The following is a 273,477-nucleotide window of genomic DNA, read 5'->3' as shown; positions in this document are numbered from 1 at the left end:
ATATATATATATATATATATATATATATATATATATATCTCGTTACACCATAAAAGACTTTATAAAAACTCTCTATTAGATAATACTAACATAATATATATTTAATTTAAGATTGAAAGTTAAATAAAACCATAAGTTATAAAGATAAAAAATATGTGACTTAAAATCAACTCTTTTTCCAATTTTTTTAAAGACAGATTATTACTAAATCAAAGACCTTTAAAACATTTTATATTGAAACAAAAAATTGCAATCAAGTTTTAAAAATACAAAAAAAAAAATTAAGTCTTTCTATCACCATTTTTCAATGAACATGACCTTAATTACTTGTTCAAAAATATACTTTAATGTTCTCAGAAAAATATTTAATTAATTCATTATTGATTAAAACTACTGTTAACTTCTAAATTAACTTTATATCTTAACTTTTGCCAAGCTAATACGGTTATAATAATAATATTAATTATTATTGAATAACATATTAACAGTGAATGGTTATATTTACGATTATACATGTTTAAAAATTACATCTCATAACACCTTCTTATTAAAAATGATATAAAATTTAAATCTTATTAAATGAAACTCTTAGACATAATGTTTTTCTATTTTCAAAAAAAACTATATTAATAAATAATAAAAAATATTGAAGTATTTACGTTAAAATAAAAATTATAGATATATCTTTAAAAAGATGTAATAGTGTAGGTCCACAAGAAAAAAACAAATTAATTTGTAGTGAATAAAAATATTATTTTAATGTAAATCGCATAGATATAAATTTCTTATTATTAAAAATGTTATATATATATATATATATATATATATATATATATATATATATATATGATTTTAATGGAATCATGTTAAAATAAATAATATTTTAATAACTTAATTAAATTTTAAGTCTCTTACAAATTTAAATATATCTAATTAATTTTCTATATCTATTAAATATTTAAAATTTCTATACTTTCGACCGAGTTATTAGCATTTAATTTTTTTTATTATTGAATGATGTGAATTTCATTTTGCATTGTCATCAGATTTTTTATCTTTAACTTTTCGACAAGTTAAAAATAATACACATATAACCTAGTTAATAAAAAATTAAAAATTAATAAGACCTAATTATAATTTTTTTATTTGTGTGTCTTATCATATGAGCTGCACAGCCTCATGTTTTTAATACAAAAGTATACCGTTTCAAAAATGTATATAATTTTACAAAAATAATTAAAAATTAAGAAACGTGTGTTAGTTATTTTAAGAAAGAAAGTTAGGTAGTTACATTTGAGTTGAAAATATTAAAATTATCTCTTCTATTAAATAAATAATATTTTTAATCATTACAAATAAAATTGGCTAATTAAAAATTAGAGTAAAGGGAGTTAAAAAAATATATATATTATTACAAAAAACTACCAATTTTTATTATAATTTACTAGTAAAAACATATGATTTTTCAATTTATTTAATGTAGTTTTAAAAAAATATACATCCTTTGCCTATAAATTGTGGGTGAAATTGGAGTTGCCTCCACAAACAAGCAAGAGCAATCGTTTGCCAATTAAACCTAAGAGAAGATGGGTTCAACCAGTATTGCATTTCTCCTTTCTCTCAACCTCCTTTTCTTTTCCATGGTCAACTGCAACACCCTAACCGCTGCAACTCCAACACTAGCTAAGTGCCCGGAATTGCATCTTTGCGCCAATGTTTTGGTTCCTCCTTATAAACCTGACCCCAATTGCTGCCCCCTCCTCGCTGGTCTTATTGACCTTGAGGCCGTCGTGTGTCTCTGTGCTACTCTCAAGCTCGACCTCGGAATTATCAAAGTTAATCTAGACATTCTCCTCAACCTTCTATTAAACACCTGTGGTCGGAAAGCCACCACCTACACTTGCCCACCATAACAACACAATATGCCTCACATCTTCTCTTATTTCCTAAGATTTTCCTTCTTTTAAGTTTTAAGTTAAGGATCATGTCTGCTACATGTATATGTCTGTGGGCATTATAATATTATTATCAATAAATTAACGTTTGTTACCTTATGCTCTTCTTGTTCATCGTCTCACTGTTCAAGGTCTGACAGTTCTTTCTTCATTATATCATGTGTTTGCTACTTGTTATTACAAAAAGGAAAAACTTCTTTTAACAACACTTTTTTAACAACTTTTTGACAACGCATACGTGACAGCTTGTGATTGGTCCGTTTTAAATATTTTTTACATAAATTTAAATAGACCAATAAAATGATGACACGTGTCCCGTTGTAATAAAAGTTGTCAAAAAGTGTTGTCAAAATATCATTGTTCTATTATATATACATAGGTGGATGACAATTTTTGTATTAATGCCACTTGTTATTATATAATGTGTTTGCTAATCGCCATCCATAAACTTCACCTTATTTCAAACTATATAGGTTATAACACAAACACACATTGCATACATGTTTATGCTCTAAATCAATCAGTTTTTTCTATTTGATAATTTGTAATACAACCATTATCATATTCATAACAACTTGAAAAAATACACAATATTTTGAATTAGTTTAATTTTAAATGAATAGTGAAAAAAAGGTGTAAAAAAAAGTTTGATGCGAGGAAATAAAATTGATTTAAAGGAGTAACAACATACAAAAATAATTTTAATTAAAAAGGTTGACTTAAAAAAATAAAAATGTGTTTTAGTTAGATTTCCCTACTTTTTACCACTAATACTATCCAATAGACTCTCTTAATAAATATTGATTGGGACTCTTTTCAACCTATTTTCAAGTATCTTTGATATGATCTGATCTTGTAGACAACTCATTTAAATATACAATTAGATTTAACTTCATTTAATTTATCAATCATACATTTTTATATATATATATATATATATATATATATATATATATATATATATATATATATATATATATATATATATATATATATATATATATATATATATATATATATATATATATATAAATATAGTTGTTAAAGAGTGGTTTTAGCCGTTAAATTTTAACTTATAGAACGTTCACAAAGTTTACAATACTTTTATTTTTGCCTAACATAACTGAAAGTTATAAACTATAGAAGTCGTTACAGTATATTTAACTTTTCCTATATACATTACTAAAATATTGACTCTCTTTCATTTCATCTTCACAAAACTTTTGTTTTATCACTAATCTTATTAAATAGTTGAATAGTTAAAGTTAATGACATTTTAAATATAATTATTCTTTCATTGATGTTTTTTAAAAATAAAATTATGATCAATCATTTAGTTTTAAAATAAATAATATTTTGAATGTAATGATTAACTCTAACTATCTTATCTCAACTAATTTTAATTCGAAAAATTAATTCCATATATGAAAAAGAAAATGAGATTAATAACACAAATCCTCATTTTCTTAAACTTCAACTATTGATAAAGAAAATGAAAAAACTAATTCTAAAGATGAACCTTTATCCATCTTAGACTAGAGTTTCTCATGGTCTGAGGATTGGTTCCCCAAATTTTTTTAATATATATAAATTAACATTTTGAAAACAACATTTTATTTTAATTTTATTATATTTTGTACATGATATATAAAAAATTTTGTATACTTATTTTCTCACTCACAAAATATTTACTAACTATTCACCACTATATTATATTTATCTCTTCACAGTACAAACTTAAGGATTAAAAAAACGTTTATAGCTTAAAAAAACGTTGATGCATTGGAAAGCTAAAAGAAGTTTTTTTATTATTCTAAGCTCACAATTCTTTTAAAATATTGCGTTCTTTAATCTTAGGGCTGTAACCTCATATCTCATTTTCTTTTTCTAGGTGTTAAAACTGTAGGATCAATATATCTTAAATAAGAGAAAGTGAATTAGTTTTAAGTTAATTTAAATTTTTTTTAAAAACTTGGTGTATAAAATCTGTTTAAGATAAATTTCTAATTTTTAAAGATTTAACCGATAATAAAATAAAGAAGATAAGTAAATTACATAAGATTTTATATTAATTTAACCTTTAAAGAATTTGTGTCTAATTTTCTTTCGACAACTTGAGTCCCAAAAAATCTAACTATATAAGAATGTTAAAATTATAAATTTATAAGATATTATATGGAATCTAAATCTTTAATCAAACCAGAATTAATTGTTAAAGGTGAGGTTACACGTATTCACACTAGGAACTTTTTCTATACAACAAACGACACTAATTCTCATGAGTTTAAAAAAAATAATAATAAAAACTGATACACCTTTAATACTAAAACCAAATGTAACCTGATTTTCATCCATTGATGATTGACTTTTCAATATTTTTGTTTAACAAATGAATGCTCTTATAATATTTTCTCATTCTAGAAAAGGAACCAAACACACACGTGTTTATATATATATATATATATATATATATATATATATATAAACAATACTATTAGTTTTAATCCATTATAGATAAATATGCATATAAACTTAATAGCACATTTGTAAATATGCATAAACTTAATAATACATTTCATGCATCTCAAATATTAAATAAAAAAAAGAAAAAGCAACCCATGCGTAGGTAGGATGGAAAAAACTTTACATCCTTTGCCTTTTGGACAATGATATTTTGTCAACTCTTTTTTAATAACTTTTTTGATAATAGAATACGTGTTATTATTTTATTGATCCGTTTGAATTTATATTGAAAAGAATATTTGAAACAGACCAATCATAAACTGTCATACCTACATTCTCAAAAAGTTGTAAAAAAGAAGTTATTAAAGAGACTTTTTCCTTTGCCTATAAAGTGTGTTTGAAATTTGAGCTACTTGCAGAAACAAACAATAGCCCTTGTTCACCAATTAAACCTAAGAGAAGATGGGTTCAAAGAGTGTTGTCTTTCTTCTCTCCCTCAACCTCCTTCTCTTTTCAGCGCTTAGCTGCAACACCCCTAAGTGTCCCTCACCACCACCACCAGCTAAGTGTCCGGAATTGCATCTTTGCGCCAGCGTTTTGGTTCCTCCTTATAAACCTGACCCCAATTGCTGCCCCCTCCTCGGTGGTCTTATTGACCTCGAGGCCGTCGTGTGCCTCTGTGCCGTTCTCAAGCTCGATCTCGGAATTATCAAGGTTAACCTAGACATTCTCGTCAACCTCCTATTAAACACCTGTGGACACCAAGCCACCACCTACACTTGCCCACCATAACGACACAATATGCCTCACATCTTCTCTTATTTCCTAACATTTTCCTTCTTTTAACTTTTAAGTTAAGGATCATGTCTGCTACATGTATATGCCTGTGGGCACTATAATATTATTACCAATAAATTAACCTTTATTACATTGTGCTCTTCTTGTTCTTCTGGATGAACTTGTTCAAGCTTATCTTAAATTGTTTGTCTGTCTTTCTTTTCGTTTTGTATTTTCATTTTCTTAAATTGCTTATTAATTTATTTAGTAATGACAAATTAAAATCAGTTTAGATTATCTTCCGTTGAATGAAAAAGAAAAAATCAGTTTGGATCTTTTGGCATTAAACAAAAGTTGTTCTTTCAATTTGATTTTCGGCTTAATCGTGTAGCTAGAGGCAATCGGAGCATGGAAGTATATAGGTGATGAGAAGAAGGAACAAATTTGCTTATGTTTTGAGTGGGTCTATTTAGAAACATAATATAATATTACGTTAGAAAAAATATTATTTATAAAGAGATAAGAAGTTGTATTATTAATATAATTGTTTAGAATAAATATAACATTGAATCAAATCTGAAGAATGCAAAGGATATATGGTTGGAGTTCCACAACTTTTTTCAAAAGAAAATTTACAAGTTATTATTAGTATTATTAACATTTATTTTATATAAAAAAATAAATCAATATTCTTAACTTGTCTTCCTTAATTATTATTGATTGAGCATAAACTAATTTCTTACATGGTAGTTATTTTACTTTATTTTATTTCTCTTACAAAAATAATTATTTTATTTTAGAACAATAATATTTAGACAACTCATTTAAATATATAATTAGATTTAACTTCATTTAATTTATCAATCATACATTTATATTATTATATTATAGTTGTTAATGGTTTTAGCCGTTAAAATTTTAACTTATAGAAGTTCACAAAGTTTACAATATTTTTATTTTTTTCCCTAACATAACTGAAAGTTATAAACTATAGAAGTCGTTACAGTATATTTAACTTTTCCTATATACATTACTAAAATATTGACTCTCTTTCATTTCATCTTCATAAAAATTTTGTTTTAGTATACCACTAATCTTAAATAGTTGAATAGTTAAGGTTAATGACATTTTAAATATAATTATTCTTTCAACTGATGTTTTTTAAAAATAAAATCATGATCAATCTTCTAGTTTTAAAATAATTAATATTATGTAATGATTAACTCTAATTATGTTATCTCAACTAATTTTAATTTGAAAAATTAATTCCATTTATAAAAACAAAAATGAGATTAAAAACACACGTCCTCGTTTTCTTAACCTTCAACTAATTATAAAGAAAATGGAAAAATTAATTCTAAAGATGAACTTTTATCCATCTTAGACTAGAGTTTCTCATGGTATGAGGATTTGTTCCCCAAATTTTTTATAATATATATAAATTAATATTTAAAAAAAACAATTTATTTTAGTTTAAGTATATTTTGTATATGTTATATAAAAAAATTGTATAGTTATTTTTTTACTCACAAAATATTTACAAACTATTCACTATATTATATTTATCTCTTCACAGTACAAACTTAAGGATTAAAAAAACGTTGATAGATTACAAAACGTTGAGACATTGGAAAGCTAAATTAAGTTTTTTTATTATTCCAAGCTCACAATTCTTTTAAAACATGGCGTTCTTTATGTTAGGGCTGATAACTCGTATCTTATTCCATTTTCTTTGTTTAGGTGTTAGAATTGTATGATTAATATATCTTAATTAAGAGAAGCTAAATTAGTTTAAAACTAGTTTTAAACTTCTTGAAAAATTTTGGTGTATAAAATTTGTTTAAGATAAACTTCTAATCTTTTAAAAATTTAACAAATAATAAAGTAAATTTGATGAAATAAACTATATAGGATTTTATACTAATTCAATTTTTAAAGAATTTACGTTTAATTTTCTTCTAACATCCTGTGTTGAAAGAAAACTTATAGAATGTCAAAATTATATACTTACAAGATTTTTTTATATAATCTAAATCTTTAACTAAACAAAGATTAATTCCTAAAGGTAAGATTACACATATTTACGCTAAAAACTTGTTTATATATCAAATGATACTAATTCTAAGAGTTTGCAGAAAGATAAAAGAATTGATACATGAAACCAAATGCTCATTAACTCTTTGTTCTAATTCTTGCAAGATTGCAATCTTGTTTTTTTCAATTGATGTTTTGCTCTTCAAAAATGTTCAAAGGATATTTTTGTTCAACAAATGAATGTTTTTGTAATGTTATTAAATCAGAAAGCAATCTTATTTTTAACACTTTCAGTAATCAATTAACAACCTCATGCATTCAATAAAAATTTTAAGAACACGTTTATTTTAACAGAGTTTATCAATTTGTTAATCATAACAACAACATTAAATCATCATTTAAACATCATTAAAAACAAATTAACTAGATTTAAATTACTCCTTTATCAACACGGGGAATAAATGCAAAAGTAGATTAGGGTTGATATATAAGAGATGAAATTGTAGTCTTGATAAAGTCGGGTGTAATTTGTATTATGTTACGAATCTCTAATAATGTGATAATGTTTTGTAATTTATTTTTATTATATTTTTTCATCCTTATCTTTATTGTAATTTTGTTTTTATTGAGATCGTTATGTTACATAACTAATAAATGATTTTGTCAATAAAGACAACAATACCAAGCACAGTTAGGAGTTATTTTTTTTAGTTGTATAAATGTTGAAAAAACATATTTCATGGTAATGTTATGCATATATAAATGTATTGGAAAAATAATATCTGAGAGATATCTTTGTCAAATACATTTTTGAAATCACATTGGTTATAATATTCTATCATATCTAATATAGTTGTATAATTAGTTGCATATTAAGGCATATTTGTGGGCAGTTATATTCAGAAGGCTTACAAAGATAATTGCTCTTTGTATACTATGTATTATATTATTCTTTTTAATGAAGGTATATTGAGATCATATATTTTTTTATTATCATATTTTCTGTGGCACTCTTATGTCAATGGTATTATTTGTTATTAGATCATTTCTAAATATCTAGTTTTACGTACGAAATATTTATGTTTCAATGTTAGGGATGACAATGGAAGAAGTACATGTTTCATTATCACATCCTCTTAATAAAATAAAATTTTATTCTTATTTTTATACTTAAAATATTTGTCTCATCTCTATTTTTACTGTGTAACTAGTATTCTTGTATTCATTTTCTATGTAAATTAGAATAGGTAACACATAAGAAAAAAAATAAATGAAATAAATTAATAACGTTAAATTATTTTTTAAAAATTAAAAAAAACAAATAATAAAGTTTAAAATGTATTTTTCCTTTCTTTAACTAAATTATAAAGAGATCTCTTCTTTTAAAGAAATAATGATAATATTTTATTTATACTTATACTTGTACCTTGATCAATACAAAGATTTTTTTATCAAAGTGAGAAGGAATTTATTTTTCATTTCTATTTGGCATAAAAAAAATTGTGTTGAACATCTAATATCGACGAAAAATAAAATAAGTTTATAATATATAAATAAAGATAATTATAATATTATGATCGGTATAACTTTTATATATATATATATATATATATATATATATATATATATATATATATACTAAAAAAATTTAGTCTCAATTTTTTTTATTTTTATTCAATTTAGTATTTTTTTTAAATTAAGTTCTATTTTGTATTAAATAGATTCAATAATTTAGTCAATTTTAAATACATAACATTTATATTGCTTTTACACATGTATTTTTGCAAAAATTTTGTACACATTGACATGTGACATGTACAAATACAACATCAATGCCATCTACACAAAATTAATATAAATGATTAGATAGAATCTATTTAACATGTGTGACTCTATTTAATGAGTTACCCGAAGCAAGAAAGACTCTAACCATATATTCAAATTTTGGGAATTGATAAATGAGTAAGAAATAAAAGTAAAGTGATTTTTTCAATAACATGAAATTAAGTTGACTAATTTTACTCTAGCTAAACAAACAATGTATCTAAATTTTAAATTTAAAAATTAGTATAAATATATTTAGTTTTAAAAGTTATGAGTTGATTAGTATGGGTCATGACAACTCTAATTGTAAAATGAATTTAGTTTTTAAAATTTATGAAATAGTAAGACCACTTAACTATATTATATTTAATTTTTTACTTTTAAATTTTTGATAAGGATTTAGTAGTAATGTATTGTCGAAAAAATTATAACCTGTTCCGACCCATATCATGAGTTAGTGGGTTAAACGGGTTCATTCACTAATTCATTTAATTATAAGTTTTTTTAAAATAAAAAAATTATAATTTTTTTAATTCAAATATAGATAAATTTTACATTAAAATAATGATAAATTCCAAAGAGAATTCAAAATAAATAAAAAAAAGTATCATATAATCCAAACGTAATCCAAAAATATGTAGAAAAAACAAACAATTAAGTTTTTAATATTGATAATTTTTTATATCATTTATTTATAACATTAGAGTCTTGAATAGATAAATCTATAATATTTTTATCTGTTCAAACATTTTATTTATCACCATTTATAATATAACAAAAAAAATACTAACTAATAATATTGAAATATAAAATAATAAATAATTAAATTAAATTAAGTGAATTAGTGACTCAATCTAATCCACTGTAAATTCAATCTGATGAACCAAATTTTAAGTGGATCAAGTTAAAATCTAACCTGTATATAAAAGTTATATTTGATTCAAAGACAATTCTATTCAAACCCATAATAGACTTATATGTTAGAACACATTTGGACATATATAATACAATTGTGGAGTGACAGTGATAGGTTAATTTTTTAAAATATATTTTTAAACATTACAATCAGCTCTCATCAATATATTTCATTGCAGCTGCATATGACAATGGGGAGATTTTCTCTTATTTTCTTTTAATATATTTATTTCTCTCAGAATTGAGGCTTGATTCTTTTTATTGTTTCAAAGTTGTCACTTTCATCACTCCTTCAGCCTATGTTTGGTAAAATGTGCTACCTTGATACAAGTCCTCTGTTTTTTCTTCTTCTTTTATTTACACACTTATTATTGGACCTAAACATCCTTTAAATTTCTTCTGCAATAAAATACCTATAGATCCTAGTCCTGCTTATTAGTATTTAAGACTCGGAACCCAAAATTGTCATATTACTAAGACTTCTCATTAGGTAAATAAAATAACAATTTTAAATCATTTTTTCATCTATATTAATAAATTGCATCATCTATTTATATAATTTGTTTAATTATTATAATTTTATTATAAAAAGCAGTGAGTTATCTTCATGTAGAAGCAAAATAACTTTCATTCTCTACCATTCTTACTCTCTCCCTCACATCCCAACCATCCCATACTTTCTTTCTTAGATTCTCCACCTTACAAAACTCACCAAACAAAATTTCATACACTGCTTACACTATGAAACTAAAATATCCTTTAATTTAATACATAATTTCATATATATTTTAAATGAAGATAAATATACATTAAGATTAAAGCACGTTATTAAAATATTAATTTGATGTTTGAAAAAAGCACCCAACCTTAAGAACATAACAATTAAACCAAAATGGCTACAGTATACATAGCTTAACAATATAGGACGAAAGGGAGAGAAGAGAAGAATGGAATGATTTGTTGCAATAAAGGAAAAGTCTGTAATTGTATTTAAGAAAAGAGGAAAAACAAAGATGCATGGAGGAAGGTAAGAGTCTCCACTCCCATAACAATAACAATAACAACAGCACAAGCATATGTGTGCTGGTGTGAAGCTTTATTGAATATATAGTATTATAGTATAATTGATAATGATTATGCAATAACTTTGATGAAGCAGCCTCCAACGGAATGAGTTCTTAATTGCAAATGATGGTCTGGTTCTGTTGATCACATAAGTTTAATAGTAGCTGCACCTTAAGGTTAATACCAATGTCTATTCCTAAGAGTTGGGTGTCGGCTATGTCGCAAACGCACAGAGTGGCATTAGCCTGCACAAGATTACCAAGGAGGGTGCAGCACCCGTTTTCTGGGCGGACACTCTGACCCAAACGTAAAACGTCAGCGCACAAACCCAGCTCTGGACATTCTCGTGGTGGTGATGGTGACGGTGGTGTCTGTGGTGCAACCATGGAAAACAGAAAAAGGTTGAGGCTGAGGATAAAGGTAAAGGATGCAATACTCTTGGAACCCATTTTTCAAATACTTTCTCTCTTCCAAATTAATCTTTAATCTCAATAACTTCTTTTGCTTGTGTTAGAAATCTCAACTTTGCAAACCATTTATAGGCCAAGGATCTCAAATTAAATTAATTGAGTTCAGACATAAGTACCTCTAAATATTCTACTTTTTACCACCAAATTATGAAACAAGACAATGTAATTTCTTTACTTTAATGAGACCATGGACCATTCATTAATTAATTCTCTGAAAATATTGCTTACCCACCACTATTTTCCTGCTTCATTTTTTTATTAAATTTATTACATTAATTTTATAAAATATTGTTATAAACAGTATCAAAGAATTAACAATACCCAATACACTCTCTTTTTTATATGAAAATATGTTTAATCCTCATATAATATAGTCTTTTTCTTTATAATTATACTTTTATTTAAAAAATTCAAACATACACTTCAAATATCTAATCTAATCGTAATCCACTCTAGACAAATAATATATTATTATTATTATTTTTAAAGTTTGAATTGATAACTAATTTTACGTTTATATGTCGAACCATGATGATGATCCGTTAATTTAATAAATTTTGCTAGTAAAGTACTAATTCAAAGTTTCATTAATTTAGGCCAGTTTGGGAAAAAGAACAATGAAAGTTATTCCAAGATACAACTGTATTTTGACAAAAATAATTTAGTCAAATTTAAATAATCAATACTATAAATGAATTTTATCAAATTAAAATTACATTTTTATCCTTAAATTCAAATTAAGTTTTATTTTTTTGTCTTTTTCCCTCTTTATGTATCTATGCAACAACATTTTACTTGCTTATGGACTTTATTTGGATATATATTTTAAATATTATTTGTATTTCTTTTGCAATTTAATTTGGATTTTATTTAAAAATTTATAAAATATTTTTTTAAAATATTCAAAGGTTGAAAACGGATATCCAATGGATATCCACGGATTATGCAGATATCTAGCAGATAACATATGTGGTAACTGATACAATATTTTATCCAATAAATCAAGTCACGGATAGATATTATCCTTCCTTCCAACCTAACCTGTTGTCATTCCTAACTAACATGTTGTCATGTGTAATAAAAAAAATCCTACCATTAAATATTTAATTTTTCATCAATGTTAACTATATCGAAAGATATATATTTATAAGAATCGAACTCATCTTATTATTATATTAATATTACTTTTTACAAATTATTTTTTAATTAATTTTTTATATGATTACTCTTTTATAAAATTATAATTTTTTATTTACTTTTTGAAAAAACTTCTTCCGTTTGTTATGTTGAGTGGATTGTGAATAGGATTTTTTATGGAAATTCCTGATCAAAGTGTAGTAGAAGAAAATATATATGAAGGGTTTTAATTTTATATTTTAATATTGATACAGTTTTTAAGGTTGAGATTCTTGATGCTATGTTTCTTATTAAGGTGAGTGTAGTCACATATTAAAACTTTTTATTGTTGGAAATAGATTTTATAGTGAATTTTCTTTTAAAAATTCTACTAGTGTTATAATAATAGATGGAATTGCTGCCTTAACATAAATAAATGTTTTAATTTTAACCTTTTCCATATTTTTATAAAAGAAGATAAATGTGCAGATAATTTAGCCAATTTAGAACCAATATAAAGCAAGATTCTCATTAATTTATAATTTTCCTTCTTTATTACACATGAATGTTCTTAAGAATAAGTATGTGGGTTAAGTGATTATTTAATAGATATCTCCATGAAGCATTTGATATTTGAGATATTATGAGTCAATTTGATCGGAATATCATATTAATGATGTTATTTGGAATTATTTTTTTTCCTAACACAAACTAACACTTTTAATTATAAAAAGTATTTTTGTATACATATCTCTTAATATTTTATATTAAATATAGCTAATATTTTCATTAATTACTTATTAAATTAAATATTATTTTTATTTCTTTAATTTTTCGTTAATATTTACAAATTTCAATAAAAATAAGAGACATGTATGTATTTTCTTACAATAACAAAGTATTGACCGGTAAGAAATGCATAAAATTAAGATATAATATAAAGATTTGTCCACAAAAATAAGATAAATATAGACATTCTTTTTTTATAAATAACAAGTATCGTCGAATTAAAAATGTATAAGTTTTTTTTTTTAAAATTGTTTACTTAAGAGTAATTACATTGATATCTCCTTGATATTACGCTTAAGTTTTGTTAATCTAAAAGAGCAGTTCGTTACTAAAACTTTACGTACCTTTCTTGGATTTTATTTTTAAGAATATTATTTATATGATTATCCCATAAAAATAAAATGAAATATATGCATTTATATAGACCTTTATTTTTCCAACAAAATTCATGTATAATAAATGTTAACTAACTTAAAGAAAGTTAATATAAAATAAAATTCAATTAATATTTATTTTTTATATTTACTGTATAAAATACTATATAGTTTTGAAATATTAAAAGAATTAAAATACTTGCTATAGGCTAATTATATTTATATTGCATTTCTTAAAATAATTTTATTGAAATGCATAAAAACTTTGTGATAACGACTGCTAAACTCATTTAAATTATGTTGCCTTCATCTTTTATGAAATCATGCCGAACCCTATTAGGCACAAGCATTTACCTAATGGTGCTTGACTAATTGTTTCAATTAAGTGTCCATTAATGTAATTTTGTTAGCATAGAGAATATAACATTCAATACAATTAATATATTTCTAGTGTAATTTTTTAAAAATGAGAATTACTTGTTGTTCTTTAATTACTACTTTCTAAACTAAACTTATTATATAATTATTTTATATTGAGAAAAAAAATCATTTCATTTAATTTATCTATTTAGAGCTTCAGGCTATTATAGATTTTATAATTTAAAATATATTTTTATTTGATAAATATAATTGTAAACAAGAGATATAAATCATTATATATATGTCATATTAGAAATTAGGAAATATTTTGTAATGCAACAATATTTATATATTATATTATATAAAGAAGATTTTTTTTGTATACACTTTTTTCAATTTTATCTTTTAAATGACTTTTTATGGTATGAAATAAGTCTTTTCTGTTTGGTATCAAAACTTTTTTGACTATATTTCTATTAATGGGTTCCAGTATTTCAGATCATTCTCCACATGTATCGACATGGTTTTGATATAACATCATTCTCATCACCTTATTCCATGACCATCACAAATATATCATGACACTTCTTGTCTGTGAATTTTCGATGAAAAATCTCGATCCTTTGAGTTAATTTCTTTGGATTGTTGTGACAAGACATGTGGGTAACTTGTTCCTCAATCAGAACACCTATGATAGTGACATCATTGCATACCCATGACCTTTTGCAATCCTTTTGCTACTCTGATTGGTACTAAACAAGAGCTTAGTATATCCTCCAACACACCTTATAAGAATCTCACTCTGTATTAGAGTCTTGTCAGTGCCTAAAGTATCTCACCTTCACTTGCCTTAACATTTCATATTTTAATAGGTCTCTTTTCACATGCATGCCCATTACACTGAGCACATGCTAGCATTTAAACATATTTTGCGGGACATTCAGGGTATCTTACAATATGGATTACACCTCAATTCGACCTCTATTAAGAAACTTATTTCTTAAATTGATGTTGATTGCGATGATGCTCCATATCTAGTTAGTGAGTGTTTCTTGGTGATAATCTTATTTCATTATCTTCAAAGTTCTAGCATATTATCTTTTGTTTTAGTGTAGAGGCTCAATATCGATGTGTTGCAAATGTTGTTCTTGTTGACTTGTAATCTCTTACTAAAGCTTTATTTTCCTCTCTCAAGTTACTTTAGTATCCTGTGATAATGTTAGTGTCATTTATCTATATAGTAATCCTCTACATCATCAATACAAAAAACATATTGAGTTGGATATTCACTTTGTTTGAGAAAAGGCAGGACGTGATTAGACACGTGTTCTTCGTCTCCTTTCCTACAACTAGATAGTTGACATCTTCATCAAAGACTTATCCTAAGTTCATTTTTATGAATCTCCCGCTTAGAATGTGGAAGTGTGATAAAATTCAAATCTTTTTAAAATTATGTTAATTAATAATAATCTCTTGTAATTAAAATAATCAAAATTAAAAAATATGTATACTAACATGTTGTATGTTGTTAGGAATTTTATTTTTTGAAAAAAACTTCATTGAAACACTTTTTCAAAATATAAATGCAATTAAAATTTTTTCAAAAGTGAAAACCAACTTTGAAATTTTCTCACATATCAAACAAATAATTAAGTTTATTATTAAAAAAACTAAGATCTATTGTAAAATATGTAGAGAAAATATATCAAATGTTTATTTGGACAAACTTTAAAAAAAAAAGTTTTAGGTGAGAAAAATAAATGAGATTTTTATAAGTTTCAAATAAATTATGTTTATAAAAGCTCTTATATGTTTCAATGTCTTTATTTTTTTTAATTTGCTAATAAATTAATTTTAATTTATTGAGAAGTTTAATTTTTTAAAAGTTTTCATAAAGAACTTTATCTAAATATATATCATAAAATAGTAAATTCATTAATTAAATAATTTTGACTTGTTTAAAAACTTAAAAGTTCAAGTGGAATCTAATACTTGTTTAGGCTCAACGGATCAATTAAAAATCAAACTTAGCTCATTAGCCCACCCAAAAACCTAAAAAGTAGAAATATACCAAACCATTTTGTTAGATTTTTCAAACCTTTAAGTAGGTTAGCATATTCTTATTATATATCAATTATATTTTAATTTTATGTAGAAATTATGATAAAAAGAAGTTATTCGACGCACACTATTGTTATTTCTTATTATATATCTATTGTATTTTAATTTTATGTTAGTATACATATAATTTAGTATTTATACACATATAAGTTTATGAATATTAATATGTGTTCTCTATTGTACTTTTAAGAATAGGTACTAAGAATATTTTAAATATATTTTTATTTTTCAAACTTTTAAAACATCTTTAAAGAAAAAAGTTGTGAAAGAAGATTTAATTTTCAAAATAAACTCTGATGTTATCTTAATAGACTTACAAATACCTATTATTATTGATTATTTTCATTTAAATAATTTTTTAAAAATAAAAATATAAAATTATGGATAAAGTAAACTTTAATAATTATAAAATTGTTTAAAATTTAAATTTATAAATTTATTTTTTATTTAAATTTATGAAATTAAAGTTACTTTAGATATATTGATTTTATTTAAATATATATTTTACGATACCACTTATTTGGATTTAATTTTTGAGTAAACTTAATTTTATTTATTTATGTTGCAAATAATAATGGTTATAACTTAAATAAAAAATAGAATAAAAAATATCAATATGATATACATACACACACATATATATATATATATATATATATATATATATATATATATATATATATATATTCAACTAAATAAAGTCTATCACTCATAAAAATGTTCATAAAATAATGTCATACGTTCATATAAAAAAGCTAATATCATATCTTCTAATTAATAATAAAATAAACAACTATAATAATAATATCTTGATGTATCTTAACATCTCTCAAGTGGGAGCAAGAAGATTTTGAATACCTAACTTGAATTAAAAATACTCAAATTGTGATTTTGACAAGATCTTTATAAAAATGTCTATTATTTATACCTCGGTAAAAACATGAGGGACAAATGGTACCAAAAGGTTACTTCATTACGTGAAATATGATAATTAACTTCAATATGCTATTCTTTGATAAAAAAAAAAAAAAAAACTTAATTATGACATATATAATGATTTATATCTCTTGTTTACAATTATATTTATCAAATAAAAATATATTTTAAATTATAAAATCTATAATAGCCTGAAGCTCTAAATAGATAAATTAAATGAAATGATTTTTTTTCTCAATATAAAATAATTATATAATAAGTTTAGTTTAGAAAGTAGTAATTAAAGAACAACAAGTAATTCTCATTTTTAAAAAATTACACTAGAAATATATTAATTGTATTGAATGTTATATTCTCTATGCTAACAAAATTACATTAATGGACACTTAATTGAAACAATTAGTCAAGCACCATTAGGTAAATGCTTGTGCCTAATAGGGTTCGGCATGATTTCATAAAAGATGAAGGCAACATAATTTAAATGAGTTTAGCAGTCGTTATCACAAAGTTTTTATGCATTTCAATAAAATTATTTTAAGAAATGCAATATAAATATAATTAGCCTATAGCAAGTATTTTAATTCTTTTAATATTTCAAAACTATATAGTATTTTATACAGTAAATATAAAAAATAAATATTAATTGAATTTTATTTTATATTAACTTTCTTTAAGTTAGTTAACATTTATTATACATGAATTTTGTTGGAAAAATAAAGGTCTATATAAATGCATATATTTCATTTTATTTTTATGGGATAATCATATAAATAATATTCTTAAAAATAAAATCCAAGAAAGGTACGTAAAGTTTTAGTAACGAACTGCTCTTTTAGATTAACAAAACTTAAGCGTAATATCAAGGAGATATCAATGTAATTACTCTTAAGTAAACAATTTTAAAAAAAAAAAACTTATACATTTTTAATTCGACGATACTTGTTATTTATAAAAAAAGAATGTCTATATTTATCTTATTTTTGTGGACAAATCTTTATATTATATCTTAATTTTATGCATTTCTTACCGGTCAATACTTTGTTATTGTAAGAAAATACATACATGTCTCTTATTTTTATTGAAATTTGTAAATATTAACGAAAAATTAAAGAAATAAAAATAATATTTAATTTAATAAGTAATTAATGAAAATATTAGCTATATTTAATATAAAATATTAAGAGATATGTATACAAAAATACTTTTTATAATTAAAAGTGTTAGTTTGTGTTAGGAAAAAAAATAATTCCAAATAACATCATTAATATGATATTCCGATCAAATTGACTCATAATATCTCAAATATCAAATGCTTCATGGAGATATCTATTAAATAATCACTTAACCCACATACTTATTCTTAAGAACATTCATGTGTAATAAAGAAGGAAAATTATAAATTAATGAGAATCTTGCTTTATATTGGTTCTAAATTGGCTAAATTATCTGCACATTTATCTTCTTTTATAAAAATATGGAAAAGGTTAAAATTAAAACATTTATTTATGTTAAGGCAGCAATTCCATCTATTATTATAACACTAGTAGAATTTTTAAAAGAAAATTCACTATAAAATCTATTTCCAACAATAAAAAGTTTTAATATGTGACTACACTCACCTTAATAAGAAACATAGCATCAAGAATCTCAACCTTAAAAACTGTATCAATATTAAAATATAAAATTAAAACCCTTCATATATATTTTCTTCTACTACACTTTGATCAGGAATTTCCATAAAAAATCCTATTCACAATCCACTCAACATAACAAACGGAAGAAGTTTTTTCAAAAAGTAAATAAAAAATTATAATTTTATAAAAGAGTAATCATATAAAAAATTAATTAAAAAATAATTTGTAAAAAGTAATATTAATATAATAATAAGATGAGTTCGATTCTTATAAATATATATCTTTCGATATAGTTAACATTGATGAAAAATTAAATATTTAATGGTAGGATTTTTTTTATTACACATGACAACATGTTAGTTAGGAATGACAACAGGTTAGGTTGGAAGGAAGGATAATATCTATCCGTGACTTGATTTATTGGATAAAATATTGTATCAGTTACCACATATGTTATCTGCTAGATATCTGCATAATCCGTGGATATCCATTGGATATCCGTTTTCAACCTTTGAATATTTTAAAAAAATATTTTATAAATTTTTAAATAAAATCCAAATTAAATTGCAAAAGAAATACAAATAATATTTAAAATATATATCCAAATAAAGTCCATAAGCAAGTAAAATGTTGTTGCATAGATACATAAAGAGGGAAAAAGACAAAAAAATAAAACTTAATTTGAATTTAAGGATAAAAATGTAATTTTAATTTGATAAAATTCATTTATAGTATTGATTATTTAAATTTGACTAAATTATTTTTGTCAAAATACAGTTGTATCTTGGAATAACTTTCATTGTTCTTTTTCCCAAACTGGCCTAAATTAATGAAACTTTGAATTAGTACTTTACTAGCAAAATTTATTAAATTAACGGATCATCATCATGGTTCGACATATAAACGTAAAATTAGTTATCAATTCAAACTTTAAAAATAATAATAATAATATATTATTTGTCTAGAGTGGATTACGATTAGATTAGATATTTGAAGTGTATGTTTGAATTTTTTAAATAAAAGTATAATTATAAAGAAAAAGACTATATTATATGAGGATTAAACATATTTTCATATAAAAAAGAGAGTGTATTGGGTATTGTTAATTCTTTGATACTGTTTATAACAATATTTTATAAAATTAATGTAATAAATTTAATAAAAAAATGAAGCAGGAAAATAGTGGTGGGTAAGCAATATTTTCAGAGAATTAATTAATGAATGGTCCATGGTCTCATTAAAGTAAAGAAATTACATTGTCTTGTTTCATAATTTGGTGGTAAAAAGTAGAATATTTAGAGGTACTTATGTCTGAACTCAATTAATTTAATTTGAGATCCTTGGCCTATAAATGGTTTGCAAAGTTGAGATTTCTAACACAAGCAAAAGAAGTTATTGAGATTAAAGATTAATTTGGAAGAGAGAAAGTATTTGAAAAATGGGTTCCAAGAGTATTGCATCCTTTACCTTTATCCTCAGCCTCAACCTTTTTCTGTTTTCCATGGTTGCACCACAGACACCACCGTCACCATCACCACCACGAGAATGTCCAGAGCTGGGTTTGTGCGCTGACGTTTTACGTTTGGGTCAGAGTGTCCGCCCAGAAAACGGGTGCTGCACCCTCCTTGGTAATCTTGTGCAGGCTAATGCCACTCTGTGCGTTTGCGACATAGCCGACACCCAACTCTTAGGAATAGACATTGGTATTAACCTTAAGGTGCAGCTACTATTAAACTTATGTGATCAACAGAACCAGACCATCATTTGCAATTAAGAACTCATTCCGTTGGAGGCTGCTTCATCAAAGTTATTGCATAATCATTATCAATTATACTATAATACTATATATTCAATAAAGCTTCACACCAGCACACATATGCTTGTGCTGTTGTTATTGTTATTGTTATGGGAGTGGAGACTCTTACCTTCCTCCATGCATCTTTGTTTTTCCTCTTTTCTTAAATACAATTACAGACTTTTCCTTTATTGCAACAAATCATTCCATTCTTCTCTTCTCTCCCTTTCGTCCTATATTGTTAAGCTATGTTTGGCGTAACCATTTCGGCAACACAAAAGAAAAGGAACATTTTTCATACATAACGTCTTTCGTTTCACTCTTATGTTCTTAAGCCTGCACCGCTATTTTCTATGCATATCGCATTATTATTAAGGGTTAAATATGTTTTTAGTTCTTAAATTATTAAGTATTTTTGAATTTAGTTTCTCTTTCAAAGTTTGTTTCATTTTCATTCTTCTCTTTAATAAGATTATAATTTTTAGTTTTCCATGACTAACGACATTAATTTTTTTCTCACGTGTATGTGTAAGTAAGGCTATTCTAATTTTGTTTCTAGCTATAACTAAAAGAAAAAACATTAAATTGTAGGGTCAAAACTGATCTCTTTTCTTCTTCATTCATGGGTTCATCTTCTCGAGACACTTTTTTCTTCTCCATCTTCAACTAGCCATGACTAACACTATGTAATACTCTTTCCCTCTCCTTCCAAGTTTATACAAGAATCCTCTCATAGTCATTTTCTTCTTCATCTTCAATGATTGCTTCTTTATTACACCATCGCTTCCACCATCACCGTCGTTGTTACTCAAATCCTAACCCTCCTCACCCTCAGCCTCCCTTGCTAGTCTTCTCTAGAGGCACCGCCTTCAACAGCGTCGTCGAAGAGCTCAAGAATTTCACTAACGGTGTTTCTCACAATTTTCCTGTTTCCGACGATGGTGGAAATACTGTAGAGATTGTTCGTGTTCTCAGTACGATGTTTTGTTAATTAATGATTATAGCTGGAGAAGGGGGGAAGAAATGTGGAATGCCCTCCACTCCAATTTTTGGGGGAGGGGGGAAGGAAAGAAAAAGTGAGAGACAGTGTAAACTATATGATAAATGTTGCTATTTGAGTTGAAGATAGACGAAAGGAAAAATGAGGACAAAAGGAGATGGAATCATGGCCAGAAGAAAGTGAGTGTAGTAGTTGGAGATGAACCTGGTGTTGGTCATGGCTGGTTGAAGATGGAGAAGAAAAGAGTATCCACAGAAGATGAACCCTTGAGCGAAGAAAAAATGGGATTCTAGTTTTGATCCAATAATTTAATGGTTTTCTTTTAATTTTAATTACAGTTAAAAACAAAATTAGAATTGGTCTTATGTGTGACCATTGTTAGTCACGTCATACAAAAATTAATGTCATTTCTAATATTTATTAATGAGTTTTTATATTTTATCAACGAATGTGGTTCATTATTACATATTTTTTAAATAATTTTATTATATTGAAAATTTCACATTAATTAAATATAAAACAAATTTATATATAATATATAAGTAGATATCAAATTTATGTTACAAATTGATTTTATGATATTGAATTTGATTTAAAATTTAAATGATGATCATATGTCTTTTCAATCTATAACACATAATTATGTATTAAATCAAACGATATTTTAGTTTCGTAGGATAAGTAGTATATGAAACTTTTGTTTGGTGAGTTTTGTGAAACAGGGAACGGAACCACAAAAACTTGTTAACTCTTTGTTTGTCTAATAATTTTTATTTATCAATTCCAACTTGGATAAACACGATGATTAAATTAATAAACAAGGAAAGAGATTGTAATAAAAAGAATCTAGAGATTGTGATAGAAATTAAGATAAAATTTCATTGAAAATTGGAATTCATGAATCACGTAATAATATAATATATATACAATTTATCAATTTATCACTGTTTCATTCAAATATTTACATTAAGATAAGATATACTAGTCTTAATTTGTTAAGAACTAGTTCTAAACTAATATCTTAAATTATTAATTCCTTGGTTCATTTAATATATAATTTGTATTAAATTCATGATCAAGAGATTCAAACTATTCTTAGAACAAATTCTCTTGATTGTTTTATCTGTATTTATGTTTTAATTCACTTTTCAATTATTAGATACATACAAATTATGACATTCATGGTACAAGTGAAATTAAAATAAAACATATGAATGAACAAAAACTTTATTACACAAGAAAAATTACATCATGGAATTTACTATATCTAATTCTAATAAAAAAGAAAATTAACTACTCTTAATCATTTAGAACATTCAAATGTGAGGAAATTAATAAAAATCGTCATCTTGATTCTTTTGAAGTAATTTTTAACCAATTTCTTAAGTTTCTTCGTGAAACACTAAAAGAGAATGCAAAAAAATTTAGTTATCTTCGAAAAATCTTTAATGTATCATCAATAAAACCCATCATGATCAATAAAGTTTCTAATCCCTTTACACATAAGTAGGAGGTGACAATTTCTCTGTTCAGATGTGAAGGAAATAGTAAGAGTGACAGAGAATGAAAGGTTTTTAAATAGCTTTTCTAGGTGAATGTTTAGTGAAGGTAACTCACTATTTTTATAATAAAATTAAAATAATTAAACAAATTATATAATAGATAATGCAATTTATTAATATAGATAAAAAAATGATTTAAAATGTTATTTTATTTACTTAAGGAGGAGCCCTAGTAATATAACAATTTTGGATTCCGAGTCCTAAATACTAATAAGCAGGGCTAGCATCTATCTATCTGTAATTTATTTTATACTTTTATATTCTTGTAGCGTCTTCTTTTATTCAGGGATATTTTGAAATGAGATCGATTACATTTGGAAATAATCATTACAGAGGAACGTGGGGTGGCATAAGAAATTTAAAAGATATTTAGGCCCAATAATAAAGTGTGTAAATAAAAGAAGAAAAAACAGAGGACTTGCATTTTCAATGAGAAAAATCTTTTAAATTTTTTACATTATGCTATTAAAATTAGCATAGAAAAATAAGGGGGAAATCCTGTCATTTTGTTTTAAATAATCAAAATAACTGATATCAGACAATTGGTCAAATCCTATAAACAAATTCAGCACATTTTGTTATTATACTTCATTCAGTAACCTTATAAGTGCATTATTATTCTCAAACCCCTCATCAACTCAATTATAGAAAATAGAATTGAAAACATAAATTTTTCATTTTGTTAGATCATTATTAGATCTAACTAAGTAAAATAAAATGAAACAAAACTTATTGTAAACAAAAATCGGGAAATCAAAATTAACATTGTTAAATGTTCTTGTGCTGGTTTTTTCCTAACCAGCGTCATGTTCGAAATGTGAGAGTGTCTATCATCAAATGCAGAAGACTAACTATAAAGCTTTTGTTCTTGTTTTTTCCTACTCATAATGAAATGAAAACATACATGAGGAAATAACTGTTTTTTCCTACTCAACAAATATTTTCCTTTTCCTACTAATAATTTTCTTAATTTCATGTTTTGTTTTCCGTGGGAACATTCTCATTCCATTCTGTCTTACATTTGTATGTAATTAGACTGATAAAACTAATGATGAATAAAAAATATCAAATTCAAAACGAGGAATAAAAATCTTTCTAGGGCTTGGTTCCTCTCATAGCACTGTACATAGAATGGTTTCCACCATATAGTAAAACTAACGAAACGCAAATGTATTAATTGAAAATCTATTAGAATTTAGATAAACGGTTTACATAGTTCTACACTAAACAAAATATGAAAAATGATACGAAGAACACAAATTAACAAAGGAAAGCAATAGTAGACCAAATAAATCGACAGAAAAGGGATTACATATATTATGCACTGAGTGCTATAGAACAAATGCCTTAATATCTCAAGGTACACAAAACATTACACAGTTGAAGGCAGCATCATGTTGTAGTACTCAGTTAGAGGTTACCACGAGAAATATCAAAACGGCTGCAATAACGACCGGAAACACCATAAGCAAAGGAATTCCTGGTGGTGTAGAAGTACCCATCAGAAGTGGGCCAACCAGAAGAATGGCTACAATGATAAAAAATATCACAACTGAACCATGACCCCATACTTCAGGTTGCCTCATTTTTTCTTAGAAAAATAAGAGAAAATCTGCAGACTATGTTCTCAAAAATGTTGGTGAAATGGAAAGAAATAACTTAACGTTGTATGCAATGTTTGTGTGTTGAGGCCTATATATAGGGTTTGAGAGGTGAAGTTTATTGGTGGCGGTTGGCGAAAAGATGAGCGGATAAAAGCGGTTGGCTATGAAAGGATACGACTGCAACAGTCTCAATTCTCCATACTAATTCCATATCTAACTCTTAAATAAAATGGAAACAATTTAGGGCTTCCAAAATAAATTAACTACTTCTTTTAAATTTTAATTATGATATACTTTATATTAAAATAATATGTTTTTACTTTAAATTTTAGTTGCATAAGATGAATATTTAGTATTTGCATGGTTCATGGAAAAATGGGGTCAATTTAGTTACTTTTTTAAAAAAAAAATAATTTTTTTAATGTATTTTATATATTTATAAATAAATTAAAAAATATTAATTGTATAAATATTTTCTAAGTTTTTAATTAATTTATTAATAGTTTTAATTAAATGAATTAAAATAATTATCACATTTACTGTTAAATTATCTATTATAACTAAATTCTACCACGATGCCATGTATAGATTCGACCTTTTTGGTGTTGGTGGAAGTATAAGTTGATCAAAAGGATTCGACGAAGCTGAACATTCAAGTGGATGCACTTGGTTTGCTGGTTCAAAATGTTTGAGCCCCATTATATATATAATTAAATATTATTATCTCCTTTGTATGAAAACCACCTTGATAGAGTAGAAAAGCAACCATTGCAGGAGTAAGTTGGGTTACCTCAGCTGCACCATAACCGAACTCATGCATGGCGGTGTTTTACTCGACAAAATGTACGCCACCATTAACAATCACCTCAAGCACGATATACATGGCTATGTAGCCTTCTTTGATTGGACTAACAAATCCATTTTTATCTGCCTTACTAGCCTCTGTTAACTAATTCTTACAGCATGCAATCACTTATATAACCCTGACCCTATCTCAACCTGACTCGAGAAGAATATCGGAGGAAATTAGAAATTCCTTTGTCCATTGGAATTGATGTCAATACTATATTGAAATAATTTTCAGCTGTTGGTATGGAGAAGATCGGCCTCGTTGGCTTGGTCCTATATATATCATATCTTACTGGGACTTGCCTGGGGATTATGGCTTTGACATTGCGGGGATAGACAAGGATCCTGTGGCGCTGCACAAATACTTCAAGTATGTTATAATTAATATTTTAATGGAAGCCATCATGCATGTGTTGCTGCTACGTACTTGTCATGTATGGTAATTTTTCATATGATAAAAAGTTTGAATTTTTTATTTACTTATATAGAAAATAAAAAATATTAATTAATTATGGTATTCTTTGGACAATAATTTCTTGTTTCTTTTAAATAGTTTATCAATAATATGAAGTGCCTGTTTACAAAGTTAACAGAAAAACATTATATAAAACATAATTGTTTATTAATGATGTTATATTGTGTGAAGCTCTATATATGATCCTTTTTCCTCTTTTATCAATAAGTTTTGAGATATTGCATGCACGGTGATTCCAGAAATGTTAGACCTATTGGGAGCCTTTCACTTTGTGGAACCTGTGGCGTGTTGTTTATTCAAAGCTCAAGGTTAGATGTCCTGTATTATTTGAGAACAAACTAGAAAATAGCTACGAATTTAGTACAAGTCAAAAAAATAAATAAAATAATAACTAAAAATTTCTACAAAAGTTTTAATTAAAATAAACATAAGTATCACTTCAACCCCGTTTTATATATATATATATATATATATTCATATATATTCATATTTTTCCTTGACCAACAGGTGCTAACAACTTTTTCATATTAAGAATTAAATTTTAAATTTAATTAAACTATTAATAAGATTTGCATCTATTTTAAATTAATTTTATCTTTAACCCATTTATGCTTATGATACTTATAATACTGAATGTAATTTCTTTTGTTGAAGTCTTAAATATATCGATTTATATCTATTTTTGAAATAATTTGGAAGATATACTATAGAAGAAAGTCTTTTTTTTTTTCTTCTAAGAATCATGTTATAATTTTTGTTAGTGTTCTTTCTAACTTTTTCGTAGTCTACGAAATTTCGACAACTTTTTCTTTTAGATGTTTTAAATTGAGTTTAAATTTTATCCACTTTAATTGTAAAAGTGGCAGAGTTTATTACTTAAATTTTTTTTTAATAAGATTATTAGTATTTAACTCTATAAATTTAAAATATACGTGATTGTATTGTAAATCCAAAGTTTATAATAAATAAATAAATAATTTTAAAATTGAATTATATTATTATCAAAATTTATAAAAAAAAAAATTCAGCAGATTTAAGTTATTACAAAATTATTTCATGATCCTATAAATTTTACTAAAAAAATCTAGTGAAAAATGTTTCGTGAAAACTATGATAATAATTGACATTTGAAAAGATAAAGAGATAAAAGTTAGTATCACACATAGTGTGTCATAAAAAAAAGATAAATATCAATAAAATATTTATTATAATCAGTGGGAATTCTTATTAGTCATCTCAAAGTTCAAAGTTAAATTAAAATCAATTCACATATTTCAAACGATAAAAGTTATCATTGGCGTCGTGAATTAATTAGCATAAAAATAATTGTATTTTTTTGGAAACAATTTATTTGGTATAAGAATTGTTAACATGAAGTTATATTATTTTCAGTAATATTTGTTTGAATAAAATGAATTTATGTGTAAAATTGCGTGTAAAAAAATGATGGATTATAAATATCTACATTGTTGAGATGAAATTGAATAGGAGCAACAATACTACAAGAAATATTATCTCATTATCTTATGAACAAAACTCATATATATATATATATATATATATATATATATATATATATATATATATATATATATATATATATATATATATATATATAATATGATATGATATGATATGATATAATTAAATTAATTAATGATAACAATAATAATCATATTTAACTTTTCACTTCTCACACATCTTCATCCTCTTCCTAGTCAACCTTTCTTCTTTCTAACTAACTCATTCTCTAATTAACTTCTTATTATTTAACTAGTTAATATAATTTAGAATAATTAACTGCGTTTAACTATGGATAACTAACCATAGTTAACTAATCGAGTTAACTAACTATAGTTAACAAATCATAGTTAACTAACTATAGTTAACTAATCGCGGTTAACTAACTATAATTAACAAATCGCAGTTAATTAACTACCGTTAACTAACTGCGGCTAACTAATTACAGTTTATTAACCGCGGTTAACTACTAATAAAAAAAGATGATTTAAACTCGTGCAATATGCTTTAGTTTAGGCGCAACCGAAGCCTATCAGGACGTAGTGACATTTTTGTAGTTTAGTCCAACTTTTCTATCTCGGTTCAAAGGGAACCGTGGCATATACACCATATGACCTCGGTTAAAATTCCAACCGATGCCTAAAACCCTGAAAAGTTTTTGCAAATTTGACTTTTGGCATGATAGCCTAATCTACTACCTCGGTTAAAATTCTAACTGATGCCTAAGACTCTAAAAAATTGTTTTTTCAATCCTCACCTTCTGCCTCCTAAGGACCCGAAGCATGTTGGAAGCATTGAGGGAGATGGGTGTGGGTGGAACTGTAGAGCTTAGGACTCTTCCTTGCAGATTGATTTATTTAAGTAAAAGTTTCCAACTTTAGCAGTTGCGTCATGAAGGTAGTGCTTGGGGTTTTAGTGTTTTCGATGATGGCGCTCCTACTGACCCCAACGGTGGCCATGGACATCTCGCCCACCCACCATTCGTCATTGTCAAAGATGTCTACTTACTGGCAGGGCGTGAAGGAGGAAGCGGCAATGAAATGCAGTGCAACGGCTTCAAGTAAAAGAGATCGATGAGTTGTGATTCTCTCCGGCAAAATTGGGCGACGAGTTTCCTACTACCATAACACCCTCTCTAAGGTCGCCAGCAAGGGATTCTCAACGCCCTTACAGGTGAGAAGCTTCATTGATGCGACCACCTTCAGCAACATCCTTCGCGGCAATTTCAATCAGGAGCTGTGACGTTGATGGCAATACTCGTCGACGACGTAGGTAAGGTAGTAGGTTTAGGGACTTTTTGGGTTTCTCTGTTCTACAAGTATCAATTCACGCTCAATCCTCCTCTTCATCCTCTTCTTCTTCTGGAATATCAATTTAGGGTTTCCTGAATTTGGGGGTCTCTCTTTGCCCATGAGAACATCCTTCATGAATATGAAATATGCCATGTATGGCTTGGCGGCATCACCGACGGAGAGAACGACGTCGGCAGCAAGATACACGAGAAACGTGGAGTATTGGCTCACAACCTTATTGTTGAGAGGGGTGCTAGCGGTGGCATCAACGACTGCCATGGTTGTGCGAGATTGACGATGGAGGTTAGGTTTCCTAACCACGTCGCCACAACTACCGCTATGATCATTAGAAAGCAAAAAAAAAAAACACACAAACATTATACTACCTCTGTTCAGAAGGAACCGAGGTGAAAACCAACCCCTTTTTGCCTCTTTAGTATATGCCTCAGCTTAGGAACCACTGCCTTTGGGCGAAAATAACTGTTGTCGTTTCGCTTGACAACACTAATGAATTAATTATAGTTAACTAACTACGGTTAACTAAGTTAACTAACTGCAGTTAACTACCTATAGTTAACTAACCGCGGTTAACTAACCATAGTTAACTAACCGCGGTTAACCAACCATAGTTAACTAACCGCGGTTAACTAACCATAGTTAACTAAACGCGATTAACTAACTATAGTTAACTAACCGCAGTTAACTAACTATAGTTAACTAACCCCGGTTAACTAACTATAGTTAACTAACCACGATTCACTAAATGCGGTTAACTAACTGAGGTTAACTAACCGCGGTTAACTAATCGCGGTTAACTAACTATAGTTACCTAACCCTAACCCTAACCCTAAACTCTAAACCCTAAACCCTAAACTATAAACCCTAAACCATAAACCATAAACCCTAAACCCTTAACTCTAAACCCTAAACCTAATCCCGAATCCCTAACCCTATCCCTGACCCAACCCCTAAACCCTAAACCCTAACCCTAAACCTTAAACCCTAAACCTTAAACCCTAAACCCTAACCCTAAACCATAAACCCTAAACCCTAACCCTAAACCCTAACCTTATCCCTAACTCAACCCCTAAACCCTAAACCCTAACCCTAACCCTAAACCCTAACCCTAACCCTAACCCTAATCCCTAAACCCTAACCTTATCCCTAACCCAACCCCTAAACCCTAACCCTAAAACCTAAACCCTAATCCCTAAACCCTAACCCTATCCCTCCCTATCCCTAACCCAACCCCTAAACCTTAAACCCTAAACCCTAAACCTAACCCAACCCTACCCCACCCTAACCATACCCCTAACCCTACCCCTAAACCCTAAACCATAAACATTAAACCCTAACCCTACCCATAAACCCTAACCCTATCCCTAACCCAACCCCTACCCTTACCTCTAACCCTACCCCTACCTTATCCCTACCCCTACCCCTAACCCTATCCCTAACCCTAACCCTAACCCTAACCCTAACCCTTAACCCTAACCTTACCCCTAACCCTACCTCTAACCCTACCCCTACCCCTACCCCTAACCCTAACCCTAACCCAACCCTAACCCTAACCTTACCTTAACCCTACCCCAAACCCTAAACCTACCCCTAACCCTAACCCTAACCCTACCCCTAACCCTAACCGTAACAGCAACCGTAACCGTTACCCTAACCCTAACCCTACACCTACCCCTACCCCTAACCCTAACCCTAACCATAACCATAACCATAACCCTAAACCCTAACCTTAACCCTAATCCTAATCCATATCCTTAACTTTAAACCTTAATCCTTAAACCCTAACCCTAAACCATATCCCTAACTATAAACCTTAATCCTTAAACCCTAACCCTAAGCATAAACCTTAACTTCAATCCTAAACTTAAACCCTAACCATAAACCATAAGCCTAAACCCTAAACCCTAAATTTTAACCCTAACCCTAACAACCCCAACCATAACCCTAACAACCCTAACCCTAACCCTAAACCCTAACATCCCTAAACCCTTAATCCTAAACTATAATCTTTCTACCCCTAATCCTAAACCTAACCTCAACCTAAACCTAATCTCAATCCTAAACTTTCTTATTCTTACATATATACATACACATATGCACATACATATATACATACATATACATATATAAATACGTACATATACGTATATATATTATATTTGTATTTATATAATCCTGGTAGAAATATAAAAATATCTATAATACAGAAAAAACGTTATGCAAAACTAGAAAACCTAACTTTCTAAGAATCGGTATGAATTGAAAACATGAAACTAAAGACAAATTTGAGCGTTCAAACCTAATTTTAATATGAAAACGATATCGAAACACAATTAAAACAAAGATTAAAATGAAGAATTTAAAAATCAACATTGAAAACCACGAACANTGGCGAGAAAAGTAGTAGATTTACTTAACTTTCTAATTTTGAACAATTCTGAATCGAAACTTGTATCAAATGATTAGAACAGGTTTACCAACATGAAAACAAATTAAGGAAAAAATTTGCAATGAAAAACAAATTATAAAATTGGAAATCGAAAAATGGGTTGATAGAATTAAATAAATGAAAATGGGTTTTCTAAAACTAAAACCAAAATTGAGTTATGATCATTCAATCTTCAATATTGACTGTCAGTTATTCTTTTCTGAACTATTGGAATATAGTGATCATTTCAGATTCCGAAAAACCCTATTCTTGGTCAAAAAACGGAGTCTAACAAAGTACATAGATGAAAATCAAGTGATCATTTTTCAAGATTTTGATTCTAATTCAGAACTAGAAAAATGGGTTTGATTCATTATGTGTAAAATGTAAATTGGCGTAAACTGTAATTTGAAATAGTAAATGAATAAAAGTAAACAGAACAACAAAGCAATGCAAGAAAATCAGAAATTGAATTGGATAAAGAACTGAGTATAGAACCTGGTTTAGAAGTACAAAATACAATGACGTTCTTGATTGCTTTGCTAACTTTGTTGTCTAAGATATATAGCCAAGAGACCCCAGGGAAAATGCTCTCCCGAAACCTAGAAAAAGAAAACTAAAAACTAAAGAAGTGTTTGATGTTTATTTTAATGTTGTGATGGTGTGGTGTTTGGTGATCAAGGCCTTATATAGGCANAAACAAAGAACTACAACTAAGAAACTCTAATAGACAAATCCTGTTTTTCAAGATTTATTCAACTAATATAAACTAACTCAGCTTTGTAAGTAAGTCAAGTCTTCGACTTCCTTAAATTCAGGTTGTTACAAGTCACTTTCATGCAGTTTTAATTTATTACACATACATGTATAAACATGAATAATTAGTTTTAATGAATTTTTTTAAAATTTCATATCTTTTATCTTCTTTTATATATATATATATATATATATATATATATATATATATATATATATCAATTAATAGACAAATTTGGAATTTTTATTTAACTTCTTGTCTTGAAATTGAGGATACGAAATTGAGAATATGTTGTAAACTTTGTGAAAAAGTATTCTCAAACTACAGACAAATTTCTTGCTGAGACAATGAGACAATAATGAGTACTTTAACTCTCGTGACATTTGATGGTTTTCGTATTATGTAGGAACATGTGATAGAGATAACAAACATAGCAACAAAACTCAAGTTTCTTAAAATGGAAGTGGATAAAAGTTTTCTTAATACAATGTTTGTCTCAGATAAATTATAACACAATGAAAGATGTCTGTAATATTCTCCCACAAATCTACTTATTATTTTTCTTTTTCTTCTTTTGGATTTTCTACCCTTCTTCACTATTTATTTATATCTCCTTTCTCGATTTTTTTATTGACTTCAAGTTAATTTGGGTGTCAAATTTTGGAATCTCCCTCAGTGTTGTTTTTAAAATTTTCATCATAAGAGCAAACCAACGAATTCTAAAGATAAAGTTCGGAATTTGGAATTTATTGAATATGAAAATTATTTCAACTTTCACAACTTCACCGATTTTCTCTCTTTCTCTATTTACCTTACATTGGACATTAAAAAGAATGAATAGGGTAAAAATTTTCCAACATCATTTGCTAGTTATGGAAAATGCTAGTTCTTCCATCAATGGAAGTTTCACCAAACGAAGATTGCAAGAAAAATGGAATAGAAAAGAACGAAGATGGGAATAAAAATTATGCATAGAAGCAAGAAAAGTGGAGGTTCTGGAGCCATCAAGTTAGGGAACATCAATACTGAGAATACTAACAGAGACAACATCAGCAACATTGCTAAAGCTCTGTTGTCTCCACATCTGTCGTGATGCATCTCCTTCAAAGTTCGTTGCTATACTTTTCTTTTCTACAGGAGACAGTGCACTTGCATAGTAAATATGATTTTGTTATATACTTATATGTGTCTGAGGTAACGCCAAAAAAAATTCTATTAAAGGAAACAATTGAAAAAGGTGAAAACATTGTTTTATGTTCATCAATTCTAATTAAAATTTATTGATTTGGACTGAATACATGTGATTATATGGATGTGAAACCATTAACTTAAATTGGTTACATTTATTATACATACCTTTTTCTACTCATATATATAGTTACTGTACTATTTTCTACCGTTTTAGCAAAAAATATTATTTTAAAACAAGATTCTTCTCCCCTACATAAATTTTAATTAATAGATGAATTGAGAGATGCATGTATCTTATCATGAAGAAAAAAGAAAGTTATTCGGATGCTAGAGTAATTTATGGCACTTTTAGAACCACCGTGACTCAATCTTAAATTTTAATTTTCAATGTTTATGCAATTTTTCTTTTCTTTGTCACTCATCTTTTTCATTTAAACGTTCAACTTATTTAGATTTACAGGAGACTTCCTTTCAAATGAGTTGAGTTTTGAAACCGTTTTATCACAACAAATAATTGTTTTTGAATATAAAAACTATTTTAAGTCATGAGACAATTTGGAAATTTTTGTTTAAGTTCTTATCTTGTATCTTTATGTATTATATTTTATGGCCATTTTGAAATTGAATTTCAATAATACGTATTTAAAGGAAATTATTAATAGTTATAAATTTAAAGATTGTGATTGGTATATATTATGACGAGTCTATATTTTTTTTAATTAATCCATAAAAAATGTATGAATATTGATATTTACAAAAACTAAGAAATTTATCATAATAATATTTTATTATTAGATGTGTTGTAAAATATTATAATCAAACTCATTAAATTACCTAGACACAACAATGTGATTGATTGATAATTGTATGAAAATATATACTTAGTACAATTGAATTAAATGCAAAATAAATTAAGGAGAGTGCAGCATAAATTATAAAATTATAATTCATTGGCAATTGATAAATTCAAAAATTGTTTTCTTTTGAAATGGTATTTTTTATGAATGTGGTTGATTGCTGTAAAATGTTTATAAATGGTTAACTTATCATGGATTTATTGTATTGTTTTGTAAATTTGGTGATTGTATTTAACATAAGATAAGATGTAGGTGAAAAAGATATATAGCCTTAGCATAAAGGTACCAAGAATTATCGAAGTTATATTATATGTTGTTAGATTTGAATATATATTTATCTTCTTTTAAATATAATATGAAATAATTAAATTGGCTCTCGAACATATTATTCTTCAAATAGAATCAAACGTCTTCTTATAACAGATATAATTGTGTATTAAACTCAACATATTTTTGTTTTATAGTGTGAGTTGTATATGAAATTTATGTTAGGCGAAACCTAAGAAGAAAAAATGGAATTGATAGGACGTGGGGAAGAGATATTTCGCAAACGAACATAGCATAAGAGTTGTTGGAAGTCTCACATTAAATAGAGATAAGGCTAATTTATAATATATAAGTGAGATGCAAACCTCACCTTACAAGCTGGTTTTGTGGGGTGAGTTAAGCTTAAAACCCACCTTCTAATATGGTATCAGAGTCATGGTTAAAGTCTATCCTAACGAGTTTTAAGTGGGCATTTCTATTTCCTTCCGTTGTCGGGCAGCTATTAGACCACCCAATTTTTACTATCATGCACGAGATGTCTATACTTTGGCCTGAAGGGAGGTAATTATTTCATACATAAATAATAAAATTTCTAAAAAAAATAAATTGGAATTTTATTGTCACTCAAATTTAAGTGATAGTTTTAGTAGAATGATTTGATTTTGACAAAGACCATAATCGGAGTGATAAACTTAAAAAAAAAAAAAAAAACCTAGAAAAAAAAAATCAAGTTAATTAAAAGAAAACAGAAAAAAAAGGAAGGACCAACAAGTCTCACCGATGATCTTACATCAATTATGAAAATAAATATTTTAATTTCTGTCTTTCAACGAATACGTTGAATGTTCTGATGCCATTTTTTTACACAAATAAATAAATATTTTTTAAACTTTCAATTATATGTAAATTTAATCTTTATTTTATAAGTCTTTTAATATTATATATATATATATATATATATATATATATATTAATAAATTAGAGAATAAATGTCAATATTTAAAAACAAACTAAAGATAAATTTATTGATATAAGAAAATAGACTTTATCCACATCAAATAAAAAAAGTTAAATTAATTTTTTTTAATTATTATATATCGCATTGAATGAAATCCAACATACATACAATACAACATTAAAGATTTGAGAGTCCAGCTTCCTCACCGAACAGATACTTCGGTATTAGGATTGCCAAGAGGTTGTTCATTGTCAACGCACACACGCTCAAAAAAATTTACACATCTTTTACCGAAAATAAGGTTCCACATACAATCACATTCGAACCTCAAATCGCCATATGTCAAAAATAAAACATTACTCAGCCGTCGTGTGTTGAATGTGTTTCCAAAAGTTAAAACGAAAGACTGTAAAGATAACCGAGATATGAAAGGAGAAAAGGAGAGAACAAGTGAGGTGATAAAAAAACAGCAACAAAAATAATTTTAAAAAAAAAAAGGAAGAGGAATGTAAATATAATTGTGAATGAATCCAACACCCTAGGAGCAACATTCAAAAAGAATCATTCCATTTTAACATCATCTGGGGATACTTGTTACAGATTGTTACAAGGCGTATAAAAATTATGCCAAATCCTTGTCAGTATTAAGATTGCATGTGAAGCTCTTATTTGAAGTTTCTGTTTTTGATGTTGGCTTTTCAGAAGAAGATCAACAGGTTTGTAAGGATACTTTGAGCCAGAGACAATTCTAACTGTTTGAAGGGACCTCCTCAACACATTTTTTTTTACTTGCCATTAGACCATCGTTTTGTTCGTCTTCTTCCTCTAGCGTATTTTCTGCATTTCCTTCTGAATCGGATTGACATCTTTTCCGTTGAGGGATAACGGCAAAAAAAGATGTTTTCCAGTCCCTCGTCTCCAAGAACTTGAGTAATATTTCTACCACTTGATTCACAGTAAGAACCTGAAGGCTCGTCCGAGAAAAAAGATGAATTGTCATACAAAAGGAAATTTGCATATTCTAAGTAGAAGACTACAGTGTTGTCACTTGTCTGATATTATAAGACTATGCCGAGTAAAAAGATCCCACCCAAACATCTGGATCAACTCAACAGAAGGAAAGTAAAGAAAAACAGAGTGCAATGCCATAAGATGTCTATTGATTCTAATCATAGAAATTCCCCTTCTATGCTATATATAATGCCTCAAATTACTACACAAAACCTCAACCTATTAACAAATGTACTCCACCCTGTTAAATGACTTGGATATTAATCTCATCCCCAAAGACTAATTTGTAGAGATTTACAGAACAAAGCTTTCAGGAACTAAAGCAACAGAAGTTATCATTATCAGAACGAAATGGTATAGTATTTACTATTGACCATGAGAGAAATAATACCTGAGAGCTAGACATCTTCATGAAATTTCCTATGGGGAGTTTAGCCGTTTGGATCCCTTGCTCTTGTGCTTTCTTCAACGTTATGCCCTTCCACCGGTTCCTATCCACCAACCCGCCAATAATATAAAACTTCTTCAAATCAAGTTCTTCAAGAACAATCTCTGAATCCGCAGTGAGATAAACCAAATCCTCCTTTCGATCACACAAGGCTTCAATGTAAGACCTATTCTCCTTCTCAATTATCCATTTATCAAACCCCGGAATCCGCTTCAATGCACTATCCATTTCCCCGTCGCAGCCAGTGAGCCAAAGATGCGCAGGAGAAGCGCACCTTCCATTCACAGCATAACAATACATAACCTGCCAATTCAATAACAGCACCATTAACAGATCCATTATTCGTTAAGAATCATAAGGACTTCTAAGAGAAAAAATTTTCAATAAAAATTAAATTAACTTCTTCACAAATTAAAATTAGTTTACGCAAAAGTTTAAAAAAAAAAATTGAAGATATATGAGAGAGTTTATCCAAATTAATACCATGTCTACAAACTAATTTTAATTTGAGGATGCCAATTTCATTTTATTCATCTTATTTTGTTTTCTCCTAGTTCTTTTGAAAAAACCCATCCAAAGACGCCTTAGTCAAAACTACAAAGTTCAACTTGAGATTCTGTTTACGCAAAACTCTCCGAAGGAAAACTTGCCTAAACTATTCAGTAGAAGCTCTATTTTGTTAGCTTATTATGGATTTATGCAAACCTTATTTTCAATTTCTTCCTGTTACAGAGAAGCTTATTCAAACAGTATCTAGATTGCAGTTGCGACTACCTATCATTGTTATTGCGAGAAATGACGAATAAATGCACCCCTATTGCAGCCGCAGAGAGTCTAAAAACCTTCACAATGTGATTGCAAATTGTTTATTCAAACCTTCTCAAGGTGAAATCCAGTATTTTGAGTTGAGAAACGAACCTGCTGAACGAGGCTGTGGATTTCGTTAGGGTTCATGAGGTGAGAAAACTGGAGATCGACGATGACGTTTTGACCTTGTTCTCTCGCTACAGTTAGTCTCTCTCTCTTGTTCTCTTTCTCCAGTGACCTCTTCTCCATTCTCTCCTTGCGGAGGGTTCTTCGAGACTCCAATAGCTTCGCTCTCTCCTCTTGAGAGACGCCGGCGAGGCTGTCTTCCCACTCCTTGCGCTTTCTCTCTACATCTCTTCGCTTCTGCTCCTTCGCCGCGGCTTTCTTCTCCGCCTTTTTCGCCTCGAACCTTTGCTGCTTTGCCAGCTTCTTCTGTGCGTTCTTCGAGAGCACCGGAGGATCCGCGTCGGTTTTTTCGGCGGCGTTTTGGTCAGTGTGGGGCCTTTCCAACTCGGTTGTCTGCGGTGGAGCGCCGGCGTCTCCGCCGCCGGGTGATTCCGGCATTGTTTGGATTAGGGATTTGTTGGAGACGCTCTCCGCGGAACTGCTTCCTTTAATTTGGTCAGTTTTATTTGCTCGTAGTTTTACTTCTTTCGAAAATAATTAACTGTCTTTGAGTTAATACACATACACTTGCTTTGTAAAGGATGAGTTGAAAGTTTTAATTTATTTACCAATTTATAAATATAGTTAAATAATTAATATCTTTAATTAAAATATTATTTTATATATTAAATTACTTTATTATACTTAATTTTAAAACTTTGATTTTTAGGTATTAATGTTTAAATTATAATATATATTTGTATAAAATAACAAAATATAAAAAACTAACATTGTAAATTATTTTTATTTAAAATTTAAAAGGATCGACATATTAAACTTGATTTGGCAAAGCAAGCTCATGAGTGGAAAATAATTGATCTATTGTATTATCTACCAAACAAAGTTTCGTTTGTCACTCCTAATATATTTAAAAGAGGTAATATTTTTTTAACATTTAATTAAATAATAAATTGCTATTTTTTATTTTAACATTTATTAAGTTTATTAAAAGTGACTTTATATTATCTTTCTATCATAAATGTTGTAAAATCCCAATTTAGTAAATTTACACTACAAATTTAAACATTACATTGTATCCTCCATAAAATAAAAACAAAACTTATTTTTAAATTTAAAATATAATTATAATTAGTGTTATATCTGTCTGTTCACTCTAAATGATCCAATCCGACTTACTTTTTAGTGAGTAAAAAAATTTGAATTTGATATAGCTCGCTATGAGTTGGTGAATTAAACGAGTTGACCTCACTTAATTATTAGTTTTTTTTATTTCAAAAAAGAATAACAATATTTTTAATTCAAATTTAAATAAATTTCAGAGTAAAATGATATGTTAGACTCCAGAAACAATTCATAATGAAAAAAAATTCAATACAATCAAAAATCAATTTAAACTCCGAATACAATCTAAAAGCAAAATAAATAAGTATCTAACGTTGATCCTTCTATGTCACTTATTCATCTATAATATTAGACTATGGATAAATCTATAATATTTTGCATTCTTGAAGTATTTTCTTCTTTGTTTATGTCTACAATACAGTAAAAAAATGTTAACTAATAATATTGAAACATAAAGTAATAAATAATTAAATTAATTTCATAATACTTGAAACAATGTTACTTGTTAGTTCAAAACCATGTAACCAATTTTGAGTTAAAATGATTACCTTGACATTCTTTCGAAGAATGGAGGAATGATATTTGGTTAGCACACGAAAACCAAAACTAAAGACAGACTCACTAGCAATTGTAGTGATTGGAATGCTAAGAACGTCATAAGTCATTTTATACAAGTTTAAATAATGATCTGGATGATCTCTCCAATAACTCAATACATGCAACTTATAAAAAAACTTTGGACAAAGATTTCCTTCATCTAAATAAAGATCCAATTCAGACATTCTATTGTTATCAACATGTTGACTCAAATAATCAACATATTTCTAAGACATCATGAAACAAATTTAATGTGTCATTCATCATAAGTAATAAATAAAATATACTTAATAAAATAAAGTAAATCGAGAATTAAAAACTTACATCAAATGCATTCACCGTTGGTTCACCATTAGTAAAAAAAGGTTGTTGTGTTGTAGAGAAAACTTGAGAACTTAAAATATTTTACTCATTTGAATGCAATTTGACATATTTTTAAAACAACTTATACATTTTATCATTTAAAAGCATTAATCTTATTTTCACAGGTAAAAGGATTAATTTTTCTATATCAAAATCAAATTGTTTCAAACTTCATTTGTGGATCAAAAATAGTCCTAATAGCAAGAATGTCATAATATTGATCCCAATATTTATTAAACTTGCTCATCATACTCAACTACATACCTTTAATCGTTAAATCGTCACTTTTTACATTTTCTTACCACAAACATTTAATTTTCTAAACTTGCATGAAGTCACGATAAGAAGGTGGATAAGAAGAACCTGAAATAAGATTAATCATTACATAAAATGATTTTAAGAACTCATATTTTTTCCAGCCTTTCTACTCATCATTTGATGGACAATGGACATAATTTTTATCATGGATAGTCAAACTTTCAAAGGCACGTTAATTATCTAATTGAACTCTCAAACATAAAATAGATAAAATTCCATTTAGTAGGAACATTCATTTTCAAACCTACTTTGGTATCGATACCCTCACTTGTATTAAGGTTATTAAAACCCCACACTTTGATATTTTACATACTGAGAGAGAAAATTACAAAACAAACCCTATAAACCCATACTAAATGTTATATAGGATAGGCCAAAGAAATTAGTCTGCATCCTTGTGCTTAAAAGGTGAATAGGTGACCATTTCTAGTTTTGTTTTTTTCTTCTCCATCTTTTTCCTTTCTTCCTCTCTTATCCACCATTTTCCTTTTCTCATTCTCTTCTCCACCATCCTTCCACTACCATTTTCTCCTTTCTCATCTTTCTCCATTTCTTAAGGTTTATTCTAACCTTTTTTATATATTTTCAATAACAAATTACTTGACTCGAATGAGTGTTAGGACTTTCTCCTATGGGTGACTATTGACCATCGCTCGAAGGAACTAGTACTTCAGACTAGACTAAGAATCACTTAAAACCCTCACCACTCTTATTCATTTTATCAAGCCTAGCCTCAGAATCATTACATTTTTGTTCATGTGTGTGTTTGTGAGTTTAGGAGTTTCCATTTTGTGATTTTTTAATGTTAGATGGTAATCTTAATTGCATTTTTAAAGTTAGATTAATACTAATAATAAGTCAATAGCTAAGAATAAAAAAATGGATAGAATAAAAAAAATGATAAAATTAAACAGAAAAATGGACAGTAAATATAGTGTGCGGTAGAGAAGAGACGTGGTGGTGAAAGGTGGAGTAAAAAGAAAAGAAAAAACTAAAAAAAGTCAAGATAGTGATCAACTTTCAAATGGTGTTAACGCATTTTCTAAGAAAAAGAATCACATTGAATTTTTTTAAATAAAATAAAACTAAATGGAGGAAAAAAAATAGATATCACATTAAATATTAAGTTTCTACAAATAAAAACGACAATTGTCTAAAAATAGTTACAAAATAAAAAATAATGGTAATACTACTAATAGTTACTATTATAATATAGTAATATCAATAGTAATAATAATAATATACTATTTTATAGATTTATCTCTTTATAATTTTTTTAATAAATCAAATCAATACTTGTAAATTATTTGCATCTTGTTTCTAATTTAATTCAAATAAATATAGTTTTCAATTCTCTTTTCTTTTATGTTTTTTTCAAATCTCATCCCAATTCAGATACAAGCTTACCGATAACTTAATTCATTAAACAAAAAGTTTTATTATGAAGTTTGTATTAATAATATTGCATTAGTCCGCACCATAATATACTAAATCAGTTTATTTAAATCATTTACTCCAAATAATTTATTAAAAGAAGTTGTTTTTAACCTATCATTGACTTTTACTTTTTAAAAAACTTTAAATAAACATCTAAAAAGTGCAGTGTTTTTTTTGTTAAAGAAATTAAATGTTTTTTTAGGAAAACTCAAATAACCTCTTTAAATATTATAAATCAGTACATATGAGAGAAATTGGAGGAGATTTAGACATTAACATATTAAGAGAGTTATAAATTTGAAAAGTGGAATTCATAAATCAGAATTTTGTATAATTTATTTGTCAACATTTTTTCGTGTCATAAATAAAGTGGGAAGAAACTTACTTTTTGCTAAAAAATGTGTTTTTTCAGAAAAAAATTAAACACAATCCTAAGCCTAGATTTTACATATATAATCATTTAACAAAAATGCAATTTCTTAAAAAGATAACATGCTAAATTTTTACAGCACATGAAATGTTTAGTTTTAAAAAAAAATTCAAAATTTAAAAGAAGATTCGTGGCATTTGGACAGCAATCAATATGGTTGAGATTTTTAAAAAGGTTTTAGCAGTAATTAAGATTGTCTGATAAATGCATGTTCCAAAAACTGAGTACAGTAGGCGAGTGACGGCAACTAAAAACTCAACTTCTCAATCACACTTCTATTTCGGAAAAAAAAGGTTAACTTCATTAAAATTGTCTCTTGTGTTATTTACGTACTTTCTCAAACAAGACCAATTATGAGAGGGGCGCAATTGCAAGACGCGCGGGGCAGAAACGGGAGGATTCGGAAATACGAGTAAAATCAGAGGTCACAGCTGCAAAACAAAAAGGTAAAAAGTCAGCGCGTGAAGTTTGGCTTAGATTTGGATTTGGCTTCGCTGTTCGAAAATCGAACTTCACAACGCAACACAAAAACAAGATAGAGAGAGAGAAGGCAAACCCTCTTTTTCTTATTTTCACACTGCTTCACTTTCTTCTTCTTCCCTTAGCTCTTAGCCTAGTCGAAACTCTATGAAACTGCACGCTCGTCGCTGAAACGACGCCGTTTTGCGCAACATGGCTCAGAAGCCTCACCTTCTGCTCGAGGAGCTGGGATCCAAGCTCGAATCTCTTCCCTCCTCCCACGACGCTCTCATCGAGCTCTTGCAGGTGTGTGTCTCCGAGTTTCTCGTTGCTTCGTTTCGTAATTGTTTTAGACCCGCTTCGAGAATTTCGTGTTTTTTTACGGAAATTTCGAACTCTTTTCTGTTTTTTGTGGTTAGTTATGTTCGTTATATTCTGTTTGGGGAGTTCAGGTCAGGAAAACTGTGACTCTTATTCTCGGTTAAGTTGATTTCTCTGTTGGAATGAGTGAATTGAGTTCAAATGCGTGTATAGGGTCTCCGTTTTTGTGGTTCTTCGTGTAGGTAGTTTGTAATTAGCTGAGGATTTGGGTTTTGGTAGTTGGTCTTTTGAAATTGAGAGGAACAATTAGGAGATTGAGTGTATTTCATGTGATACTTTGGTTATTTGAAGCGTGTTTCTAGAATGGCTTTTGAGTCCGGTTAGTTTGTGAATGGTTCTTGAAGGGGTTCTAGGTCTATTTTCTGTGTTTGCTAAGTTGGTTTTGTCTTGTGCTCTAGTTAAGTTTAATAAATCTGTGGATATTTTGGTTGGATTAGTGGAAAAAGATGAAGCTACTGAATATTCAAAATTTCACAAAGATGGTGGGATTAGAAGTGAAAACGAAGATACTTATTCAAATTGCTGCTTACTTTACTGAGGCCAGGTTTATTCTAATTAGCGTGATAGAATTTTTTGGCATGTATGAATGAATTATGGTTCAATTTCCATTTTCAAGTGTATTTAAGGTTGAAAGTGTTGTTTATTAGAGTTGGACTGTGAGATGAATTAAGAAGGATACCCTCCTCCCCCACCAAAAGCATTGAATTAGGAAGATGTAGCATCACACTTGCTGAATGATTATCAATCTTAAAATCTAACTAGTTTACATATACTGTATCAAACAAATTGACTGGTTCCCAACACAACATGATACATATATGGTAGTAAATTCGGGGTTTTGCTTAGGAAGGCTATTAGAGCTGTAGTTCCCTTAGATGTTATCTTCTTGGAAAAACCTGAGGATCCTTTTAAGGCAGTATATGGATAAGGCTTGATGTGGTTCAATGTGTGTGCTGTTCCTGTAAGTTGGTAACCATATGGTTAGTGACTAGTAATAGTAGTTTAGTCTCAAATTCCTAGATCCTTGTTGATAAAGCAATCACAACGTGAAGAGAGAAAGTTAACAAACGTATTAAGGCTTCACTTTAGGTAGGTCTTATGGACATATGATGACACAGTCTCAATACAGTTCTTTGTTACCAAGCTACTCTTTTAATTCTGGATCTACGCTCTAATCATAACAAATAATACGTTTCTTTAAGTTTTTGTAGAAATTTCTTTCTTTCTGCTCAACATTACTGTAAGGTGTTGAAAAGTATGGACTTCTCAGTGGTTCGTAGCATCTCTATGTTATGGATTCTCTATTTTCCTACGGCATAATGAATGTGTGGTATCACCAAAAAACAGAAAATCTAGTTTGCACTTGACGATTATAACTAGTTCACAGGCATATAATGCAGGCCAAACTAATCAAATGTGTGCTGTAAATTCCATTATTTTTTACTTATGTTACTGTTGTGCTGCATTAAAATTTGCTTTTCCAAAAGCAAATTTTTTTTATTGGCAACTACTAACCTCCCTCAACAAAATGTTGTTCTATCTACAGCAAGCTGCATCATGCCTTACTGACTTGGATCAATCACCATCAGCTTCAGCATTGGAGTCAATGAAGCCCTTTTTTAATGCAATTGTTAAGCCAGAACTGCTAAAGCACGAGGATAGTGACGTCAAGCTTCTAGTTGCAATATGTGTTTGTGAGATTACTCGAATCACCGCGCCTGAAGCTCCTTACAGTGATGATGTTCTAAAGGTATCTTTCATTTATTCTATTTATCTGAAAAAATAATTTGAAGTACCCCTTTACTTTTAGTCAAACAAGAAGACAAATATAGTCGGGAACATAGTCTTCTTCATCCTAATCATTATTATATCACTTTGCAGGACATATTTCAGTTGATTGTGGGCACTTTTAGTGGTCTGAGTGATACAAGTGGCCCATCCTTTGATCGGAGAGTTGCTATACTGGAGACGCTTGCAAAATATAGATCCTGTGTTGTAATGCTGGATCTTGAATGTGATGATCTGGTGAATGAAATGTTCAGTACTTTCTTTGCAGTTGCCAGGTTAGTTTATCACAAAGTCTTTTACTAAGTTGAAGGTGTGAGTTCATTATAGCGTTATATTTCCCTGAAAGGTTCTGTTCTATTTCTGATAAAAGAAAAGAGAATATGAATTTAAGATAATTAGATATGCAGAAACTGAAATATTTGTATACTTTGAATGTGATGTTTTGGAATGGAGAAGCAAATATTGTAATTCTGAAGTAGTGAAACTAATATCTCTCATTCTATTGCTTACTGTCCTACATTACATTGGGATATTTTAGTGTGATGATTGACATATTTCTTTACCTACAATTTTGCTGTGTATAACACTAGTATTTGTGTACTTAGATTGATTGTTTCTTTATTTGATGATGACTGTTTTTTATCTATTACTAATTATTCTACCAGTTTTTTGTATTGTCCAATTTTGGTTTATCAATCATATATATTGAGTATTACTTCTGTGTGTTGTGTGATGTTAACTTTGAAGTGTTAATCTTAAGTAGTACTTTTCAAATGTCACATTTCTATAGTACTTTTCTTGATTAAAAATCCTATTTAGATCAATCAGTGATACCTGTGTACTTTATTTCATGCACAGAGATGATCATCCAGAGAGTGTTCTGTCATCCATGCAAACGATAATGGCTGTTCTTTTAGAAGAAAGTGAGGATGTACATCCGGATCTTTTGTCTATTCTACTGTCTTCACTAGGCCGTGACAGAAGAGTGAGTACTTTTTCTTATATAATTTCTTTTCCTGTTATAGGCAGTAGCTGATGCACTTGGAGAATGAATGTTGTCTTATGTATCATCTTTAATATTATATAATAAACACGATTGTCTAAATTTTGTTTATTGCAGGATGTTTCTGGGGCTGCAAGGAAGCTTTCCTTGAGTATTGTACAACAATGCATGGAGAAACTTGAACCGAGTATCAAACAATTTTTACTATCATTAATATTAGGAGACAGCGAGGAAATGAACAGTCAAGTTCAATACGATGAAGTTATCTATGATCTCTATTGCTGTGCTCCTCAGATCCTATATGAAGTTTTTCCTTATGTTACAAGAGAGCTAATGGTGAATACTGATTTATTGATTTTTGTTATGCTCTATGTGGTTTCTAAATTATTTCCATTTAAACGACCTTGATGCTATTGTAAAGGAGTTTCATTATTTAAATTTAATGATATCTTGTTATGCTTTGTAAATAGCTGTGCTTTAGAATTTGTGTTTCTGACAAGAACCCAAGACCGAAAACAGAGAATGGAAAGGAGTGTTTTTATTGTTTGAATGAAAACGAACAGGACTAGGAAAAAGATCTCACCATTGCTAAGAGTCACTTTTACATCTTTTTATTCCCTATTAAATTTAGTTTGTCATAGATTGTTATACTTTTGACTGATATTCACATTTGATGCCTGATTCTCATTTGTAATTGAACATTTGCAGACTGACAAGCTGGAAACTCGTTTGAAAGCAGTGAACTTGGTTGGGGATATAATTTCTCTTCCTGGATCCACCATTTCTGAAGCACTTCAGACAACATTTTCAGAGTTTTTAAAGAGATTGACTGATAGAGATTTTGGGGTTCGCATGTCTGTACTTGAGCATGCAAAGAGTTGTCTGCTGTCAAATCCTTTGAGGCCTGAAGCTCCTCAAATTATCTGTGAGTCCCTTGGATGCATGTACAAGATATTCAGTCCTAGCTTTTTATATATTTTTTTCTATATCTTCTAAATTCATTGGGTACACCTTTTTAGCTTCCGTTTCTGATGGACTGCTGGATTCTGATGAGAAATTTCGAAAGCAAGTTGTGGATGTTATCTGTGATGTAGCATGCCATACCCTAAATGCAGTCTCTCATGAAACTGTGAAACTTGTCGCTGAGCGGCTTTGTGATAAATCTGTATGTATACCTCTATAATCTAAATTACCCATTGCCTAACATTCTCTCTAAACTTTGATTATTTTAACTTACCACAGCTAAATCCTTGTCTGGCTTTACATTTCCAGCTACTTGTTAAAAAGTATACTATGGGGAGATTGGCTGAGATATATAGAGTTTTTTGTGAGAATAGTTCCAACACAGTTAATCCCAGTGAATATGACTGGATTCCAGGGAAGATCATTAGATGTTTCTATGACAAAGATTTCAGGTGAAACACTGATGCTGCATAAGATATTTGGTTATGTTATATCTCTGTCATTATTTGCTCTGTGGTAATTTATTTTTTATGGTATGAAGGTTTTTTTTTTTTTCATTTCCATACGATGTTAATGGGAGCATAATCCACTACTGTTATGTGAGAATAGAATAAGGACAGACCAATCATTTTCTTAAAATTAATTTTTAGTTGTAAGTTTGAATACAATCTTCATCTGAAGCTACATAATCTTTAGCTAACGCCTCAGATTATTGAGAAAGTAGAAGTCTTTTAAAACTTGTTGTAACACCACTAATTACAGCTTCTTGTCTTACATGTTGAAGATCACTTTTAGATGCAAGTATCTTGGAGTAAATACCTAAATATTATACCATGTGCATAGTTTCATGTTAATATATGTTTTTGTTAGTATTAGCATGCTAAGTTTTTCGTTATGAATAGATTTTTTAATTTAATTTTGATTCACTACCAATATAACAAATTTTTGTAAGTTTGCTTATAAAAGAAAAACAAATTTTGTAAGTCATTATTGATTTTGACTTCTCTAGCAATTCTTAACATAGTCAAACTCATTAAACAAGCTACTGATACAAGATTGGTTTATGGTGCAAAATATTGTACAATGACTGCAAATTTAAAGTCTCAATTTTTATTTAGAGAATATCAAGATTGAAATAGCTGTAAAATTTCAAATGCCCCCTCCTTATAGATAACCTGTCATTCAGAAAGGCCATTGGTGTACTAGATCAATGACTTTCAAGTTGTTCATTGCTTTGATTTATGTATTTTTGTGCTTCTGATATTTTTTCTTCCAGTATCAACATACTTATACAAACTAGAAAGTGGTGGTTATCTAAACTATTGTAGCCTCTAAGCTTGTTTCTTTCTTTTCCATATGCTTTAATTTTCTTGTTATTTTTTTTCCTCAGGAATAAAATGTTTTATTGATATTTCTTTTGTTCACGTTTCATTCTGCAGATCGGATATAATTGAATCAATTCTTTGTGAATCCTTGTTTCCATCAGATTTTTCAATCAATGATATAGTTAAACATTGGGTTGGGATTTTCTCTAGATTTGATAAAGTGGAGGCCAAGGCTCTTGAAAAGATACTTGAACAAAAACAAAGGTACATTTTTTTACTACTGAATGGCTTATATTCCTCCTGGTGTCTCAATTTTTTACTTTTCATGGTGCAACTTGGTACCAGATTACAGGAAGAAATGCGAAAATATTTAGCTCTGAGGCAGACTAATCAGGTATGTTACTGTGAATGTTGGAAATGTGAACTTTCAGAGGATATTTGATGTGAAAATGGGCTTGATCTCATTTAAATTGCAGGGGAAAGACATTCCTGAGGTCCAGAAAAAGATTTTGTTCTGTTTCCGTGTAATGTCTCGTTCATTTGCTGACCCAACAAAGGCAGAAGAGAGTTTTCAGATTCTTGATCAATTACAAGATCCTAATCTCTGGAAAATTTTGACAGATCTTATTGATCCAAATACCAGCTTCCATCAAACTCGTGAATACAGGGTAATATAATCTAAAACTTGTAGATTTGGTTTAGACATACCCATTGGGGTAGTTATAGCTGCAACTGATAGGAATTGGTCTTTGACGCAAATCCTGTGGGATAGATTTATAAGCTTCAGAACTTGTTGCCAATACATTTCACCGTGTGTCTATTACCGTGTTTCTGTTACTTGTATGAACTTTTTTAAGGTGCCAATTAGATGAATTACATAGATTTTAATTTCAACGAGCTCTTAACTTTGGGAGTCTATTAGGACTTAGGAGAGTGGTATTTGAACATCGAAATGGTAATATCTCATTATGGTTTGGACTAACTGCTCTTAACTTTTATTTATTTATTTTTTTATATTATAGAAAGAAAGGAACTGTAATTTGTAGTTTGTTATTTACTGATGTTACCTATTTATTTGCTTTTTATCTCCAGGATGAATTCCTTAAAATACTCGGTGAAAATCATCAGCTCTATGAATTTCTGAATACTCTTTATATAAAGTGTTCCTATTTACTTTTCAACAAGGAGCATGTGAAAGCTGTTCTTTCAGAAATCATCACAAATAAATCCTCAGAGAATGATCATCATATACAATATTGTATGAACATATTAGTGGTAAGAATATTTCCTTTCTAGGTTTATTGACTTTTTTTGTTTTTTCAATATTTGTACTGTGTATTGGATATACTAAACAATTTTCACTTTAGTTCATTGCAGAAGGGAGGGTGGGGGTGGCAAAGATATAATTCCTAAACTTTTTATAGCTTTTTCAGATTAGTGGATGATTACTTCAGCCCAGAAACTTAAGTTTCTTGATATTTCTAACACAGTTTCACTTATAGAATCCCTTTAGGCTCAAACTTTTGAAGAAACGCATACTTTATGGTTAGAATTTAGTATGTGGAAATGGTGTGGCAAGGTTTGTGCGTGTTTTAAAGAGGCCTAAGAAGCATATTCATCTCTTACATATAAGTTGTTAGAAGTCCCAATTATGGTTTATCAATATTTTAAAACAGCATTATGAGTTTGGATGCTTTTGTTTTTGCTGTGCCCCTTTCTATTATTTCTTATGCTTGCATGATTTTGTCATCAAGCAATATCATGTTTTCAGTCATTTTGGACAAGAAAATTAAAATACTGGAATCTCGTTTTCTAATCAAATCATATCTCTAACACTAACTTTTTGGTTGACTTATGATGAGATGCAGATAATTGCTCGATTCTGTCCATATCTTTTTAGTGGCACTGAGGTGGAGCTGGTGAATTTACTTAAGGATAATAGTGATATGATTAAAGAGGGTGTTCTGAATGTTTTGGCAAAGGCTGGTGGTACTATTCGTGAACAGCTCGCAGTTACATCAAGGTGTCACTTTTAATTTGATAACTCTTAGATCGACTTTCTTTTATAATATTCTTATAATTCCTTGTACCATGCAATTTTGTAGACCTTATTGGGAGACTATACGGTTAAATTTGATGACTCTTGTATCCATTTCCATTTATAACATTCCTATTGCTCCTTGTTTCAAGCAGTTCTGTAGACCTTATGTTGGAGAGATTATGTTTAGAAGGAAGTCAAATACAAGCCAAGTATGCTGTTCATGCTCTGGCTGCAATTACAAAGGACGATGGCCTCAAGTCTCTTTCTGTTCTGTACAAGGTTTAATATATTTAAATTATTTGTTACAGGATAATTATGCTGACCTCCAATTAGTGCTAGTTACATGTAAACCCTTGTTTGAAAAATTACACCTACCTCCTGGGCTTTGTCATTTTTAAGGGGGTCTATATGGTCTGTAACAAAAGGGTGTGTATTTCTTAGAAAGTGAAGGTGTCAAAGTTCAAGAGCAATATTTAAAGTATAGGAGTTAGAGATAGTTTTCCAACTAAGAAGGTGTAAGTGTAATTTGGGCGTCAAAGGAAGTAGGTCATTTTCCCTGTATTTGTGATTTTTTATATATTTTGATTGTTCTCACCTTATATGCAGAGACTTGTAGATATGCTGGAAGAGAAAACACATCTACCTGCAGTATTACAGTCTCTGGGGTGTATAGCACAGACTGCAATGCCTGTATTTGAAACTAGAGAAAGTGAAATTGAAGCATTTATAATCAACAAGATTCTGAAAAGTGATAGTGTAAGCCTTTCAAATTCCATTCCACGGTGTGCTCCTTTAAAATATAATTATGGAAGTAATTAGTTCCTATTTAAATGCTTTTATCATGGTTTCAGAAAGAAGATCACTCAAGAATATCTTGGGATGATAGGAGCGATCTTTGTGTTTTGAAGGTAGTATGATATTCTATTCTGATTTTTTAGATAATCTGGACGGTATCTGTATTCTATGATTTGATTCATTGGATAGTTCTAGTAGGTTTTCCATATTGAGCTTTTTTTCTTCTTTCTTTACTGCAGATATATGGCATCAAAACCCTAGTGAAAAGCTACTTGCCAGCCAAAGATGCTCATGTTCGTCCTGGTATAGATGGTCTTCTGGGTATCCTGAGAAACATACTGTCTTATGGTGAAATATCAAAGGAACTACAGTCAAGGTATATCAGCTTGACAGAGCTAAATGTTTCGTTGATTTATCTGACAATTATCAGTTTTTCTCTTTTTCATTTCAAATGGTTCTGTGGTTTAGATGCCACTTCTTACTCATTTATGACCTCTTGCAGCTCAGTTGATAAGGCCCATTTGCGACTTGCTTCTGCAAAGGCAGTTCTTCGTTTATCAAGGCTCTGGGATCACAAGATACCTGTTGATATTTTCCACTTAACTCTAAGAGTAACAGAGGTACGTTCCTCCTTCTGTATACTTAATTTCTTATGTAGCATTTATGATTTGTTCACCACATTATTGCCAAGACAAAATTAAATGTAGGCTGAAATTGGTTTGTTGAAAATTTGATTTCAATGTATAAATAACTGCTTCTCTGTCTTCTTTCCGGTCTGATAGATTGGTTTCCCTCAAGCTAAGAAGGTTTTCTTAAGCAAAGTTCATCAATATATAAAGGACAACCTTTTAGATACCAAATATGCATGTGCCTTTATATTCAACATATTTGGATTCAAGGATTCCAAGCCAGAGGAGTTTGCAGAGGTAATATTTTGTTTGACTCATTCCTTTTTGCAATTGCAAAATTACTTGCTTTGATGTCAATTTTGTCTTAATGATGATATGTTTTTGTTAATGCAGGACAAGCAGAACCTGAATGACATTATTCACATGCATCACCAAACCAGGGCTTGGCAGCTTTCTGGACAATCGGATGCAAATTCCTTGACCGCTTACCCTGAATACATCCTTACATACCTAGTTCATGCCCTTGCTAACATATCCTGCCCCAATATTGATGACTGTAAGACTGTTGAAGCATACGATAATCTATACAGGTACTATTTCATCCATATAGGATATCTCTGAACTGGATACGTATTTATTGGAAAAGACCTAAGCCTTACATAAACTAGAAATAGTGTCAAAATGCACTATATAAGTGAGGACAATTCTGACACCCTAAGACATCTTGAACATGGTATGCTAAATATTTGTGGGTGATAGACTCTACAAACGTTGTTAGAATAAACTTTGATACATCTTACAAAATGGATTTTAAGTCCAATTCAACTTCATAAAACAAGTTTGTAAGATAAGGTTTGCACTCAATTATGTATTACTATTTGCTTATATGGCCAGTCAATATGAGATCTCCAACATTATCCATGTACCAAGCCCAATAATGCTGTATGTGAGAGGTTGTATAGGGAAAAACTCAAGTCCCATATTAACTAGAGATATGTCAAAATACAGTATATAAATGAGGGTAGTCCCTGTCTTACAAGCCAATTTTATTTTGTTAAATTAAACCTAAACCATTTTGTAAAAATATTTAGCCTATGTTTTGGGACTACTTAATTTTGAGAAATTATTTGTTTCTTCACCTCTGCTGTGGGGGTGGGGAGGGTAGGTTGACTTTGCTTTGATATTTCAGCTGTATGTTAATAGCTTAAATTTGTAGTTTTAGTTTTCTTTCCAAAAAATAAGATGATTTTATGATTTTGAAAATTTGTAGGATATTTATTATTTTCCAGAAATTATTTTTCTCTTTAAATTTCATTCATGCTTTTTTTTTTCTTCATTTGAATAGCTGATTTTTTTTTTGTTGCATCCAAGCAAGATGAATTATCTTAAAAATGAACTTTTAAGCAAACTTGTCCAAAGAAAAACTTGTTTATACCAATAATCGATTATACTTATTATCAATTGTTGAAATTTTTTGTGGCTATCCCAAATGCATCCTTAGTGTGCTGTATACTGATGTTATGATTTGTATTACTAATAATGCTTATTGGAATTGTATGCAGATTAAAATAATATAACTTGCTTTCCTTGAAAATTTGTTTTTGTTGCAGTTTATGGAAAAACTCAGATAAATCTTTAGTTTGTAATAATTTTAAATCTCACTTTTGTGCGTGCAGTAATTTTTTTTTTGTTTCATGAGTTCCCTGTGTTATTTTATAAAATATTTGCCCAGTTTGAACGTCCTCAACATGTTCGGTCTGTATGAATAGCTTTTTTTGTTTGGCTGTAACACTTCAATTTATCTACATACTAATTTGGTTTATACAATATCAAAATATGGGACATGTGGAGAACTCTCATTCTTACAGATTTTCATTCTGTCCTGAATTTTCAGGCAGCTACACTTGATACTATCAATGCTAGTGCAAAGAGATGATGACGTCAAGTCAGAAGTAGCTATTAACAATGAGAAGGAAATTATATCTACCATTACTTCTATCTTTTGGAGTATTAAGCAATCCGAAGATGTGGTTGATGCATCAAAATCAAAGGTTGAGGCTAAATTACCTTCTTTTACAATATAGATAAAAATTGCTAATGTCAAAGTAATGAGACTGTAATCTTACATGTGTGATCAATGAATGGCCAGAATTCGCATGCCATATGTGACCTTGGGTTAGCAATTACTAATCGTCTAGTAGGGAAGGATGTTGATTTACAAGCGTTGTCTAATTCAGTTTCTCTACCTCCAATGCTATACAAAGCATGTGAGAAGGAAAGTGGCCCCATGGTATTCTTCTTTCTTGTCAAATTTTACAGTTTCCTTCTGGTATGCTAAATTGGCAAGTGTTACAAAATGCATCCCAAATAGTTGATAATTCTAGAAGATACTTTTATTAAATGAGATTGATTTGTAACATTGCTATGCCAATAGCTTGCATCCTATTACCTCATTAGCTTTTAATCTTTGTAAAGCATTTTGAATGTCTGTGTTTTAAGTTGTATATTTTGTTGTTATTTGGTCCTAGCACCAGGTACTTGATCTTTTTATTTAATTAAACTTTTGTCTTTTGTGATGCTAGAGTTTTGACGTATACATTTGCTCCATCTAGAAGGCACTTCCCTGTGATTACATAGTTGATAAGATCTTGTTGTTTGATGGAACGTAAATGTAGTTATATTAGAGATCTCATATTGACTAAAAATGTGATCAAATTATATTAGATATATAGATACAAACCTTATCTTATAAGTTAATTTTTGTGAGGTTGAGTTAGATTTAAATTTTGTTGTGAAGAGATTTTTATTAGCTTTATGTTGTATGTCGGGATAAGAGAAACCAAATAAAGACATGGTTAATTATGTGTGTCTACACCACAACAGACCTATTCAATTTATACCAGAGTGAACATAATTACACAATATTTAATTACCTTATTTTAGGCTAATAGCATAAATATAGAATCAATCTTTTTGATCCTAATCTCATAAATTATTATGTTCTACAGGATTCTAACATATTTATAAGATTCTAACATTGTACATGGAACTCGAATTTGTATTTCATTGACCGATTTGAACATATATCTAAGATCTTGGTTTATTTCTATTAATTAAAAAGAAATGGTTATTAGTGTAATTTCATTTGGCAGGTGAGCAAAGAGAAATCCTGGTTGGCTGATGAAAGTGTCTTGGCTCACTTTGAATCACTTGAATTAGAAATGGTATGTTTGGCGCAAATGGTAATGTTAAAAAGCAACTTTTAGTGCTTCTGAAGTCTTATTAAGTGACAGTGTTTCTTCCATATGTCAGGTTTCATCTCAATTAGCTAAGGATGACACTTCAAAGGACGGTGAAAAAGATAGAAAAGAAATGTCCCTTGGAAAAATAATAAAGGACATAAAATCTCAGGGAACCAAGGGCAAAAGAGTTAAAAAGAAAAAGGCTGTGCTAGCTGAAAAGAAAAAGGCTGTGCCAGCTGAAAAGAAAAAGGCTGTGCCAGCTGAAACAAAAAAGGCTGAAAACGATATCGATATCCTAAATGTGGTCAGACAAATTAACATAGATAACTTGGGATTATCCACTAATTTTGAATCTAGTAATGGTCATGAAAATTCATTGAGTAAGAAGTTGCAGAAGGATCCAGAACGGGCAACAATTAAAAAGCGAAAAGGAGAAGACTTAACCCTGGTTCCAGTGCCTAAACGTAAACGGTCTTCCTTTGGCCATGGAAAATCAAGGTCGAGTAGTACCCCATCAAAGGCTCCTCCGAGAGGTTCAGGGGAAGACTCTTCTAGAGTGAAGTTGCTATCGGGTGCAGAATTTACCCCCGATACAGATAGCAAAACAATTCAGAGAAAAAAGGTTAAAGGCAATGAGCCCTCAGTACAAGCAAAAGCCAAGGTTTCCAAGAGCTATCATGATGACAAATCTAAAGAGCATGACATGAAGGTGAAATCTTACTGTCAGGCAGATTTATACCACTATAGGATCTTAAAGTTGAATTGATCACGTTGTAGACTTTTGCTTATTTGCTTCCTCTTGCAGAGTCCTGATAATACAAAGCCAACTGACAAGTCTAAAGGTGACAAATTCAAGTCATCCACAGGATCTGCTAAAAAACTGAAAAGAAAAAGTATTGGAGGATTGGCTAAGGTAAATTTCTCCATCTCTATTGCTGTCAATGTTGTAGTTCTTTTCAAGTAGGGTGTCTATGCCATGCTATAATGTGTGTTCCCGTGAGTCTCTTAGATATTAGTTTAATTTGATTTTGATTTTTTTCCTATAGTGTATAACAAAGGAAGGTGAAAGTGATGCTGAAGATCTAATTGGCTGCAGAATTAAAGTTTGGTGGCCTTTAGATAAGAAGTAAGTTCTTCTATTAAATCTTGAGAGATCAGTCGAAGTAGCAAAATGGTATATTGATGCCACTGTTTTTATTAATCTAAGACATGTGAAAAAAATTGTATATACATTTTTAGTTATGTCTAAAGCTTTTTGACCACATCTTCCAGAGATGACTCACGGATTTAGCTTCTTTTTTTTACTGCACTTTTATTAGTTTGCCTAGTTATCAAGTTTTTCATATTGCTTCTGTACAGATTAATTGCTTTAAATATTTCTGACTGGCTCTCGATTAATTATCCGTGTACTGCTTTATAACATCTAATGTGTTTTTTGTATGTTTTCTTTAGTTTGATCCTAGAAACAATTTTTTTAAATTCCCATTGCCCTATCGTCTTCCTAGGATTTCTAATTAAAGTTCCATGTTGATGTATTGATATACTGCAGATTTTATGAAGGCAATGTTAAGTCATACGATTCTTCAAAGAGGAAACATGTGGTAAGCTTACATTCTGAATTGGTGCAAATATTCTGCCTCTAACTCACAATTCTGACATTCTTGTGCTGTGGCATGTCATGTGGAAGATATTATATGATGATGGGGATGTAGAAGTGCTCTGTTTGGAAAAGGAGCGATGGGAGCTTGTTGACAAGGGTGGCAAATCTAATAAGGTCTCCATTTTTCCATTTGCCTTCATTTTTTCTGACACATTTTTGCTGTTCTTCTGTTTCCCCAAAGATATCAAATATCTTTGAAGTTTGATACAATTTTACATTGTTTTTTCCAGAAGCTAAAACTCTCAAAAACTGTGTCTTCCCGTGAAGTGTAAGTATCCCTTTTTCAAATTAGTTTTAGTTTACTTTTAATTGGAGTCATGTGTTTCACGTAAATCTCAATATAAAAATTTTCACTATTTTGGAAAATTTGAATTGAAGTATGTCGTGTTTTATTTCTTCTAGCTTCATTGGATGCCTTGTACCCCATTCTGAATGTGCTGCCATCTTTTGTGGGTTATTTTTCTCAATTATTTTATAGGTCTACTGGGAAGAAGCAGAGAAGTTATAGTACTTCAGAAAGTAAAAAGACAAAACAAATGTTAGTGAAAAAATAAGATTATATTGCACATTTATGATTTTATTAAATGTTCTATCATTATAACTTGTATCCTATGCTGTTTAGAGTTAATGGTAAATCTCCTAGCAAGCAAGTAAAACATGGACAAAAAGGTGCCTCAAAAATCGATTTCCATCGTGAGGATGCCAAAGAGGGTTCTGACTTAACAAACCCTGAAGATACTGTTATATCTAAAGCTGAGATTAACTCAGGTAATGCAATGTAGAAGATTTGGTGCACATATTTTTTTCATTTACATCACCTGATTGATTAGATGTCATATTTATGTAATGGATCTGGATTTAACGCTTCAGGACCTGCTGAAACCCGGTAGTTCTGTTTCAATGCAACTTTGTGAAATTAAAAAAAGAAAATATTTGTACAATATAAAACTTAACTATTACTCTCTCATCCCCTAGCAGGTTATATATCTTCATGCTTGCTCTAAATCATCTGTTTTCTATAGAATAGGTGATTGGTATGTTAAACTTGTTTACATGTCTTACCTAGGAGGATGGCTTGCTGTTGGGCAATGGCTGTATAATAATTTCATAATTTCCTATTAAAAAATACGGGTCAACTGTCCAGGTTTAGATGTACTATTCATTCAGATAAATAGACAGTCTTGATCTCAAAGGGAAATGTGTTCTACCAAATTCCGAACAAATGATACAGCAATCTTTGTCGGTTAGGAAAATAGTTGTGTTGTGAATGCAGTGGAGTTTGTGAAAACTCATTATCTTTTATCCGCCATATCCAGAAAGGGAAGCATAGTACACGATGCTCCCAACATTTTGGAAGTCAGGATAGGCCCAAAATGAAAACATCCTTACCCTTGTAAGAGTCTATTCCTCCGACTAGAACCTGTTCCCACCAAATCAAAGACAGTAATTTAATGACTGGCCAGGGATTCTCCCTCTTTTCTGTCGTACGTACCCATGAAAATAAATTCGTAAAATAATGTTTTTTGACTTGAAGTAGCTAGTCTTTGACTAGGCACTTTGATGATTAAGAGGAACAAAGCTCGGAAGATGTTAGTAACCAAATTCATCTAGTAATAGATTTTGTTAAAATCAACCATATGAACCGGTGGGAAGAATTCAAGATGGAAAATTTGTATTAAGGAAGTGAAAAAATGACTTTCATATTTCCTATGTAATAAGCTTGTTCTTTTCCTAATAAAAGCTTTCCCTTTTATATTCTTAACGTAGTATTAAGTTGCATACATTTTTTGCTTTGGGATATTGAATCTAAAATAGATTTTAGCTTAAATATTCTTAACCTATGTATCATGTGATATGATCTGTGAGTATTCTTGTTTTTGTGAAATGTTTAATTCTTAATTTTCCAATTACCTCGGGAAATGGCTATTATGCTTGGAGTTTCAAACCATAAATATAATTAATTGCCTGCTCTCTATAAATTTTGTTTGATTTTCTGTTCTAGGTGGTTCTGAAGCGGAACAGGTCGAAGGATCTGGCGTAATAATAACTAAAAGGAAGAAAATTAGCAAGAAACCAAAATCAGTTTTACGTGGAAAGAAACCCAAGAAAGAGAAGAGCTCAAGTTATAAGAAAGAATCAGATCAAGAGAAGCAGGAATATGTTGGGAGGCTTTCTAAAGAGGGTGTCCCACAAGGAGATCAAAATAATGGTGCAGAAAGTAGTTTGAAAGAGATAGATGTCAATGAGTCAAGAGGAGCTTTGAGAGAAAATGATATTGGAGAAGAATCCGGTTCTGAAGGGAACCAAAATGACAGCAATGGGGAAAGTAGTCCCAGAGAAGTGAAAAAATCACCTATAGAGTCAGCGAGTCCTGATAGTGCCAAAATTGCTGAAATTTCTGATGACGAGCCGCTGGTAAATTACTCATCCTTTGTAGAATCGCCGCGCCTGCTTTTATTTACCTGATAAAAATCTTGCACATTTTATTTTTAAGCTAATCACTAAGAATGGCTTATGCAGTGCAAATGGAGGCGTCCTTCGGGAAAGAAAATCTCAGGGCAAAAACGGTGAGCAGTTTGTCAGTTGTAGCATAAATCTCTGAACATTTCAGTGGCAGTAGTGCTGTGGCAGCATTTAGAGTGTTTCAGTGCAAGTATAGGTATCAGTGTGGATGATGACTGCCATTTTATTGACACACTAATAGATATTCTATGCGTTTCTTGCATCCACCTGTAGATGTACTATAACAGTTGTCATCCCCACGTTTAGAAAAAAGAAAAAAAAAAGAAGTGGTGTTTTAGGGTTTGTTAGGGTTATGTTATGCTAAATGACCTTTTATTATTAGTGTAGGTGATAGGTTTAGCATATGATTCATGAGGATGTTTCCATCCCTCCAACACAATTGATTTTTCATTGAGTGGGCCAACATGTACAGCTATACGTGGGGATAATTGTATTTGTAACTCTAGTTTCTTCATACTTATGTAGTCTTAGCATCCGTCACAGAGATTATCTAACCTTGCGCTCCTTGTAGTTTTTGTTGCACATGGTTTATGAACCTGCGGTTTTTTATTTTGTGAACTGAAACCAGTTTCACACCCTCCCCGACTTAACTTGGTATTTTGGCTTATGATGCAATGTATGTGTCTGTTTTGTTTGTCAATTTTCCTTTAATCATATATTTTCAATCAACACTTGCAAGAAAGGAAAGTAAAAATGTATATCTGAAAATAAGATAATTACCATTGGAATAACATTTCGTGAAAATTATATTTGCGCACGTTTTCTTGGAAGGGCATGGATTTTTTTTTTCCTATACATGTTTATTCCTCACTATTTATTAAATCTAGGTACCGTTTTACGTAAGTAAATTATCTCGTGGCTATGAATAATTTATGTTATTTACATCTTTGGCATGATAATATTTCGAATGAGAAGTGTGATTTTACTTGTACATAAAAACTAATCACTTTTTGAAAAAAAAAAAAGTTTTGGACTGGTTTCAACTAACTTTTAAGCAATATATTTTAATTCATTATTTAAAAATAGTAATAATACTTATTATAGAAATGTCGAATTACTTAATAATAATGCTCACTTTTAAATTCTTTCATAGATTAGATTATTATATAATTTAACTTAGAACCCACTATGATTAAGAAAAAATACTCAGAAGAACCCTCTAACTATCGCATCCCTTCTACTCATGTTATTAAAAAAACTACTTGGTTAAGGTTACATGGTAAACACCAACTGAAATTCTCACAGAAGAATACAGCGTGGTGGTATGCGTAATAAGTTGTTTAATTTATAATTTGATTTGTTTAATGGTGACGGTGGCAAAGGGCGAGAAGAGTATGAAAGAACTGTGGGAAAAGCAAGCTTTGTGGCGCACGCGGCTGAGAGTGTCCGAGTGAGTAACGTAAAGAAAGAAAATAAGAGAGCGTGGTCAGAGTCACAAACGCGCACGCACTTCTACACTACACTTTTATGATAATAAATAAAACTAAAATATGAGAAACTGTGTTGTATTGTATTATTACATCACTCTTTAAATTTAAAAAATTTAAGATTTGTAGGTTTAATTCAAATTTTAAAATAATTTTTGTACTTTTGTCTCCAAAGATATGTCAGGAGAAAACATAAAAGCTAAAAGAATTCTTAAATCTACTAAAGTTTCAACGTGGGAGATATTAGAAGAAGACCAGGCCTGGTCAATCCTGCGGCCAACACAGTGGATCTTTTAATAATGCATAATCATATCCTTTGACCGACAGGTGTGATTCTCACATTTTCCTGTCTTCAGATAGCACTCTCATTAACCCACCTGTAGCTACCGGTGAAGAGGTTGTTCTACTGTCTTTAAGTCTCATCGTCTTCTCCTTTTTGCTCATTCACAAATCACAGCGACACAACACACAAATAATATATTAACACACTTCCCAAACCACCTCACGCACACACATACTCACGCACTTATCCACTGGTAAGTTCCAACATCCTTCATGTCTTTCTTTCTTTTGTTTTCTGCCTATTGACTTCCCAAAGGGATACATCCTTTTCCTTTTTCTTTTTTTCTTTAGTGTAAGTTGGATCAGTGACCCAAATGCCAAACACACTTCACTTGGCTTTGGGATCGGGATCCTTCTCCTATGATTCTTTCTTTTGTTTAATGAGGATTTACTGAGGAATTCATCCTTCATTCCTCGCTTGCCTTTTCTCATTCGGTTCAATGATCTGTTGCTTTTTGTTGTCGGTACTTCCCCTTCTCTGCTTTCAAAATGCTTTTGTTAATATCTCAGCAATTTTTCAATATTTAGTTTCTTGAAAAAGCTCGACTTTTGATACGGGTAGGTAAGAAAAAGTAACTATTTTTCTATCCACAAAGCTCCCTTCTTCAACTTTGTTTATTCTATTTTTTCTGTTGGGTTCATTTCTCATTATGCTTACGTTGGATTTCTTGTACTGGTAATTTTTCTGCAAAAAACTTACTAACAGAAAGGAAATAGAAAAATCACACTTCCATTTTTTCAACTTTTCCTTCTATATTTTTCCTTTTTGCTATTTGGGTCAAAAGAAAAATGAGACTAACATGTTTTTCATGTTTGCCTTGGGGTTGATTAGTTGCAATTCTTTGTAAAGTATTTTCCACCATTTTCTTGTTTTTGTGTCTTAAATGAATGGTGAGTGTTGCAAATTCAGACTTTGTACTTTGGTTTGGACCTTGTTTGATTACTGTTTTAACTTGTTTGCAGGAGTATAAATGATGAGTGAACAATTGGGGCTGCTAAAAGTCATTGTTGTGCAAGGGAAAAGGTTGGTGATCCGGGATTTCAAGACCAGTGATCCTTATGTTGTCCTGAAACTAGGGAACCAGGTAAATAGGATTGATATGTCACATTTTAGCTTGTTTCTGTTAACATTAAATTATGCAGCATATTTAACCCCAAAATGTTACCACACTATACCAGACTGCAAAGACCAAGGTAATTAACAGCTGCTTGAATCCTGTTTGGAATGAAGAGCTTAATTTCACTCTTACAGAACCCTTGGGAGTTCTGAATTTGGTAAGTTCCATAATATTTGATTCATTCTTCTTTTCTTCAATCTTTGGTTTGTAGTCTATTTTGCAAGGAAGATATTCTCCCTACTCAGTGTTTGTGAAATAGATTGGTGATTTGTTCTGGTAATTTTAAAAAGTAAATTTTGTTTTAGGTCCTTCAGATTTTGGCTAAATATAGCTTTAGTTCGATACTTTATAAAAAACGATTTTGGTTATGTTATTCTATTGGCAAATTTTGTTCCTTGTTCTGCTATAATGTTACATATTAAGGATTAAGGGTTGACATCATGAGAACCAAGACATATTTTATCATATTTGAATGCAGGGCACACTGTTTATTAGCTTTTGTAGTTGTCCAACTGATTTGCTTTTTCCTTATTTTTTTATAGGAAGTGTTTGATAAAGATCTGTTGAAGGCTGATGACAAGATGGGAAATGCTTTCCTCAACCTTCAACCATTAGTGTCTGCAGCGAGATTAAGAGATATCTTAAGAGTGTCCTCTGGTGAGACAACCTTAAGGAAGGTCATACCTGATACTGAAAACTGTCTTGTCCGTGAAAGCAGTATCAATTGTGTTAATGGTGAGGTGGTGCAGAATGTTTGGTTAAGGCTTCGTGGAGTAGAGTCTGGGGAACTAGAGTTGATCATCAAACTGGCCACTCCTATTACTCCTAAAACAGAGTGCAGAATTTGCAATTGTCCCAAGTGAAAATCTCTAACCAGATCAAAATTGTAACATTTTATGTGTAGTTGAGTCATGCTTTTGATTAACTTCTGCATAGATGAATTTCTACCCAAAAAATGAAAAAAAAAAAAATGTCATTGATAGATAAAAGCCTCTAGAAGCTGCATTTTCAAATAAACTTGTGATTTATCGCTTCTGCTTTATGGTGTGCTAAGTTTGTTACCATGTATTACATACCCTCCCCAAATAGTAGAAACTAGCCCTTATTTTAGCAATGATCATTCATTTGGTATTCCGTAAGTTTTGATGGTATTGTATTGTTTATCAGTTAAGAAAAGAGAAGTTGTTCTGCTTACTAGTTTCTATATCCACTTTATACATGTCATAATAAACTATTCAATAATCAACGGAATTGCTCTACTTTAACAATGTAACACCACTGTCAAACTATAATTACTCGACCATAATTTAGCCGTGAATCCCACTAGCAGTAACACTACAGACAGTGATGGAGTTTTCTGGGTCAGATTTCATTTTTTCAATCCATAAAATACTCAGATGACTGTGAAGGACAGTTTCAAGAATAAAGAATCATCATGGAGACTTGCTGAGACAAACCAAAAAGGTTTCGCTAACAAGACATAATATTATCAATCTGTATTTTTTAATTGCATAACAATAATTGTGATTTTTCTTTTTTTGCTTTTATTTCAACTAGTTTTTGTTTTAAAAATAGGATTCATAACAAAATATTGCATGCTGTTGTCACTTCATATCCAAAACTACCTATATAAACTAGTGTCTGATTTACTATATCTTTAAAAGGATTTTTTTTTTATTTAAAAAAAATACATATATACAGAAAAAAACTTAATACATTTTTAGACTAATGTTTGTAAATTGTGAAAATATAGATTAATAATGAAAAGGTATTACTTCATAACTATTATTTGAGTACTATACTTAGGATGATTTTTAAAATTAATTTAAAAAGAATAAATAAAAACGTGTTTAAAATTACGTTTAAATAATAAGAAGAGAAGAGAAGAGCCCGTAACTATCTCATCCTATAACAGTATAAATACGCAATTTAGTATCACAGTTTGCATTTCTATTCTATCAATTAGAATGTGAAGAGGCTATGAACATTTATCCATCATCGATGAATGTGTTGAAGCTGAAGGCGGTGCCGAATGAGAACCGTAAAGAGAATGTGAAAAGGGAAACGGTGGATCTCGGAAATGGAAGCGACGTCGTATACATTCAGAGGTTAATACCCTCCGATCAGTCATGGAAATGGTTCCAGTATCTCGACGAACACATTCCATGGACCAAACCCACCATTCGCGTCTTCGGAAAATCCTTCCTTCAGGTTCATATCATTTCCCCATTTCTTTCAAATTCTACCCATCCTGGAACGTCTGATTCCACAAAAATATCATCTTTTGGTGTTTACCCTTTAGAATGAAAAATGAAGCTATTAACTATCTTCCTAGTTTGGAAATATGCCCCTGTTCTTAGGCAGTTAGTGTGACAAATTTTCATTTAGATAGGTTTGATTTTCTGATTTCGTATTATAGTTTCAAAATCTTTTCGTTTTAAACCCTGTTGATGACAACATCACATCCCCTTTAATTTCTACTCGTATCATTTTAATCCCTTTTAGTGACACCGTCGAGATTAAAAGAAATCAAGTGTCTAAAGGTCTAAAATAGAAAAATTTTCAAATCCATTAACTAAAATGGGAAGTTTTTGTGACTATAAGATCGCATGGGTAACTAAACCTTGAATATAAGTAGAACGTATGATTTCTAGGTGGAAAGCATAAAATCATTTTTGCTTCTTACCAGAGACGATCTTAGTAAAAAGTGTCTTATTGTTTCGGGTAAAAATTGTTTCTGTCTTCAAATGTCGGGTTCGTTAGAAGTGATAACAAGCACTTATTGCATTGAACTGAAGAATTTTACACTAAGTTTACTGCTTTCAAAGTATAATCATCAAAATGAATCACTTTACTCCAAAATGAATCACTTACTCAAAGTACAAACATCCATCCAAACACACTCAATCTTGTTAGCCTAACCGTTTTACAATACAAATATTTCTCCAAAAGAAGTGTTACCAACTGCAATTTCAAGTTCCCTAATCATGTACTTAGTATTTGGCTTCAATCTCAATGTTAATGTGGAAATAAAAATTATTTCAACCAATTCCTCATACATATCCTTGTAACCGAAGAGTGAAGAGAATAATAACCACAATTTTGACAAAAGATGTTAGGAGTCTCGTATTGAGTAGGATGAACTATTTGATGTGGTACAAACCTTGACATAAGATGTTAGGATGAACTAGTTTTTTGTGTTGGGTTCTCACTTGTGCTTGAGTCCTGACAAAAAACCAATTATAAATTAGAGATTACTCTCTTGTGTATGGACAGGATAGTTAGATTAACCACAATATCCTAATGCCATGTAATTCTCTACAGCCTCGAGAGACATGTTATGTTGCAACTCCAGGTTTGACTGAGCTGACTTACAGCGGGTATCAGCCGCAAACATATTCCTGGGATGATTATCCACCACTTAAAGACATGTTGGAGGCTGTAAGAATGTTTCTCAATCAACATTGTTCCTTTTCTATTCTGCTATTAATGACAATATATTTGACTTATGTCTTTCTTGCCCCGTGTTTGTTGTGTTACTTAATATTTCTTTCTACTTGCTTCTGAAGGTCCATAACGCTCTTCCTGGGAGTAGTTTTAATAGCTTACTCTTAAATAGGTACAATGGTGGTAATGACTATGTTGGTTGGCATTCTGATGATGAGAAGCTTTATGGACCAACACCTGAAATTGCGTCTCTAACTTTTGGATGTGAACGTGACTTTGTTCTGAAGAAGAAGCCATGTAAAAAATCTTGTGGTATGATTCTTTTGTTGTTAGAGTTATACTACGCTTGCAGCATCTGTGCTTTTTCCCTGTGCATGTTACTACACTAGTAGTGGACCCTTATGTGAGTGTGCATGAACTTGTTATCATTTGTTTTGGATCTTCAGATGGAAGTGATGAACCTGCCAGCAAGAGATTAAAGAAGGGTAGCCATGACGTTGATCAGCATAAGTTTAGACTTAAGCATGGTTCACTTTTGGTGATGAGAGGCTATACCCAAAGAGATTGGATTCACTCTGTGCCCAAACGTGCAAAAGCTGAAGGCAAGCGCATTAACCTTACCTTTAGGCGGGTTTTTTGATTGGCTTGTGGCTCGAGCAGGTTTCGGTTAATACGCTATGTTCTTGTGACATGGTGATACATTTGTAAAGTTGTCCGGAGTAATATGAATATGAGTTTGTCCTATTTACTATTTCAAGCTTTATGTTCATGTTACTACCTTTGTCTTTTTTATCATGGAATTACACTACTATGACTGAATTCTTTTCTTAATTTCTCCAATAGCATGGAAAAACTTTGCTAGCTTTGCCGAAACATTCAGACTTGATAATAATCAAGATGAATCCATAATCATTTTCATCAATACAACTCAGAACAACTATCCCACAATTACTTTCTTTGGCTACAACTTGTTTCGTCACGAGCTACTATAAGACATATAAATAGTTTTAAAAATATTCAATAAAAATATTAATTTTAATAAAAATAACATAATAAGATTTATATAAAAAGTAAATCTCATTCTAATTTGGAAAAAAATAACACTATTATATATCTTACAAAAATAAGATTAAATTGAATAAAAATAAATAAATATAAGAATTAAATTGATATTTTGTCACGGTCACATAACAACATTTGTACAAATACAAATACTAACGAAATGATCTAATTGCATAATTTTTAAAAATTCAAGGTCAAATTGAAACTAAAATCAATTGGAATACAAATTTAATATTTTGGACCAAAACAGGAACCAAATAACTAACTAAACCTATAAATAACAATTTCTGACAAATTCATAAATTATTAAATATGATAATAAAGAGCATGTTAAATTTTTCACAAATAGATATTTATAAAAGATAACAAGTTATCTATATAATAATTTTACATTAAAAAAATATATAACAAAAGAAAACTAAAATATCTTATGCAGACTATTTGTAACACCCCATTTAATATCCCTCTTTAGTGGGATACACTTGTCATGCCTTCCACTTTTCCCTTATAAGTGGGAGACCAGCTTCTGCCAGCATTTAATTCCTCTTTCTTCGTGATCCGTGTGGCAGCAGAGAGAGTGTGAACTTCCAGAAGTGGAAGCCAAGTGGCGAGCAGAGAGTGAGCCGATCGTTTTTGGTGGAGGCGGTATTTAAGGTGAGTTTTGAAATCTAACGCCATTTCCTCATGCAACCTTTCTTTTTCCTCAAACTCCAACTTTCAGAAAGCTCAATTCTCCTATCTCTCTCTAAACTCTCCAATTCTTCTCTCTAGAGTTCTAACCACCCTCCCTTCTCCGATCACCTACTTCCTTTCAGATTAATCGTTCCCGGTGTCAAGACCTTCAACTTGCACCGATCAAAACCTCATTCTGAACCGGTAAGTATTCATGATCCTTGAAGTTCCTTTGGCCTCTTGCATGCACGCACATTTTTAGCTTGCATGTGTTAATCAAACCATTTTCTAAAAATCTATTATCTTGTAATTTGACTCTAGACCTTGGAAATTTTAAGAAGTAGTTGCTGCCAAAGAACCGTAGAAGTACTAGCTGGAATTAGAGGTAAGGGAAGCTTATAAAATTTAATTATAATTTCTTTGTATGGTTGTATGCATGATTTAATATTTAATGTATGTGGATTGATTTAATTGGTATGTTGAAATATTGTATGATGTTGTATGAATTGCTTGATATTGGTTAGGAACTTAGAAAATGTATGAAACTTAGAGAAAATCTGAATTTGTGATCGAAGGTCATTAGGACCATTCGGTCCTCCCCTTTTAACCGTCTGGTCAATTAAGGAATGTTCGGTCTAGTGAGTTTTATTAAATTCTGTTCGGTTTCACTTAGTATTATTATTATTATTCACTTAAGAACGTCGGTCATAAACCAAGCGTTCGGTCTTACAAGTGTTCGGCCTTAAACTAACACTTAATTTATGAGGCATTCAGTTTCATATTATTATTCACCTAAAGAACGTTCGGTCATATATCAAGCGTTCGGTCTTACAAGTGTTCGGCCTTAGACTGACACTTAATTTATGAAGCATTCAGTTTCATATTATAATTCACCTAAAGAATGTTCGGTCATAAACCAAGCGTTCGGTCCTCCCCTTTTAATGATTGTTCGGTCTAGTGAGTCTTATTAAATTTCGTCCGGTTTCATTAGTTAAAGTCATGAAGTTTACAATTGGTGAGTTTCTTATTGATTTTCCGTCCGGGCTCAATGATTAAAGTTCCTTGATTTCCTTGAAGAGTCTCTTATTGGATTTTCCGTCCAGTTTCATTGGTTAGTCTATTCGGTTTTACTGTGAGTTCATTATTGTTGAGTCCGTTCGGTTTGAGAAGTGCCCAGTCACAGACTAGTCTTCGATTATGTAGTGCTCGATCTTATACCGGTACTTAAATTCTTAAAACGTCCGGTTTATATAGTTCATTCTTTGGCGTCCGGTCTTATTCCCTGCCGAATCGTCCGGTCAACAATTAGACCTTCTTGTTTTATTCGGTCTCTTATTCTGTCCTTGACCGTCCGGTCATTTTCTTAACATCCTTCTATTGTGAACGTGATAATGTGTATTGGTTGAATTTGGTTAAGTAAGGGAATTTCAATGGAGGAATGTCTCATGATTTGGTGATGGTTGGTAAAGTATGAACATGGTCAGACTTTGCTGTCGTCCTGATCCTGATATTCTGTGATGACGCTTTCTCATGTAGAGGAAGGTTACTCATGTGTGGGAATGGCAGGAGGTCCGCGGTCATAAGACCAGATGATCGTTGAAGGACTAACCTCGGGTGGCAGCTAATAGTTCAGGCAACTACTACACCACACCGGGTGCTAGGGACGTCAAGCTACGTGGTTCATACAGTTCAGACAGGGTCTAAGTGGTCGGTCATGTTAAATGAACGTAGTATGCATGTATAGTAATTGTATGTATGAAATGTTGTTATGTTGTTTCGGTTTGCATGTTTACATGTATGTTGGAGATGATTAATCAAATTTACATAAGCTTACCCTTATCTGTTTTGTTTTTACTTATGTTGTCGTTCGGTATTTGGCTGTTCGGTTATTCTCTTCACTGCAATGATCATCCTTTTGGGTGTGAGCAGAGGGCACTTTGGAGGATACCTTAGAGGATATCTTGGAGGATGTCGTGCACGCCGAGCAACCTGTGGAAGCCGTGCCTGAGAGCTGCGCAGGACCGTCGGGTCCTTAGATTAGATTTTACTTCTCATTTAGCATAGATAACCGTCCGGTTGATATTTTGTAAAACCGTTCGGTCTAGCTAATCCTTTTGTGTTAACCGTTCGGTCAATGAACTGTACCCAAACCATTCGGTCTAGTTTCTGTAAATTGTATCCAACCTTTAACTGTTGTTCAGTTTTTAAATTTTAAGTATTATTTCTATTTTTCTCATCCATCTATGTGCGTATTCACCACTGTTCTCCTTTATTATTTATGTTAACTCCTAGAATGAATTATAGCTTCTATTATATATTTATTGGGATGTTACACTATTAAACAAGGAAGGAAATGTCTTCCTTACACCTAGAAAGACAAATAAGTAAGCCTATCAGAAGTTGTTGACACAATTTTTCATAGGAATGTTCGTTGCCACAAGTTGTTGATGGCACACACATGTTCTAAAGGATACCTCCTTTTTACCATAAGAGCAAGCAACATTATCTATACTGTAAAAGAACATTGGGCCATAAATATTTTATATATGGTAGTCTTCATAATAAAAAGGCTTAAATGTCTTCAATTTATCTATGGATTTTCATGAACTCAATGGTCTCACCATCCGACTAGTGAATAGAACAACCACAAACAAACATAAGTGCATGTATGCAGTCATAATATACATTATATACAATCTAATATAACATGAACACTTCTCAATAATCATATTTAACAACATATCATTACAATGTTAAAGTATAATCTTCAAAATTTTAATGGTTAAAATTTTTGGAAGATTTATACTTTTTATTTATCCAAAATTACTTAACACAAAAATAAGAATACTTACCCATCACATGGTAACAATATGAACATCTTTCAAGATTGTTGTTCTGCTACTTAAATCAAAAGTTGACATTATTTCTGAGATAATAGATTGATCATCCAAAGATTGATAGTCTTCACTTCTAACAAAATCATCATGTCCTTCTTGTGCATTAGACTCTTTTTTCAACTTTCGAATACCTTCTAATTCTAACGTGATTTCCCTCATAGTTGGTCTCCTCTTTCCGTTCAACTCTAAACATTGACTTGCAAGATTGACAACTTTCATGATATGACATTTCTCCCCTTCCTTCATCACTCTTTCATCAATAATATCAAACACACAATTTTCCTCCACACACATGATGAAATACGAAGCTAAACTTTTGGCTTCCTCTTGACTTAGAAGGGTTATTGGCTTTTGTCCTGTTAAAAGTTCAACAAGAACTACTCCAAAACTGTAGACATCACTTTTTTCTGTGAATTGACTAGTTTGAAAAAATTCAGGGTCCAAGTATCCAAATGTTCCTTGAACTACTGTAGTAAGGTGAGTAACATCAATGGAAATCATTCTTGATGTACCAAAGTCTGCAACCTTTGCCCTATACTTTTCATCCAACAATATATTTGTTGACTTGATGTCTTTATGATAAATAGGTTGAGAAGCAGCAGAGTGCAAGTAAAATAAAGCTCCTGCAACTTCAATGGCAATTCTCAAACGCATGTCCCAAGTCAATGGCATATCCTCATTTTGTTGATGCAAGTACTCAAAAAGATTACCATTAGGTATGAATTCATAGACAAGCAAAGGAATTTTAGTCTCCAAACAACTTCCTAANAACTTAACCACGTTCCTATGGTTAATTTGTGAAAGAATGACAAATTCATTGATAAATTCTTCAATCTTTCCTTGGACCTTAAATTTTTTCACTGCAATNATTGTTCCATCTATCAACATGCCTTTGTAAACAGTAGCTTGACCTCCTTTTCCAAGTACTCTATTTGTATTAAAGTTATCAGTGGCCTTCTCCAATTCTTTTAAACTGAAGAGTTTAACTTTATCCACATTAACTTCACCAGAAGACAATTTTTGTTGTAACAATAACCCTCCATTTCTTTTGAACAATTTTTCTCTGTATTTCTTCACTATAGTTTTTTTTGTAACCTTGAACACCCGCCATAAAATAAGAAGTAAAATAATAGATCCAAAACTTGTAGAAACTCCTACATATTTTACCACATCAAAACTTTAAAATAAGTCTTTAATCATTAATTAGAAAGCATAACAATTATGATTAAACCAACATATGTAAAAACCTAATATTCTTCATTCATTTGTGTATATATATAATGAAATTATACAACTCAAACTATTTTGTTAACATTTAAAAATAATAAATGGAATGTATGATATGCAAATGTCTTAGTAATTTTTATGTGTATTATTTGTTTGAAACCTTGATTTTGTATTGCTGTGGATGTTTAAGTCATTGTTTAATTGTTTGTTGATAATACATGACGAAGTAGAGAACTTCTTTGTTTGGGAAAAAATGGATTTTTCCTCTCTTGAGAGGAGAGGTGTTTCTCGGGCTTATTTTTGTTTAAGTAAATCCTTCTTGCTTAGGCAAAAAAAATTCAAATGCGAAATGTTTCAAAATGGTGAATTTTTGTTCAAGTGATGTTTTTTGGCTTAAGTAAAAGTGTGATGGTGCTGATGTGTAATCTAAGATGACAAATTTTTCACTCAAGCGAGAGTGTTAGTAATACAATTTTCACTCAAACAAAATCAAAGAGACAAATTTTATTGTAGCCAAAACAAAGTAGATAAGCAAGCTTATTCTTATTTCCACTCAGGTGCAAATTTCTTGCTCAAATGAAAGTCAATCCGTTTTTATTGAATGTTTTTATCAAAGAGAAATTAAAATATTATTATGTAATTATGTACTTCAGGTAAGCTATGCGAAGTAAAATAGAATTTGAAATTAATGACCATAATTTATTGCTTGTGTTTGAGTAGAATAAGGGATTAATGCATGTAATCTATTATGAATTATTAATGAGATATGAAAAATTTCTTGTATTTGATACAATATATATATATATATATATATATATATATATATATATATATATATATATATATATATTATATGAGTTCTTTCTTTAAAATTTAAAAATTAATTTAATTATGCATTTTGATAAATGACAACATATTAACACAGCATCAATAAAGGCAAAGATGAAGAGTAAATATTGCAAATAGAAGAAGAATAACTATACAACAAAGGCAACAAGAACTATTTACAGTAAATAAAAAGTGATAGACAAAAAACAATTAACATTTCTAAAATAGGAAATATTGTTCTAACACTGACATTTATTGAACAATTGTCACTTAAGCAAACATTAATTTTTTCATTATCAAAAGTAATTATTTGTAAACGTTGCAGCAGAGTTCAAGTTCATTTTAAATATATGTATACCAATAAATATTATAGTTTGTTCATAATAAAATATAAATTTATTTCATATATTAATTTACTCAAATTAAAATATTATTATCTACCAATATAATATTATATGCATTTAAAATATACACACACACATTCATGACCGTGCCTACATATTATGTGTTTACACTAGTTAATATAATTATTCCTAATCATATAAATTATTAACAACTTCATATTCATACTTCATACATACCTTTTATGATAGATATTGTCACGTGACTCAGCGAATTCCGGTTGAATTGATAATAATCTGAAATGTGATAAATATAGTTTAAAATATTTATATATGATTTTATTGAAGAAAAATATAAGAAATAGGACACAATTGAGAAAATAAAAGAGTTGTAATTTTTTTAATTAACTACAATATGATTATATAGTGTAAATGGCTTGTTGGTTGTTTTATAATTTTAATAAAAAATATATGGATATTCTCAGATATTTCAACTATGATATACACAATTTTAAATAAATGTTATTATTTTCTCCAAACGTCTTTAAATCAAATAAGATATATAGTAAGATTTATATAAATGAGACTATTCTGTATCTCGAACCAGGAAATATAGTTAAAGAAAATAATATTATTTAGTAATATTATTTGATATATATAGGTTTTTTAATTTACATAAATGTTTTTAGTTGATATATTTTAGCAAAATATATCAAATTTTAGGTTAAAAAAAGTCTTTACTAAAATAAAAACTAACTTTAAATCACAGAATATTTTAACAATTTTAAAATTTAATTTAAAATAAAAAAGTAAAAGGTAATTATTTATCATGGTGAATTTATTATTTTTTATTATATATTTTTTAAAATTAGTTGTTTTTTAAAATAAAAAATAAAATAAAATATAGTTATTTTTTAAAATAAAAAAAACTAAAAGAAAATAACTATGTGGACCAAAATAATAAATAACTATTTTTTTTTATTTTAAATTAAATTTCAAAATTATTAAAATACTTTTGGATTTAAAGTTGATTTTTATTTTAATAGAAACTTTTTTTAACCTAAAACTTGATACACTATCAACTAAAAAAACCACACACATACACACACATATATATATATATATATATATATATATATATATATTTATAATATTAATTTTTCTTTTTTATTTTCTTACAATTTGACTTTTATCGGCAATATTTTGATGATTGTATTTTTTTAATGAAGTCTGCTATTGTTTTTATTTTGATAAGTGGCTTTTAAGCATGTAAAAAAGAAAAATTAGAGGCCTGGAGGTTTATCATACAAAAAGAAACCTTTTTAACTACAGTAAGTAATAAGTATAATAATAATTAGGTAGAGTTGAAATTATATATTTACCTGAACAACCTCCTTCAACATAGGGATTGGTAGGGTAACGGTAACCGTATATGCAGGAACATCTCTTACCGGAACGACGTGAAGAAGTAATATTAGTGTCAAAACAGTGGGAGAGATCATCCAGAGGAAGTTTAAGGTTTAAGTTGTTGAGAATCTCCCATTCAAGCACCACAGGTACCACATCCAAATCCTTCATCTCACCATTCACAGGAAAGTAGTAGCCTCCTTTTTTGCGAGTATAATAGGCCCGTGAAAATGGGCTCACTTCTTCTTCCTGTACAACCATGGCATAACTACACTCACTATCCGTTTCATTCTCCTTGAAACCTTTTACTTCAGTGTTGTATTCCTTAAGATACGGTGGCAGGGAATTCTGACAGCAGGACTTCCCATACAATCACTGTTTTTAAGCTTCATTTTCCCGATATCATCCACCTTGATGCCCTCGTCGCAGATGGACACACAACCACTACCTTCTGACCCATTCACCTGCAAAAAGGTAATTATATCGCAACCTGCGGCCACAAATTTGTTGTGTTCCTGCGAATACACGAAAGGGCTTCCTTCCAGCGACCGGTTCACCGGCGTAGGATCTTTGGTTCCGCAGTTGTTACGGTAAATGGGATTGTTGATAGTAACCGTGCCTTCTTCGACATAAATGGATGTGACTTGCAGTCCTATTGACTTGAGGTAAGGTGTTTGATATGTGGAAGTGTTTCTGCATTCTATTTCAAACCATTTCCCTGCGTAGCATTCTGAAGCATTCATTCCAAACGGAAAGGGAATTTGAATATCTCCACACTGCGAATCACAGCCAGGCTTTGCTACAGGTGCATGTGGGTAATCTTGTGCAGATACCTGTACATGTATAAACCATATTACCAAAATGATGAAATGGCTTACCAATTTCAGAATCATTGTGGTTTGCTGGGCTTCAAGATTCAAGAGGTGTGTGTGCAGGCTTCCAACTTCTACCAAGATGTGTATTTATATTATTGCTATGATTTTCACATCATTGCCTAATTATTAACCAATAATTTCGTGGTTTCTTCTTAATGACTCACTGCTGAGCGTTGCTAGTTAGTCTTACTCATCTGAATTCTTGTGCGACTTTTCCACGCGTTTGTATAAGAGTTCTAACCATGAGGAAAGCTATTTTGACAATCCAAATTAATAAGATAGAAACATACACTGCGCCCGAGGTTGACAGAAACCAAAATTAGAAAGATAGCCAGGATAAATGTCATTGTACAAACCCAATCCATTATATGTTATTATTTTAAATAAAAAAACCATTCTTTATTTAATTTTTCGATTAAACTTTTTATTTTATGAGGTTCTTGTTAAAATCAAAATATTTTTTTTATGATAGAATTTATTAATTATATTAATTGAAAATTAACTTTTCATTTATTAATATATGTTTATAAATGATGCACGTGGTATAATCGATTACCTGACTTAATTTGAGAATTTGTAATAGGTAATATTAGATTGTGAATGTTGTTCCATATATAAGAACAAAATAATGTATTGATTGTGAATTTGCATTCTAGTGTATTTGAAGTCGTCTTGGAAAATAATCATACAGGTTGGTTTAGTCCAAAATCTACATTGAATTCTATATTTAAAGCGAAAATGACACTCCTTACTTTTGCTTTGATTGAGTGGATGACCTCTGAAACAGTCAAAAGTGTCACTTCATATCCCAGCTTCCCGGAAAAGGTCTTCAGAGCATCTTATTTGGCTTTTCAAAAGCTGAGTAAATACAAAGATATTGAATTATGTCACTTCATAAATGAAATACGTTTTTACCGTGATATATATATATATATATATATATATATATATATATATATATATTTGAGATATTATATTGTCAAAATCAATTGATAAAGTATGAAATGATTCATTTATATAATATAAATAAATGTTATTTTTAATCGATATATATCTCCATACATCTTTGTATATATATAAATAAATTTATTTTTATTTGAAGTGAATTTCCCATGAGTATTTGATTATATTCTAACTTTACTCATTTTTTTTTAATTTTTCTAAGAAATTATAATTTGACATTAAAAAATCACTTTAATAATCTTATTTTTATTATATACATATATTCATACTTTAAATTAAATAATAATAAAAAATATTGATATAATTAGTTGTTTCGTAATTAATTTTACAAAATATTAAAGTCTCTTTGTTTAACTTAGAATAGACAAATGTTTGATGATGGGAAAGTTCTTTAATTTTCAAAAGTTAATCGTATTCTTTGTTATAAGCTTTTCCTAAATTATTGCGAGAAGTTAACAAGTTTGGCCTCATAACCAGTTTGATAACTTGAATTATTGATTTAAATTGAAAAATATTTAAAATTTATTAAACACATGTCTGAGAATATTTTCTTATTTATATAAAAAATGTCCCTAAAAATCAATTTCGTGTGGATAAAATATATTTCATCTTAAAAGTTTGTGAGGTAAAAGATAATTATGAATTATGTAACTAAACGGATGAATTCAAGAAATTTTGGTGGCATGAAAAATAACATAAATTAATAAAATTAATAGATTTTTTTTATATAAATTGATTAAGTTAATTATAAATCAAACTTATTTGAGATCCCTTACCAACACCAAAATTCAAAACAAAGAAGTAAGGCAACCAATGTATACTATAATTAGTAATTACTTTTAGTCTCACTTTTTTATTCCATTAATAACTCGAATTAATTATGATTAATTAGGTATTTGTTTTCTTTCATGGAAGAAATAATATTTTTGTGCAAAAGTGTATCCATCAAATATATATGTTATCAATTTCTCTCTTTCCTTGTCTATGTAAAAGTTTGTTAAAAGTTAGAGATGGAATAGATAACAAAACATAAAAGATTTTAGGAAGAAAAAACATATTTTACATTTTACACTCTATCTCACTAATGTCTACAAAATAAAAAATTCATAGTATTTACAAACATTTATTATAATTTTCCTTCTCCATAATCCTTGCAATATTTTTGAAGTTGTCTCCAATTTTGTATTGTACTCCTATTTCTTTAGGTCTAGAAGTTATGATAAGATCAAAGCTTCATTCGAAGAGATGATGTCAACAAATAAAACAACTTAAAGGAGAAAAAAAATACTTCTTTCATCAACTAAACTAAATTAGTGGCAAAAAAATTAAATATTTAAGTTTAATACTTACATATTTTTGGTATAAAATTATTTATACGGTTACAATAGGTATTTTTATATAACCTTTGAAGTAATTATTTATAAAAACGTCGTCAAATTTATCATGCATATTGATTTGTAATTGAATTATGTTTGCTACAGATCTTCCTGAAAAGAAAAAAGTGATAAAACTTTCACTCTTGAAAAGAATAAAACCAGACATGTTCTTAGTTAAAAAAATGTGTCTTATTGTTTAGGGTAATTGATTTATGTTTAAGAGTTTTTTTAGTAAAGAAAATCTTAAGAGATTTGAAGTCTTTCTTGCAGAACATATAAAAGTATGCACGAGAGAAATCAAACAAAGTTTTAAAACATGGAAATCTAGTTCCAATTTTCTTCATCTATTATGTTTTTTTAAGTATTTGTTTTCTAAATGCTACGAATTAGTTGAGTTGTTTGGTTTAATAGTTTTTTATTGTCTATTATTTTCTTTGATCTTCTTAACTGACAACCAAAAACACTTATAAATAACCAAAAATAATTGAAAATTGGACAAAAATCAATGCAGTGCACAGTTAAAATATTCGATGATATATTAATTAATCATTGTAAAAAAAATTGCTATACCTTTTTTCTCCCATTTTATTGAAATTGTGAGGATAAAGGTGGACGTACAAACCCAATCTGTATGCTATTAATTTTAAATATAGTTGATTGATTAAATTTTTAATTTGATGAGGTTGTTTATTATAATTAAACTTTTTTATTAGGATAGCAATTTTTATATTGAAAAATAGCTCTTTTATGATTTCAATTTAAATTTTTCCTAATTATATAATTATTGCAAGACATCAACAATTTATCAAATAAATCTAATAGGCTTCGTTTATTAATATATTTATCAATTGAAGAGAGTATTGTTCTATTTTAAAATAATCTCATATAACATCATATCATTACAATGTCAAAGTATAATCTTCAAAATTTTAATGGTTGAAATTTTTGGAAGGTTGTATACTTCTTATTTCCTCAAAATTATTTAACACAAAAATAAGAATATTTATCCATCACATGGTAACAGTATGAACATCTTTCAAGATTGTCATTCTGCTACTTAGATCAAAAGTTGACATTATTTCTGAGATAATAGAATTATCATCCCAAGATTGATAGTCTTTACTTCTAAAAAATTCATCATGCCCTTCTCGTGCATTAGACTCATTTTCCAATTTTCGAATAGCTTCTAATTCCAACGTGATTTCCCTCATAGTTGGTCGTCTCTTTCCATTCAACTCTAAACATCGACTTGCAAGATTGACAACTTTCATTATATGATTATTCTCCCCTTCCTTCATCACTCTTTCATCAATAATATCAAACACACAATTTTTCTCCACACACATGATGAAGTATGAAGCTAAACTTTTGGCTTCCTCTTGACTTAGGAGGGTTACTGGCTTTTGTCCTGTTAAAAGTTCAACAAGAACTACTCCAAAACTGTAGACATCACTTTTTTCTGTAAATTGACTAGTTTGAAAAAATTCAGGGTCCAAGTATCCAAATGTTCCTTGAACTACTGTAGTAAGGTGAGTAACATCAATGGAAATCATTCTTGATGTACCAAAGTCTGCTACTTTCGCCCTATACTTTTCATCCAATAGTATATTTGTTGACTTGATGTCTTTATGATAAATAGGTTGAGAAGCAGCAGAGTGCAAGTAAAATAAAGCTCCTGCAACTTCAATGGCAATTCTCAAACGCATCTCCCATGTTAATGGCATATCCTTATTTTGTTGATGCAAGTAGTCGAAAAGATTACCATTAGGAATAAATTCATAGACAAGCAAAGGAATTTTAGTCTCTAAACAACTTCCTAATAACTTAACCACGTTCCTATGGTTAATTTGTGAAAGAATGACAAATTCATTGATAAATTCTTCAATCTTTCCTTGGACCTTAAATTTTTTCACTGCAATGATTGTTCCATCTATCAACATGCCTTTGTAAACTGTAGCTTGACCTCCTTTTCCAAGTACTCTGTTTGAATTAAAGTTATCAGTGGCCTTCTCCAATTCTTTTAAGCTGAAGATTTTAACTTTATCCACATTAGCTTCACCAGAAGACAATTTTTGTTGTAACAATAATCCTCCATTTCTTTTGAAGAATTTTTCTCTGAATTTCTTCACTATGATTTTTTTTGTAACCTTGAACACCCGCCATAAAATAAGAAGTAAAATAATAGATCCAAAGCTTGTAGAAACTCCTACATATTTTACCATATCAATACTTTAAAATAAGTCTTTAATCATTTAGAAAGGCTAACAATTATGATTAATCTAAGACATTGTAAAAACCTTATACTATTTCATTTATATATATATACATAGAAATTAATCTATATAACTCAAACTATCTTGTTAACATTTGAAAAGAATAATTAGAATGTATGATATGTAATTGTCGTAGTAATTATTACATGTGTATTCTTTGCTTAAAACCTTGATTTTCTACTGATTTTTATGTTTAAGTCATCTTTTAATTGTTTGTTGATAACACAAGGAGTTGAGAACTTCTTTGTTTGGGTAAAAAAGAATGTTTCTTCCCTTGAGAGGGGAGAAAAGGTGTTTTTCAAGCTTATTTTTATTCAAAGCCTTTTTTCTTTCATTCAAGCAAAAATATTTCAATGCAAACCATCTCAAAGTAGTGAAATTTTTGCAAAAACAAAAATATTTTTTGCTCAAATGAAAGTGTGATAGTGTTGATGTAACCTAAGTCGATGAGTTTTTCACTCAAACGAGAGTGTTAGCAATACAACTTTCACTCAAACAAAATCAAGCAACAAATTTTATTGTAACCCAAAGTAAAGTTGAAAAATAAGAATCTTTTGCTCAAATGAAAGTCAATCCATTATTGATTTTTTTTTTAACTTCTATCAAAGAAAAATTGAAATGTTATTATGTAATTATATACTTATACTTTAAGATAAGCTATGTGAGATAGAATAAAATCTGAAATTAATGACCATAGTCTGTTGTTTTGTGTTTGAGGTTGAATGTAATCTATTATAATTTATTGATGAGATATATAATACTCAAGAAGAAAAAAATTCCCTTATTTCCTTTGTATTTATATATTTGATATAAATTGTAAATATATTTGATGTAAATTGAAGTAGTTTTTGGTTCTTATAATTTTTTACAAAACTGCAATTAAATTCAGTAAGTAGGAATGCACTAAAAGAAAATTTCCATCAGCATATATTTACATTTTTGAAATATTTTCCTAAGTTTATCAAATTTACAAAATTGAAGTATATTTTTAAATATTATATTTTTTTCTTCTGTTTATTTTTTAATTTTTAATGTTTGGCATTTTTTAGGAAACTAAATTTGTCCTTAACGTTATCATTTTACATCTCCATAATAATTAAGTGCCATTATTATTTTTTTATCCACTTCATTAATGATATTTTTTACCCATATATCATATATCCATAAATTTCTATGTCTATCATAATTTTCTACCTCCAGAAATTTGTGTAATTTTTTGTTAATAAGTTTAATATTTTATAGAGTTTGCTAACTTGCGTACGGTTATTTTTCAGTTGGTACATTTTAGCAATGTGTATCAGGTTTCAGTAGATAAAAATACATTTATATCATGAATTTTATGTTTTAAGGTTAAGGGTATTTTAATAATTTTCATTTTCAAAATTAAAAAAATAAAAAAGAAACTCCCAAATCCTTATGCACCTCTCTCATCCCTCTCAACCCTCCCTCTTTCATCTCTTTCACTCCAACCTTTTCTTTGACATCTCTACTTTAGCCCGAATTGAGAAAAATCAGAAACATTTGTCTTATTTTAATAATTTTCATTCTTAAAATTAAAAAAAGAAATTTCAAACTCTTATTCACCTCCTTCATTCCTCTCAACCCTTTCTCCTTCATCTCTCTCACTCATACATTTTCTCTGTCATCTTTGCACTAGCCCCAACTAAAAAAACACTCGTTATTAAACGATTTACTTTTGTAAAGAGTTGAGTCATTGACATATTCACCTTCCGAAAAAAGTTCATACAAAATCTCTTTAATTTCATTATCTTCACTATATATATTACAGCCGACGGGCACAACTTGCACCAAGACTTATGAGCATCCTTCCTTTACATTCTAAGACTACTACGTAACATTGCTCCGTGGCCATTTAATTTTTTTGGTAGAAATTCATTAACTTGCTTTCCTTTACTAAAGAAAAAACAAATTAAAATTCAATAAAATTCTCAACGATAAAATCAAACAATAAAAATTTTAAATCTTGAAATTTTATTCAAAATTATATAAAGAAAAAATTAGGTGCTTTAATTTTTTTATTTATGTAAGTATTTTTTTTCTCTAACCATTTTATTTAATAATGAGTGTTTTTTTAGTTAGGGCTAGTGCAGAGATGACAGAGAAAATGTTTGAGTGAGAGAGATGAAGGAGAAATGGTTGAGAGGAATAAAAGAGGTGAATAAGGGTTTGAGATTTCTTTTTTTAATTTTAGGAATGAAAATTATTAAAATAAGACAAATGTTTCTGATTTTTTTCAATTCGGGCTAGAGTAGAGATGTCATAGAAAAGGTTGGAATGAAAGAGATGAAAGAGGAAGTGTTGAGAGGAATGAGAGAGTTGCGTAAGGATTTGGGAGTTTCTTTTTTATTTTTTTAATTTTGAAAATGAAAATTATTAAAATACCCTTAACCTTAAAACATAGAATTCATAATATAAGGGTATTTTTGTCTACTGAAACATGGTACAGATTGCTAAAATATATCAATTGAAAAACAGGCGTACGTAATTTAACAAACCTCTTTATATAATTATACGTGTCCACTTTTCTTCATGTCTTTTTTATCATTTAGGTACGAAGTTAATTGATTTGAGAAGTGACAATAACAACAAAGCATGTTTAATATACATATCTTTTCCAATTCATATGACATATCTCATTATTTAATAAAATATAATTTACGTGTCACAATTATTATTGATTATTTTCGGTGCATTTAATATATTTTATATTCATAGAGGGAACCTAGGGGTGTGTCTTTGAAATTTAATTACTAAAAATTATACACACAAGTATATTAAATAATATGAGTTATTTCTTTAAAATTTAATGTAGTTCTGTATTTTCACATAAATGATAACATATCAACACAACACCGATAAAAACAAAGATGAAGAGTAAATACTGAAAATAGAAGAAGAATGATTATATAACAAAGAGAACAATAACTATTTAAATATATAAAACTTATAAGCAAAGAATAATCAACATTATTCAAATGGAAAATATTCTTCTAATCATGAAATTGATATTTATTGAACAATTGTCATTTAAACAAACATTAATTTCTTCATTATCAAAAATAATTATTTGTAAACATTGCAACAAAGCTCAAATTCTTAAATATATGTATACCAATAAATATTATTCTGTACTCATTATAAATATAAATTTAATTTATATATTAATTTATTCAAATTACAATATCATTATCTATTAATCTAATATTATAGATATTTAAAAATACACACAAATATTCGTGACAATACACGTGTATCGTATATGTGTTTACGGCTAATTAATATAAATATAAAAATCATTACTATTCCAAATTAGGGAATCATATAAATTATTAAACACTTCAAACTTCGTACATACCTTTTATGACAGATTTTGATACGTAACTGGGCGAAGTCGGGACGAAATGATACTCTGAAATGTGATAAATAAAGTTTAAAATATTTATATAATGTTATTCAGTAAAAATATAAGAAATACGATAAAAATGAGAAAAAAACAAGCTGTAAATTTTTTAATTAATTACAGCATGATTGTATAATGTAAATGGCTTGTCGGTTGTTTTATAATTTTTAAAAAATATATAGATATTCTCATATATTTTATATATGAATAATAATATTCTAATAATTTTTTTTTAATAATTTTTTTATAATAGAATACGTGTCATGATTTGTTTAAATTTATATTTAAAAAAGTATTAATATATTACCACGTATCCATAGTCAAACAGTCGAAAAAGTTGTTAAAGACAACTTTTCCTTTTTATATTTACCTAAACAACCTCCGTCAACGTAGGGATTACCGGAACCGTCTGGGCAGGAACATCTCTGACCTGAACGTTTATGGAGTGAAGAAGTAATATTAGTGTCAAAACAGTGGGAAAGATCATCTGGAGGAAGTTTAAGGTTTAAGCTGTTGAGAATCTCCCATTCAAGCACCACAGGGACCACATCCAAATCCTTCATCTCACCATTCACAGGAAAGTAGTAGCCTTTCGGAGTATAAGAAGAATACTGTGGAACGTAGTCCCATTCGTATGGGTTCAGTTCTTCTTCCTGTACAACCATGGCGTAACTACACTCACCATCCCTTTCATTCTCCTTCAAACCTTTTACTTCAGTGCTGTATTCCTTAAGATACGCTGGCAGGGAATTCTGACAGCAGGACTTCCCATTACAATTACTGTTTTTAAGCTCCATTTTCCCAATATCATCCACCTTCAAGTCCTCGTCGCAGATGGACACACAACCGCTACCTTCTGACCCATTTATCTGCAACAATGCAATGATATCGCAACCTGCGGCCACAAATTTGTTGTGTTCCTGCGAATACACGAAAGGGCTTCCTTCCAGCGACCGGTTCACCGGCGTAGGGTCTTTGGTTCCGCAGTTGTTACGGTAAATGGGATTGTTGATAGTAACCGTGCCTTCTTGGACATCAATGGATACGACTTGCAGTTCTATTGACTTGAGGTAAGGTGTTTGATATGTGGAAGTGTTTCTGCATTCTATTTCAAACCATTTCCCTAAGTAGCATTCTGAAGCATTCATTCCAAACGGAAAAGGAATTTGAAGATCTCCACACTGCGAATCACAGCCAGGCTTTGCTACAGGTGCATGTGGGTAATCTTGTGCAGATACCTGTACATGTATAAACCATATTACCAAAATGATGAAATGGCTTACCAATTTCAGAATCATCATGGTTTGTTGGCTGCTTCAAGATTCAAGAGGTGTGTGTGCAGGCTTCTAACTTCTACCAAGATGTGTATTTATATTACTATGATTTTCACGTCATTGCCTAATTTTTAACCAATAATTTCTTGTTTCTTCTTAATGACCCACTGCTCCATGGAGTGTTGCTAATATGATAGAAACATAGCGCTGTGAGATGGAGAAAAACCAAAATAAGATTCTGAGGACAAAGGTGAGACGTACAAACCCAATTTCTATGTTATTAATCTTAAATAAATAAAAAAAAAATAGTTGTTTGATTCAGTTTTTAATTTGATAAGGTTCTTTAATTATTATAGCTAAACTTTTTTTTATTAGGATAGCAATTTTTACTTTGAAATATAAGTCTTTTATAATTTTAATTTAAATTATTCTTAATTATATTATTGCAAGACAACAACAAATTTACAGACAAAACTAATAGGTTTTATTTATTAATATATTTTTATAAATGATGCACATGTGGTATCATCGATAACCAGACTTAATTTGAGAATTTGTACTAGGTAATTTGTGAATGTTCTTCCATCTAACAACAAAATATAAACAAAATAATCTATAAATTGTCAATTTGCATTCTTGTGTCTTTGAAGTCGTGCTTGGAAAATAATCATACACGTTGGTTTAGTCCAAAATTTATGTTGAATTCTATATTTAAAGCAATGACACTTTTGAGTAAATACAAAAATATTGAATTATCTGAAAATAATACAAATAAAAGTGAAAGTAAATGAAAGGTTAGAGGTTTTGTAGGCACTCTGACACACGTAAATATTTTATATTCATTTAATACTATCATTTCTTATTTTTTACTTTTTTTTTTCTTTTTTAAAAAAATACAAAAACTTACTCTTTTATTAGTATTTTACTGATGTATTATGTATTAGATGAATATAAAAATATGTCATTCTATCGTTACTCTGAAACAGGCATTTGGTGACTTGTTTACCTATCATTCGTCTTAAGATTAGGTAAGATTGGTCTTCAAATAGAAACATGTCAATAGATATGATTGATATCTCATAAAAATATGTCAATAATGATAACTCCTTTAGCATAAAGAAAGTTAATAGATTAAGCGGTTTGATTCGTTATTATTTTTTGTTTTTCATTTTCAATCTTTTAATTTGTTTTAAAATAACTAGAGATTATAGTACTTTTTGTTGGTTTAGAGTTTGTTTATAAGAAATTATGTTTAAACTATATTGTGTAGATTGTTGCATTGGATTTAGTCTATAAAATTTAATCCTAAATATATTCTTATCTTATAGTTTAATATAATTTTTTATTTAGTAGATTTATATAATTTTAATCTAATTTTATCTTTTGAAAATTTTAAATCAATTAATATTTTTATATTCATTGAACCAGTAAATAAATATAATTAGGCAAATAAATAATTTTTTTTTTTGAAAAAACAGTACTTAAACTTACCAATTACTATTTGTATAACTTGCTATACTTAATATATTCATTATCAAAAATAACTATATATTCATTATCAAAAATATATTTATCAATCCAAGACGTTTATTTATTTACAAAGTTTATAGTTTTTGAGATTCATAATTTTCGGGTATAAAAAAAATCCAAACAGCTAATGGTTCTTTAAAATATTACTATGATTTTCATCATTGCCTAATTTTTAACAAATAATTTGTCGGTTTCGTCTTAATGTTTGACAACTAAACTATTCATAACAGATTGTAATGTTGTTCCAAGTGCTAACGAACAAAGAAAAAAATAGAAACAAAAAAATAATCTATCAATAACGTTGTTCAAAGAGTAAAATTAAAAAACAAAATAATCTTTCTGTAGTAGGATCTTATCGTTAATGATTCAAAGTAAATACAAAAATATTGAATTATGTTAAAAACTATGTAAGAGAAATAACTGGAACAGAGTAATAGTTTAGAGTTTTTTTAGTTGATTATATCGACATAATTTTTTGAGGTTTACAAGAAGAGAAATTTGACTAATAAAACAGACAACCTTTATGTTTTTGGGATTTCTTTAATTTTGTATTGAAATCAAAATAAAATCACTTGTTTGTTTTACTCCTTATATAAATATTTATGTGATATATATGTTATTATATAACTTTACTCATTTTTTTTTCTAATTTTCTTTTAAGAATATTGACGTCCTAGAAAAATCACTTTGATAACCAAAAGAACAGGAACATCATCTATATTATAAAAGAATATTGGTAAATTATAACTACCAAGAATATATTTCATGTGATAGTTGTCATAATCAAAGAGTGAAGTATCCTATGTATATATCTACAAACTTCCATAAGCTTAATAGTTTCACCATCAAACAATGCAACAACACAAACTAATATAAGTATTTATGCAATTATATATCTTAAAAAAGTGTAATATTCACATGAAGATTATAATCTATTCATCCATATAGTGATAATAGAATTATAAATATAATGAGACTTTTTATATCATTTATCATTAAAATTAACATGAAAAATAAAGTGATCTTTTCATGTCGATTAAATCTAGAAGCGATTTTGAAAGTGAAACTAGTAACATTTTTTATGTTGACTATATCTAGAATTAACATAAAAAAATTGAAGTGGTGACATTTTATAATAAAGTACAGCACTTGATATATGTTCGGGATGATGATATTTTACAATACTTTTTCACAAATTTTTTTATAATGAGACACGTGTCATAATTTTATTGGTCTATTTGAATTTATGTTTAAAAAAATATGTAAAATAGACCTACATTGTCAAAAAAATTGTTAAAAAAGTGTTGTTAAAATGATTTTTTCCATATGTTAGTTATCACAAGTACTTTTATAATATTTTTAATTTCCATCTTCCCTTTCCACCTTCTTGTAGTACACTTCGAATGTTCTTCCTCCTGTTTGTCTCTCTGTCTCCTCTCGCTACATTACACTCTCTTATTCTCGTTCTGCTGAATCATTTTCACTCTTGCAACTCTCTCGTTTTGTAAGTGGGTGATTTTTTCTCATTTGATAAGTGGGTGATATATGTTAGAAAAAGAATATGGTATGTCTGATTAATGTTCTATAATTTCTTTCATTATGGACGGAAATCAAAATCAAAGTATTCTTGTTTATGTTTTATTTTTTATTTAACCATTTTATATTTATTCTATTATAACATATATAGATACTTGTTATGTTATCTAACTTCACTCACTTTTTTCTATTTTATTTCCTTAAGGAAATGTTTGACAAAAATCTCTTCAACCCTTTGTGGTTACAAGCTTGCAGCAACAAATGGGTAGTTATCACAATCAAATGACTAAATCCGTATTACTATAGTTGTATATAATGGATCCAGATCAGCAAGGTATACGCAAATTTCTGCCATATCCTACCTTTAGAACCCTAAAAGAAGGAATTGCCAACCTCTAAACATGGTAAACTGAGTTGAAAAAGGTTGACCCTTTGGTAAATTTTCCGACTCATATTTACTGTGGAATGTTATATTCATCATGGCTTGTTTAAATGTTCCTCATTTTCCGCAAATACAGAAAGGAAAAGGGTCATTTTTTGTATTGGATAACCCTTTTGCGGGGTTGGCATTTTCTGTCAGCACCACCACAAACCCCTCTTCCCATTGAACTAAAATATAAGTTATATATAGCCAATTCTACTCCAAGCAAATTTAACCAGCCATATTTTAGGGCGTTCCTTCTTTCAACGGTCTCATCAGGAAGGTAAATAAAAGTTGGACTTAAAAGGAACCAACGTTTTCATTCTTTGAATTTCAACACCTTCACTTTTCAAACTCATTATCTGGGTCCTACCTGATCAACTGCAAGGAGAACTCTCTGCCTCCATATTTGTTTCATTATATCCTTTGTTGTAACATCAGACATTAAGGTAAGCATTGCATAACTTTGCATGTAATGGTATGATACATCAAGGTTGGTGAAGTTTGAAAGCATATAAATACGTTGTTATTACAAAGTTTCGTGTAATAAGATTTATCTGTACATTGCTCCTTATTACGTATCATCTGCTGCATGCATGCAGATACCTTTTTCAAGCGTATAATGAGTTTCAGAGTTAGAGATCAAGAAAAGGAATCCGATTCTCCAAGAGAGGTTGGAGAGATTGACACAAGGGCTCCATTTCAATCTGTTAGAGCAGCAGTTAGTTTATTTGGTGAAGTAGCCGTGTCAAAGGACAAACGTTCTTTCAAGAGAAGATCGTCAGAGGTAAACATCAAACATAATTTTTCCTTAAAAACAATTTAGGACAAGGACATGTGCTATTTGGAGATGGATAGTTTATCTTTTAAGAAATCTTTAAGCTTCAAGTGTTTAAACTCTTATTTAGATAGAAAAAAATATATATATCTTTTTAAACTTAAGGATGTTAGTTAACAGTTTGATTTTAAGATTAGAATGTCGTTAATATTTCTTTTTTTTTTTTATTTTTAGCTCTATAAACAAAACTAGAGGTAAAAGTTTAGTAATCAATTGTGTGACTTGCAGAATGTGCTGGAAAAGGAGACTCAGCTTCTCTTGGCCCAGAGAGAATTAACCACAATAAAGAAAAAGCTGGATAGTTCTGAGATCACAAAAGGAAAAGCACTTTCCGAACTTGATAAGGCCAATTTAACACTTCAGGAATTGTCAAAGAAGCTCAACAGTGTCAGACAATCAAAGCAATCAGCCATAGAGGCTGCTGAAGCTGTGAAGAATCAAGCCAAAGAACTTGAACAGGCATTATCTCAAAAAGCTATAGGATATGAGGCATGGAAACAAGAACTGGAGCATGCAAGAAAAGAGTACACAACAACAGTAAAGGAACTAGATGCTTCCAAGCAAGAACTCAATAAAATCAGGCAGGATTTTGACACAGCTTTGGAGGCAAAACTGGCTGCATTCCAAACAGCGGGAGAGGCTCAGCGTTCTGCAAAATTGAACTCAGAAAAGCTCCAAGAACTCTCAAACCAAATTGCAACCATGAAAGAACAAATTCAACATTTGAAGGTTGCCTCATCACAAGCCCTAGATGGTCAGGTAAAGGCCGCGGAAGAAAGAGAAGCACAAGTAAGTTTCTACAAAAATGCCAAGGAAGAAGCAGAGAATAAATTGATGGCTTTGAAGAAGGAGTGTGACGAGGAACTAACACAGGGTCTAGAGGCCAAACTTCATGAAACAAGTAAAGAGATTCAGGTTCTCCAAGAGCAGGTGAAACAGGCACATGCTTCAGAGATGGATACAGTGAGAGTTATAACTTTGGAGATCGAAGAAGCCAAAAAAACACTTCAGGAAGTTGTGGAAGAGGAAACCTCCTTGAGAAACCTAGTGGATCTACTTAGGACAGAGTTAGAGCAAGTCAAGAAAGAGCAAGAGGATCTCAAGGAGAAGCAAAAGGCAGCAGAAGCCCATGCTTGTACCATAACTGATGAACTACGGAAAGGATCAGAAGAGACAAGTTCTGGGGCGGACAAAGAATCTGAAAACTGTGCTCAAGTAGAATTGAGGATCAAACAGCTTTCATTTGAGACAGAAGTTGCAAGAAAGGAAGAAGAAGAAATAAGAAGCAAAACTCAAGAGCTGAAGCATGAGGCTGAAAAATCCAAAGCTGTGGCAGAAGAATTGGAGAAGAAACTGGAGCTTTATATGAAACAGGCTGAGGAAGCCAGAGAAGCAGAACGAAAAGCCATTGTGGCGATGAAGATGATGTCTGAAAGTGTGGACAGTCAAGACACGTCCTCAGTTTTAGATGCTAATGGAAAGATTGTGTTGACAGTTGATGAGTTTGCAGCATTGAGTGGGAAAATCAAGGAGTCTGAAGACTTGATTGACAGAACAGAAACAGCATCAATGGCTCAGGTGGAAGCAATCAACTTAAGAAAGAATGAAGTGAACAAAAAGGTGGAGGCAAACCTGAAAGCAATTGAGGAAATAAAGGCTGCAACAGACATGGCTCTGAAGAATGCAGAGATGGCAGATTCTGCAAAGGTTGTAGTTGAGAACGAACTAAAGAAGTGGCGTCTAGAAGAACAAGGCTTGGAAGGCACAGAAAATTCTCCAAGATCAATCTCTCTGCGTATTTAAAAGTGAAAATCTCAGTCTCGGTTATCAGTATTCAATAGCATTCACTGCCTTTGTGCCTTAATTTCTCTTGGGAGTTGAAAGGCTCCTTGCACCACATGATCAATCATTTAGCTTTCAAACCCATATCACTGTTTCCAACTTCCATGCAAATGTGAAGAAGCTTCAGATGTGAAGAAGCCATATCACTGTTGAAAACCTTCAGATGTAGCTGCTCTTTCATACAAACGTGGCAATTGATGTGAAGAAGCTTTAAACCAGTACAATCTTAAATCATCTTCTCCTAATAAGTATTTTTAAGAGAAAACAATTTAAAAAGTAAAATAAAATGGACTTTTGTCTGATATAACTAATATACAAATTAAAAACAACAAGTTAAAAAAAGTATGCACAACTTTAATTTACGACATCAACTTCGTGTTCTATTTCAATTTTTTAAACCATTCAAAGTGTCTGCTGAGGCTAGCTTCTGCTTATTCTTAGGAGAATTTTCTTAAAAATGGTAAAATAAAAGAGATTTGTAATGAAAAAAATCATAATCACTTTTATAAGGTAAAAATAAACGATTCTCTATATTAATTTATAGAAATGATTTTATATTAGTTTTCATATAAAATTTGTTTCAATTTATGTATAAGTTAATCCAACTTATGATGGAAAATGTTTATTTTTTATTTCTTCTATTTTTTAAGAAGTGTTTACTTTTAAGTTTCTCTTAACTTATTTACAGAAAATTATCACATAAGAATAGTATGTGACTGACAATAAATCAAATGAACAATTAAGAAAAAAAAAACTATTTTCAATGCAGTGATTAATTATATATAGATAATATAATTCACATCCCAAAAAAAATATAAGAAAGCATCTCAACATAACACCGTAATAATTGATTATTCTTACTTGATAAAAAAAATATAGTTTAAGATAGATACTACTTATTGCATTAGATATTGTTGGAAGAATTTTCTGTTCTCCATATAGGTACAAATTGAATGTCTTTTCATTATAATATTTTATGTAAAAAAAATGGAAATGAATAGGTTCTTTTTCTCCAAGTTCAGTATTTCAAACACAAACTTCTATATAAACTTAAACTTTTATGTATTTGAATTGAGAAGGGAATTTGAAGATTAAAAATGCAAATATCTAGCTTTAGAAGAAACAGAATGGGAAAGATCACATTTAATAACATTTCTTACTTGCCTTATGGCATAATGCAAATCTAGGATCCGTTTTATTATTACTACTACTCCCTAAATTTCTCAAGCTAACATAAACAAGGCTAACTTGTACTGCGGAATCCTGATGGTAGTGAAGAGGAAGAACCCTTGTACTATATTAATTTAGTTCAAATGGTTAGTAGGACTGTAAAAAGACCACATGGCCAACATTGACAACAGTATCCATCAATCTTCAATCACAATTTCCATTGCTGATCTTAAACTTGTGTAGCTCAGACTCTAAAGTCTTGACAATCTCAGCTTTCTCAGCAGGAGGTTCAGGAAAATCTACATGGAATGATCCCTGCTTGATTGGTTCAACAGCTTCATGGATTCTGGATTGCTCCTTTATGTGATTGTAGAGCTTCTGATGGAAAGGATGATCCAAGGAATAGCAATTTTCATTTCCACTTCCATTATCTGAATGTTTTGATGATCCAGAGCCTTCTCTTTTACAGAAATGTGGCAGTGATGCAAAATCCATGATCTAGATGCAAATTTTATTTGTTAATTTCCACTCAAGGATATAAAAGCAGACAACAGGTTATCAAGCATTTATTTATGACAAAAAATAGAACTACTCCACAAGCTTATTAATAAGGACTGAATAGAAAAGTAAAGAAATTTTCAGGATAAGATTGTACACACTTCCACAGGAATGAACTGTTCCGATCTGGCTACTGTTACCTTTTATGGAAAAACAGTGCAGAGATGCATATATGCCATAGAATCATTAATTTCTATGCTTGTAGATTTAAGACATGATGAACATGCATGCGGTTGAAAGAAATACAGCAAAGATTCTCTTATTCATAGGCATGTGCTACTGTCTCTTATCTGGGGATAAAATTTCCATTTTAGCATCTCTACAAAAATAAAAACAAACACTTTACCTTCAACAGTTCATCTCGCCCACAACCTGGTAAGACTTGCACTTTTCTTCTTGTTCTCTCTTGCAGGAGTGGCTTCACAACCTGCCAATGCAAAGTGCTAAGCATTATCTCTAAGTGCACAACTTAAACCAATATAATGAACAAAAATATCATACAGAAAACAAAGTCGCAAGGAATACCAATACCTTCCAACAGGCCGAAAATATGTATGGGGCATTTACAATATAATAAGTATTTGTTTTCTCAGGGTAGTTCAGATCATCAATGGATGATATTATTGTTAACAACTGCATTAGCATGAAAGAAAACTCAGTGATATAGGAAAATGTTTAAAAGCAAAGGCAATAGGCTGAACAAGTCTTCTGCTTTGTGCATTTCTGCACAAAGTAATAACAATAATAGTTTAATATAAACTCAATCTTGGAGTGCAACTTTGAGTGAGTCCATTACTTCCATATATGCTCTAGTTTACTGAACATGATACTTAAATAGTAATCTACAGACACAAATCTCTTCACAATGGCTGCATTAGCATTTACACAATAACCTGCATGATTATTTTCCTAACATAAAAACACATTATGAATAAATTCAATTCCCAATTGTACTGACCCCGCTGGACAGTAGCTGTATGAATTAGAAAGTACCTTGATCTGATTCAGGGCTGACAACTTCAGACCAGTCATATCCAAAACTTTTATGCATGTGGTAATAGGCTGCCCATGCTTCTTTGATGCAGAAGGCTACAAGCATATACGGGTCAAAACAAATAAAAGGGCAGAAGCTAAATTAGCAGGTTAATAAAAAAATCAAGAATCTGAGGACTTCAAAGTGAAATGCCCACCAATATTACGCGATCACGATATTCGTTAATCTGAATATGAGACTGCACATAATAATGGACCTGAAATCATACAAGCACGAAAAATAGTGCTAGAAAAGATAAGAACACAAGGCCTTTAAGAGGAAGAAATAGATAGTGCCCCAATGTCCAAACGTAGCCATTAAAAATGCTTACAGATGCTTTGTCAAATGTGCTAAGCCCTACACCAATTGCAAAGACAGGAAGACCCTGGAAAGTATGGAAGGCAGGACAAGCATTAAAATTGGGAACATGTGATAGAACAAGCAAGTTAGGTAATCTTGATTAAAGGCATTAAAAATGTAATAAAAAACAACTAAGATGATAGATACTGAGATAAGATTGTGTTTGAAGAGCACCTCTCTCGAGTAACCTGACAAACCTATAAGTTGTGAATCACGAATGCCTCGGTATAAATCAGTAGGAATTATGGGCTTCTGGAAAAATGAAAAAGCATCCAGGCTTAGCATGCAGGAACTCATAGTCTTGTGCAATAAGTATACATTTTAATAAGATTTTGACAATAAATACATAAAGGGCCTCAATGAGAACATCTCTCAATTACAGACAAAACTCCAAACTAAAAAATATGAACTGCCAAAAAAAATGTCTAAACAATAAACTAGACTTACCGATAATATGTTGTCAATTTCATTTTGCACTCTCCAATTTAAACAATCGATTATCTGAAAAATAATACAGGCATTTAAAACTAAGTTAAATGGATAACATAGTCAATTTCCAACAATAAACTAATATTGCCAAATATCCATTACGGCACCGTCACAACACTATAACATGGCTTTTCTGACCCCTCCACCATAGGAAATTTGTGAAGGGAGACCCACTTAGGTGGAGCCATATGCCACAACAGCATGTGTATACAGCAGAATTTGGGCCTTCTGACAGCCGTGTTTATCTTTGCATTGAACACATTTGCAAATCATTCAATAAATCCACACTTCCTCTGCACATGTCTTACCATTTTATGTGCCTTGGCAACGTTCCACTCCCTTGCCTTTAGAAATCGAATTAAGGTTTCCGTAACACATCCTTGATGAACATTCTGCAAAAAACAACAATTAAATTCCAAAAGGGAGATAGAGTGCTTTTCTAGTGGAAAACACTTGTCCTTAAGCAGGTGCATAAGTTGCCAAGAGATAACCGGATTTCACCAAACTCAAACTAGAATAGCCAGATAATTGCACGCAATTGATTGAATTAGCAGCCATCCAGAAATAGAAAGATCTTATTACCAATTACATATTTTGTCAGCACACTTAAACAATAAGAGGTGTGGAACATAAGAAATGATTGTCCCCTTCAACCATGTTAACATTGAGTTTTGAAGAGAAACACAGAAGTACAACATTGATTGACCTACACACTTGAAATCAGATCTCATCCCCCTCCCCGTTTATTTGGCTAAATCATCCGAGAGAAGTCTTAAACAGAAGAGGAGGAGGAATGTAGAAGAGCCAATTAGTCATATGCATCCATGAAACACACAGACAATCACCGGAATTTCAGGGTTCCAAAGACCACAGTAAACAAAATCCATTGAACCACCACATGCAATTTACACGGGTCAGATACAAAAAGAGAGAGGAAGATCAGGGTCAGCTCGCAGATGTTGAACAAACAGACATCCAAGAAATAAAAACACAAGAAAAAAAAAATTAGAATGTTCAAAACATATGGGAATGAGTAACCAAAATGGTTACCTGAAAAGTTCTCAGCAGTGGCTCCTCCTCAACTAGAAAGAAACAATTCAACAAAAGGAAGAAAGAAAAGATAAAGGGGTGAGAGAGAAAAAAAAATTAGAGAAAGATGAAAAAGAAAGAGAAGATGTGATAAAGGTAAGACCTTGATCCATGAGAGCTTGGAGCTTCTTGAGGGCATCCTCAGAAACAACAAGACCCATTTTGTTTTTGTTGGTGAGAGAATGAAAAAAAAAAAAAAAAAACTAAAACTCCAGAAGAGGAGAGAAGAGAAGAAAAAAGAGTATTTTTTGTTTGGTAGTTTTTGTAGCTTTAGCTTCACTCACTCACTATCTAGAGTGTTTGCATTGCTTGACTGTTACAGATACAGTACTGCACACCAAAGTTTGATGTTATATGCAGTCATTCCACTTAATGTTCAGTAAGTGACTCAGAGTAGATAGTTACACAGATAGATATACCCAAGATTCAATCCACCATGCCATCCACTTCTCTCTCTCTCTCTCTCTCTCTCTCTCTTTCTCACTGTTTATATTAGTTTTAACCATTGGCTTTGCTTTTGTAATTATTTGGTTGGATGTCTTTTTCAAGATTACAATATTTTTTATAAAATTTGTCATAATTGTTCTTCATCCTCAGTTATTAAAAATATAAACTAACTTTCTGTTATGGTCTCTATTTTTTTCTTAATTTAAATTATATTTATTAATTGTAAATGTAAGAATATAACTAGTAATGCATGATTATGATTGTTTTAAAATTTGAAATATAATAAAGAAGAAAAAATTGGAGGAATATCTCTCTAACTTTATCAGAACTACTTCTTCATAAATTAAATTAAATTGTTACAAACCATCAAATTTTTCTTTTTAATATTTAAATTAAAACAATTCAATACTTTTAGCTTACTAGAGTTAATTTTATAGAGAAACTTTGTATTAAGAAAAATATAAATAATTTAAAATAAAAATGTATAATTAATTTTACTACAATTTCAGAAAAACTGGAATGTGTTGTTCTTTTAAAAGAAAATATATTAAAATAGTAATTACTTCATAAAAACTTATTTTAGTTTTACTGTCAAAAAATTTAATTAACTAATTAAGCTGTAAAAAAATAAATATAAAAATATAAAATTATAATTATTTTAAAATAATTTTTAAAACATAATGACTTTTATATTTTATAAATTAATGATCTCGTGGTGTTCATTTATAAGAGTGGGATGCTGATATAGGCATGACGATATCTGAGCCTTCACTGCTCTGGTCCCGGTCTGCTCGATCTATATATTTTCCACCGACTGATCTAAATTTGACTTTTGCAAAAAGGTGACAATAATAGATAATTAAAAATCTAACTATTTAAAGTTTTAATAGGTTGTTTTCTTACTTATTTTGTCATGCACTTTATGAGAAAAATCTAACCTATTCTCATATATTTATTCTTTATGAAATAGAAAAAAGAAAAAAAAAAGAATATACTTGCAGCATCATGATCCAGATCCCCAAGTCATGAAGTTCCTATAATAGGTTAAATAAATGCTCCATCGGGGAACCTTAAATTTTATGATTTTTCTTTTATTTTTTTAATTCAAAGTTAATGTTCTTGGTTTCTTATTTAAGAGTCTCATTATGAATTTTACCAGAGTTATATAAGATAGTTTGTGTTTTATAAAACAGACCAATATTATGATTATTGGAAGATAATTAAACTTATTAACATTGTAATTGATTGGAAAAAGATAATCTAGGTAACATGATAATATACAAGGTTAATTAATCAAGATTAATAAATAATGTGATTATCTTTTTATTATTTTTTCTTTCCTTTGGCCACCAAACATAGCATTTAGTAAATAGGTGGTAGAATGGTGAAAAATAGATAATAAAGTAAAGAAAAGAAGATGATAAGATTGAAGAAATTACCATGTGCTAGAAATGGCACAACAGTTGAATGTTTGATCAATTGAAGGAGCATGGTAAAAACATGCAACATGTTCTTCAAAACTTAAACATGGTTTTAACATATTCCATTGTGTTTGCCTCTGTGGTCAACTTACACATTTTCAGACTTTAATTCTGATTATACAGAAATGGTAAAAATACTATTTTTTTTTTTCAAAGGCAAAAGAGAGGGATGGGTGGTTAAACTCGTGAGTATTGGAAAATCATGGGTGGCATCAAATGGTTTCAAAATGTGGAAGATTTGTCGGAAAAGCAAGGACTCCAATTGTGGATGTCACATTCAAATGAATATATAAGATTCTAAAGTGACATTAAAATTAATATAAATGATAAGTTTTTATAACATCAAAACAAATAAGTCAAATTAAAGGAAGGATATGAAACTATGTTTTAAAAAAGATTATCAATTATTTTAAATCAAATTTATTTTCTATTAAATAATTCTATTTTTTTAAACGTGAAATATTCTCTCTTTTATATAAGTTTTCAATCTAAAGGCTTTTTTCTTCTCTCCATGACAAGTTATATCTAATAAAGAGTGATAAGGAATATACTAAAATAGACGAAATTTTAAATAAATAAGTTTTCTTTTTTTTTTTTCTGCTTTTAACGGCTGAATTTCTCTCTTGTTTTATTTTCTTTCATGTGCCCTGTAGAGTAAATTATTCTATTTTGCATTTGTGAAATTTTTTTAGTTTTTCTTTTCTTTTTAATGTGTTCAAAAGACTTTATAAATACTTTCGTGTCTTAACTAATTATCTTGAGATAAGAAAAAATAAATTATGCCAATGATTTTTAAAAAGTTGTAGTCATAAAATTTATATGATTGTTTAAATGTATTTGAAAATGTTGATTTATCAAAGTTATTAAGTTAAACTCTTTTAGTCTTTTGTTTGGACTCGTTTCTTTTTTTATAGTCATAATTTGTATAAATGATATAATACATTTTTCCAGTACTTTTTTCTATAGATATAACTAATCTATCACTGGTTCAATTTAAATAAATTCTTAGTAAGATCAATATTATTATAAAATGTAATTGTTTTAATTTAACTCGACTTAAAATTACTTTTAAGAATTTTGGCACTATAAGAATTATATAGTTTTTATCAAGTGATTAAGTGATGATGTTCTACTTATTAATTATTATAAAAAAGATAATGATATTTTGACAACAATTTTTTTATAACATTTTAACATCGTATTATATTATTTTATAATTAGTTCAAAATTATTTCACAATTAATAATAATGATCATAAACACCAACATTGACTAATCACATTATGACACGTAAATAATGTTAAAATATTATAAAAAAAATGTTATCAAAATATTATTATCAATTATATAAATTATGAATGTAAATACACGTGCAAGGTTGCATTTCTTATCTAAAGAGAAAGTTGCATGAGAAGGAGCACATCTCACATAAATACAAAGCACCACCTATATCATGATAACTCTACGTAATGCAGCTTTTACTTTTCACAAAGGATATTACTAAAAGCAATTCATATTTCTTTTTATTAAGATCGCATTTGAAGTTCAAGAAAAAGCATATTAAAAAATGTTTTAATGAAAAAAAAAATGTCCCTTAAATAAAAAGAAAAAGCATAATATGAAACTTTACCTTTGAAAGCGTCATCCTTCCACCTTGCTATCATGAACGGATTGATTGGTTTTGATGTTGAAGGTTAAAATTAGTTTTGTTTAGATTCAACATGAAAATAAAAAAATGGTTTTAAAATTTTTATTCAACTCAACCTAAGTTAAAATATATTAGTTGATTTTGGTTATTAGGTTTAAGTGAAAACAAATTTTTATATTTAGAAAAATATATAATTGTTCATATTTACCACTGTATTGTATTCGCCATTAATAATATCAAATATTTTTGTAGACTATTATAACATTCATTTATTCTTGTTAAATTATATTTTATTTCTCTTTAAGTAAAACATGAAACTTACTATGATCTATTTAATATAATAATAAATACACAGATTATTTAATTCATATGTTATATAAAAATCAAACGGTTGTTTAGATAGGAAAAAAAATAGGTTGGATGGAACAAGATTTTTCATAAATTAATAGGTTTAAGTAGGATAATCATAGGAAGGTTGCGAGTTTATAGCATTTCATTTCAATCTCTATATCCATATTTAATGCTTATAAAATTTATATTTCATCCTTTTTCGATAAAATATATCCATATTCATGATTTTAACGATGTATTTATTGTTTCAGATATTAATTAAACAATCATTTTATAAAAAAATTAAAAATATTGTGATATAATGTCAAAAAGACATAAAAATTTTCACAATTACATATTTGAAATTGAGATATATTTTTAACAAAACATAAACAATAAATAATAAATAAAAATATTTAAAAGGTGAAAACATTTAAATGTGTGTGTAAAATTTATTTAACTTAAATACATTAATTAAGTGAAAATGCATAAAAAAATTGTGTAATCAAAGTTGTAGTAAGAGAAAAAAATATTTTAGTAATATGAAATGAATTTTGCAGATATTAAATAATGAATTAAGATAAATAATGAAAAAGTATTCGATAAAAAAAAGAATTTTTCAAATGAAATTAAATTAAGAATAAGAGACCTCGGTAAAAATAAGTTTGTTAGATTATTTATTTCATTATGAGTGTTTTAATAATTAAAGACGAGAATATAAACAACGAAAGTAATTATAAATACGAAAATGAAACAATTGTATATATACTCATATGATTCCTGTACTCAATTTAAATACTTAAAATTTATTTATTCATATATTCTATACTTAATCGAAGCAATTTTTTCTTATCAAAATCGAGACAAATTTAACACTATTTTAGAGAACATCGGTGTTATAACGAATTCAACAGAATATCAAAAAAAAAAAATTATTTTCCATCTTTAGATTTAAGAGTCAAACATGTGTAATGCGTTACAGACATTTTTATTTGCTTGATATGTGTTCGTTTGAAAAGATTAAGGAAAATATATGAACGGTCATCTAAAAATTTGTTTACATATATTAAAAGTTTAGATAGGTTTAAATTGAGTTTATAAGGTTCGGAGGTCCTTATATGTGGAGGTTTGTTTTTGGTTCCTTCAATTTTTGATGTGATCAATTATTTCATCTTTTTATAATCTATCTATGTACTTGAAACGATGTCATCTGGAAGCCTCAGCGTGTCACATGTTCAAAAACTTTACGGCATTAACTGCATTTAACGGAAAGACTTTTATTGATTCAAATTGACAAAATTAGGGACTTAATTGATCACTTCAAACATTGGAAGACCCAATTGAAACAAACCTCCAAATATAGGAACCTCTGAACCTATTAAACCTTTAAATTATCTAATCAAGCTAATCATTTAATAGTCAATGAGAAAAATATTTATGTAAAACAAATTATAAATCATCATGGTTGAAATAATTTCAATGAAAGTTAATAGGTTTGACTTTATAAGAATCTTCCAACAGCTAATAAAATATAAATTTGTTTTTAAGATCCCATCTTAATTTCATTCATAACAACTCATTTAAATATACATTTTACAATCAAACCAATAAACACTCTTTTCTTTTTAAGTTTAAAGAATCTTTTATGACAGAAACATTTCAACACTAAAAATAATAAATAAATATTTGGGTTTAATATATATAATTAAAATAACATATTAACAGAAAAATATTATTTATGTTTACTTAAATAATTTAAACATTTTAGAATTAAAGACGTTTTGAATAATTTCAAACTTAATATATGCCATTCGAAATTTTATTCAACTTGGGTGTATCCCTAGCCTAGACGCATAGATGGTTTGTCAAGCCTATGCTAATATTTTGACTAAGTTTAATTAGTCAAACGTCATTATTTGACAACTAAATTATTTAATGTGTCATCTTTTGCAAAATGACATAAACTAATTAATATTTCTTAAAAACATACAATTTGACATATATAAATATTGAGAATATAAAATTATACTAATATTATATATAAATATCAATATTAATACTATTTAAATAAATTTAACATTTATACACATACATAGTAAGACATGTTCCTATAAGATTTTTAAAAGATTGAAAATATACAAAAAAAAAAATCATAATAATAAAAACTATGAATAACTCCTGACACTGCCTAGTTTGTTGGTATAATGAGGTTAGTTAGTTACTTAGAAGTTTGGCAGTTGGGTTAATTTAATATAAACAAGAAATTATGCTAATATGTTTTAAGATTTGTTCCAATTATATTGAAAATTTTATTTTATTTTAATTTTGTACAAATCTCTATTTTATTTTGAGTAACTATGTTGTCATTTCTCTTTATATTACGTATATATTTTCAATACAAAAACTCATTATAATAATAAAAAAATAGAGGTGCAAGAGTATTTAAAACAATCTCAGAAATATCTTACTTTTTTTAAATAAAATTATATTAATTCTCTATGAGATTTTTGTCAAATTTCTCACACTTTCCTCTTTATACTACTACTTGATTTTTTATAAACATTTGCACGATATTTTTGTATCATGGACACTCTATAGTTTAAAAGCAAACAATCCTGATATTGTGCTCCTTTAGAAAGTTACTATTAAGGTAAATAATCTAATCTCAAAAAATCGGAGAAAAATTAGTGTATTCTATTATATATTTGTCACACACACATATAGAGATGTATGATGATATTTAGACAATGTTTGAATATCATTTACGTGTCATCATGTGATTGGTGTAAAATTACTCCACAATCAATAATAATAATAATAATAATTATAAACACACATATTAAAATGTTGTCAAAAAAATGTTGTCTAAGTATCATTATTCTATAAAGAGATACACACGTGTCATATATCCATGTCATTAGGTATGAGAACTAGTTATTTTAAATATAATTTTTTTTAATCAAACGGAAGTAAAATATCATATTGTAATATGTTTCGAGTTTTTTTTTCATACAAAATCATAGCGAACAATGTGGAACCGTTGAACCTGGGTTTTAAAAAAGTAGAATAATCTTTCATTTTATAAAGTTGAAAATATAAACTAATTTGGTCATATTTTCAGAATTAAACTAATTAGTAGCTTTCTTCATTTTTAAAGAGAAACACAATAGTTCAATTTTTTTTTTAAAATTCAGTCATGGAAGACAAAAGTAGTGTTTTAAACTCTAAGTAGTTGGGAATGATATCTCTTATTTAGGCTTAGATATAATGCTATTTCTTAATGAGACTTAGTCACCCTAAATATAATGTTATTTAGCAACTAGACCTAGTCACCCTAAATATAAGCCACGAAAAATTTCTTTGTTTGTTTATATAAAATACTGATTGTTTGATATAAATTATTCTTTTACCAAATGTCTTTAAGTATTTTCTCTATTATAAATATTAGAGAATTAAAGAGACTAATTTCAATAATTAAAACTCACCAATTTTATGTTAATAAATGAATGACTTGAAAACTAAATAAGAAGATTGAATTGTTAGACAAATTCCCTATTCTGTTAAAATTTCACTTCAATTTAAAAAACTTAAACTTTAAAAGAAGTTATTCAACATGTATCATTTAAAAAGTAAATTAAATACAACTTAAAAAATCTATGGATTTTACACAAACATCAATAACATCGGAGTCCAACTATATAAAGAATTGACATCACTCTCTATTCAAAACCTTAAGATAATGAGTTTATGAGTTTTTCATCTTTATATATTGTTCTACTTTCTTATTTCTATCCAATGTGAGACTTTGACTCACTTGAATTTCCAACAAAAACATATTGTATTTTGTAAAAAACGGTTCAAGTTGGTCTGTTTTACTTATCTTATGATTGAGTGACCTGTACAGTTTTACAATAAGTGGAAACAATCTGTCTAATTGACATGATAAAGTTAAAAGTTAAAGTTAAATTTAAGTGGATGAAGGTTAAGTTTTTGAGTTTCCTATGCTTCTCAAGATGAAGAACCAAACTATCTCGAGGTGTAGAAGACGAACATGGTGGAGTGGTGGTGCGATTTGGGATTTTGCATATTAGGGGTTTTCTAATTTAGGATTTTAGGGTGGCACTGTTATGGCTCGGTTGTTGTTCGCGAGAAGAGGATGATCGGGATTAGATTTCGCGTTCTTAATTTAGAGTTTTGTGGTGGTTTCTTGCATGTTGAATCATGACCATGGAGGTTTAAGCAAATCCTAAGGAGAAGGGAATTCATGATTGTGGTTCTGGAACAAGGTTACTGGTAATTGTTATTTAGGTATGTTTTATTGTTTCAAATTTGTGGTTGCACGAGAAAGAGGAACGAGGAAAATTTCATAGTGATCAACGTAGTGGTGGTCCAACGGAGATGGTGGTTGTTGCATTGGTGGTGATGATCCGAACAAAGAAGAAGATAAGAATCTATAAAAAATAAAATAAAAAGAAAAATATAAATGGTGAAATAAAAACTTTTAACCTGAATATCTAAAAAAAAATAGAACAAATAAATACCTAAATATTTTTTAAATATAAAAATAACAGTGCTATATTTTAAAAATTAAATAGTAAAGTTTTAGTTAAAAACCTTAATAAGTTTAGTTTTAAGTATATAAATAATTTTAAAAAAGAAACAAATAGTAACTTTAAAGGAGATTCTTAAGTGAGAACTTTAATGTAAAAAGAATTAAGACCACTTAAGTAACAACTTTAAAAAAATAAAAATAAAGTTATGAATCGAGTGTCAATTCTTGATAACTTGTAAATATTTTAAGAAAAATACATAAATTCATAAATTTGAAAAACAAAAAAGAGTGGCAAAATATCTCATACAAGAGATTTGGGTTGGTATAGAGAAAAATAAAAGTCAAAGTTGATATTCAAACTCTAAATTTGCTAGTCTAGGAATCACATGGCTTTTCACACCATCAAATTTGTCTCTGAGGCCGCTGCTACTATTAATTCAACTCTCTTCTAAACACCCTTTCACCCAAACCAACAACACACAACAACAACAACTCTTTAGTCATATAAATGTCTCAAACCTTAACTCAGACCATGCACCCCGTCACTGAGATAGAAGAAGATAACTCCTCAGACTTTACCTTCAACAATCATCAACAAGAGAACAAGGAGGAGGAAGACACCGTCTATGTAGCCGTCGGAAAGAGCCCCAGTAGCATCCAAGCCTTGTCATGGACCCTCACCAACTTCACCACTCCATCTACCATTCTCTATCTCATACACGTTTTCCCAGAGATCAACCTCCTTCCAAATCCATGTAACTTTTCTTTCTATCTTTCTTTCTTTTCTTGTTTTCTTTTTGGATTATTATACTTTTTCAATCATTCTTTCTTTCCTACCTCTACGCTGTGAGGTTGAGGTCTTAACCACCATGCTGTTTTCAAGACCAAACAAAAATTATTAATCGCTTCTCAGATATGTATATGACGGTTTACAGTTTCAAAGGGCAACATGGTTTCTTAAATTTTTTATTTTTTTTATTCGGTTTTCTTCAGTATAACCGGGAATCAATTTTGAGGGCTTATGATAATCCAAGAATGAAAAAATGTCTGCTAAAGTTAAACTTCTAATGTCCTAACTCGTACATGATTGAAATAAAGGAATGAGAATTTCAAAGACAAAAGGTCATACAGAAGAAAAATAAGACTTTTCTTGTGAAGTTGAAGATTCCAACTAAGCAATAATCCAAGCATATTTGTGAGTTTGTGAATGTGTTTGTGTTATGACAGTGGGAGTTGGAGTGATTCCGAAGGAGCAAGTGAGTCCTGAGCATGTAGAGAGCTACATGGCACAAGAAAGAGGGAAGAGAAGAGAGCTGCTTAACAAATTCCTCCAATTATGTTCTGCTTCCAAGGTACTCTCATTCTACAACTAAAATGGAAACTACTTTCCAATTTCAGGCTAAATCAAGAGTTGAAGTAAGAAAAATATCAAACAGGTTAAGGTCGAAACAATCTTGATTGAGAGTGACTTGATTGCAAAGGCTATCATCGACCTCATTCCCATTCTTCAAATAAGAAAACTAGTGATTGGAGCAAGCAAATCTCAAATACGGTAGAATATTTTTGAAACAGTTAAGGATGTTATAATTTATGAGAAAAGAATCGATAATTTAGTCTTGTAACATTTTGGTTGGACAGAAAATTGAGATCAAAGAAAGGGAGTGGCATAGCTGATCAGATACTTCAGAATGCTCCAGAAAGTTGCAATGTGAGTATTGTATGTGAAGGAAAGGAAGTAAATGAACAGATAGCCGCTGCCATTGCCACTGATACTTCCATGTCCCAGAAAAACAAGCATCATCAAAATGCTTCGGTTTCCTGTGTTTGTTTCAACTTTTAAGACCAAAGCTTTTCATAAGTACTGTGTGTCAGTCACTCAATTTCAGCATTGGGAATAGTTCCCTAAGTCAATGTTGGTTTTAGATTTTACCCTTTGAAAAACCAACAATCTTCATGAATCTACCATTGTTTATATAGAGATGTGGATTGGGTTTAAGAATCTACCATATATTTACAATTTTTTGTTTATTCTGTTGCAGGGAGAAGAGTAGATAAAATACGAGAATTTATCTTCAAAATGAAAAGGAATATATATATCTATCATTCATTTTAAAGTACATATTCATCATCTGAATTTATTAAAATTAATAGTCCGTAAGAATTTTCGGAAAAAAAAAATATTAATATTAAAAGATATGTTAAATTTTTTTTTGTTGAAATGTAGTTAAATTGTCAATTCAACTCTTTTGAAAAAAAAAATTGATGTGTTTAACCATTTATTACATTCAGAGTGGTTTATCCAGCAATTTGTGGGCTGGTCTTAATCCACACAGTTTATGTAAATTTTTTCTTATGTCGATTTTTTTGGTTTTGTAGACTTTATTTTTATTATTTAAATATGTTATTAATTCATGTAAAATAATTTATTTTTGGTTCGCTCTAAAATAATTTAATTCCAATTACCACACATATTCAATCACAAGTGAAGTTGTACAGTGAGGTTTTTCTATGCTACAATTACATAAGATGGAACTTATTGTGTGATATGACTTATATTCATCTTAATGTACTGCATGCTTGATTAAAAAATTTCTCATTATAACTTAAAAAAAAGATATCTAACTCATAATATCGAAGTTTATATTACTATTATTTCTCTGTCATATTATAATAAGCATTATAATTGGCTTATTAGTATAAATGTTAATTAATTAACACAAGTGTCCAATGTATATAGTCATTATCTAATCTTCCATTTGAAAGAGATGAGATAATCATATTTTATATATTAACATGTTCCAATGATTTGACTTTAAACTCAGCTACTTCTCTAACTTTTCCTCATCACAACTCCATTAATTTCTATTTTTAATCTTTTTAAAGAATATTTCTATTCATCTTCGTATCACTTTCTTACTAATTAAAAATCCTCCTCTTCCCACTTTCTTTATTGTTACAAAACAAAATGTATAAAACTTTCCTTCATAATAATTTTGTCGAGTTTGAACAACATCAACTTCAAAAACAAAATACATATTGTGTACGTAAAAGACAAAAAATTGTTCATAAACTCATTGAAGTTTCGTTTTAGCTATGCTAAACACAGTGAAACTCTAATCCAGTTTCCAGTTTTTTCTTAAATTTTTAATCAGAAAAGTCTACAAAACTCATCTCGTAAGACAAACCAAGCTGATGTAAAGTTGTCACAGCTGCTACCAATGATGTCAGGGAAAAAAAGACATGATTGTTTGCACCACGAATCCGATGAAGAAGGCTGTTGCGGTTTCATTCAGGTGTATGACTGCAGCGTCAATGAAGTAAACAATAAAGATTCAGAGGAGCTATTTGAGATCAATCTGAAGGAATCATTGGAGACAATATCAGAAGACTCTGAGAGTAGCGTGTTCTCTTTTGACATTCACAACAACAACGACACAGATGTTGTTCATGTGGCAGTAGACCACGTTGGAGAATCAAGCATGGAAGCCCTTTTATGGACTTTGAACCATGCTGTCAGACCCTCTACCACTGTCTATCTCAGACACGTTTTTCCTGAAATCAGGCTCATCCCAAGTCCATGTGAGTCATCATCTTCTTGAAGATAAATTGTTGCATAGTTCTTCATTATCACATGGTCCAGACTAATTTATAAGTTGAAATTTTTTTGGTTGGAAGTATAAACATATAGTGGTTTTAGACCATGTAATAGTTTTGCTGGTATAAGACTTCACAAGGTTATTTTTTATTAATCAAAATGCTGAAGTCAACGAATGAATGAAGTGGTTGTTTCCATTGATTAATGTTGCTTTTGATGTTTGATGGCAGTTGGAAAATTTCCAAGGAATCGTGTAAATGCAGAGTATGTTAACTTTCACTTGACTCAACAGAAAGGCAAGAAAAAATTGCTCCTTCAAGAGTTCATTGACTTGTGCCTTGATTCAAAGGTAATGAAATCTCTTTCACACAAAAACAATACACAGTTTGATCGTTGAAAAATATCACTTTCGTGGAATTTAATATGTAAAGAAAAAGTACAGGTTAAGGTGGAAGTGATGGTTGTAGAGGGTGACAACGTTGCCAAAGCAATAACAGAGCAAGTTAGAGATCATGATATAAGAAAATTAGTGATTGGAATCACCAAATCTAATTTAAGGTACCATTCTTTGCAGTAATCTAAAATTAAATTAATAGCAATAATTGTTTCTACTAGTCTGTCACTATTTTTTTACTGTGATGAGTAGCAAATCCATGTCCAGAAGAAGAAATGGCATAGCAGATAAGGTCCTCAGAAATGCACCAGAAATCTGTGATGTTAAAATAATATGCGATGGAAATGAAGTAACAGATCAAATGATTACAAGTTCCAGAGTTGCACATGAAGAGAATGAATCATGTGGTTTTGTTCCTCTTATGCGTTTTGTGTCCAATCCCATATGGCTATTTAGACCCAGATTTTGATCATAAAAATGTGATTAATTAGTGAATAATTGATGTTTAAAGAGATAATTATCATTATGCAGATGTATATATCAGAGTTTTGTAATTACTGAAAGTGGCAATTGTCTATTCCAAGAAATTAGTGGTGAGCTTCTGATGCATGATGATATGGTGAGTTAGGCTGAAAGTATTATATGGTAATATTGCTGTTAACATGTGGTGGTTGCTATGATGCTTTACAAACCATATGCATCACTAGCCTGAGATGAGATAATATTTATATCAAATTGACCAAGTCCTACTTCAAATTATCTACTATATCTTAAAAATGGTTTTAATTTTAAATTGCTCTCTCTTTTCAAACAACTCAATTATTCAATTACCTATTTGCATAATTATTTGGGATTAATTTTTTAAATAAAGTTACATTTTTTTTATTTTCTAAAATTTTTCTTTTTTTGACTTTTGATCTATTTTAGCTCTAGTCCTTGTTAGTTTATTTTAGTACCTTTAAAGTTTTTCTTTATTTTGTGCTTTACTGAATACTTTTTCAGGGATTAATTTAAAATAAAAAATATTATAAAGAAAAACAATATTTTATGGAACCAAAATCAAGATAATAAATTTCATATAATTCAAGTGTTTTTCTTAAAAAAAACATAGCAAATAAAAAAAATCAATTATATTTCAAGTACTGGTGAAATCTATACGCATAAATGATACTCCTATCAGTTGCGTGTAATTTGACTAATTCATATTTTAGTTTCACTAATGTCAGCATGAAGAGATTAAAACATTCTTTATTAATTAGTATTGTACAGTTAACATAATTAATGAATAAACTTAATAAATATTCATTATTGGGCCTAGAAAAGATGCTGAGGAATGATAGTATAAGCTGAATATTTAGACGAGTAAATACAAAATATTATTAATAAAGTATTTGTTGAAATGTACTAAGAATTTGTGTTTTTTTGTTTTATATTTGTACTCCTCACTTAAAACAAGCACGAACAAAAGTGTAATTGATTTGTAATCTTTTCCTCTCTTTTAAAAAGTAAATTGATAGATAGAACTTCTTTTTAAAAAGTAGAAGCCGCATTCTCTATAGTAGTCAATGCAGCAATTTTTAAGAAAAGGTTCTTTAAGTTAAAATTTTAATCATCTATACCGAAATAAAATGAAATTAGCATTATATTTAAACTGTAGCACAGTCTAATCTATATTCATACAAGTTAAGAATCAGAATTTTATTTATTTTAAAAAATGTTTTAACGTTATTTTTTTTATCATCACTCTTTAATTTTTTATATATACAAAAATAATTATAAATTAAATAAAGTGATGTATAAAGTTGAAATAGAACCTTGAAATTGCGTTAGATAAAAGAAAAACATTTAGTTGCATTTGATGGATTTAAGATATTAGATCCAAGGACGTGATGTTGAAAGAAAAGGTGTGGAAGTTGGATGATGCAGATGTGCTCCAGTATCCAAAATTGCATAGTTACCAATTGGGGAGCTTAGATCATCAGCAGCAGCAGCAGCATTGGCTGGTAGTGAATAAATGTTGTTTTTATGAGTTTGTTTTTGAGATGACAGAGAAGCCATGCATTAATTGTGCCATACAAATTTGAAACTGGAAATAGCCAACAAAAAACAAACATACAATTCCTCATGGTCTGTTTTCTGAAACATTGAAAAAAAGTTCCTCCCCTCTTAACAGAAACCATTTGTAATAATCAATAGTGTCTCTAGCTCTAGAAGAAATCAAACTCCAGATAATTATCAGAACCTTTCTGATTAGCTATTGACATGTGGTTAACAGCCTTTTCAACACCAGCTGATGAGGCTGGGGAGGGTATCTTCTCAAACTCTACAGCCTTTGGGATCTCTGGTGGGGTAGCACATCTGATCAATGCCCAGTTCACACCTTCAAAAAAAGGGTGTTGCTTTATCTCAGTTGCACCTCTTTTGTATGCCAATCTGTGCTGAGGTTCTTTCACCAGCAACCCTCTTATAAGATCCCTTGCTGCAAAACTCACAACAGGTGCTTCTGGAAAACGCAGCGGCTGCCCCACCACGTTAAACAGCGTGGCTCGGTTACCGGATCCCTTGAAAGGAGTTTTACCGAACAACAGCTCGTATAGAAAGATCCCAAAAGTCCACCAATCAACTGCACTCCCATGACCTTCACCCTTGATGATCTCAGGTGCCAAGTATTCATGAGTTCCAACAAATGACATGGACCGAGCATCAGTAGGCTCTGCAATCAGCTCAGGTAATGGGCTTACTTGGTTGCCAATTTCAGTTTTTGGCTTCCGGTCTTTCTTTGATTTGCTAGAGAAGAGCCGGGGTGAAAAGCATGTGGTGGGGGCAACACAGGATGGTTGGATGCAGGAAGGTGGTTCAATACATGCAGGTTGGACACAGTAAACGGGGTTCTTTCTTAAAGGCTCAGAATCCGTTGATGAGGTTTTCACAAGGGTCGGACTGACAGCACATCGGAGGGAGAGATCAAAGTCAGAGAGCATAATATGTCCGTCGTCTCTAACAAGGACATTTTCTGGCTTAAGGTCACGGTAGACAATCCCAAGCATGTGCAGGTACTCCAAAGCCAGAAGGACCTCTGCTACATAAAATCTGCAATTTACAAGGAAAATGTCTGTGATTACCATCAAATCATATATTAACATAACTGCCAAAACTAGGCAAAGTACCCAAAAAGGAAGTAAGCATGACAAGAAATCATGACTAAGAGGCTTAAGGAGCATTCAGACAACTCATTTTCGGCTTAAGGAGCCATGCGCAGAGTAAAATAAACATATGCCCTAGAATTGTTTTGATACACTAAAGACAGTTCCGATTTCCACTAAATTTATCTTCCCAAAATCAAGCTTTCGAAGATTCAATTTTACTATGATTGAGATTATGTATAGATTTGTTCATTTGGAAAAATGAAAGCAGACATCAAACCCACAATTGATCTATGAAATTGTCTGGAATACAGAATCTGACTTCATATAGGACTTGAATAAATCAAACAGCAGCATCATAAACATTTAAAGAGTAAAAAACAAGCAAACCCAAATGCAAAAGAACTCGTATCACAGCCTCCACCTATGTTTTCCATGCATGCATGAGAGGAAGATTCTACACTAAAAATGTTATGTTCTTTACATATTAAGCAATTAAGTGGTCATAGATGCTTGTATAATGGTAACCAGGATCTGGATACAAGGATAAAGTGATCAAAGCATTAGAATTAGGCTGTTTAAATCTAGTGCAGCAATTGGAGCAATAAGCACAAATAAGGATGAGACCACTCTGCAACCACCTACATTAGACTTAAGGGGTTATCCAGGGACAATTTTGAAAAGAAATTAAAAGGTAAATGATTTAGATGTAACTACAACACCCTGAGAGGACTCAAATCTAGTTTCTTTCCCAGTAGAATAACAAGCCAGTAAAGCACTGTATCTGAAACCGGATCCAGTTTTCACTCACAAGTAGTATAAGAAAATGGAGAAACTCTAAAGAAGAAATACAGTGAGTATAATAATCAGCATGCATGAACCAAAATTAAATTGTAATTTAAACATACTTTACTGCCTGCTCAGGAAAATGCTTCCCTGGTTGCTTCTGCCTGAGAGTATGGAGGTCACCACCTGGGCAGAATTCCATTACCAAACATGAGAATTTCTCAGTTTCAAAATGAGTATACAAAGTTGGGAGAAATGGGTGATCAAGAGACTGCAGGATTTCTCTTTCTGTCTGGGCACGAAGTAGCTTTTTGCGACTCGCTAGGGACCCTTTGTCCATTACCTTCATTGCAAAGTAACATTTAGTTCCACTCAACTCAGAGAGGTAAACACTGCCTATATCCCCACAACCCAGCCTCTTCAGTAGTCTAAAGTGACCTAATCCCAAAACCCCATCTCTACTTCGAACTGCTTGAATGGCTTCCCATCTCAAGTCATTTGCCTTGTGAGGTTTGTTTATGCTGCTACTAAAGCTACTACAAGTACTCTCATCACTCACATCACTGCTTGTGCTTCCTCTGTAAATACTGCTCTTACCACTCTCAACAAAATCAGCTCTGTCACTAATCTTGGCACTTCCACTTGTCTTTGCGAGACTGCTCGCCCCATCACTAACTTTGGCAGAAACAGAACTGTTCTTTACACTTCCATATTCCGATGTCTTTTTGTCTTGATCAATGGAGTTTTCCTGTGAGCCTAAGTTCTCATTAACAGCACGATCCGCCTTGTCGAGAACAGATGAAGAAGCACCAGAACTACTTTTATTGCTCAAGGAATCGGCAGACCCTTTTTGGATTGAAACTCCTAACTTCTTGTTTTCAGCAGTTTCCCCAGTATTATGTTTGGAAACGGTTCCTACAGACTTGGATAAATCCTCTGGACCAGCCAGCTCAGTTTTCCCTGTTTTCAGAGAAGCTGGATTCCCTGAAGACCCGTTGTCTTTTGCCTCAAGGGTTTGAATTCCAGCCGTCTTCTGATGGTGTTTCGGAAGAGATCTAGAGCTAGTTTTTGAGTCCATCAGAAATACTAAAAAGTTTCAATCAAGATCAAATTGACCAAAACAGTGGCTCAGCATCCATTTATCTCTCCAAAAACAACAAACAACCTACAAAAAGCCACCAACATCATAAAAAATCAGTCAGCCATCAAGCCACAGTATGAAAAACATGCTGGTTAAACGGGTGCTCGTTAACAGATATTCATGAACCAATCCACAGAACAAACACTTCAAACATCAATAAAATCAGAACATAATTTCCTCACATTCAGAATCAGACAAATAGATCCTTTTAACAGATAAAACCAAAACAGTTCCTCCACTTGACACATAACAGCACAAGTACATCACAACCTAACCAAAACACAACAAGATAATTAACCAGCCAAGACCTCAGACTGCACCAGAAAAGTGAACCCCATCCCATATTACCCAAGAACAAACAGAGGACAGAACCCTAAGACCAATTTTAGCAAGAAGAGATACCATATATCTACATCCCTAGCAAAGCTGCATGCAAAGTAGGATCCAATTAGTGAAGCAGAACAGTCACGGAACACCAACAAGACAAGAATCAACAAAAAAACACAAAAAAATCAGAGAAGAAGAACACGGGTTGGACTTAAAAGACCAAGAGAAGAGTAAAGTAAAAAGGTCAAATTTGCCGGCAAAAACGGGGGAGCATATTTTGGAGAGAAAAGGGGTATTGGGGTTTGAGGGAAATTACCAGAAGCAGGTGGAAGAGAGTGATCCTGAGAGAATTGTATAAAAAATGGATCTTGAAGAGGAAAAGTGGAATCTGAAGCAGATCGGAAGGGGAGAGAGAAACCCAGATGAAAAAAGAGTTAAACTTGAAGAGCTATGGCGAAAAGCAAATGAGAAGTGAAGGATTGGAAGAAAGGGAAAGTAAGAAGAGAACAAAAGAGTACCTAATTTGAAGGATCAGAACACAGCTTCGTTGCTTTAGCAGAGAGAGAGAGAGAGAGAGAGCACTGTAGATAGGGAGCTGGTGGTAGCTTAGAGAGAGAGAGAGAGAGAGATAGAGGGAGGAGAGAGAGATAGAGGGAGGAGAGAGAGAGAGGGGTCAAAGGTAAAGCAAAGCTTTTTTCTTGATTCAATAATTTCAAAGGGTTTTTGTCGCCAAAACCAAGAGAGGTCCAAATCACTAAACAGTTCTGAGGTCTTGCACCTGTCTGTCATGCCTTTGCCCAAATAATTCTTTTATCCTTTTCATTTTTATCTCTTCTTTTTTATTTATTTTTCAATACTCATCTATATGCATACACACATCAATCAATGACTATTTTCATATCTTATGCAAATTATTCAAACTTTTTCAATATGGGTATTAAATCATAAATCCAATTCTTTTATTAGGAAATGTTATTATTATATTCATGAATTTTATTACATCTCAAAAGAAAAATTAATATTCTTATGTACTAATTTATACTCAGTGTTTTCAAAAAAAAAAAATTATTTCACGAAACCCTTTTAAACATTTTTTTTGAATGGTGTTTTGTGTATATTTTTAGTATAAAAAATGTTACGTTACTTGTATATGGAGTAGAATTAAAAACTAAATACGGACAAATAAGGCAAAACTAGATAGTACTGAAAAGTTAGTTAGTTAGTTATGGTTGAAAAGTTAAATAGAATCTGAAAATTAATTAGGAGAATTTTGTTGATAATTGAATTATATGGAATTAGTAAAAGTAGATGTCAATCGATAAATATAAAATGATGTATTTAAATAAGGGGTTTGTTAACATGCGTACTCTTTTTTCAATTGATATGTTTCAACAATGTGTACCGGATTATAGTAGACAAAAATATCTTCATTTATCATGGATTCTAAGTTTTAAGGTGAAGGATATTTAAATAATTTTCATTCTCAAAACTAAAAAAAAAAGAAACCTCTAAACTCTTACTCACCTTCGTCATTCCCCTCAATCCTTTATCTTTCATCTCTCTCACTCCAACATTTTCTCTGTCATCCTACTATTGTCCCAATTGAAAAAAAAATCATAAACCATTGCCTAACCCTAATCCATCTTTCTCACTTATCCAATTTGTTTCTCTCTTGTCTTCATACTCTCCCTCAGCCATACACAACAACCCGTGACATCGTAATTTGTTACTTTTGCTCTGTTTGTTCATTTGGAGGATGTGTTATATATTTTCCCTTCTTATTATTATTAAATTTCATTTTTAAATTAAATCATGTAAATAAATGTCTGTTCGTTCATTTGGAGGATGTGTTATATATTTTCCCTTCTTATTATTATTAAATTTCATTTTTAAATTAAATCATGTAAATAAAACCTTCATAAATCAATTAAATTTTCATACATTATTTATACATCTACACCACATTTCATTATATTTTTAAAGAACAAGATATTTTCCTCTATTGTCTTTTTCCCTTTACACAAAGTGTTTCTTTTTCCTTTCTCTATTGGTATGAGATACATGACGTAAGATTACAACCTAAAATTGAAAGAATTGTACTCCTAGGAAACTCTTCTATACCTATTTCTTTAATTTCTTTATGTCCCTTTTTATCACTGAATCAACTTCTACAAGCGTTTAAAATAAACTTTAACCATTGTGCAAAGATAAAAAACAGTAAAATCATTTTTTACCTTTGAGATTTGGAAAGAGTAACATAAAGTGACAAAGTTTATATTCATTTTACACACATTGATAAATATAAAATGATTATAAAAGAGTAAACTTTTTCAATTTTTAAAAANTATCTCTGATTCAAATTACCACCACCATCTTCAATTGAGTTGAGATGAGAAAAAAAAATGTTGGAGTGATGACAGAGAAAATGTTGAGATGAGAGAGAAAATATCTTTGATGACAAAGGGTTTCTGATTTTTTTTTTCAATTGGAACAACAGTAGGGTGACAGAGAAAAAATGATGTTGGAGTAAGAGAGAGGAAAGAGAAAGGGTTGAGAGGAATGAGTTTTTAGTTTTGAAAATGAAAATTATTTAAATATTTTTGACCTTAAAGCTTAGAATCCATGATAAATGAGGGTATTTTTGTCTACTATAATCCCATACACATTGTTAAAACGTATCAACTGAACAACAGGCATACGCGTGTTAACAAACACCTTTAAATAATATTTGATATCAAAAGTAGTTTTATTTTGTTTTATGAGGATGTGTTTTAGATTTATTTTCAATAAAATTTTAAAGTTTTGTAACTTTTCTTTATAGATTAATTATTTTAAGCATATTTAGGTTTAATTATTACAACTTTTTATATATTATGTTTGATTCTTTTTCTTTATAAACATTTATAGTTTTTTTTTTTTTTATGAAAATCATTCTCATAACGAGAAGATAACTTGTGACGATGATAATATGAGTCAATCTTTTTTATTTTGGCTCCCTTGTAAGAAATTGTAAGTTTATATTATTGGAAAAGAAAGTGTGGTCCTTTTTATAAGAATGTTTCAATATAATAATGTCATTTTTATTAAATTAGTTAATATAGCAAATAATTATAGTTTATAGTAAAATCAACATTTTATTTTACTTTTTCAAATTATAGCATATTTCTAGAAATATTTACAAATAACTAAACAAAATGTATTTATTTTTAAAACAAAATAAAATTTCTATAATTCACTAGTTCTAAACATAACAAAATTCTTTAACATCAAACACAACTTGTAAGTTTAAACAGGTTGTTAAAATGATAAGAAATATAAAAACTAGTTTAAATATTATGAAAGCCAAAATCTTCAATTTATTTTCTTAATATTTGGATGAAATAGATTATTACATTAAACGAATTTTGGTGATGATTTACAAGAAAAAAAAGTAATTTATTTTAACCTGTTTGACAGCTGTGAGTAGAATAGAAATAATGAGTTGAATCTTAACACGAATTCTGATGAATACTGAGCACAAGTTTCGAACTAGAATATTAGTTAAATAGTTAATAATTGGAAATATACATTTAAAAAATTGTGAGTTCATGTTATTGAGGAAGAAAGTGTGACCAGGTTGAATAACACGACAACTTCGTTATTGTCGGGAGAATCTAATGTCCTCTGAACCTCCTTTCATCCTATATTTCTTAATAGTAGGAAAGCCTAATTTCTTTAGATTATTGTCATTTAACTTAATTAATTTTTTATTAAAACCGAGGGTTAAAAAAAGTTATATTTTACTGAGGGTTAAGTGAACTAACATAGATCATTTTTTCTATCATGGTATTTTTTTATGTATTTTTTAAGTATTTTAAAAATTTGAATATTTTATAATATTTTTGTTATTACCAGATGTTTAAATCTTTGAATCTCTATCATCAATTAATTATCTGATACTAATACAGTCACAAACTTAAACAATAATTCTGGTTGACGATCCTGATTAAATTTACAAACTCAATCGATCAAGGTAAAAATAAAAACATGAGAAGTAAAATTAAAGGAAAAAATAAATAAATTTGCTATAGAGAATAATTGTTATTATGATTATGTTGGCATTGTTCATTTGATGGAAATACAAATTCCCATCACTTAAGCCGACATGAAGATTTTTGGTTACCTAAAATGGGTGCTACTTTCCTCTGCAGTCAATAAAATGACCAAGTAATGGACCAACGGTTCATGGAATGTTTCGATGATCCAATGAAAAATAGAGGTGTATTACTGAATCATCCATCCTATAATAACTTTTGGTGGACCACACTCACTCAATCACTCACCCCATATTCTTATTATGAACCACATAATCATATGCATTATGTATAATCTCTTTCTAAAATTAAAATATGACTTATAATAATATATTAACATATGCTCATCTCATTCATTCATTCATTGCAGGTTTGTAATAATACTTGGCAAGCAGGGTCCAGTTTCTAAATGCAATTCCTATGATGGGACAAGGAATCACACAAGGATCACTTAACCCCTTTTCTGTTCTTTATGTCACCAATTCAGAAAGAGAAATATATATATATATATATATATATATATATATACACACACACACAGGTTGCATTAATTAATAACTTTTGCCTCCAATTGGTTTCATTAGTGTGTGTGCAAGTAGATGAAGCTTTAGGTCTTTGTTTTTCTGGAGATGAGTACAACTGTATAAGGTCCCAACTGAGTATGAAATCTCATAAAGAATAACAATGGAGGTGGTTGGAATTCATTTTCTCATATATGAACACCACCCAGATAATAAATAATCAACAAAAATTGATTTTGATCTTCTTTTGTGATTCTCTTTCCCAAAAGCACATCCACAAACACATGTTATTTTGACAGCCACAGTGAGATGTGCAAGCACCAGAGCCAAGCAAAATATCAGCAACTCTCCTAAAAAATTCTGAACAAGAGTGTAAATTTCACTAGAACTCTTCCCTTAAATAACCACCACAGAAGTGACACTTGTCAGTCCATATACATGGCCCTAGTATATAACATATCTTATCTACGATATGACCAAAAATGTCCACTTCAAACATCAACAAAGTGTTTTCTTTTTCTTTCTAGACTTTTTCTTTCATGCATATTGTATTTTTTTTCCTGCTATAATGTTTTTCAGACACTAGTTACGTATGAGGAGGCATTGGTCACGAAATTGGAAAAATCTGAACACGGAACTGAGAATCTAAGTGTCTAAAAACGACAATAAATGAAGTTTGAAGTGTGAGTTGAATTTTTTACCAGGGTTTTGTTTGATTGGTGGTGTGGTGGAGACCTTTTTGGTTCTTGGTTTGTGTCTTGTCTGGAGTCATTCAGCAATAGGCACATGGGGGCAATAAAAAGAAGGTTGAGTTAACATTAGGATTAGTGTGTTTTGGAATTTGATTCCACAATATGTTAGCTAAGTTTGGTCCCAAAATAAAAGCACTCCTCCACGCTTCTTTGGTCTTTTCCCCCTCTCAAACAGACACTTTGTTTTCTTAGTTGCTTTCCTCTTTTTTATAGACCCTTCCCCCTAAAAATATTTTTTCCCGGGTCAAACCAAACTTTATTATTTCCCTCAGTTTTATCCTTTTCTGTCTAGGCTTTTTTGGTTGTGGAAAATGTTGAATCATCATAAGATTTTTCTTGCCTTTTATTTTTCTAGGTTTAGAAACGTGTGGTGTGTTAAGACTCACTGGAACCTAACTAAGACAACTTTTCTCATATACAAAAATACTGTCAGCTTTTGCATTTTCAGTTGCATGTTGAGTATATATATTTTATTTCAGAATTATTTCCTTTAAAGAAATATTGATTGATTGATTGAACTATTTGGTTTTGTTTATTCTAGTCAAAGTTATCAACTCCACCAGCTATAGTAATTTATATTAACTCACTGCTCCAAATAGTTTTAAAACATGACTGCTATATAACAAGTTCATGAATTCCAATGTAGAGATTGAACAATGAACAGTAGTGAAACTTAGGCAGTGGTCGTCTTCTCTCTTTCATTAGTAGGAATTGAGATTTCAGTGAAATTCTACCAAAGAAAAAAAAAATGAAGTTTTGTTCTGACCAATATGAGATCATGGTAACAAGTTAGGAGTTGCTGTTAATTGAGAATTAATAATCAACCAACGGATTCAATCACTGTCTCAGAAACCGACATGGTCTTTAGAGATAACATTGTGTGACGATATAACACTTTTTGACCTTTTTAGGACATTATTTGTGACTTTCCAAACCATGCAAGTTGAGGAAACCTTTGCATATATGTTTCTATTAACCCTGGTTTCAATTTTCCCCTGACTGTGAATACTAAAAAAATGCAAAGGGAAAATAAAATATAAGAGAAGAAAAAAGCAGATCTGAGTTCCATGCATAGAGTTGCGAGCTACTTACTTACTTACCCCATACCCACATGCAGCTCTCTCTGTATTTTGAATAAAAACTAGCAGTTTCATGCAGTGGTCCTCTCCTCCTCACTCATATTAAACTCATTATTATACTTTCTATGATTAAATATTACTGAGAGAGTGATATAATAAGAGCAACTACCAAATGGAAGGAACAGTACAATGAGATTTTGACATGTGGCATGCATGTGAGTCTTGGGCCCCTCAACATAATTTACATATATAGTTATTTTGTTAAAAATATATGGGTGTGGGCAAAGTTTGAATTGTTTTTTGTTTTACTGGTAGAAAGGAATATATTCCTTCAAGCGGGAGAGTCTGATGATTCAGAGTTTGATAGTCTCACCAAGCAGAAAAAGCTTTTAAGAAAAGCATTGGATATGTAGGATTTGGCTGCTAGCTTCACTTTTAGCTTTACTTTTTAGTTTCTTTTGATGTCAAAATCTACACCACCAAAGCAAGTGTTAAAATTTTGGCTTTGGCTATTGGTTGGATAAAAATTTGACTGCTACTGTGAGCCTGTAACCTATTAACAAGGCACCCACAACTTAACGTTTTTTGGCATGGCTAAACGGTCCAACCTTTTCCATTGATAAACCTTTCTCACACTTATCATCATTCACATCCTTGACCTGTAAACTCTCTGGAAAGACAAAAAAAATATGATATGTGGATTACTCAGTTCAAGAGCTGTTCTTATCTTTTTCATTGGAATCATGGAATTTTTACAGCATGGCTGAGTCATGGAGGAGTGAAGTTGAATGTTGTTAGTTATCAAATATTCAGGCATTAAATATTTTATGTAAAAATATAGTTTGACAGCATGTGAAGTGAGTAACGGCAGAACAGAACATCATCAAACCTGTATCAATATTGATTGGTGCCACAGCCGAGGGATGCGGGAGTGTATCAAGTCAATTATTGTGACAGAGCACAGCGTGAGAATATTTCTCCAGATGCGACAAAACACAGGACCCTTCTCTTTTTTTTTTTATCTAGAATGTGGCTAGTATTGGGCCATTATCCCATTTAGATACATTGGGCCCATGGCCCAATATGTGCATCGAAGGAAGATAAGAAAATACTTATCAAGAGATTGGTTTAATGTAAAGAAAAGGAGAAAATATTGGTAGTTTATAAGAAAGCAGAATTCTTTTAACAGGGAACAAAAAAGAACAAAAATGAACAGAGGGTTGGGTGATGAACTAAATGAAATGAAAGCTATTGCTTTGATGAACACTAAACAAGATAAAAAATGCAGATATGGTTTGCATAAAGGGTAACACGTGAGTCGTGACTGCTTTGCATGCTGAGAAATATCAGGTGTAGAGGAGATTGATCTCGAAGGATTTAGTACCATGCCATGTATGATGTCTTAGATACAACTTATGTTGCCATTCTTGATGTGGCTCATAGCATGAAACCAAACCATGGCAAGCATGTGAACGTTGAAATGATCACACTGATGTTTGTGACGGTGGAGTGTATCCAAGTAAATTTTACCAAAAATTTGGGGGTTGAAACCTGAAGAGTCATCTTTCTGATAAGACTTCACCTAACCTGCCACCATCAGGACCAAAATATCACATGCCTATTCCAAGTAATAGTCCTGTACCACCTGAATTGGCAAGGTAGCTTCGAAATTCAATCTGGGCACTATTCATGATGGTAGACCATCCAGACGAGATGACTTTGTGTTTGTTCATTTGGAAACTTCTATAGTTCGAGGTTGGCACGTTTAAAAGAGACAAGTCATAATGAAGTGTTGGTGTGGGACAGAACATCTTGCCAGTGATACTTAATAGCATAATCCCTTTTATGCGGATATATGATTGCTTATTAAGTTCTTCTACTATAATCCTTCTATCCTCTTATACTTTGCTTAGCTAGAATTGTTATCTGCTTATTTTTTGCAACAAGAATAGATATTTGTAGTGGATAACTTTTTATCGTCTTATGGGACATTGGCCCTTGTCCCCGAATGACTTAATGTGGCTTCATCCAGGCCGTGCTAATACTTAAACAACGTATCAGATTATGTCTTGATTTAGATTTTCAGTTAAAAATTGTCTAAATATTTCTCAATGTCAAAAAGCAAATAGGCTATTTTAACTTATAGCTTATTTGTTTCAAACATTGATTTTGCTAGTTTATGATCTTTCCCTTTGTAGTCATGTGACAATCAGGACTTCCCATTATAAAAGCACCATATTAATCCCACTTTGGAAAAAAAAAAACACAACAGTTACCATTTTATTCCCAACCCCCATACCCAGCTAAAGTTGGAGTTTCTAAAGCATCTGAATTTGAATCCAATAAACCCTGTTGGATGAGCTACCCTACTGAGACTGAATGAATAAACCATACAGTTATACAACAGAGCCAAATTGGTAAATTTCAATGAAGTACTGCAGCATTGGAAATATAAAAATTTGCATTACAATGCCTCATTTATTGAAATGCCAGAACGAGTAATTTCCCCTCATCCCCTCGTCGTGAAGAAATGAGTATACAGTGCAATTATAAAATAGTTCTGCTTCGCAAAGGAGAGCAACCATATCTCTTCAATTTAATGCTTGGTGCAAACCACCTCACAACGAAGTGATGTAACAGAGATCCAGATATAAGCTATAATTAGATTGTGAAAAAATTAAATAGAAAAGTGTTCTATGTGGAGCACAGCTGTGCTCTCAATATTGGTGTAAAAGAATGTCTAAATTGGGAAGAACCTGTTCATACTTTTGATAAGTCAACCATGTCAGAAATTGTATTTGTGTAGTAATCAGGTTGAATATTATTTGAAGGGTCCTGTAAAGCTGATTGAGTTGTGACACCTGTTTGTTTCCACAATAAAAATTATCGCAATATGTTATGAACGACTTCTCTAGTAATATATATACAGAAAAAGACAATCCCATTACCTGAAAGAACTAGAAGTGTTTTGCAACCAGCATTTTGTCCAAACAAAATATCAGTATCTAGTCTATCACCCACCATGCACATCTTGGAGCAACTTACGTTGAATCTTCCAAAAAATATTGTTATATATGCTGAGAAAACTATAACATAAAAGACAACATTCCGGAAATACCAAGACATTTAAGCATTTAACTTTCTTACTTCTTAAGTAAAAACTCCATCATAAAGGTTGATGGTTTCCCTACCACAACAGGCTCCTTCTGGGTTGATCCACATATAGCAGCAACCATACACCCCGCACCTGAAATCCAAGTTTTATCAATTATGAGGACATAAAATCAAGTTGCATACTAATTCTACACTGTTTAAGAGTAAAATGGAGTTGAAAGAAGGACCAGGCCATTCTTGCAAAGCTGTCATATGTCCAACTGCATCACGGTTGGTGGCAATAAAAAGGCATCCTGGATTTTCTCGTATGCAAAGGGTTCCGTACCTACCAGATGACATTAAAATATCAAAATATGTAACTAAAAATGCAAGTAATTAAGTACATGTGGCTAGAAAATAAGATAATGAGCGCATATATAAATATAAGATTTTGATGATTTTATTCACCTATTTTGTACCAACATAAACAAAAAATTATATGCAAAGCCTATTCTTAGTTATTCTGCTTTGGGTTAATTAACTAAAAAACCTCTTACCACATCATTAATGTACTAAAAAAACGTAGTTTGTTTACTAAATCATTCTCACAGTATTATGAACTTATTAGTCATTTCAACAGTCTACAAATAATCCATGCAAAGCTTTAATGTAAACAAAATGTTATCAACTAAAGTCCTCTAAAGATCTGACCACAAAGATCTTACCACTCTTAAAGGATAAAATCACATACTTCCCTCACTTATAATAATTATAGAAGATCCTAACTTTTTTGTTTCTCAAGGATTTCACTTTATATAACTATGTGGATCACTCCAGAAAACGGTTTTGCACGAATAAAGACAAGCGCATGTCATGTGGACGAAGACCTGTTTGGTTCACATGGTGGTAACATATGGATGAGCGTTTGGTGGCACCGGGGTTGCCAAAAGAAAGCATCCATGATGAGAGAGGTTGGCCGATGAAATGCCAAACATGTTACTCACCACCAAGGATAATAATTGCACAAGAAAAGAAAAGGATAGAGAGAGAGAGAACAAGGGATCAAACTTCAATCCTAAACATCTTTGCATTCTTCCATGTTATAACTGATCACCTTACTATTTCTCCTTTATTTTGGATTTTGTGATTACTACCAAGTCTATAGGTGAAGGTAAGGCTAATCCTGGTGGTGACAAATGGTATTTGAAGACATGATTGTTTTACATACCAGTGGCATATGGGAGATGGTCCAATCACCTCCAGGCAATACTACTATTGGTTGTCGTAGTGTGTATACAATCAAGGTTGGATTGGATGGTAATGTTGATCAGTTCAAAGCTTGTTTGATGGAGAAAGGCTATACTCAAATTACTTTGGTTAATCTATTTCTTGCCGAGTTTGTTATCTGTGATTGGCCGTTTAAGCAATTAGATTACTAAAACTACATTCTTACATGGTGAGCTACAGGAAATGGTTTACATGGATCAACCCCCAATATTTACTGATTCCAGTGGCTCTCATTTTGTTTGTCTCCTATGACTCTCTCCTTTATGTATTGAAGCAATCTCCTCGTAGCAATCTCCTCGTAGCAATCTCCCCGTGCCTAGTTGGGTCATTTTAGCTCGGCTCTAGTTCAGTTTGGTATGACTTGTTGCAAAGTTGATCACTCCATTTTCTTCCTCCAATTTTCATTTTTGGCACATGCTTTTATTTGGTGGTATATCTTGATGGCATATGATTTTGAGGTGTATCAACCGACTAGAGTCTCATCCAAAAATGAGTTCCACATAAAAGATCTTTGATTGCTCAAATATTTTTGGGCATTGAGGTTGCTCAATCTACTTCAAGATTGTCATTTCCTAATGGAAATATGCTTTGGATATCCTCATTTAGACTAACATGCTTGAGTGTTGTCCTAGTGACACCCCTATGGATCCTCACCTTAAAATTCTTTCGAGCAAAGGGAACCTTGGAAAACCCAAAAAGGTATTGTAGAGTCATTGGCTGACTCAATGACCTTAGGCACTAGGACCAATGTCACGTTATGTACGTAGTAAGTCAATTCCTCAATGTCCCTTGTGATAGTCAGTGGAATGTCATCATGTGCATCCTCTGTTACATCAAGAATCCACTAGGTCCCGAATGCTTATATGAGAACAAAAGCACTTTCTAAATTGATTGTTACTCTAATGCAAATTAGGCAGAATTACCATCATACAAACAATCCACTTCAAGCTAATGTTTTCTTATTGGAGGTATTTTACGCCTAAGGAGGAGCAGGAAACAGAATATAGTTGTCAAATCAGTTGTTGAACCCAAATATGATGTCATGGCAGCAGCTGCAAGCGATAAAACATGGCAATGACAACTCCTTCAGCAGTCCCAATTGGGGGAGATTGAGGGCACTAATCTTATGTGCGATCAGTTGCTTGTCATATTGTGTCTAATACAGTCTTCCATGAACAGATTAAATACAGAGAGATAGACTATCATTTTGTGAGGAAGTGTTCTCAGGAAAAATCACTATTGATTTTTGTTAGCTCTAGTAACCAGCTGGCAGACATGTTCCAAAAATCTCTCAAGGGGTTTCACATTAATCATATTTGTAACAAGCTTAGCACATATGACATATATGCTCCAACTTTTGAAGATAAGTTTTGATTATTGAATATATGATCTGATTAGGTTGAATGTAAAGGGATAAGATACATTTAGCAGATATATAGGGATTCTTTTTGTTACCTTAATTATCCTGTACATAAATTATAATTAGATCAGTGTTTGTATGAGGTACGAGTCAGAGGAAATATGAACCAGAATGTAAAATTTTAAATAAAAGAGAAAAGGAATAGATTCTCTTACTGAAGCTTGTAATAGTTAATGTTTGGGTCTATACCAACCACTACAGCGCCAACCTGAAAGAAACCACTCAGTTAACTGCAAGCACCGATCTCGATGAAGATACTCAATAACAAATTAACAATGAGCAAGGTGTCATTACACTCTTATCATGCTCAACAAAGCAGTTCTGCTTCAGGTCTATCGTTTTATTTGCATCTTCCTGCACCAATGAATGCTTTAGCGAGAATAACTTATGTGACAATCATGTGATTCACATCCCTCTCTTATTGTTTTCCTTGAAGTGTGCATTGCCTTTAAGAAGACGTAGCCTAATAATAGACTTGACTGTGATCACTCGGACCAAACTTTAGTGTAAGTGTTTCCTTTTCAAAAGTAACACAAGCACAAGTACTTGTTTACCCACAAGTCGTTTCAACTCAATCAAGGTGAATAATCATCCAAATCAACAAACTTTACAAGCAAAAAGAGAACATGAACAAGAAAACTAGCATAGTGGAACAGCAGGGCGAGCCTCCTAAGTAACTCTTTGGACAACATGTATTCAATTTCAATGAGGGAAAAAGAGAAAGAGGGAGACAGATTCACAACTTACTGGTCCACCAAACGCTGTAATGCCAGCAAGCTGCAACTCCTCCAGTATACCTTCCCCACCAATCACATAAACCTGAAATAAAGAACACCGGTAGAGAAAATTATCACATAACTGTGCAAATGGGTGATTTACTATGAAGGCAAAAGTCTAATGAGAGGAAAGTGAAAATATAATTTGAAGAAAATCATCACCCTGGTTTCATTTTAATTAATTACCAAGCATTCATTGTCAAGTCAATTTAGCACTATTTCAGTTAGCCTAGCCCTTAATCACCAGTCACCCACCACCAAATGTGCTTTGTATATAAAGCTTGTTGATCATTCAACATGGATTCAGTTTTCCATCATCCCTGATTTGAAACCATATTTGAAAATCGGGAAACACAACAAAACAATGCATCATTTATCATTCCAACTAAGAAAAACAGTTCCTTAAATTCTACAAGTTTTTTAGAATACTATTTTCATTAATATCACTCAAGAAAATTTCAAATTGCCGAGTATTCTACTAATTAACACGTCAAACTTTTGTTAATTGCGAAAAAGATACACATGAATAAAATGTTATTGATGTAAGATATGAAAACGGAATGAATGCTTCCATATCATTCACCAACTCTATATGATAATAGTCTGCTATCAATCATAAGTTCTATTACAGATTTTAATGTTTGAGCTTTAAGTCTGCAACCTTGTCACACTCACCAATCACTACATCACGGGTGTTGTTTATATAACATTTTCTACAGGTACTGAAAAGAGAAGAGAATAATACAAAAAATGAAATAAGTTTTTCCAAACACTGAAATTAGCTTGTAAGTAAGTTAATTCAATATAACATGGCAACTTAGTAGGGATGTCATTATTCCACAGTGGTACTTAGCGTGTTTATCTTATCAAAGAAGTAAAAAAAAACAACAACAACAACTTTTGGAGATATTAATCTGAGAGAGTTTCTACATATAAGTTAACAGAATCAACTGTCTGTTATGTAGAGCTCATGGTCTTGTTCTTGAGAAGAGCCTTGTTGTTTAGGAAACAAAGGTGTTTAGCAATGACCCTCGGTCAAGTCCCGGTACTTAAGTACTGTAAGACTTTTTCTGTGAACCAAAACAATAGAAGCCCCGGTCAGGGGTAGGGGCCTTTAGGCTCACACGTGTATGGCCTATGCCTCCTCATAGTTTTGATGGTGTGATGTCAAGTCTGCAACATTTCCATGTTCATCATATTATAGATATTGTCGACTTTAAGTCTCGAGTGAGCCATTCAGTTTTTAAAAGTGCATTGGTGAATTAATAAAACAAAGGCTTATAAACTACCTTGACTTCAACTCCTAGTCAATTTAGGACTATGTGTATGTGGCACACAGTAGCACCAATAACATTCTTCATTCACGAGTAACTAATAATCCCGCGGAAAGATATTAAAATAAAAGAAACTATGACTTGGGAACCTTGTTTTGTGAAGGGAAATCCTTGGCCTTCAAGTACATAGCAGCTGCAAACGACGAGGAGAATATCTCGTCCTGCGGAACGCAAAAAGAACAAGATTACAAAAAGAATTCAGCGAACATCGAAGTCGAAATTGTAAGCGAAAGAAAGAGAAGACAAGAGAACCTGCGAAACAGAAATTCCTAAGGATTGGAACTTTTGAGCGTACTGAGAGCGCGACTTCCAGGAATTGTTGGTGACGAAGACGAGCTTCTTTCCCTTGGAGCGAAGCATTTGGAGAGTTTTCGGAACGCCTTGGATGAGTTCATCGCCCTTCCAAATGACACCTAATTCAAGAGTGCGAGATGGAATGAATCAATACATGGAATTGAAAGTAGGTGAGAAGAATGTTGCAGAGTCACCAACCGTCGCAATCGAAGAGAAAAGCTTCCACGGAATCGAAGAGATCCTTGAAATTGCTTGGTGACAGAGGTTGGGAACTCATGGCAGAAGAAGATACAGGATGAAAGGTGCTTTCACTTCGTCGCTTTGACAGTTCAAACGCCAACAACAATGACGTGTCTGTCAGTTAGTGGTCCAAATAAAAGGAAAAATAGTTTGGGGGGAGTGTGTGCTATCTTTTTACACCTTTTAATTTTCTATCAATTTTGTCCCAAATTTATTAATTTGCATCAATAAATATATGTCTTTAGTTTTCTTAAAGTGGTTTAATGTGGCAAAATATAAATTTATAGTGTAAAAATTTGTAATTGTATAATGGAGAGGATATGAGGTTTGTAGGAGGATAGCTTAACTAAAAGTGTAAAAAATTCATATATAGTTTTGTAAGACATTTGTATTAACTCGATAAATTTAGTACGATATTCAAAAAGTTTGGTAAAGTGTATTGAGAAGTTAAATAGTTCGACCAAATATTTGAAAAGCTTGTATATCAGATCGAGTAATTCAGACTTTTCACCGAACTATATGAATTATCCATATATCTTAACAAGTTGATTAGACTTTCTATCGAGTTATTTGACTTCTTGATGCATGTTACTTAGTTCTAAAGGTAATTTACTAAAATATCTGACTTCTCCACATACTTTACCATATCATAATTGAACAAACACCATTTCATATGTGAGAAAATACCATACCTACTCATATTTAGATTTCCACCCATGAAACTTCAGCAATATAATAATACACATGCACAAAATCCTAGGTGACTTAATTCAAACAAAGCAAAAGTAAAAAAAAAAAAAGCACATAAACATGCAATGGCTTAGGAAGAGGGAGTGCTTAACATTGGTGCTCACGTAACCATGCTCGCCTAGTGAGCCCCCACTGTCGCTCAACAAACTATAGAGAAAAGGTTTCAGACCCATAGAGAAGAAATGATGCTCAACGTTCAAAAGTGTCGCTGAGCGCCACACAACACAAGAGCTCTCTAACTTTGCAGTGCTCAACGTCCAAAATGGTGCTCAGCACCTTGGAGCTTAGAGGCTCTCTAACGTTTCAGTGTTTAACGCCACACCAGAAAACAACAACATTGATTTTTTGATCTGGTTGTACTCAAGACGTGTCCAAATGACCAAATTGGTATTCTTGACTCTACAATGGAATCTAAAACATGTTTAAATATCATATTGAATACCAATTTGCTCAATTGGCCAGTGACTCAATCCATTAAATCAAACCAACAACCACCACAACCTCAAACAACAACTTTGCATATCAAAGACCAAATTTCAGCAAAACAAAAAGGTAATCAAGTCTTAAATGACATAAACACGGACTTCTAACATCAAGCTCACTCAGTAAGTAATTCCCATAGAATTTCACATGTCAACCTACCAATTCTATATCAATTCAACCAGCATTTTAACCCATTACCCAAAACACAATTTAACATCAATATCTGTTAATGATGACTTCAATTTCATCAATTCAAACAACCAAATCAAGTACCATTTAACAAGCAATCACATTAGAATTTTCTCATAACAGACAACAAGATTTCAAACTAAAATCAAGCAACTATACCACAACACAACATAATTTCAGCAAGCTCAACTATGCAAATTCAACAACTCAATTCATTTAATCTAACTTAAGCAGACTAACTCAAATTATTACCGTACTTAAAAACTTAAAATAAGGCATTTAGCTTCTTTTACTTGACAAATGATCAAACAACTCTAAAAAGTCTAAAACAACTCCAATGTACAAAAATTCATATTTACTCCTACGAAACACAGAAAATGACCTGAGTACACCATTAGGACCGCCTATCCATATAGAGTCTTATAAAATACTCAAACTTCACATACAAAATAAAGAGAGCTAACAGCAAGAAAAATGAAACTAACCAAAGAAATTAGTAAAAAACCAACTTACTTTAACTGATAAACTGATCGGTTATAATTGAAGATTTTGTGGCGAAAACTATTCAAACGATCTTTGATGTTTAAATAGACAAATAGAGAACCGTAACCCTTAAAAAAGTCAAAGAATTCTAAAAAAATGGATTCCAAACATTAAGTATTTTAAAATTATAAAACTCGTCGCAACAAAACTATATTTATGCTAAAATTCTTTAATATTAAAACAGTAGAATTGTACTGTTTTAAACCACTACTATTTTTAAAATGTTTTTTTTAGGTTTTACAAATCAAGAGTCAAAATAAAATTCAAGAAGGTGACTAAAGATTAAAAAAAATCAGTAAGATGATTAAATATTAAAAAGGAAAAAATTAAGAAGAGAAGATTCAATAAAAGAAGTATTCGATAAAATATTAAAGAAGAGAAAATTATGAAGAAAAACTCAAGAAAAAAAAAAAACTTTAAAATTTTGATACTGGTAAAGGAGATACGAAATATCCAAGGAGCAAATTTCAGCCTCAGATTTTACTACGAGATGTGAACCATTTTAAATGTTAGACCAAATCATTATCTAGAATTGGGTTGAATTGAAGCTATTTAATGGATATAAAACATTTTCATACGAGAAGACAAGCACCACACACTGAAATCTCAGATTATCACGTCACTCTCCTTCTTGCTTCCTTTTTTTAATTCTCGACAGCTTTATTCATACGACACTTTCCAGTTCATGTCCAATGTAATTATCAAGTACTCGAGATTTCATGTTTAGTTTACGACAAAAGGACTGTTGCTCTTTAATGGAATTGATTCATTCTTAATACACTCTATAATCTAACTAAAAATAAATAATGAGTATAATTATTTGAATTCTGATGATGATTATTAGTGAGATAAGATTTCCTTAGTAAAACTTAAATCTGTGTCTATCTTCAAACATGTTGCTGACGACAATATTTCTGCAAGCACATGCATGAAAAATGGATAATTGCTCGTTGACCTAGTAAAACAGTATTCCTTGTTAGTTGCTAAGTAGGTCAATAAATTATGAATTAATATGTCAGTTTATAAAATTATTTTTTAAAAATAATTGATATAAGATGATGTAAAAATATATAAATTATAAAAAAATATTGTTAGTGAAATGTGTATGTTTTTTCAAAAATTATATTATTATCGAGATATGTCAAAATGAGTTTTGTTTTATGAGATCCGATTCACAAAGAATTCAAATAGAGTTGTATTAAGTTTGAAAAAAAATTTAGTTTTTTTTAATACGTATTGAATTGAACTCATTGAGATTTAGGATGAATTGACCCATAACTCACCAATAACAATACTTTATTAATTTGTTTATAATTTTTATAAGTTTTTTTTATTATAATTATTTACTACTTTATAATTATATTATGTTATATATGTTCCTAATTTGATTTTCTTTTATACATAATAATGTTATTAAATTAAGTGTAATAATTTGATGTTTAATTTATTTGTTTCTTAAAGTAATATATAATGATACTTTAATTTTTAAATACTATATTTATATGGGTTAAATATGTTTTTAGTCCACAAACTATCAAATGAATTTGTTTTTGGTTCCTCTTTCAAAGTAAGTCACATTTTAGTCTTTTTCCTTAAGAAAACTATAATTTTTCGTCCTTCAAAACTAAAAGCGTTAAAAAGAAGCTCACGTGGCTAACGGTGGTGCGTCATGTCATTTTTTTTACATTGGTCAATCTTTCTCAGTGGAGATCGGGAGAGGTTGGTCTGCCATGAAGGGTGCGGGTTCTTCCGTTTGAGGCATTGGCGATGGTTGGCCTCGCCGGTGGCTAGGAGAACATGTCCTGTTGAGTGATGGTGTTTCTTTCTCTGTGGCCTGACTCGGTGGATGTTGCTGTTCTCACATAGAAAGAAGAGGGAATAAGATAAACCCTGTTTTTCCCAAGAAAGAAGAAAGGCAACTAACGTCAAGGAGACGCTAACGTTTGCCCTGAAAAAATCCAATATGGTTAATTTTAAAAAGAAATATGTGATCACACGTGACTAGATGTTAGTAATGTCAGCTTTTTTTTCTTTTAACGCTGTTGGTTCTGAAAGACAAAATATTATGATTTTTTTTAAAGAGAATGACTAAAATGTAGTTTACTTTGAAAAAGAGACTAAAAATAAATTCACTTAATAGTTTAGGGACTAAAAATATATTTAATCCTATTTAAATTAATATTTAAAGATTTAGGTGAACACTTTAATTTTGTTGTTAAACTAATAAATCAAAGTCAATATATTTTCATTGTATTGTAATAAATATATAAAATAAATTGTAAAATTAAAACTTTTGGAAGTCAGCAAACTTACTATCCACAACCTTAGGTTGAGCGGGTTACAAAATTTATAACTCACCAAAAAATAAGTTTGGTTTTTAACTCTATTTGTGGTGAGTCAATCTTCTGTCAGCTGAGTTAACTCATTGGTACTTCTAATTATCAAATAGTTATAATTTAAATTTTTGAAAATAATCAAAACTTTTATTATTTTTATATTAATTTCATGTTTATATAAATGATGTAAGATTTAAACTGTTGTTATTTCAATGAATTTATGGTCAAAACATCGAAGTTGTCCTTAAAATGGAAACTTTATTAATCTTCAGGTATGATTTATTTCGATAATAATTTCACACGATTTAGAAGTTAAGATTAAAGATTAAAACATCTTATTCCTTCAATTTTCTTTTAAGAGTAGTGTCAACTCTTTTTTATTCTATTAACTGTATAAAATTAAAATTTAATATTGAAAAATTACTTTAACAAAATAAATCATTTTACCATCTTAATCATTATAACCGATCGTATTTCTTTAAAGAATTATTAATCATTATTATTTACATCATTATCAACCAGTCCTCTTTCTTTAAAAAAAACTTAATTATTATTCGTTTGTTTATTTTTATCTTTATCCCCCAACATCGTATATTTATAATATTTTTAACATATACTTGATGAATGAAATCTAAATCAAATTCTTGTAAGAGATTAATACTATTTATAATAAGTAAAAACTTCAAATAATATATTTATAAATATTTTTTTATATACGGTTTATTTTTCTCAATTTACACCATATTTACACTTAAATTTCACATTAATATTTTAGGAAAAAATTGATATGCGCTTTTTTTAAGTATTGATATTACTAGCAATTTGGGGTAATTCGAGTGGAAGGTTCAAAACTTATTTTCTTATTAACATAAATAGCTGGTCTTCACCCAATATATATGCAAATTTAAATTTAGATAAAATTTATGAGTATAAGATTAAGAAAAAAAATACTATAACACTTGATTAGTAACATTCTATTATAAATAATAAATACAATTATCTTCCACCAATTTCACTATAAAAACAGATTCAAAGATCTATTAAATAAATAGCACGTGTACCATGCAGACTTAGACTCAAATAGGTCACTAACAATATAAAAAAATATAGTTCTATTAGAGAAATAGTATACCTATAATATAATGTAATTTTTGAAATATTGACATCGATACATGTTGTTATGTTATTTACAAAGTATAGATTTTATAATGTACAATATGACTTATATTTTTATTGGATTTTTTTTAATTACAATTATTTTATTTAAACAATGTGTACTTGGTTATATTTATACTAATAAAACTTTATATGGAAAATATATTTAAAGCGATACAAGTGGACCATAATTTTCTATCCCTTCCTCAAGATACTAATTTATGATTTTTTAGCACTTTATTGCTAAAGGAAAGAGCCAGAATATAAACTATTGATGGTGACAGGGATATACAGTAAACATCTATTTTATAAAGATGCCACGTGAACCATACACTCAGAGATTAAATATTAAATATTAAATAATTAATTAATACTATAATGTGAAAAGAGTATAACTTAAAAGAACAAAATATAAATAATTTCCTAAAAAAATAAGGAGTTATTTATTTATGTTTAATTATCATTATTCAATTATTTCTAATTAAGAAATGTATAAAATTGTATATTTTATCAAATAATAAAATAATTTTAATTTTAATTTTTTTTATCTAATTAAAAAAACGTGAAAACAGTTATACAAAATTATAAATATAATAATACAGATATCCACGTTTTTCTGAACAGCCAGATTCATCTTGACCTCCCAAACTGGCTTAATTTCCACCGTTGGATCTAGGGGTTTAGAGCTTTAGATACGCAGTGGAGCATATCTGGCAACTCGCACACAGTCCTCGTGGGGTTCATGTGGAGAACAAACGAGGATGTCGTGGTCGAATATTTTTTATTATTTCAAGGAGATTAATTTGAAATGTTAATGTAAAACTATTAAAAATCACGTTATTAAACACCTGTAAAAAAAGTTGTAAGAATTTCATATACAAGCTTTATCTATATTTTTTCAAATATATAAAATAACCTGTCACCAGCAAAATTCAATGACGATGAAAAATTCCAGAACAATTACAAGTAAACCATTCAATAGACTTTGAAAAGTATACATATACTTTCAACATTGAAAAGATAGATTATGTTAATTCTTTTATCTGTTTTAGTTAATATTTTTAATTATAAATTTTGGGAGACGGATATTTAGCAATGTTCAGATACTATTATTAAGATAGGTATTCCTGTTTTTGATAATTATTATACCTACCAAATTGGAAATTTCCTTAATTTAAGTAACACGAAAATTTAATGGAATTTAATGGAACATTGATTTGAAGAAGACAAAGTAGATGGTGGTTGGCAAAAAAGACGAAAGAGAGTTCGGGGTGGCAATGCTGGTAATTTAAGCTATAACTTTATACTAATACAAAGGGTGAAATTAAAATAAATAAATAAATAAATAAAGCAAAAAAAATAAAAATAAAAAATTATGGGTGTTTCTTTGATACCTGGGTTATATAATTGCATTACACACGTGTGAGAGAAGACACACTCACATCACATGCAGGGTGAAGAGCGCCTCCTTCCTTAAAGTCATCACTTCCCCTCTTTGTCTCCATTTCATATTTATAATCTCAAAATTGCAAGACCAAAATTTGAAACACCAAACCAAATTTCTCTGTTCTGATTTTTACCTCTATTAAGTAATTAATTCTTCTTCTGATCCATGGCGGATCTCAAGTCCACATTCTCGAACTTCTATTACGTTCTCAAAGACGAACTCCTCCACGACCCCGCTTTCGAATTCTCCGATGACGCTCGCCAATGGGTCGACCGGGTATGCTTTTTTTTTTTTTTTTTTTCATTTTAGTTTTACGAGTTTCCGCATTCTGATTTAATCGGAGTTGATGGAGAAGAGTTATGTGATTAATATTTCAAAAGAGGAGAGTCGATTTGGTTTATTACGGTGCTGGCATGTCTTTCATTGAATACTGACCGAGTAGATCAACCACTAATTGGGAGTTTATTATTAAAAGGCTATACTAGTAGATTAGCAGACATAAGTTTAATCAACTTAATCAGTAATCTCGAGTTAAATTTTAAAACAGCTTTATGTCAATAATATTTTTTTTATCTGGTTCGAGCACAATTATATTTAGTGAAGAATATGTGTGGTTTAGAAAAAGTATTTCATTTAAATAAATTTGAGGTTGATGTGACGTCGGTCTGAATATTTCTCAGATTCAAAGCAGTTTAATGTTCAAAATCCCTGGTAGTAGATCAGCAGACATAAGTTTAGTCAACTTAATCAGTGATCTCGAGTTAAATTTTAAAAGAGCTTTATGGCAATAATAATTTCTTTATATGGTTCCAAAAAAAAATATTGACATATATTTAGTGAAGAATGTATGTGGTTCAAAAAAATAAATCATTTTGATTGACTTGGGATTGATGTGATGTTGGTCTAAAAATTTTTCAGATTCAAAGGAGTTTGTTGTGGGATATTTAAGTTATACCATTACTTGTGTCTGTTGCGTTACAGGTGTTTGCTATTTCATTGAAATGTATGTTATGAATTTTGTTGTGTTACTTACTGTGTTATGTATTACAATTTATTGCAGATGCTGGACTACAATGTGCCAGGAGGTGGGTGTGGCTTGAGAATTTCATGTGTTTGTGTTGAGTGATTTTTTAGTTTATTGTTTGTCTGTTGCATTCCTTTCTAGGAAAGAACTGAGTGCAGGGGGAGGGGGTGTTCTGTTCTGAAGCACAGTTAAAAAGAGATAAAGAGTATTGATTAAAAGATGGATTATAACTGCAGGAAAGTTGAACCGGGGACTCTCAGTCATTGACAGCTACAGACTCTTGAAAGAAGGACAGGCATTAAATGATGACGAGATTTTCCTTGCTAGTGCTCTTGGTTGGTGTATTGAATGGGTATGACAGTTGAAAGCTTTTGATTTTCTTGTTTAAATGATTAAACTAGTTCTAATGGTTTCAAAGTTTATTGTGATGATGGCATTCGGGGGTCTTAAAATAGTATGTTGTTGAGTTTTGCAGCTTCAGGCGTATTTTCTTGTCCTTGATGACATTATGGATAATTCTCACACACGTAGGGGTCAGCCATGCTGGTTTAGAGTGCCCGAGGTTTGTAGAAAAATAAACATGTGCCATTTTGTTATCTTTATGCTGCTGTTCTGATTAAGTAATTATCACTGATAATCTATTAATCCTTAATTATTGTATCGTGTAGGTTGGGATGATTGCAGCAAATGATGGAGTTTTACTAAGAAACCATATTCCACGCATTCTTAAGAACCATTTCAGGGGAAAGCCATATTACGTAGATCTTCTTGATTTGTTTAATGAGGTAGTACAAATGTCAAAGTTTAAATTATGTGGGACTATTCTAGTCAATATACTAAAATGTAACCATCTTGCTTTTTTTTCCTTTAGGTTGAATTCCAGACTGCTTCAGGACAGATGATAGATCTGATTACCACACTGCAAGGAGGAAAAGACCTGTCCAAATACACATTAACTCTGTGAGTACGGGAAAACAAGGAGAACAATTGGAGAGAAATTATTATTGCTTAACCACTTTTTTGACAAACATGAAATCCTAGTTCGTATGTAAATGTGACTAAAACAACTAAGAAAAAAAAGTATAAATTCTTCTGCCAGAGAGCAAATCACGTCCTTTCTATAGAGTGCAATCAATAGTATTCCGTAAAACCTGGCTGGAAGCTGACACCAGAAGAGAGATAACTGCTGGCTTTTCCTAATTGTCTCTGCACATGCCTATTAGATATAGACGTGGCTATCTTTTTTGGCTGGGCGTGGTGAAGAATATAATGTGAAATTTTCTTGTTACTGGTTCCTTCTCTTCTTGCTAGCTAGCAATGTACTATGTTTCAATGCGATCTATATATTTTCTCTTCAGTTTCTTGTCCATATCCTTTTCTGTCTTGAGAAATCAGTACTAATGATTGCATATGGATATCATCTTCTGCAGGCATCGGCGTATTGTTCAGTACAAGACTGCTTATTATTCGTTTTACCTCCCAGTAAGTATTATTATCCTTTTTTTGGTATAACCTCGCTATTTTTGGTTTCCTCTTTGCCCTTTTCTTAGAAACACTGGTGCCAAATAGCTATCAGTTGCTCAGTATTTTACACTGCTAGAATCTTTAATACTTTTCTGATTAAACTAGAAAACAGATAGTAAAATGTATGCAATTTGTTATTCATTTTGAAATCACATCTTTTCTTTTGACCTCCTTCTGGATTGAAAGTTCGATATGTTTCTAAAGAGTTATAACTTAAATGTAGTTTTTTTATTATCTATTTGATTCATTTCGAATGGTCCTATAGGCTATCATACAACTGAATTGAAAGTTGATATGTTTCTATGAGTGTCACTTAAAAGTTGTCTTTTTATTATCTATTAGATTCATTTCCAACAGTCCTGTAGGCCATTCGAATACATGATCTGCTATTTATCTATGCATATATCTCCTTACACAGGTTGCATGTGCATTGCTCATGGCGGGTGAGAATCTGGAAAACCATGTTGATGTGAAGAACATTCTTGTTGAGATGGGAACCTACTTTCAAGTACAGGTAATACTCTGCTAGTATAGTTTTGATCACTTCTCTTAAGACCATTTAGACTCTAGAATGATGTATGTCTACTGTATACTTTCACTATCAGCTTAAAATATTTCATAAAAACCGTATTTTGACGTATCTTTTCCCTTCCCCTTCCCCCTCTAATTTTAGGATGACTATTTGGATTGCTTTGGGGATCCTGATACTATTGGAAAGGTAAGCATCCTGGATAATTAATGGATATTGGAAACATCAAGTTCTCTTTAATCTCATTCTAGTTATCTATGAGACCAGATAGGTACAGATATTGAAGATTTTAAATGCTCTTGGTTAGTTGCGAAAGCTTTGGAGCTTAGCAATGAGCAACAAAAGAAAGTTCTATACGTAAGTGATCATCTTAATATATCCCGCATTTTTCCTGTGATAACACTGCACTAAATCACTAATTTCTGCGGTTTGCAGGACAACTATGGGAATGCAGATCCAGAAAATGTGGCTAAAGTAAAGGCCCTGTATAACGAGCTTAATCTTAAGGTTTGAACTTCGTCTACATCTACCTTATTAATAATTTAGTTGCAAGTATCTAGTAAGCATATCATGATTGATGTTGATTTTCTTTGGATTATTTACTCTGAATCCGAATAAATAGGGTGCATTTGAGGAGTATGAGAGCAAGAGCTATGAGAAGCTCGTAACCTCCATTGAAGCTCATCCTAGCAAAGCAGTTCAAGCTGTATTGAAGTCCTTTTTGGGTAAGATTTACAAGAGGCAGAAATAGAGTCAGTGTAAGGCGAGGACCAAAATTGTTGTTAAAGTGCAATAGAAACTAGAGTTCTGATTTCTGTCTGGAGCCGAATAATGTTCCGGCAAATTTTTCAACGTTGATTTTCTTGTCTTTTATCTTGTAAGCTGTCATGGGATACTAGTTTGATTATTAATAATCTCTTCATCCTTTTCTCATTATCATCAGTTATATTATTTATAATAATATATTTAAGTATTATTATTATTATCCAATTAATATACATGAATAGAAAACCATTTCATCTTTCAAGTTAGTTTTATAATATTAACATGATAGTTGATCCAATTTGTACTTGAATGATTTAAGTGAGGTTATGTTTGATCTAATCACTAAAAAAATCCAATCCAAATTTATTTGTTCTGGTTTGGGTCAAATCAAGTTCATATTAAACAGACTGTCGGTGAACTGATTCGTTTTTATATTTTAAAAAAAGGAAAACAATTATGCAGTGTTCTGTTCTGAAATTCTTAATTCTTTGAATGAGTTAGATATTGAATTTGTTTTAAAATTTCTATTTAGTGTGTATTTGATATTTGAATTGATCCATTTTAAACTCAATCTCTATTAAGTCAATCCGAATTAATACATATTCATACTCATGAAAGATATTGATCCTAATCAAATTCATTTATTTATATTCATTTCTACCATTTTTTTATATCAAATAAATTAAATTACATAACTTTCAAAATGTTATATCTATTTCTCATCCACTATTACTCAAACAAACAATTAAACCTTTAATTTATTTCTTATTTATTTTTCAACTTATTTCTTATAAGTTTCTCTCAATTTATATATATATATATATATATATATATATATATATATATATATATATATATATATATATATATATATATATTCATATTAAGAATATAATCTTTAAATATCTGTCCTCTGTAACTCTATTTTATTAAACAAATGTAATGTAAATAAAAATAGTAATAATGAAAAAAAAAAACATAGCTGTAATAAAATAAAACATGACAATTATACTAATATTTATATTATAAGAAATATAAGTTATTCTTAAAATAACAATGTAATAATCTAAAATAAAAATGTTACTCGTAAAAGTAAAATTCTAAAATAAATAAAAATGATTTTTTTTTATGAAGAATTTTTTTAAAATATTAATAAACAAAGATATGTATACCTGCCTGCCACATAACAAGTACAAATGTAGTACAAAAATCAGTTAGGACCCTTGCAGTTGACTGCGTGTATCATATTTCATACCTTTTAAAATTTAAATGTAATTAAATAAAATTCAAGGTCAGCCTTTATATTATTTATCATTTCACTGTTATGAAGTATGGTCTGAATTTTATTTTTATTTAAGTTAATTGAATTAATAATAGCACACTTAGAAAATTTGTAAATTGATTTAAGTCCATGTTTAGTAATCAGTACAAATATCATATTTGTAAATATGATATTTAATTTGATATATAGGGTGAAGCACAGAAATTGAAGTTGATCAAATTAACAGACAAATAATTGAATTTATTGTTTGCTACATAATATTGCAAGTTGTATTAGGTTGTTTAGTAACAAAGATACGGTTTGTGGGTAATAGTGATAAAAAAAAGTTAATAATTAAGCATGATAAAAATATTTCTTACTACCTATATTTATATATAAAATTTGTGATAAATAATTAGTATTTGTAAGTATTTGTTATTTGTAGATAATATCAGCTTATAAATAAGTTAAGTAAAATGAGATACCGATAAAAAAAAATAAAAGTAAAATTTAATATATATTTTATTAAATTTAATTTATATTTTATTGAGTTATATTTAATTAAAATAAATTTTAATTTATATTATATTTTATTTATTTTTTAATTTTGTTTAGATTGTATTGTTAAAAATTTATAAAATACATTAGTAAATATTCATAAATTATCACGAATTTTAAAATACTTACAAATATTTTTAAATAGATAAATGGATTTTTCTATTACATGTTAGAAATTATATCTGTCTAATCTATTTTCATCCCTAATGATAACAATTGTTTGGAAATTTAATATAGTTATATAATTATATTGCTGGTTTTATGTAATGAAACATAACATTTTTAATAAAATTATAAAATTGTATAACTGTTCATTTGTCCATTATATATTTATATTGTAAAATATTAAATGTTATGAAAATGAGGAGAGAAATCATAGTTTTTAAGTTTGAGTTGAACATTACCCATATAGCCATATGATAAATATAATGATATATTTATTAAACCTTAGAATTTAAATGTGAAAGATCATTAGATTTTTTTTTAATTAATCTCACTATCACATTACAATGCTACTCAATTAATGCAGATATTGAAATATTTTGCTTTTACTAATTAATGTTGAGTTGGGCTCTCCTGTATTTTAAAAGTCCAAATCTTGGAAGTTCATTTTGAGCTTTTTTTACACCCTTAAGTTCTAACTACACCCCTATATTTCTTAAAATGATATTTTGCCTTTTGTAAAAGTTACTTCGAACTTACTTGTTCTACAAATCTTTTAGAACAATGTTTCCTAAATTTTCATAATACGATTTCTGAAATGAGATTTTTAAAATAGAATTTTCAGAATAATCTTTTTGAAACACGCGGGTTTTCGGAACAATTTTTTCAATAAAAAAATTGAAAAATGTATGTTATATTCTAAAATGAGTTTTTCAGAACAAATTTCCATAATAAAGTTTTCAAATTCCATAAAAAATATTTTCTTCTTATTCCTCCTCTCAAAGTTTTTCATTTTAATTATTCAAATAGTTAAACAAAGTTTCATGAAAAATTTTGTTTCATACTTTTTACTTTTTTTAAATTTGAAAGTTTATATTTGCATTCAACTCAAATGAAATTTATTTGACTGAATTTGTGCACGAATTTTTATTTTTACATCAAGAAAGTTCTTCACTCAGACTAAAAATATTAGTGTTTTCTTAATGATTTTTATCATATTTTTTATGATTGATGCTCTTTTTAAATTATAGCAAATTTAGAGAAATGATTTTACTACATAATTATGTTTTTAGTTGTTGCATTATGGTTCCCCTTTTCAGTAGTTATAAAATATGTTAAAATATTAATGAATTGATACATTAAGGTGATTTTTTATTACAAATTTAAACTTTCATCATAGAATAACTAAATTACTTTTTATATATATTTTATTCTCTTAACACTTTTGAAATCTAATTATTGTAAATTGTAGTGAATTTAGTGCTTTCATTAAATATAATTATGAAATTTTATTTTATGTCATAGTCGCAGCCCATAAAAACAGTTAGGTATGGAGGATGGTTGAAAGCAACGGAAATTAATTCACTTTCATCTCTACCGTTCCATAATTTTGGTATTGGTAGTTGATTCGGACTTTTCTTAATTTATTATTATTATATATTAAATTCATTTTATAAAACCTAAATCGTATTTAAGTTATTTAAAAAATAAAATAACAAAATAAAGTTATTAATAAAAATTGAATTATTGAAATTCAATAATGAAATAAGAGACCTAGAGGAAGAACTCAATGATTTGCATGAAAAATTTGCTTTCGTACAAAGTGTGAGAATATATTTATAATGGAATAATTAAGACTTTCTAATAGAAATAAAAGTAAATTGTATGGATAATTGAAAAATGAAATTCCACGCTGGCAACAGACTTTACGTAAACTTGTAATTATCTTTATAGATTTTCTTCTATCTTAATAGGAAAATTAGGTGGAAAAAAAAAATCAATGTAATAAATTAAAATTTTGTTTTCTTTTATAAACTAATTTTACCAAAACTTTCTATATGCTTTTATACTTCCTGTAAAACTTTCTATATTTTAATTAATTTACAACTTCTAAAGTATCATTCAAATAAAATAGGTTTAAACACCTTTTTAGTCCCTATATTCAGTTTAGTTCTCGTTTTTTAAAATGTCAACCTTTAGTCCCTATGATATAAAAAATGTATTAAATAATAGGAACTAAAAGTTCATATTTTTAAAAGCGGGAACTAAACTGAACATCAGAACTCAACTTAGAGACTAAAAAATGATTTAAACCAATAAAATACCAAGCTACGTGGAATTTTTTTTTAGTTTAAATTGTTACTATTAATACATATATTCCTCGTGTTTGTTTAATATTTACGTGTTTTGAAGTTGTTTTAGATGATCCATTTATTTATCTCATTTATATGGACGAGTTTTATATATTATTTTGACTATTATGAACTAGTATGACATAACAAATTTGATTTTAATTATAATTAGAGAATATTAAACAAGGTTTTATTATCTTGTTAAAGAAGTGGAGGGCTATCTTTATTATGAATATATTTTTGTAAAATCTGGGGATCTGTCTTTTGTATTAAGTATTTATTAATAAGTATTTATTAATGATGTAAACATTCTAAAATATATCTAAATTATAAAATTCTACTTTAAAATATTTAATTATTTATATTTCATTAACAAAATATTCGAGTTATATTTTAAGTAAAAACTTATATTAAAGACACATCGGAAACCTAATAACGAATGTAAATTTTACATTAAAAAATAAAAATAAGAAAATTGAATAAAAAAATTATAAACTTATTATTTTTAAGTCACCCTCTTATATAAATTAGATTAGACTCATATTTTTAGTAAATTTTTTTACTAAACCTTAACTCTACTTTTTAACATGAATTTTAATGGTTAGTTATATTTTATTAACTATTCAAAATTACTTTATATGAAGGGAAAACAATAACATGTCATCCAATAACAACGTAGGAGTGTTTAAGAAAACTAAAAACATGTTGAATAACTTTTCTGATATATATGCTGTGATGAGAGGCAGAGAGGAGCAAGAACGTGTCAAACACAACGACAAATTTCATTCCTTTTCCATCAACATCATTCCATGCAATTCATGTAGAAATCAGATAAGCCAGAGACAAAATTTCACTGCTTACCTTTTCTAATTTTTTTTAGGGTTCATAGCTTCAAGCATATAAATTGGATTAAATTTTTTCCAACCCACAAGAAAAATATGTCTGTATTTTTAAATGATACATTAATGAGTCTATATTGACTTTTGTCTTTTGAATCTTAGACAATTCTTTTGACAATATTTAAATATCATCTATCTGTCATGATTGATCCAAAATTACTTCATAATTAATAATAATAATAATAATAATAATAATAATAATCATAAATACCATCATAGACCAATCATGAAATAACACATAAATAATATTCAAATATTATAAAAATTATTTTCTAAGTATATTATCCTTTTTCTTTAAAGAATTTAAAGTAATAATTTAAGACTTTGCCCTTAGGAGGGGCTACAACTTGTGGGTGCCCTCCAAATTGGACCCCAAAGCATGTGGTGTCGTCTTAGAAAAGGGTGAGAACTCTTCCAATCAGTATTAAATTCATGAACCATTTCAGCAAGAAACAAAAAGTGGGAAAAAAATATCATAAGCATCTACTATCTTTAATCCAATTTTCTTGATAACCACGTTTTCAAGACACAGAAGTTTTAGCATAATTTAGTATAAAATACTTGATATTTAAATAAAATTACTTAACCAAACATGGATATACCAATCTACCATAGAACACTTGCTTTTTCATTACTTAAAATCAGCCTTGAAACCAGGTTTTAAGATTTTTTTTAAATAAAGTATATTTGATAAGTTGGTGAAAAAGAAAAAGGAAAAAAAAGTTACTTTGTATAAAAGTAAAAATAATTTAATAACAGTGTAGATATGATTAGCACTGTATACGTAGGTAGCGCCGTAAGGTCCAATATGAGAAAAGTTCAACAAAATTTGTCAATCTAGTATGAGAAAAGTATAACAACTTAAAACTTGGTTTCATGTTGTTCTATCCTCTTTTCTCACTTTCACATCTAAATTTTTATTTTTATTGATTAAATAAAATCCTATTTCTCTCTTCCAGTCTCGATCATTCATTCCAGCAGTTATATCTCCTTGATTATCCCTCTCAGAAAATCTTTGTTCCTTTTTTCATACCCTTCTTGCTTTGGTAGTTGACAAACTGTTCTGATTCTTTCTCAAATATTTAAGCTGTTCACGCTTGATTCGTCACAGAAATTTAGTTCTGAATTCGTTTCCACATAGATCAGCAATTCTCTTGGCCCAACCAAGATTTCTGTTTTTCCATATGTCTGTGTCTGATTCGTGGCTTGGTTTTTCTTCTGCTGGCTGAAGATTTTCTGTTGCGTGGAACAGTTTGATTCATGATTTTCCACTTTCAGTTGATTCTTTCTACAACTTTGTCATAAACTGCATTACCCTTTTGGAAGATCTTTCTAGGGTGCTCCGTAGTTTACGTGGCGGTTAAAAAAGTTGACTTTTTTACCTCAAGATTCTGATTCTGGTTCCCTTTTGAGTTCTAGAACGTCGTAATGAAGCTTGTGGTTCGTGTGATCGAAGCAAAGAACTTGCCACCGACGGATCCCAACGGGTTGAGTGATCCGTACGTGAGGCTGCAGTTGGGGAAGCACAGGTTCAGGACCAAAGTGATCAAGAAGAGCTTGAATCCAAAGTGGAATGAGGAATTTAGCTTTAGGGTAGATGACCTTAACGAAGAGTTGGTTATATCTGTCATGGATGAAGATAAGTTCTTCAATGATGACTTTGTGGGTCAACTTAAGGTGCCAATTTCCATTGTTTTTGAGGAGGAGATCAAGTCCCTTGGCACTGCTTGGTATTCTTTGCAACCCAAAAGCAAGAAGTCCAAGAACAAGGAATCTGGTGTGTTAAGCTGCTGAACAGTACTTTCCTCTACCTTATCCAATACTTTGCTCCTTACCTAACATTTGAGGGACCATGTTTGTTCTCTCTCCCTCTCAACTATCAGTTTTATTGTTTGATTATTTTATATTGACACTAAATTTATACTCAAACAATTTTGTCATTGCGTTACATCAATTTGGTGCTAGTGAACATATACTTTTAGACTATCTTGGTTTTGAAAAAAAGTATCATAGTAGGACCAAACTGACGTTGTAATATTTCAAGAAACAATGATGTTTCACACTCTTCATAAGATGAAATGAGAAGGTTTAATCTCATTCCATAGAAACTACTCATACTGTTGTTGTATTGGTTTTTTTCTTAAAGTTGGGACTGATAAAATTGTGTAAATTGCATTACGTCTATTTTGAGACTATGAAATCTGGATCATACCTCTCAAAGGGTTATCCACTTAAACATCATCTAGAAAATAATTTGGTCACCAACACTGAACATGAATATATGTAACGTGGTTTTGTTGTTTACCTTGAACTTAAATTCCTGCTTCTTTTTACCTTTTCCTGGCAGGTGAGATTCGTTTGAGCATATATTTTTCACAAAAGAATGCATCCTTGGAGACACACGGTAGTAGTGATGATCTATTATCACATCCAAGAACAAAAGAATCACCTTCAAGATCATCCCCAGCCCATTCAAGCTCGTCTTCCCCTTCCAGTGAAGAAACTACATCTGCTAAGGATGAAAAATCTAGTACACAGAAAACAATAACAGGTAGAATTGCTCAAATTTTTAATAAGAGCACTGATGTGTATTCAACCCACAGAAGCATTGACTTGGACCAATCTGAAATTGACAAAGTTGAAGTTAGTGAGGTGAATGACGAAGATCAGTCCTCTAATGTGACATTTGAAGAAGCTATGAGAAAAATACAGTCTGAAGATCAAGGCAATGAAATTCCTAACAATTTACCAGCGGGAGTGTTTATTGATCAACAATATGTTATTGCACCAGAAGACTTGAACGAGTTACTATTTTCATCAGATTCAAATTTTCTCAAGTCATTGGCGGAGGTGCAGGGTAGTACAGAACTCGAAATAGGACCTTGGAAGTTTGAGAATGATGGGAAGATCTTCAAAAGATTAGTTTCTTATCTCAAGGCTCCTAGTAAATTAATTAAAGCTGTCAAAGCCTACGAGGAGCACACATATTTAAAAGCCGATGGCAAGAACTTTGCTGTTCTAGCCAGTGTCAGCACTCCTGACGTTATGTACGGGAGTACTTTTAGGGTAGAAATACTCTATGTAATCACACCCGGAGCGGAGTTGCCTACAGGAGAACAGTGTTCACGTCTGATTGTATCATGGCGAATGAATTTTTTACAGAGCACAATGATGAAAGGAATGATAGAAAATGGGGCTCGGCAAGGCATGAAAGAAAGCTTTGATCAGTATGCCACTTTGTTATCCCAAACTGTTAAACCTGCTGATCCAAAGGACCTTAGTTCCAATAAAGAGCAAGCTTTGGCATCATTACATGCAGAACCCGAATCAGATTGGAGGCTTGCAGTGCGGTATTTTGCTAATTTCACAGTATTCACAACAGTTTTCATGGGGTTGTATGTTCTTGTTCACATTTGGCTGGCTGCACCCAGCACAATTCAAGGGCTTGAGTTTGGTGGGCTGGACTTGCCAGATTCAATTGGTGAATTTGTTTTCTGTGCAGTCTTTGTTCTTCAAGGTGAGCGCATGTTGGGTATAATTTCACGCTTCATAAAGGCCAGAGCACAAAAAGGTGATCTCAGTTTTAATATATTTCACATTTCATCAATCTGGTTTTCCTTTTTCTCACTGACTTAGTGTTGCTTTTAATAAAAAGACCATGAGTTTGTCACTTTTGTATTTTAACTGTTTAGCGCCTATTTGCTTCATTTAATGACCATGAGTCTGTTATTATATTGATTTTTGTTGGTACTCCAATATTAGGAAGTGACCATGGAATCAAAGCACAAGGAGATGGGTGGTTACTAACTGTTGCCTTAATTGAAGGATGCAATTTAGCTTCTGTTGATTCTAGTGGATTGTCTGATCCATATGTAGTGTTTAATTGCAATGGGAAAACAAGAACTAGTTCAATCAAGTTCCAGAAATCTAATCCTATATGGAATGGTGAGTGTTTACCTGGATCAAATGTTCAAATCCAGTGATCTAATAGTGCAATACTAAACTCCAGTTTTCCCTATACGGGATATGTATTTTATATGATTATTTTTTGTTAAGAACATTGTCAATCTTTGCAGAAATATTTGAGTTTGATGCAATGGATGATCCTCCTTCTGTGTTGGATGTGGTTGTTTATGACTTTGATGGACCTTTTGATGATGCTGAATCTCTAGGGCATGCTGAAATTAATTTTCTGAAAACAAACATATCAGATCTTGCTGATGTATGGGTTCCCCTTGAAGGAAAGTTGTCTTTGGCATGTCAGTCTAAGTTGCACCTAAGAATTTTTTTGGACAACACTAGAGGTGGCAATGTTGCCAAGGAATATTTAAGTAAAATGGAGAAAGAAGTGGGGAAGAAGGTATGTAAAACACTGTCACTGTGTTGTATTGTACTTCTGTTTTGTCACCTTTCTTTCTGGCTTATTCTTTTATTTAAAAAATTTGTAGATTAATTTGCGGTCTCCTCAAACAAATTCAGCATTTCAGAAACTCTTTGGGCTTCCAGCTGAGGAATTTCTCATCAATGATTTTACCTGTCATTTGAAAAGAAAAATGCCCCTGCAGGTGTGGTTATTCTGTTATGTGATATTGAAATTCATGGTCTATTTTCCTACTCTGGATTTTACTGGTACGTGTTTGTTTAGTATAATCTCATCAAATTGTGAATATTTCTCTGCAGGGCCGCCTGTTTCTTTCAGCAAGAATTATTGGATTTCATGCAAATTTGTTTGGAAAGAAGACAAGATTCTTTTTCCTTTGGGAAGATATTGAAGACATTCAGGTCGTTCCTCCTACATTTTCTTCAATGGGGAGTCCAATAATTGTCATAACTCTTCGGAAGGGTAGAGGTGTGGATGCAAGGCATGGTGCAAAAACACAAGATGAACAAGGCAGGCTCAAGTTCCATTTTCAGTCATTTGTGTCTTTCAACGTTGCACACAGGTAGAAAATTACATAACATCTGACAAATAACTTATTTCATATATATCTGCAACTTGTGTTAAAATATCTCTATTCTGTGTTCAATCTCTCTTTCATTTCTTGTATTACTACGATAAAGAACCATGTCATTATGATGATTTTGTCTAACTGTGACAAAGGTCTGCTTCCATAACTTTTTAGTACAGTGCATGAATAATGAAGAGGAGAGCTTGTTATATAGAAATATCTGGAGGTTTTTCCTTCCAAATTATCTTTCACCAAATTCAGTTGCTTCTCAACTGCCCTATTCTCCACATAGAATTTGGTGTGAAAGTTTTCTTAACCACCACAAAATGATTCCTTTGTTTTCGGAGGCTTATACTCTTGAGATTCTTGTCTATAGATGCTGGTGTATAGAAAAATATTATTTAAGGTGTAGTGATTAAAAAAGAATAGAATAGAAGTATCACATGTTACTAAGAAGATATTTCTGTGATGCAGGACCATCATGGCTCTCTGGAAGGCCAGATCTTTGAGTCCTGAACAGAAGGTTGAGTTTGTTGAAGAACAATCTGATAGCAAAAGCCTTATAAGTGAAGAGAGTGGCTCATTCCTTGGTCTGGATGATGTTAGCATGTCTGAGATCTATTCTTGCTCGCTTTCAATTCCTGTAATCTCTCTCTCTCTCTCTTAACGTGCAAAAAATGCACATATTCGGTGCATGTTGTGTGTTATTGCCATAAATGCAAATTATTGAGTCTTCATTCATCATTTCTTTACAACTTTTCAAATGCTTCTGTTTGATTATAGTTCTTTTCATTAATACAGGCAAGTTATCTCATGGAGATATTTAGTGGCGGTGAGTTGGACCGACGCGTCATGGAAAAACTTGGTTATCTTAATTATTCTTATACTCCTTGGGTATCAGAGAACCATGATATATCCGAGAGAGCTGTATATTACAAATTTGAGAAGCGTATTTCAAGTTATAAAGGTGAAGTGACAAGTACTCAACAAAGATCTCCCCTTCCAGATGGAAAGGGTTGGCTTGTGGAAGAGCTTATGAACCTTCATGGAGTTCCTCTCGGTGATTACTTCAATGTGAGTTAGCCAAGTAGTATATTTCTAGACTTTCAGTGCTTGTTTGTTATCTCCTTTTGTTTTTCGTGATTTCCTGTTCTTGTTATCCTTCTGTTTGTTTTCACCTTTTGCACCATCATTGAATTGTCTCCTATATTCCACACAGATACACCTTCGATACCAAATTGAGGATTTACCACCAAAAGCAAAGGGATGCAGAGTGCAAGTACTGTTTGGAATGGAATGGCTGAAAAGCTCAAAGAATCAGAAAAGACTTACAAAGAACATCCTACAAAATGTGCAGGAACGTTTGAAGGTGACCTTTAGTCTAGCTGAGAAAGAGCTTTCACCAAAATAGGAAATGAATCTTCCTGTATTATGACTTTAACAAGTATTGGAACTATCTGAAATTCTGTTACAAAAAACGTTGGCTTGGACTGAAACATATGGTGCATCAAGATCACAAGGTTCGTGTGGTTGTGCTCTTTGGAGTTGGTTTCCAACACCATCCATTACTTCATTGAAAATATCAGTTCAAAAAAAGTACCTTCTAGTGTGGAGGGAAACTTGTACAATGATGATGAAAGTTGTTGTCGTGTGCTGATTTGCTACCAACTCTATCCTTTGAACCAGATAACCAAAGACTAACAGAAAAGGCTACCATTTGTTCCACTGTACATGACTAGTTTGACTCTGGCAGAAGATACTCACTCAGATCAGATTTCCAACCCCTGTTGCTAGCAATTCAAATTTTGGATTTTGTTGTTGCTGTAAACATCATATTACAAAGGTCACCACCATTTAGTTGTCTCAGTTATCAAGTGTTACAAGATATCAACAGCTGAGACTTTGGTCATATGGGAAATGTTGTAAAAGATTATTTTTTAGGCCTAAGACCTTCATGACACGAAGCTATTCCTTGTAGAGATTCATTCGTTAGAATTATTCATTATGTTGTTGCCTTCTGACTATGCCATGTAGAATTTGTCTATTGCTGATTTTCTTAGATAGCATTCTTCTATTCTGGTTTGAGAAGACTGTATAAAGTTTGATATAAAAACACAAGAAAATAATTAAGTAATAAGACCATGAGAATATGAAATCATACATATAACAGCTTCATTTAGTACACTGTGATATTGATCATGATCTTTCAATAGTTTATATTGCTATTAAGTCCTCTGAATTATTTACTGAAAAAGAATGGTTCTTTAGGGTCAACAAATTACTTGCTTGTAATGACACTTAAATGATTAAATTATTTGATTGGATCACAGATGACTGTAACAATAATGTTATAAATGCAGGGTTTTTTTAATATTGTTAATTAAATTTGTTAAACTTGCCAATAAATTTATTAAGATGTCAAACCAGTTTGTCATATTATTGAAGTGCTGGTGTTAGGAACTAAAATGGGAATGGTAAAACTAATTTTAGTGTAAAATTTTCTCCTATTATTTCTTCTGTTATCACATCAATTATATAATTATTTTATCTCTCTTGGTTTAAATGAATAATAAACTATTTGTTCCTGCTAATAATTAAACAATAGATAAAATAAATATTTCTTAATATTAAAAAATTAAAATAGAATATCACTTTTCAACATTTTATAATTTATATATCAATATAAATTATAAAATTACATAAATTTAATACTAATATTTTATTTATCTATAATTTTATTAATATGAACTTGATTTATTTTAAAATACATTTTAAATTAAATTAATTTTTTAATAATAAAATATATCGATCCAAGCTTATTTTCTACCTGTTTGTAATTGGTTTCTACTATCAGTAGTTTGACAAGTTCTGACCAATTATTTTTATTAGTCACATGATTATAATGATTATAATTAGAAAATATAAAACTTTAAAGTATTACAAAATAGTGCTAGTTAAATTCTAATAAAAATTTATAAATATGTTAATTGAGCAATTTTGTAGGAAAATAAACAGTTTGTGAAAATTCAGCATTTCTCTTACTTGTTCTCTCTGTCCACTCCTTAAAGACGCAGCGTTCTAAAACCCTAATCGGTAAGATTCTCCAACTCCTAATTTCTCCCAGGAAACCATAAAAGTTATCCTTTTTTTCTGGATTTCAACTACACTTTCGTACTTAGACTTCAATTTGCTTTTGAATGACTACAATTATTGTTAGATTTATCCCCAATTTTGTAGCAGATTAATTACATGTTATTGTTCAGGGTAGATTCATTCAAGCGATTTGCTTTCTATTACTCATTTGGCTTATAATCACCATGTGTCACTTTTATCCTTTCGGACAAATCTCTTTGTTGTCATTTCTTGGTCCTCTTACACACAAGGTGTGTATTTGACGTTTTTTCCTTCACAACCTTTTAGGATATGTGCAGAGAGAGCTTTGTAGCATTTTCTTAAAGTATGTTTTAAAAGTTGCTTGTTTCATTGGTTCCTTTTGATGTCATGGTGGCATTGTGAGCTCATTCTGAGAAGGAGCTGAAGGAGCTCATGTGCTAAGACCATTTGAAGAGGATGTATGGAAGGGCTTCTTCTGGTCTTGATAGATTTAAGAAGGCTCAGACCTTGGAACCGTTCTCTGTTTCTGTCAACTCATCATCTTCCAGAAATGGAGCCCAACCCCCTAGTAAAGTTGTTGGTCATTCCTCTGCTTGGCCTCCACAGTCTCATGTTTCTGGGCACCAATCCCAGCACCAGCAGGCTACTCAGAAGACTGTAGGAGTGGAGGCAGCCCCCTTATTGGGGCAAAATCAGCAGGCAACTCAGATTGGGGGAGGGCAGTCTACATGGCAACCACCAGATTGGGCGATTGAGCCACGGCCAGGTGTGTTTTACCTGGAAGTTTTGAAGGACGGTCAGGTGCTAGACCGGATTAATCTGGACAGAAGGAGGAGTATCTTTGGGAGACAAATCCAGACTTGTGATTTTGTGCTTGATCATCAATCTGTCTCTCGCCAACATGCTGCTGTTATTCCTCACAAGAATGGGAGGTTAGAACTTTGTTCCGCGAATTTAACATTACTAGAATGAATTCTCTACTCTGGGATATGAATATCATTGACATGCCTGTGAATTGCATATTCTGAATAAACTGTCTCAAACCTTGGTCAAACAAATTAATTTCTGTTACCCAGCCATTCAAAAAATAAAAAAATGAAGGTAATTACAGTTCTGGTAAAATTTAGGAGTGATGTCTGTGTGAACCTCAGGGGAGCTTGAAAGGAAAATAAACCATTATCTTTCATTGTTAAATGGCAGGCACATGCCATGTTTTGGAGTTCATAGATTAGTTGTTTACTTTTTGGGTTTAATTAAGTCATGTGAAAAGTGAAAATCCCTTGCAAATTGTGATTCACTGGCATTAACAGTTTCTTTTAATTTCAGCATATATGTAATTGATTTGGGGTCTGCACATGGTACATTTGTTGCAAATGAGAGGTTGACTAAGGATTCACCAGTTGAGCTTGAGGTGGGACAATCTTTGCGGTTTGCTGCATCAACAAGAACGTACATATTAAGAAAGAATGATGCAGCTCTTTTCCCTCGTCCTCCACCCCCAGCAGAGATAAATTTCCCGCCTCCACCTGACCCATCTGACGAAGAAGCTGTTGTAGCATATAATACGCTACTGAATCGTTATGGTATCAACAAGGCTGATCTAGTGTCCAAATCTGGTGAATCTGGTAGTTCAGCAAGTGGCAGAACTAAAGACTATCAATCTGAAAGACCGGCCAAGAGAGTTAGGAAAACAAGAGTTGCCTTCAGGGATCAAGTTGGGGGAGAGTTAGTTGAGGTGGTTGGAATTTCAGATGGCGCAGATGTAGAAACAGAACCTGGTCCTGTTGGGGTCAAAGAAGGTAGTCTAGTCGGTAAATATGAATCTCTTGTACAGATAACTGTAATACCAAAGGGGAAAGAGCAGACCTCTGCCAAGGAGGCAGATTCGTCCCCAAAAGGTGTGACTGATAAACTACAAGAAGTCTTAAAAAAGATCAAAACCCCAGTTAAAACCGGCATTTATGATGACCTTTATGGAGAATCATTATCTACGAAAGTTGGATCTTCCTGGGCATATTCACCTGCACTCAGTACTGGTGAACGAGTTCCAGATAAGGACCGTGAAGAAAGTGGAAAGTCAGAAAGTAATCCTAACACTGTTGATGGAGACGAAGATGATGATGATGATGATTTGTTTGGGTGACCATTGAACTTACGCAGACTGGGTCCTGAGATACTTTTGTAGTAGCTCTATGAGTATGACATCATAGGGAGTTTGAAAACATGCAAATAATTATGTTGCATGCTTCTTGTCTTCAGGAGTTAATTGTTTCAATGCATAGCCATAGATAGCTATTGATTATTTGCATTGCATTCCCCCATTTGCTTTAAAAGACAGCAGATTCATGGCTAAATGGTGTGTTAACTTTGTATGGAGACATTAAGTATTGGTTTGTCAGTATTTTCTTTCTGCTATCCTTATACTGACATGTCATCACTAATAAGGATTGACCAGAAAGCCACATCTTGTGTTGTTTTGTCTTAAACTTGATGTTCGCACACTTTGGTTTAAGTTTTAAAATGTTCGTAATGTCAATTTATAATTAATATGGTTGATAATGTTAATTCTTGTGTTTTTAGTACACAAATAAATTGAGGATCAAATTGGAATGAAAAACAAACATGTAATGCCTTTTAACAAAATGATCATATATTTAAGAAAAACTTTTAAAAACTAATTTCTGCGGAATGGAATTTGACATGCATAGTTGCAGTTAAAAAAAGTAAGAGTCAAAGAAAATTGTTGCAGTCAAAAAAGAGAAGCACTTTTTCTAATGATTAAACAAACACAGCATAACCCAATTGAGAGCTGAGGTGACATCCTTCAACACAACTTTTCTCTGTCCCAACTTTTAGACCAACCTCCTTCTCTTCAAATCATTTTCAACACAAGCTATCTGGGATAATTGCAAAACTTTAATTATTTATTAATTAATTTTAATTGTAAGTAGTTTTAAGTTTATTCAAAACAATTTTAAGATAATTAGTTTCATATCTATTATAAGTTAATTCATGAAAATTGTTTATTTTCTAGAAAACTTTTTCTTACTAAATTTTAGCCAATGTCTAACTTATTTTATCTCATTGAAATAAACAAATAAATAAATTTTACCCAAACATTTAATGTATTCTCCATCCACTTCTTTTACCCTTATACTTACTGTTTTGATTAAACTACTTATTAATATCATATTTTTTACAGTTAATATTGCTAACATGAACAGATTTTTATCTTTAAATATCGTATTATTGAAATATTTGTGTTCATATTTAACTTATATTTTCAAAGTTTAAAATAAAATTAATTACTCTTTTATCATTTATACCCTTAAATTTCATCTAATTTTTTTATATACATTTTAAGACATAAAAACAATTTGCTAAATAGTGATGCATTTTTTTGTAGTAAATATGTGAACAAGAATATGTTTAATATACATATGAAATAACTATATAATTACATATAGAACGTGTACATCTTTGATTGTTAATGACAATTTTATTTTGTTTATATAGTTTATAGTTTAATATATTTTCATGTAAAAAATTCCATTTCTACAATATATGGATTCCGTTTCGTGATTTAGTCGTTAACAATCTTTTATGTAAAATATTAATTTCTTAATTATGTAGGTTTATCAAATGTCACTTTAGATACATTATGCACGCGACAAAGTCATTAGAATCATGCTTTGGCAATTTAGGTATGCATAATTTTTCCTCCTTTTTGGAATATTTCATACATATTAGGGTATAAAATCAGTTATATCTCTTTTAGTATTTGTCATTAGGAGACTTTTTTTAAACTATTGAATTGGTAAAGAAAGAGCATTTCTAAAGTATTATAATCTTGATAATTGTGTTGTTGTAGACTTTTATATTCGGTTCATCTTGAGATTCTTTTTCTTGGAATTATCATCTTGATAATTAAGAATATAATACTTAAACCTGTTGGAAAAATCTTCCGATATACACTCAGATATTTTTTCAAAATTAAGTCTTATTATTCATTGACAATTGAAGGACTTTAAATAGTCATAATACTTATAATATTATGGAAATAAAAATAAAATCTGAAAATAAAATATCAACTTACTTAAAAATAAAATATGCTTAACCTATCATAGAATAATATTGTACCGAAAATCATAACTACCTTTCTCTATTTTATCTCTATCAAATCAAACTAAATATTGTTAGACCCAAAACTAATAAAATAAAATTTAAACAAAATTATTAATAAAACCCTAAAATTTAACTTTATACCAACAAAATTATGTTAAAGTATTGTTGTAGTGATTGAAATTTGTATTATTGGGATTACAATTGACATGAAAAAAAAAATACTTCAATGAAGTTAGAAAATTCATGGTATAATCTTAAATCGCCCAAAGTAATAATGAGTTTTGCACGAAAAGTTTACTAGGAAACTTGTTGAGTGAATTGGATATATGAGAAGAAATCAGGAAAAGTCCTATGATCCAATTTTTCTTTTAGAAAAAATCAAGTAAAAATAGGAACTAGACCTAAATTTACTGACTAATATATATATATATATATATATATATATATATATATATATATATATATATAAATTTTATGTGTATATTGAAAAAATCATATTATAAATGTTAGTGTTTCTTTTTATCTTTCAGCGAATATACTAAGTCAGTTGTAACATAAAAAAGTGTTGTATTTATATGGATTTGTTCAAATTTTAAAACAATTTTAATTTGTCACTGATTTGCAATATTGGTAAGATATAATGAAAAGTATATAAATAAACAAAAATTAAATAAGTTTAAAATAAACAATATATATATATATTGGGCTCAACCTTGAGGCTTCCTCATTTGAAAGGTTTTATTTGGTTCAACTCTTTATCTCAATGTTCAAACTTTTCAGATTTAACCAATTTATACTTCCTTTTCTTAGAGGTTTTCTTCATTTCTTTAATTTTTTTATTTGCCTCTCAACGCTCAACATCAATCATATACTTCAATTGCATAATTTTTTCAATTCTACAAAAAAGTATTATATTTTTATAAAAAATTCACTAAAATCACACTTAACTAATTATCACTGCCACATTCTCTATTTCTAAACTAAAAATGTTTGATTTACTTAAAAATATATCAAATTCATGCATTTTAAATGTCAAAAACATATCTTAAATCAAATAAATTGGACACTTATCAAACTAAAACAATATTCTAGAAAATAACATTCTCAAATCTATGCCTATTTTAAGAAGTGGAAATTTGTGAGATTCATTTATCTATCATTGTATATAAAAGACATATTGATTACATTTAGATATGAGGTTAAAACAAGACACTTGAAGTTAGTATTTGGTTGTGAATTCAAGATGAAGAGTATAATAGCAATTTGGAAGATTTTACGAATGAAGTTCAAGAGAATTGTGTTCGAAGTGAAAAACTCTTTCTATATTGAAGATAATACATTCAAAAGGTTTTAAAATAATTTGGAATGAAATGTATTAAAGTTGTAAGCATACATTTGATAATATTTATGTCGTTTGAAGCTTAATACTATCCTCTTTTATGAAAATAACGAATATACATATCTCATGTTCCTTATTATATGTACACAAATCTCATAATTTGAATCATGTTCACAAAGTTGATATCCTTACCAAGTAATCAAGTAATTACGAGATATTGTTTTTTTTAATAAAAAGTTAGTAATATAAAACCTATACTCTTATAAATAATAAACTTTAAGTTTAACTTAAGTCTTATCCTTATAGTTGATGTGGATCTCTAACACACCCTATATTAATTTGTATACATCTCAATTGTAGGATCAGTGAGTGTTATGATAGAACTAACAAACATTAAATTTTACTAAGATATGTTTCAAATGACTTTCATATCATCTTAAATAATGAACTTCAAATTTAAATAAAGTTTACAAAATCAATCTGTAAAATGAAATTTATTTTTATCTTTTTTATATATTATATGTGAGATTTTCAATATATATATATATATATATATATATATATTATAATAATAATAATAATAATTATTATTATTATTATTATTATTATTATGAGATAGTTTTGCTTGTGGATTAATGACATGCATATTAAATGCATGGTTATCTTGTTATTACTTGTCTTTATTTTGATATTGTGAGCATGCAATGAGATATCTCTCTTTGTATGGTTGTGGATTAGTTATAGACTCCATCTCAAAGGACACTGAGTTCAATATCAAAAAGACATAAATCTCATTCAGTTCAACTTCGAAAATCGTAAAGTTTTGATAGATTTCGAAATCAAAGTTTGAGTACTTATGCTACAATTTATTTAATAAATTTTCTCTAATTATTATGGTTGCATTAGGACAATTTATATGTATTCTAATAGTAATCAAAGAAAAATAGTTTCATAAATAAACCAACCAATAAATGACGAAATTCTTTACGAATAGAACCAACGAAAGAAGCCTAAGATGTTTTAATATTGGTCAAGAAATGTCAATTATTTACAAAAAAGAATATAATTAATTACTTTGTACCTTGTCAAACATTCTATTGTGCACTAAACTACTTGTCTGCTCAAATGGGTAGCAAAAAAAAACCCTAATTTGCTTCCAATTAGTGGGACCCATTATGATGAAGTAGCCTTTGACCATACTTATTATTTTAATTGGAGATTTACACATATATCATTGCCATTATTGATAAAATCTTTACCAATTAATTCATGCCTCACCATATGTATCTTCACAAATTATCAAAGCAACCTATTAATTAAATGTCAAGTTTCAAAATCTCCCACTTCACATAAATATAGACATAATTAATTGCTATTATAAGAATTTTTAAGTGTCAAAACTTGCATCATTGTAGAAAAGGGTAATCATATTATGTATGAAAATGGTAAGAAAGAACCTTAGCCATTTATTCTCCCACCAATATACATTAATGTATTTATACTCAATTACCATTCTTTTAAGTCATAATAATAATATAATAATTTTTATTATGATAGTTAGTATACGCTAGAAGCTGCGTGGGTAAAATAAAATAAAATAAAAAGTAATGAAAAGATTACCTAAAATGGGGTAATTAATTAATCCACAAAGTCAAAAGAAAAAACAAAAAAGCTAAACCAGAAGATATGTTGTAAAAGGCTAAAAGCATTAGATTTCATAGATTTGTTGTAACATCTCATAATATCAACAATAATTGATGTAACAAAAAAGTTACAAGTTTCCTTTTAGTGAAAGTCGTGTATATATATAAAAGAGACTTGTATATAATAATAATTGTCAAATTCAAAACCAGTGTTTGGGTATAAATTAATTTGATAATTGTTTAGATTAATTTATTTTATGTTAACAATTTATAATGGAATAATAAATTACAATTTAATATAAAATTACAATTAAATTTTGTTATTTTGGATAATAAAGATAATATGTAAAATGGAATAATTTATTAATCATTGATGACGTGAAAATTATTTACCAACATAAAGATCTTCTTATTCAAAACTTTTTTTTAAAAAAAAATAACAATTATTTATATTAATATTAATATTATTTTTATATTAACTACAAAATCTTAAAAAATTTACGTTGAGATAAATAAACAAAATAACATAATAAGATAACATATTTGTCATCTGATTAACAAAAAGTTAAATAACAAACACTCAATTAAAAAATATAAAAAAATAGAACTATATAAATATTTTTTAATAAAATCTAAATTAAAAATACTTAAATTTATAAAAGCTTAAAACTTAATTAAATTATTAAAAGAATAAAAGGCATTTAACTTTACAAATACCATATATATAGAATTAAATCACGATTGTTATATATGTGTGACAATTTGAGGAGGGTCAGAAAGAAAAAAAAGCAAATCAATTAAAGTGGTGCATGCACAATAAACAACACAGAAATTACTGACAATCTTCATGGAAAGTCACATGGTCGGTTCGTAAATTGCTTTGGACACTGTACAATAATACCAACATCTCATTCACAAACTATAAACAAATTCAAGATAATCATCACCGTTATCATGATCATGTGTTATTCAGATCATCATCTTCATCATGCCAATCTCCATCATTCCTTAGTCATAACATCATTTGGGTTGGACTTGACCAAAAATTAATCAACCAAATATATTGCTTTCACCTTATCTTTATACGTTTTCTTCTCATTTTCCCCTGTTCTTTTTCCTCCACATGCATCTCTTTCATAAGACAATATCAATAATTATATGTTTAGATACACCTAAAAACATGTTCGAATATAAGAGTTTGAATAATTAACTTAAAAAGAAATTAGTTTTCTATTTCAATAATAATTTCTTTTCACTAAAAGTTGAGTCCTTAATTGACTATGTTCTTGCTAAACCCACTTGTTGGTATACATATTCTGCTAGCTAGCTGTTAAGATTGACACCAAAACCAAACCATTAAGCTTTTTGCTCTCTATCTTGTTGTTTCTTAGTGCTAATTAAAGACTTTTTGATAATGGTTACCCCATCTTCTTTCAGCGGAAGGGATTGCTGAGGGGTCCCTTGTCCTTGTCTATGACATCAAATAAAATCATCTGGGGACCCCAGTGGGGAGCTCAACACCCCATGCACGAATGAATGAACAGGAGCAGAGAGAAGAAGCTTTCACACATGAATCATGAACCAAATATAAAAGGGCAATTTTTTTTATGGCTGCTTTTAGTTTTCATTTAAGATTAGAATTTTATTTTACGTGTGATCGGATTTATGTTAAAGATCAGCATAGTAATGAACACGCGTTTTCTTCTTATGCATCAGTATCTTATAGCAGCCTGAGAGAGAAAAATGGATGCAAGTTTTTACCAAAATAAAATCATGCAGTGACAGGGAATGGGGATGAGAAAGAGAAAGGTTTGTCTGTGTTTGGCCTTGAAAAGAAGGCAAAAGAGAGAAGTCAGAGGAAAATTTAATGAGGGTTGATGTAACAAACGGCAGAGAAATGGACAGGTGGACAACATGCACACAAGGGTGGCCCAAGCATAGGCCTAATCGAAGAAGAATATCCCAAGGTTTAGTGGGGGGAAGCATGATGATGAATGCACAGTGTATCTTTCACCTATGTTGAGACTAGGCCCCACTACAAGCTTCTTTTTCAATTAGTATAGGAGAGCACTCCAATGCCATAACCCACTTGCTTTGCATGCTTTTTGTGGTTTAATCATACATCACCAATTTTGAAGCTGTTGAGGTGAAGACTGAAAGACTTCTTTTTCAATTTTCCCTCACTCTCTCTCTCTCTCTCTATATTGCTTGCATTCTATTTGCTATTCAAAGGACTATATCATGCCATGCTTTTGATGCATTACTATGTTGACTAATTCCAACGAACCACTCCTTCTCTCTCTTTTCAATGTTGTACTCTATAGCACTCTTGGTAAGGAGACATTGTGCTACTCGTTTTTCTTCACTTGGTGTTGGTGCCTTCCCTGGTTGCTTCTACAAGAGCCTTTTCAACTATAGCCTAACCCTCTCTCTATTTCTTTGTCTCTGAGGATTACTTGCATGAAACTAGTAAAGCATTCACTTTCCTGCTTCACATGTCCATGCATATATGCTTCTTTCTGACTTTAGGCCACCACATATCTCTACTCTCTGGCTACCTTTACTTCAAAAACTGATGCTTCTGCTTCTGCTTCATCTACTTTCTTCGTTTTGTACAGTTGCTTCGGAACTGCAGCTTTTTCAGTTGTGAATGCTTTTCTCTGGTTCATATCATTCAACTAACATCAATGATATGTTCACGGGTACGTCTTCTGCTTTCTTTACTTTTTACATTTCTTTGGACATTTCCAATGCATTTGCTTAGTACTGTGATGAGAGGCCTAATGGTGAAAGCATGGGAAGATAACTAGGGAGTAGGGAGCGTTTTTGATTAAAGCATTTCTGGTTGACTTGCCACTTCACAACCAGTTAAAAACCTTTTTCATTATGTTATACAGATGAAGAGCACTTTTGTCAGACATAAATTTGTTTTTCTGAAAAAGCAATCCAAGAGAAAAAAGACAAAAAGGAAGTGGTAAAACCTTCTTGTGAAGGGTGAGAGGAGAGTGACTACTAGAGAGAACTTTTATCAATTGGAGAAGAGAAGAGCCACATAATTAGCTAAATGCCACCCAAGAATCACACAGGGGATGTCAATGGTTCTGTGTTGAGCAAAGGCAGCTGAAATTAACTATACACTTTCTGAATTTTGGCGGTGATCATTAAATTGGGATCTGTGAGAGTTATTACCTCTAAGAAAATAGTGCCTTGTAAGATTCTGATGCCATATTATTTGGAAGAAAAACACATGAAGCCCTTTTTTTTTGTGTCTTGTTGAAAGCAATAGGTGCTGTGCTACAAACACGGTGCTTTTTGCTTTGCCTCCACTTGTCTGTGAAAGCACAGACCAAATTCTATGCCAGATTTTAACAAATGAACGGTGGAAAAGGCCTCACAGAAATAGCACTATTGTCCTCAACTTTCAGAAGCATTGTATATAAATTCTTCTTTAATTCCCTTATTTTATATGAAGCTTGCCTAAAGACTTGCTTTTGTGGAACTAATAATGCTGTGCTCTTTCAGCTATTATATGAACAAAATTGGGAAGAAAAAGAGAAATAATGGAAGAAAGAAAAAGTTGTCATCCGTCTTTCTTGGTTCCTATGTACTTAATAAAGGGTAGGATAATTGAGCACACCAAACTTTGGATGATGACCAATCTGACCAATTATAATTTTCAATAGAAAAAAGGTCTATGTTAGTTTATATATGTGTATGTTCTTTGGATACACAATGAGAGCGACTGAGCAAGGTAGCCTCACAAAAATTATACATGGATGACATTTGTATTATCTTAGGAAGCTATTGGTCAGTGGTCATGTGATTGGAGCATCACTTTCTCTCGGACTTCCATGCTAGTATTTTCTTAACATATTCATGCATCCTTATATATGTGGAATCAATAGTTTTTTCTGAAAAGATAGCTGTGTGTATTGGTCCATATTTGCTTTGGATTTATATACCCTTACGATCAAACAGGAAGGCACTTTTAAAGCTATAGTATATTTTTTTGGTCTCACATAACAGTTGATTTTCAACTTCACAACTCAGGCACCATCTATCAACGTAAAACATGTATGTTTTGCTGTATAGAGGCACTTTTTCGATGCTGCTGCTTTTTTCTTCAAATATAATTTTTTTGAGTGGGTTGGATGAGTTTTCATCAGTACACAAAATAATGAAAAGTCTCTCAGCATATTATTTGTGTGCTTCTGTCTATATAATTGGTTCTCTGTCATTTTTTTCATTTTACCAGAGTTTATTACACTCCCCCATTCTCAAATTAGTGTCACTTTATAGTACTGTACAAGGATAGGAAACGAACAACTGTTCTAAAAAACTATGAAAAAAACCAGAACAAGAAAGTATTGTCATTTTCTTGAAAGCAAATGCTGTTAATTTATGCTCTTGGAGGGAGAAGGGAATTTTGGTGAGGAAAAAAGGAAATAAATTTTTTCTTGGCAGTGAAAAACAACAGATCATTTAGAACAAATTTTTGCTGAAGTGACATTTATTAATGGGGGCAATATGTACTGTTCAGAAGAGTGTAAAAAGGAAATAATATTGTATGTTTGCTTACTTGATTGCTTATGTTTTCATTATTGCTTACCAATGTTTATCATTCGATTAACAAGCTACTCGTGCTTTTTCCGTCAGTAAATATCAACCGTTATCCATATGATAAATAATTGGACCAAGTACGATTAATTGAAACGACTGAGTCGTATTTGATATCACATACCGCCAAATTTCCTCTAGAATACCAGAAAAGAAAAACTCTAGCAACATTAGTAAGGTAATGAAATGGGAATGCATCAGTTGGGAAATTCAATGTAGCTTGATTCGGATAGGTCGGTATACAAAGTTGCATACCAGGGTCTGACACCAAAGTAAAAGTAGGTATGCATCAGTTAGGAGATTCACCTTTCGGATCTGTCCAACAAGATACTCCTAAAGTTGGTTTTGGATGTAAGGATGATTTTCTTCTACAAAATCAAATTGAGCAGTGCAGCCAAGTATTAGTTCTAGACATTTATCCACTCTAGTTTTCTAAGCTATACATGTAAAACGGCTGTGCAGTTTGCAGGAAAGTTCGAAATTTATCCTGTTTTCTGCATTATATGCTTTAGAGTAGTTATTGAGTTTTTACTTTTCACCTTTTCCAATAAGCATTGGAGATATTTAGAGTAGGAAAAAGATGCTGATATGTGCAATAATTTAAGTCAAGTTTAAATCATGCTGTTGCTTTATCCAATATGATTTCTCAGAAAATAATATATGCAGACAGTTTGGTACAAACCCCTTTAAGATCATTTGAATATTTGCCCAAATGGTATGCATAACTTATAATAGAGGGTGGCTTTTTAAGATATCAACTGATCGCCTTAGAGACAAAGCTCTTGAACAACCATGTGCTATAACTATTAAGGTAGAAACAGGACAAAGAAACTTCACTTCTAATCAAAATCAAATGGATACTACTTTGTCGGCACAGGGGCTTAAGTAGCAGTCATGTTATTATAAGGGAACGTTGATATGAGTATTTTCCAATATCAGTTTCCTTGTGCTTCTCTTGTTGGTTGACATAGGTTTTCCTTTCTCAAAACTTGAACAGCCCAATTCAGATGAGTTGTATAGCGTAATGAGTCATCACAGTAAGCATAAAGATCTGAAACCTGGTTTAACTCAATTAGAGTGTCGACAGCCACCTAATTTTAATCATTTGCTTCACTTGTTTAATTTAGCGTGAAGTTGGAAATAATTTCCAAAGGCTCTATAGTGGAGACAAACTTGCATCAACGCATGTCATCTAGCATAAGTAGTACTTCTCTATATAGTTACTGTTCTGCATACTTTTTTCTCAGTGCATATAGGCAAAAGCTGGATTTGATTGTTTCTTGTTTCCTTTAATCTGCAGATGAAAACACCACATCTATAAATTGAAGTTCTTGCAGAGTTATACGCAAATAAATGAGGTTGTGAGGGCATTGTTATACGAAAGTTGCGGTAAGGTTTTCTTGCATATATTTTTTTCTCATTTATTTTCTGGATTTTTCTCTCACATAGTGGTATGGGGATGACATGGTATCAAATGAGTTCATGTCCTGGTCTTTGACCTTCGTCTATAGCTATTTCTTCACTCACTCCTCCACCTCTTAAATTGAATGTTGCATAATCATGAACCAGAACCATGATATAAGTTGAGTAATCATGTTTGTTCACCATGTCTTTCGAGTTTGCCACTACTACATGACCCTTTTAATTCAAGCATGAAAAGGGATTTCTTATAAATTACGTGTTGCTGTTCTCTCTCTCTCTCTCTCTCTCTCTGTGTGTGTGTGTGTGTGTGTGTATATATATATATATATATATATATCTTTCTTATGTTCAATTGCACGGTATCTTAACATTCACATTATGGGATTTGTAGTATCATTAAAGTTGTGGTATGCAGAATTTATTCAGGCTTTCAAGTAGAGGTTTTTCTTGACCATTGGGAAGTAGATCACAATAAGTAAATATGAAGTTCATGAAACTTGGTACAAGGCCTGATACTTTCTACACTGAACAAGCCACCAGGTATTTTATCGAGCTTTGGTCCAAGAGTGGCATGCAACCTATTCTCCCTCTATTTATGTGTACAAAAACTAACATGTATTGACATATCTTAAATGCAGGAGTCTGGTTTCAGATGTACAAGCTGACCTTGTGATAAAAATCAATGATACCACTTATCTGCTACACAAGGTATAAGAATTAGATAGAGTGCGAAGTGTGCAAAAAGATAGTAGTAACTCAATATTTGTTAAATCTATAATTCATTTTTGTTGGACGCAGTCTTCGCTTCTTCCAAAATGTGGCCTTCTACAAAGACTTTGCTCGGATTCTAGTGATTCTGAGAATGTTCCTCTAGAGCTTCATGATATGCCCGGAGGTGCAGATGCTTTTGAACTCTGTGCTAAGTTCTGCTATGGAGTTTCAATCAATATCAGTGCTCATAACTTTGTTCCTGCACTCTGCGCCGCTAAGCTCCTACAAATGAATGAGTCCATTGAGAAGGGAAACTTTGTAGGCAAACTTGAGGCTTTCTTCAATTCATGCATTCTTGAAGGATGGAAGGACTCTATTGCAGCACTGCAGGCCACTGACAAGTTACCTGAGTGGTCCGAGAATCTTGGCATAACAAGAAAATGCATTGATTCAATTATTGAGAAAATTCTTACACCCCCACCCCAGGTCAAGAACTGAGACCATAAAATTATTTTCACAGATTGATACTCGACACATATTTTTGTTTAACAAGGTTGATTATGTGCAGGTCAAGTGGTCCTACACCTACACAAGGCCTGGTTATACTAGAAAGCAGCATCATTCAGTCCCAAAGGATTGGTGGACTGAGGATGTGTCTGATCTTAACATAGATCTTTTCAGATGCATAATAATGGCTATTAGATCAACATATGTGCTCCCACCACAGCTTATTGGTGAAGCTTTGCATGTCTATGCTTGTAAGTGGCTACCTGGCATCACAAAGCTTAAAAATTCACTTGGTTCTGCAGCAATAACAGAAGAATCCAAAGCGATTAACCGAAAAATTCTGGAGACAATTGTGAGCATGATTCCCGCAGATAGAGGGTCAGTTTCAGCTGGCTTCTTGTTAAGGCTCCTCAGCATTTCAGGCCCTCTTGGAGTCTCCCCAGTGACAAAAACAGAACTGGTGAAGAGAGCCAGTATACAGTTTGAGGAGGCAACAGTGAGTGACCTGCTTTGTCCTTCAACATCCTCTTTGGACCAAAATTTGTATGACACCGAGTTAGTTCAAGCAGTGCTGGAAAGTTTCTTAAAGTTTTGGAAAAGACTCTACCCTGGTGCTGTGGATAACAGACACTTGTTAAAATCAATCAGAAATGTTGGTAAGCTCATTGATTCCTATCTTCAAGTGGTGGCAAGGGATGATAATATGCCAGTGTCAAAGTTTGTCTCTCTGGCTGAAACTGTGCCAGCTATTGGCCGACTAGAGCATGATGATCTTTACCAGGCTATCAACATCTATCTGAAGGTGAATTTCTATGGCATACATAACATGTATAAGCTTTTTTTATTACATACTAATAAAGATGCTCATCATTTTAGCACTCTTTTGAGGACCTTGAGATGCCAATTGTATGCACTAACACACTTTTCACATCAAAACATAATATATAAGTTAATTTTGGTTTAAGGATCAACTTCTATTTTTTTGTACTTTGGTTCTTATTATGGTGCATGCATGATGTGACTTATGTTCAATGCATACACAGGTGCATCCTGACCTGAGCAAGGCAGACAAAAAGCGTTTGTGTGGGATTCTGGAGTGCCAAAGGCTGACTCCAGAAGTGCGTGCACATGCAGTTAAAAATGAATCTCTGCCATTAAGAACTGTGGTGCAGCTCCTCTACTTTGAACAAGAAAAAGATTCTATGGAAACCACTAGTTCCAAGCTGCAAAAACCACATGATTTACTGCTAGGAGCAAAAATGAGACCAGTCACTAGAGATAGTCATGGCAAGAGGTCTTTAATAAACAAAGAAGAAGTCACAAGAAGAACCTCTCAAGTTGAAGATAGAGAAAAGGGTCAACACAAAGCTAAACAATCAGATGCTAAATTAGCATTGGACTTGGAAAGAAAGATGGTTATAAGAGAAGACACTGAAGAGATAGGGTCAGAAAAGTTAAGGGTAGCTAAAGAAGAGAGAATGTCAAGCAGCAAGTTGGACTTGGATTCTAAGAACAGCATTCAAAGGGCAAGAAGCAAAAAATCAGAACATGGCCGTCAAAAGGGAAGATAGAGAGAATAGTAATTGCAATCTTCGAAATTGAAACATTCAGAGCAATCCTCATTTCCCTATATATGGACTTAGTAGCCTCTATTCTTATCATTTCTTTTTTACAAGTGCCATAAATGTAAGCAAAGTATTGTCATTTCTACTTTCTGTCACTGTTAAAGAGTTGTATTTATCAAAGAGGTCATTGCAACAAATGCAGTTGACTTCTCTCAGATTGACACTGTTTTCATTACATTTCAATTACCTTATATGAAAAGGAATAAAATCACTTATAGTGTTTGTGGCACAGGAAAACGAACAACCTTAGCCTTAAAAGTGATGTTATTACTGGCCATAGTTATGCTTATACCAAAAAATAAAAACTGGGGTATGCTTGAATTCCATTTTCAAAAACTGTTTTTAGTTGTTAAAACTAGAAAATAGAGAAAATTGTTTGGTGGAAAAAATCAGTTGTCTTCCTTAGTTTATCATTTTCTTTCTTCATATTTACTATGTAACATAGCATCCTTTTACTGATAAGTTTGTGCAGCTTCTGTTTTCTAACTAATTAGATAAAATATGGCAGAATCTACAGTGTGGTATTTTGCATCCTTTTCTGTAGTAGTCTTGCATGAATATGCTATTTGTTTCTCTCCATCTATCACATTGAGAAGAGAAAGGGAAACATCTCAAAGTTGTTTTAGTAGTTTGGCTGTTAATTTAACCTTTTATTATTGTGACAAAGAATTATAAATAAATAATAACTCACTCACTTTTTTTACTCAATACACATACATTTTCTGTTTTCTAAAAAAAAAAAAGCTTTTATTAACTTGAATGTTGAAAAATATTTTGCAAATGGGTTTTGATATTCAACAGATAACATGATATCCATATCTTAAAGGCATATCTCATTTCACCTTGACATATAACACTCATTTCTGATTAAAACATTTAATAACATAAAACCCTAAATAAATAGTAAAAATTAAAAAATAAGTTTGTGATTATCTATATTTATAATTATTTCTTTAAAATAAGAAATATTTTTATTTAATAGCAATTGCATACATTATCTGGTTGTTAGATGCAAAATAATTAATTTAAACATACTTACAAGGGTTTACATATATATATATATATATATATATTCAATGTGTTTTTCAAAACATGGTAAGAAGTAAATATATCACAAAAATATTAGTTAAGTGTTTTATGTTTGTTTTTGTAAAAGTCTTATATTTGTTTAATCATCTATTAACATTTTGAGACACAGTCACTAAGTATTAAAATAAAAAAATATTTAACACGAAAAATAAGATAATATAATGTAATTAAAAATTTAAAGACCAATAATATGAACTTTAATATTTCATCATTTGTAATAAAATTATCTAATCCCATATCTCATAATACACAATCATAAATATATCTATCAATCAAAATTCATAACTTCCGTTACAACATCGAAGATATGATTAAATTAAAAATAAATGTGGACTAGAAGTATTAAACATGTCTTAACACTTTATTTGAATTTTGAACTTACTCACAAAATAGTTTACTAAATCACGATAGCTCCTTGTACATATTATGTCATAGGCTTCTTTCCTTTGATATCTTCATATAACTTCACTTTAATATTATTAGGTTCTTTTTAAGAAAAAAATACTAAGAAAATTTTATACCAATGATCATGAATAAATTCATATGGAAAAACAAAAACGTCATAAACTTTGAAATAATAAAATTATAGATCTATTCCTTTAGAAAAAATAATTGATTTTAGAAGATTTTGTTTGTGTTTAGGTTGGTTTAGGTTGTTTGTAAGAGTTTCAAGATTATATTCACTAAATAGTAAGATAACAATGTTATTTAAATATGATGATCCACTTAAAAAACTCAGTTAAAAAGATAAAAAGAACACAAAATAAATAAATATAATGAATTGTAAAAACAGGACGAAGAACATAAATAATTTGAAATAAAAGATCAAAGATGAAAAAGAAAGATACTGGAAGAGATGGAAAAGGTGACATGTTATATAGGGATGGACCTATCCAAGATGAATGGTGATTGTCATCATTTAAACCAAAGTTCAAGATAAGATTACATAATAACTCATTCTAAGAGCCAAGCACAAAAAATTGACTATAATAATTTTACTTCTTCATTTAACAACTCTTTACAAGTGGGAGGATAATCTTAAATATGTCAAAAAGATGAACATCCTAATAGGAAAATCTCACCATAGACACACTTAAATATTTTTTTAAAATTGAGTATACTATTCATTGATAATTGAAGGGTTTTAAATAGTTGTAATACTTACAATATTACGGAAGTAAAAATAAACACTGAAAATAAAATAAACACATGAAGCGGAAGCTGGTGGGCATGTGACACCCGGGCACTGACGAGGGCGGGGAGTGATCGCCGGTGCAAGAGGCATGGATAAGGAGCGGCTCCTGGCAGGCTTCCAATGGAAGGGGCACGTGGACGAATCGAACATACATCGGAATGAGAGGGATCTAGAGACTGTATAACTATGGGACTATACAATTGAAGGATAGCTTAAAGGAATTGATTTGGCTACTCATATCAACAAATGCATTTGCTTTTCGGTAGCCTAACTCATAAGAACTTCATGGTTAAGCGTGCTTAGCCTAGAGTAATTATGGGATGGGTGACCTTCCAGGAAGTTTTCTTGGAAAGTGTGTGAGTGAGGACAAAGCACACTGGAAAGCCTCGTGTTGATGTGTGGGGGCAGTCAGCAGTCCCTATAAGTTGCCGGGGCGTTACAGCCTCCCTATTTGCTGAATCTCTTCATCTTTTTGTTTGAGTTCTTTCTCCAGGTTTTCCTTCACAATTGTTGCATCCTTTACCGAGATCACTTCATCCATTGTTGGGTCTTCTCGGCCTTTTGCTGACTGGTTTGCTCTTCGTTATCATTCTCAAAATTACCTTGGTCACGTCCACCTCATCCTCGGCCTCTTCGCCCTCTTCTGCCAAGACCTCAGCTTTGAGTAATCTGAGATTTATTCGAGTTAAATTGTACCTGTAGTGCTTGATCGTTGGGTTCCCTCTTTTTCTTTTTCTTCCTCAATTCGTGGGCTTTTAATGACCCAACTAACCCCTCCATAGTGAGAGTTGACAAATCCTTTGTCTCTTCAATAGTGACCACGATACTTTCAAAATCATTTGTTAGATTTGTCAACATCTTTTCCGCAACATGGAGGAACCTCTTCTTTGTTCATTCTGAGTTGGTTGGCCATCTTCTGCACTCGAGCTATAAATTCGACAACTCCCTCGTTTTTATCCATCTCCATATGTTCAAACTCTCTTCTGAGAGCTTGTACTCGGACCTACTTCACACGAGTATCTTCTTTGTATGCCACCTTCAAAAATTTTCATGCTTCTTTTGCTGACTTTGCATTAGCTATTTTCTCGAATCCAGATTCATCCATTGCATTATACAGAAAGTACAAAGTTGATTTGTCTTTCACTCGTGTCTTTTTCAATGCAACAATCTGGTTCATTGTCTGATGCTCATCATCCGGGGGTTCATTGTACCCATCCTTCATTATGTACCAAACGTCTTCACTTGTAAAGACCTATTGTCATAATTGATATTTTTCGACAATTGTGGCACACTCATCCCATTAACTACCTCTCTCAGTATTCAAAGCATAAAACTCTGGTACCACTAATAGGAAGATCTCAACATATACACACTCAAATATTTTTCTAAAATTGAGTTTGTTATTCATTCATAATTGAAAGGCTTTAAATAGCCATGATATTTACAATATTACGGAAATAAAAATAAACACTAAAAATAAAATATCAACTATCTTGAAAATAAAATCTATTTAATCTATCTTAAAATAATACCGAAAATCATAACTACGTTTCTCTATTTTATCTCTATTAAAATCAAACTAAATATTATTAGACTAAAAACTAATAAAATAATATTTAAATAAAATTATTAATAAGATCTTAAAATTTAAGTTTATCTCAACATATCATATGATAATACAAATATAAAGGACTTCTTGATAAAATCAAAAGGTATCTTATATAAAGATATAATGATTAGGAGAAGGTGGTACAAAGGAGAACATTATTTTATTATCGCAAAAATCTTAAAAAAACAATATATATTCTTTCACTTTCATGTATGATGATCCTCGCTTTCAAAATGTTTTTCTTTTCCCCTTTCCATGTATCTTCCTAACAAAATTATGAATGTGGTGAAAACATTCTATTAAACCCGATTTCTCTTAAGCTATTTATTTTTATAGAATCTGTCAACCTCAAAAAGAAAGATATTAATAACAAACTTACAAAACACAGGACATAAACATGAGTTTAAAATTGATTGAAAACATAACTAAATAAATTAATCATGCTTATTTTCTTTAAACACTTTTTTTTCATATTTAGTCCAAGTTAATCCACATGTTTGTTTAACTTTTTCATTTATATTTTATATAAATCTCAAACTCACGAGTGTACACTAATTACGTGTATATGTGTATATGTAATAAATATATACAACAAAATCAAGATGAGATATTTAGTTTGATTGCTTTATAAATTTTGCAACTATGTTAAAGCAATTACGGATTTGGTTGGTTGTTTACCGTTAAAAATATTACTTTTTAATATTTGAAAAAAATTATTGTCCACACAAACTGTGTAAAATAGACAAATCATTATATTAACTTTTTTTTTTATAATATTTTATTTCTAAGATTTTTATACACATAAAACGAGTTAATCACGGGTTAGTTAGTCATAAAAAAAAAAGTCAAACTGAATTATTGTAATATAGCTAACATTTTCAAAATTGAGTGCCTTCATAATTAATGTTATTGATTTGTATTGACTTTTTATTTACAAATTTTTAATAGATAGTATGAACTTATTTTTTTTTTTTCAAAAGCAACTTGCAAGAATAATATTTAATTAGTTATGTTGTCGATCGCTATAATATTGTCGAATTAACAAATCACTTTTCACAGAAAATGCTTATAGTCTTCACAACAACATTATCAAAAGATTTTGGCCAAAACTATATTACTTTTATGTTAGTATCTCATTAACTATATTATCATCATAATGTATTTAATTAAGATTATTTAATCCTAATTTAAAAATTGATATATTAATGGAATTATTAATCAGTACTTTTACATATTTAATAATGATCTATTTTTTTAATTGTTTACATGGAATATAGAAGTTCTTATTTTATCAATATGAACATAAAATGACGACAATTTTAATTATAGAAGTTCTTATTATAGTATTAATGATCAAATCAATTCCTAACTGTAACCAACCTATCAGAACTTTTCAAATAATCTAAATATACTAATTTAATTATAGTATTTTTATGTTAGTATATAGTAAATATTTAATATATTATTAAAAGTATATTTATTAATACTATTTAAATACTTATTCAACAATGGCTACATTAATTAAATATCAATAATTTTCTTACCAATTTAACGATCTGATTTTTTTGTGAATATTTCTTTTTCTTTATTTTTATCATCTTAAACAGTTCACAAAATGGAAAGTTAATTACTGTCACAGCATACAACAGTAGTTACATTAAATTAATATTTCATACATTTACAGCAAATTATATTAATATTATTTCAATTTGACCACATTAAATTAAAAAACCATTTTCAGGGCGTTGCATATTTTTTTACATTTTCATTTGTTATATATTTATTTATTATTATTTTGTATAATTTAATGTTTATATTGAAAAATTTTTAAAATGTAAAGATAACAACATTTTAAGACATTAATTATATTTATTCTCGTTTAATATTTTCTGCACAGAAAACTAATAAAAAATATGTATATAAAAGAAAGTATTAACAAGAGACAAGTCACTAATATATTTTTATTAATCTCTTATCTAAGAAAAAAGTTCACTGAAAATACTATTTTATTATTATTTAATAATAATTTGACACACTAAAAATCATACGTTTTTTATTTAATAAGCTCATAATTTTTTTTTTGAATAATGTACTAAATACGCTGACATGTAGGAAGAAAACTTAGTGTCACTCTACCAAGTTGGTGTAAAATTTAGTTGTCGACCAAAAAGCCTCATCCGAAAGAAATAATTTATTTATTTATTATAAAAATCATATTTGTAACATTATTTTTGGTTGATTATATTTTTATATAAAAAACTATTTTTTTTTTAAATTACACATCATTATAAACTTTTGACATGTATGTCATGTTCACATTCTCAAAATTCATTAATAATTACATTAAATCCATAATAAAAATTATATTATGTATAATATAGATAAACTATACTTATCATAAAAAAAAAATATAAACAAATACTTAAAAATAAAATATTAAACATTTATATTATTTTTTATAAATTACATGATATTTTTTACATAAATCATAAAAAACTTTGAACTATGCATAAAAAATTTAAATATTAACATTGTCTTCTGAGACTCCAAAAAAAACCACTTATTAATTAAAGAAAAACATGATATACTAAAATAAAATTACTTTTAAACCAAAATCTCTAGAAACCATCTTCCAAATATGTTATAAAACAAATATAAATAAACCATTGTATCTTAAAAAAATTGAAAAAACTACTCATGAGTTCCTCTAGAATTAAAAAAATACATTATATCATCAAACCAGCACAACCCTAATTCCACCAGCCACACTCACCTTCAACCGATTAACACATCAAACTATTTTGATAAATGAAATCACTCTATTTTTCTTAAGCAAAAAAAATAGTACTTTTTAATTTAACACAAATTTATACTTAACTTAAAATTCATATCACAGTAATTAATATATCTAAAAACGAATATAGAATATTGTTAACAGAAACATTTAGTATTTGCAATCATGATCACTATTATCAAATGTTATTACTTAGTTCAACTACCAAAAAAAAAAAAAAAACTGAAACCACCGGTCAAAGAGCCACATGTCACTTATTATGAAGCTGCTAAACCATACCAGTGAAGTTTCTGTCTTTTATTTTTCTCTTCTCTCCAAAAACTGTATCCAAATAGAATAAGATGGTTTATTTTCCATTTTTAATAACCCTCATATTTTTCTTTCAAAAATCAAACTTTTTTCAATTTTGACAGCTAGTTTACAAAACAATTTTTATTCTTTTAGCAGGACACAACAAAAAGAAGATATTTTGTTCAAAATTATTTTTTATGGCTTTCAATATTTCTATTAGTCACCTTTTTCCCAAGGATATTGATTAGTAAAAACCCATTTTTGCAATTAATAAATAACATTTCTTTGAAAAATAAATATAAATACACACAAACAATAAATTGTTTCTCCCATTGAGTTTCATAGTAAAGCACACAGACAAAAACATGTCCACTTCCTCTGTTTTCTCTGGTTTTTCTGAAAGGTAAACCCCACTACTCCATTGCACTCAGTTCTGCAGTGCTTTGTCTTCATCATTTGCAAGTTTTATTTTTATTTTTCCATTTAATTAATCCAGAGATTTTGAAAGCTTTAACTTTGTGTGTTGTTTATTCAGCAATCAAAGAAGATGAATCTGTTTAATTTTACACTATTCCTGTCACTTATTGTTTTTAAAAGTTTTTCAAAAATGCCATTTTGAAATCTCAATGGGATTCAATTCAGGGCCTCGTGTAGTGTCACGATGTTCTTGTCTTTCTTGCCGTGCTTGATGCATGTAAAGGAAGCTTGAATTTTGTGCCATGTTGTTGAACCTGTGATTTTCCATTTATCTGGTTTACAGAGTCACTTTTAGCTTTTTTGTCAATAACTGTGCTCACCTCTAAGTTATCTTTTGGCCCAGTTTATCGAGAGAATGAGTTCATGTGTGTGTTTATTCAAGATCATGTATCTGCCTTCCATGGTTGTGGTTGTAGAATATTTGCTTAAAGGGGAATTGGATGAATCTGTTTGATGGGGTCTGCAACGATTTTAAGTAATGAAAGCAACTACATATTGTTAAACTATCCGTCTTTAAAGGGTGGAATATGGGACTGTTTGGTAGGTCTGGTACAAAGATTTTTCTTGACTTGTTGAATTCTCAAGAAAGACAATGAGTACGTGGTTGAATAATAAATTTCTAGATGGCGAAACCAGAAATTTGTTCTAGCTATTTACTGTATGGAAATATTATGCATGGCTGTGCACATGCTTCGATTGTCGATATACGATATAACATATTTTCTTTCTTTTTTGTTGTTTGGATTGACTGTATGAGTAATTGCATATTAAATTCAATAATTCGTGTGATGATGAAGGTAGGTAGAAGGCTTCCTTTAATGGTTTCTGAAATGGAATGTAAATCAGATAATTTATGATTGTATTGGTTTTGGCTGATATTTCTGGATTTAATCAAACATTTACTTGTAGTTATACCAATTATAGATGCATTTGTTGTCTTACAATGTAATTGTTTTCTCCTCTTGGACTAGAAGGAAACACTTGAAGTTGACTATCTTATATACCTTCTTTTTGTCTGGGCCTCTTGTATTGTGTGAGTGGTGATGGAGTAAAGGGGAATTTTCAGAGGGAATTTATATGTGAGTGTTAAGTCTTTGATTAAAACATTTCTCTTGTTTTTGCCCATTTCATTACAGAGTGTGGTTCTATTGCTTGTGTTTTTTTATGGTTAGTGTTATGTGGAATTTAGTATACCATGTTTGTGCTTAGCTTATCTGCAATGTTGTTTAAATATACTACAGGTTATTGTTTTCTGTGTCATTTTGGTTGCATTCCTATTCGTAGTGTACTCATAAACATAGTGAATTTTCGGTATTGCAGTGTTTAAGATGAAAATATAAAACCTTGGCCAGTGTATCACTTCCTCTGCCTCTGTCTCATCTGCATCAAGTAGCACTCCATGCTTGTTTTTCAATCATTATGTGTATATCAATGCCCTTCTCCCTTTTGGAATAATATTTTTGTGAAAGCTAGTTTCGTAGACAGATTCCATCCTTTTCATTCCTGAAATCGTATCTATAATATGTTTATTAAAATACAACAAATAATCTTTATTGTGATTTAACTAATATGAGATGCTACTCAACTTTGTGTTGCACCTTTTTCATTTAATAGCGAATACTCACCTAAATTGTTAAATATTGGGATGGGAATTTCAAGTTTATGGTAGTAAATGCAACCATAATTTGGAATTTGTATAAATATTATTAAAATCGTTAATGGTGTTTACCTTATTAATTCAATGCCTTTCAAACATATGTACTTTGAGTGTCCTAATTTTTCTGTGTATGTTGACAAATCTCTTGGGACTGTTCAATCAACTTCCAGGTGTATGTTCAATTTGTCTGTCCATTGTTTTATATTTTACATCTTGTTTTAATTAATCAATTCGTTCCCCCTATCTCTGGTCTTTCTTTTTACCCCTTGCCCATGAGCATATGGAGAAACAAACTAGACTGAGAAAATATAGGTGATAATATGAAAAGTTCACCATAAGTTTTTGTACAGTCATTCCTTCTGTTTCTATAACCTTTCTGTGTCCTTGGGTTATTTTGCTTAAAAGAATTGTTTTCTTTTTTAAGTACTATGGTTGGAGTTTTTCTTTCATGATACAAGCACTGTTTATTGATGTTACTTTTTCTTTTTTTGTGGGGATTTCCAGCTATGGAATGTTTTGACATCTGGAAAAGATCATGGTTCAGTGCTTTGATGGATTAAAGCAGTTGTATACTGCTGTGCTAAGCTTTTGTGATGCTGATCTGTCCCAGCAGCAGCCAAGAGGTTTAGGAAATCCGGAAGCACTTGCAAGAGAAACAGTGTGTATGTTATTATCTCTATTTTTTTTTCCATTTTATGATATTTGGAACTTTAGTGTGATTTTTAATTGGAATTGGAATAGATTGGAACTTTAATTTCGTATATAGTATTTGTAAACTAAAATACTTCAATTTCGTATTTCTATTCCTCCAAATAGCACTAATAGAATAGGAATAGGTAAACTAAAGTTTCAATCTATTCCTCCAAATAGCACTGATAGAATATAGTTCCTATTCCAATTTATTATCACTGTATATAGAATTTTGCACCAATCTATTCCTATTCTATAATTAGAACCCTCAACTTGGAGAGTGAAAGTCTCACTCACTTGATTAACCTTTTTACAACTCTCTTCTCTCTCCATGGAAGTGTATTTCACACACTATTTTCAAAAGTAGCAAAAATTTATTTCCTCTCTCCTTGGGAGGTGCCATGCACGAATATTAAACTAAACAAAAGTGGTAATAAAGACAGTGGCCTTTTCAAGGCATTTGAAGACTCTGATGTTGGATTGAAATGGATCTGTATAATAACCTTTAGCACTCTACTAATCCTTTTATTAAGACTTAGAACCCAACTACTTTTATTTAAGTGCAGTTAGTGTAAGTGAGATCGAAGCACTGTATGAACTATTCAAGAAGATCAGCAGTGCAGTAATTGATGATGGACTAATTACTAAGGTTGGTAATCTCGTATCATGCTTCCATAATGTTTTTATAATTATATTTATCTTTTCAACCTCTTGGAACCATGAAACTATTTCTATCATATCCATAAAATAAAATTGCTCTGTTTTACATAGCAGGATGAATTTCAGTTGGCCTTGTTCAAGACAACCAAGAAAGAGAGCTTATTTGCGGATAGGGTACGTAAAATATTTAATTTCTTGTGGTGTTGTCTTTAAATTCTTTTAACCTTTCCTACTCAAGGAAATGAATAAAGATTACACAAAACTAGTGAAGTATTTTTATTTTATTTTTTTTGGAAAATTCAACTGTTCCAATATAGTTTGTTATTTGGGTGATGTCATGATCCAGTTACTTTGAACTTAGTTACATGCCATATACATTTGATATGACCCCTTTCTACAAATGTATTTGCCCCATTCGTGATTTTTTATTGTTTAAATTTTGTAGGTGTTTGACTTGTTTGACACAAAGCATAAGGGGATACTTGATTTCAAAGAGTTTGCACTTGCTCTTTCTATTTTTCATCCCAATGCACCAATCAATGATAAGATTGAGTGTAAGCAACTAATATTTCTTAAGACTCTAGATGTCATCTAGCCAACAACAATTATTAAGGATTAGAAAGGAAAGAGTATTTTTAGAATTATAATTATTTGTTATTGATATTTATATGCTTGGTGGGGATTCCTAACTTTCCCCTTTTTGCAGTTTTATTCCAACTGTATGATCTCAAACAGCAAGGATTTATTAAGAGACAGGAGGTGATTTAATTTATTCTTATACGACGTTGAATAAATAGAGTTTTGGTCACTCACCATGTAGGACTGCTATTTTTGTTTTTTTGCATAAGCTCAAACTTGAAATGTCTGCCTAGAACTTAATTACAGAGGAAATTAAAATTATGTTTCAGAACCAAAGATCAAAGTTTTGTAATTTGTTTCATTGTTCCTTGGAGTTGGTTTGTTCCAACATGCTTTTGGAATCAGTATGTGCATATATTAGATATGTGATAGAATCACGAAAAGTACAACTGGACACAAGACTCTGTAGTAAATCTTTATTGCTTTATTTCCAATTCTGCACCTACCAATGTAAAAGGCATAGAAATTGCTTAGAATGTTACAACATATTTTCCCCAGAGGTTGTTCGAGAGAATTTTACTCTCCACAATAATCCTGAACTTTTCCTTCTCTTCCTCTCAAAAAAATCCCCTGCTCACCTCTTAATAAGACTATTTATAATAGTCTGTTACATTTATGTAATTACAACTATACTAACTACCTTCTCTTTTCCTTCTTTTGTAAACTCTATCAAACCTATCAATATGCCCGTTTTTTTATGTGTAGTTAAAACAAATGGTGGTGGCTACTCTAGCCGAAGCTGGCATGAATCTTGCAGATGATGTGATTGAAAGCATTATTGACAAGGTATTCTTTATCTGATAACTTCAATGTATATTTCTAATCTTATGTTCATAAGTCTAGGTATATTGAAGCAGTAATAAGTTCCTTTTTAGTTATTTCTTAGTTTCAATTTATGCTTGGCCCTTTGTTAGTGTGTATGAAATTTATTATCTTTCTCCCTCTTCTTTATAAAGCATGTCAGTTATAGCCAATTCATACTTTCCCAAGTTTCACTTTTTAAGTGTTATTTTTGAGGAAGACGTCTGACCTTATTGATCAATGTGACTAATTAGTGTTATTTTCGTCATGTACGGACAGAAGTTTGAAGTTTGTACTTAATTTCTCTGCTAGATAAAGCATACTAAACATGTTATTGTTGACTTGATGATCATGACACGCCAAGTCATTCTTTTGCTGTCACTAACATTTCTAAAACTAATCAGACATTTGAGGAAGCTGATACAAAACATGATGGGAAGATTGACAAGGAAGAATGGCGAAACCTTGTCTTACATCATCCTTCCCTTCTTAAAAATATGACTCTTCAGTATCTTAAGTGAGTTTCCTCCTGTTACTAACAGAATCAAATCTTTCTACTTTATATTTGCACGCTTGCATGTTAATTTGTTAAAATAAATCATGATATTTGTGACCCAAATAACATGTAGAAACTCAATCTATTTGTTTTTAAATGATTCAGAAATCAAGCCTGACTGGACTTTGATTTTGTCTTGGTTGTCCATATTATCCATACAGTGTTTTGTAGTTTGGTTGAACCTTGATTCACATTTTGTTATAAAGCTTAAGCATCTAACATCTCTGAAATTGTTTATTGGCAGAGATATTACAACTACATTTCCCAGTTTTGTATTTCATTCACAAGTTGACGATGTTTGAGGCAACTACATTATCTGAGAGAGATATGGTTGAAATGGAAATGCTTTGTTTTTTGTTTTCATTGAATTGAACTTTGGCTTCCTTTTTGGGTAGATAAGGTTTGTATATGGAATAAATGGACTATCATTGATTTGTTCATTAGGAATGAACGCAGAAGAGGATATAAGGTATACAATATTTACAGAGATAGCAGCAGGAACCAACGTTTCACTTTCTATTATCATATCTCTCTTGGGTTTTTAAATATGTAATAGTAAAGAAAGATATTAGTAATATATTATTATTAAAATAGTAATAATGATAATAATTATAATACTAATAGTAAAAGCAATAGTAATCAGAAGAGAATAAAAATCATAACAATGAAAATACTGATAAAAATAATAATATAATAAACAAAAATCAAGAATAATAACAATAATAATAATAAGATAATACTGGTAATAAGAAAAATAATAAGAATAACAAGATAATACCGTATTAATATGATAGTCAGGATAAAATAGGAAAATTAATTATATTAAAAGTAAAAATAAGAAAAAAAATAATAAAAAGAAGAATATGAATAATAATAATAATTAAAATAATAATAATAAACAATAAAATTAATAAGAAAAATAATAACTAAGCCTACTTTTAGAAGATTTAATATATCAAATTAGATTTGGAAATTTTGCATTTGTCATGTAACCATTTACTCACAAAGAGTTATCCCTCAAAACCTAGATCATATAACTTTCTATAATTATGGAATACGATCCTTTTTCACACCATACTTTATTTATATACAAGAATTTTTATTACTTTTATCACTTAAATATTTTTTTTTTATAAGATTATGCTAATTAGTAAAGTTAAGGTAATTTTGTTAAGAATCTCCATGCATCCTAAAATCGCTTCTCATAGTATTTTTTCATTTAAATAATTACATTTAATCATATATAAAATGTCAATAATTCTTAATAAATTATGGCACATGTCCTTACTTTCCAAGGTCTCATATGTCTCAACATTAGATTAGGACTCTTGTTCTAACTTAATTGAGTCTTACATGCATGTTCTCATTTTAAAATCTCAAATCTATTAATTTTTTTTTCTAAAATCAACTTATATTAACCCCAATATGTTCATTTCAATTCTAAAATGTATTAATGAATCATTGTAATCAAATTAATATACCTAATTCAAGTATAAATTTTAATGTTCATTCACTTGAAAACATTTATTTTTCAACAAAAGTAGAAAATAGGTTAGTTTCTCTCACTTTAATTGAGTTTTTAACTCAACTAAACTTCTAATAACCCTAACTCTCAAATAATACCCTACTTGTACACATAAAATTAGGATAAACTACCTAAACATACTGACAAGTCAGGTTAAAAAACATGAAAAGGTCCTCTAACAAGAACATGAAAAAAAATTAAAAATTGGAGTAAAATTTAACTTACTTAAAATAAAATAAAATTGTAATCAGTTAAGGTTGTAGTATTTTATGCTAAGACTCCTCTAATGCACTCCATCCAATATTCAGTAGATTATATATATATTATATAGTAGATAAAATTATATGTTACGCTATTATGTTATGTAATGTAATCTATATCATCTAAAGCACGGATTTTTAACCAAAATAACATATTGAGAGCAAAAATTTATTCTTGTAATTATGCTAAATATTTGGATAAAGATTAAATATGTTTATGGTTTCTTAAATGTAGAAATTATAATTAATCACTCTTTAAAACTTAATTTGATTTAGTTTCATATTTTTAAAAATATATTAACTTAGTCATTTTAATCTAATTTTGTTTAAATTTATTTTACATTTTAAATACATTTCATACATTTGAGTTATTACAAATAAATTTAACAAAATTTAAATTATTAAATTCACATATTGTTAAAAGTAAAAGATTAAATTAGTCCAAAATTTTAAAGATAGACTAATTTTAATTTAAAAGATAAAAAACACATTTAATCATGCTTTCTCTTTTAGGTCAAAATTCATTTTTTTATTAAATAATTCATATTTAAACTATTTTTTAGTCCAAATAACATATTATGTGAAATTATTATCCAAATAATAGTGTAACCTTTTAATAAGAAAAGAAAAATAATGATAAAAAAATATATTAAATGTTGCAAACCAATAAAATAAAAGAATTTTATGGAACAAATATAGGTTTAAACCATTTAGTTATCATTATTTTCGGGAGGTTTTCCCATTTTGATCTCATTCTTATTCGAATCTTCACTTGAGTCCCTATAAGTGCTAATTTCAATCAATTAAGTCCCTGTCATTAAATTTAGTTAACGATTAACTTTTTTGCACAGCTGGGGAGGATGACCTGTTAATTTCTATAAACCTGACGTATTTAGAGTTGAAACGTGACATGAATTAGAGTTGCTGTGCAAAAAAGTTAACCCCGTTAACTAAATTTAACGGTAGAGGCTTAATTAATTGAAATTAGCACCTATAGCGACTCAATTGGAGATTCTAAGTGCTCAATTGAAGATTCTAATAAGACGGGAATCAAAATGGGAAAACCTCCCAAAAATAGAGACAACTAAATGGTTTAAACCAACAAACATATTACAAAACTCTTTCCTATGTTTAATATAAAACTAGTTTTACATTTATAATATTTTTTAAATATTATATAATTTATAAAAAAAAGTATTTTTTTAACTTTTTCATAACGATTTAATTCAACATAATTTTACTCTAATTAAGAATGTAAATTAAAATTAAATTTATTTAATATTTTTTATTTTATATGATAAGGAATGGAAAATTCTAAATTAGTCCGAATAATAATTATTTAAATGAACATAGTTGGAGATAAATTTATCTGAAGCTAGTAATAAAATGATTTTAATATATGCAATTATTTATCAGTTTTATTTTTATTAATAAATTTATTTTATCATTTAAGTTTTTTAATTAATTTTTCATTTTAATTCACAATTTACAATAAAAATATTATAAATAATAAAATAATAAAAAATATTTAGTTAATAATTAATTTTTATATATTTAATGATATTTTTATTTAATAATTATTTTAAAATATTTTTTACTTTTTAATATTTTCTTATCAAGTGGATACATAGAATATGTTTCTAGTAATTCATATAAAAATAGTGCCACCTGGGACTGTAAAAGCCTACATATCTTTCTATAAGACATTGTGCTGTTTGAGACTCTCACTTCTCAACACATTCTCATTTTCTTCTTCTTCTTCATCCCCTGTTCCCATTTCTTCTTTCCAGCATCTTTGCTCATTCTGTGGTAAGCGAAGCTTAGCATACTGTTCCTGACTAACCCATGTTTACATTCTCAGTAAAACTGTCTCACATGCTACCAAAATCCTTTCTTTTTCAAAATCTGAACTCAATCACTTTTCCACTTACACTCTGAACCCTCCAACACCACTTGCTTTTGCGATCATTAGGTTGTTTGTTTTACCTGCATTGCTCTCTGTTTGAAATTTTGTAGGGTGAAGCGAGTTTTTGCGATGTCGGAGAAAGGAGGAAAGGGCGGTTCTCTATTAAGCAAAGGGGGTATGTGTTGGATTGGACATTCCATTGTTTTCGGTTTTACCCTCAATTTTTTTTTTCTCTTTTTGTCTTCTGAGTATTTGGTTTTCTCTCTGTGCTTTGAATTTTCTGACTGGTGTATTGGGTCAACATGCACAAATATAAGGTCGGGTTTTGAGTCTTTTGACACCTAGGACCGATGTTGATGCTGCTGGTCTCATGGGAAATTATGATGTTTACTCGGTTGTCAGATATCATATGGTGGAACTGATTTTCTGATTGAAATGCATTTGCGCCCACACTCTTTTTTGTTTTTTTTTTTTTAATTTAAAATTTAAGGGGAGGGGTGGAGTTTAAAGAGCTTACAATCATACTTACATTTACCTTATTTGGGAGAGATGAGTGAGGTTCTAATACGTGAATTGTCAGATGCAGAATTTGGGTTTGCTCCCACTTCTTTCGTTGATGTCTTTATTCTTTGATTTTGCATATGCTGTTTTTTGCCCTTATATCTTAGGGTTCATATATGGTTTGGAAAAAAGGGTTGTGTCCATTTTTTGTTTAATTACAGAAATGGTTTGCTGTTTCCACATTGGTTCTGTATTAAAAGAGTTTTTAGGAAACAGTGAAAACAGACAAATAAAATAATAAGAAGTTGATTTCATTATTTCGTGTACGATTGTTTTGAAAATAGAGGACAAAATGAAAGTAAGGTGGTGTTTTTATAATAAAACGTAAGATACAGGATGAACACAGAAAACGTGTTTTAAAACCAGATTACCCTAAATATTTTTGGTTCTTTTTATTATTGTTATTGATTTGGGATTCTGTTTGGATAACATAACATTTGTTTTCCTTTTGCCTTCATTAACCAGGAACACATGATGGGTGGTAGTATTTTAAACCCGTTTGTGATTTAAGCATTTAACTAATCAATTTTTTTTTTCTGCTTTGTCCCTGGTAGGACTAGGATCCATGAAAGGGAAAGAGGACAGTGCGACAAAATCAGCGAAAGGGAGGAGGGTTCAGTTTTCTAAAGATGGTTAGCTTCATTATTATACATCGTAGTACTGCTTTTCAGTGAAGTATGGAAATACTAAAGCTTCTTTGTACAATCACCTTACTGAAATTATTGCTTGATTTTCTATTATAGGTCCATATGAATCTGGAATAAGTGGTAGTTCACCCATTTCACTAAAATCTGGTGGAAAAGGTGAGGGTGTAATTCCTGAAGTTCTTATTGTATTCGTCAGTTTGGTAACATTGCATTTGACCACATCTTCAGCATGATCTTTAAATTGATTGCTGGTTATTCTTTTGATCTCTTAATCATGTTCCTTTTTAGTGGACTGTTGTTTTTTATTATTTTCATGGTGATTTTATTAAAGGAGGAAAGGGAGATAAGGTTGCAACTGGAGGAAAGAGCTCTCAGTCAAAAGACTCGCAATCATCTGAACGCAGTGTGGATCAAAGTTGGTGCTTGTCTTCATTGTCTCTTGCGTGTTTTTTCTGTTAATTATTGTAAATCAGTATACTATTGATTTGTAATTGTATTACAGTCGCCTTGTAATTTAACCATTTAGGTTAAGCGACCATATAACCTTATTCTGTATTGCATGAGATCATACTTTGCCTCTTATTATCAACCGTATTATTTCTTGGTTGACGTACAGAACTTCCAGAAAATATCAAGTGTCTTATGGACTGTGAGGCTGCAGATATTTTACAAGGAATTCAAGACCAGATGGTCATGTTATCTAGAGATTCAACTATCAAAATACCCACGTGAGGGAGACACAACCTTTTTCTTTTTTATTGAAAATGATCACGATCATTAGAGTAGAAAATATATTTGAGTGATCTGAATCTCTTTTTTGTCCTGTTTTAGGTCATTTGACAAGGGACTGCAGTATGCCAAAAGCACTAGCAAGTACACAAATGCACAGTCTGTTAGACACGTTCTTGAGTATCCTTAATTTTTCACTCTGGCGTTTGTCTATCCATCTATTGTTGTATGACTGGTGTTTTTTTACTTTATAGACATGGACATGTGTAATTATTTGTTGTTATGCTTTGTGTCAATATGCTCTCTTTTCTCAACAAATGTTGATGTTCATCTCTTGACTCAAATATCAGACCTCTTGCAAATAATGGTCTCAATGACTGTGAGGTATGATATAGAGCATTATTACAATTTCTATTGTTCTTGTGTGTTATGTAGCTTTCTTGACAAGTTGACATCATTACCCACTGCAGATATGTGTGATTGGTAATGTATGTCCAGAGTCTGCTGATGAAGTTTTTGCTCTTCTCCCAACATTGAAGGTATGGTGAAACATTTTATGTTCCTTTTATTAAAATCATTAATGGAAGTAGGCTAAGGTTTTTTCACTATTATGTGAATGTACACTTGTCCATTGACAAGTTAGATGGCACAAATTATGCAACATGGGCGTTTGACATCAAACTTTGGTTGAAGAGTCAGGGGTACGTAGATCACCTTACTCAAAATGTGACTACTGCTACCACATATGACACTTCACGCTGGATGAAAATTGATGCGCAGTTATGCATTGTTATAAAGTCCACCATTCACTCCTCACTGAAACAAATGTTTCGATCATATGAAACATGTTCAGAAGTATGGGCACAAGCGAAGTTGTTATACACAAATGATACTCAGCGTCTTTATGGTGTTTGTCAAGACCTATTCACTGTTATTGGTCCGCGCAGTCCTGGTCTCGTGGTAGAATATTTGGGTAAAGTTCATGCCCTCCTTCATGATTTTAATGAGCTATTACCTCCTGCTTCCACTCCTGCTGAAGAATTGGAACAACGATCAAAGTTCTTCATGTTGTTGGCATTATACGGACTCTCTGATGATTCCTCCCATGTTCGTGATCAGATTTTGGGTTCTCCTGTTATACCCAACTTTACTTCTACTTGTTTTGTTCTTTTGCGTATACCGAGCAAACCAGTCACTGAGACATCTCCTCATACTGATGATTCCTTAGTTATGGTTGCCCAACGTGATGGTCGAAGTCGGTCTCGCAAGCCGGGTGAAGGACGTCCAAAATGTGACCACTGTGGCAAGTTAGGCCACAAAATTGATAGATGTTATGCGCTTTATGGACGTCCTCCTCGACCTATAGCAATGGCTACTTCTGATCCAACTCCCCAATCACCGTCTGCAGACCATCCTACTTCATCCAATACCGTAGAAAACCCTACAATCTTTCACGAATTTCTCAAATGGTATGAGGATCGTCAGCACTCTAGTTCCACTACATCTGCATTTGTTGCACGTATAGGTACACCTTTTGTTGGTCTGACTCACTTTAGGTTTTCAGTATTTTGTTACCTTTATTGATGACTATTCCAGATGTACTTGGTTGTTTTTAATGAAGAATCGTTCTGAGTTGTTTCCTATTTTCCAATCATTTTTCAATGAAATAAAGCAGAGTTTGGGGTGTCTATTCGAACTTTACGTAGTGATAATGGCCGTGAATACCTTTTTCAACCGTTTAAACATTTTATGGTTTCTCATGGCATTCTTCACCAGACCTCATGTGCTTATACCCCTCAACAAAATGGGGTGGTTGAGCGCAACAATAAACACCTTATTGAAACAACTCGTACACTTCTAATTCATGGTCAAGTACCCTCGTGTTTTTGGGGTGATGCAGTTCTCACTGCATGTTATCTTATAAACCGCATGCCATCTTCAGTCCTAGATAACAAAATCCCTCATTATATCTTATTTCCTCAAGACCCTCTACATCCATTACCTCTTAGAGTTTTTGGGTCTACATGTTTTGTTCATGATTTTAGTCCTGGTCTTGATAAGTTATCTCCTAGATCTCACAAATGTGTCTTCTTAGGATTTCCACAGTCACAAAAGGGCTATAAGTGTTTTTCCCCTTCCCTCAATCGTCAGTTTATCTCTGTTGATGTTACTTTTGATGAATCTTCTTTTTACTTTTCACATCTATCTTCTAGTTCTTAACCTTCACATGCTACTGTTGATATTCCTATTTTTTGTGATCCTCCTCGTGATGCTCCACCCATTTTGCCTCCTTCTTTAGACTCTCATTCACCTCAACATCGTCCTTCACTGTCACCCCTTCAGGTTTATAGTCGTCGCAATCGTCTCCCTCATGACTCACTTCCAGTGCCGCCTTCTGTGTCTCCTCCGGCTCCAGCAAATGAGTTTGACCTGCCCATTGTCCTCCGGGTATATGCTCTACCCGTAACCCTTCCACCCATTATATTGTTCTTAGTTACCACAGATTATCTCCATCTTTTTACACATGTCTCTCATCCATTTCTTTTGTGTCAATTCCCAAGTCTGTGGGTGATGCCTTAACTCATCTTGGCTGGCGTCAAGCCATGCTGGATGAATTAAGTGCTTTACAGAAAAGTGGAACTTGGGAGCTTGTCCAATTACCATCTGGAAAGTCATGGTACAATTAATCGTCTAAAAGCTCGACTGGTTGCCAAAGGCTACACACAGATTTTTTGTTTGGATTATGGTGATACTTTTCGCCTATTCATTGCCATGGCCGCTCTTCAAAATGACCTCTTTACCAACTTGATGTCAAAAATGTTTTCTTTAATGGTGATTTGCATGAAAAAATTTATATGGAGCAACTGCCCGGCTTTGTTGCTCAGGGGGAGTCATCTGGATTGGTATGTCGTCTTCGCAAATCTTTATATGGCCTAAAGCAGTCTCCTCAGGTCTGGTTTGGTAAATTCAGCCGTGTTGTTCAACAATTTGGTATGTCTCACAGTGAAGCGGATCGTTCAGTGTTCTATCACCACTCAAGTGTTGGATGTATCTACTTAATACTGTATGCCGATGACGTTGTTCTCACAGGAAGTGACTATCTTGGCATCTCTCAGATGAAACAACACCTTTGTCACCATTTTCATACCAAAGATCTTGGCAAACTCTGGTAGTTTTTGGGTATTGAAGTAGCACAATCCAACACTGATATTGTCATATCTCAAAGGAAGCATGCGTTAGACATCTTGGAGGAAGCAAAGTTAATGAACTTTAAATCTGTTGAGACACCTATGGATCCTAACATCAAACCCCTACCAAATCAGGGGGAGCCTTTCTCAGATCCTGAACAGTACAGAAGATTAGTTGGTAAATTAAACTATCTTACTGTTACGCGTCCTAACATTTCCTTCGCAGTTAGCATGGTGAGTCAATTCCTAAACTCCCCATGTGAAGACCATTCGGATGCAGTTGTTCACATACTGAAGTATATTAAAGGATCACTTGGAAAAGGTTTGCTATATGGTCCTAACAACGATACAAAAATCATTTGTTATTCAGATGTTGATTGGGTTGGTTCCCCTTCTGATAGGAGGTCTACTTCTGGATATTGTGTCTCTATTGGTGGCAACTTGATATCTTGGAAAAGTAAGAAGTAAAGTGTTGTGGCAAGGTCCAGCATAGAAGCAGAATATAGAGCTATGGCATCAGCTACTTGCGAGCTTGTGTGGCTTAAACAATTACTTAGTGAATTGAAATTTGGAAATGTCGCTCACATGACACTTATATGTGATAATCAAGTTGTTCTCCATATTAGCTCTAACCCTGTCTTCCATGAGATAACCAAGCATATTGAAGTTGATTGTCATTTTATTTGAGAAAAAATCATATCCGGAGATATCAAGACTGAGTTCGTTAACTCAAGTAACCAGTTGGCAGACATATTCAATAAGTCCTTACAAGGACCTAGAATTGACTATCTTTATAACAAGTTTGGAACATATGATTTATATGCTCTAGCTTAAGGGAGAGTGTTAGATGTTAAGATGTGTGTTTATGTTAATTGGGCTCAGCCCATTCTGTATTAAAGGCCTTGGCCCATATCTTACCGTATAAATAAACTACTCTATGTGTATGCAAAATACACAAGGGAGATTTTTTCCAATCTTCTCCATTATTCACAATGGGTAAGTGTTTATTAAGAAAAAAAATGTCTTCCTTGTATAAGAAACTGTAGTCGTAATATATTAACAATCTTGGAATAGGGTGGGTGTCATTTTGATATTGCTTACATTGATGATAGTTTAACTAAATACACGTAGTAAGTCATGTATGGAGTTTGGCTGTTTTCTTAGCTCATTGTTAGAATGTCACTGACTGACTAATTGTCTGATTATTAATCCAAAGCTACATTGATGACCAAGCGAAAATTGCTAGTAATACATTATTTTTTATTAAATTTCAACCAGATAAGAGTGTTCAACAGGGTGAATTAGAGAGTGCGTTGTCTGTACTTCTTGTAACGAATAATATGTCAACTGGGTATGAATGAAAATGCCATCTCATATTATGTATGTATGTTTTTCAGGGTAAGAGAAACGTTGACAAGAAAGTTCTTAAAGATTCATTGATTGAGCTCGCGAAGCTTAGACAGCCAATGTAGAGCCTAATAATGAAAGAACTTATGGGTGAGTATTCTTGTTTTATGCACTGATGCAGAACCTTTCTTTGTAAGTGGTATACTTCTCATACACATTATTATATTTTATGACAGGTTTTGGCGTGTAGGAGATATGTAGCACATGGAACAGTTTTCAAACTTTACACCTTGTGTAAAACTTCAATGAATCCATGTTTATGTTGATTTTCAGTTTCTAGTCATATTTCCTACTTGGCTGTAAAGATGTCTACTGTAGAACTTGTGCATGACAATTTGATGGTTTTGCATTGACAAGACCATGGATGGATCTTGTATATGCCTATGGTTTGACAAAAAGAGCCTACAGATTAGGAAAGTTTATACAGAAACTATAATTATCTGCATGAAATAATTTCTAGAAGGAAATTAAAGGATATTGATAATTAATTCTAAAACTATTTGAACCAAATTATTACAAATAAGCTCGATTCGGGACAGATATAGAGAGAATCTCAATATTTTGTTGGTTAGAACCAATGATGATAGAACCGGAAAGTAGATTTTTCTCTTTATGACAATAATACTTTTTAATTATTTGTTGGAACAAATGTTTTAAAGCAATAGTTATCTATTTATCACAGCTCTACTTGAGATATAGGAAGGAACTTTTCCTAATCAACTCCATTTGAGATTATTTTGTAACCTTAAAATTCTATTTACAATGACTTTCATTAATTTTAATAAAACTATTTAAGAAAGGAAAAATATGATTTTCTAGTTGTTAAAATCTTTCTAATTTATCTTTTTTTAATATGGTATCTTTATATAGAATAATATATTTTAAAAATAGAAAACGAAGAAAATAAAACATTTTAACCTGGAACTAAAATTAAATTAAAAATAAAAACATATTTTAACCTTTAAAATGTTATATTATAGTTATTTTACACATGTGTAATAATAGTAAAAAGTGAATTTTATCGGTAATTCAATTTTATAAAATTAGACTGTTTATACTTATTTATATATTTTAAATTTATTTTATATTTAATCAATGTAAGATTTCTAAGTTACTTATGTCTAGAACTAAATATTAATAATAATTCAACGATGATTCAATAAATAATCACATTTCAATCCAATAAATCACATTTTAACGAAACTTATAAAATTGTACTTGTAAAATAATGTTTATACTTATTTATATATATTTGTTTATACTCATTTATAATATTTGTGCAGAATTAGTTATTATGCAGAGAAGGAAAAAGAAAAGGAGTGCAAGAAATTTGACCTATAGGTGAATTATTGGTGAATGGTTTGGCAGTGAAAGTCTAGTACAACAAGGACCACTGAAATAACATTCTTCAAAGTGGATGGATACAAGAAATAACAATGATGATAATCTTTGTACTGATGATTGTGATCAAGAATCAGGGGTAAAGGATGAAGAATCAGCCAAGACAGAGAAATGGAAAAAGCATTACTCATCAAAGCATAAGATTCTCCTTGTTGGGGAGGGTGACTTTTCTTTTTCCCTTTGTTTGGCCAGGGCTTTTGGTTCTGCCCACAACCTCGTTGCCACTTCCCTTGATTCCCATGGTCAACCCCATCTAACAAGCTTTTCACTTTTGCCTCTCTTTTCACCCATGGAAGTGGAAAGATTTAATCTTGGATCCTTTCCATCACACCCTTTTCATAATCTTTTTGTTTTTGTTTTTGTTTTTGCAGGTGACATTGGGAAGAAGTACTGCAATGGAGTCAGCAATGTGCTGGAACTTGAAGAAAGAGGTTGCCGTGTTTTTCACGGGGTTGATGCCAAGGAAATGAGTAATCATTTTTTTCTCAAGACTCAGAGGTTCGATCGCATTGTGTATAACTTCCCACATGTTGGCTTTATATACCCAGAGAATAGCCACTCCCAGATCCAGTTATGTTTCCTTTCTCGACAACTTTTTCATATCTCTAATTTGTATGCTTTCTTTTCCTTTTGTTAGTTAAACTTTTTTTGTTTTTTCTTATTAGTTATTAGATTTTGTTAGTGATCATCCCTTCTACATGCAGGCTTGATTGATGTTTTATTGGTATTACTTTCAAATATTTGGTTTTGTTCATCAATAATTTCATTCTATGACTGTAAAAGAGACAAAAGAGTTTGAGCATCAACTTACTGTCATTGCTAGCAGTAACTTCCAGCCATGCAGCTGTTTTGGTAATTGACTCGGAGCTTTGACTAGTAGTCACACTTGGGCTCAAGACTGAACTTGAAAAAAAAAATTAATTTTTTATCTTATTGAAGAAACAAGTGAAATCAGAGAGATAGTAATCTATTTTCCTAAAATGTTGAAAGTTGCCTTTTTTTTTCAATTATTTATATTTATCCCATTCCATAGTTTTGTTACCCAGGACTTAGAATTTGGAACATCTTTCTACTCTTTTCATAATTATTCATTCATTGCAGCGTATAGTTTGTTTCTTGTATAGTACACCGTGGCAAGGACAATGGAGACATGCAAGCGACTTGGTTTGCTTTAAGTAGAATATGTTTTTCATTTATTGAGAATGGACATGGTTACTTACTATACAGGTTGAACAAAAGGTTGCTGAAGGGTTTTTTGGCAAATGCCAAGGCCCTATTAAAGAAGGACGATGGAGAGATTCATGTTACACAGAAAGAGGGAGATCCATACAACAAATGGGATCTGGTGAAGAAGGCAGAAAAGAAAGGGTTGACCTTGCTACACGTTGAGCCATTCTTAAAGGATGAGTATGCTGGTTATGACAACAAGAGAGCCCATGGAAAATTATCTGATGCATCTTTCCCTGTTGGGGAAGCTAGTACTTACAAGTTCAAGCTCCTAACATCTAACACTCACTAATAATAACTGATATTTCAAATGCGTTTATTTGTAAGAGTAATTTTCATTTACCTAAACTAGTAACAAGATGCCAATCTTGGATTTGCATCTTCTGTAAATATATGGATCAAGCCAGAGTATTGTAAACAACCCAGAGAATAAGAACATTTGGGTTATGTGCTAAATCAACTCCAAGTAAAATTGTTGAAATTGACTCTGTATATGTCTGCTTTTCATTTCAAATTCAAACTATTGTTGGTTATTGCAAAATCTTCAGCCTAAGCAAAAAAAAAAAATAGAATTTTTAACTTCCATCTTATGTTAAACAAGTTACTTGCATATATATACGATGAATAAGCCATGCGAAAAAAACAAAGTTTCAATCATCAGTAGTGAAGGTTTTTGAGCTAGCAAGTTGGTTTAAATACGGTGATAGTCAAACTTGGCGAGCATATAAAAGTTGAGGACTAGTGTGTGTAACAGACAAACAGTGCCCACATTCAAGTTAGAGATAGGCATCAATGGTTAAATATCAAGAGACAAGTTGTAGAATCCGCCGCGTTTTGCTCATAGTACTGTCCAAAGTGAACTTGCTATAAATTAGGTTTGCATATAGAATGAATGTATCAGCAAGGTAGAAAAAATGGTGAGAAAAGCAGCTTTTGTCATTGCCGTTTCATGGCTCTTACTGGTGACATTCATAGTCGTTTCAGCCACTGCAGACAATCCAAAGGGTCATCCCCCAACTTCTAAGCATATCATTTATTATCCTCAAGGTAAAATCAACAAAAACTTATGCTTTAGCACTCTTTTCTTATTACCAATTTAGTATAATACCACCTAAGATTCAAGCAAACTAAAAGTAAGCAACTGCTATTACACTTTTCTGTGAAGGTTGTAGGTGCTGCTGGTTCATATGGAAGCCAATGATCAGATGTGGGAACGTCTGTTGTGGAGATGGATGCTGCTCTTAAACTTAGCCATCACAACGTTGAAGCAGACCTTCGATATATGCTTCTCTTCCACTCAGATGCATAAATAATGTAATGCAATAAATATTTATCCTGGAATGCAAAAAATTAAATATGTACTCTGCTAGAAGTTACGGTGCTACTGGTTTGTAAGTTAATGTAATCAAAATTTCCCTCTTCTATATGATCTCGAGAAAATTCAACTCAGTAATCATTAACAGATATCTTCATCATACACCCATGGAATTTTCAAAAGGGTACTGATGGTCTTACGATCCCTTGCTATGCGTTGTAGAATGATTTCGTGGTATAACTTATTGACACTAGTACACTACTACTTCCTTTAAACTGAAATAAATTGATGGATATGACTCCAAAGCTAGAAAGTATGTAAAGGGAAAAGGTAAAAGCGTATCCATCCCTAGATTGATGAATTTAAGTATCCTATAATTAAACAATTTAATGGTAGATAGATACTATATCTAAAAAACACTTGAATTCAGTGCTTCTGCCAGAAATGTAAACCGTAATGCATGTTCCTGCCCTTCCAGCAGAGGTGAGTTAATAAAAATTATATTATGATCCATTAATAGGAATCAGCAGAACATATATAAAATATGTATAATATTCAATATAAAGTGATAGTGTTTATACCGTCTCTGATATGATACAATGACTTAATCATATGCTGGCTACAAACCATGAATCTTTTGAATATTTCTTAGGTTAAATAGGTATATCAGCTATTCTAGTTCTAAACATTCTCTGAAGAGGGAACCATCAAAAACCCACTAATGAAACCTAAGTCATATTGGAAGCATAAAAGTCCCTTGTAAAATAAGAACTAAGAACAGAATCCACCACTGATATGTTGTTTGAGACGAAGATGAATCCGTGCCTTTATCTGTAACTCCTACAAGAAAACGACAATCACCAATTGAAGGATCTAGGAAAGTAACGATACCAAGCCCATCAAAATCGCAGCTACGTGAATCTTGCATTTGTAGCTGATAGTAACTATTAAAAGCATATGATACATTTCCCTTCTCACCAATCTCATTACATGAACCACCGTAGTTAAGGGTAGTGCAGTCTGCAACACTACAGGCTAGTCTCATATGGTTTACTACATTTGTCAAATCACCGGAGGGGTTTGCTACACACCATCTAGATGGAAGATATTCAACATTCCTTGCATTTTTCAATTCCTTGTTTCCAAGTAAAAGGTTTAGTGGATACTTTGCCTGTCCATCAAAAGAGAATATCCCCCAGTGTCTTTCAAAGTTTCCAGGAAGTGTGCTCTTAGCTCCTTCATCAAACAGACTGAACAGATAAGCATCCATAGGTGGAGCATTTGGTCTCAAGGGGGTCCCTTTGTTACTTGCAATGTGATTGATAAAGCCTTGATTGAAAACCTTTGCAGCAGTGGTATTTGCACCAATTGCTCCATCAGAGGGCCAACCGATTTCTCCAATAACTATAGGCATCTGACCATATCCAAGTTTAATAAGGGCCGCAACTAAAGTGTCATAGTTTCCATCAAATGCATTGGTGTACACATTGGAACCATCTTGGACAGCATGAGTAGTTCCCTCAAAAAATGCATACTCTTGTGGGAAATCTTCATTGCCATAAAGACTAAGAAAGGGGTAGATATTAACAACAAATGGGGAACCATTTGAGTTGAGGAACTGAACAAGTTGAGTCATGATTTGGGTCAGTTCAGGCCGGAATGCCCCTTGGGAAGGAAGTGATGAGGACTCATAGGCATCTGCATTGCAAGGGACAACTAGTTTTACATAACCACCAAGATTTGCCTTGACTAAAGACTGTTGTATATTGAGTATTGCGGGCATGACTAAGTTCTGATATTGACCATTATAACCTGAAAGGAAAGGCTCGTTTCCAACAGCAACGTACCTGTAATACAAGGTACAAATGTTGAAAAGCTACTACAAATCTATTGGCATATGGAAGCAGTGGCAAAAAGAAGTGCAGTAATAAACATACTCGGTTTTTCTTTCATCATATTTTCCCTCCTCTCCTCGTTTTCTTTCTTTCTCTCTTCCTTTCTAATTGTATCACTTATCAGATTTGTTACTTTCTCTTTCAACTTTATTTCTTTATCCCTGTCTTCCTTCCACCTCATACATCCCAAAATGGAGGTATACTGTCCAACCAACAATGACAACAACAAAGTTTTATCCCACTATGCGAGGTTGACTCTTTGAATTACACAAATTAAAAACGAAAGGTTCAAAATTATTATTTAGCATAAGATCTCTCTATACTACCTCCAATGTTGCCTTTATGTCACCCTCAATGTCAAGAAAAAAAAAATCTTTGAACAAGAGTTTAATTTTGATGTAATTAAATTGTGAATCAATTGAGAACCACATAGATATGACTTTGAATATATTATCAAAAACACCAACAATTTTGATAACACTATAAAGGTTTCGTACTCTATGAATATATTATAATTAATTCTTGTTTGAATAAGACTTGTTAAAAACAAATCAATAGTGGCCATGTATTATAAAGTGAGGAAGACTAGTCTACTAGGCACTGAATACAGCCACTATCTCTTTGCAAGATATAATAGTCAACAGAAAACATTCCTTGTTAGCATTTGTTTTATCAAAATATAATATTGGATTATTCCCGTTTAAACAATCACCACTTGAAAGTAAATCTCAGACATTCTCAAGGTAACAAACAAACAAAAAGATCATATTTTGAAACAGAAAAAGATTAGATTTGCACCTGATATCAGCACCCCCTCTACCCACATAAGCAGAAACATTCTGTCTAACCCACAAATCAGCAGCAGCAGAGGAGGAACTCAAGAGGGGCAGCATCTCATTGGGGATCCCCACCATCACCTGAATGCCACTCCCCATGAGAGCCCTCAAGACATCAGAGTCTGCCTCAAAAAGCTTCACTTTTGAGATCTTGTTGTCCCTCAGCAGATCAACCACAGTGGTTGGCTTCAGCCTGTGGGAAGAAATGGTACCCCAGTTGAACCCTATGGCTGATTCCACCATTGGAATCAAAGTCCCAAACAGAAGCCACAGGAAAAGGACACCACTGAATCTTGGCTCCAACATGCCACTGAAAATGCTGATCCCAAACAAAGTGAAAGACACACTTTACCTAAGGGAAGAGAAAGAGGTTGGTGTGAGTGGAGTTGGAGGATGAAGAACAATGAAGAAAAACAAGAGCAATCAATGAGTTAATGTTGCATCATCACTGTTGTTCTTGTTGATGTTAGTCATTTGAGTAAAGCTCAAGACAGAGTGTAGTTAGTAATGGGCTGCTAATGCTAGCAGCTCGGTTTTATTATTAAGAAGGTTGGACGGAATTACCATAATGCCCTTACTCTCTCTCTTTGTTTTTTCTGCCATGTCGGCCGCAGATTTTGGCCCTATATCATTTCTACACGGAAAGGTAATTAATCAATTAACCTAATTAGCATAATGATATTTAGACAACATTTTTTTTATAATATTTGAACATGTGTAGAATAATTTTTTATCAATTACAGATTGATATGTAATCAATATTTAAATGTTGTCAAAAAAATGTTGTCTAAATATCATTATCCAATTTTTTAAAGTTTGATTATATCTTTAGTTGTAGTATATTTGTTTGGTTGATATAATTTTTTTATTTTCTATTTTTTATTTAATTTAGTTTTTTAAATTTTTAAAACGTTCTAATTTTGTTTTTTAAGTTGATGTTGACGTTATGTCATACATGTTACCAGTTTATTTATAAAATTTTTAATTATTATTAATTTTCTTAAAATATAAAATATCATGTGTCAGTTTTATTAACAGTAATTGTTTTCAATTAAATTATGTATTTAAAATTTTGATTTTGAAAAATTAAACAATTTACTAAATTAATAATTAAATTTCATCACATTAAATTTTTTTAGAATTTATAAATCAAGTGATTTTATTCAAATTACAACTTATATATTTAAATTATTTTATTTTATTTACAATTTATATATTTAAATTATTTTATTATTTATAAAAGTAAAATGTAAAAATAAAGTAATTTAAGTAATTAGGTGAAGTGATTTGATATAAATTTTAATTTTGATATAAATAAAGTAATTTTAATTAGGTGAAGTTATTTACAACTTGTTTATTTTTCCTGAATTTTTTAATTTTGAATATGATTTTTAATAATTTTCTTTTTTTAATTCAAGGAAAAAAAATATTGTGATGCAAAGAATTTTTTTTTATATATTTTCATTACTGTTTGCATTCCTCTATTTAAACACTTTTTATTTAATAATAAAATAGTTAAAAAGAAAATACGTTATTTCTATTACACTATTATATTTATAAAAAAATAAATATATTAGTTCTAGTTAACTATTGACATGATCGCTTAAGAGATATTTAATTATTAGAAAAACGTTAATATATCACATATACTAAAATAAATAAATAAAACTAATAAAAAACAATAATAGAGAAAAATTATTGAGGACTCAAAGTGAAATTTAAAAAAATATTAGAAAAAAGTTATATGTTTGAATCTTATTTAACTACTAAAGTAAAACAACAACAAATTCAAATAAACAATATAAATTAAATATTAAAATATTTCTTTATAAAACATTAAAATTAAATATTTTTTATTACTGTGGAACAAATGACTATTTCTTACTAGAATAGTGTTAAAGGTTAAATCTGATTATTCTCATTGGGGAAGAAAATTCCAAAATAAGACAATTTGTTTTACCCAGAACATGTTTCCCGTAAAAGTTGAAGTGTTTTGTAAGAAAAAGCGAGGGTGTAGTTGTAATTTTAGAACTGAATCAAGAATATATGTAAAAAAAGTGTCCCATAGTTTTAATTACACAACACTTTTTTACAATTTTTTTACTACGAAACATGTATTATCATTTTATTAATCTATTTAAATTTATATTTTAAAAATTATTTAAAACAGATCAATCATAAACTATCATATATATATATATATATATATTATGCAAAAATTGTTAAAAAATATATTAAAATTACTTTTTTCAATAATTAATGTTATGTTAATGGTAACATGCATTGGCATGACATGAAGGTGCCCAGGTTCATTGCTTATTCTTCTAATTAATTTACCATAACAACTTTTTTTTTTGTTTCAATTCTATTTCTATTTTTCCTAAAGAAGAGAGTAGAAAATAGAAAATTTTATTTCATCGAAACACCAACATAATGAAAATACCTAAATAAGATAACTTTTCATTATATATAGCTAAATATCAAGGATAGTATGTAGCATTATTTTGTCATTTGTTGTTTAACTATATATTTTATGAAAGTAATTAAATTATAAATATTTTAAATTAACCGATTTGACAAATATTTTCATACTAATTTATATTACAAAATTCCAATATTTTAAACCTAGATACATGCTTTCTATTTCAGCAAATTATTTTCATTTGTAATTAAATTTTTTAAACAATATTTTTTTTAGTGTATGAGATCTCAAATTAACTAAATATAAATTAGTTTACACTATAAAAGTAGGGATAATTTTTATGTTATAGGTCATTTTGACTATGATGAGTTAGGTTTAAGTTTACTATCTAATATAATGTCAATTTATTTTACCTATCGTATTACTATTGGACCATTCACAAATATCTAACACCATATATGAGATATACATATTTTATACATGACATGAGTGTATTGAAAATCACTTAAATATTAGGTCGATTTATATATATAAGTGAAGACAATCTTTAAGTTACTTTTAGGTTAAATATATGTTTTAGTCCTCATATTTGTTCTCTCCATTCTCAATTAGGTCCTCATGTTTTTTTTTTGTCCTAATTGCATCCTAATATTTGTAAATTTGAGGCAATTAAGCCATTTCCGTTAACTGGCCACTAACGTCGTAGGCCAATTGAGAGGGCTTAATTGTCTCAAATTTACAAATATTATGATGTAATTGAGACAAAAAAAAAACGGAGAGGGCTTAATTCCTCAAATTTACAAATATTAGGATGCAATTGGGACAAAAAAAAAACATGAGGATCTAATTGAGAACGGGAACAAATATGAGGACTAAAACATATATTTAACCTTACTTTTATAAGAATGAATTATATTTAACTTCACTTCTTAACATAGTATCACAGTTTATCCTAACAATGTGTATTATAAACTATTATATCATTCACTATCATGCTACTATTAAACCATCACAAACATCTAATTTCACCATGTATGTATGTCTCTTGAAAGTTGTTGAAAGTAAAAGTTATGTCAATACTTTCTCCTCTCAATCTTTTGACTCTTAGTATATTTCATTTTCAACTAAATTCAAAACAAGGTAACCTCGACCAACATTAGATGAAAATACAGTTGAAAATGTTAACACCAAATATCATTAAAAAGAGATTAAACATACTTTATAAACGTAATCTTACTTAAGTCATATTTGGATATCTTCTAATCATTTCAATATTAGAAAACTAATAAAAAATTATAAGTAAAACACTATCAAATAAGGCGGAAATGTTAGCTTTTCTAATATTAATATATTTAATAACAAGATTAATTTCTTAAAATTGATTTGAATTTACATATGTAATTCCAATATCAAGCATCTAAATTAAAGAATAAAATTGATGACTTGGATCAAGAATCAAAATCAATGATTGATAATAGAAAACCAAAAAATAAAACCAGATAGTAAACATGGTTTTGTAGAATGTATTCAATAACGTAGAAACAATGATCAAATTATGTAGTTATGCAAAAGAGAAAACTAAAATTTACCTAAACATCATAGATTGTTAACTTTTCTTATATCAAATTTAACATTTATAAAGCCAACAATTTATCTAATAAATTAAGATATCTTAATCATTACAATATCAAATAAATATATTTTAACCAATTCATAATTTATGATGCAGTGGATATTCTGTTTTAGTTAGACACTTTTATCTTAATTTTAAATAAAATTAGATGTTCATCCCATACTTTATTTTATATAATTCCTTTCGTTTTTTCTCTCATTTTTATTGAAATTAGAAATAAATGAAAAAAGAGAGACAAAAATGTCTTGTTTTCTCCCAGTGTTATATAATCATTCTTAAATTATCACGGGGTAATATTAGCGTGGGTAAATACACTTTATTCAACGTAAAATTTCCTGCATCTATGATTCAAATTTTCAACTAAAAATTATTTACGAGGGTTTCAGTAGAAAAAAAAAATTATTGATCATGTATTTCTTTTTTTTTTTAATTTCGTAAAGACAATATTTTTTAAAATACTTTTTAACCATCCTTCCCCAAAAAATTCTTAAAGCTAGGTGAGCATTTGAGTTTCTTCTATGAAAATCAAAATTTCACTGAAAAAATAATATTTTTATTACAAAATTAACGTGATGAAAAAATTAATAATATTTAATAAACATAATGCATCACGTTTCATTTAAAAAAATAATAAGTTATTACATAAATACTTTTAGAATACCTTTTACTAACCATATAAAAAATATTAAGATAATTTATCATAATCTTTTAACGTACGTGTGTTTATTGTCTGTGTTAGCGACTACGAGTATTTTAAAACTTGTTCACAAATGTTTAACAAAATATGTTTTTATAAATTATTAAAATAAAATTTAAATAAAATTACAAAAAATATATAAAATATAATATGAATTAAATTAAATATAAATTAAATTTTAATTTTAATTAAATTTAATGTTATAAAATATAAATTAATGTTAATTTTAATTAAATTTAACTTAAATTAAATTTTTATTTTTATTTTTAACACGTAACTAATATCAGCGAGTATTAAAATATTCGTTACCTATCACATCCTATCGGTTAATACATGCGAGCGCGAATTTTTTTTATCATTCTAATCCCAACTGATCCGATTCAATCTAATAATTGAGTTGAATTTTATTTGTGGCCATATTAAATCTGATTCAACCAAAACTAATTCACAATTCACTTTTATAAGAGTTGGATGATGAGTTTACTAGTGCGAAATGAAATCTACTATCCAATATTCAATTTTATAATTATGTTATATTTTCTTTTATAACTTATTATGATTTTGACTTATTCACTTAAATTATTAATATGATTTTTAAAAAAATTGTTATATTTTAATTAGATTAATACTTAAAATAATAATATAACTTTTAGAAAAATTGTATTATTTTTTAATTAAATTAATACTTAAAAATTATATTTTTTAACAATAAGAATGTTTTTCAAAATATTAAAATTCAATCGGTTAAAAGAGTTAGCTTAAATTGAGTTTATCATAGAAAAATGTATAATAAACTCAACTAAATCTTTTCTTAATATGGATTGGACATTGAGTTTACCGGAACCCAATCCAACCTAATTTAGTGAAAAAAAAAATATTTATTAGTTAAGTTTACCTATGTAATGAAACAAAATTTAATCTCTCACTAAATAAAATTTTCATAATTAACATTGGATGGTGTGAATCAAAGTTTGATTTTCCATGAAAATTTTCTACATTTAGCATCTAATCATATCTTTAATACTCATATATAATTAAGCTTTTTCATGAATTTTAAAAGTATACTATCGTTTTCTAAGACCAGACACTGATATTCTCAACCAACAAAAAGAAAAGAGAAAAAAAAAGTGCTCTATTTGCTAGCATTTCAGAGTTCTTTAATAAAAGTCAGCAGCAAATGCTCAGAAACACCTTATCCTCCTTATAATCTTTATAACTTTCTTCCCACTTTCAGGGAATCCAAGCATCAACTGAGAAGGTTGGTGCAGATTCTACACAATACAGAAAACTTATTTAACACTTAAATTTTACTAGTTTTGTTTTGTCTGCCACCAAAACAAAGATAAAGCCACTGTCGCACATGCTTTTCCATCAACACTGCATTTTTCATTCATTCAATCATCATGTAGTAGCGAATGTTAGTCTCTCATCTACCATCAAAAGTTGAAGTGCTTGCATATACACTATATATTATTATGTTTGGCTTACGAGTTTTCAATATAAAGAGTTCTTCCATATTACTCTTGGATTATTATAAAGAGTAGTTTTCGTATGAGTTTGATGCTTTCTTCAGTGCCATGGAGATAAGATAAGCTTAAACCTTTGATTGGGATGGAAATTTGGAGTTTCAAACACAAAAGGTATGGAAATTAGTGGGATCCACTACTGTCATTTCACAAAATGTTGTTATTATCACACTTAAAAGGAAATTAGTAAAAGAAGAATCTTTATATCACTGATTAAAGAAAAAAATCATGATTATATCACTTTTTAACGTTTATTCATTATTTTTATTTTTTTTCATTTTCTCTTTCTATACTATTTTGTATCTTTTTACTGTTACTAAGTATCATTTACCATTGAGGTATTCAGATATTTTTCTTCTTCATTAGGGTGATCCAGTCCAAACTTTTGAAAACTTTATCCAAAGATGAATAAAAAAATATCTAATCCACTCAAATAACAACACATTCTCTCTAATCCAAACAATCTTATCTTCTAAATTCATCTTTAAATTCAAATCCAAAAATATCCATACACATATGTATAATCATGTATAATCGTTAGTCTTCTTTATGTAAAAAAATTTCTGATATTTTCTTATGTAAATCTTCTCTTTTAATTATTTTGTTAAAGTGAAAAACCTGTAAAATTTTGTCAAATGTGAAAAAAATAATAATTTAAAAAGAAATTGAACCTTACTTTACAAAGAATCAAACATAAATAAATTTAATTAAAAGTAAGAATAAATTAAGTTACCAACTTATTATAAAGCATAATAAAAATGAAAAATATACACATAATTTTTTTAAGTTGAATTGACCAGATACTTCTTTGTTTCTTGAAAATGTTAATTATATTTTTATATGAACGCAAATTCCGTAAAACTATAATCTAGCTAAGATGTATGCTAAAATATTAATGATACAAATGCTAACTCAAATAAAACAGGATTTTTTAAAATTTAAATCTCATATAGAAAATAAGAATATATTAATTAATGCATGTGTTATTGATTTAAATATTCAAATAATTGAACATTATAATTAAAATGATCTTAATTAATACAATTATTTTTTTATAGTGGTCAAAAAATTGCTTTAATATGTCTCACATTTACTTATATGGTAAACTATATATATATATATATATATATATATATATATATATATATATATATATAATTTCAAACTCTGTATTTATGTTATAAAATCAAAATAAATCTTTCAAGATTTCTTAATTGAAATAGAATATAAATCTTAATTAAAACATTTATTATTATTAATAACAAATGCACAGTTATAAGTATTGAAATTATGAAGAACATGAACAGTCATTAATTAACAAAACCAGTTGAATTAAACTAATGAATAAATTCATTTGCATGCTTTCTCAAATGTACTTATAAGCATTGTGTTCTTGATGAATGTTTGAATATGGCAGGAAAGCATGAAGATGTGCAATCTAGCTCTAATCCAAAAGAAGAGATTGAAGCATTTTCAGGGGTGATTGATACTGAAGATATTAGAGAGAAGATTGAGTCTGATCCATTTATTCAACAAGTTGTTCATTCATTTTTGAAACATTCAGAGGCTAAGGAAAGAGAAGAAGAACATGACTTTGCTAATTCCTTATTGAAAACTCCAGAGTTCAATAATGGAGAAGAACATGACCAAGAATCAACAACAAAACACCTTAAACAAAAACAGGTGTAGTTTCAACTTCCTGTTTTGTTTATAGTCTAGGAATAATGGTTTTCTTATTTGTTTTTTTTTTTTTAAATAAATAGTTGGATAGCAAGATACTTAATCAAGCCCTCCTCTCAAACTCCTATATTTGTTTTTTTTTTACTTGTAAATTGTTGTTGATATAATATTTAATATCATCATTTATACATTTATTCTAATTTTTTAAATCATATTTTTAGTTTTAAAATATGTTATTAAATTGTAATTATAATGTTTAATGGACATGATTGATCTATTTAAGCATAATTTAATTGACTTATTAAAAATGTCTCATGAATGTTAATTATCATAGTTATTAGATATCATGCATAACAACATCAATTATCACTTTCTAATATAAAATGTTATAGAACTATTTAAATTCACTAATTAGCCTTTTGATGTTAATTTATGGTAATAAATCATAATATTTAAAGTCTTATAGATATGCAATAACTCTATTAACTTTTATCTATAACTATAATTATTTATATAAAGAAAATTTATATATATATATATATATATATATATATATATATATATATTATTTAGAAAAGAACTTAATTATTAAATAAGATGGTATACTGAATTGTAAATATTAAGATAAATTTGGATATTATTGTAAACATTTATATTTAAATTTAATGACTTTACAAGTGAGATTTGTTGTTCTATAGTAATGTATATGAAATTTGGACACATGATGAAAACTTCACTTTGCATAAAAACTTTCATATGACAGAAAGTGTGTTACCTTCATGTTTGCTATGTAAAATTGTCTTTGATGTATAAAAACTTTGTTGGCGCTTCTTATATGATTTTCTGAGATCAGAGAAGTCAAGTCAATGAAAAAAATCATTACAAAGATGATGTGAACAGAAGACAAATAATCTATTCTTCCTCAGCAAGTTTATTTGACATCGTATGGTTTATTATAGACTTGTGTTTCTTGTTTTGACTTCTTCTACTACTGTAGAATGATAAAAATACACATGTTTACAAGTATTTATAGATCAAATTTACTGTGAAAAATTAAATATCTATAGTCTCATATATATATATGAGTAAAAGATAATTGAAACGGACTTATCATACTATTTTGTACTCCTAAATATTCATTGGAAAGATTTAACACATGAACTATGAGTAAAACTATAAGAATTCAAGGTATCATTTGAAAAAATTTTAAAACAATAAATTTAAGTTTTTTTATTGTATGATGTTTGTTTTTATTTAATAAGAATCTTAAATTATTTATGGATGGTGTTGTATGAAGAAAGTGTGATAAGCTAAGCTATTATTTTTTAAATTATTAATTTTTTAAAGAAAGCATATATAGGACAATTTGTATAGATTAATAATCTAACTTTAATTTAAAGATTTATTTCTTATTTCCTTGTTCTAACATTGATAAAGAAGTTTTTCCGTACATTTTTATTTATTTTTATTATTCAACATTTTTATTGTGTACAATTTTTCACCAAAAAGTTACCGAGTTAAAAAATACTTACATTTACTTTACATCAAATTTTGTAATTAGAGAAGTGATGTAATTAGAGATTTAGCTCCTTATGTTCATTGTCTTTGATTTTCTTGTCGTATTTTTTTTTTCAGAAGGATAATGATTACCAGAACCTTTTTTATTGACTAAATTATGATAAAATATAAATTATAAGTAAAACACGTTAAAATAAATTCAAAATCACGTCATTTTATAAAAATAATATTGCTTAATAGTAAATAAAGAATATGTGGGATTTTTTTTTTAAATAATCACGTCTAATTATAATATTTTAAGGACAGAACTAGTACAATAATTTACTAAAATTTATAAGGAATGTGAATTAGAAATCACATCATTAATTGTTTTTTAGTTAATGCTTCTTAAGAACATGCTATTAACATTTTTATTCTAAATTATAGTTAGACCTCTAAATGAAATAAAATTCAAAACTCTTACTTGAGTCTCAAGTATATGGCCGTAGTGGAAAAGAGAGAGGAAAATTATTATCAAAGTCACTTGTTTTTAATAACTTTAAAAATGTAAATACATAGACATATATATTTAAGATTAAAAACTGAAATTTGAATTTTCAATGATTAAAATTTTAAAACTGACAATTTTAGAGAGAGATTAAAACCAAACTTTGTAGAAAGTTTTGTATCATGTATGAGATCGTATTCAAATAAAAAATGTAACGTCTCGGCAGCTTAGACTTCTCAAGAAGTCATCTATCTCTAAATTATTCTAGACTAAACATACTTAATCATGAAGTTATTATGGGTTAAATTACCAAAAAGTAAATGTATTTGTTTATATGAGTAGCAAAATTAATTCTTTTAAACTATCTTCAACCGTATAGTCTCATACTTATACAGTTTTTAGATCTCTCATTGCGATGTATGTTCGATTCGTCCATGTGTCCCTTCCACTAGAAGCTTGTCTGGAGCCGCTCTTTGGCCGTATCTCTTGCACCGGCAATCACTCCCCGTCTTAGACAGTGCCCAGATGTCACAAAAAATATATATAGTAAGAGATTCTTAGTAATACACTTTATTTGTTTATGTAGCTGACGAAGGTCGTGAAAGTAAGTTGGAATCTCTGTCACTTTTCTATGGTTTTTAAGCAATTACTTTAAGAATAATACAGGAATTAAAGATAACTGAAATTATTTGAAATAGACTGTGATTCATGGAACATTATTGATATTGTCAATCTTTTATTTTGACGTGTTCAATTGATTATTTGTTGTTGGTTTGAAACATAACAGTAGTTTTGGAAGTGTTTGAGATTTTGTCAAAAGAAGGTTTGGATTTAATTGGTGGATATTGAGCGAATTCCGTTCATTATAGATGTACTTCATAAGCGGTGTGTATTCTCTTTTTCGAGATTCTCTTATAAATTGCTTATATGTTTTATTATGTTATTTGAAATTGATATTTGGTATTTGAATTATCAATTTGAGTTAAAATATTTAGAACATATAAATTTTCAATATGTAGTTGTAATTATACATAAGTGTTTGTTTTGTATAATTCCCTCAAAGGTTTGAGATTTGTTAGTAAAAGTGAATATACTACTTTAAATTTTATCGATAGCTAGGATGAATGAAATGACACTATATGAGAATGGTTGTATAAGATGTAAACATTTGTAAATATTTGTATGATATATTGACTCGGTTTATATATTATATGTATTAAGTACAAACATTATTTATGTTTAATAAATGTATTTTGGATTTCACTAAAAGCATGTGCGTGAAACACATACATATGTGTGGATACATTTATGATCCTTAAATTTATCTTGACTTATAGAACTAAAAATTATCTTGAATTCATTTGACAATGAAGTTCATGTGTTGATGTCTAACTAAAAAAAAGGTAATTAAATAATAAATGTGATTTTATTTATAGTGTTATATATATATAACTTGTTTTGTTGATGAAAAATGGATTTATATATAATTATATTATGGGTTAAATATGTTTTTAATCCCTATACTTTGGGCGATTTTGATTTTAGTCCCTCTTTCAAACTATAGTACAATTTAGTCCTTCAACTTTAGAAAACTCTGGTTTTAGTCATTTTTACTAAATTTTTTTAACTTTATTTGTTGTTTCAAGCGGGTTTCATTATAGCATTTGGATTGTTTACACTGTTTGACACATTTTTGCTTCAATGTTAACTGAGAAANGCGNTTNAAACANNAAATAAANTTAAAAAAATTTGGTAAAAAGGACTAAAACCAGAGTTTTCTAAAGTTGAAGGACTAAATTGTACCATAGTTTGAAAGAGGGACTAAAACCAAAATCGCCCCAGAGTATAGGACTAAAAACATATTTAACCCTTATATTATTGAACTCCGAAAATGCTCTGTTTCTCTCTGCCATTACAATGAAGGTCATGCAAGACGATGCTAATGATGAAAAAAAAGATTGAAAATGAAAAGAAAGACAATAAATGAAGAAGGTTTTTCACTCTCTCTTGAACATGTTTTCATCCTTCTAACTTGCTTTGACCTCTGCTAAGCTTATGATATCCGTTTGTCCAACCTTTTTCCTCAATGAATTCGTCAACTTGACAGCATCCACGCCATCTCCAATCACCACCAACTTCTCTTTCGATTCTCCCTCTAATCCCACAAAGTTCACACCTGCATATTCAAACATATGAATTATCGGACAAACAACATTGTTGAAAACGAAAAAGAGAAAGGAGGACCAACCGTTTGCTGCAGCACCAAGCATGAGTGCCTTGGTGCGGCACTTCTGGCAACTCATTTGCACCCTCATCACAATCTTTTGCTGTCAAATGAACGAAAAGAGGTTCACCATTGAAAACAAAAAGAACAAAGTATTGCATTTTATAAGTGATGAATGTGTATACCTTCATTTTGTTAAGCCTTTCTTCTATCTTAGAACTCAATATGGAAGGAGATGCAGTTGTGTTGACATTTTATATGCATGTGGTACGTTGGATAGCAAAGCAAAGCCAAGTCAAAGTCAAAGTCAAAGTCAAGTAATGTTAGATGTAAATCAACGGACACTGTACTAATTGCATCACTATTTTTGCTTTCCTATAATATTTAATTATTCAATTCATCAACAAGTCTAAACCATTCAAGGGGTTGGTGTTCCTTGGAAATTTCTTCTTAAATTAACTTCCTTCTTTATTATGATTATCTTTAAAAAATTTGGTTTTTCTTTTTTATTTTATTCTTAATAAATAAATATGAGACCATTCGATTAAAATATAGAGGTTTTCTCGTTGATATTTACGTTAGCTGTTGGAATGAATTGAGCACGTGTTAGACGCTTGAAAAACATTTTCATTAATTCTATCCGTTATCAATATAAAACAATATATTGTGAAATAATAAAAGCAGTATATATCATTAAGATAATTATTATAAGATTCAATAAATCTATTAATGTATGTTGGACCAAGACGACGACGTCTCGAGAACGTACTAGATAATCATTCTTTCTTCCGTGTGGAAAACATAAATTAATAATTAGGTAAGGAAAGAAACAATACATACTAAGCTTTTTTAGGTAGACACAAATTCCTTTATATCTACTCCTATCACTAATACTGCTTTAACGTTGCCAACTTTATTTCTTATTATCAATTCAATGCAACACACTTTTTCTATATTAAATTAGGTTATATTTTCTTAACCATATACTATGATAACAATTCTAAATTGTACCGATTTTTTAACATGTTCCATTAAATACTATCATTCAAGTTAAACAATATGATTATCACAAGTAATCAAATCTTTCTCTTAATTATTTAATGCTATATATTTAAAACTTTAAATTATTCATTAAATTACACTAGTGCAAGGCATATTCACACACTTTGAAGGAGTCATCAATTCAATTCAATGTTCTCTTCTCCATTCTTAATTTTCATCCTTATACAACTTCATGTTCTTGTAATGTAATAATACTGGTGCAAGGCATAGATTTTTTTCTTAAGACGAATTTTGTTTTTATTACAATTTAAAGTAAATTGAAAAGTTAAAAATAAATATTATATTTTAAATAACGAGGATAAATATAATTTAAAATAAACCTATTATGTTACTTACTATCAAATCACCACAAATATCTAATTTCACTAAAGTATGTATAAAAGGTTGTTGGAGGTAAAAATTATATCAACACATAGAGAAATGATCTTGACCACACAACGGGTGGCAAGACACTTGAACATGATTAACACCCAATATCATTAAAGAGAAATTAACCATAATCTTATTTAAGTTTAAAAAATTACTTTTTTTTTTTGTGATTTGAAGTCTATCATTTATAGATAGATATTTCAACAAGAATCGAGAAAGATAATTCATTTTTATAAATAATTTGAAATATTTTATAAAAGAAAATATTTCTTATATAGAATTTTTTTTTTAAAAAAAAACTTTAGATGAGTAATTTGATTTCTGACCATTAAATATCTAAAATTTTATAAAAAGAATAAGAATTTGAAAACATTTAATGTTTTAAAATTCATGTCGTTTTCTTTCTTATTCTCTTATCAACTATAATCTTATTGGAGTGTTTAACTTAGTTGAGATTTCATTAATGTACTTTCAATATCTTCTATAAATGTTAAGCAAATGTTTTCTTTTATACTAGATTCAATTATATTTATCTTTTTCATCCACATTATAAGAGTTATTTTATTCCTTATCTTAGGTTAAAATAATCTTTTAATCAATGTTACTTAAAATTTTCTTGATCAACATTTTTTTATAATTTTTTACATGGTGTCAAATCATATTTGTTCAATTTATGTTGCATGTTAATTAAGGTTATTTTTTCGAGCCAACATTAATTAAATTTATTTTCTAAACAAAATATATTGATGTTATATCTTTACTTCGTTAACTAAGATTTTATTATCAAATAGTACAAAAATTAATTTTCAGAAATTCTTATTATAAAGCTGGAATAGCTCAGTTGGTTAGAGCGTGTGGCTGTTAACCACAAGGTCGGAGGTTCAAGCCCTCCTTCTAGCGTGTAGTTTTTGACTAATTTTCTTTAACGCGATTTTGTATTTATTATTCTTATATAGCGTTTTGATTTTGTTATCAATATTTTTATGATTTCAAATTTAATGCATTATATATATGAAATAAATTAATTAATATAGCCCTTAAAAGTATTTTTCTGTATTAGGAATTAGGAACAGTTGAAGTTGTTTTTCTTATAATCAATTCGATCATTTTAACTGATTTTATTTTCATACCTATAGATACGGTGGATATACTATACGAATTTGACATTGTGGGAAATTACAGTAAATGTGGAGGAAAAATTAAATTAATACAATTTTAAACTTTTATATGCCAACAATATTAAATAAACAATAATAATTGGAAACAAGGATTTGTCAGTAAATCTTTATATTTCAAACACTATTTGATAAATATTAAAAATTAAATATGTAAATATTAATGTGTAAAAGTGGGTGAATTAGACGAGACAGGTTAGGAGAGGAGATTCCACTTCTGTTTAAGTTTTTCTTTTCCACCACATTATAATATTAACATAATTTTATATAACTTTTTATTAAAATGACATTGTTTAGAAATGTTATATGTTAAAATCTAAATATATTATGTATCAAAATTTGAATTACTTTTTATTTTGAAGTTCTTCTAATTTTAACACGTGATATTTTTAGAATATAAACTAATTTAGATTTTGACACATAGTAAGAGATCAAAATTTTTATATATAAAAACTAAAACAAATCAAAAAATTAAATATATGAATCAAATTATTAAGGAAACCCAAAAATAATAAAGAAAATAAAACTATTTATTTTTCTTTGTTAAATATAAGGAAATTAGATAATTTTACAAATTTTATAGATTTTTAAGATTAAAAAATAATTGTTAGATATGTTATCAATTATTTATTCTATTAAAAAGATAGTGCACATTTCTAGATAATTTAAGGATTATATAGAATTTTCAAATTTAGTATGTTAATTATATAACTTAATTATATGATAATTAAATTTATAATTTTGAGTTATACAACTAAATAATATGAGACAGATTTACCATTCAATTTGGTATAAATGTAAAATAGTAGTAATTTTCTTAATCCAAAGAAAATAATATTCAATCTCAATATATATAGTGTATTGATGAAAAAGTGAGATTTACAATAATGTGAAACAGAGACATGAATGGAAAGTGATAAACATCAATGGACTTAGGCAATGATTTAAGTCAAGTAAGTTCACATTAGTGAATATAAGATTAAGTCTCAAGGATTAAGAAACTTAGATATTTCAATAAAGAGTTTGTTGTTTCTTAGTCTCTCAATAAATAATAACGACTCATAAAATAATTAGTAAGAAAATAATAAGTAATATAATCTTAACAATAACATTTAAATAGTTCTCCTTATAAAATAAAATTCTTATTCATAATAGTCTTTTAGACAATAAAGGCCAATATTTTATAAAAATATTTTGTTTCTTTATAAATTTTCTTATAATCCATTTTATCTCCTTTGTCTTTATCTTTTACGTAAATTAGCTTATATTAAATTTTAAAACTAATTGAATTAATTAGAGCTGTCAAAATGGATCACAATCCAAAGGTTAATCCGGTTCATGACGGATTCGAGTTGGGTTGAGTTTGAAAAAATTGTATTCTTTTATGCGGGTTAGATTTCAACCCGACTCATTTAAACCTGGCTCACGGGTTGAGTTGGCGCACCAACCCACCTACCTAATTTTATTTTATTAGAATTTAATTTTAATTTTATAAAAAGATATTTATTTTTTTTGCTTGAAAAAATTATTTAAGTTTCTTATTTTCAAAATTGATTAAACACGGATGTTGAGAGTGAAATTTGAGAGTGAAATTTGTTTAGATTTGAATTATAGAAAGTTTGTAATTTTTTTCTATTTAAAAAAATTGTAATTAAGTGAGCCAGCCAACCCGTTTACTTCCCAACCCATGGTAGGTGGGGTCGGGTTTGAATTTTTCTGACTCGCTAATAAATGAGTCAGATTGGATTGACTCACTAAGTAGCCAACCCGTGGTAGGCCGAGCCGGATCAGGTCAGGTTACCCGTTTTGACAACTCTAGAATTAATATCTTGTGAAATTATCATGTCTTTTGAGCTTGCGAATCTTTATAATGTTTTTCATAACTTTTAATTTAGGAAGTATTAGATCATGTCTTGGAATCTAATGAAATTTATATTAGGAAAGATATATCCATGGAGGTCATGTCTATATAAGTATTAGATCATCGTATAAAGGAACTAAGGGGTAAGTCATCAATCTAGTATAGGTTTTGTGAGATGCTAAGATCAGGTATTCCACTTGGGAGTTAAAGGAGGACAAGAAGAGAGCTTATCATTATCTTTTTCTTGTTAAGTAAACTTTTGAGGAGAATTGTTATTTTTTTGTTAGGGAGAATTTAAAGATAAAAAAGGCGTTAAAAGAGTAGCAGAGCTAGTTTAAAAAATGAGATTGAATTATTTTATTATTAAAATGTTGAACTATAAGTAGTTTTCCAATAATCTAATTTAATTTGTTATAACATTTTATCTTCTCTCTAGGTTTCTGGCATAACATTTCATTCCTTTTATGATTAGGAATCACCAACGGAGTCACTGCAGATGTATCTTCATATATGTTTTTATCATAATTGAAAACATAGAAAGTTCATTCTTGCTTTATTTTTAGAGGTTTCTTTTAGTATTTAGAGGTAACATCTGGCAAGTTCTTTGATTTAATGTTTGTGTATGTAATTAAAAATTCTGTGTGATTTAGAGTTTTAAGAGAATTTATAGATAAATGAGTTTTTTTACAAAAGGTATAGTTTTAATTTATTGTTATACTGATGATTGATGAATTGAGAGTGATGTGACGATGAATTGTGATTATTTATATGTGTGATACCTTTTCTAAAATTATATATTACATGTATGAAGTGGTTTATTGAAATTGATTGAGTGGTTTGTGATACTGAGATGACTACTTTGATGTTATCTAAACTTGTGTAACGTGATTGAACTTGTTTGAGGCTATTTGATAAGTAAAATATGCACGCTTCAATTTAAAATGAGTTAAAAGCCTAGAGATACAATATCACATATTTGATTTGCATGATTATGCAAACTCGTTAGGCGACCGAATGGCTTGCTTAGAGATAATGCATAATTTTCAAGTCAGAGATCTCTAGCATTGCAAATCACTGGGTGAATTTTTAAGAAATTTAGTCCTAATACTCTTTGGTTGGACGAGTATTGTGATAATTGAGTGAGTCTCCTTTGAGGAGAGACTCCTTGGGCAAGATATGATTTCGTTAAGCGAGACTTATTGATTTGAAATAGTATTATTATTTAATTTTGGTAGATCCATTATGATTGATATGAATTGTTTATAATTAGGAAGTAATGATTCCTAGAGTGAGAATATTACCATGAGCTATGATTATTATGATTCTACTAGTAATTTGAATTATAAAATTAAAAATGACTAATTAGGAGAGTTGAGATATTCATATCTAAAATGTCAATAGTGTTCGAACTTGTAAAATATAAAATTTATCGCGTTAAACTCTATGAATCAAGGAGTAGATCGTACATGTTATAGCTCTTAAGAGGCATAAGTGATTCAGTGATGACAAGTGCATGGTCTACATGTATTAGTCAATACACCAGTCCTCCAGATATTTTGTTGGAAATCTTACATCAACTAGAGTTATGACTAATTTTCACTATATAAATATGTACAAACCCTATTTTACAAACTAGTTTTGTAAAATTGATTTAAATTTAAAATATACTCTTTAACTCATTTTTAGATATTCTAAAGCTACTTTTTATTTATATATATATATATATATATATATATATATATATATATATATATAATTTCTTTTATTTATGAAAAAAACTAATTTTATATTTTCCAATATATGATATATGTTTCTAATCTTGCATTACTTTTGTGATTCAACAATTAAACTTCTCACAAAATATTGACTTTTATTCCAATTCTTACAAATAAATAAGAAGCAAAAAATAAGCTTATCTTAAACTAAATTTTTTTTCACCATATTAAACAAATATCAACAAAATCATATATAGTGCTTCTAATCAACAATTTCCACTATAAAATGTACGTATTTAAATGTATTATTCACGTCATATGTAAGGATTCGAATGAACAGTCTGAATTACTCGTATTGAAATATACAAGGAAAAAAATTAAAATATATAAGGAAAAAAATTAAAATATATATAAGGAAAAAAAAAATGAACATGTGGTGAGCAGGAACGGTAGCCTGATCTCAAAGTCTCTCTCTCGCATATCTTGGAGGAACCGTAAACAGTTATCACGTTTCTTTAACTGTCAACGACACCACTTTGTTCCAAACCAAAATGTTCTCTTCACTTACGAAAGTTCCACAATTCATTTTTTCATCATTTTACACGTTCCTTGCACCACCCCAGAGGATCCTCTCAAAAGGGTGCTGCAGACAATGGAGACATTCCATGTCTGTGAATGCAAAAACCCTTCTCAAAGATGGCATTCTCAGTGTTGATGGCAAAGATGCATTAAGGGGTGTGCCTGAAAATGTAGTGGTCACACCATTCACTGCTTCATCTGCTTTCATTGGAGCCTCTTGTTCTGATGCTAGTTCACGCCTTGTGTTCAAGCTTGGAGTTATCCAGTAGTATTCATTTTTCTCTTCTGATGTTTCTGTCAGTAAATGAATCTCTATCTTAAAACTGTTCAGCTACATCTGGAAGAATTATTCTGCTAAGTCAGCCTACGAAAATGCCTATAATGAGAAGAAAAAAGTAATCATAATTTCTTTTGAGTGATACAGAGATGTCAGATTATTGTGCCTATTCAGATTTAAAATTTGGTGGATGATACCACGTGTGGGGAACTCGGGGAGCGACATTCCTGTTGAAACTCAGATGTTGCCTATTCAGATGTTTTATTTCTTCTGAGTTCTCTTTCTGTGGAAAACTTTCTAAATTAAATCTGTATATCACAGTTTATCTGAAGGAGGCACACCAGCAAAATTCTTGATAATAGATGATGGCTGGCAAGACACTGTGAATGAGTTTCAAAAAGATGGGGAGCCATTTATTGAAGGATCACAGTGAGTTTCTGTTCATTATCTTTTTTCCTTGAGGAAATAGAACACTTACTGACTGATTTCTTTGAAACTGTAGATTTGGTGGCAGATTAATCAGCATCAAAGAAAATAATAAATTCCGAGCAATAGGAAACGTAACTGAAAATGGTGCACCTGTTAGTCTAAAGGATTTTGTTTCAGAAATCAAGAGCACTTTTGGTCTCAAGTCAGGTTCCTGTACTTAGATATTTTCTTTAACACACATGAGCCTATTTGTATACAAAGCTAAATTGTCTTTTAGAGTTTTCCAGTCTAAACTCTAAATACTTCTATCCAAACTGACCTCGTCTATATTATAAAACTTTATGCATCCAAGTACTTGCAAAATGTGGACCTAAGAAAGGTTATTAGTTGGTGATACTTAACAAAAAACCACATCAAACTGAATCAATTTTATCCTTCCAATTAAGAAAATTGACCTTCCTTTTCCGTTTGTTAAATTTCAGATATGTCTATGTATGGCATGCCCTGCTGGGTTACTGGGGAGGGTTAGATCCAAATGCATCTGGAACTAAGAAGTATGATCCAAAACTTAGATACCCAGTACAGTCACCAGGGAATTTAGCAAATACAAGGGATATTTATCTATTGATGCCATGGAGAAGTATGGTATTGGTGTCATTGATCCAGCTAAAATTTCAGAGTTTTATGATGATCTGCACAGTTATCTTGTCTCTCAAAACATTGATGGAGTTAAGGTTGATGTTCAGAACATACTGGAAACAATTTCAAGTGATCTGGGAGGATTTGTTTTTCTCACCAGACATTTTCAACAGGAGCTTGAAAAGTCCATATCAACCAAATTTCAGGACAATAGCATAATATGCTGCATGGGTCATAGCACAGACTCCATATACCATACATACACTAAACACTGCGGTCTTCTACCAAATTCTATCAATAATTAGGCATTCAGAATCTGTTTTTGTATGCTAAGAAATGAATTATGCATATTTGAATGCTAATGAGTTGTTTTTTTATATTTGCACAATCTATTATTCTTAAAAGTTGCATCTCTCTACTACTTCTGTTGTAATTTTATCAGGAACTATAGCACTTGTAAGGATCATTCTTGTGTGCATACATTTTTTCGTTCTTCAAGAATTTGCTTAAATGTTGATCATTGAAACGGGGTAAAAAAGATAAAAAGGTAGCACAAGTCAAGAAATTTGACCTTTAGTACTTTAGGTGGGAATCCTCTGAATATTTTTTTTTTCAGTATTATCTCAATTTCTTATACCTTAATGCATTATTCCCCTAGATAATAATGTTGCTCCATCTTGAGTTTGACAGCTCAAAACAAAGTGCAATTACGCGAGCATCTGATGACTATTATCCAAAAAACACCACAACTCAGTCTCTACATATAGCTGCTGTAGCTTTCAACAGCATATTCCTTGGTGAAATTGTTGTACCGGACTGGGACATGTTCTATGTATTCTATTGCATCCTCAATTATTTTATCCACTTTATAAAATTGTAACCAAAATCTGATTAAATTCTTTAACTGCATTGTCCAGAGTCTTCACGATGCAGCTGAGTTCCATGCAGCTGCTAGAGCAGTTGGAGGATGTGGAGTATATGTAAGGTAAAAAAATGTAGCATCGAAGTATAGAATCTCTCAAATGACATACAGTAGTCAAAGTATAATAATGACACGAAATCTTGTTTCACTTCAAGAGCAAGAAATATAGAATGTGAGTATTACATATTTGCTCATCTTGCTATATTCATGGCTTATAAAATACCGACTACTGATCAAATGGCTTGGATAATATGTTAAAAATATGAGCTTGCAGCAGTTGAATCATTACTCGTTTTGGTCTAGTTCACTGCAGAGGCATACTTGTTATTATATCTATTATCCATTTGCTGTAGTGTTTTAGCAGCAACTAACAACATGACACTGTGGTAAACAGTGACAAACCTGGCCAACATGATTTCAATGTATTGAAAAAGCTTGTACTTCCTGATGGATCAGTTCTCAGAGCCAGATATCCTATAAAAGTATTGCAGTGTGAAGTATTCACAGTATCTCCTATAAAGGTAGGACCTGCACATCATTCATTCTATTTAAAACCTACCAAAACTGATGAACTGAAACTTTTTGTGATATACACAGGTTTATAATCAAACAATCCAGTTTGCACCGATAGGACTAACAAATATGTACAACTCTGGTGGAGCTGTTGAAGCAGTTGAATTCAGTGATTCTTCTGAATCAAAAATACACATAAGGGGTAGAGGAGAAGGTGAATTTGGAGCTTATTCCAACTTCAGACCAAAGTCTTGCAGTGTAAATTCTGAAGATTTGGAGTTCAAATTTAGAGAGGAAGATAAACTTTTTGCAGTAACAATTCCAGCAAAAACCACTTCATGGGACATCACCATCTGCTACTGAAGCCTTTGTTTTCCAGATTGATACTAATTGCAACAGTTGAATGAAAATCTGAGATTGTTATTTGTGTAGCTTTTAGTATTATTCATGTAAATAATTTGAGTTTCTCTCGAGTTAATATAAATTAATGTACTTCATTTTTTTGTAGAAAGATAAACAGAAAAAAAGTTTCTTTAAAAGTTAAGTCTATAAGTTTGATTTTAGATTTTGAAGAAAATCTAGATTTAAAATGATGGAAAAAAACCCATGTCATTAATATTATAGATAAGTAATTTTTTTTTTCATTTATATTATCTGTTATGGAATTCGATTTTATCCTTTCCTCTTTAAACTTTTTGTTTTCATTTTAAATGAATTTAATATTTATCAAATAATGTGAAATTTATTGAATTAGATTACTTACACAAAACTAAATATTTTGTCCAATATTCTATTATATGATCTTGATTTTTTTTTTGTTAAATATATTTTAAATTTTTAATAAAAATTAAAATTACTCTTTCTTCAAAATTTTAATTTAATTTAATCTCTCAATTTCATAAACACGTGAATTTAGCTCTTTTAACATTTAAAATACAATTCTTAATTATCAGAGATATGTGTTTATTACATTAGCTGAAACTGCGGATTCATTAACTACATTACCTCCTGTCTTATATAGAAACAACTTTAACTGAATAATATTTTATGTACTAAAATCGTCACACTTTAATAATTTCTGATAAACGTTTAAAGTACGTAAAAAAAAAGGTTTTTAATTATGTTTCAAAATTAAAAATAATAAGTATCTCAAAAGTACGAAATTGATTCAACTTTAACAGATAATTTGCCAAAAAGAAAATAAAAAAATCGAACTGTAACATTTAAGGTTTATATTTTATGATTTTGTTGTTATCTAATTCATCTTTAATACAATATAATTAATATATATTATTATCATAATGAAATATTGAGTAAACAATAAAACAGGTTATCGCATTTTTATCTCTTACTACATGGGCCTTAAAAGCCCAACATCTTGGGCCATAAATACGTATCGCATGCGTATAGCTATGGTATAATCTTAAGAGAGAAGAAAGAAAGTGAGAAGGGAGAAGGAAGGTATAGTATAGAAGAAGGAAACGTATTATCTTGCACTGCATTGGATCGCATCGCTGGAACGGAACACAATAGAACTCTTATTTATTTAATTTGACTATCTCTCTTATTTTCTCTCTCCTTGATTACTTCTTAATCATCATCTTCTATTCTATTCTCTTCTTTTCCTCTCTCTGTTTTCTTTCACAACAATTCTCCTTCCAGATTCCAACCTTAACTGTTCGCAATGTCTTACGCCTACCTCTTCAAATACATCATCATCGGGGACACTGGTAATCTCAATTTCCCTCTCTGATCTCGCTTCTTCGCTTAATTTCGGATCGGATTTACCTTTTTGGGGTTTTGTCAGAATGTTTTCATGGATGAATTGATGCAGAATATGATACTGGATTTCATGAATGGATTCTGATTATTCTGGTTCTAATACTTTTATATCGTCTGGTCGCAGTTATGTTTTTCGCAAAATATCGTTATTATTGTATTCAATTGAGTTAACTGTTGAAAAAATTATGAAACTGTTTTTGTTATGTGTGGTTGTCTTGTACCTGCTTCACGTACTTTAACTATAGTGGGGCTCTGTGATGGAGCTAAGATTTTAATTTGGAAAGAGGTTTTTGTGATTTAATTGTTACTTGCTTTTTTTTTAATTGAAAATATGAAATATTAAATGTTCGAGTGTTCTTTTTTTTTTATCTGTGTATTTTGTTTACCATATATGTGGTTTTAGTAGTAGTCGTTTGTGTGAAGAGGACTGATTGGGCTGTGGCTTAATTTTTTAATTTTGGTTTCTGTAGGAGTTGGAAAGTCCTGTCTTCTACTTCAATTCACGGACAAGCGCTTTCAACCTGTCCATGACTTGACCATCGGTGTTGAATTTGGTGCCCGGATGATCACAATTGATAACAAACCAATCAAGTTGCAAATATGGGATACGGTTTGTTATACACTACTTCCACATAGCTTGGCCATTTATCCAATCTGTTTAAATTTTGAAATTTGTCAAACATTTTTTGTTTAATGATCATGTAGTCAAATTGACTTAGTAAAATACTACAATTATTCTTTCATTTGTTGGAGTTGGTAATTGTTCACACTCTACGGCCTCTTTTCTTTGGGTGTAGTTCACCCTTAGCTTGTGTGTCCACCCAAAAGAGTTCTACGTGTATTAAGATGATAACATCATTCATATCCATGCCCTGTTTGTTCCGATGAACATTTTGATGAGAATGGTACGGTATGGTGTGTACTTGCATACTGACCCATTGCTATTGCTGAACTTGAAAAACCCTAATAAATTTGGGGTGAAAGGTTTTTCTCATGAACTTATCGAATTAGGAAAAAACTTGCTATATTCATGAGGGTGAGCCTTGGCCTAGCAGGAAAGTTGACTTTGGTTACGAGTTGCTCATGGGTTCAAACCCAGGAACAACCTCTTTGCATATGCAAGTGGCTAAGGCTTGTGTACAATAACCCTTTCTCATATCTTTGCATAGCAAGAAGCCTTCCATGTTAGTTTATGCATGAGATAATGATATTTTTCTGTTTAGGAGATTGAATGCTTGTTATCTAGTGGTGACAAATTGGAATCATCTTGCCAGCTTAAAGTTTGGATTTCATTTTGTATATCTTCAGCTGAGATTCATTATTCAGATTTTGCTGGTGGAAAATATTTTGCATTAGTTTGAGTTATAATATATGCTTAAGACACTGACTTTCCTTGTAATATTGCAGGCTGGTCAAGAATCATTCAGATCTATCACTAGGTCTTATTATAGAGGGGCTGCTGGTGCACTGCTTGTTTATGATATAACCAGGTATCCTCTAATTTTCTCTTTTTCAATATATGTTTGAAATCCTAAAATGAAATAATTGTTTCATTTGTAAATAAATTACTTTCTTTTAGGAATATGTAGACTTTATAAAGAAACTGTATATTATGCATCCCGTCACATCATATGATTTGTAAATCATTTTAATCAAAATAATTTCTTTTCATTTCTTTAAATCAAACACAAAGTGAATTTTAAACATAGATATATGGAGATATGGACAAATGTCCATATATTGATGGAAAATAGCATTTTATGGGTAGTTATCTGCTTAGGAGATACATGTTTTTGAGCTTGTTCAATTTGATTGGGTAACAAAATATGGGTGACAATTTGGTACATCCATGCTTTGTGGTTTTATGTAAGTATTATGCGTTTTTTTTTATCTTAAATAGGGAAAATAAATGATGTTGATCTGTGTTTACCAATAGGAGAGAGACATTTAATCACTTGGCTAGCTGGTTGGAAGATGCAAGGCAGCATGCAAATGCAAATATGACAATTATGCTGATTGGCAACAAGTGTGATCTTGCTCATAGACGGGCAGTAAGCACAGAGGAAGGCGAGCAATTTGCAAAGGAGCATGGGTTGATATTCATGGAGGCCTCAGCAAAAACTGCTCAGAATGTTGAAGAGGTAAAAAATCACATCATACAACATTTTGCATTTTCATCATCTGTCCTTCCAGCCCCACTCCCAATAGAAAAGTTTAATTTTCAACATATCTAAGCTTACATGTTAACTGCATGTTTGGTAACACGTTTACTAATAATGGATCACTTCCATACAGCTGAAGAAGCTACGGAGAGTTTGCTTGTGTCTTTTTTTTTTTTTCAAATTTAACGTGAAATGGGGTATCCAAAACAAACTAGAAATATCTTGATAAATAATCATCTAAATAGAAGTTTTAATATATAGCCCATTCTTCTGCAGGCATTCATAAAAACAGCTGCAACCATATACAAGAAGATTCAAGATGGAGTTTTTGATGTATCAAATGAGGTTAGTTTCTTTCTCTCCAGCTTTATGTCATTCCTTTACCTTAGCTGTTTATCACTTTCATATCAAATTCTCACTAATGGGTATTTTAACTATTGTCTATCTTGTGTTTTTACAATCTGAATGCTTACGGCACTGAAAAAAGTTCTTTGATTCAAAGAGCAAACACTTACGGCACTGAAATTTTTGTGTGGTTTCAGTCTTATGGCATTAAAGTAGGATATGGTGGAATTCCTGGACCTTCCGGAGGTAGGGACGGCCCTTCTGCTGCGGCTGGAGGCTGCTGCAGTTGAATGGTACATATCAGAACCAATTTGCATCAATATAGTCTTTTATGTATTCTCTTCTTTTCTATATTTTGGGTTTGGATATGATGATTAAACGTTCTGTCCATTGATAAAATCAGATAATTGTATAATGTTTTCTTTTTAATCTTGTCTTTGTTTCTTTGACTTGAACTGATTATTTGTCTATATTTGTGTGCATAGTTAATTGATCTGTTGTTTCATTCTTCTGAGTTTGTTTGGATCTGTTTTGATAAACGGCTAACACTCAAAATCTGGTATATATTGATGGGTGTCACGTAATATTATATGAAATTTAAAATTCCGAATCATAACAGTAAAAAAATATTTTATCTTTAACGTTTATTTTTTTTCAAGTTAATAAAAAAGTATTCAAATATAAATTTTATAATACTTTTGGTGTAAGAGTTGAATAAAAATTCAAAAATAGTATTTGTCAAAAATAAATTAATATGATGCACGATAACTAAGCGCGTCTAATTGTATTGAATATTTTGTTTTTAACCTTTCGACCATAAAGAACTTAACCTAGTGACTGAGAAAAGTGAAGAGCTGCTAAATTAAAACTCCTAATTCCTTTTTCTCTCACATCTTCCCTTTTCTTCTCCCTATAACACAACTTTCCTCTTGCGAATACACTCTCAAAATCCGGTAGGTTTTCAAATTGGAGGGGTTATGCTAGTATTCTTAAAAGTACCTTACATTTATAATTGTTATAAATATCTTCTACATCCAAACACAAATTTTAATAACATTCAATCATCTATATATTAGCTCATAATTCAATTAAATTTCACAATTACAAACAATACAAAAATCAAGCGTCAACACCTAGCTATCTCTCGTATTTTCAGCTATTCACATCATATTATCACAAACATTTGACTTTATGTATGAAATACTCATGCTTTAAATTAAACTAAGAGGTTTTGCACCATCATACTACTTTCACTCACACAAAGGTGTGTGTCACGAATAAGAAGAAAAAAAAAGTAGATCTACACTCACATCACATATATATATTAAACCAACCCATAGGAGTTTATGAGCACATCTTCCTAACTCTGGCTTCCCATACATACATGCAATAAGTTATGGCTAAACACTTGACTCTACCTAGTCATATAAACACGGATAAGACAATAGATTATGGCTAAACTTTTGGTTTTACTCAACAATACACCCACACATTTTCATTCTTAAAATAAATTTAATTCATTACTATAAGAATAATTCATCAATCTTTATCACTTTTCAAAACTTAACATATTTAAACATTAACCTAAAGTCTCAAACATTTTTAACATATTTAAACAATAACTCGTTCAACGATCATCCTCTTTAAACTTGTCGGATTTTTAAAAAACGAATTTCACTCAATGTAATATCTAACGATAAAAAATTGGAAGTTTTGATCAAATTAATTTGCTGGACAAAGCAAAACTCACTCAACAACCAAGTCACCCTAAGCTTTCTGGATTTCAATCAAAACAATTTTGTCCATTTACTCACTCAAAGACCCAAAACCTAGGAACCACATTTTAGAGACTCGCTAATAAGTACATATATATGCTTTAATCTTGAATTCATAGTTCATTTTTGTGTTTTAAAAGATTTTTCAATTAAAATTTGTTATAATTTGATTTATTGAGCATGAGATACAAAAACATGTTAAAAATAGATTTTTTAGTTACATAAATGTTCTTTGAATATTATAAGGTGTGTTGATATAACCGTTGCTAAGTTGAGTTTATGGAGATATGAAAATAAATTGATTAAAACCTCATTAAGCCTTGAAGATAAATCCAAAAATAACAAATAATCAAAACCAAAAAATTCAAGCCAAACATTGCATGTAGAATGCAAGAAAAATTAGAAGATAAGTAGAAGATATTACATCATCATAAAGAACATTATAACAAAAAAACCCAAAACAAAACTCAGTTTAATTTCTATATAAAAAGACTTAAGGAAACGTATTAGAGGAGCTTAAGAACTTTTTGGAAACCTAACTTCCTTCTCTTCACCGTATTTCACATCCTCCCCACTATTTTCTTTCATTTTTATATTATTTTTCCTTTCATAAAGTGTTAAGCTTATGAGGTTGGCTCTGTTGTCTTTTAATCAAATACAAGTAATGATTTTTACAATTTAGCAAATTAGCACAACATCAAATCTATATAACATATTTGCCAATAATAGATAATGTACTTTGATTAAAGGTGAAAACTTTAACAATAATTAATCAATAATATACTTTGGTTAATTAGTTTTTTAACTTGATGTAAAAGGTAAAATAATATACATGACTAGACATAAAAATATTTAATTGAGAATATATTTTAATTAAATTTACTATGATTTATATACAAAGTTTTTTTATTTTAATTGAGAATATATATATTTTGGCTAATAGTGAGAACACTAACAAATTAATTGAGAATTTCCATTTATTAATTTAAAAATCTAAGATAATAACTAATTAACGATAATTCTTAGATAATGAATGATAGATTATATTTTAAAAAAAAGCAATGGAATAAACATATTTTCTTTATCAGTATCTTTATCTTTTTCCAATTTTTTTTATTTATTTGTTTTATTTTCTAATCTTTTATTTATTTTTTATCTTAATATTCTTTTATTCGATTAAACCTCTTTGTATATTTTTTTATAAAAACTAATTTGTTAAGAATTAATTTTGTGTTTGTTAGAAGATGACTTAGAGTTGACTTTACCTTTTCTATTTTTTTTACTACTATCTTAATAATACCGAAGTTGTTATTGTTTAACAGTATTAATTTAATCGTGTCAACAAAAAGTTATCACTCACTTAAGAATTAATATTATAAAAGCTAAAGTTTTGCTTAAGGAAAAAATTATCACTCAACAATTATGCATAATTCATAAAATTTGTCAAATTTATATTAGTCCAAGTGGTTTTAATTAGGTATTTTTATCTCTTTCTCATCCACAATTAATACATCTTGTTTCTAAAATATTCTCCCATAAAACAATTTTACTAGGTTGATGTATGAAACTTCATTCATTACTGTTATATTTCAATTCAGCATTTCATTGTAATATTATTCTTCATCAAACAACTTAAAACACATGTGTGGTGACCAAATCACCTTTACAATTAGACTATCTAGCTTATAATATTTACCATGAATAAATCAGTTTATTAGACTGAGCTTCTTGACTCTACAAGAGTTTTACTCTCATAAAATGCAATAATTGAACACAAAAAAACTCATATTAATGATCTAAACATATTTTAACAATTCTAAATAAATATAGATTCATCTTAAATCCTTTAGAGTCACATGCAACATCTATATATCTCATGCATGTGTATACTTCTACAAACAAATTTAAAAAATGATTCAATACGTTAAGATTTTTATGGTAGACTTGTTTTTGAAAAGAACATTCTTCAAAACTTAGAAAAGTAAAAAAAAAAAAAAATTAGAAGGATTTGTAATGTTTATAAGATGAAACTTTAATGTATTTTTTTATCTACAAGCTCAACATTTTAATAATAAAATATTTCAAAACTTTTAGTCTTAGCTATTTTATTAGACTTTACACAAACATATTACATTTAAAAAAAATGGAATTCTCAGATTCATTTAAATAAATTGTTTTTGAAAGCATAAATTTGATTATCATATAAAGATATATTACTCATTGTATTATTTATAATTTTACACACCTCACATTGATGAAATCTTATTCCTAATGGATTTAGAATTCGAAAGCGTGCTCCCTTTTTAAGATTTTCTTTTATGTGATTAACTACTTTAATCTTTCATTAATAACTTTTATTATTGTATTCATTAGAGTGTTGTTTCTAGCATGGATAACTTAGGTCGTCTAATCCTTTAATTATGTCTAAGCCTATGATTACAAAAACTCATCAATAAGTTTTCCAAATCTAATAAATTAATAACTTTTGATCATATGTTCATCATTTTATCATTTTTTATGAATTTTTATTATAACTTAGTCAATGATCCTTCTTGTTAGACTAGTGAGATGTAAAAATTTTACAATTCTAAAGAATTTGTTTAATCTCTTTTAAATAAGAAGAATAATGTCAATAAGAGTCTACGCACTTAATATTAAGGCAAAAAACAAGTCATGATTTTTCTATTTAGTCTTTTGTCTTTTAGGACATGGAGTTTGATAAAAGTTAAGGTACACTATTTAATTAATATGGTTGAAACTGTAATATAATATGTATGATAATGAGACTCTTAATCAGCAACTTATTAAATTAATATATACATATCTATAATTTCTTAGAACATTACTGAAAAGTAAATAAAAACTGTAATTGGACATCAACGTAAAAAAATTGTTTAAGACATTAATTGTAACTCTAAATTTGAATAACCTACAGAGATGGTAAAAATAAGTTTAGTGTAAGCTGAGCATAAAATGAAATAAAAAAAAATATCAATAATGATAAAATGCATTTATTTTCATTGATTTTATGCGCAATAAACAATTGATATACTAAATTCTAGATAGGAAAAAGAAATTATTAGATTTTGGTTCCTCATCACCATTTTTATGTTTGTAGTGCTGTGATGCTTGCCATTGGCATTGTTCTGAAATCCCCTTCCTTTGGCTGCTATTTTTTAAATTGGACGATGCAAAAACGCAAACTGTTGATTAAACCTTCTTCTCTTCTCACCAATTTCCTCTAGCACTCGTCCAATTCTGGTCACACCAGAGAAGAGGAGACCAAGACAAGAAGAACACAAGAAAACCAGAAAAGAAAGAAAAAACATAGCAAACTATAGAAACAGGTATGTGTTCAAAACCACCATTTTCTGTTTCTCTCTCCTTTTTGTTTAAATTTATTTATTTTTCTGGGAATACTAAGCTGGTACGAGGAAACACAGAGAACAAAGTCCGAAGTAGCAGTGTGAGGAAGAAAGAGGAGGCACATAAATCAATCTCAGATCTCACAATCAGCTCATCCCAGATCCCATCTGATTGTTTGTACATTCAAAAGTTTGGGATTTTTGCCTTGATTTTTGGTCAAAGTTTATGGCTTCATCCGGGAATCTAAATCAACAGCAGCAGCAGCAACCTCAACAACAACAACCACAAACAACCCATTTTGATTTCAATAAGCTTTTCAAGACTCCACCACCAGCAGCATCAGCAGCATCACCCTCTATCCCTAATCCTTCAAATTTGAACTCTTCTCCATCATTCCCTTCTCCTTCGCCTTCCACACCCCCTCCTTCTTCCTACCCTACCCCCTCTTCCTCCTACCCTCCGCCGACTGGCACATACCCTTATCATCACCCTCACTTTCTCCCCTATCCAGCCCTTCACCACCAACAACAACACCAAGAGCACCCTCTTATCCTTCACCACCTCCCTCAAATGCATGCCCCTCAAAGACCCACTATTTTCCCACCCCCTTCTCCTTCTCCCTCCTCACCACACCTTCCTTCATCCCCCAATCCCACAACCGGTGCTCGCCTCATGGCATTGCTGGGCACCCAAAACCCTCCCTCCAATCAGGAACCATCGGTTGTGTACTCATCTCCTTCTGGCACATCTTCATCACCCATGGTTTCTGATTTTTCAGTGCCACCAAACCCTTCAGGGTTGCCATCCACACAGCTCTCAGGCTCTCCTGTGAATCTGGCTAGTCCTCAGTCCACTCCTACCAGGATGCTCAGCACCAAGCTGCCCAAGGGGCGCCACTTGATTGGAGAGCATGCTGTGTATGACATTGATGTTAGGATGCCTGGGGAGGTGCAGCCTCAGCTTGAAGTCACTCCAATCACCAAGTATGCTTCTGATCCCGGTCTTGTGCTTGGACGCCAAATCGCGGTGAATAAGTCTTATATATGCTATGGACTCAAACTTGGGGCCATCCGGGTGCTTAATATCAATACTGCATTGAGATATTTGCTTCGAGGTCATACTCAGGTGAGTTGTGTTGCGGTTGCTTTTGGCCTGACTGCTAATGCGATGTTAATTTTTGTGCTTCTTTAATGATTAATATGTAGTATTTCTGGTGTTTGTTTATTCAAATGTGGCTTCTTGGTGCGAGGAGTTGATGGATTGGCTCTGTGATTCGGTTGCTTGGACTTTTCCTGTTTGACATTGACACTGATTAAGCTTGATGTGTGTTAGTGCTTTCTGTTGGGTAATATAAACTTAGGTTTTATATGACGTAGTTATATTCTTTTTGCACTGAGCACTGATTGCGAATAAACTGCCTTTGTTGTCTGTTGCCGCATGAAAATATATGAACAAGATTATGTTTTTACCTCAAATTTGTTAGGACTGTGTACCTATGAAATGCGAAAGACTGTACGTTTATAATGCCAAGTTTAAAAAGCTGGTTGTGAGAATGGCGATATGTTTTTTTAAAAACATGACACATGAGCTTTCTTGATGTCTGAGAAAGATTGCTTTGGAGTTTTGTTTTTGACTGTTTACTTTTAATTGGCTTGGATTATATACTTATTGATATAGAACCATATACGAAACCTACAAATCCTTTTCTTCAGCCACCGTTATGATGTGCATACTCTTTGTAAACTGTGCGATTGGGTTGATAATGCTCTTATACTTGCAACTTTCTACATGCGAGGCATGCACTGCCTCTTAAAACTTATAGTGAAATTCACTGTGTTACATGCATTTGAGATGTTTTTTTCTTTTATCAATTTTCAATCTGTACTTTTTTCCAATTTATGCATATCTCCTTTTTATGTAGAGGGTGACAGACATGGCATTCTTCGCTGAGGATCTTCACCTGTTGGCCAGGTAAATATACCTTTTCTGTTAACTTTGTTATCGTTGTGGTTTGATTTACTCACCTGGTTTCTTCCATTATCGTACCATGTTTTAGTTTTTATTTGGTTAGTATTTGATTTATCTCTCATCCTTCAATTGATGAATCTTGTAATTGATATTTTTTATTACTGCATCATCATAAAAAAAGCTGCTGAGGGTTCTTTCTCTTCAAGCATTTCTGAATATTGAAGTCTGATTTTCTAGTTTCATTATTTCAGTTTGAAGTTTATTGATTATTTTACCCTTGAATATACTTCTGTTCACAGTGCTAGCACTGATGGGAGAATATTTGTATGGAAAATTAATGAGGGCCCTGATGAGGACGACAAGCCTCAAATTACTGGAAAAGTTATCCTAGCACTTCAAATATTAGGAGAGAGTGAGTCTGTTCATCCAAGAGTATGCTGGCATCCCCACAAACAAGTAACAACGACTTTATAATTTGGTCTTTAAGTTTATTATATTCCAGTTGGTGTTAACTCCTTTAAAAAGTTATCTTATCATTTGGAATTTGGCATACAGGAGATTTTAATGGTTGCTATTGGAAACCGTATCCTCAAAATCGATAGTATGAAAGCTGGAAGAGGTGAAACTTTTTCTGCAGAGGAACCTCTTAAATGTTCCATTGATAAGTTGATTGATGGGGTGCATCTTGTTGGTAAGCATGATGGCAATGTGACTGAGTTGTCAATGTGCCAATGGATGAAGAGTCGATTAGCTTCAGCTTCAGCTGATGGCACGGTCTGCATTTTTCTCTATCTGTCTCTCTCTTTGCCTTGCTTTGTTGCTTTGTTTAGTATTTCAATCCATTTTAGAATTGTTTTATAAGTTAAAAGGTTGGAGTCCCAAATGAACAGTTGTCGTTATTCTACATCTTAAAGTTTGGAATATGAATTAATATTTGCTATCATTCTTCTATTTTGAAATTCTAAATAACTTATTTTTGTCAACAGGTGAAGATATGGGAAGAACGAAAGGCAACACCACTTGCTGTTTTAAGACCACATGACGGTAAACCTGTAAATTCTGTGACATTCTTGACTGCTCCTCATCGTCCCGAGCACATTGTTCTTATCACAGCGGTATGTTCTTCTAGTCTTAATCTTGATTAGAAATAATCTCGTACTTTGCAAAAATCCTTTGTAATTGAATTTACATTAAACTTTTTTGAACAAGAATAAGTAGTATAAAGTTATCTGATAGCAAATGCAATCATTTATAGTCTTTAAAATAACAATAATGAACTATATGAGGAATCACTCTTAAAGTGATGTTCAAATGTTTGTCTAGAAAAACAAAATAATGCAATGCTCTCTGTGCTAAAGACTTCAAAAATATTTATTTAATTGGATCCTTACCTGATCAGCTTTGTCATCTTGTTGTGGGAAACAGATTCAGTGACTTTTTCCAGGGAAAAGTCATGTAATTTTATTTAACTTTGTTCAATTTTTAACTTGTTAATTTTATTTTTTTTGGAAAACTGAAGTTGATCATTCAACACATGAAAATTAACTAAAGAGTCATTGAATTTGTCCCTCTTGTAGTCGCATTAGTTTCCCCACATCTTTCAAAACTAATTTCCTTTTTTTTTATTGTGTGTTTGTGTGTGTGTGTGTGTGTGTGTGTATATTTATTTTCTTTTCCCTTTTCCACAGGGTCCACTAAATCAGGAAGTGAAGATATGGGTCTCTGATAATGAGGAAGGCTGGCTATTGCCTAGTGATTCTGAGTCATGGCATTGTATTCAGACTTTAGACATAAGAAGTTCGTCTGAATCCAACTCCGAGGATGCATTCTTTAATCAAGTTGTAGCATTGCCCCGTGCTGGTTTGTTTCTGCTTGCAAATGCCAAGAAAAATACAATATATGCTGTGCACATAGAGTACGGATCTAATCCAACTGCTACCCGCATGGATTACATTGCTGAGTTCACAGTCACAATGCCTATATTAAGTCTTACAGGAACCAGTGATAATTTACCAGATGGAGAGCATATTGTGCAGATATATTGTGTCCAAACACAAGCTATTCAACAGTATGGACTCAATTTGTCACAATGTTTGCCTCCACCCTTGGACAATGTTGAACTTGAGAAAACAGAATCCAATTTATCACGTTCTTTTGATGCTATTGATGGATCGACTAATCTGGAAACTGGAAATATGCCACAAGTTCATTCTAGCAGTTCTGAAAGTGCTCCTGTTGCGAGCCTCGTTGTAAATTTGCCTTCATCAGATATTTCAGTTCTACCACCTGAAGCTTCTATATCTTCTATATCAGAAGCAGAGACCAAGGCTAATGATGTACCTTCTCGTAATGGTTTTGAACACATTCAAAGTGCTCCACCTCCACTTCCTCAGAGTCCAAGATTGTCCCATAAGTTATCTGGTTTGAAAAATTCATCAAATAGTTTAGAGACTAGTTCTACAACTGCTGACCATAGCAGTGACCAGACAAATCTTGATTCTTCATCTGAACGGAAAATGGAGTCTGAAAAAGATATGGCAGATGTGCCTGCATCAGGTGACAATTTAAGAAAGGATGATAAAGTTCTTTCAAATGATGTTTCTGTGGTTTCTAATACCCAAGCAACATATAAACACCCAACCCATTTGGTAACTCCATCTGAGATATTCTCTAAAACTGCTTTATCTTCTGAGAATCCCCATACTTCTCAAGGTATGAATGTTCAAGATGTGGTTGCCCGTAGTGATACAGAAAACATTGAAGTAGATGTTAAAGTTATAGGGGAGATGGGTTCTAATCAAGAAAGTACTGAGAGTGAAAGAGACAGAGACTCTCACACCAATGTTACTGAGAAGAAAGAGAAGTTATTTTATTCTCAGGCCTCTGATCTAGGCATTCAGATGGCTAGAGAGACTTATTATGACATTGAGGCAGCTCGTCAAGCTGATAACATTAAGACCATTGATGCACCTAGTCAAAGTTGTAACTCTGTTGAGGAAGAAGTTCAAGACACAAGTAAGGATGTACCTACAAATATCAGTGAATCAGAAACCATGACTACTACTGTGCAATCACCTGCACCTTCTGTGAAAGGTAAAAGACAAAAAGGGAAAACTTCACATTTGTCTGGTGCATCTTCTGCTTCTCCCAGTCCTTTTAATTCAGCAGATTCATCAAACGATCAAGGTGGAAATTCAGGAGGATCATCTATAGAAGCTACCTTATCACAGTTACCTGCTATGCAGGAGATGATGGGCCAGGTCATTAATTTGCATTTGAACTATGTTCTTATTGTATTGGCCACTTAACATGTTGCAATTTTTCCCTATACTTGTATATTTATATTACACATTATTTTTACAGTGTTATGAGTAGCGTGATATGGATTCCGTATGCCGCATATAGAGCACTCGTAATTGTTTTCTAGATTAATAGTCTGCTCTATCTTTGTTAGAAGTCTTATATCGACTAGAGATAAGGTTAATTTAGAATATATAAGTGAGTGCAAATCTCATCTTAAAGTTCACTTCTTAACAATCTTCATCATGATCAAATTTGGGTTGTGGAAGTGTCTATGTATATAGTTTAGATACAATATGAAACATCTTTTTTAGGGATAAAGGCAATGTGTGGCATGTGAAGCTCTAGAATGGATTAGTGGAATATACATGTCCTGTAGTAAAGCCTAATCGGTTGTGTCATTTTCCTCACATGTATCTTGCTTGGCTTTTTCCATTCGAGTTATTCTGAAAGATTGATTAGCAATACAAGCACTGTATTCTCCACTGTTTTATGATTTCATGATATAATACAATCGTAGCATAAAGTTGTTTTAATTTTTGGACTGCTAGTTCTTGTACCGATACCACTCCCCTTTGCACCCATCCAAAATAACGTTTATAGGAACTATTTCATTCCTAGTAAAGGATCTTTTTATGTGTTTAATATGGTTTTTCTTCTCATATATTCCTTCATTTCATATATTTTACAGTTGTTAAGCATGCATAAAGAAATGCAAAAGCAGATGAATGCAATGGTTTCTGTTCCAGTCACTAAGGAAGGCAAAAGATTAGAAGGATCCTTGGGTCGAAACATGGAGAAAGTTGTCAAGGCTCACACTGATGCTTTGTGGGCTAGATTACAGGAAGAAAATGCAAAGCAAGAAAAGCTAGAGCGAGACCGGACACAGCAAATAACAAATTTGATCTCCAATTATGTAAACAAAGATATGGTATCTATATTGGAGAAAATCATTAAGAAGGAAATATCTTCAATTGGAACAACCATTACTCGTTCATTAAGTCAAGTTATAGAGAAAACAATATCTTCAGCTATTACAGAATCATTCCAGGTTTGTATATGTTGTAACTTCACATTGGACTATAGATATGGCTAAAGTAGAACTGAAGTCTTGGACAATTCTCACCTCATGAGTTAGCTTTTGAGGTTGAACTAGGCCCAACCCGAATTCAAGATAGTATTAAAGCTTATCGTAGATATCATATTGGTCCACCTTCAACTGTCCAAAAATTTCACTTGACACTGCAGTTTTCCAAGTGCAATACACAGTAAGTCTATCTGGCCCCATGGATTGTCTAGTGCAATCTTGGCCATATAACTTTACTAGTGCAATCTTGGCCATACAACTTTACTAGTGCAATATGAAAAAAAAAATGCAATCCTACAATCTCCTGTCCAAGAAGTCCAATCCTTGACACATGAGGTGTGTTTTGAGATACACATTAACCATGGATATGCCAAAGGTAGAGCTTATCAAGACATGGTTTGTTTATCCTCACCTCATGATCTACCTTTTGGATTTGAGTTAGACCTAACCCAAATTCAAGTTAATCAATTTCAAAATTTGAAAGTGCCACTGCTCAAATAGTCAATATATTTGTGCTTATGTTAGCTTAGTTTTGTCTTGTCAATTTACAAATTTTCAGACAGTACTTTGTCAAGTTGGATGCCATGTCATATGGTGAAATGAAATGTTTTCAGAAATCTGTGTGCCATTTTTAGTTCTTCAATTGTTATTCCGAAATTAATTTTTTTACTGCTAAAATGCTCATTTTTGCTTGAGTATGTTTGACCAAGGTTGTGCCATGAATTCTGCAGAAGGGGGTGGGAGACAAGGCATTGAATCAACTAGAAAAATCAGTTGGTTCAAAACTTGAAGCTACTGTGTCTAGGCAGATACAGACACAATTTCAAACCTCTGGCAAGCAAGCTCTTCAGGTAAGCAGCTTGAAGTGAACAACAAAAATATCTATTAAAGCTTTTTTTACATGATTTATTTTTATCGTGACGAGTGTGAACTTCTGTCTGCCTGTGGTTCCTGTGTTTTATCATTGCTGTATATTTCATAAGTTTCCAAGCACTCTGGGAACCCACCCTTAAAAACTAGCTGTTAAGGGGGAAGAGTCACTCACTTAAATACTCCACAGAGCATCCCATGTTACTTGATTTAGGACTTAGGTACCCATAATACCTAAGTCCCTATCATGCACTGTCGTTCAGTGCTGCCTTCTTGGTAGCTTTCACTCTATAACACTTTGCTCAATGACATTTCACTCAACTTTTTAGTTAGAATCTCCATAAGTGAGTTTTCCCTGGGTAGTCCTTTTTGAGACACAGATAACCAACTGTAATACTAATTGATAAATCACTTTTGGGGAACCCATCCTTAGAAGCAAGTTGTTAAAAAGAGAAAACCAAATGCTTAAATACTTCCCCGGGTTTCCCACATCACTCGATGTGTGCTAGACTACCCATAACATCCAAGTCCCTATCCAGGGTTGTTGGAAATTGTGTATATTCTTAGAATTGATGTCTAGGATAGTGGAAAAGAAACAATGTCTTAGATAGCGTAATGAAATTTAACTCCTGTGAATACTAATAGGCACAATTTGAGTCTGAAGATTCTGTAGGTAAAATTGAATTCAAATAAATCCTTATCGAACTTTCTAACCATTGGAGAATCAGTTCCATCTTTCACATTTTTGATTGCTTCAGAAGCTTCCTGTTATTTTTAGTCAATATTCTAGCGTGGCAAATGTATAGTTCTTTCTCCTTTGATGTGCTTTTCCTCTTCTCAAATCTTTTTCTATCAATTTCTAGAAAAAAATTCATATCACAATCCCCTCAATAAGCTTTCCATGAAGAGATGGTAAGACTAAATGGGGTGGTTCTTCAATTTCTGACTGTTCCCAAGGGCACTATATGTCCTTAGCTTTCTCTTGAACCTCTTTGCATCCATCTCGATGTCACAACAGTACAATAGTTATATCAGCCAGGGCAACAACAACACATACATTTTTCGCATTTCTTAAATGCATTTTCATCATAGGCACCGTGAATGGTGTAGAACCACTTGTCCGGGCTTGCTAAAACAGCCATTAGAGCATGCATTACTGCTACATCGAGTGCTGAAAGAACTAACCAACAACCTAGATCCATCAACACTTGATGTAGTTGTAATGGAGACCTCACAATTGGATCAACAGCATTATACCCCCTAATGGAAGTGAAATTTGGAAATGACGTGAGGTGGCTGTGGCTGTTACCTTGAATGATGTGCACTGTTCCTTCAAACCGCTTGCAATTTATGGGTTGTAGAATTCTATAATTTGCTATAGGTTTCATTTTGCTAGCTGTTTAGATTGCTGGATCCTTAATTGGGTAACCTAGATTTATTATATTATTGTTTCTAGGCTATATCCAATCATTCTTCTACACAATTTAATCATTTGAAACCCATTTCTCACAGCCTGCACTTTTTAATACATTGGTGGACTATTAATGATCCTTGCAATTCTTATTTCACATATTAATACAATTCAATTTTTTTTTTCATATTTTGGGTTAATTTTTATGATTGCTTTCAAAACAGTCTGGGGTTTTCTGTCCTTCAAAGTGGGTTTGGTTAATCATTTCTTATGGTTTTGTTTGTAATTTGTAGGAGGGACTTAAGACTAGTTTGGAAGCTTCAGTTGTTCCGGCATTTGAGATGTCTTGCAAGGCTATGTTTGAGCAAATTGATGTTGCTTTTCAAAATGGACTTGTGAAGCACACAGCTGCTATTCAACAGCAGTTTGATTCTACTTATTCTCCTCTAGCCATGACGTTGAGGGTATGTATTGGATGGTTATTTTGAAAACAGCTATGATGAATTTTACCTTCAATGGGTTTTTCCTCCTATATACATTTTTTCCCTTTCTGTTACTTGGGATTCTATTTTTTATCTCCATTTGCAAAGATATTGTTACACCTTTGTTTTAAGCTGTGTGGCACTAGTCAAATGCAATTTAATTAGTTTTTATGATATATGGTTGAATAATCTGTTTGTTCTTTTGAGAAGTGTGCAACACATTTCTATTTGCTAAGTTTTTTCTTAAAGAGTAATCTGAAAAAAATTCTGATTATTTTTTGGAACTGTGTTTTAATTTTCTCAGTTGATATTACAAGGAAAATATCCAGTTACTTTTTATGTCAGTGTCAGAATTTTTTTAACTTAGTTTAATAGGTTAGCTTATGCATTGTATTACCTATCTGGCCTATGTGTAGGCTGATCATTAATTTTTTGTATATATCTTTGATGCAAAGGGTTCCTATAAATGAATGAATTAGCTAAAAGATGAAATAATCTCTCTTAAGCACTTTTTTCGTTTTTCTCTCTCAAGTTAGATATACATGTCCACAAGATGTTTGAATCTTGTCTTATTATTGGAAATGAGAAGCTAATTAATTATGAACCAAGATTCTGTCGTGCAGTGGGCGATCTTCACTACCTTGTAACATATATTAGTGGCCTTTCCTCTCTCTCTATGCCTTAAACGTCTGGTTTGTCATTTTTGAATACTCAATGTGTAGTGTTATGATTACACAGGATACAATTAATTCAGCATCATCAATCACCCAAACTTTGAGTGGACAATTGGCTGATGGCCAACGTAAACTGTTAGAAATTGCAGCTAACTCCAAAGTAACAGTGGATCCCTTTGTTGCACAAACTAACAATGGCTTGCATGAGATGGTATGTTGGTTCGTCATTCCCTTTACTTTCTATTTTGATGAGTGTTCTTTCTATTTAATACTTTGAGATGACTTGCACTTTGACAGACTGAGGATCCTACCAAAGAACTATCAAGGTTGATAAGTGAGAGAAAATTTGAGGAAGCCTTTACAGGAGCCCTTCATAGAAGTGACGTTTCATTAGTTTCTTGGTTATGTTCTCAGGTATGATGGACGTATCTTTCTTCTGTTGACTTGAGTTGCTACTCAATTACTTTTTGTTGGAAATGGTGCTTAGAAACTAGTCAAAATGAAACAGTGAAAGGGGAGCTTTTTCCTCTTCCTTTTCCCTAAATTCAACGAAATGACAACTTGCTTCTGTATATTTCAATAAAATATTAAGTGATTATGAGGAAATATTGTTGACCTGTAGACATTTTTGAGTTTTTCCTGAGGTAAAAAAGATGGTAAATTTTTATGGGGTCCCTACTAAAGTAAATAAAAACAAAATTTTAAATGTGAAATAGATTCCCAGTTCCTATAATAATTTGGGTCCAACTTTCTCTCTAACTTAAGAGAGGATGAGCCTTGCCATGATGGAAAGATTGCTGCCTTGTGACCTGAAGCTCATGGGTTCAAATCTTGAAAATAGCTCCTCACTTGAGGGGGAAATGTTCTAAATGTCTACTTTTCCCACCCAGCATTAGTTGGGAAACTCAAGCATTGGACCACCCCATTTTTTGTGTCTAATTGCATGTTTGGTTTGACATCGATCTTTTTTATAAAAGGCATCACTCTAGAAACTATTTTTGAATAATTTCAATTTTTCACATTCTGAAAGCACCAAACAAAACACACAACTAAGAGTGAACTTACATCTCATAAACCTATTCCGATCTCCAAATATACCAAAACAAAATCAAATCACACCTCTGCATATCATTACTGGTAAACACTGGTAAAACACTGATGAACAATTTTGTATCTTTTCCTATCCAGGTTGATTTATCTGGCATTTTGGCAATGGTGCCGTTGCCATTAAGCCAAGGAGTACTTCTGTCTCTTCTACAACAGTTGTCCTGTGACATCAGTACAGACACACCCCGAAAATTGGCATGGATGACAGATGTGGCAGCTGCCATAAACCCGACAGATCCAAGGATTGCAGCACATGTGCGGCGAATATTAGATCAAGTGTCCCACACACTTGGCCATCATCGGAATTTACCTACTACCTCCCCTTCTGAAGCGAGCACAATCCGCCTTCTCATGCATGTCATAAACTCGGTGTTGTTGAGCTGTAAATGATATTGTTGTATTTTATCATATGTGCAGAAATGTTAAGTATCAACTTTGGTTTGTAATTGTATAGATATTTAGATAGCTTGGAGGGGATGAAATGAACTACTGTACTTAGAGTTTTGGTACAATTGATTTGTGTGACATAGTTTCACATTTTTGTATGCTTATTATTTTACATTTTACCTTCGCCCCTTCAGGTGTCTTTATCATTTTTACAGACATTATATCCTTCCCCATGATGGACAAGGAAAATTTTGACAACTTCAGGGTAAGGTAGAGGCTTCAGAGCATGCATAGGTTTGCTAGGATATTTTGATCTGGGTTAATTCAGGTGACCATTTTCAAAAGACAAGTTGGTATAGTGCTTTTAGAGAACCAAGTGTTAGATAAGAATTTTTTAGTCAAAATGAGTATTTTTGGTCATTTAGAACATCACTTTATTGAGTAATGCAGTGTTTTCTGTATTGGATATTTCTTTCTCCATCCCCATGATTTCTTCTTGCACCTCCATGGGTATGTAAAAAATAGAAATGTCCTTGCTTTCTCCCATCTCCTTCTATGTTGCCATCATTAAACCTTTTATTTTTTGTCATCCTTCTAGTTGTGTCTTCTTTTAGTCTTACATTTTTTACCTCTCATACTTTTTCTACCTAGAAGATGGTAACATATCATGGTGCATTCTGATGTAAGTTCTTTTGGTCCTTTTGGTTTTCAACAATAATTTGTGGATTGTGGAATTTAAAAGTGACTCCAGGATTTAACAATCCAAAAAAGAAAAATCTTTATAAAAAAAAAAAACTGTCTTTGTATAATCTATAAGACATCCTAGATTATATAATCTAAATTTTTTTTATAAAAAAATGATTTTCAAATTGTGCTAATTATTTTTTTTTTCATTCAAAACATTATTTATGAATTATGCAATCCAGAAATAAAAAGTACCAATCGGAAGAAGTGGGAGAGGGGTGCCCTGGTGAAGGAGGAAGAAGATAAGGATAAATGAGGCATTTGACAATTTTATAGAGCTGAAGATTGCAATGTATGGAGTTACAGAAAGAAGTTGGCATTAAGCTAAGATTATAGAACTTTCGGATTATATAACTATTTTAGGGGTGTTTTGGACTAAGCTTGTAATTTCATAATCAAATTAGACTANAAAGATTTGTATTTGATTCAGCTTCTAAATTTTAGTTAACTTACTTTATCAAGAATTAGCTACAGAGTGTCTCATTGTATTTGGAATAGTGGCACGAAGAAGAAGAATCAAATCATTTTTCCATTGAAAGCGTTGCTGCCAGATTTTTGACGCATTTTAAGTGATTTTTCGCTCTTCACCACCAATTCAACTATATTAATGTTATAACGCTATAATGTTAACGTATCTCATCTAATGATTTTACACAGCGAGGCTTAACATCTACGACAAAAATGAAAGGATGAAAGTATATTTAACATCTAATGTTTCAATTAAAGTGAGAACAAAAGCTGAAGTAGGATGAAAGGATGCATCCAATCATTTGCCATGCTTGAAATGACCACAAAAAAAGAAGATGAAAAGATGTAGCTGTTAGGTTGGAAGTTGAAACATATTAGCACCACATTTGCCATGTTTAGTTGAGAAATAAGAAAGCTACTAAGATGCAAAATTTTTGTATTGCTTTGATTGACTCTGTGATCTTTCCTTTTCCAAAATTAGGAACGCTAAATGAGGAATCATCTCGTATCTCACATGACATTGTTGGTGCTGTAGATAGGACCGCAACAGAAGGGTGAAACAGATGCACATGCACATGCACATGCACGTGTGCATCTGTGTGATTAATATTGTGTTATGAGTACGGTATGATACAGTTTTACTTTTACCCTCTATAAGTTTTCTCTGTATTATTATTACCTTTCCATCTTCGAAATTGAAACATGGATGCACGTGCCTAAAATCCTTACCTTTTCCTTGGCCTCAACTCAACCCTCCAATCACTCAGGTACTCAACTACAGATCATGCTTAGGATTATCATCATTTCTTTAATCATCTGTGTACATGAAAAGTGGTCTTTTTGTTTCTGTTTAACACGTGTTTTCCTTTGTTTATTACAATCTCGATCTTAGTAGTACAACCTTTGGATGTGTGTTTTATACGATTTTTGTGTTTGATTATTAAGAATGTCTCAAAGGGGTATTGGATGTATAGGAGTTGATGATGATTTTTGGTGAATCTCTCTCTTCTGCAGAAAATATATAAATGGAATGGGAGAAGAATAAGAGAGCACGAGAAGATGATGGAATCGAGATTGAATCTTCTTCTGAAAGTAACATGGGTGTAAAGAAGAGAAATGCATATGGCATAAGCTTGGCGAAGGAGAAGAAGAAGGAAATGGAAGAGGAAGATTATTTGGAGGCATGGAATTCACATTTGGTAATGGGAGTGTTTGATTTTCCTTGGCTGAAAGATGGTGTCATGTCAAAATCAGATCAATGCTTGGATTTTGAAGACAATTTCTCATCATCTCTAGAACACCAAGACACTTTATTCAAACAGAATGTTGATTTCTCTGAAGAATGTGGCTTGTGTATAACTCCAGAGGTACCAATGGTTCATGCTGAAGATGCTGACTTGGTAGAGGATTTGTGGCAACCATTTGAGAGTAATGGGTTGGAGTTAGAAGCAGAAGATGGAGATTCTATCTGGAACTCTCTTCTCAATAGGCCTCTTTGACAGAATTTGGATTCTTTGTATCCATAATTCAAAAAGTTCTTGGAATAAGTAATGCAGTAGATGTATATATTGGATGAGTTCTATTCGTGCCAGATGCAGTTTGATGATTTCATGTTCAAACTCACACTTTGATGATCTGAAAAAATGTCAGCAAACACCAAAGGTAGAGAGCAATTGGCAACCAGCATTGGATATTATTCCTTAATGTTTATGGTTTTCAGTTACAATCATGGATTTCTGAACTTAGGGTATAGTGTCTATTCATCAATTCTATTCCCAGACCAATTTTTGTTACACTTTTTTCTTTGATTGTCCAAATAAAATTACCTAGACTTGTATTTTGGCCAATTATAAAATGTTTTATTACACGGACTTGAGTTTATTCAACAATGATCAGTATGCAGATTCATTCACTATATATTCTGTGCAGGAGATGTATACCTTATAGAATACTAAAATTTGAACCTGGAATCTTAAAGTGATGTCTGTAATGCAGGACCAGATAATACTGTCCAAGTTAAGCATGGGAGAGGAAACAAAAACTTCAAATTCAGTTTAGACAAAAGGGAATTTAGTGAATATGATATTGATTACAGAGTTAATTTGTAGTTTTGAGGAGTTACTGTATTTAAATGTGTGCAATGTTTGACTGTTCTAGGGTGCAAAGGTTGTCTAACTTCTTTTGGAATCATCAAAAGCAATATTTACCTCCCTTGGCTTTTGATGGCATAGAAGTGTGTGCTATAATGGGATTTTCCATCTATTCTTATTTCCAAAGGATCTGAACCATTACATGAAGATCAGACTCTCACATTTTATATCACAATTATATTTTAACAATTCTTTTTTAACAACTTTTTTACAACAGGACAAGTGTCACTATTTTATTGTCTGTTTGAATTTATTTTAAAAAAATATTTAAAACGGACCAATCACAAACTGTCACATATACGTTGTCAAAAAATTATTAAAAAAAAATTATTAAAGAGATTTTTTCCATTTTATATACGTTTGTTCAGAAAAACATCTTAAAACAAAATTAATTCAAATATATTGATTTTAATATTTTAACTTTTTAACAGAGTTAAATATATTTTTAATACATGTGAAATTAAAATTTGTTTTTTTCAGACTTAAAAATTAAATAGATATAATTATTTTTTCCTTTTATATGTTTAGTGATGGACATAATTGAGGAGTTGTGCGATTTATAAAGCCTTTTATGTTACCTTCAAAATGATTGAGTGGGGCTTTCTGTAGATCTCATTTAATTCCATTTAGATCCTTATTAGTGGAACCATTGCTTAGACATCTTAAAAATAGAAATTGTTTTGGATATAGGTTAGAGTAACTCCAGAAGCTTTCACACTTCTACTCTTTGTTCGCTTGGGTAGTTGAATTTATTGGTTTGAATTTTCTATACTTCGAATCCATTAGGAGTATCTATCAAAAGTACTTTGATACTTAAGTTAGTAGTAAATAATTTGTTCGAGAATCAAAGTTTAAAATTCACAATAAATGTGATTATTTATCTCTTATTTTTGACTTTTATATATAGTTTTTTAGATGAACCTAAGATTAGTGAAATTTTAATTACGTTCAATCTCAGTCCATAAAGCTAAACAGTACTTACCTTTAATCTTGATTCTCGATGCTCCTTAACAAGTATTTGGTTGTTGAGGATGTCTATCTGACTTCGGTTTCTGCTTGATTGGATGATCTTTGTGTTTATCTTACTTTAACTTAGGTGCCTAGCATACTAGGCTGTTTAGTATTTTTTTTTACCGTCCGATCATATGGTACAGAAATCATGAATGTGTGAATAGAAATATATTTTATATAAATTATTTAAAAAATGTGAAATATAAATAACATTTTATACCATAATGTTTTTTATTGAAGATAGAGATAAGAAAAGTGTTGCATCGGTTATGATAAAGAAATAGCACTATGGTTTGATAGCATGATTCTTTATGTTTGTTGAAAGGTAAAGATGTGACTTGAAGAGTAAGTTTTGTATATAAAAATGTAACATTTTCTTCTACTAAATGGCTACAAAAGAAAAGTTGAATTTTGAATGTGAAAAAAAATAACGAGTTACTTGTGGCTACAGCCATGTTAGTAAGGACAATGAATATGCCTAAATTGAAGTTGTTGAAAGATAACCAAAATAAATATAGAAAAAGGAGAATAGTTGTTGAAACATAAAGAAAAAGAACACAAAATTATTATATTAAATCCTTTTTCGTTTGAAAGATTCTTTTCCTATTCTTGGACTAAAAGTGCATCACAAATTCAATACTCAAAATGATGAACAAAACATAATTGAAAATGTTTAGTACCTTTGCTTTGGTGGATGGTTGCAATCTTTCATTGTGCCGACACTTAGGTTTCCATTATTACTTCCAAAATGTAAAGCAATAATTTCTGATTTTCATATTTTCACAGTAATAAAAATATTCCTACAACAATGTTGAAAATCCTACAATAATTCGAAATGGATTAATTAAAAGAAGGATAATGATATTTAGATAATATTTTTTTTATAATATTTGAACATTGATTACGTGTTAATCTGTGGTAAAAAATTACTCCACAATAATGTTTATGATTATTATTATTGATAGTGGAGTAATTTTTGACTAATCACATATTATTATTGATAGTTTTGCAAAAATGTGTTACATTTAAGTTTATTTATATTTCTATTTTCAAAGTAGAATATAATCTCTCAAGCAATTTAAATGGACTTTCAATCAAATTGTATGAATATTTTAGTATCCATTTAATATAATATCTTTTTACAATATACAAATTCAATGAATTCCTGCTTGAGAGTTTTGTTCATTTCTCTTTAGATTGTTTAGTGAGATTATCTGTAAAAAGTATTTACATGTTAAGTTTTTACGAAATGAACTTTAACGTTGACCTAATTACAATATAATAAGTTGATAAACATATTTATCTATAAAGTGGCTGTAGTTAAAAAAGTATTTTTCAGTTTCAGAAATACTTAATCACATATTGTGTGAGATTTAAAAATTACCCTGAAAATAATATAATTAAATATTCTTCATGCAACTACTACTATTATACGAGAAAATACTCTTTGCATGTTTTTGTAATAGCCAATTTCATCAAAAAAAATGTTTTTAACTAATTTTTTTCTAATTACAAAATTTTAATAAAACTTAAAAAAATCCACTTAAAGTTGGTAGAAAAAAAATTGCATATACGATAATAGAAAAACTTATTACAACGCCGTTTTCTATAATTTCTGAATAGCAGAAATTAATATCTGATTTATCATAATAAAGTTTAAGTAGTTTTAGCAATAAATAAAAAATTAATAAATGTTTTGATAAAAAAGAAGGAAAGAAGCGGCAGTCACGCGCGTCAGAGTGGCCAACTAAGCATCACATGTTGTACCACTTCACGCGTACAATAATTAGTTAATTAATTAATTAACTAATCAATTAATTTTACCACTCACAAATCATGCTGTACGATAAACTCATTTTGTTTCTATACTAATTATTTCAAAATTTTAACATTAGCTTCTAAATTATTGATAAACAAAATTTTTGTACGGCAAAAAAGTAAAGAAATTACACTTTCGTGTTAATCCATTTTTTTAATTATTTTAAATTTGACTAAAATATTTTATCATTAAAAAATAATAAAAGCCCCATCTGTAAAACTGTGACTACTAAAGTAATTTCCATTGTTTACAAAAAAAAAAAATCTTCTGCAGTATTTTTTTCTAGTTGACAGTATATTAATAGGAAATGTTATTATATGATACGAAATTTTATATGAATTTATAATATTTTTGCAATAATTAGATTACATTAAGATTGTATGTAATTGAAAAAGTTTCCGTTAACAAATAGTGATAGGCTACGCGAAGAAAGAAGAAAGAAGAAAGTTGTACGCTCGTTTTATTGTGTTCTTCTTTTTCTTCTCTCTCTTCCCTTTTGTCCTCCATTGCTTTGCTCTGTTCTTCTTCTTCTACTTCTCCTTCTTCTTCTCTCCTACGTCGTTTCTCTATCTCTCTCTACATTGACACCATGAAGCAATTCAAAGAAAAATCGCAGGCTTTCGAAAACGAGTTTTTTTTCTTCATTCAATGTAACTGATTCCTTTCTTAACTCTCAGAGGCAATTTCCAGCATACCCAGAAGAAAGGGAAAGTGGGTTTTCTTTTCCTCTCGGAAAGTTTCCTTCTTGGCTCCTGTCTCCTCGTTTTCTTTATCTCTGTTCAAAGGGTCTTGTCGCTTTTTCTTTTGTCTTTCTGGAAAAAAAAATGGTGGCGGTAAGAAACATTGTGCTGTTGTTGCTGTCCATTACTGTTGTGGCTCCGATTGTGCTCTACACTGATCGCCTTGGCACGTTTGAGCCTCCTTCTGGTGGGTTTCAATTGCTTTTCTTCCTCTGAATTCATTTGCTTTGGCTATTTGCTAATGGTTTTGGTTTATTTGTGTTGGGTTTTATTCATTATGCAGACAAACAGGAGTTTGTCGAAGATGTTACTGCCTTTGTAAGTGACGGTCTTGAAAAAGATTCTTCAGTTGTTTTAGTCAGGGTCAGAGAGGTAGAGATCTTTGAGTTTCTGAATCTTCTTTTATTTTTTTGTGTCAGGCTTTCAGTGCAGCAGACTCTAGGCACTTGAATCTGCTGCCGCAGGTATTGTTAATAGTTCCCTTCTTTTTTTTTTTTCTTCTCTTTGGTGTTGAATCTGTGGTAATTTGTTTTTTTATTGATGAAATATCTTATTTTACAAACAGGAAACTTCAACGACCGTTAAAGAACCTGTTAGGGCTGTGTATACTGAGGAGGATTCAATTAACAGAAGGAATTTCCCTCGAGGTATTTTTCTTTTGTGGCTTCTTCTCTGTGTTCTTGAGTGAGGTTTTGGGTCCTTTTCCTCTCCGTTTCTGAGGTTCTTTATCTTTTTTGTTATATTTAATTAATGACATTCACTGTCACGTTGAGCTAGGCTTGCAATTGGTGAAATCAAGGGAGCATTTATCTGCCAGGGTGCTGTCTACTACTACTGATGAGGAAGATCAGAATAAAAAGGAGAACTCCATTAAATTGGTTACTGATGGAATTAGACAAGGAAATCAAGTGGGTGGGTCCTTGGAAAAAGGTGATGGTACCGGTGAAAATGTAAATGGTGAAGTTGCTATTGATGTTGATAACAATGATGGGAAACTGGCTAGATCAACCAGTGTTTCTACTCAAGATCCTCAAATTAAGGTCGGTGATATATTGTGCTTTTGTTGTTTTATAGGCTTGTGTTTTCATTTTTTTGTATATTGCTGCCGCATTCTCTAGGAAGTTGTAAATAGTGATAGTTATGTAAGAAAATTCATCTCGGTTTCTGATCATGTTGAAAAAGGTTTTGCATATTTATATCTGTGGAGGGTTGTCCATCATCTTTCAAACAAAGTACTTTGTATAGTCAGTGCTTCTATTGCTTGAATTTGGTAATCTAATGAAGAATTAAGTCTAAGGATGGAATAGGTACACTTATGAAAAGGGGTGGTTCATTGCATAAGAGAACATCCACACTGTTGTGCCAGAACTCACCCTCTATTATATTAGTTGGTAGCTCAGACATAAATTGTTCTGAATTTCATAAAGGAGCCGGCAAATTGGTAGTTTGATAAACAGAATTCAAGTTAATTTAAATGTAGACAAGTTTATGTCTTCATGATTTTGGCATCTTTTTAGACCGGACTGTGTGCATTTGTAGCAGAGGACATGAAACTAAATTTTGCATGGTGCAATGAAGCGCAACCCTCAAAAACAATTGCATAGTCATGTTTAATTAGTGCAACATGTTTTGTTTTTACAGTCAATGAAAGGGAACAATTAAGTTACTAGTATAGTGATACCTGTCAAGACTCGTAATTATATTTTTCCAACTATTTTTTTCAGAAAGTTACATCATTCTAACTTAGGAAAACCAGCCACAATACATATTGACTTTTCATTGTTTCACATTTGATGTATCTATTTTCATGTTGCCAAGCAGGAACAACCAACGGAAACTTCTAGCAAAGCCAAACAGAAAAGTTCTAGATTGTCTGAAACCAATAAGCAGCATGATCAAACACCATCTGATTATCGGGTAAAGCAGCTGAAAGATCAGCTTATCCAAGCTAAGGTCTTTCTTTCCCTTCCAGCTGTAAAAAGCAATCCTCATCTCACTCGGGAGCTTCGATTACGAGTAAAAGATGTTTCACGAACTCTTGGGGATGCAAGCAAAGATTCTGAGTTACCTGGGAAGTAAGTTCAGCCTTAAGAATGCTGTTATCTGCCTTCATGTTTCACAGTTATGTTATGATTCTGGAGTTGTACTTTAAATTTCTCATGCTACTAGGATAGACATGATGAATAGCTAAGTTTCTGCTCTAAGCTGCATATTTGTGCAGTCTTAATCTAAATTTGTAATAATGGCAGTGCAAACGAAAGAATGAAAGCCATGCAACAGACACTGATGAAAGGAAAACAAGCTCAAGATGATTGTACTGCTGTTGTGAAGAAGCTTAGGGCCATGCTCCACTCGACAGAGGAGCAGCTTCACGTTCTCAAGAAACAGACCTTGTTCTTAACACAATTGACAGCAAAAACACTGCCTAAAGGTCTTCATTGTCTTCCCTTACGTCTTACAACTGAGTATCATAACATGAATTCTTCTGAGCAACAGTTCCCCAATCAAGAGAATTTAGAAGAACCCCAGTTATTCCATTATGCCATATTTTCGGACAACATATTAGCAACAGCTGTTGTTGTGAACTCAACTGTTTCCAATGCTAAGGTAAATTCTTTACACTTTTAGAATGCCTTGACATTTTTTTTTGCTGCCAAGATCATTGAGAGAAATTTGGTCTGACTGTACGGTGGTGTAACTACACTTTATATGATTTGAGTAATAAAAACTTGTCTGTTTCATTTTAGGCCTGAGTTTATAAAGAATTCAAACAAAACATAAATAGACTAAATGTTATTGAAGCCAATGTTACTTATATTTCCTATTGACACCAATTGCTTGTATTGACGTTATTTTAATGAATTTGCAGGATGCCTCAAAGCATGTTTTCCACATTGTTACTGATAGACTCAATTACGCAGCGATGAGGATGTGGTTTTTGGTGAATCCACCAGGCAAGGCAACCATTCAAGTACAAAACATTGAAGATTTTACATGGTTGAATTCAAGTTACAGTCCTGTTCTTAAGCAGCTGGGTTCTCAATCCATGATTGATTATTACTTCAAGGCTCATCGAGCAACCTCTGATTCAAATCTGAAGTTTCGGAATCCGAAGTATTTATCTATTTTGAACCACCTCCGATTCTATCTGCCTGAGATCTTTCCAAAGCTCAACAAAGTGCTGTTTTTGGATGATGATATAGTTGTGCAGAAGGATCTGACTGATCTGTGGTCCATTGATTTGAAAGGCAATGTAAATGGTGCTGTAGAAACTTGTGGAGAAAGTTTTCACCGATTTGATCGATATCTCAACTTCTCACATCCTCTCATTGCAAAGAATTTTGATCCACATGCTTGTGGGTGGGCATATGGTATGAATATATTTGATTTAGTGGAATGGAAAAGGCAAAATATCACACAGGTGTACCACAACTGGCAGAATCTGGTATGTACACTTTGATCTACATTTCAGCGAGTATCCCATGTGATTGAATGTGGTATTAATCATGCTATATTTGGAACATAGATTTTATCTTTTAAATAAAGAATAATTGAGTTACTACTAACTAAGTCTTAGAAAATAAATTTTAAATCTAATTCAATCTTAAAAAATTGATTTGTAAAGTGAAATTTGCATCATTTATATACAATAATTTGATCATATTTCTTGCTAATACGAGATCTTGGCGCAATAGGCTCATCGAACATTAATAGAATAGACTTTAGAATTAACTTATAAAGTTAATTTTAAGCCTAACTTAATCTTGTAAAATTAGTTAATGAGAAAAGGTTTTCATCTATGTATATACTGTAATTTGGTCATTTCTCTAACTTATGTGGGATCTCTAACACTAAGATCTAGCTGATATGCCTAATCATTTTGGCAATTAATCTTAATAGTCCTAAAGTGGGAGTTGAGATTTTGTGTGCTATGACTTGGTTATTGTTATGTTGCAAACTGTCAACTTAAAATGCTGGAAATAGAAATATTTTGATCTGTGTTTGGGTTGTGAAAAGTGTGAATATTATTTCAGTATCCATCCATTCAATTTTCATTTACATTTCCGTTCTGGTCCATGTTTTGTGTTTCTTCCTGATTTTAATTTGAACTGATTTTTCTTTTCTAATTAAACTGAATTACAGAATCGTGATAGACAACTATGGAAATTAGGAACGCTGCCGCCTGGCCTCATAACCTTCTGGAAACGTACTTTCCCGCTGAACCGATCTTGGCATGTCTTAGGACTTGGCTACAACCCCAACGTTGACCATAAGGATATCGAGCAGTCTGCTGTTGTACACTATAATGGGAACATGAAACCATGGCTTGAGATAAGTATTCCTAAGTTTCGAAGTTATTGGACAAAGTATGTGGACTACAATCATCTCTATTTGCGAGAATGCAACATCAATCCATAGATAGGTCTTTTAGTTGCCTGACCATTAAAGTTTTCTCAGCATTAGCAAAGTTGCAGTGCACCTTTTAGGTCTGCAATTCCATCTGTGTAGAGCTCCTATTTTTTAAAGCTTTACAATTCTTTCTGTATACGTGTTTCCATTTTACATTCTTATTTTTTGAACTTGCAAAAACCTGCAGTGAATGCTAAATGTACTGCACTTGTAAATGAAATGAAGAGGCTAGTTCTTTTTGTTTTCTGTTGTGTGCTTCCTTTTTCAAAACATCCTGTCGTGTTAGTAGTCTTCTTTTTGTTTCTAGTACATCTTCCTTTAATGTTGGCACGATACCTTGTTCATCCTTCAGTAGTTTCTACAACACAATCTTTGTCAAGTGAAGTTTTTGAGCAGTTTGATTTAAGAAATCGTTGTTTTTACTTATTTCAAAGATGATAAAAAACGGTGTATCATTTTTGGCACTTAAAAAACAAAAAGTTGTTGGATATAATCATAAGACTAAGACTCGGCTCCACCGACAATATGTTTGGTGGGTTTGGTAGTGCCTCTTCACTTTTTCAGTATCAGGTTTTTGAGTTTTTTCTCTCTAGGTTGCAAGTATAGAGTGTGGTAGCAATGTTGTTGCCATAGAGGGAAGAAGTAGACGTAGGGTAGAAGAGAAAATAAATATATGGTCACTGAAATGTATATTAATTATGAATATAAAGATGGAAGTAGGTTTGAGTGAAGAATGCATGAAAATAATGTTAATGTGCATAACAGCAAAATGTATGGTGGCAGGGTCCCATTTTCATATCTGTCACCCAATAGGACATGCAGTGAAATGATGATAAATCAGCATCATCACAACTTGTATATTTTGTTATCACGTGGTGGTGGAACCCACTGTTTATTTTATGGAGGGTGGTTTCTCACTGACTGTGATCACGTGCACAAACCTATGATCATGAGTCAGTGTTTCTCAGAAAATGATAGTGTGAATGAGAGTCACCATAGCCCAAAACTGAACACAAGTGTGTAGTATATTGAACACTGATTAGGAAAGAAATTGACTAGAGAACAGTGTTGAAAGAGACTTTAGAGCAAAAATATTGGCTTTTCTTGAGTCTGGAAATCTCTGTTAACCGAGAAAGTTAAACTTTTGTTCATTTTTTATTTGCATTTGAATTGAGTTTACCAGATATTATAGTTCATATATATTTTTTTTTTGTGACTTAATTGATAATATGACATTTTAGAGTGCATCAGAATATTTCTTTCCAGAAGCACTTAACATTAAATTGAAAATGTTTCATTATCTAAATTATTCCTTTTGTCCGTCTTTTCAACATCCATATATTGATTTTATGTGGGTCTGACTTGGATGTAACATTTCTGAATGTTACATTCAAAAATTGCATAACATAGAGATACTTTTCAATTAGATTTTGCTTACACATCTACACAACTATAGGAAACAATAAATCTTGTGCTAATAGAAGACCTCTTCCCAATAAATATTTTTTATTTTCTTAATTTAAAAATTCAAGCATTTTTTAATTGAATTTTGCTGTTATTAAAATTTTAAATACTCTCTTATTTGGCTTTAAAAGAATCTGCTAAAATGTGTAATGATACTTCATTTACAAAATAGTAATCACATGAAAAGAAATACAGTGACTTTTTCATATTATGGTAAAATTTATTATTATTATTATTTATTTCTGACGATATTTACAAATGAAAGTAGCAAGTTAGATAATGCAGTAATAACAAACACTATTCAAAAGTGAATCTCAAGCCATGCCCAATAATGCAATAATGGGTCTACGCATCAGTTGGAAATTATTCACTACAATACAATCACTCATCATTGAATAATTTATCCATAATTTTATGTCAAGAATATCTTACTTGTCGATACCATTTTTGTACAATTTTTTTTATCAACTTAGTAGAATGAATCATTAATACAGTAGTTGTTTAAAAAAAAATTAAAGAATATACACTTGAATCCTTAATATTATAAATAATTCATATGTAAGATTTGCATTCACCTTAAATTCTATTCGTTTTAACCATGATTCTCCTATTGAGTTCAACATCAATATTTAAAAGGATCTAAGTTAAATTTGTGTAAGAAAAATATTTGTGTTTACTGTATTTATAAATAAAACGGATATTTATGGTAGCAAATAATATATGTAACATATTATTACCATATGTGAATATCTATTATTTATAAAAAAAATTAAAATTTAATTTATATTTTATTAAATTTAATTTAACTAAAATTAATTTATATTTATTAGATTAAATTTAATTAAAATTAAATTTTTAATTTATATTATATTTTATATTTTTTAATTTTATTTCAAAAATCTATAAATATTTTTAAAAAAAAAAATATTTGCAGTATCCATAAATAATAAATAGAATCTTTTTTACAAATCAAATTGATCTATCAGACCGAATCCCCCAAGAAGACAATAATCTAGTGCTTGGATATTTCAACTTTTGATATTATTACATCGTAACAACAACAATAATTGGTTTTGAGGTTGCTTTTTTATCTTATTGGTTGCATGAGCTTGTCCCATATGAACACATACATGCATAAAAAGTTATATGTAAACAGCTTTCTCTTTTCATTCCCAATAATCATCATTTCAAACAGATTTCACAAATTTATTTTTTGTTGTTGTAATAATTATAATTATTATTAAAAAATAATAAAAATGGAATACTATGATATATGATATGTTTGATGAGGAGAAAGGATAAGGAATAAAACTATGAAAATAAATTTAACTTTTTCTTTTCTTTTCAAACTTATTTCTTCTTCGTTTTCATTTTGTTATCTGTTTAGTTTATACCAAACTTACTATTACAAAACAATTTTGATTCTAAACTAGCTACTTTTTTATGCCAGTTTTTACAATTCTAAACATATATACTAAATGATAAGAATCTACGTATAAATCCAGTATTGATGATGAACATGTGTGTCTGTCAGCACGGACGGAGAATTTGTCGGCCTAGTTATCGTTTACTGAGGCATCTCACAGCATCAATTTCCAGTTACCAAGAAAAGGGTCTGCGTAAAATTTTCAATGGGGTTGAGATTTCAAACCCCGGAACCATTTTAATACCCAATAGTTTGAGCTTAACGCCGAGGTCTATCGATGATGCACTCCACAGACTTAATGCGGAGATAACGATCTTGGGTCGCCAGGGCAAGCTCGAAGAAGCAAAGAAGTTGTTCGATGAAATGCCCCAACGAGATGATGTTTCGTACAATTCGATGATTACCGTTTATTTGAAGAACAAGGACCTACTTGGAGCCGAAACAGTGTTCAGAGCAATGCCACAAAAAAACGTTGTTGCAGAATCCGCAATGATTGATGGGTATGCTAAAGTTGGTCGCTTGGATGAAGCTCGTAAGGTGTTCGATAGTATGAGTCATAGGAATGCATTCTCTTGGACTAGTTTGATTTCTGGGTATTTTAGTTATGGAAGAATTGACGAGGCTTTGCACTTATTTGATCAAATGCCTGAGAGAAACGTTGTGTCCTGGACTGCCGTGGTTTCAGGTTTTGCTCGCAATGGGTTGATGAACCATGCTCGAAAGTATTTTGATCTCATGCCTGAAAAGAATATCATAGCTTGGACAGCGATGGTCAAGGCATATCTTGACAATGACTGCTTTGATGAGGCTTATAAGCTCTTCCTTGAAATGCCTGAAAGGAATATTCGTTCTTGGAACATCATGATCTCAGGTTGTTTGAGGGTCAATAGAGTGAATGAGGCTATAAGTTTGTTTGAATCAATGCCGGATAGGAATCATGTTTCGTGGACGGCTATGGTTTCGGGTTTGGCACAAAACAAGATGATTGGGATTGCTAGGAAGTATTTTGATCTCATGCCTCATAAAGATATGGCTGCCTGGACTGCAATGATCAGTGCATGTGTTGATGAGGGTCACATGGACGAAGCTCGCTTGATTTTCAACCTGGTTCCGGAGAAGAAAGTTGGGTGTTGGAACACAATGATCGGTGGCTACGCAAGGAATGGTGATATAGCAGAAGCCTTATGTCTGTTTGTTTTGATGTTAAGATCTTGCGTTAGACCCAATGAAACCACTATGACTAGCGTATTAACTTCCTGTGATGGCATGGTGGAACTCATACAAGCACATGCAATGGTCATACGGCTCGGGTTTGAGCCCAACACATGGCTTACAAATGCACTTATTACATTGTACTCAAAAAGTGGAGATCTTTGTTCAGCTAGGCTTGTTTTTGAGCTACTAAAGTCAAAAGATGTAGTTTCATGGACTGCCATGATAGTATCTTATTCAAATCATGGACATGGTCACCATGCCTTGCAGGTATTCGCAAGCATGCTAGTATCAGGAATTAAGCCAGATGAGGTCACCTTTGTGGGACTCTTGTCAGCTTGTAGCCATGCTGGTCTTGTTAACCAAGGTAGAAGACTGTTTGACTCAATCAAGGGTACTTATAATTTAAATCCTAAGGCTGAGCACTATTCCTGCCTTGTAGACATTCTAAGTAGAGCAGGACTTATGGATGAAGCAATGGATGTAGTGTCCACTATTCCTCCTTCCGAGAGAGATGAAGCTGTTCTTATGGCTTTGCTTGGTGCGTGTAGGCTTCATGGGGATGTTGTAATGGCGAATTCCGTTGGTGAGAAACTATTAGAGCTAGAGCCATCTAGTTCAGGCGGGTATGTACTACTAGCCCATACATATGCTGCAGAGGGTCAATGGGATGAATTTGCACAAGTTAGGAAAAGAATGAAAGAGAGATATCTGAAGAAAAATCCAGGATATAGTCAAATACAGATAAAAGGGAAAAATCATGTATTTGTTGTTGGGGAAAGATCTCATCCCCAGATTGAGGAAATTTACAGATTGTTACAACAGAATCTTCAACCTTTGATGACGGAAATGGGTTCTACACCAGAGAACATGTTGCTAGTAGATTAGTTCTCAATCAATTAAGTACTAACCCACGTTACATCTAACATAAAAAAATGTACACTTTATAGTGTTATTATGAACGCCACTGCTTAGTTCTTTTATACTTGGTGAGCTATTTGGCATGATATAAATGATTGAGTGTTAGGAACTTTATGAGAACCGCAAAATTTGTGAGAATACAAAGTTGACACACAACAGTTAAGGTGTTTTATGTTATTGCATAGGAACATAACTATGGAGTGAACTGAAAAGGTAAAAAGTGAAATTGTTGCTAACCGTTCAGTTCCAAAGTCCAAATCAAATTCAAATGAGCTAATGATTTGCTCTTCTGTTCTAATCATGGGATTTCTAAAAGCTGTGGATATAACTCTTTCTTTTTCTTTATGCAGTGGTACAGGTAGGAACGAAAAGATTCACAAGTGACCTTGAAATCCAGTTGCATTATGATTAATGGACTATGAAAAGTGAGGGGCGTCAAACAATTAGAAAATGACAAACCTCGGCCTCTTGTGAGTTGAATCTTGTGATCTGACCTATTAACAACCACCGGGAAATATGGTGCATGTATTAAGGAAAAACTATTCATGACTAAGAAAGAAGATACGGACACAGACGGCAACATCTTGGAATAAGATCAAAACATATGCTCAAACTGCACAATAAACAGTTTAATAATACTAATTATTACATGAGCCTTATGACATGGTTTTTTTAATCATGTAACGTGAGTCTTAGCTTCTTCTGTGAGATTCTGAAGTTTGCTAACGACTTTAAGTCTCTTCTGGTTCATTAGTCATATTTAAAACCCAGAACTCTTTTTTATGGAGAAATTGTTTATCAGAAACGAACACTAAATTCTTCTTATAAACTCAATACGTATAGTCAGTTGAATTACGTCCACCGTATACTTAGGACAACAATTTGACAATAAAAGCTTATTGAAACAAGTTAAAAATTATTTCAAAAGGTTGAATTAAGTTCCAAATAAGTTGATGTTCCAATAATCCAAGTTCAACTCCCTTGTACTTTGACCAGGTCAAACTGAACTATTTGAACAAGCAATCAGACATATTTGTTCTTTGTAGGCTAGCAAGCAGCAAGTTTTTGCAAACACAAGGAAACTTTCCCCTTTACCTTCTTTTGAGAGGCAAGAGAGGATCACCAATAGCTTTCCCATGTCATTCACAAAAAGAGATTCCCTAAGTTATCAGTACTGTCATTATTTTCCTTTGGTGCATCCATCGTTTTCTGGCTCTATTATAACAACTTGCTTTCAAGACAAACTATCCAATTTTGATACACTTCTCATACCCCACAATTAATGAATAAACCTGAATCTGCATTAAAATTAGCACATTCAAGTTTAGTGATTGATTACCACGACAACTCAATACAAGCTCGTACCTATTATATTTGAATTATTGGTTTTTTGTCATTTGTCTTCTTGTTATATGTCTTGCTTGAAGCATGTGAGAAGGAGCATCATCACTACCTAACCATTCCAAATAACTTATGGACACAAAAGAAAAATATAATATTTGTACTTGGACACAAACTTGCTCTGCTAATACGTTTGTACTCGTACTAATAATTTCTGTACACGTTTGATTTCTTAGCTGATTGCTTAGATTGTTGTCTAGTGCATTAGTTAACTCAAAAAAATCCCTCCTGGTCAGCATGATCCAAAGTTCAATCCCTGATAGATTTAGTTTAAGATGTTATAACTGCTATAGTTTAATCTACTTTCATATAGGTGAACTTTTTCTCATCTTATAACACTCTGCATTATCCACAGTTAGTTTAGAACCTCTAATGCAAACTTTATCACTTTAAAAGTTTAAATGAAGATTCTGAACAAAGATTGAAAAAGGATTGGTGGTATGATTCAAAATACTGTTTTCTCTGCTGAAGTCCAAAAATTGATAACACAGGATTCAAATGTAAAAGTTGAAGAAAAAAAAAAAGAAGAAAACCTTTAAATTGAGAGGTTTGTTCATAATTGCTCATCAATACTACTAACAAATTCATTTACTTTAAAATGGACTAAATTATATAAAAGGAAGAGGAGGGAGACATTTGTAATTTACACATCTCTCAAGGAGTGGCATATATTTTACTTTATTTAGGATTCTTATGTTTTGATTTTGTATTTTTTTTTTCTACTGATATAGATACTTTATGGTATTTATCTGATCTGAAACAGTAACCTAATATGTAGGTAATATTTTGGGACCCTCTTCTGGTTTTTTGGGAGAAAAGAAAAGAGAATTGGGAAGGGAAAAAAAGGGAAAAGGAGGAAAGAGGCATTTGATTGTGACCTAGGGCAGTAGTTCAAAGAAGACCTATTATTCTAACGCGGTTTAATCATCAATGGACAACTCATCCTTTTTCTGATCAAAGGGAATGGAAAGAAACTAAGCAACAGCAAGCATGCAAAAGCACAAATGAAACTACACTACAGAATAACCCCTTTTGAGTCCCCTTCTCTCTTTTTTTCTTTCTCAGTATGCTTTATTATGATCAAATAAATTTGACTTTACCTTTTATTTTCACTTGGCTATTCACAGCTAGCTTAACCATATCAGTTAATCCTATGACTTACAGTCTGGATACTTTTACTTAATTACAATTTTCCCCAGAAGAAAAAGATTAAAACTTTATTTAACTAAGTACATCAAATTAAATTATGATTAGATAAAAAAACATACCATGCCAGTCACCCACTAGAAATTCTAGTGGGTCTTTCAATATGGATTTGTGTTAAAATATTTTTTGTTTAGATAATAGGTGTTAAAATGACTAGAATTGAACTAAAAATATACATGAAATGACTGAATAAGCATTAATAGTTTCAATGAGGGTAAGTGTAAAATTAAAAATAATACTTTCAACTCAATGCTGGGCATAATAATAAACAAAAATCATATCTGATCAATCTAAATAATACTATAAAGTGAATCTTAAGTACCCTTAATCCAAATAATTCCACCAAGAAAGAAAGAAGCAATTAGGTGTCTAACCTAAAAAGCTAAACAATAAATATGGAAGAGCTATAAAAGAAGAAGAATATAGAAAAAGGGAGAAGAGAGATATATTGTGTAGCTCATGTAAGTATATGAAGAAGACAAGTGGAATACAACCAATGCAAGAAAAGCATTTTGGAGCCAACCCATTAGTCTCTCTTGCTTTGACTAGCTTTGCATTGCAAATAAATGTCCATTTTTTTATTTACATTAAAAGAAAAAGAAGAAGGAGAAAAAGCCAAAGAATGGAATTATGGAAGCTCTTATGGATCAATGCCATGAACCTTTTAAATTCAAATAAAACGGTCATTTTCCCCACCTCTTGGAACCCTTTTGACCCTTCTCTTTTTTTTTTCTCTCTCTCTCTCTCTTTTTATATTTTCCCCATTTTTCCCCTCTCCATGGCTTTGCTTTTCAATCCTGCCAGCAAATCAGATCTCTGTTTTGACTCTTGTGAGGCAATTCACAAGTTTGATTTTTTTTTTTTTTTTGAAACAAGTTGGTACCAAAGTGATTCTAAGTCGTAGCTAACGCATGCTGAAAAAATGGTACCAATATTAAAGATTGAACATTGCTGCTGCTACTATGTTTAAAAGGGAAAAAGAAGAATAAGAAAAAAAAAATGTGTCCCTGTGCTATAAACTGGTGGACCCAATTCCTTGTGTGGAATGTGGGGTGAAGTGCTTTAAATCTAATGGAAACTTGTCATGATTGAATTCATCCCATAAATTGTCATTATGTTTCACAAGCTCTCACTACATACAATCTAGATTTAGGTCCATAAAAATGTGTTTTTTTTTCCTCAAAAAGTGCATAAACTTGATGCATACATAGAATTTTCAAAACCAAAGTATTTTTTTAATAAACATTGGAAAAAAAAGTGGAAGAAAAAATGGATGAAAATATAAGCGTGGTCCAAGTGGAGGGATCTCACAATTGCTGTAAACAAGTTGTATTGGTCAATTAGGTTTTTAGTGGGATGGCCCCATAATATCATTGATTTTGTAAAGGGCCAAATTGGTCCTTTTCCTTCCTCCTCATTTCATGCTATTCCATCAATTTCAACACCCTTTTTTTCTGTTTATAAAATATAGTTTTAGATGGAAGTAACATTGATGCTTGATTCTACAAATTGTAGACTAATTAACTAAAATTTGCTTTGGTCAGTTTCCCATGAAAAAAGGTAACCCATAGGATCTAAATCTATGACTTCAAGTAGAAACTGTCAAGCCAAACTTCAATTTTCCTTTCAAAGCAATCAAACTACAATCTTTGACAAGAATACTGATGTTTCCCCAAAATAGCAAATATGGTTTTCACACTCTTTTTTATCAAATAACATTTTTTAGCATTTTAAATCATTTCAAATCACCCACACTTTCATAAACACATATCAAATATTCAACTTTATATTATTTTTTTTCTCTCTGCAAAAAGGTGTTCAACGCCTAACATTTTTTTCAGTCTGGTTCAACTTATTTAAATTTTGTACATACCTAAATGCATACTCGGACTCTTTATTTATGTATATTTGGATTTAAACCTTTAAAAGATATCAACTTTGAGTAATCTGAATTAAAAAATATCAAATATTCCACATAGATATAGTTAATTGGACAGATCCTCCGGTAAAAGTTAATTTTCAACATATTTAATATCTATAAATAAAAATACCATTACAGCATTGTCCCTTACACAAATCTGTAAAGCAAAATTCAAAATTCTAAAAAAAAAAAACTATCTTTATGGATCAAAGCAAAAAATTGGAATTTGGGTGGCTTGTTGGTTTGAAGTTGAAGTGAAGAGTGTAAGAAGGTAAAAACAAAAAGGGGTTTTTTTTTTTTATTGGTAAATGTGAGTGAGCATAGGCAAATATAATAATGATGTAGGGGTGGCAGTGCTTAGAAGCGGTTGTGAAATGTAATGTACTTATGTTATATAAGCGTGTGTGTGGTGCTGATGAAGAAAGAACACAACAACAATAATAGTGACTTACAAAAGTAACAGCAGCGACGGCAACAGAAGCTGCTCATTGCTGAATTTTGCAGAGCTCCTTGTCTCTTTTCTTTTCTCTCTCTCTCTCATCTGTTCCTCTGCATCAGTTGTAGCCTCATCAGAGACACAAACACAAAAAAGCTTCAGAGGGTAACCCTCTAACACTGTAAGCTTTGACACAAACAACTGAGATAGTGAAAAGAAAGGAGAGAATGGGAGAAGGAGGAGGGGGAAGAAGAGGGACTTCAAAGCTGAAAGAAGCAGCAAGGAAGGTGGCTGTGGCAGCAGCATATGCATGTGGCTCATTCTCAAGGAGAAAGGCTTTGGTGGATCCAGTATCCATTGACACGTCTTGTAGTCTATCTGCCACTGTAAACTCCCACTTTCCCTTTTCTCAACACTCTGCATTTTTTTCTTCTTTGGGTGTTTGCATTTTGGGGAAAGATTCAAACTTTATCTGCATTTTGGGATGGACTGCAATTTTACCAAATTGGTGTTCAATTGGATGGCCCTCTTCATCCATCGTCGGTTTTGGGGTGTGGAATCATGGATTTGGGAATACCCTTTCCTACTTGATTTTTGGGATTTCCCTTTTGTTTTTCTCTGATAATGCTTTTTTTATTATAGTGATTAAGGTGGTGTGACATGGATTGTTTATGAATTTGTCGTGGTTATTGATGTCATTATTGTTGTTTGTTTGCAGACCTCAATTTCTTCATTTGTGTCTCCGTCAAGAACAAAAAATTCCTCAGGGGAGGTAATGGAGGAAACAGATTCTGGTATCAGTACCAACATCAACAATGAGCTTCATGGCAAGGTAATCACCACAAGACTTTTCATTTTACTCAATTAATAATCATTAACATTGTTGATTCTACAGAGGTAACGTAAGAGATTTAATAATACTTTTAATGAATTAATGAATTTAATAGGTTTAGGATTAAAGTAACTCTTCAACTTCTAGCTACTAGACATTTCGGTACTCAATTCTTCCATGCGTTTTCTATCTGCGCATTCGGTCTATTATTGCTTTGAAACACTTCGGAATCCAATGAACCTAAAAGTTTGACCTTGTGGAACATTTTTTTCTTTTTTCTTTTCTTGCTTTTTTGTAATTGATTCTTAATTCTTCTTTTTAACTACCCTTTTGCTTTATTATTTTTCTCGTGCTGTGATTTGGCCGAATGGCTTTAAAGCATTTATTTTGGTACTGAAATATATATAGAACACCGAAGGTGGTTAATAGAGGATACTGGCATGTGAATACCTGCACATGGCACATTGGTGAAGCCAAGAATCAATTCATTAAATGCTGACCCCACGTTGGGAAGTTTCACCTGCCACTACATGCATGATCATACTTTTCCTTCCATTGTCGTGAAAACCTCTCTGGATATTATATATGCTATACACATGTCTTTCATCCAATAGCTTCATAATGAAGGGAATGAACTTTTGTTAAGAACACAATCCATTGTCACTTTGAGTGTGGAATCTCGTTTCTAATTTACCGGAACTTTCTCTGTGTACTTTTTAAATCATGCATTTTTGTATGAATGTTGGCATGAAAACCACTAGAGTGATACGATTTGACATATAGTATGTATTTTCTTCAATCTTCATCTGGTTTTATCACAACTTTGTCTGTGTGCCACTTTCTTTTCATTAAAAAATGCCTCTTCAGATAAGTTATTAATTGCTCAATACTATTATTATTTTGGAAAGACTTTAATTCTGATTCATTATCACTATAAAGACTTTTATACATCCACCGATTAGAAATCATGCAAGATAAGACTTCTTAAACAATTATTACAGAAGTCAGCAATATCGTCATTAATGCAATCCATATTTTACACTATCATCACAATCTAGTTAATTCCTTCTCAAAATGAATAGAGTGTGATATCACTTTGAATATATGGGAGTTGTTCTTTTATTTTCTTCTTCTTCCATGGTACTGTTAGCTTTGAAAATATTGAAGTGATGCTTGTTATGTACATACATACATCTATGCTACTAGAAGCTTCAAACTAACAAGCAAACACAGCAGAACATTCATTTTCTTGGTTCGTTTGTTCCTGAATCAAATCTCACTGTCTGTCTTTCTGATCAATTTGTAACAAACACCATTCTTGGTCAAAACTATGAATGTATTCTTGTATTTCTTCCTACTATTCATGAATGCATGCCTGTTCCTTGACAGAGTGTTCGTTTGACTCACCTGCTTCGTTTTGTTTGTCTGCAGAATTTGTGTGCAATATGTTTAGATCCTCTTAGTTACCACAGCAAGGGAAGCAGTCCTGGTCAAGCTATATTCACTGCTCAGTGCTCTCATGCATTCCATTTTGCCTGCATCTCTTCCAATGTCCGCCATGGAAGTGTCACTTGCCCCATTTGCCGTGCCCATTGGACTCAGCTCCCTCGCAACCTAAACAACAACCTTGCCGGGCCTTTCACTTCTTCCAACCAAAGTGATCCTATTCTTCGAATCCTTGATGATTCCATTGCAACCTTCCGTGTTCACCGCCGATCTCTTCTACGCTCTGCACGCTATGATGATGATGATCCTGTTGAACCTGATGACACACCTGACAGTCCCAAGCTGAGTTTCTCTCTTGTGCCAATTCCACCAAATGCACCAACCAGTTATCATCCAGCTTTGCAAGTGACCAAACACGCCTCGTGTCCTTGCCATTTATCACTCCACCCTTTAACTTGCAGCTCCTCATCACATGTACAATCTCCACCAATGCAAACACCTTATATCATGTGCCCTTCCTCAAATAGAGCCTATCTCTCTGTGAAACTCACCCACGAACGAGCCACTGACTTGGTCTTGGTGGCTAGTCCAAATGGACCACACCTAAGACTTCTCAAACAAGCAATGGCTCTTGTGGTTTTCTCCCTGAGACAGATAGACAGGTTGGCCATTGTTACATATTCCTCAGCTGCGGCTCGTGTGTTCCCCTTAAGACGCATGACATCCTATGGAAAGCGCACAGCCCTTCAAGTGATTGACAGGTTGTTCTACATGGGGCAAGCTGATCCAGTTGAAGGGTTGAAGAAAGGGATAAAGATACTTGAAGACCGTGTGCACAAGAACCCCGAATCATGCATCCTGCACTTATCAGACAATCCTACTAGACCATACCATGCTGTGAGCATGGAACTACCATCTACTCCAATTCATAGATTTCATGTGGGATTTGGCTTTGGCACTTCCAGTGGATTTGTCATACAAGAGTTTGAGGAGTTCTTGGCCAAGATGCTGGGAGGCATTGTGCGAGAAATCCAGCTGAGAATATGTGGGGCTGGAGAGGAAGTTGGCAGTGGCAGAGTCATAAGGATTGGAGAGATAAAAGGTGGAGAAGAAAGAAGGATTCTGCTAGACCTTGGTGACTGCACTCATGTGTATGTGGAATATAGCTACATTGAAGGTGAAATTGATGAGTGTGTTAGAAGGACAGGAGAAACTGTTGTAGGTGTTGGAGAACATAAAGGTGATGCTTCAGAAGATGGTGAAGAAACAGTGAGGGATATGAACACAGGTGGTGGTGGTGGTGGTGGTGGTGGCAGGACTAGCAGTGTTGAAAGTTGGGATTTTCATGACCCTTACATGGCCAGAAGATGGGCCAAGCATTTGCATGGTTATAGACTTTGATATTACAACTATTGTTTTATGTAGAACAATGCATTTCTTGAGGCTATTTTTTTCTAGGCCATCCCTCCTGTCTTCGATATCTATAGCTAGAACTGTAATCTTATAGAACTTGAAAAGATTATACAAAACATTATTTCTTCACACAACCAACAAAACAAAGATAAGAAAGAAAAAAACACTGCATGTGTGATGTTTATTCAATGTAGTTTTGTTTTGTTTTAAGTTTGACTTGGTTTAAAAATCAGTTCAAAGGGGAGAGAATATGGTACAAATAACAAAAACCTGATCAATCATGTCTTAAATTTTGGAAATAATAAGTAGCAGAAATCTTTTGAAGATTAAAGAAATGTTTTAAAAAGGTTAATAACAAGTAATTAGCAAACCATTGTGAAGTTCACTCAAATCAAGTGTTACATTGGATGTCATACTCCAAACTTATTTGTGAGATTTGGAAGAAAAAAAAATCATATGGTGCACCAACTTTAACTAGGAATTGGAAATAATGTTTATCTTGTAATTGTGCAGATGAAATTAACATTGCTATGTATAAAAAGTAATAATCTATTTGAAAGGAGTTTTGTTTTTATGCGTTAATATAAACATGTGAAAAAATTGAAAGTTATATAATTAAATTGAATTTATGTTTAATATTTAATTCAGGTGATTAAGATACGTATAAAATTCGTGAGTTGGTTTAGTTTTATAAAAGGATGATAGTTGTATTTAAATTGAGAGGTGAAAATAATATTATTTTGAGTGGTGAAGAAAGTAAAATGAACTTGGGTTTTGAGTGTGGGCCGTTGAAAAATTAGATGCATTAAAAGGGAAAGCATAGTATTTTGTGGGGGTTCAAATAGAATAAAAGTCTCTTCTCTCGTATAACATGGTTTTGTCATCAATTAAATTATAATTTTATTATTAGCAGAATGTAATTAATGGGTTAAGGAATTGTGAATTACATTATATATGGGTTTATTGTTTAAGAATATTATAAAATGTATGTAGTGAAGAATAAATGAATAAAGTGGTAACATACAACGTAGGGATCTTTGCGGATATTTTGTTTTACATAGCAAAGTTAAATATTAGAATATTAGATGTCGGCATCATCCAGCACACATGCATGAATCTTAGCAGAAATTGTCAAATAGTGGTTAAAACGTAAACATTTATTTAAAGAAAAAATATTACGACAAAAATTTAAATAAAAAAAACATTTTTTTCTCTTAATTACTAAAACCATAAAAAGAGAAGAAAAAAATAGTGTATCCTAATAAAAAAAAAATGTATTTATTTTATAACATTAAAATAAATTTTCTACTTTAGTATTTTCTTCATTGATTTGAATGTTGAGAACATGACATCAGTTTATATTCATCTATTGATATATTTATTCCAAATGGATGGTTCATTATTGAAGTAGAAGAATCTTATTATGGTTTGTTGACTTCACAAAAATAGTATCATAATGATGAGAATGAAGTTTTATTATTTATAAAAAAATTTAATAATATGTAAATAATTTATATGTATTTACGTGCATGATGATGATGTTTACTACGAAACAAAGTTGGTCATATCCGATGATGAGATCACTTTCCTTCTACCACGTTTTTATCATCTTCAATAATTAAATTTGAGTAAACTTATAGATATACGAGCTTTGCTGATAAAAAAATAAAATAAATCTAACAAGTGGTTATTAAATGAAAGATTATTATACAATACATTATTTATTTTGGGATATGTAGTTAAGTAGGCTAAATAATAATGTTTGGATTTTATTTTATTTCTGGTAATTTAATTGTGAAATTATAAATTTGGTATAATTAAGTTTTAGAAAAACTACAATTTAAAAGTAAGTAACGTAAGACGACTATAAATGCAAAGAAATTGTGTTAATATAACAAAACTTTAGGAAAAAAAATCATATCAACATAACATAATTTCGTTTGATTATAATAGAGTCAACTCATAATGACACTAATTATTCATATCGAAATCGTGCCGTGTTAATATAAATTACCTTAAGTTGTATTTTTTTTTTAATGGTATCAAATTTGGTAATTTAAGTGTTAAATCATCCTCTAATGATAAGAAAAAATCAATACTAGCACCCTCGTTATTCTTTTAAATAAAAACAAATTTGTGATTTTCCATTAAAAAAATTTATAATTTATTCTTACAATTGTATATAAAACCATATTTTATAATAAATTAGTTACTATTTAGTTTTTTTGTTTAGTGAATATTCATTCTATCTCCTTGTATTGATGTGTAGAAATTTGATTGTGAATATTATCACAATGAAAAGACAGAAGTCCTTTTTAAAGTCATGTGAGTTATAAGTAAAAGAATTTAGAAAGTTTAGTTATTTAGGATTACATTTTCTCTGGGTAGGCCATAACATCGTTACTTTTTCCTTGGGTGAAAAACTTTTCAAAACATTATTAAATCATTGATATGACAAAACATCATTTTTAAAGATTCACCTTAGCAAATCAAAAATGGATTACAGGTCGATGTTCCTTTTGCTTGTAAAGTTTGTAACATTAGAAAAAAATAAGTGAAAATAATGCTATTTATAGGTATTTATTTTTTTAATTTGGATAATTTCATTCGTATAGATAAAATTAATTTATAATATGTAAATGAATTAAATTTTATCATATAAATTAATTTTATAAAATTAAATTAGATTTAATTGATAAACAATGTTTTTCCTTTTATAAAAAAATATTACTAATTATCAGCACTTATTAAAGCCAACTGATTTAAATAATTTAACCGTTATTCTTGACCTGGCTATCAAAAGTCTTATATATAATTTTATAGTTCATTATTTTTTTCATGTGAAGTGGCACCTATTATTTTTGTTTTTCTCATTGAGTAATGAAATAAACATTAACAAGGACAATAATATATATAATAGGTATTTTACAGTTAAAAAATAAGGGAGGAGTTGACTAAAACAAAAAATAAAATAAAGGTAGGTTCATGAAACCACGAACAACACTACTACTATATACTACATTATGAAAATTGGTATATGATATATATATATATATATATATATATATATATATATATATATATATATATATATATATATATATATATATATATATATATATGAAATGTAGTCAAATGATGAATAAGACAGAGTTACATTCCATTTTGGCACAACAGAAGTGAAGTGGTCCTTTAAAAAATTCATTCTTCGGATACCAATCACCTTTGCTTTTCAATATGAACTTTAAAATAAAATGGTCATCATAAAGACATTTAAGTTCATTTATAAATTAATTTTCATATACTTTTAGTTGAGTTTTAAAATAGAGAAGAAAAAAATATTTTGATTAGAAAATAATTAATTAATTTCTCCATATTTCAAAAACAAATAACATATTGCTAGATTATGTTAAAAGAAACAGATTAATAAATAATGAGTAATAAATTCTTTCTTAATGGAATAATTTTCATTTTTTAGACTAATAAATATATAACTTTTTAATTATACAGATATTGGTTTTTTTTTCCAATGAGAATGAAAAAAAAAGGTAAATAATTGTACGTGTTTTTAGATCAAATTTATTGTCTTTATATAACTCTCAATAAATTAAAATATTTATACCGTACGGTCCTCCAAAGGTCTACCTCCCAAGACGACTTCCCAAGACGTCTTCTTAGGCTGTTCTTCTAGGTTATCTTTTTAGGACTTTCTCCTAGGTCGTCTTCTTAGGTTGGTCAATTAGGTCGTCTCTCAGGCTCGACATCTCAGACTGGCTGCCCGGGTCACCCACCTAGACCGTGCTTAATGGTAATGACTCATTAAGTCCCTAATGCAGATTAAGGTGTGATTGAGTCGTCATTAGGCTAACAAAAGGTAAAGGTCCATCACAGCTAATATAAATAAAGGTCACAGGTATGACTTTACGACACACAATATATGCATTACTTGTTGTGCCAACAGCTCGATTACATTACTAACTTGAGTATGTGAGTGCATTTGACAGGTATTCGCCCACCCGACTTTGACAAGGAGAAAGGACAGTGAGCAACATAACTTGAAGGGTGGAGGACAACTAGGGAGTCCGTCCAATCTTCAAACAACCTAGAGTGCTTTGAGTAAGGGACTTTAACCTTATACCCGAAACATTCTAAGACCTTTATTTATACTAGTTGTGATGGACCTTTACCTTTCGCTGACCTAATGACGGTCCAATCACACCTTAATTTGCATTAGGGGCTTAATGAGTCATTACCATTAAACATTGTCTACTGGACAACCTGGGAGGACAGCCTGGGCAGGGATGTCGGGCTTGGGAGGCAGCTTGGTTGGCTGATCCTAAGAAGACAACCTAGGAAGAAGTCTTAGAAAGACAACCTAAGATGACGTCTTGGGAAATTGGCCTTAGGAGGACCGTACGTACATGGCATTGGGAAGACCGGTACAATATTGTTTACAATTTTTACACGCTAACATATATATTTTTAGTGTCATTTAATTAATCAAATCATTTTAATAAATAAAATATAATAACCCGCGAATTGTTATTATAGCCCAAATTATCAACATAAATAGGGGTGGGCAAATAGAACTGAAGTACTACTAAAATTTGTACTGAACTAAAAACTAATTTGTCTAAAATGAACTGTTTTTTGTTTTTATCAAACTGTATTGAATTGTACTAAACTACAATATAAACTGAACTGAACTATTAATTATACTAATTTTAAACTGATTTGTACTAATTTTAAACTAAATTATACTAGATTTTTAAATTAAATAGTATAACAATACATATTCTTTTTAATTGAAATTTATTTTAATATTTATTTTATTTTATTAATAAGTACATGGCAAATTAATATTTTTTAATTATTTGATATTATAATTTTCTATTTTATTTATATTTCTTTTATTGTCATATGTGTATAAAAATTATTTTATCTTTTATTTATTTATTTTATTGATAAAAAAATATAAAAAATAACGTCATACACTAAATATATATATATATATATATATATATATATATATATATATATATATATATATATATATATATATATATATATATATATATATATATACACACGTGTGTTTTTCTATATGTAACTTGACAAATATAAAAATATAAATTAGGTTCTTTATTTATATACGTTATATATTTATTGATAAAAAAATATAAAAATTTATGATAAAAAAATTTTGTCTTAAAAAGTTAATTATTAATTTTGTTATGTGAATAGTATTTTTTTTATTAATATTTTATTATTAAATAACATTTTTTTTTACAAGACAAAAGAATTGTAGGAAAATTAGAGAAGAGGAAAGAGTAAAAATAGTTTTCACATTGACACTGTTATAAGTTTAATTTTAAAAAACCGAACCATAAAATAATTAACTGAATTTTTAGTAAAAGTGAATCGTAAAATAATTATTTTTGTCCAGCTCTAAACATAAATATGAATAATAAATTTCATAAAACCTTCAGCCTACAAGTTCTTTTCTTTCTCTTATACGAAATCCGATTTAAGTATATTAGATGGATATAAACAAATAATTTTCTTTTATTTATTTTATAAAACTTAAATTTAACATTTTACTTGAAAATAAAATGATTTTCTTGCCATTAATGCTGATTTTCTAAGATATCTTTTTCAATATTTTTTTTTCTTGTTAAGTTTGGAAACAATATTTTTTAATTTAATTTAAATTTTTGTGTTGGTCCATTTTGGCAGGTACACGTATGATTAAGTTATTAATTATAATTTAACAATTTATATTATCATGTGAGAACATTTTAAATTAAAATATAGAAATAGTTAAAAATGTCATTAAGAAGAGGCGTTTAAGAATATTGAAGTTGAATAGTAGATTTTAAAAATAAATAAATGATATAACTTGTATAAATGCATTTGAGTGATGATATTTTCCACGTTTTAGGCGTCAAAGGATAAGTGATAAAGATAAAACAAACATAGAAAAGAAAATGAAAAACGCACGACTGAATGTTAACCATAAAAATGTATCATTATAATATTAAAAATAAATCTATTTTTATATTTATAATACGAACCTGTATTAATTTTTTACGAGTAATTTATGTTGTGATTAACTATGAGTATGAATATAATAATATTTAATTTTTTTTAAATTATATATGAAACGAGGACGAATAAGTATCTCGCCCTTATATCCATTTATATATTTCATCTTCGTTTTCATTCTTAATTTAAATTATTTAAACATATTTAATTGGATTAAAAGAACTTATATAAATTTTTATTTAATTTTTGAAAGTTATTTTTAAGGCATACATTTAATTATTTTTATTTTTATATAATTATTTAGTTTTTATTTAATGTTTGTTTGATATTTTTATTTAATATTTATATAATCATATATATGTGTATATATTTAACATTTAATAATATGAAATTTTATTATATGTGATTTTATTTTTATTTTAGAAGAATACCTTTTAAATATAAACTAAGTCCAAAAGTTACATATTTTATTTGATTAGAAACAAATTTAAAATTAATTTATTTTATTGGAATCAAAATCAAACTTAATAACTTTTCATGAGCTAAAAACATGTTGAATTCTTAATTATTCAATGACTTTTCTACTGAATTTTTAATCATACGATGACTTCTATGAACCAAGTTTGTTTAGTTTGACTTTTGTTTTCGCTAATTATGACAATGAAAATGATTATAGAAAAAAATTAACGTATTTAATTCCAAGTTTAAAATGTTTGGAACTTGCTCGCCAAATTTCCGTCAAAGTAGACGAATTGATTCCATGTTTATAATTGTTTCGAAGTTAAAATTTAGATAACTGTTGCTTTGAATAGAAACAATTATACAATGAACTTTATTATTATTATTACTTTTTAATACAAGCATGCAAATATAAATTCTAATTGAGTGAATTTGGAAAAAAGTAATTAAAAGAATTTGATGATAATTATTTTTTTTTTATTTGAATAAATTTGGAGGTAAGTGAGAAATCTTCTCTTATTTACTTTTAGATCTATTTAAATAAACAACAAAAAAATTTATTTTTAAATCTTTTCAATTATTCTTTTTCAAATCTACTTAAATGAACAAAGTCTAAAATCTCAGTCTAACTAGGATTAGTTTTGTGAAATTATTTCTTTTATTTAAAATCAATTTGTCAATGCTCATCCTAGACTAGTCTCTAAAAAAAGAAAAATCTTACAACTTAAGATAAATTAATTAAAATTAATCTCTAACAACTTACAGATTGTTTGCTAGCAATGACTTAATTAAAAAGAAGAAAAAAGAAATAGAAAGAATTGATGGGTTTGGTAGCTATTAATTAAAAAAAAAAAGTCAAAGAAAAAATAAACAATAGACTGTGAATAATATATCTTCTACTTGATAACAATAGTCTTTTAATATTAGGACAGTGATTAAAAAATATTTAATCAATACATGTTATACTCCCTTATTTCCGTAATCTTTTTCATTTAATTATTATTTTAAAAATTGAAAACCTTAATTGAGTATATCTTTACTTTTTACTTAATATTTAACTTTTTCACACTAAAAATTCTCATAACCATTTTATAAAAAAAAATTATTATTATTTCAATACTTGGATCAATCAGTTTTTTTTCTTAAGCCTGTATTCGTTTGAAGGAATTGGATTATTTACGATGATTTGCAAGTGAGGAATTAAGCTGAATGTTGTATTCGCATGAGCAGGAAAGTGCAGACGGATTTGAAGGTAAAGGCACAATCACGTTATTGTTCACTCACTCGCTAATATGGTGAGACTTGTGAGGATCTTTGAAAAAATAACATATATATCCTCTAATATAAAGGTTAACACTTTTTTTTATCTCGTCTAATTTATTAACTATCTTTTATATAATATTAAAATTAATTTTTATAATTATAAAATTAATTTTAATAATTATAAAATTAATTTTAATAATTAATGTTAATCTTNTACTCTTTAAATATAACATTAACAATTATTATTTTATATTACATTAATAACTAGAGATATTTTGGTAATCTTCAATTTCTACCAATTAAACAAATTTTTTTCCTATCACATCAATCAAATTTTACATTAATTTTCATAAACTTTACTTCCAAATTCACTCTCAATTACTCACAAATCCACTCAAAAAAACAACAAAAATATTACCCTCAAATCCACTCAAATCATTTCCTCCAAATCATCTCCTCCAAATCACTGCAAAAGAAGACACCCTAAAAGTCGATCCACCAATGCAGTCATTTCCTGTATTTATTAAAGATTTTCCGAAACTAAAATTATTTGGTTAGAATGTTAGAATAATAAATGTGAACTAACGTCTCTCTTGTCTCTTTACTCTATATTTTTATTTATAATTTTTTTTATAGATTTTTCGTATTATAGTTGGTCTAATTACAATCAAAACTTCATTAGTTTTGATTAAAAGTTTAATAAGGTTCGTTCGATTTTTTTGATAAAATTGTAATTTCGGTTGTTTGGTTAATATGATAAAAATACTATATAAGTTTAATTGGCGAGTTGATCATTCGACCAACAAATTGACCAGAAAAAAATACCATATAATTATATTTATTGATAAGAAGAAAATAAGGTTAAAAGCTTTTTTTTGTCCCAATTTTGGTTCAGAAAATTCGTTTTGGTCCCTTAGTTGAATTTGTGTTCAATTTCGTCCCAAAGAACAAATTTAATGTTCAATTTGGTCTTTTTCATTAACACCGTTAAAGTTGTTAACGGCAAGGTGTCCAGCTCTGCAACTGCTATGTGAGGTGTCAGTTTTTTGCTGACTAGGAAACCTTTTCAGTTGGAATTAGAATTTTTTAAAAAATTTAGAAGGGCAAAGTGGGAAAATCATCTTCCACCTACTAAAATCCTAATTCCCAATTCAGAAACCCTAGCCGTCAGCCACCCTTAAGCTACCACCTCCATGCCAACCACCACGCCAAAGTGACCACCCAACAGTCCCGCCGTCACCAACAGCGCAATCTCCATGCGTGACCACCNTGCAACCCAAGACTGCCGTCAACATTGCGTTCTCGCACACCACCATTCATAATCGTCAACATCACCTCACCGGCCACCAGGAGCTTGCCGCAAGGATGCCACCTTCAAAGCGTTTTCAACCTTTAAACAGTGCTACCATCGTCACAAAACCGCACAATCTCTTTCGGCGAGAGACGACCATCATCCACCAAAACCAGACCTGCAGAGGAAAACCCAGAAACTCAGAAATTGCCATCATCTCTTTTGACACCACCATGCAAAGTCGTCTTCGAACTCTCAGGCCACCATAACCTCCACCATCGTGCAGCCATCATCATCACCTCAGTAGGTCGTCGTCAACCTCATCGCAGCACCATCCCAAATCGTTTTTGCGTCACCACACTAAAGCACGACCTCCTTGTCGTCGTGA

At 30.5% G+C, this 273,477-nt stretch overlaps 31 protein-coding genes, 1 non-coding gene and 1 pseudogene across 62 annotated transcripts; 23 read left to right on the top strand and 10 right to left on the bottom strand.

Moving 5' to 3' along the window:
* Nucleotides 1-1,586: 1,586 nt before the first annotated feature.
* On the top strand, nucleotides 1,587-1,913 carry LOC106774877 (hydrophobic seed protein-like). The gene has a single exon (XM_014661903.1). The coding sequence runs from the start codon at nucleotides 1,587-1,589 to the stop codon at nucleotides 1,911-1,913; it is 327 nt and encodes a 108-aa protein (XP_014517389.1).
* Nucleotides 1,914-4,880: 2,967 nt separating this feature from the next.
* LOC106774876 (hydrophobic seed protein-like) lies at nucleotides 4,881-5,210 on the top strand. The gene has a single exon (XM_014661902.1). The coding sequence runs from the start codon at nucleotides 4,881-4,883 to the stop codon at nucleotides 5,208-5,210; it is 330 nt and encodes a 109-aa protein (XP_014517388.1).
* Nucleotides 5,211-11,146: 5,936 nt separating this feature from the next.
* Nucleotides 11,147-11,482, bottom strand: LOC111242703 (14 kDa proline-rich protein DC2.15-like). The gene has a single exon (XM_022787255.1). The coding sequence runs from the start codon at nucleotides 11,480-11,482 to the stop codon at nucleotides 11,147-11,149; it is 336 nt and encodes a 111-aa protein (XP_022642976.1).
* A 13,114-nt stretch (nucleotides 11,483-24,596) lies between these two features.
* On the bottom strand, nucleotides 24,597-24,776 carry LOC106774875. Its single transcript, XM_014661901.1, has one exon. The coding sequence runs from the start codon at nucleotides 24,774-24,776 to the stop codon at nucleotides 24,597-24,599; it is 180 nt and encodes a 59-aa protein (XP_014517387.1).
* Nucleotides 24,777-35,889: 11,113 nt separating this feature from the next.
* LOC106775078 (tRNA methyltransferase 10 homolog A) lies at nucleotides 35,890-38,330 on the bottom strand. The gene is made up of 3 exons (XM_014662117.2): nucleotides 37,785-38,330; nucleotides 36,810-37,169; nucleotides 35,890-36,371 (listed from the first exon to the last, which is right to left on the bottom strand). Exons 1-3 carry the CDS (start codon nucleotides 38,235-38,237, stop codon nucleotides 36,156-36,158), a joined length of 1,029 nt encoding a protein of 342 aa, XP_014517603.1. The 5' UTR covers nucleotides 38,238-38,330; the 3' UTR covers nucleotides 35,890-36,155.
* Nucleotides 38,331-42,499: 4,169 nt separating this feature from the next.
* Nucleotides 42,500-59,433, top strand: LOC106775705 (sister chromatid cohesion protein PDS5 homolog A-A). Its single transcript, XM_014662862.2, has 33 exons — nucleotides 42,500-42,831; nucleotides 44,453-44,656; nucleotides 44,788-44,969; nucleotides 45,553-45,679; nucleotides 45,815-46,033; nucleotides 46,406-46,622; nucleotides 46,717-46,862; nucleotides 46,970-47,112; nucleotides 48,100-48,249; nucleotides 48,331-48,379; nucleotides 48,462-48,653; nucleotides 49,078-49,260; nucleotides 49,854-50,008; nucleotides 50,179-50,305; nucleotides 50,633-50,782; nucleotides 50,878-50,934; nucleotides 51,061-51,197; nucleotides 51,324-51,441; nucleotides 51,604-51,747; nucleotides 51,844-52,040; nucleotides 53,345-53,501; nucleotides 53,600-53,740; nucleotides 54,603-54,674; nucleotides 54,763-55,401; nucleotides 55,498-55,605; nucleotides 55,739-55,818; nucleotides 56,242-56,293; nucleotides 56,380-56,466; nucleotides 56,583-56,620; nucleotides 56,831-56,890; nucleotides 56,975-57,120; nucleotides 58,355-58,767; nucleotides 58,873-59,433. Exons 1-33 carry the CDS (start codon nucleotides 42,739-42,741, stop codon nucleotides 58,921-58,923), a joined length of 5,034 nt encoding a protein of 1,677 aa, XP_014518348.1. The 5' UTR covers nucleotides 42,500-42,738; the 3' UTR covers nucleotides 58,924-59,433.
* Nucleotides 59,434-60,672: 1,239 nt separating this feature from the next.
* Nucleotides 60,673-62,956, top strand: LOC106774587 (protein C2-DOMAIN ABA-RELATED 11). 3 transcript variants are annotated; one of them, XM_014661625.2, is made up of 4 exons: nucleotides 60,673-60,838; nucleotides 61,608-61,729; nucleotides 61,824-61,919; nucleotides 62,305-62,956. In XM_014661625.2, exons 2-4 carry the CDS (start codon nucleotides 61,616-61,618, stop codon nucleotides 62,623-62,625), a joined length of 531 nt encoding a protein of 176 aa, XP_014517111.1. In that variant the 5' UTR covers nucleotides 60,673-60,838; nucleotides 61,608-61,615; the 3' UTR covers nucleotides 62,626-62,956. The 3 variants fall into 3 exon arrangements, with proteins under 3 accessions (XP_014517111.1, XP_014517112.1, XP_022642862.1); XM_014661626.2 differs by lacking the exon at nucleotides 60,673-60,838 and adding an exon at nucleotides 60,850-61,108; XM_022787141.1 differs by lacking the exon at nucleotides 60,673-60,838 and adding an exon at nucleotides 61,122-61,535.
* Nucleotides 62,957-63,689: 733 nt separating this feature from the next.
* Nucleotides 63,690-65,999, top strand: LOC106775426 (DNA oxidative demethylase ALKBH2). Its single transcript, XM_014662550.2, has 4 exons — nucleotides 63,690-63,973; nucleotides 65,087-65,203; nucleotides 65,332-65,521; nucleotides 65,656-65,999. Exons 1-4 carry the CDS (start codon nucleotides 63,743-63,745, stop codon nucleotides 65,847-65,849), a joined length of 732 nt encoding a protein of 243 aa, XP_014518036.1. The 5' UTR covers nucleotides 63,690-63,742; the 3' UTR covers nucleotides 65,850-65,999.
* Nucleotides 66,000-69,766: 3,767 nt separating this feature from the next.
* Nucleotides 69,767-74,552, bottom strand: LOC106775327 (annotated as a pseudogene).
* A 3,315-nt stretch (nucleotides 74,553-77,867) lies between these two features.
* Nucleotides 77,868-83,852, bottom strand: LOC106774873 (wall-associated receptor kinase-like 22). The gene is made up of 2 exons (XM_022787253.1): nucleotides 82,903-83,852; nucleotides 77,868-79,086 (listed from the first exon to the last, which is right to left on the bottom strand). The coding sequence occupies exons 1-2, from the start codon at nucleotides 83,850-83,852 to the stop codon at nucleotides 77,868-77,870; spliced, it is 2,169 nt and encodes a 722-aa protein (XP_022642974.1).
* A 4,082-nt stretch (nucleotides 83,853-87,934) lies between these two features.
* Nucleotides 87,935-89,953, top strand: LOC106774872 (WEB family protein At1g12150-like). The gene is made up of 2 exons (XM_014661898.1): nucleotides 87,935-88,099; nucleotides 88,379-89,953. Exons 1-2 carry the CDS (start codon nucleotides 87,935-87,937, stop codon nucleotides 89,951-89,953), a joined length of 1,740 nt encoding a protein of 579 aa, XP_014517384.1.
* Nucleotides 89,954-91,120: 1,167 nt separating this feature from the next.
* On the bottom strand, nucleotides 91,121-95,116 carry LOC106774496 (phosphatidylinositol/phosphatidylcholine transfer protein SFH2). 2 transcript variants are annotated; one of them, XM_014661514.2, is made up of 11 exons: nucleotides 94,795-95,111; nucleotides 94,653-94,684; nucleotides 93,911-93,994; nucleotides 93,561-93,614; nucleotides 93,288-93,365; nucleotides 93,085-93,138; nucleotides 92,911-92,970; nucleotides 92,714-92,809; nucleotides 92,252-92,353; nucleotides 92,067-92,147; nucleotides 91,121-91,660 (listed from the first exon to the last, which is right to left on the bottom strand). In XM_014661514.2, exons 1-11 carry the CDS (start codon nucleotides 94,850-94,852, stop codon nucleotides 91,367-91,369), a joined length of 993 nt encoding a protein of 330 aa, XP_014517000.1. In that variant the 5' UTR covers nucleotides 94,853-95,111; the 3' UTR covers nucleotides 91,121-91,366. The 2 variants fall into 2 exon arrangements, with proteins under 2 accessions (XP_014517000.1, XP_022642714.1); XM_022786993.1 differs by lacking the exon at nucleotides 92,252-92,353 and having other exon boundaries at nucleotides 94,795-95,116.
* An 8,392-nt stretch (nucleotides 95,117-103,508) lies between these two features.
* Nucleotides 103,509-105,183, top strand: LOC106775599 (U-box domain-containing protein 35). Its single transcript, XM_014662746.2, has 4 exons — nucleotides 103,509-103,903; nucleotides 104,376-104,500; nucleotides 104,585-104,700; nucleotides 104,787-105,183. The coding sequence occupies exons 1-4, from the start codon at nucleotides 103,657-103,659 to the stop codon at nucleotides 104,986-104,988; spliced, it is 690 nt and encodes a 229-aa protein (XP_014518232.1). The 5' UTR covers nucleotides 103,509-103,656; the 3' UTR covers nucleotides 104,989-105,183.
* A 1,060-nt stretch (nucleotides 105,184-106,243) lies between these two features.
* Nucleotides 106,244-107,828, top strand: LOC106775626. The gene is made up of 4 exons (XM_014662770.2): nucleotides 106,244-106,727; nucleotides 106,974-107,092; nucleotides 107,186-107,301; nucleotides 107,390-107,828. The coding sequence occupies exons 1-4, from the start codon at nucleotides 106,367-106,369 to the stop codon at nucleotides 107,604-107,606; spliced, it is 813 nt and encodes a 270-aa protein (XP_014518256.1). The 5' UTR covers nucleotides 106,244-106,366; the 3' UTR covers nucleotides 107,607-107,828.
* Nucleotides 107,829-109,144: 1,316 nt separating this feature from the next.
* On the bottom strand, nucleotides 109,145-113,286 carry LOC106775831 (serine/threonine-protein kinase D6PKL2). Of its 3 annotated transcripts, XM_014663040.2 has the most exons (4): nucleotides 113,053-113,286; nucleotides 112,851-112,922; nucleotides 111,189-112,231; nucleotides 109,145-110,227 (listed from the first exon to the last, which is right to left on the bottom strand). In XM_014663040.2, exons 3-4 carry the CDS (start codon nucleotides 112,142-112,144, stop codon nucleotides 109,345-109,347), a joined length of 1,839 nt encoding a protein of 612 aa, XP_014518526.1. In that variant the 5' UTR covers nucleotides 112,145-112,231; nucleotides 112,851-112,922; nucleotides 113,053-113,286; the 3' UTR covers nucleotides 109,145-109,344. The 3 variants fall into 3 exon arrangements, with proteins under 3 accessions (XP_014518526.1, XP_014518527.1, XP_022642363.1); XM_014663041.2 differs by lacking the exon at nucleotides 112,851-112,922; XM_022786642.1 differs by lacking the exon at nucleotides 113,053-113,286 and having other exon boundaries at nucleotides 112,851-113,039.
* A 7,236-nt stretch (nucleotides 113,287-120,522) lies between these two features.
* LOC106774434 (phosphoglycolate phosphatase 2) lies at nucleotides 120,523-127,528 on the bottom strand. 4 transcript variants are annotated; one of them, XM_022786645.1, is made up of 11 exons: nucleotides 127,362-127,527; nucleotides 127,122-127,282; nucleotides 126,959-127,030; nucleotides 125,507-125,578; nucleotides 125,054-125,128; nucleotides 124,915-124,967; nucleotides 122,301-122,398; nucleotides 122,107-122,206; nucleotides 121,908-122,011; nucleotides 121,726-121,820; nucleotides 120,523-120,546 (listed from the first exon to the last, which is right to left on the bottom strand). In XM_022786645.1, the coding sequence occupies exons 1-11, from the start codon at nucleotides 127,438-127,440 to the stop codon at nucleotides 120,538-120,540; spliced, it is 918 nt and encodes a 305-aa protein (XP_022642366.1). In that variant the 5' UTR covers nucleotides 127,441-127,527; the 3' UTR covers nucleotides 120,523-120,537. The 4 variants fall into 4 exon arrangements, with proteins under 4 accessions (XP_022642366.1, XP_022642364.1, XP_022642365.1 ...); XM_022786643.1 differs by lacking the exon at nucleotides 120,523-120,546 and adding an exon at nucleotides 121,403-121,614 and having other exon boundaries at nucleotides 127,362-127,528; XM_022786644.1 differs by lacking the exon at nucleotides 120,523-120,546 and adding an exon at nucleotides 121,403-121,576.
* A 6,764-nt stretch (nucleotides 127,529-134,292) lies between these two features.
* On the top strand, nucleotides 134,293-138,319 carry LOC106775037 (farnesyl pyrophosphate synthase 1). The gene is made up of 12 exons (XM_014662065.2): nucleotides 134,293-134,582; nucleotides 135,367-135,391; nucleotides 135,567-135,682; nucleotides 135,806-135,892; nucleotides 135,999-136,115; nucleotides 136,202-136,290; nucleotides 136,761-136,812; nucleotides 137,273-137,368; nucleotides 137,528-137,572; nucleotides 137,651-137,740; nucleotides 137,819-137,890; nucleotides 138,006-138,319. Exons 1-12 carry the CDS (start codon nucleotides 134,472-134,474, stop codon nucleotides 138,132-138,134), a joined length of 1,029 nt encoding a protein of 342 aa, XP_014517551.1. The 5' UTR covers nucleotides 134,293-134,471; the 3' UTR covers nucleotides 138,135-138,319.
* A 5,672-nt stretch (nucleotides 138,320-143,991) lies between these two features.
* On the top strand, nucleotides 143,992-150,246 carry LOC106775904 (C2 and GRAM domain-containing protein At1g03370). 2 transcript variants are annotated; one of them, XR_002669800.1, is made up of 10 exons: nucleotides 143,992-144,937; nucleotides 145,508-146,731; nucleotides 146,923-147,105; nucleotides 147,237-147,520; nucleotides 147,609-147,725; nucleotides 147,841-148,103; nucleotides 148,584-148,752; nucleotides 148,911-149,183; nucleotides 149,329-149,629; nucleotides 149,796-150,246. XR_002669800.1 is itself a non-coding variant. In XM_014663141.2 (9 exons), the coding sequence occupies exons 1-9, from the start codon at nucleotides 144,589-144,591 to the stop codon at nucleotides 149,518-149,520; spliced, it is 3,054 nt and encodes a 1,017-aa protein (XP_014518627.1). In that variant the 5' UTR covers nucleotides 143,992-144,588; the 3' UTR covers nucleotides 149,521-150,246. The 2 variants fall into 2 exon arrangements, 1 of the variants encoding a protein (XP_014518627.1); XM_014663141.2 differs by having other exon boundaries at nucleotides 149,329-150,246.
* Nucleotides 150,247-151,103: 857 nt separating this feature from the next.
* LOC106776245 (nuclear inhibitor of protein phosphatase 1) lies at nucleotides 151,104-153,735 on the top strand. Of its 2 annotated transcripts, XM_014663634.2 has the most exons (3): nucleotides 151,104-151,202; nucleotides 151,530-152,155; nucleotides 152,550-153,735. In XM_014663634.2, exons 2-3 carry the CDS (start codon nucleotides 151,680-151,682, stop codon nucleotides 153,364-153,366), a joined length of 1,293 nt encoding a protein of 430 aa, XP_014519120.1. In that variant the 5' UTR covers nucleotides 151,104-151,202; nucleotides 151,530-151,679; the 3' UTR covers nucleotides 153,367-153,735. The 2 variants fall into 2 exon arrangements, with proteins under 2 accessions (XP_014519120.1, XP_022642457.1); XM_022786736.1 differs by having other exon boundaries at nucleotides 151,129-152,155.
* Nucleotides 153,736-159,700: 5,965 nt separating this feature from the next.
* Nucleotides 159,701-167,472, top strand: LOC106776132 (BTB/POZ domain-containing protein At5g47800-like). 10 transcript variants are annotated; one of them, XM_014663475.2, is made up of 8 exons: nucleotides 159,701-160,476; nucleotides 160,949-161,032; nucleotides 164,248-164,336; nucleotides 164,785-164,909; nucleotides 165,008-165,077; nucleotides 165,168-165,566; nucleotides 165,649-166,389; nucleotides 166,631-167,472. In XM_014663475.2, the coding sequence occupies exons 4-8, from the start codon at nucleotides 164,851-164,853 to the stop codon at nucleotides 167,156-167,158; spliced, it is 1,797 nt and encodes a 598-aa protein (XP_014518961.1). In that variant the 5' UTR covers nucleotides 159,701-160,476; nucleotides 160,949-161,032; nucleotides 164,248-164,336; nucleotides 164,785-164,850; the 3' UTR covers nucleotides 167,159-167,472. The 10 variants fall into 10 exon arrangements, with proteins under 10 accessions (XP_014518961.1, XP_014518960.1, XP_022642498.1 ...); XM_014663474.2 differs by lacking the exon at nucleotides 159,701-160,476 and adding an exon at nucleotides 160,483-160,662; XM_014663473.2 differs by lacking the exon at nucleotides 159,701-160,476 and adding an exon at nucleotides 160,681-160,799.
* Nucleotides 167,473-174,516: 7,044 nt separating this feature from the next.
* Nucleotides 174,517-180,110, top strand: LOC106775171 (calcineurin B-like protein 3). Of its 4 annotated transcripts, none has more exons than XM_014662243.2 (9): nucleotides 174,517-174,593; nucleotides 176,829-176,986; nucleotides 177,581-177,663; nucleotides 177,789-177,848; nucleotides 178,120-178,228; nucleotides 178,381-178,433; nucleotides 179,019-179,099; nucleotides 179,519-179,631; nucleotides 179,915-180,110. In XM_014662243.2, the coding sequence occupies exons 2-9, from the start codon at nucleotides 176,860-176,862 to the stop codon at nucleotides 179,970-179,972; spliced, it is 684 nt and encodes a 227-aa protein (XP_014517729.1). In that variant the 5' UTR covers nucleotides 174,517-174,593; nucleotides 176,829-176,859; the 3' UTR covers nucleotides 179,973-180,110. The 4 variants fall into 4 exon arrangements, with proteins under 4 accessions (XP_014517729.1, XP_022642900.1, XP_014517730.1 ...); XM_022787179.1 differs by having other exon boundaries at nucleotides 177,786-177,848; XM_022787180.1 differs by lacking the exon at nucleotides 174,517-174,593 and adding an exon at nucleotides 174,715-175,746 and having other exon boundaries at nucleotides 177,786-177,848.
* A 3,051-nt stretch (nucleotides 180,111-183,161) lies between these two features.
* LOC106775356 (DNA-directed RNA polymerases IV and V subunit 4) lies at nucleotides 183,162-190,322 on the top strand. Its single transcript, XM_014662467.2, has 11 exons — nucleotides 183,162-183,264; nucleotides 183,472-183,536; nucleotides 184,477-184,554; nucleotides 184,666-184,725; nucleotides 184,901-184,984; nucleotides 185,186-185,297; nucleotides 185,401-185,478; nucleotides 185,649-185,682; nucleotides 185,769-185,837; nucleotides 189,884-189,983; nucleotides 190,070-190,322. Exons 2-10 carry the CDS (start codon nucleotides 183,491-183,493, stop codon nucleotides 189,956-189,958), a joined length of 636 nt encoding a protein of 211 aa, XP_014517953.1. The 5' UTR covers nucleotides 183,162-183,264; nucleotides 183,472-183,490; the 3' UTR covers nucleotides 189,959-189,983; nucleotides 190,070-190,322.
* Nucleotides 190,323-191,168: 846 nt separating this feature from the next.
* LOC106775376 (uncharacterized protein At4g26485) lies at nucleotides 191,169-194,250 on the top strand. 3 transcript variants are annotated; one of them, XM_014662494.2, is made up of 4 exons: nucleotides 191,176-191,536; nucleotides 191,666-191,864; nucleotides 192,522-193,568; nucleotides 193,687-194,243. In XM_014662494.2, the coding sequence occupies exons 1-3, from the start codon at nucleotides 191,311-191,313 to the stop codon at nucleotides 192,811-192,813; spliced, it is 717 nt and encodes a 238-aa protein (XP_014517980.1). In that variant the 5' UTR covers nucleotides 191,176-191,310; the 3' UTR covers nucleotides 192,814-193,568; nucleotides 193,687-194,243. The 3 variants fall into 3 exon arrangements, with proteins under 3 accessions (XP_022642461.1, XP_014517979.1, XP_014517980.1); XM_022786740.1 differs by having other exon boundaries at nucleotides 191,169-191,864; nucleotides 193,694-194,250; XM_014662493.2 differs by having other exon boundaries at nucleotides 191,169-191,864; nucleotides 193,687-194,249.
* Nucleotides 194,251-194,372: 122 nt separating this feature from the next.
* On the bottom strand, nucleotides 194,373-197,077 carry LOC106775102 (glucan endo-1,3-beta-glucosidase 5). Its single transcript, XM_014662148.2, has 2 exons — nucleotides 196,530-197,077; nucleotides 194,373-195,683 (listed from the first exon to the last, which is right to left on the bottom strand). The coding sequence occupies exons 1-2, from the start codon at nucleotides 196,871-196,873 to the stop codon at nucleotides 194,570-194,572; spliced, it is 1,458 nt and encodes a 485-aa protein (XP_014517634.1). The 5' UTR covers nucleotides 196,874-197,077; the 3' UTR covers nucleotides 194,373-194,569.
* An 11,250-nt stretch (nucleotides 197,078-208,327) lies between these two features.
* LOC106775612 (heavy metal-associated isoprenylated plant protein 47) lies at nucleotides 208,328-208,963 on the bottom strand. The gene is made up of 3 exons (XM_014662760.2): nucleotides 208,940-208,963; nucleotides 208,779-208,857; nucleotides 208,328-208,706 (listed from the first exon to the last, which is right to left on the bottom strand). The coding sequence occupies exons 1-3, from the start codon at nucleotides 208,943-208,945 to the stop codon at nucleotides 208,558-208,560; spliced, it is 234 nt and encodes a 77-aa protein (XP_014518246.1). The 5' UTR covers nucleotides 208,946-208,963; the 3' UTR covers nucleotides 208,328-208,557.
* Nucleotides 208,964-211,011: 2,048 nt separating this feature from the next.
* Nucleotides 211,012-211,085, top strand: TRNAN-GUU. The gene has a single exon. It is a non-coding gene; the product is annotated as a tRNA-Asn (tRNA).
* A 4,079-nt stretch (nucleotides 211,086-215,164) lies between these two features.
* Nucleotides 215,165-218,805, top strand: LOC106774616 (probable galactinol--sucrose galactosyltransferase 2). 3 transcript variants are annotated; one of them, XM_022787173.1, is made up of 7 exons: nucleotides 215,165-215,780; nucleotides 216,114-216,221; nucleotides 216,295-216,423; nucleotides 217,551-217,692; nucleotides 217,778-217,845; nucleotides 218,177-218,303; nucleotides 218,380-218,805. In XM_022787173.1, exons 1-7 carry the CDS (start codon nucleotides 215,488-215,490, stop codon nucleotides 218,656-218,658), a joined length of 1,146 nt encoding a protein of 381 aa, XP_022642894.1. In that variant the 5' UTR covers nucleotides 215,165-215,487; the 3' UTR covers nucleotides 218,659-218,805. The 3 variants fall into 3 exon arrangements, with proteins under 3 accessions (XP_022642894.1, XP_022642893.1, XP_022642895.1); XM_022787172.1 differs by having other exon boundaries at nucleotides 215,165-215,783; XM_022787174.1 differs by having other exon boundaries at nucleotides 215,165-215,910.
* Nucleotides 218,806-219,727: 922 nt separating this feature from the next.
* LOC106775662 (ras-related protein RABB1c) lies at nucleotides 219,728-223,093 on the top strand. Its single transcript, XM_014662806.2, has 6 exons — nucleotides 219,728-220,025; nucleotides 220,548-220,687; nucleotides 221,485-221,567; nucleotides 222,014-222,218; nucleotides 222,516-222,584; nucleotides 222,782-223,093. The coding sequence occupies exons 1-6, from the start codon at nucleotides 219,980-219,982 to the stop codon at nucleotides 222,872-222,874; spliced, it is 636 nt and encodes a 211-aa protein (XP_014518292.1). The 5' UTR covers nucleotides 219,728-219,979; the 3' UTR covers nucleotides 222,875-223,093.
* A 4,353-nt stretch (nucleotides 223,094-227,446) lies between these two features.
* On the top strand, nucleotides 227,447-239,198 carry LOC106775661 (enhancer of mRNA-decapping protein 4). 2 transcript variants are annotated; one of them, XM_014662804.2, is made up of 13 exons: nucleotides 227,447-227,706; nucleotides 227,803-228,850; nucleotides 229,647-229,696; nucleotides 229,993-230,149; nucleotides 230,249-230,467; nucleotides 230,680-230,808; nucleotides 231,382-232,953; nucleotides 233,685-234,044; nucleotides 234,812-234,931; nucleotides 236,655-236,825; nucleotides 237,582-237,728; nucleotides 237,815-237,931; nucleotides 238,706-239,198. In XM_014662804.2, the coding sequence occupies exons 2-13, from the start codon at nucleotides 227,951-227,953 to the stop codon at nucleotides 239,012-239,014; spliced, it is 4,251 nt and encodes a 1,416-aa protein (XP_014518290.1). In that variant the 5' UTR covers nucleotides 227,447-227,706; nucleotides 227,803-227,950; the 3' UTR covers nucleotides 239,015-239,198. The 2 variants fall into 2 exon arrangements, with proteins under 2 accessions (XP_014518290.1, XP_014518291.1); XM_014662805.2 differs by having other exon boundaries at nucleotides 227,784-228,850.
* Nucleotides 239,199-239,974: 776 nt separating this feature from the next.
* LOC111242606 lies at nucleotides 239,975-242,106 on the top strand. 2 transcript variants are annotated; one of them, XM_022786631.1, is made up of 2 exons: nucleotides 239,975-240,848; nucleotides 241,238-242,106. In XM_022786631.1, exon 2 carries the CDS (start codon nucleotides 241,249-241,251, stop codon nucleotides 241,720-241,722), a length of 474 nt encoding a protein of 157 aa, XP_022642352.1. In that variant the 5' UTR covers nucleotides 239,975-240,848; nucleotides 241,238-241,248; the 3' UTR covers nucleotides 241,723-242,106. The 2 variants fall into 2 exon arrangements, with proteins under 2 accessions (XP_022642352.1, XP_022642351.1); XM_022786630.1 differs by lacking the exon at nucleotides 239,975-240,848 and adding an exon at nucleotides 240,855-240,990 and having other exon boundaries at nucleotides 241,238-242,104.
* Nucleotides 242,107-245,633: 3,527 nt separating this feature from the next.
* LOC106776040 (probable galacturonosyltransferase 4) lies at nucleotides 245,634-250,599 on the top strand. Its single transcript, XM_014663338.2, has 9 exons — nucleotides 245,634-246,130; nucleotides 246,227-246,261; nucleotides 246,363-246,407; nucleotides 246,509-246,590; nucleotides 246,721-246,983; nucleotides 247,765-248,018; nucleotides 248,193-248,550; nucleotides 248,813-249,388; nucleotides 250,087-250,599. Exons 1-9 carry the CDS (start codon nucleotides 246,028-246,030, stop codon nucleotides 250,360-250,362), a joined length of 1,992 nt encoding a protein of 663 aa, XP_014518824.1. The 5' UTR covers nucleotides 245,634-246,027; the 3' UTR covers nucleotides 250,363-250,599.
* A 2,576-nt stretch (nucleotides 250,600-253,175) lies between these two features.
* On the top strand, nucleotides 253,176-257,977 carry LOC106774871 (pentatricopeptide repeat-containing protein At1g09410, mitochondrial). 3 transcript variants are annotated; one of them, XM_022787148.1, is made up of 3 exons: nucleotides 253,176-255,589; nucleotides 255,727-255,846; nucleotides 257,556-257,977. In XM_022787148.1, the coding sequence occupies exon 1, from the start codon at nucleotides 253,328-253,330 to the stop codon at nucleotides 255,341-255,343; it is 2,016 nt and encodes a 671-aa protein (XP_022642869.1). In that variant the 5' UTR covers nucleotides 253,176-253,327; the 3' UTR covers nucleotides 255,344-255,589; nucleotides 255,727-255,846; nucleotides 257,556-257,977. The 3 variants fall into 3 exon arrangements, with proteins under 3 accessions (XP_022642869.1, XP_022642870.1, XP_014517383.2); XM_022787149.1 differs by lacking the exon at nucleotides 257,556-257,977 and having other exon boundaries at nucleotides 253,176-254,822; nucleotides 254,898-255,589; nucleotides 255,727-256,804; XM_014661897.2 differs by lacking the exon at nucleotides 257,556-257,977 and having other exon boundaries at nucleotides 253,176-255,081; nucleotides 255,727-256,803.
* Nucleotides 257,978-260,208: 2,231 nt separating this feature from the next.
* On the top strand, nucleotides 260,209-264,160 carry LOC106774628. The gene is made up of 3 exons (XM_014661673.2): nucleotides 260,209-260,726; nucleotides 261,059-261,172; nucleotides 262,604-264,160. The coding sequence occupies exons 1-3, from the start codon at nucleotides 260,568-260,570 to the stop codon at nucleotides 264,017-264,019; spliced, it is 1,689 nt and encodes a 562-aa protein (XP_014517159.1). The 5' UTR covers nucleotides 260,209-260,567; the 3' UTR covers nucleotides 264,020-264,160.
* Nucleotides 264,161-273,477: the final 9,317 nt, after the last annotated feature.

The sequence above is a fragment of the Vigna radiata genome, chromosome 10 (assembly GCF_000741045.1).
Source record: "Vigna radiata var. radiata cultivar VC1973A chromosome 10, Vradiata_ver6, whole genome shotgun sequence".
Lineage (NCBI taxonomy): Eukaryota > Viridiplantae > Streptophyta > Magnoliopsida > Fabales > Fabaceae > Vigna > Vigna radiata.
The sequence above is the reverse complement of the archived record's forward strand: the minus strand, read 5'-3'. Positions and strand labels throughout refer to the sequence as shown.

Coding starts and splice junctions, on each gene's coding strand:
- LOC106774587 (XM_014661625.2), top strand. CDS start 61,616: ATGATGAGTGAACAATTGGGGCTGCTAAAAGTCATTGTTGTGCAAGGG. Junction 61,730..61,823: donor TCCTGAAACTAGGGAACCAG/GTAAATAGGATT, acceptor ACACTATACCAG/ACTGCAAAGACCAAGGTAAT. Junction 61,920..62,304: donor CCTTGGGAGTTCTGAATTTG/GTAAGTTCCATA, acceptor ATTTTTTTATAG/GAAGTGTTTGATAAAGATCT.
- LOC106774496 (XM_014661514.2), bottom strand. CDS start 94,852: ATGGGTCTTGTTGTTTCTGAGGATGCCCTCAAGAAGCTCCAAGCTCTC. Junction 92,810..92,910: donor ATCGTGATCGCGTAATATTG/GTGGGCATTTCA, acceptor ATATGCTTGTAG/CCTTCTGCATCAAAGAAGCA. Junction 92,148..92,251: donor TATTTTCGGCCTGTTGGAAG/GTATTGGTATTC, acceptor TTGCATTGGCAG/GTTGTGAAGCCACTCCTGCA.
- LOC106774628 (XM_014661673.2), top strand. CDS start 260,568: ATGGGAGAAGGAGGAGGGGGAAGAAGAGGGACTTCAAAGCTGAAAGAA. Junction 260,727..261,058: donor CTTGTAGTCTATCTGCCACT/GTAAACTCCCAC, acceptor GTTTGTTTGCAG/ACCTCAATTTCTTCATTTGT. Junction 261,173..262,603: donor ACAATGAGCTTCATGGCAAG/GTAATCACCACA, acceptor GTTTGTCTGCAG/AATTTGTGTGCAATATGTTT.
- LOC106775831 (XM_014663040.2), bottom strand. CDS start 112,144: ATGGACTCAAAAACTAGCTCTAGATCTCTTCCGAAACACCATCAGAAG. Junction 110,228..111,188: donor TTTCCTGAGCAGGCAGTAAA/GTATGTTTAAAT, acceptor TGTAAATTGCAG/ATTTTATGTAGCAGAGGTCC.
- LOC106775102 (XM_014662148.2), bottom strand. CDS start 196,873: ATGTTGGAGCCAAGATTCAGTGGTGTCCTTTTCCTGTGGCTTCTGTTT. Junction 195,684..196,529: donor AGAGGGGGTGCTGATATCAG/GTGCAAATCTAA, acceptor CTTGTATTACAG/GTACGTTGCTGTTGGAAACG.
- LOC106775376 (XM_022786740.1), top strand. CDS start 191,311: ATGGATACAAGAAATAACAATGATGATAATCTTTGTACTGATGATTGT. Junction 191,865..192,521: donor AATAGCCACTCCCAGATCCA/GTTATGTTTCCT, acceptor CTTACTATACAG/GTTGAACAAAAGGTTGCTGA.
- LOC106775356 (XM_014662467.2), top strand. CDS start 183,491: ATGTCGGAGAAAGGAGGAAAGGGCGGTTCTCTATTAAGCAAAGGGG. Junction 184,985..185,185: donor TGAACGCAGTGTGGATCAAA/GTTGGTGCTTGT, acceptor GTTGACGTACAG/AACTTCCAGAAAATATCAAG. Junction 185,838..189,883: donor CTCTTCTCCCAACATTGAAG/GTATGGTGAAAC, acceptor TATGTTTTTCAG/GGTAAGAGAAACGTTGACAA.
- LOC106776040 (XM_014663338.2), top strand. CDS start 246,028: ATGGTGGCGGTAAGAAACATTGTGCTGTTGTTGCTGTCCATTACTGTT. Junction 246,131..246,226: donor CACGTTTGAGCCTCCTTCTG/GTGGGTTTCAAT, acceptor TTCATTATGCAG/ACAAACAGGAGTTTGTCGAA. Junction 246,262..246,362: donor TCGAAGATGTTACTGCCTTT/GTAAGTGACGGT, acceptor TTTTTGTGTCAG/GCTTTCAGTGCAGCAGACTC.
- LOC106775662 (XM_014662806.2), top strand. CDS start 219,980: ATGTCTTACGCCTACCTCTTCAAATACATCATCATCGGGGACACTG. Junction 221,568..222,013: donor CTTGTTTATGATATAACCAG/GTATCCTCTAAT, acceptor GTTTACCAATAG/GAGAGAGACATTTAATCACT. Junction 222,585..222,781: donor TTTTTGATGTATCAAATGAG/GTTAGTTTCTTT, acceptor GTGTGGTTTCAG/TCTTATGGCATTAAAGTAGG.
- LOC106775037 (XM_014662065.2), top strand. CDS start 134,472: ATGGCGGATCTCAAGTCCACATTCTCGAACTTCTATTACGTTCTCAAA. Junction 136,291..136,760: donor TCCAAATACACATTAACTCT/GTGAGTACGGGA, acceptor CATCTTCTGCAG/GCATCGGCGTATTGTTCAGT. Junction 137,573..137,650: donor ATCCTGATACTATTGGAAAG/GTAAGCATCCTG, acceptor CTATGAGACCAG/ATAGGTACAGATATTGAAGA.
- LOC111242606 (XM_022786631.1), top strand. CDS start 241,249: ATGGAATGGGAGAAGAATAAGAGAGCACGAGAAGATGATGGAATCGAG.
- LOC106774871 (XM_022787148.1), top strand. CDS start 253,328: ATGATGAACATGTGTGTCTGTCAGCACGGACGGAGAATTTGTCGGCCT.
- LOC106775705 (XM_014662862.2), top strand. CDS start 42,739: ATGGCTCAGAAGCCTCACCTTCTGCTCGAGGAGCTGGGATCCAAGCTC. Junction 49,261..49,853: donor ATTGTATGAACATATTAGTG/GTAAGAATATTT, acceptor GATGAGATGCAG/ATAATTGCTCGATTCTGTCC. Junction 50,783..50,877: donor AGATTCTGAAAAGTGATAGT/GTAAGCCTTTCA, acceptor TCATGGTTTCAG/AAAGAAGATCACTCAAGAAT.
- LOC106775171 (XM_022787179.1), top strand. CDS start 176,860: ATGGTTCAGTGCTTTGATGGATTAAAGCAGTTGTATACTGCTGTGCTA. Junction 178,434..179,018: donor GATTTATTAAGAGACAGGAG/GTGATTTAATTT, acceptor TTTTATGTGTAG/TTAAAACAAATGGTGGTGGC. Junction 179,100..179,518: donor TTGAAAGCATTATTGACAAG/GTATTCTTTATC, acceptor AAAACTAATCAG/ACATTTGAGGAAGCTGATAC.
- LOC111242703 (XM_022787255.1), bottom strand. CDS start 11,482: ATGGGTTCCAAGAGTATTGCATCCTTTACCTTTATCCTCAGCCTCAAC.
- LOC106775426 (XM_014662550.2), top strand. CDS start 63,743: ATGAACATTTATCCATCATCGATGAATGTGTTGAAGCTGAAGGCGGTG. Junction 63,974..65,086: donor TCGGAAAATCCTTCCTTCAG/GTTCATATCATT, acceptor AATTCTCTACAG/CCTCGAGAGACATGTTATGT. Junction 65,522..65,655: donor GCCATGTAAAAAATCTTGTG/GTATGATTCTTT, acceptor TTGGATCTTCAG/ATGGAAGTGATGAACCTGCC.
- LOC106776245 (XM_014663634.2), top strand. CDS start 151,680: ATGTATGGAAGGGCTTCTTCTGGTCTTGATAGATTTAAGAAGGCTCAG. Junction 152,156..152,549: donor ATTCCTCACAAGAATGGGAG/GTTAGAACTTTG, acceptor TTTTAATTTCAG/CATATATGTAATTGATTTGG.
- LOC106774434 (XM_022786643.1), bottom strand. CDS start 127,440: ATGAGTTCCCAACCTCTGTCACCAAGCAATTTCAAGGATCTCTTCGAT. Junction 127,031..127,121: donor TAGGAATTTCTGTTTCGCAG/GTTCTCTTGTCT, acceptor TGCGTTCCGCAG/GACGAGATATTCTCCTCGTC. Junction 125,129..125,506: donor TTACAGCGTTTGGTGGACCA/GTAAGTTGTGAA, acceptor TTCTCGCTAAAG/CATTCATTGGTGCAGGAAGA.
- LOC106775599 (XM_014662746.2), top strand. CDS start 103,657: ATGTCTCAAACCTTAACTCAGACCATGCACCCCGTCACTGAGATAGAA. Junction 104,501..104,584: donor AATTATGTTCTGCTTCCAAG/GTACTCTCATTC, acceptor AATATCAAACAG/GTTAAGGTCGAAACAATCTT. Junction 104,701..104,786: donor GCAAGCAAATCTCAAATACG/GTAGAATATTTT, acceptor TTGGTTGGACAG/AAAATTGAGATCAAAGAAAG.
- LOC106774873 (XM_022787253.1), bottom strand. CDS start 83,852: ATGATGATTCTGAAATTGGTAAGCCATTTCATCATTTTGGTAATATGG. Junction 79,087..82,902: donor GGTAAATATAAAAAGGAAAA/GTTGTCTTTAAC, acceptor CTTATTTTAAAG/TATTGATATGGTAAAATATG.
- LOC106775661 (XM_014662804.2), top strand. CDS start 227,951: ATGGCTTCATCCGGGAATCTAAATCAACAGCAGCAGCAGCAACCTCAA. Junction 229,697..229,992: donor GATCTTCACCTGTTGGCCAG/GTAAATATACCT, acceptor TTCTGTTCACAG/TGCTAGCACTGATGGGAGAA. Junction 234,932..236,654: donor CTGGCAAGCAAGCTCTTCAG/GTAAGCAGCTTG, acceptor TGTAATTTGTAG/GAGGGACTTAAGACTAGTTT.
- LOC106774616 (XM_022787172.1), top strand. CDS start 215,488: ATGTTCTCTTCACTTACGAAAGTTCCACAATTCATTTTTTCATCATTT. Junction 216,222..216,294: donor CCATTTATTGAAGGATCACA/GTGAGTTTCTGT, acceptor TTGAAACTGTAG/ATTTGGTGGCAGATTAATCA. Junction 217,693..217,777: donor CGGACTGGGACATGTTCTAT/GTATTCTATTGC, acceptor TGCATTGTCCAG/AGTCTTCACGATGCAGCTGA.
- LOC106774872 (XM_014661898.1), top strand. CDS start 87,935: ATGAGTTTCAGAGTTAGAGATCAAGAAAAGGAATCCGATTCTCCAAGA. Junction 88,100..88,378: donor TCAAGAGAAGATCGTCAGAG/GTAAACATCAAA, acceptor TGTGACTTGCAG/AATGTGCTGGAAAAGGAGAC.
- LOC106776132 (XM_014663475.2), top strand. CDS start 164,851: ATGAAGTTCATGAAACTTGGTACAAGGCCTGATACTTTCTACACTGAA. Junction 164,910..165,007: donor TACACTGAACAAGCCACCAG/GTATTTTATCGA, acceptor TCTTAAATGCAG/GAGTCTGGTTTCAGATGTAC. Junction 165,078..165,167: donor CCACTTATCTGCTACACAAG/GTATAAGAATTA, acceptor TGTTGGACGCAG/TCTTCGCTTCTTCCAAAATG.
- LOC106774877 (XM_014661903.1), top strand. CDS start 1,587: ATGGGTTCAACCAGTATTGCATTTCTCCTTTCTCTCAACCTCCTTTTC.
- LOC106774875 (XM_014661901.1), bottom strand. CDS start 24,776: ATGAGGCAACCTGAAGTATGGGGTCATGGTTCAGTTGTGATATTTTTT.
- LOC106775612 (XM_014662760.2), bottom strand. Junction 208,707..208,778: donor GCTTGGTGCTGCAGCAAACG/GTTGGTCCTCCT, acceptor TTGAATATGCAG/GTGTGAACTTTGTGGGATTA.
- LOC106775626 (XM_014662770.2), top strand. CDS start 106,367: ATGATGTCAGGGAAAAAAAGACATGATTGTTTGCACCACGAATCCGAT. Junction 107,093..107,185: donor ACTTGTGCCTTGATTCAAAG/GTAATGAAATCT, acceptor GAAAAAGTACAG/GTTAAGGTGGAAGTGATGGT. Junction 107,302..107,389: donor ATCACCAAATCTAATTTAAG/GTACCATTCTTT, acceptor TGTGATGAGTAG/CAAATCCATGTCCAGAAGAA.
- LOC106775078 (XM_014662117.2), bottom strand. CDS start 38,237: ATGCCGGAATCACCCGGCGGCGGAGACGCCGGCGCTCCACCGCAGACA. Junction 37,170..37,784: donor TCCACAGCCTCGTTCAGCAG/GTTCGTTTCTCA, acceptor TTGAATTGGCAG/GTTATGTATTGTTATGCTGT. Junction 36,372..36,809: donor TGAAGATGTCTAGCTCTCAG/GTATTATTTCTC, acceptor ACGAGCCTTCAG/GTTCTTACTGTGAATCAAGT.
- LOC106775904 (XM_014663141.2), top strand. CDS start 144,589: ATGAAGCTTGTGGTTCGTGTGATCGAAGCAAAGAACTTGCCACCGACG. Junction 146,732..146,922: donor AAAGGCCAGAGCACAAAAAG/GTGATCTCAGTT, acceptor CTCCAATATTAG/GAAGTGACCATGGAATCAAA. Junction 148,753..148,910: donor CTTGCTCGCTTTCAATTCCT/GTAATCTCTCTC, acceptor TCATTAATACAG/GCAAGTTATCTCATGGAGAT.
- LOC106774876 (XM_014661902.1), top strand. CDS start 4,881: ATGGGTTCAAAGAGTGTTGTCTTTCTTCTCTCCCTCAACCTCCTTCTC.